The 288,358-nt window shown below is 40.4% G+C and overlaps 14 protein-coding genes and 1 non-coding gene across 37 annotated transcripts; 9 read left to right on the top strand and 6 right to left on the bottom strand.

Moving 5' to 3' along the window:
- Positions 1-853: 853 nt before the first annotated feature.
- Positions 854-1,964, top strand: LOC117489558 (guanylin-like). Its single transcript, XM_034138930.1, has 3 exons — positions 854-1,015; positions 1,211-1,400; positions 1,521-1,964. The coding sequence occupies exons 1-3, from the start codon at positions 941-943 to the stop codon at positions 1,577-1,579; spliced, it is 324 nt and encodes a 107-aa protein (XP_033994821.1). The 5' UTR covers positions 854-940; the 3' UTR covers positions 1,580-1,964.
- Positions 1,965-4,056: 2,092 nt separating this feature from the next.
- On the top strand, positions 4,057-6,063 carry LOC117489557 (guanylin-like). The gene is made up of 3 exons (XM_034138929.1): positions 4,057-4,252; positions 4,455-4,641; positions 5,641-6,063. The coding sequence occupies exons 1-3, from the start codon at positions 4,181-4,183 to the stop codon at positions 5,709-5,711; spliced, it is 330 nt and encodes a 109-aa protein (XP_033994820.1). The 5' UTR covers positions 4,057-4,180; the 3' UTR covers positions 5,712-6,063.
- Positions 6,064-7,800: 1,737 nt separating this feature from the next.
- Positions 7,801-7,872, top strand: trnap-agg. The gene has a single exon. It is a non-coding gene; the product is annotated as a tRNA-Pro (tRNA).
- A 62,761-nt stretch (positions 7,873-70,633) lies between these two features.
- On the bottom strand, positions 70,634-90,744 carry alpl (alkaline phosphatase, biomineralization associated). Its single transcript, XM_034138510.1, has 12 exons — positions 90,471-90,744; positions 86,953-87,110; positions 85,847-85,966; positions 84,139-84,254; positions 81,760-81,934; positions 80,126-80,301; positions 79,478-79,618; positions 79,257-79,326; positions 79,010-79,144; positions 73,164-73,355; positions 72,928-73,047; positions 70,634-71,523 (listed from the first exon to the last, which is right to left on the bottom strand). Exons 2-12 carry the CDS (start codon positions 87,023-87,025, stop codon positions 71,258-71,260), a joined length of 1,584 nt encoding a protein of 527 aa, XP_033994401.1. The 5' UTR covers positions 87,026-87,110; positions 90,471-90,744; the 3' UTR covers positions 70,634-71,257.
- Positions 90,745-103,596: 12,852 nt separating this feature from the next.
- Positions 103,597-129,719, top strand: ece1 (endothelin converting enzyme 1). Of its 2 annotated transcripts, XM_034139160.1 has the most exons (19): positions 103,597-103,711; positions 113,657-113,743; positions 115,851-115,989; positions 118,520-118,732; positions 118,875-118,999; positions 119,092-119,238; positions 120,137-120,202; positions 120,525-120,713; positions 121,313-121,455; positions 121,624-121,738; positions 124,823-124,933; positions 125,020-125,118; positions 125,294-125,371; positions 125,468-125,571; positions 125,899-126,009; positions 126,689-126,756; positions 126,888-127,078; positions 128,187-128,282; positions 128,770-129,719. In XM_034139160.1, exons 2-19 carry the CDS (start codon positions 113,657-113,659, stop codon positions 128,944-128,946), a joined length of 2,259 nt encoding a protein of 752 aa, XP_033995051.1. In that variant the 5' UTR covers positions 103,597-103,711; the 3' UTR covers positions 128,947-129,719. The 2 variants fall into 2 exon arrangements, with proteins under 2 accessions (XP_033995051.1, XP_033995050.1); XM_034139159.1 differs by lacking the exon at positions 103,597-103,711 and having other exon boundaries at positions 113,103-113,743.
- A 589-nt stretch (positions 129,720-130,308) lies between these two features.
- On the top strand, positions 130,309-192,867 carry eif4g3a (eukaryotic translation initiation factor 4 gamma, 3a). Of its 14 annotated transcripts, none has more exons than XM_034139151.1 (36): positions 130,309-130,900; positions 142,403-142,475; positions 142,952-143,056; positions 145,367-145,534; positions 148,858-148,950; positions 149,779-149,811; positions 154,294-154,314; positions 156,928-157,107; positions 158,098-158,209; positions 158,368-158,528; positions 159,366-159,500; positions 160,429-160,594; positions 161,140-161,904; positions 163,263-163,351; positions 165,283-165,571; positions 165,715-165,839; positions 166,963-167,082; positions 170,432-170,590; positions 176,656-176,853; positions 178,052-178,198; positions 178,332-178,568; positions 179,402-179,506; positions 180,545-180,683; positions 181,342-181,481; positions 182,349-182,439; positions 183,588-183,705; positions 183,815-184,038; positions 185,248-185,360; positions 186,373-186,545; positions 187,538-187,663; positions 188,706-188,787; positions 188,995-189,093; positions 189,665-189,811; positions 190,092-190,173; positions 190,292-190,438; positions 191,827-192,867. In XM_034139151.1, exons 1-36 carry the CDS (start codon positions 130,737-130,739, stop codon positions 192,006-192,008), a joined length of 5,508 nt encoding a protein of 1,835 aa, XP_033995042.1. In that variant the 5' UTR covers positions 130,309-130,736; the 3' UTR covers positions 192,009-192,867. The 14 variants fall into 14 exon arrangements, with proteins under 14 accessions (XP_033995042.1, XP_033995043.1, XP_033995049.1 ...); XM_034139152.1 differs by having other exon boundaries at positions 142,403-142,517; positions 145,367-145,474; XM_034139158.1 differs by having other exon boundaries at positions 142,403-142,517; positions 159,375-159,500; positions 183,818-184,038.
- A 1,220-nt stretch (positions 192,868-194,087) lies between these two features.
- On the top strand, positions 194,088-204,429 carry hp1bp3 (heterochromatin protein 1, binding protein 3). Of its 2 annotated transcripts, XM_034138955.1 has the most exons (13): positions 194,088-194,213; positions 194,685-194,765; positions 195,918-196,095; positions 196,788-196,850; positions 196,963-197,119; positions 197,214-197,357; positions 198,945-199,004; positions 199,350-199,489; positions 199,936-200,026; positions 200,216-200,369; positions 200,568-200,679; positions 202,158-202,316; positions 203,006-204,429. In XM_034138955.1, the coding sequence occupies exons 2-13, from the start codon at positions 194,699-194,701 to the stop codon at positions 203,517-203,519; spliced, it is 1,839 nt and encodes a 612-aa protein (XP_033994846.1). In that variant the 5' UTR covers positions 194,088-194,213; positions 194,685-194,698; the 3' UTR covers positions 203,520-204,429. The 2 variants fall into 2 exon arrangements, with proteins under 2 accessions (XP_033994846.1, XP_033994847.1); XM_034138956.1 differs by lacking the exon at positions 196,788-196,850.
- Positions 204,430-205,386: 957 nt separating this feature from the next.
- On the top strand, positions 205,387-211,374 carry sh2d5 (SH2 domain containing 5). 2 transcript variants are annotated; one of them, XM_034139306.1, is made up of 10 exons: positions 205,387-205,661; positions 206,151-206,215; positions 206,294-206,374; positions 206,464-206,538; positions 206,654-206,800; positions 207,947-208,141; positions 208,229-208,412; positions 209,354-209,459; positions 209,549-209,708; positions 210,161-211,374. In XM_034139306.1, the coding sequence occupies exons 2-10, from the start codon at positions 206,165-206,167 to the stop codon at positions 210,365-210,367; spliced, it is 1,206 nt and encodes a 401-aa protein (XP_033995197.1). In that variant the 5' UTR covers positions 205,387-205,661; positions 206,151-206,164; the 3' UTR covers positions 210,368-211,374. The 2 variants fall into 2 exon arrangements, with proteins under 2 accessions (XP_033995197.1, XP_033995196.1); XM_034139305.1 differs by having other exon boundaries at positions 205,399-205,661; positions 206,126-206,215.
- An 834-nt stretch (positions 211,375-212,208) lies between these two features.
- kif17 (kinesin family member 17) lies at positions 212,209-221,564 on the top strand. 2 transcript variants are annotated; one of them, XM_034138517.1, is made up of 15 exons: positions 212,209-212,395; positions 212,488-212,762; positions 213,027-213,173; positions 213,691-213,792; positions 214,037-214,226; positions 215,399-215,851; positions 216,022-216,116; positions 216,219-216,414; positions 216,581-216,684; positions 216,841-216,947; positions 217,890-218,118; positions 219,214-219,472; positions 219,975-220,036; positions 220,115-220,235; positions 220,974-221,564. In XM_034138517.1, the coding sequence occupies exons 2-15, from the start codon at positions 212,532-212,534 to the stop codon at positions 221,177-221,179; spliced, it is 2,502 nt and encodes an 833-aa protein (XP_033994408.1). In that variant the 5' UTR covers positions 212,209-212,395; positions 212,488-212,531; the 3' UTR covers positions 221,180-221,564. The 2 variants fall into 2 exon arrangements, with proteins under 2 accessions (XP_033994408.1, XP_033994407.1); XM_034138516.1 differs by having other exon boundaries at positions 220,112-220,235.
- A 1,133-nt stretch (positions 221,565-222,697) lies between these two features.
- Positions 222,698-228,674, bottom strand: zgc:158258 (uncharacterized protein LOC791186 homolog). The gene is made up of 4 exons (XM_034139309.1): positions 228,614-228,674; positions 225,269-225,420; positions 224,832-225,027; positions 222,698-224,742 (listed from the first exon to the last, which is right to left on the bottom strand). Exons 2-4 carry the CDS (start codon positions 225,365-225,367, stop codon positions 223,682-223,684), a joined length of 1,356 nt encoding a protein of 451 aa, XP_033995200.1. The 5' UTR covers positions 225,368-225,420; positions 228,614-228,674; the 3' UTR covers positions 222,698-223,681.
- Positions 228,675-229,950: 1,276 nt separating this feature from the next.
- On the bottom strand, positions 229,951-234,754 carry yod1 (YOD1 deubiquitinase). 2 transcript variants are annotated; one of them, XM_034139427.1, is made up of 3 exons: positions 234,679-234,754; positions 232,711-232,923; positions 229,951-232,438 (listed from the first exon to the last, which is right to left on the bottom strand). In XM_034139427.1, the coding sequence occupies exons 2-3, from the start codon at positions 232,916-232,918 to the stop codon at positions 231,738-231,740; spliced, it is 909 nt and encodes a 302-aa protein (XP_033995318.1). In that variant the 5' UTR covers positions 232,919-232,923; positions 234,679-234,754; the 3' UTR covers positions 229,951-231,737. The 2 variants fall into 2 exon arrangements, with proteins under 2 accessions (XP_033995318.1, XP_033995319.1); XM_034139428.1 differs by having other exon boundaries at positions 232,711-232,926; positions 234,679-234,724.
- An 805-nt stretch (positions 234,755-235,559) lies between these two features.
- pfkfb2b (6-phosphofructo-2-kinase/fructose-2,6-biphosphatase 2b) lies at positions 235,560-248,362 on the bottom strand. 5 transcript variants are annotated; one of them, XM_034139544.1, is made up of 16 exons: positions 248,179-248,362; positions 247,647-247,803; positions 245,257-245,382; positions 244,548-244,644; positions 243,067-243,133; positions 242,818-242,892; positions 242,530-242,586; positions 242,255-242,379; positions 241,354-241,561; positions 240,919-241,065; positions 240,085-240,189; positions 239,843-239,972; positions 238,849-238,911; positions 238,696-238,760; positions 237,821-237,988; positions 235,560-236,612 (listed from the first exon to the last, which is right to left on the bottom strand). In XM_034139544.1, exons 2-16 carry the CDS (start codon positions 247,729-247,731, stop codon positions 236,535-236,537), a joined length of 1,596 nt encoding a protein of 531 aa, XP_033995435.1. In that variant the 5' UTR covers positions 247,732-247,803; positions 248,179-248,362; the 3' UTR covers positions 235,560-236,534. The 5 variants fall into 5 exon arrangements, 4 of the variants coding, with proteins under 4 accessions (XP_033995435.1, XP_033995436.1, XP_033995432.1 ...); XM_034139545.1 differs by lacking the exon at positions 237,821-237,988 and adding an exon at positions 237,196-237,218; XR_004556638.1 differs by having other exon boundaries at positions 236,546-236,612; positions 237,196-237,988.
- Positions 248,363-248,510: 148 nt separating this feature from the next.
- phtf1 (putative homeodomain transcription factor 1) lies at positions 248,511-260,715 on the bottom strand. Its single transcript, XM_034139065.1, has 17 exons — positions 260,384-260,715; positions 259,345-259,470; positions 258,159-258,215; positions 257,994-258,063; positions 257,551-257,709; positions 256,514-256,694; positions 256,144-256,264; positions 255,404-255,601; positions 255,069-255,314; positions 254,719-254,847; positions 253,046-253,315; positions 252,026-252,157; positions 251,715-251,801; positions 251,076-251,231; positions 250,808-250,903; positions 250,287-250,412; positions 248,511-249,271 (listed from the first exon to the last, which is right to left on the bottom strand). The coding sequence occupies exons 2-17, from the start codon at positions 259,372-259,374 to the stop codon at positions 249,251-249,253; spliced, it is 2,079 nt and encodes a 692-aa protein (XP_033994956.1). The 5' UTR covers positions 259,375-259,470; positions 260,384-260,715; the 3' UTR covers positions 248,511-249,250.
- Positions 260,716-261,916: 1,201 nt separating this feature from the next.
- On the bottom strand, positions 261,917-262,858 carry LOC117489912 (olfactory receptor class A-like protein 1). The gene has a single exon (XM_034139493.1). The coding sequence runs from the start codon at positions 262,856-262,858 to the stop codon at positions 261,917-261,919; it is 942 nt and encodes a 313-aa protein (XP_033995384.1).
- A 5,740-nt stretch (positions 262,859-268,598) lies between these two features.
- LOC117489833 (olfactory receptor class A-like protein 1) lies at positions 268,599-269,558 on the top strand. The gene has a single exon (XM_034139371.1). It carries the CDS (start codon positions 268,599-268,601, stop codon positions 269,556-269,558), a length of 960 nt encoding a protein of 319 aa, XP_033995262.1.
- The last annotated feature ends 18,800 nt before the right edge of the window (positions 269,559-288,358 follow it).

Genomic DNA, 288,358 nt, shown 5'->3' with positions numbered 1-288,358 from the left:
GCATTGTGTTTGTGCTGAGGGTAAAAAGAAAATCTGCAGGTATCTTTAAAAAGAAAGGTTCTACGTTGTCCGGGCCAGCCGGTTTCTTAGGATCTAACTTGGTTAAGGCTTCATGAACAATGTCAATAGTAAAAGGAGAAAAACTGAAAGGGTTTTCCAAACCACGTTTTTCAGAGTCACAGACTGTGGTGTTCACAGAAGCAGAGTTAGTAACATAATCAAACAGAGAGCCACAGGACACAAAATACTCATTAAAACAATTTAACATAGTAGCCCTGTCCGATATAGAGCCAGATGCTGTGGTAATGAAAGCATTGAAGAAATTATATTTGTTCAAATATTAAACTAATTGTTTTAGTCTAATACTATGCAATTGCCTTTGTGTCCTTCAATCAGGCAAATACAGAACTTAAATATTTGACAAATATATATTTTTCTATAAGGTTTTTTTCTGTTTAAAAATAACACGTTTCCAAATAAATAAATAAAAACACTTTCTTTTAAACATGATAGGTTCCAGTTCTGTCAGACATGTCAGCTTGTAAAACAAAGTTCAACCATTTGCTCAGAGGTGAGTAACAGGGCTTTCTAGGGCAGGTGAGGCTCTCACCGTCATCAATGGAGCGAAAGGTAACTGTTTAACCGACCCGAGGTGTGATCAATCTACGAGACAGAGCTGCCAGCAGAGCCAGGGATCCATAAAATGATCAGACAGGTGATGAGGCAAAAGAAGGATTTATGAATTCCCCTTTACAACCCCTTCACTACTGATTAACCCGTGAGAAAAACTTTGCACCTGTGGTCACATGACTGCAGAGCTGCAGGGCAGAACTGTTTAAAGGAGGCTTGTGGATGGAAGGAAAGCACTCACTGAGCTAAGCACCTGCTGAGCACACCAACCACAAGAGACAAAGACTCTTCAAGACAAATCGCTGTCACCATGAAGGCCATACTCGCCACCATCGCTGTCCTCGTCCTGGCTTTCAGCTGGACCTCTGAGGCTGTGCGGGTTGAAGTAAGTGCATTATTCATCATTTTGTAGTACTCACTGATCCTGGACAATAGCTTTGTTCATGCAGCTTACCCAAAACCTGCACCCTGTACTCTTTTAGATTACAAACTTGTTTTGACACATTATTTGAACTAATCCTACATCAGTTAACTGGTAAGATGCAGTTCTTTAACACCAATGATGTGTCTTTCTTTTCAGGAGAATGGATTGTCTTTCTCTCTGGAAGCCGTCATGAGGCTCCAGGAGCTGACAGAGAGCAGCGGAGCAGGACAACAGAGCCCTCGACTCAGGGCGAGCACCGGGTCCCTGTGTGCCGACCCCATGCTCCCCCAGGAGTTCCTGCCCCTCTGTAGGCTGAGAGGAGCATCTGCATCCCTGTCCAGACTAGGTGAGACCACTATATTATAACAGCCAGCCTTTGAGTGGAATATTAAGTATGCCAAGTCATGAATATGGAGGTCCAGGTGATAAAAACAGTGTGTCTTACAATTTTTTGTCTTTATTTCAGCTATGGTTCCCAGGGACGTCTGTGAGATCTGCGCTTTTGCTGCCTGCACCGGCTGCTAAACAAGCAACAAACACTTTGCCCAGCTTAATACTTGTGATTTTTTTCCTCCCCCTCACAACTATAGTACTTCAGAGAATAAAAAAGATTTACCTGATGAGACAGTGACATTATGTTCCCTGACCGCAGAGGCTCTGTCTCCGGTCTTTTGGCACTTAATAGACAAACTAAGCCCCCAAAAAGAAAGAAATCAAACAAGGTATGTTGTTGTTGTGGACTGTTACTGTAGCTTATTTACATTATTTTTCATTTCCATCATGCCTTTTATTTTTGGAATTTGTTTGTTACATTTCTATCTTACCAAGCTTTGTACTGTACACATATTTAAAAGTTCCTATTTTTCTTGTTTCTTAACATTGTTTTAAATAAAAGGCTTGCATTCATAAATCATGTGTACGTTGTGCTCTTTTCTGTAAACTCAATTCAATATTCAAATTATTATTATTAATATGATATATTATATATATATATATCTTTTGTAATGCATTTTTCATATAAAATAGTGACATATTGGTGGTACATGGCATCAACAAACCCCTCTCCCACAGAGTCCATAGACATCACAAGACATTGCAAAAAATAAGAAACAGCTTCGTTGAACTAGGAGGAGATTTGTTTTTCTCTTAGCTATTATTAAGATGTCATCTTGTCAATTATGCTCCCCCAGATTCACTCCAACCTCATTATGTTTTTCGTGGTTCTATATCGAGTGATAATTACAACACTCAAAACCCATTTTTGTACGGTAATGTTCGTTGGCCTCCTCTGTCAGAGCGACAGTTTTGATGTTCAGGGCCCTTGTGGGCAAATTACAATATAATTCATCCCTATGCTTTGGCCCTTATTACCCATGAGTGACTGGTCCTCGAGCACTGAGCCTGTACCTGTACATTTTTGTGTTTTATTAACTGACCCGATGTTTTCCAGTTATATTTAACTATTAAAAGGGGGTTGCGGTAAAAGTGCATGCTTTGTCAACATTCCCTGTAAACATAAGGTTACATTGTTGTATAAAAATGAAATAAACCAAACCCATTGTGATCAAATATAACATCCTTTCCTGCTTTTAATGCTTATTTTTGAAAAGGAAACTTTGATGAATGTTTTCATATTTCTCAAATAACACTAATTTGCGTGCCTAGTTCCTATTCTCCGTTTTATTTCCCATGATAATATTTTCTCTCTGTTTTCCAATAAAGCTTAGTAATTTCAAGGCATACTCACTATATGTCTGGGGTAACCAATAACAGACTTTTCTTTTAAAATCCAATTTTAAACCCAAAGATCAACAACCATAAATCTCGAAAAACACCTGAGGTGTACAAACTTAATCCGAGTAAAAGATAAATGCATAAGAAGCAAGAGTTTGCAACACTTTTCTTTCCTACTTTCAAGTCTCACTACAACCCTTGGTGGGTTTTAAAACATATTTCATCACTGTAATGTCCAGTGGACCATCACAAAACGTAATAGTTGTATGATATGTGTACAATGAAAATCAAAATATTCGCTTTGTGGATTTTCCAAAAGTCAGTTCTGCAGTTATTTAATGTTTTCATTAATATATGTTGTATGTTTGTCTTTGTGTGTGTGAGGGACATTAAGTGAAAATTGTTATCATAATACTGTGATGCTCGACTCCCAGGCAACAACTGTCTTTTAAAGTTAAAGATATTGTGTACAGATCCAGCAAAGTCTGAGCTTTCAAAATATGAAATAATAAGAAAACCTTGATTTCATGAGTGATTTGAATAATAATAATAATAATAATAATACATTTGATTTCTAAGCGCTTTTTCAGGTGCTCAAAGACACTTTACAGTGGTGATAAAAAGGAAATACAATAAAATATAAAAAGTTGAATTAAAATATTAGAACAGCAACACAACATTATTCACACATAATATGTTCTGACCTTGATGTGACTCAACAATCAGTTCACACAGTCAGTTACAATTCATTGTTGATGGAGCAGCTCCAGACTTTGACTGACACTGACGTCACACATTTGACTCTTATCTGTTGTCAAACTTTGGGATAAAGCTTCCCATGACGTGAAACTACACATAAGTGATACTTGACAGTTTATGGTGCATTAAAATGCCTTTTTCTGACTGTGTAACCAAACAAAAAAGTTGCCATTTGCATCAGCAAAGAGTCATACTATCACAGCTTTGCAAACAAGTGACCTATTTGGTCAGCTCTGTTCGTGTGGCCTCTCTCTTATCAGACGGCTCTGTGGCGAACACCTGTGGGAGAGAGACATGGGGGAGATTTATGGGGTGGCACTGAGGCATCTGAGGCATAAGAATGAAACCCAAAGTAAATAATCAAGTATAGCACTGACGGAGGAAACAACAGAGATAGAGGTTATAAAATATCTAAAGGATTATGGTTATAAACTAACAAAAGAGGATCCAGAACGCTAACAGTGGGCAATACCTTTGGTTATCTTTTAGCCACGGAGTTTCCCCCCTACTTTCACTCTTAGCCAATAAATCCCTCACTGACCTGTCCAGACTCCCTATAAGAGGCCGAGCAGACATCCAGAGACACAGAAGAATCTCTCCTCTGAACTGAGAAGCATCTTGCATCATCTGAAAATGAGAGTGCTCAGTGTCGTCCTTGTTTTGGTGCTGTGTGGGTGCAGTGGAGCTCTGGGTGTGAAGGTTAAAGTGAGTATGACTTGTTCTTGGAAATACTTTGACCTTCGTCATCTTATCACTCATGCTGCTTCTATTTTTCAGTATTTTCTGAATGCATCTGAATGGTAGTTATTGACACCAATACATCTAAATGTCTCTTTCTCATCCCCTTTCTTTTGGAAGTTCTGCATGATTTATTTTGTGCCTCACAGTTTTTCTTGTCCTCCCCTAGGTTGGAGACAGGATCTTCCCCTTGGAGGCAGTGAAGCAGCTGAAGGAACTGATGGATTTAGATGACAACGTTAGCCCTCGCGTCTCTGAGACGAGCGTGGTAGCTGCTTGTGCTAATCCTGTCCTGCCTCAAGTCTTTCGGCCAGTTTGCCAAGGGAAGGGGACAGGCATAATTTTCTCCAAACTAGGTAAGACTTTGCAAAAAATAATATAATTGTTAAAAAAACTATTCTTAATTGAACTAGACAAAAAGGCATTTTTGGGGCCTCATTTCAGTCGTGAATTAATACACATTCGGTGCAAATATTAATATTGACGAAACCAGCACATCGAATTAGCCATGTCCATTATAGTGAAGCAACATATCGATTCACTCATAAATGTGTTTTGAATAGTTTTTTGCACGAAAATGGAGCTGTATGGCAGAGAGGAACAAGCTCTTTTGTGTTTTGTCTTTCAAAGAGATATGCTTAACACAACCAAACACTTCCCTGATGAAGGAGCTGTGTTAGCTGGTTAGCCTAGCGTAGCACTGAAAACTTAGCCTGGCTGCCCAGTTTGTAAATCAATGAGTTACATCTCATTTGTTTTTTTCTGTACAACAATTCATTCAGACATGAAAGTGAGACATACTTTCAGCAAGAAAACAACAATTTACACTATTCCTGATAAAAGGACCTGCTTTACCACCCACAGAATTGCTCAGTGAGAACAATTGTAACATTTGGATTTTGGTACATTCATACAGGAAACAATCTCACAGGCTCTTAGAGACGCTGTTTTATCACTCAGAAATGTCCTTGCTCCTGACTTGAATTAAACCACACTAACATCAGGCGCAGGCTTCAGTTTGCTCAAATGGATTCCTCGAGTTCCCTGTTTACACTTTGTATTGTGCACATCCTGCAATTGCTGCACCATAAAGAGGCTCTGGAATGATAATGCCAGACAAGAGGCCTATGAATGGCTGTTCAAATACTCTTTTGGGGCCATTAAAGCTCAATAGACAAAGCTAACAACCTTGTGGGTGTATTGAGACAGATACAGAAACGGATCTCATTTTCAAAATTACAGCATTACATGAAAGTGAAAACCTGGTACTTGGGTGGGGGGAAAAAAACGTTCACTTTTTCATTTCCAGTCAGACTAATATTTATGTTTTTCTTTCTGTTTCTTGCACTTTCCAGCCTCTATCATGGTGTCTTCAGATCCTTGTGAGATATGTGTCAACCCTTCCTGCTATGGGTGTCTGAACTGAGGCTGCCATCTGCTAGAAACATACACACGTCTGACTGAGAGCCTTTGGGGCCGTCATCCTACATCCTTCTTTAACATTCATATGGCAACCATTGACTTCGGCAATACACATCCTGTCACCTAACCAACCGCAATGGGTCTCATGGCTATGGTCGACATACACATTTTTAATTGATATATAGGCTTATCAAAAAATGTAAAACTGGGTTTTGACCATTTTTACAAGTTTTGGTAGATGCTAAAGTAAAATGGCAAAGCAGATGTTTTGCATTATTTTAATATTACTTTGTTGTCTTCTTATTGAACTTTTTATTTATTGAGTGTGTGCAGCTTCTTGATAATAAAAATATGTATTCTTTGCATCCTTAAAAGCAGTTTTTACTTGATGTTTCAAGAATAATGTAATGCTCACACACACACTTCTCACCTTTTTATACAAACGCAAAATCTCACACACACACACACACACACACACACACACACACACACACACACACACACACACAGCTAATGTATGAAACAGTATTTAGGAACGTTCATGACTGACATTAATAATAATAATAATACATTTTATTTTTAGGTGCCTTTCATGACACCCAAGGACACCGTACAATTTGTTAAAAAAAAGAAAACGCTAATAGGCAACAGAACATGATAAAAACACAAACAGGAAATCATGGAGGAGACAATCAAGTTGACACAAATGAAACATATAATGGGGAGCACTACAGGGCAGTTTTGAACAGGTGGGTTTTTAATTGGGATTTGAATATGGTGATTGTGTCTGACTGTCGGATGTGCGGGGGGAGGGAGTTCCAGAGTCTGGGAGCAGTGCAGGTAAAAGCCCGAGCACCCATGGTGACGAGGCGTGTGGTGGGGACGGTTAGCAGACCAGCAGAGGAGGAGCGGAGGGAGCGAGAGGGGGTGTACTCCTGAAGAAGGTCAGCCAGATAAGGGGGTGCCAGGTTATGTAGGGCTTTGTAAGTGAGCAGTAGGTTGATATGCATGATATCAGTGACCTGCTTTCCTATTCCCTGTGCTTCACATTTATCAGATGGCACACATTGTCAATGGATCAGTTAATGCACAGGCCAAAGTGATCAACTTCAACAATCAGTGTGCTTAATCCATGGTGGCTGATGTGTGTTCCCGTGGATTAAAATAATTAGATATGAAGCCAGGACAATGTTCTTACTTACTGAGACAACTACACTAATAATAACAAAAAGCAATCCCAATACAGAAAGTGTAAAGAACGTAAAGAACTTTTTTTTTTTTTAATGTAACCTTCATTTAGCTAAAATGTTTTACTTTGACAAGGCGGTATCAATTACAAATATCAAAAATAAAGAAATAAGAGGATTAGGAAATGAATAGCAAGTAGACAATAGTTACAGACCTTAAACAAAATACAATTAAATAACAATAGCAAAGAAATAAAATACATTAATCTAGTTCATTTTGTATAAAGCCCACGTTCACATTATTTGTATCGTTTCATCTTATGGATTTACTATTGAATATTGTTAATTAATTGTATTATCTATTCTTTACACTTGACATCTATGTTATGTGTGTCTGTCCACCCTTGGATATGGCTATTATAAATATATATAAAAAATGACTGAAACAGTGACAGACACATTTCTGGATGGAGTGAGACCTCTCGCCTCTTTGGATCTATGTTTCCTCTTTTCAACGTTTGTCGACCTCTGCCGGTTGGTAGGTGACGGTCCCATCGGTAACTAAAGATTTCCGACAATCACTGCTTGCGAGTCGACCTTAGCTTAGGTAGGGTAAGCTACACAGATAACAAACCTATTATTTCAATTGTTGCAACGATGTTTTTACGTTTAAGTGCCCATTTATTTCTGTTGCAGTTACTTTCGAATGTTGATTCGCTTATTCAAAGACATGGGTCGCCATGATACTGCAGTCACTTCAAATGGAAATAAAAGTATAAATGTTTGTGGGGCATACATAACATTTCTGTTCTGCCTACAATAAAAATATCTTACTTAATCAAACAGGAGAGAAGTTAGTGGTATTTTCATATATAGAACTTTCTATATGTTCGCCAAGGTTCACGCGGTTCGTTGGTCTAGGGGTATGATTCTCGCTTAGGGTGCGAGAGGTCCCGGGTTCAAATCCCGGACGAGCCCTCTCATTTTTATAAGTTTAATGATTATTAAAATAATCCACTTGTCTGTTCATGTTATAATGCCTCAACAACACGATGGAACTGTTCAACGTCAGTATGTTATGAGTTTAAAACAAATGTATTCATTCTTCTTTTCGTTGTTTACGAATGTTACTTGACTTCATTAAGTGACTTAGTTACACTAATTTAATGAATGTAGCAGGGTATTCTAATTTCTCACACAATTATGAGTTCACAACACATTGTGTAACTTGAGTCTAAACTCACCAGGTGGACTAACAAGTGTATGAAAAAAAGAAGTGTAAGGACACTGATATGATCAGCCACTTCCTCAATTCTGCTAGACTTTCACCAACCAATTGACACATCCGGGCACAATTTAAATACCGCGCGGGATGTTCATTCAGGTGTGAGACAAACCTATTTCACAAACTCTGCAACGCCTTTCAACCGCAGGATAAGGAGCCGACTTGTTGAGGTAAGTTTAGTGCGCTATCAAGCTGTGTTAAATACTGCCTGTCAAACGAAATGCCAGGTACCGATAACACTAGGATTGAACGCTTGGAGATGCACGAGAAAGGTAGAGGCAAGCTATCATTGCCAAGACTATTCGTGCATTAATCTTCAACAATAGTTGTAGCCCCTTTTTGTTTTTAAATGTAGGCTATGTGTAGTCATTTTGAGTGTCTCTGTTGTCATTGTTTTATTCTCGGTGTATTGTAGTACCTTAAAGTCTCTTTGTGATTGGTTTGTTCTTGTAGTTTTTCCCCCTGTGTTGTTTGTATTATTAGATGTATTAGCCACACAATTCCTGCATTAATCTTCAAATAATTGTTAAACCTATTTGTTCTCTTTATGCTCATTTTGAGTCTCTTTGTAGTCATTTACATCTCTTTTGTACTCGTGCTAAGTCTCCAGGTAATTGAGTTGGTATTGCAGGTTGTTTCTTATGTTCGACTCATTTTGTAGTGTCTCTTTGTTTTCTTTTTGTTTCATTTTGAGTCTCAATATTTTCTTTTATATTTAGGCGTTTTGTTTATCTTTTATGTATTTAGTGTGGTTGTTTTTCAAATTATGTGTGTGTATGTGTATAATGGTTTAAATCAGCACCTTTACCACATACAGCTATAAAATCTAATTTAAACCCCTAATCATAACAAAAACAATACAAATAATACTGTGATATGTAACATACATTAAGTGAAGGAATAATTATTTTAATCTAAATACTTTTTGGTGCCTTTGGTACGTTTTGCTGTTGTTGTACTTCTGCCCAGTGTGCACATTCCTCTCAATACCCACCAGAGGTCACAATTTACTAAACTATGTTTTCTATACTGGGAGAACTTCAATGCATGCTTGTAGCATATTGATATATCCTCTGCATTTGATTTCATGAAATTGTGTTTTTATTTAAAACAACAGCTTTGTTAAGGTTGGTTTATTTATATAGCACATTGTCAGACTCAAAGGCAATTCAAATTGCTTTAAATAGGCATTAACAATAATTAAAAACAAAAATACAATTCATAAAAGAGTGATCGCAGCAGAAAGTGCTGATGATAAGGCCCAATTGGAGCATCTGTGGATAGGCAGCATTACAAAGAAAGGTTTTTAACCTTGATTTATAAGAACTCATTTTCAAGCAGTTTGTTCCAGGTTTATGGTGCATAGAAGCTTAAAGCTGCCTCATCTTCTTCTTCTTCTTCTTCTTCTTCTTCGTCGTCGTCGTCGTCGTCTTCGTCTTCTTCTTCCTCATCAGGTAAAACATATATAAAGATATTTTGTTATATTATAAACCTAGAGAAGCGTACAGCTTGACACTACATACTTGCCTAGTTCCTGTTAACCCTGACAACCTTCCAAAGAAGCCCTTAGTGAGTATTTTAAGTTATTTAAGGTTATCTTCACCTAATGAGGAATGTTTTTATTTTCACAGCTTGTGTTTGATAAGAAATACCCTCCCTCCTTCAGCTTTTCTAGTTATCCTGCTGGAGATAATCCCAGTATGCGAGTGATTCTACAATTTAGGGTACATTCCATGTCCATTGATGTCCATTGATGATAATTATAATTATTCTAACTATTTTCTTCAAAAATATCATATTTTGCCTATTATTGGAAAGCATGTTATAATATCACACAAACATTATGTGCATCCTATGCTTTATTTAGCTTGAAATGTGTCATGATGTTCTTAAATTGTCAGTTTTTGCTATGTCCGTTTTTCAGTTGAGGGTGTCTTGGTTTCAAAATAATGAATAAAAACCATTAAAGTAAATAAAAAAAAGTATTCATTTATTTCAAAAGTCTAAATACTAAAGAATAATAACATATTTTTAATTGATTTTTAAATAATTTAAATATCTTAAAGGGCCCATGTCATGGCCATTTCCACTGATCATAATTACATTGTTGAGGTATACTAAAATAGATTTATACTGTGCAATTTTCCAAACTCACATTGGTTTCGCATACAGCATCTCTGTCAAGCATGTGTATTCAGCAGTATTCACTTTCTCCACTAAACGACTCGTTGGAGCTCTTGCCCCCCCCTCCCTGTGAGCCTAGTGTGCTCCGATTGGTCAGCTCGGCCACTCGTTCTGATTAGTCAACCACCAGAGAGGCTGCGCCCATGTCAGTGCTTTTCCCGGCTGCTCTCAGCGTAACATCAGTCTTATCATGGCGTCGGTACAGCGGTATATTTTATATACATATATATTTTTAACTGTTGTTATAGAGGAGTGTGACGGCCCCAGGGCCTTTGTCTTTGTCTCCTTGTCTTTCCGTTGTGGCCTACGAGCTACTCTCATAACAAAGAGTAAGTTATTTTTACCCGTTATAAACTACTACTGTTTGATGAGAAATCAAATCATGGTTTGCTATATATGAATTCAGGGAAGAAAGGATAGGCCTACTAAGTATTTCCATTAAACTTTATTTTTAGAAATGTACAAAATGAACATAAATATACATATATACACACGGTATATCATTCATTCCTCCTCCTCGCATCTTGCCCGCGCACAGTCGGCGCGGTGCCTTTTAGCACGAGCCCTCAGTAGTAGTCGAAGTCCCTTCCCCGTCATGGATTGTCCGCCAGGATCTGGCTGGACGAAATCAAATGCAAATCACAAAATATTAGAGAAACTTAGTTGTTTTAGATTCGTTAGTAGTAGTTGTGTAATGAACAGCTTGCCTGCTAATATGCTAACCTAGCTTTGTTTACCTTGGTAGCTAACACGATATGAACGTTAGCTTGGAGGAAAGGCAACTATAATGCAGTGTAATAAAACTACTATGAACAAAAGCTAGTGGTTCATATTAGGCTAGCAATAACGTGTTTATAATTGCAATCGTATACGGGTATTCTGCTACCATACAATGTAACTTGCATGAATACATTGTTTTGCGCTAGCATACAGCTAGCCTCGTTAGCTACATGCAGTATATGTACGGTCACAATGTACGGTAAATCACAGTACAGTATACTGTATGAGTATTCCGTGTGTGTGACTGCAGACATTCTCCTGCCATGACAAACATGTAAGGCCATCTGCTGACATTGTAGTTGATATATTTAAACGCTAGCAACGTAGCATCACAAAAATGTTTTTCCGACCAAAACTAGCTCTAGCTCCGTGTGTTAGATCGCTACGCCAGCTATAATGTAATTACGTTTCGCGACTGACCGGCAAATCACCCGGAGTATACTGTCAATAGGTATTTTGTGTGTGAATGCAGACATTCTCCTGCTATGAGACATGTATGCAAGGCCATCTGCTGATATTAGAGTTGATATATGGAAACTCTAGCAACTTAGTTAGCACAGTTAGCACTGTGTCAATGGCTTAGCAGTCCAACACAGTTTACACATTTAAACAGTCTTGTTTGATAAATACACAAATAACAATGCAAACTTACAGGTTGTATACCCAGATCTTCCCCTGCTCCAAACGGTCCAAACAAGCTGTGCATATCCGGCCTCAAACTGGGCAATGTTTTGGAAGCTTTCGTCTGTGAAATGCCGGTTCTTCGAACCTCTGGAGGAGGAACACGCCGCTGCTGGTGTGGCCATAGCTCTTCGGGATTGGTCCATTTCGTTCCGGGTACCGCATGACATCAGGCGGTACCCGGAAGAATCAAATGGGCAGTGACGTATCTCCAACGAGGCGTTTTGGGGAGGTATTTTCTGTGTTAGAGTTTTACTCGCTACAGGGTGTACTTTGAGGGTTTTGACTCTGCACACCGTTTACATGCATAAAAACCTTCATAACACACAAGGGGACGGGTAATAACCGGAAAAGCATGACATGGGAGCTTTAATATATGAATGTCCGCAAAAGTTCTGTCAACTATGTTACTAACAGAACTCCCCCCTTTAACTCAAAAATGGTTTGTCCCAATACCATGTCACCAGCATCACATGATGCCATGTTCCTCTTTGGCAGACATTTTGAACACACTGTGGTGATTGTCCTCTAACTTTTTACAATATGTTATGTATAATAGCACATTGTCAATGAGTATATTAATTGACCATCAACAATGTTACGTACATTGTTATGGTTTACAATTGTTTAATGATTTTAATTCAATTATATGTTCAAATGTGATGTTAACCTGTTCAAGAAAATGACATGTGGTCATCCAGGCAAGGCCTACCATTGAAATGATGGGTCAAAATAGGGAAATTGTCAACTAGGTTACCTGTCAACTAAGTTACCCAGTACTGTAATAACTGTAGTAACTTAGTTGACAGGTAACCTAGTTGACAATTTGTATGACATGTAGACGTCATTACACATCATTATCAATGGCATTTTGCACTTCTGCCTTGAAATGAACATAGTGCTGATGGTTAATAATGTGTCCAGTCAACTATATTATTTGCGTCAAATGTTTGACTTTCATTGTCAACTATGTTGCACCTCATATTTTCAAATTTAAAATAGTGCTACTGATATCCTTTATAGTATAATGTATATCGACACAGGTTGGAGTTTTACATGACATCTCTTAAAACTATCAAAATGGCCTGTATGGTAGTTTTATAATACAAAATATCCCTAAACTTAATGACAGTGCTGAACATATCACATGAAAAAACAAAACTTTAATACAATTATTTTTTAAACTTTAAAAGATCTTTGGATATATGGTAGAATAGACTCAAGAGCCTTTCAAATTTGATTTTACTTGAAGTGCAGGACTTAATCAAATGATTGTAATGACATCAAGTTTGTCCGTAACATAGTTGACAAACTGAGTAGTGAAAACATCCTTTCCCTTTAAAATAAAATAAAATAAAAAAATGTTTAAGCTTTGCAACTAGTGGATATGTTACACTGAGGAATATACTAACTTGAACCACTGATTGTTCTATTGAGAAAGAACACTTTCTTTGTACTGTTTTGTTGATGTGAAATGCACCCTAAATTATAGAATCAGTCATGCACTTAAAGGAGCATGTTGTCAGTCTGTATGGTAGGGCAAACAAACCAACAGACGATCACATAAACATCAAAGACTGAGAGTTTCAATGTCACTTAGTGGTGCACGTCTTTGGACTTTTGGAGGACATGCAAGGCCCACACAGGAAGGCCTGGCAGGTCAGGTCCATGGCCACAGCTTTTTTGTGGTAAAGCGATAAGTAAAACCAACTGAAAACATGTGTGTATTGATTTTGAAGTCTGTCGGGTTTACAAAGCCCTTAAACTCCACTTTCCTCACCCGCGCTTATTGACTTTGAAGGACCAGCATTGATTGAGTAATGTTGATTTGTGTGTGCCTGTCACAAGCTTTAAAGTGGACCTATCATGCTATATTTGAAACATATATTGTAGGGCCATACCTATACAAAACATGTCTGTGAATTTTTTTTTTTTCAAAATACCAAAAAGTTCACCCATTGTAGCCATCTACCGGAGATAAAGTTAAATTCTGCTGTGATAAAACGCTATCCTGTTTAAACCACGTCAAGGATTATTTCTGAAATAGTATGGAGCTCAAATGCTTTTTCTCTTGCAGGTTTATCACAAGGCGAGTTCCTTTTTTTATTTCCTGCTTTTTAAACACATGTGCTCTACAGTACAGGTTAGCTCTGAGTGTTAGCGAGGCTTGCTAATGTAAACAAAGACGAGATTACGTCCAAAACACGTCAGACATTGTTTCTGATAGCAACTTTCTGTGGGTCCGCCGGCGATTTGACGTCAGATCGGCGGCAAATCTGTATCTGCTCGTTAACTTGTACTCACGTTTTTAAAAGATTTGGGTACGGAGGAAAAGAGAGAGGGTTTTATTTTCTGACGCTGCGTGAGTTCCCCGACGCACGGGGACACATATGTATGTATAAAAGACACCACAAAGTGCATTTTGCATGATACTGTAGGTCCCCTTTAAGTAATAAACTGTCACTGATTTGTCTCAAATGCATCACTACAAATGTAAAAGTAAATCTTGATTTCAACATGTTGCTGTCAACTCAGCTGCAACAGGCTACTGGAAATACCAGTAGATGTGGATATTGACTTCTCAAAATGGTTGCCATCCTTAGTAACTGTTTGTTCCCGTATTTGCAGTTTAGTTGGAACATTGTAACCCTCAATATTCTTTGGTACTTTTGTAAAAATGGGTCCATGAATTCTGACCCAAGTAAATAAAGTACATTTCCAGCAACTTTTTATTATCCACTTATGGGATAATTCATTTTGTTTACTAATTGATTGGTTTATGAAATATCACTTAAAATTACTCATTAGGATTTCCTAAAGCCCAATGTGATGTATTACAATTAATTATATGCGCCGGTGAAGATGGCCGCATTGTCTTTTGGCTCCTCTCCAACTTTGCCCTTTTACGATTTTTTTTAGTGTTTATTTACTTTTTGCCGTTTGCTTTTAACATGGTTCGCAACATGCAAGCCGACCGCACCAACTCTGCTATACAATAAAGCAGAGAGGAACTTATTCACATCAGAAACTTTGTGGACAATAGCCCACCGACAGACAATGGAGATTCACCATGGCTACCTACTGACGCAGGAGGAAGACCAAGCGGGGGTCCCGCGCTGGGCTGCTGGTCAGACTGAGGAAACGAGAAAACTGACCCCCTCTTCCGAGTATTCTTCTGGCTAATGTACAATCGATTGAAAATAAGCTAGATGAACTCAGAAGTCAGATTGCTTTTCAACGGGACATTAAGAACTGTAACGTGTTCATTCTCACTGAGACTTGGCTCAACCCCACTATCCCGGACTCCGCCATTGTTCCTCACGGATTTACTGTTTTTCGCTAGGACCGGACAGTTAACTCGGGGAAAAGTAAGTAAGGGAGGTGGTGTGTGTGTGTCATGATAAACAATAACTGTTCCCCTCATTTAGAGCACCTCATGATCACATGCCGGGCTTTTCACCTGCCGAGAGAATTTACATCTGTTGTGATTACAGCAGTGTATATTCCGCCGCTCGCCGACACAGCACTCGATCAGCTGTTTGGGATTATCGACAAGACCGAGACTTCACGGCCAGGGGCCGTTCGCTGTGGCCGGGGATTTTAACACCGCTAACATGAAGAAGGTCCTGCCGAAGTACTACCAACACATCAGCTGCCCGACGCGAGGGGCAAACATACTGGACCATGTTTATTCCCCTTTTCGACATGGCAGGCAGAAACTTAAACGGGACAGACCGGTAACAAGGACAGTACAACGATGGAGTTAGGAGTCAGACTCAGCACTGCAGGATTGCTTTGCATCTACGGATTGGAGTGTGTTTGAGGACAATAACATCAACACAAACACGGACACGGTCATCTGCTACATTGGGAAATGCATCGATGACGTGGTTCCTAAGGTTTCTGTACATTCCGGAATCAAAAGCCCTGGATAAACGGTGAGGTGCGCGGCAAGCTGAAAGTGCGCACTATCGCGCATAGAGCTGGAGATTTGGAGGAGTACAGGAAATCTAGATATAAACTCCGGAGAGCTATCAGCAGTGCAAAGAGACAATACAAAGACAAGGTGGAGTCTGACTTCAAAGGCTGGAACATGTGGGCGGGACTAAGAAAAATGAAGGAGCAACGGGGGGTGCTGCGGGAGTGTCTGCGTGCGCATCTCTCCCAGATGAGCTGAACAGCTTTTTTGCTCGCTTCGAGAGCAGCCAGGCGGTGGTGCAGAGAAGGATCAGGAGCCCTGCCCTTTTGTTTTAAACAGGGCAGATGTGTGCAAATCCTTTAAAAGGGTTAACCCACACAAGGCTCCTGGACCTGATGGCATCCCTGGCCGTGTTCTCAGGGTGTGTGCAGTTCAGCTGGCAGAGGTGTTCACAGACATCTTCAACAGGTCCCTGCTGCAGTCTGTAGTCTCAACATGTTTTAAACACTCCACCATCGTTCCTGTCCCCAAAAAGACAAAAATCACCAGCCTCAACGACTACCGCCCAGTAGCACTCGCCTCCATCATAATGAAGTGCTTTGAGCGGTTAGTCAAATCATTCATCACCTCCTCCCTCCCTGACTCTCTGGACCCCCTGCAGTTTGCCCACAGAGCGAACAGGTCCACTGACGACGCCATAGCCCTCACCCTCCACACTGCCCTCTCACACCTGGACCAGAGGAACACATATGTGAGAATGCTGTTCATTGATTACAGTTCAGCCTTCAATACCATTGTGCCCTCCAAGCTGGTCATCAAGCTCAGAAACCTTGGGCTCAACAGCGCCCTCTGTGACTGGATCCTGAACTTCCTGACGGGCAGACCCCAGGCAGTGCGGGTGGGAAACATCACATCCTCCACCCTGATCTTCAACACCGGAGCCCCTCAAGGCTGCGTGCTCAGCCCTCTCCTCTACTCCCTGTTCACTCACGACTGCGTGGCCACACACAGCTCCAACACCATCGTGAAGTTTGCCGATGACACGACCGTCATCGGCCAGATCACAGACGGCAACGAGACGGCGTACAGAGAGGAGGTCGAAAACCTGACATCTTGGTGCCAGGATAACAACCTCCATCTCAACGTCAGCAAAACCAAGGAGCTAATTGTGGACTACAGGAAGCAGCAGAGAGAGGGTCACGCCCCCATCGCCATCAATGGGACTACGGTAGAGAGAGTCAGCAGCTTCAGGTTCCTCGGTGTCCACATCACTGAGGACCTGACATGGACTCTTCACACTACCACCATCACCAAAAAAGCTCGACAGCGGCTCTTCTTCCTCCGCAGGCTGAGGAGGTTCAACATGGACTCCAGGATACTCTGCAACTTCTACAGGTGCACCATAGAGAGTATCCTGACTGGCTGAATCACGGCCTGGTACGGCAGCTGCACCGACCTCAATCGTAAGGCTTTACAGAGGCTGAAACTGCACAGAACATCACCAAGGTGGAGGACCTTTACTCCCAGCGGCTCAGGAAGAAAGCCCTCCGGATTATAAAAGACCCCCATCACCCCAGCCACAAACTGTTCTGTCTGCTGCCGTCTGGCAGGCGGTACCGCAGCATCCGGACTAAAACCACCAGACTCAGGGACAGTTTCATCCCACAGGCAATAAGACTATTAAACACCTGAACTGTTGAAACAACATTTGTTAAACACCTGAACTGTTGAAACAACATCCATAATATTCATCTGGCTGCTACTTAGAAATTATTTATCTATTTATCTAATATTATATTCCAATAACTTGCATATAGACTCTTATTGCACTATTTCACTTTTTTAAACTATTTTTATTTTTGTGTTTACTATTTACTTGCACTATATTTTTCTGTTTATCTTTGTTTTGTGTTACACTGTTGGAGGAGCCTGTGACCTAAGATTGTCATCGTCATAACTACACTGTAGCTATGTTCGTATGACAAATAAAAACCTTGAACCTTGAACATTTTTTGTATCTATTTTTTTTTCATAAAGTACAAAACCAAAATAAATTATTCTTTGTTTGCCATATGAAATGAAAAATGTTGTATATAAATATTTGTGTTTTTGAAAGTGCAGCGTGTTTGTCCTAATGGAAGTCTTTTTTGCGGTTTTAAACCTGTCGGCCACCGTATAAGACTTAAGAAGACTAACCAATGTGATTTGTTGGGTTAAAAGCAGAGAACACATTTCACTATGTGTGCTGTGTGCTCTGCATGTGTGACCATTAAAGAGGGTTTCGTCCCTCCAATTCTATTCTATTCTATGTGTTGCAATGTTGGCAGGTTGTATGAACTTTCAAAGATTCAATTTTGTTGGGAAATATTAAATGTGAACAGTTGTTGTTTTACGTAGCCTGTAATAATTGGGTAGTGAAATGTACATTGCTCTTGGAAGTGGCATTGGCAGTAGCAGACATGGTTAATAATTGAGTGTCACTTTAGAGCCGATTTTAATCCATTCCTTATACTTTTGCTTCTGAGTTTTTGGTTTTGCAAGGCAAAACAGACACCACCCTCTACACGTATTAAATGCAGAGTAATGCTCGTAATAGAGCCCCATGCAACACTGCTCCAAGGTGAATCCAAAGTGACAGGCCTGGTCAGTGTTTTCCTTATCTTGACAAACCCATCCCCCCTGCACTCATTGGAGTCATGGATGAATTATCTTGACAGACTTCATTTCAAGTAGGTTGTTCACTGGATGATAGACGGTAATCTTTTTCGCTGGGATATCAAAATAAACCTGAACCTAAACGGATGAATGAACCGCTCACTCAGCTCTCATTGATTTCTGTTTGAAATTACAAACTGGAGAGAAAACATGATGGCTGTTCTGGAAATGTCAAATTCAATGTTTAGACGATGGGCCATGCAATCGCTTACTCATCTTCCACCTGAATGCTGCCTTAAAGGGCCCATGTCATGCTTTTACGGTTATTACCCGTCCCCTTGTGTGTTATGAAGGTTTTTATGCATGTAAACGGTGTGCAGAGTCAAAACCCTCAAAGTACACCCTGTAGCGAGTAAAACTCTAACACGCCAAAACGCCTCGTTGGAGATACGTCACTGCCCATTTGATTCTTCCGGGTACCGCATGATGGCACAAAATGGACCAATCCGGAAGAGCTATGGCCACACCCAGCGGCGCTGGCCGCACCCTCTGCCAGCCTAACATTTACTGTTGGAAGCTCTAGTTCAGTTCACAATCGATCCAGTCATGCCAATGCCAAGGACCTGTTTCCTGAAATGTGAGGAGAAATCTGAGCTGTTTGTCCTACCGACGGAAGAACCACGACGAAGTCAGTGGTTGAAATTTCTTTTTAACACTGTTCCTTCAGAGGTTCGAAGAACGTTACTGTGTGCGCGGCATTTCACAGACGAAAGCTTCGAAAACATTGCCCAGTTTGAGGCCGGATATGCACAGCATTTGAAACTGAAGGACGATGCTATTCCTAGTTTGTTTGGACCGTTTGGAGCAGGGGAAGATTCGGGTACACAACCTGTAAGTTTGCATTGTTATTTGTGTATTTATCAAACAAGAATGTTTAAATGTGTAAATGTGTGTCGGACTGCTAAGCCATTGACACAGTGCTAACTGTGCTAACTAAGTTGCTAGCGTTTCCATATAAACTCTAATATCAGCAGATGGCCTTACATACATGCATCTCATAGCAGGAGAATGTCTGCATTCACACACGAAATACTCATAGACAGTATACTCCGGGTGATTTACCGTACGGTCAGTCGCGAAACGTAATTAAATTATAGCTGGCGTAGCGTGTATGCTACCGAGCTATCCAACGGAGCTAGACATGGGTTTGCTCGGGAAAACATTTTTGTTATGCCAGCTACAATGAATGTAGCAGACTACCCGTATAAGATTGCAATTGTAAACACGTTCTTGCTAGCCTGATATGAATCACTAGCTTTTGTTCATAGTCGTTTTATTACACTAAACAAGCCATTGACACAGTGCTTACTGGGCTAACGACGTTGCTAGCGTTTAAATATATCAACTACAATGTCAGCAGATGGCCTTACATGTTTGTCATGGCAGGAGAATGTCTGCAGTCACACACGGAATACTCATACAGTATACTCCGGGTGATTTACCGTACGGTCAGTACATTACAGTTGGCTTTCCTCCGAGGTTTGATTGATTGATTGATTGAAAAGTTTATTAACAGCTTGTATATTGGGTACAGTACAGTACAGCTCAAAACATACAATTGTTAAGGGGATGCAGACCAGAGAAAGACTTTCGTCTTGTTTACATCAGGGTCCCCCATTTCCAATTCATCATATCATTTAAGACATATAAGACATATTTGACATACAGATGGCTTATTTACAATTTACATACAGGTGGTTTTTTACATACAGATGGCTTATTTACAATTTTCATTTTAGATTTCGTTCTAATACATCCTAACCGGACATTTAAGACATACCAAGTCTACAGATATACAGTTAGTAACAGAGTCTAAAATGCGAGTATATACATAGATGGGGGGGGGAAGCTGTCCATTGTACGACAGGTTGCGATTTGTACCATTACCGGGGCCAGTTTTGCAATGCTTTCCCCCGAAGGTGCTCTTTAAGAGAGGTTTTGAAGGTAAGTATAGTTTTACTTTCCTTTACAGTTGTGGGAAGAGCGTTCCACCTTGATGTGGCATAATTGCGAAACGTGTATTCCCCTTTTTTTGTGCCAAATCTGGGTTTTACATGATTTGTGGAGCTCCCTCTGGTGTTATGATCATGGTATTCCTTGACCTTTGGGAAGAATTTTGACATGTACATGGGTACCATAGAGGTGTAGTGGATCTTGTAGACCAGGCCCATTGCAAGTAGCTGTACTCTGTCGTCTACTCTAAGCCATCCTAGGTTGTCAAAGTGGGCAGAGGTGAGGTGGGTTCTAGATGAAAGGTCAAGCAGTAGTCTGACCAGTTTATTTTGCGATGTTTGAAGTTTTATTTTTAGCGCCTTGGAGGTGCTATGGTACCATGACGTGCAAGCATAGTCATAGTACCCTTGAATGAGTGCTCCTGCCAGAGTTTTCAGGGTGTTTTTGTTTACCAGAGAGGAGATCCGGTATAGGAATCTAGTTCTTTGATTGACTTTTTTTATTACATTGGATGCCATTTTGTCACAGGAGAGGTTTGCCTCAAGAATAGATCCTAGGTATGTAATTTCCTTCTTACTTGTGACAATAATGTCACCCACTGCAACTGAGAAGTCGTCGGATTTGCTGAGATTATGTTTCGAACCGAAGAGAATGGACTCTGTTTTACCCAGGTGTAATGATAATTTATTATCGGCGAGCCAGGTGCAGATTCTGCCGAGCTCGGAGCTGAGTGTTTTTTCAACCTGCAATCTGCTCCTGTCAGAGACCAGCAGGGCTGAGTCGTCCGCGAACAGGAACAAGTTGCAGTCACATGCTGATGACATGTCATTTGCATAAATTAGGAACAGTAACGGACCTAATATGCTTCCTTGTGGAACACCACAGCTCACTGGGAGGGGGGGGGACAGAGTACCGTTTACCTCCACCATCTGTTCTCTCCCCTCCAGGTAGGATTGCATCCAGCTCACCGATAGTTTATCAAAACCAATTGCTTTTAGCTTGTCAATCAGAATGGGGTGATTGACAGTGTCGAAAGCCTTTTGTAGGTCCAGCATCACCATGCCGCAGTATTTACCCTCGTCCACCTCTTGTTTGATGTGGTCGTTCAAATAAAGAAGGCATGTGTCAGTGGAGTGGGATGTTCTAAAGCCAGATTGAAATTCATAGATTAGTTTCTTTTCTGCGAGGTACTTTTCGACCTGTTCATATACTATTTTTTCCATGACTTTCGAGATGGAGGTAAGTATAGAAACAGGGCGGTAGTTGCCTGGGTCCAATTTGCTGCCCTTTTTGTGCAGGGGGGTTACTCTTGCAATTTTGAAGTCTTTGGGTACTTTTCCCTGTTTTATGGAGAGGTTAATTATGTGAGCTATGACTGGTGAGATGGCGGTTGCTGTGTCTCTGAGGAATTTGGAGGGGATATTGTCGTGGCCAGTGGCCTTGTTAGGTTTGAGGGCGCTCAGTTTAATGAGTACCTCTGCTGTTGTTACCCTTGCTAGACTGAAATCATCTTTGCATACCCCTAGGTTTTTGTAGTAGGTCATGATGTGATCTACTCCAAAAAGCCCTGAGTGGGAGGGTAATTTATTTACAAGAGTTGTGGCTATGTTTGTGAAAAAAATGTTCAAGTACTTGGCCACATCCAGTTTGTCTGTGATGAGCCTGTTATCTGTCTTTATGTTTAAGTTTGAAAATCTCGTTTTGAGTTTTTTACTGCAGCCAAGCTGGTTATTGAGTAATTTCCAAAGTTCACGGGGTTTATTTTTGTTTTCCTCAGTTTTGTCATTGATGAAATTCTTTTTGGCAGTTTTGATCATGGAGCTTACGTCATTTCTTAGTCTGTTTCTTTCAATTTTTAGTTCAGTCACGTGGGCCTGGAGTTCACTGCTCGTGCTTTTGGAAAGCATTGACTGACTTTTATGAAACTCAGAGCATTTTTTGTCTCTGGTTTTCATGGCGGTCAGTATGCCGGAGTGCATCCACGGCTCAGCGCGATTTTTTACCCTGGTTGTTCTTAGGGGGGCCAAATCATTGAGTATTGCAGAGAATTTGTTTTTGAAACCAAGCCATGTTTCTTCAACTTGTGTACCACTGAGCTCATCTGACCAGTCCAGGCTCTCCAGTTCTAGGTTAAAGGCCTCGCTAGAGTAGTTTTTGAGGTCTCTAGATATGACTGTTTTGTGACAGCCGGCCTTTTGTTTTAGCTTTTTGCGGGTACAGAATATCATATAATGATCACTTAAACCGCATGCTATAACCCCTTTACTGGAGATCCTGGACCTGTCAGAGGTCAGAATGAGATCAATGGTAGTTTGTGTTGTTTCACATACCCGGGTGGGTTGGGTGATTAGCTGGCTGAAGCCGTGCAGATCACAAATCCTACTGAAGGACTTGAAGACGGACGTGTCTTTACGTTGCATATCCGTTATCAGGTACGCTGATAGCATGTATAGCTAACGAGGCTAGCTGTATGCTAGCGCAAAACAATGTATTCATGCAAGTTACAATGTATGACCGAACGTAGCAGAATACCCGTATAATATTGCAATTATAAACACGTTATTGCTAGCCTAATATGAACCACTAGCTTTTGTTCATAGTAGTTTTATTACACTACATTATAGTTGCCGTTCCTCCGAGCTACCGTTCATATCGTGTTTGCTACCAAGGTAAACAAGAAAGCTAGGTTAGCATATTAGCTGGCAAGCTTACTGTGTTGATTAGATAGATGGATTAGATAGATCCACACTCCTACCACAACTACTACTAACGAATCTAAAACAACTAAGTTTCTCTAATATTTTGTGATTTGCATTTGATTTCGTCCAGCCAGATCAGGAAACTCCTGGCGTATCTGGCGGACAACACACACACGGGATGACCCACTCTGATGCCTCGTCCTAAAAAGCCCCGGCAGCCGCTTACAAAGCTGCGATAGGCAAGATGCCGAAAACGCCTATAAGGGGAGGAATGGATGATATACAGTGTATATATGTATATTTACTAGGGCTGTCAAGTTAACGCGTTAATAACGCGTTAACGCAAAAAAAAATTAACGCCACTAATTATTTTAACGCGATTAACGCATGTGTATTTTTTGTCCTCGGCCGCCGTAGTTTCAGAGCGCATCGAGTGTAAAATACCATCGACAAGCTGATGCTGACAGCCCCGCTCCTGCTGCCCGCTTGTGGCAGACCACACTTCCACGCTCACTGGCAGGCCCGGACTGGCCATCGGGAGGACCGGGAGGGAGTGTGTATGTGTGGCGCGACTCGCGCGAGCGAGGCACACCTTACGTGTTGTTGTTAGCATCTGGTGCTAGCTAGTTGCGCTAACGGATATAAGGAGCTGTTTCAATGACATTTCGCCGACAACTGCGCCGAGCACTTGACTTTATGCAGGTAGCCAGACAGTGGGACATTGTACGAAAAGTCAGCACACTCAGCACGGATAGTGCGCGCAACATGATTGCAGCGTCCAGGCAGCTCCCATTCGAGCATTTATGCCTTGAGCTGCACATAGCTCCAACGAACACACACACACACACACACACACACACACACACACACACACACACACACACACACACACACACACACACACACACACACACACAGTATTATTGTATGAGAGAGGTTCCAGGTTGAATTGAGGCGAATATTTGTAATGTTCAGGTTGTTGTGTTTAATATTCATGAGAATATTTGTCATTGTTCAAATGATAATAAACAAACATATAAAGCATATTTGTCCACTCGTATGTTGTTAAGAGTATTAAAAACTTGAAAGATATCCCTCTAAGGTACATTTAGAACAGATAAAAAATGTGCGATTAATTTGCGATTAATCGCGATTAACTATGGACAATCATGCGATTAAATATTTTAATCGACTGACAGCCCTAATATTTACGCATGTTCATTTTGTACATTTCTAAAAATAAAGTTTGATGGAAATACTTAGTAGGCCTATCCTTTCTTCCCTGAATTATTTGCTCCTATAACATATCATTCATATATAGCAAACCATGATTTGATTTCTCATCAAACAGTAGTAGTTTATTACAGGTAAAAATAACTTACTCTTCTATAACAACAGTTGTAGGTACAGTTCGGTTAGTTAGCGTATAAAATATACGGCTGTACCGACGCCATTATAAGACTGTTGTTCTGCTGAGAGCGAGCCGAAAAAAGCACTGTTAGACATGGGCGGAGCCTCTCTGGTGGTTGACTAATCAGAACAGAGTGGCCGAGCTGACCAATCGGAGCACACTAGGCTCACAGGGAGGGGGGCGCAAGAGCTCAAACGAGCCGTTTAGTGGAGAGAGTGAATACTGCTGAATACACATACTTTACAGAGATGCTGTATGCGAAACCAATGTGAGTTTGGAAAATTGCACAGTATAAATCTATTTTAGTATACCTCAACAATGGAATTATGATCAGTGGAAATGGCCATGACATGGGCCCTTTAACAAGGCTAAATACCTAAGTGTGACCTTAGTCTCCTCATGGCTGTTGACAAATCATTTCATGTTTACTCTGGTGGTTTTTGCCTAATGATAGGCCAGCGTCCACACTCTATAATTTTTGTTTGCCTAAATCAGAAACCAGAAGATTGTAGTTCTTTTTTTTGTGTTAAAATTCAGTTTATTCTGAACTGCCCTATGGTATAATCTTGCCATCAAACTTTCTAGGGAGTTTAAGGGTTTGGGTGGATCTCTGGCAAAGAATGAGATAAAGTCTCCTGCAGCGAGATTCGGGTTACAACCTTCAGTATTTCAAGGGAAAAGTCTAACGTAATCCTGGACCCACTTTCCAGAGACATTTTTATTGTATAAATGAGCAATGAGGTGTTTGGATTATTTCGTCAGTGTTAATGGCATCCACTCAACATGTCTAAACAGTAGAAACTGTAAATCAATTTGAAATGATTGTTATAAGCTGCAGTATTTAGCCTTCAGCCTCCAGCTCAATGTAAACGGGGCTGCAACTGATAAATACTTTCATTAAAGATCAATCAGATGATTGTTTTCTCCACAAATTGATTGAGCATTTGGTCTATAAAGCATGAATAAACTGTTAAAATCCATGTGAATGCTAATGAAAAACATTTTAAAACTCAGGGCAACATCATGTATTATTTATGGTTCCACAGATGTTAATTCACCACCAACAATCATTTTTTGCCTTACCAAAAAAAACAGCCTGTCCTCCTACAAAAAACGACCATATAGGCCGATTGTTCATGCCCTTATTACGACCCAGAGACACGTTTTAAAGTGTATGTTGTTTCTTACACGACCACTAGAGGTGCTCTAGTGGTCGTGTAAGAAACAACATGCTCCCGGCCCGTTCATTGCAAACGCTCCGTCGATGTGTAGGGTCTATAGTTTGATAGATATTACGAAGATGATTTGAGGTCTCGCCAGGATAACGTGTATGCAGCTTCCATGTAAAGTTAGCATGGGTGGAAACAGTTTTTCCGGTCTCGAAGTTTTCATAATAAAACCGGATATATTCCCCTCACTGTCAAATGATTACACAGTGATATCTGCATTACTCATCCACTAAAAAACATCAGTTTATCCTTGTTAATTACACAATATTGATTGGTTTAAATAGTGTACAATGCTTTTGTGTTTTTAATCTTCGATTCAGAGAAACAAATAGTTTTTTCGGAGTTTAGACACTACAGTTTCCGAAGACACTACACTACCCAGAATCCCCAGCTATCGTTTGGGACTACAACATCCGCCTTGCTTTACAAACCCCGTGATTAGTCATCAAGCCCTGTGATTGGATGTTGGAGTGGCAGTGCGACAAGGTTACGCTGAGCGTCAAACAGCTCTATGAAATGGAATGAAACCACGGCAGACTTTCCAGCCCCCCCCCCACGTCTCTTTATAAGCTGTTTATAAGACGTTTTCATATTTCCCACAATTAGAATTTGCCAGTATTAAACTGTGTACACCCTGGAGGTTTAGGGGATACGAAACACAGTGGTATCAAATTTAAAACATATAATTAATAAATGGGTGAAAATTGCTTGTGTCTGTGACCCCTCCTGTTGTTCATTGATAAGCCTGAAACATGCACTTGTCAAGGTTCAGAGGCAAATTTTGCAAATATGGCAGTAGCCATCGATCATCTTAAGATAAGATAAGATATACTTTATTGATCTCAAGTTGGGAAATGTTTTTGTTACAGCAGCATACTACTTTGTTCTACTCCACTACAATTCAGAGGTTAACCTGGTATTTTTACTCCACTACATTTATTTTAGTTACTTTGCAGATTCTGATCAATGATGTGAAATATAAACAACCCTTAAATCAGACTTTAGTTACACCTGAGTCAAATTCAGGGAAGGTGATTGTCAAGTGCCAAAATAAACTATGCAATATATTGGACGTTAAGTACTTTGTCAGGCTTAATATTTATCTGTGGATAACTCCAATTTTTTTTTCTTATTCAAAAGAAGACCTTAAAGGTGGGGTAGGTAAGTTTGAGAAACCGGCTCGAGATACACTTTTTGTTATATTCCATGGAATGCTCTTAACATCCCGATAGCAATGAATATCTTAAGTGCTTTGACAAAAAATCCATAAAAAAATGTCATCTGTGGAAGCCGTAGTACTGTAAAAAGCACGACCAATCATTTTAGCCGGCCCTGCATAACTGGATGGCCTACCTGCCTGTCAGCCTTCCATCTGTGCACAAACTTATCTCGTGCCCTCATTGGTCATGTGCGCGTTTGTGTGTGTTGGAGGAGGGGCTCTGTAAGGAAGTGGCAGATTTTTTCCGGTTGTGTATTTTCAAATTCTAGCGCACTCGAGCTGGTTTCTCCAAAATTACCTACCCCACCTTTAACTTAAAGTATTCTTTAATGTTTAAATAAAGCCTTATTAGTTTGTCTGTTTTGCACATCCTCCTATTAATATCTTTGGACGTCCTGCACTAAACTGTTTTATTGTAGAGATCACTACAGTATCTTCTTGATATTTTCTATTCTATATTTCTATCATGCCTTCTACTTTCCCCCAATTTTGTATGCAGGCTACTCTTAATATTTAAATGTTTTCATAAAATAAAACTTATTCAACAACAAAATTCAATAACGTGCTTTAACCACTAGGCGGTGAAAAAAACCAGTGGTGTAGTTAATAAAACATAATATCAAACATAATATGACTATTAACTTTATTGTGAAATTAAAACAGAACGGTAAAGGAAAATACAGTTTCAGTCTCTCAATTTGAAGCTTATGCATTGTACCATGAACCTGTATAGACCTGTAACAGTCAACTGCATGAGGAGTTGGAAAGGTAGTTCAGTAAATAATATCTTTAAAAACTACAAAAAAATCCCTTTCTATCAGATGTGCACCGTTATGGTGTAAATATAACCTACCAATTGGATCAAATATAAAAGTCAGCCGAATTAGTGTTGATACTGCAAGGAGACGTATTGTGTGAAAAGAAATGGAAGATGTTGTTTAATTGCTAATATATTTATGATCCACGTCACGTATTCAGTTTTGGCGGCATTTCTTACAGTTTGTCAAAAGGTCTTCTGATCAGGGCTCTATAAATAAATATCTACGGCAGATATGTAATATTTAATGCAGCCGAACCGTGTATTACAACGCCGTTATGTGATGACTTCCAAAGAGAAAAGCAAGAACACTCGGAATAAAGCATTATTATTTTTTTTTTTAAATGTTTTCGGATTTCACATTGCATAAACAGCATATCCAAACGTGCATTGCGGCTAAACAATCCAATCACCGAGCTGAGGATCTTTCCTACGTCTGTTTCCGGTATTGTTCCTGTAAAAACATTCCCAGTTAAACATAAACAAATTGCTAAATAAAAGATAAAACACTGGCATGTAATTTACGTTAGAATAAATAGAATGGTTTTGAATAATAGATGAGAGTAAAATCTACGTCACTTTACAGCCCCGCCCACTCTTGGGGAAACCAACGCTGTCATTTGAACGGCGAACAAGCCTGAAGCCACAGAGATCTTCTTTTACTGTCCTTTGTTCTTAGAGGAAGTACAGAAACACGTAACTCTGGATTTGTTTTAATGTTTGAGGTGCAATAAACGACACAGCAGCTTTTTGGCATGATACAACTATTATTTTCTGCCTCGCTCATGAGAGTAACAGCTGGCGAAATTACAGCCTTGCCTACTGATTTTAATTTAACCATATATCGAGCCCGATTGTCGATTTCAAATGTGTGCTCTAAAATGATATTTGTTAAATTACTATTATCATTATTATAAGCAAGACAATAAATGGCAAAGATATGTAGAAAATAACCGTATTTAAGATACGTTGATAACAAACGCAACGTGGGAGAAAATATGTTTCAAGAAGATATGTAGAAAATAAACGTATTTGAGATACGTTCATAACAAACGTAACGTAACGCTCCTGTGGGTCGTATTATGGGTCGGAACAATCGGCCTATTTGGTCGTATTCATGGGCGTCACAGCCATTATATGAGGGTGGGACAAGTCCCCCCCACTTTTTCAAATGATTAGTTTAGACCCCCCCACTTTTACTATGCGGAAAGTCCGTGAATCGGTCTATCCACTCGCCGCACTTTGTAGAGCGCTGTGTCAGTGCTTCACTATCAAATGAAATCCATTCCACTTGCTTATTGAGAGAATGCCCAAATCAATGAAACTCCGTACCATGTTTTCACTGCTACTTTGTACCAAGGCAGATTCTCACATAGCGCGCGCATGTTCAAGGAGTGTTGTCATAGTTGGACAGCTCAGATCTGTTGTATGAAGCGATGCCGGTAGCGGAGGTAAGGCACACACACCAAATGTTCAGGAAATGGTTAATACAGCGAAAATCAAATTTTTTTCAAAGAAGAGGAAAGTAAGTCATCAGCTGGTAGCAGTTAATCAGTTAACAGTGATGGCGGCGTCTCAATTCTGGAGAGGAGTTTCGTCTTTATGTCATGATAGAGAGATACAAATACTGAATAGTTTAGATGAGAAAAGGCATCGAAATGCCAGGTTACTAGTATTTATCATGTAAACAGGGAACATGAATAACCCGATCTCTCTGTGCTCATGTAAACACCATATCCCCAATATGATCATAACCGGGATAATACTCATAAACGGCTTACTCATGTCCATGTAGAGACGCAGTCAGTGTGTTTTACTGGAGCCTCAGTTCGATAAGAGATTATTTTCTGAGTTCTTTAACTTAGGTACTCTCTCTCAAAATGGTAATGTGCATTATGTTTTAATTATACTTCTTATCATTCAGAAGCTTTTTGTGTGTGTTTATTTTTACTGAGTGTGTTAGCAGAGTAAGCATAACTTCATTGCTGTTTAGCATCCAAATAAGCGGAGGAGTAACGAAACATCAGAGACAGTGGCATTTCATTCAACGGGGCCCTCCCATTGGAGGCGTGGCTTTATTTATACCCATCATTGACCTTTAACCTGTTACGCTATTGGCTTCCAGTCATGCACAACAAATAACACAAATTGGTAACATATTTACCTGAATGTTAACACCCCCACTTGATAACACATTTGTGGTCTTTTAACAAATAAAAACATTATAAGGTTCTCTACCTTACAGAAATTGTTACTCACCAAACATAAACTTTGCAAACTTAATCAACTTAAACTTTGGTGCAGGTTTTGTCATAACATCTGCCACCATCTGGTCTGTTGGACAATAAATCAGATTTGTTTTTCCCCCTTCCACAGTTGACCTCAGAAAATGATACTTAATGTCAATATGCTTGCATCTCTGTCTGTTAACAGGATTCTTTGCCAACGCTATTGTGCCCTGGTTGTCTTCGTAAATCGTAGGTAGTGTATATTCACATTTGTCAATGCCCTTTAGTAGTTGTATTAAGTACATACACTCCTGCATAGTAGCTGCTAAAGCCATATACTCGGCTTCACAAGTTGATAAAGCAACAGTTGGCTGCTTTTTGGTTTTCCAAGAAACCAGTGGCCCGCTCTCATTAAGGCTAACACAATAACCTGACATACTACGTCTGTCGGTTAGATCAGCAGCCCAATCTGCATCGCTGTATGCTTGTAAGCCCAGTTTTTCACTCTTACATTTCCGGTAACACAGCTCCCTGTCGATTGTACCTTTCAAATATCTCAGTACATGTTTTACAGTAGTCCATTGCTCTTCTGTCGGCTCAGAAAATACTGGGACAGTTTACTGACAACAAAACTCAAATCAGGCCTCGTGCACACAGCTAGGTAGATCAGGCTACCTACTGCCTCTCTGTACATTCTAACATCCTTCATCGGTACAGCATCATCCAAGTAGTTCAGTTTTTGCTCACAAGGTGTCGCTCTCGGTTTACAATCCTGCATGTTAAACCTTTCAAGTATTTTGTTCACATATTTCTTCTGTGACATCTTTACACATGAATCAGTTTGATCAAAATCAATGCCAAGGAAATGTTTTAGTTTCCCCAAGTCCTTCATCCTGAATTTAGCTGTGAGCATCTCTTTAACAACTTCCAATGCATTGTTATCACTAGCTGCAATGATTATATCATCAACCCATATTATCATTATCACTTTCCAGTTTTCAGTTTCTTTTGTGTAAACACAATGGTCAGCAGGGTTCTGTAGGAACTCATTTTCACTCAGATACTCATGTAGCATTTTGTTCCAATTTCTGCCTGACTGTTTAAGCCCATATAATGACTTTTCTAGCTTGTACACCAACTTTTCACCTTTACTAGATTTGACCTCAAAACCCTCTGGCTGGTCCATGTATATCTCACAGTCTATTGGTGCATGTAGGTAAGCAGTTTTAACATCCATTTGGTGTAAAATCAGATTTTCCTGTGCTGCTTTTTGCATTAACACTCTGATACTGGTGAGGTTAGCGGTAGGTGAAAATGTCTCATCATAGTTTTCACCCCTCTTCTGACTGTATCCCTTGGCTACATATCGTGCCTTGTATCTTTCGGATCCATCAACATTGGTTTTGATATCGTACACCCATTTACCCCCCACTGCTTTCTCATCTTGAGGTAAGTTGGTCAGGATAAATGTGTCATTCTCTTTTAGTGATTGCATTTCTTCATCCATTGCAATAACCCATTGTTTTGACTCAGATGAAGTTACAGCCTCCCTAAATGTTAAAGGGATATTGCACATTAATCTGTAACAATAGTCAATATTTGTCAGTAGCTGATCCTCACTCTCCTTACCACATACACTGTCACATAAGTAAGCTGGCTTCTTCCTCACTCTTGAAGGATAACGCCTAAGCTCACTCTTGTCTTCTGTCTCTGTTACAACAGGTATAGATACTGGACTTACGTTAGTATCACGTTTGTTTTTGCCAGATTTGTTCTGTACCTCAAAATCATCATCAGAGACGGTTTCTGTTTGTGTTTCTCTTTCTGAATTGGTCTTGGTCACAAACTTCACAAGTCTAGATTTTTGCACTTTTCCACTGTGAGGGAAATATACCATGTAGGCTGGACTATTTTTGTCATATCCAACAAAAATTCCCTCTTCACACCTTGAGTCCAGTTTCTTTTTGTCTTGCTTATAAGCATAGCACACTGACCCAAACTTGTGCATTCTGGAAAGGTTAGGCCGTCTACCTGTCAGCATAAAGTAAGGTGTCTGTTTTGTGCGGTTGTTAAAGCATCTATTCCTTACTACAGCTGCTGTCTGTACTGCATAGGTCCACATACTTTTTGGCATCTCATTTTCTATAAGCATGCACCTGGCCATGTCAAAAAGTGTGCGCCAATTCCTTTCAGCAGTGCCATTTTGATGTGGGGAATACGGTGCTGACTTTTCATGTCTAATCCTATTACTGCATAGTAATGCTTGGTAATGTTTCCCTGTGAACTCTGTGCCATTGTCTGACCTGATACATTTTACTTTCCCGTATGGGGCAGTATCGGCCAGAAATATCTCTGTTGCTTGCACTGTGTCACTTTTGTTTTTAAGGAAATACACAAACACTGCACTGGAGTAATCATCTGTGAATGATAAAGCATACTTAAAGCCTTCTCTGGATTGCGGATCTATTGGTCCTGCTATATCTGTGTGCACCAACTCTAGAGCTGCTTTGGCTCTTACATCAGGCTCCCTGTTCCTGGTTTGGGTAAACTTCCCTTTAGTGCATACATCACAATGTGGAGGTTTGTTTACCTTACCCTTAACTGACATGCCATTAACAACATTCTGTAACTTCGGAATATCATCATAATTACAGTGTCCCAGGATCTCATGCCATGTCTGTAAATCATAACACCTGTTGCATTGGTCATCACATTCATCATTTACTGTGTTCAAGAAATAAAGTCTGTTCAATTCATAAATGTGAAATGTTGTACCGTCTTTGTGTTGCAGGACGTCTTTGCCCTGCTTGAAGGTTACCGTTGCTCCTTTGGTTGTAGCTGCTTTCACAGAAAAAATGTCTTGGGGGTACGATGGGATGTACAACGCCTTCTTCAGAGTTGTTTTGTGTCTTTTCCCCATGCTGTCCACCATAATAATAACAGCGTCCCCTCTTCCTTCTGCTACACCATTGCACCTGGTACCATCAGCTAATTCCACACAGTGGGACTCAGCCTGGAAGTCGTCATCAAACCTCTTGAACTTTGTTACATCCGTGACGATATGTGAAGTCGCCCCTGTGTCCACCATCAGTCCTCTCTCGGTGATGCTGCGTCCTGGCTGGACCTTGTTGTCCACGTCGTTGACTCGGAAAGCATACTCCTCGCCAGTCGTTTCATCCGAAGCTTTCCGCGCGTCGTCCTCCCGTCGCTGCTTCCGCCTGCAGGCTGCATCCCGATGCGTGTTGCTCTTACAATGACTGCACCACAGCTTACGTTGGCACGTTCCGGCCTTGTGTCCACTCAGGCCGCATCTATAACAAACAATGTCTGCACACTTGGTTCCTTTATCCCATGCTCTTGGTACAGAGGGTCGTCTCGCTCTCAACTGTTCCCGCGCCCTCATGACGTTGTCCTCTGGTGGCGGTGTGCGCATTCGCTCAGTATCCTCATAGCTGCGGAGCTTAGTCTTAAATTCAGCAAAACTTATTATCCTGTCAATTTGCGTGATGTGTATGGCGAATGGTTTAAATGATTCTGGCAGTCCCTTCAAAACCATTGCTGCAAGAAGCCCATCACTTAATTTCTCCTCCGCGTTTCTCAAAGCGGTGATGGCGGTCTCTGCACGTATTATATACTCCGTCACACTTTCACTGCTTGACTTTAGGAGTGATGTCAGTTCAGTATATAGGCTGATAATACGTGGTTTACCTGTGCCTGCATAATAGTCTCTTAAAATCTTCAATGCCTGCCGACCATTATCCGCCGCCTCCCTCATTACAAGGGACAAACTTTTGTCATCAAGAAATTGGATAAGCTCTGCATAAGCCTCTTCATTTTTCCTTTCATCGTCCGCCTCTTCATCTTCCTCAATTATGTCCGTAGGACTCCTTAAAATAGTATTCTTCAGTCCCTGTAAGCGAAGATGGCCCAAGAATTTCGTCTCCCACAGTTCATAGTTCTTTTCATCCCCGTCAAACACTAACCGAGACCAGCGGGTACTGGAACCTGCGCCCAACCTGCTCATGGCGTTAGCTTAGCTTGCTAATCCACCACACGTGCTACGTTGCGACTTTCCATCGGTGGACAAACGCCGGAAATACTTATTTGGGTGTCTCTGGGCCCATAACCTGTTAGCAGAGTAAGCATAACTTCATTGCTGTTTAGCATCCAAATAAGCGGAGGAGTAACGAAACATCAGAGACAGTGGCATTTCATTCAACGGGGCCCTCCCATTGGAGGCGTGGCTTTATTTATACCCATCATTGACCTTTAACCTGTTACGCTATTGCTTCCAGTCATGCACAACAAATAACACAAATTGGTAACATATTTACCTGAATGTTAACAGAGTGCTTATAGGCTATTTCCATCCCAGTATTCAGTTAACTATTTATTTTCTGTGCACATTACATAGACTAGCTAATATTCTACCTACTGCTTGGGACTTTGAGTCTTCAAAATGTCCAATGTCACAGACTGGGACTTACTTTAGAGTCAGTTGTATTTACATTCAGTATGACTTGTTATGATTCAATGTGAAAGAGTATACTGCTCAATAAATAATTATCACTTCACCACCTCTCTTGACATCTAGGCACTTGAGAGTGAGTCAGAGGCAGAATACAGGGACAGTGGAGAGAGGTCCATTGCTGAGGTGAGTGATGAGAGGGAAATGACAGTTGAGAGTAAATTGTGATGTGGACTCTCATCCCAGGATTTTAAGGAAATCAGTGGGGATATTGAACAGGAAACATTTCAGTCAAGGGGCATCATATGACCAATATAGACAGAAGAGCAACATTTATTTGAACATTTAAGTCAATGATACCATTCCTAGGTGAACTTAACATCCGTATGGAGTCAGATCAGTCTCAATATTAATAAATGCTCACAGAAGGATTCACAAATGTATTTTCCGATTTATATATAAATGACTCTCCACAACAATATCTCTCAATGCACTCACAAATAATTATTGTTGTATATAAATGTACAAAAAATGGGCATTTAAATTGCTTTTTATTAATTCAAAGACGGCTCTGAATTAATAATCAAATATGTTTCCTTTCTTTACTACTGGATGAAATTACAAAATGTACCCATCATTTTCCTCATGCTAGTATAGCCACATAAAAGTATCAAACCACCTGTTAAAATGCACCAGAATACAGGAAATCTATATTTGTTCCCGCCCCCACACCCCCCCGTTAAAAATGTCCCCCCCACATTCAGGATGCTTCCTACGCCCATGGTCGTATTAGTTGGAGGACTTGTTGAAAAAAACGTGTCCAATCAGTCCAGCTTTCTTTAAAAGAAATTGTCATCAAGAAATTCCATGTTGCAAAATGCAGAACTTTTCTTAAACTGTGTAAACATTTGGGTTTCTTTGTGCCTTTTTTAATAGAAAATTCAGAGACATTTTGACTGTGTGACTGAAACTTGGGTGCGCGTCCCGATGCTAACATTACCCCCGCTGAGTAAGTATTAATAGCATTAGTTGTATTGTTAAGGTAGAAACAAAGAATATCCGTTAATTTTAGCTCACTTTTAGCTGACTATTTTAACTGTTTAGTGTTTATCTATTACATGTAACTGGATCAAAGCGTTTCCACGGCAACGCCCTGCCAGTTCATTTCATTTCAAACCTTTATTTAACCAGATTGGTCCCATTGAGATCATAGATCTCTTTTTCAAGGGAGACCTGCAGCATATAGGTTCCACATGAAACATAAAACAATAAAGGACATCATACATTATATTTACAGGATACATTTACATAGTTATAGACATTTACAAGTACCCATAGTATCAACGAGCATTTCATTTAGCCTAGCTTTAAAAACATGCAGAGGAATGAGATTGCTCAGTTTCAATTCTTGCTGAATATTGTTCCAAGCAAGTGGAGCTGCGCACATAAAAGCTGTCTTACCTAAGACAGTCCTTGCTCTTGGCACATCTAACAATACTACATCATGCGATCTCAGACAATAGCTGCTTGCAACTCTCTGTGTTATCAGAGAGCAGATATAATACGGGAGTTTACCCAACAAAGCTTTATAAATAAACGTGTACCAATGACTGAGCCTCCGTACAGTAAGTGATGGCAAACCTGCCTTGGCATACAGGGTACAGTGATGTGTAAGTGCTTTACAATTTGTGACTAATATCAGTGCGCTGTGATAGGCGGCATCTAACTTGTTCAGGCAATGGGCAGGTGCATTCATATACAACAAGTCACCATAGTCCACCACAGGTAAAAAGGTCACAGTGACTAGCCTTTTCCTGGCCTCAAGTGAGAAACAGGACTTGTTTCTGAAAAAGAAACCTAGCCTAACCCTCAGCTTTTTAAGCAGGTTATTGACATGAAGTTTAAAAGTAAGACAATCATCAAGCCAGATACCTAGGTATTTATAACAGGCAACCACTTCTAGTACTTGTCCTTGCATAGTAACAATATCTAAAACAGGCTCTGGTGTCTTTTTAGCTTTTAAAAAAAGCATTACCTTGGTTTTATCAACATTTAAAAGAAGCTTAAGTTCAGAGAGCTGAGTCTGAATAATGTTAAAAACAGCCTGTAATTTAACGCCAGCCTCCTTAATGGAGGGACCTGCACAATACATCACGGTATCATCCGCATAAAAATGTAAAGTAGCTTCATCCACATTTTCACCTAAACTGTTGATATATATGGAGAATAAAAGTGGACCTAAAACAGAACCTTGAGGAACACCATTAGCAATGTTTAACCACTCAAGACAGCCCATCAAACTGAACACATTGGGACCTTTCAGAGAGATAGTTCACAAACCACCCCACTGCATGGCTGGATATGCCAATACTGAGTAGCCTCTGCTTTAAGATGCGATGATCGAGGATATCAAACGCTTTGGAAAGGTCAATAAACAGAGCTGCACAACTCTGCTTATTATCTAAAATACTCGTAATATCATTCACCACTTTCATTGTGGCAGTGATGGTGCTATGTTGCTTTCTGAAGCCTGACTGATGTTTAGACAGGATGTCATTTTTACATAAAAACTCCTTTACCTGTTCACTCACTAGGCGTTCAAGAACCTTAGCCAGAACTGACAATTTAGAGATTGGCCTATAGTTATTTAAAATAGTTGCTTCCCCTCCTTTTAGCAAAGGCAAGACATAAGCTGACTTCCATACTTTTGGAATTGCATTTATGCTGAGGGAGAGGTTAAAAAGAGAAGTAAGAGGTGGAGCAATACAATCTGCAGCTATCTTTAAAAAGAAAGGTTCTACGTTGTCCGGGCCAGCCGGTTTCTTAGGATCTAACTTAGATAATGCTTCATGAACAACATTAACAGTAAAAGGAGTAAAACTGAAAGGGTTTTCCAAACCACATTGTTCAGAGTCACAGACTATGGTGTTCACAGAAGCAGAGTTAGTCACAGAATCAAACAGAGAGCCACAGGACACAAAATGCTTATTAAAGCAATTTAACATGGTGGCCCTGTCCGATATAGAGCCAGATGCTGTGGTAAGGCACGGAGGTAGCTCATTACGGATATCACCAGTGGATATCGATTTTATGGCTTTCCAAAATTTCCTAGGATTATTTAGGTTTTCTGTGGTAACTGACAAATAGTACTTCGACTCAGCACTTTTGACATGTGAAGTGAAGCTATTCCTTAGCTGCCTAAAACACAGCCATTCTACCTCTGAGCCTGATTTCCTAGCCTTTGCCCAGGCCTTGTTTCTCTCATGCAGGAGACTCGACAGTTCAGCAGAAAACCAAGGATTGTCTCGTCCCTTTACTCTAAATGTACGCAGGAGTGCATGTCTATTAATGATCTCCATAAAACCAAGATAAAAATAAGACCATGCAGTTTCTACATCAGCACACAGATCGATTTTTCCCCAATCAAACCCAAACAGATCATGAACAAAACCCTGCTCCACAAAATGTTTTATGTCTCTCTTAATAATAATACGAGGTTTAACCTTTTGGACCTTAGTGTCCCTAATTGTGGCTACAACACAGTGGTCACTCGCATCATTCGCAAATACTCCCACAGATGAGTATTTATAGTGAACATTAGTTAGAATGAGATCAATTAGGGAGGATTTATTAGGGGACTTAATGTTAGGGCGAGTAGGACTGTCAACAATCTGAGTAACATTTAAAGAGATACAAAGGTTTTTAAAATCCTCTGATACTGCAGTTAACCAGTCCCAGTTAAAATCTCCAAGTAGCACTATTTCCTTGTAGTCAAGTTGCAATAAAAGATTTGCTCACTTTGCCAGTGAACGAGAGACAGCCTGTCAGAGAATGTATTGACAATATTGTGCTGCATTATTGCTTCTAATTAACAAACTGTAACTCCAATCAGCTTAATATGCTACCCAGAGTATTTAGGATACCAGATGAACACCTGATGACTCTCGTGTTTGCTATATGTGTAAGTCCGTTTGATTAAATTAGCATATCGGTGCGGCCGTGACAAATTTCCCTACATTATGATCACCAAATGATGTATGAAGAGTGAGAGCTGGAGTTAAATGAAATCTCAGATTTGCATTCTTAATAGTTTGTTTGGGTCCCTCCAGGGGCGGATCTAGACAAATATTCATGGGGTGGCAAGAGGGTGGCAGGAGATGTTGAGGGGTGGCATCCCCTGGCAGAAGTATATGCTGATTTAATCGCAGTCATATCAATCAATGTTAACTTGGAAAGCCACAATATTAATATTTTAACTCAATAACATAGGTGACATTATTGTGGCACATCAGTAAAGCCTTACATATAAATATATAAGGTGGCAGACGTAATTTAATTAATTTTAACTGAACAATAACTGAATGAATTTGTTTCACTCTTAGACCAGGGGTACCAAATCTATGAAGACTGCTGCAATAAGTACATTAATTAACTGTCTCATCGATCTGAATTAATATGATAATATTAACAATCATATTATTCAGCTGTCAATCAGTGCTATGATTCACATATTCATTTATTATTGAATAAACTATATTTTTTGGAGGAGTTAATGATGAATGTTCCTCAAGATGCTTGCTCACCCTCCTTCAAATTTGAAAGACAAGTAATTACTATCATGTATCAAAATTCAAAAGATTCAAAGGAACAGTTCAGCGCCCCACAACTTTACTGCAAACAGTTACAACCTTGACTTTACATCAGAAAGAACAAACATTAAAGAAGTGACTAACTGCATCAGTTAGGGTTAAAAAAAACGTGTATTCAGCTCAAACTTATACATCGCTGCAGTAAGTTATTATCCAGTGGAAAGTCCTTACCTACTGGCCTAGTTAAATCAAAGTGGTTACTTTTTTTTGGCTGGGCAGTGTAGTTTTACACACAGTCTTATTTGACTTTCTCAGGACTTAAAACAGTTTTTTGGGGGCAGACCCCCACAAAGAACAAAAAATATATACACGCATACAAGGTCATCATCTTAAAAGTTTGTTATGCTCATCGAGTCATCCGTGAGCCGAGCATCAAGTTGGCATGCCTATAACAGCTGAATGCGGCGATTTCCATGTTGTTCAGCAAAACGCCTCACAAACTTATTAAGATCAACAGCTTTAGTGCGTTTTGATTCAATGCTGAGTACAGCCAAACTGAGTAGCATGAAGCTGCAGCGTCGGAGACTGCACTCTCAGGACCGCACTCTCAGGACCCTATTTTTTCGTGACACTGCCACCTAGCGAGCAGGAGACCTGAATATGAATGACAACGCAGAGAGTGTGAGTAATGTGAAGTGCTTTTAAAGTTTTATTTGTTTAACATTAATAACAATTCCGGTGTCTTGAAATGAATTGTGATTAGCTAACATTAACTATGATAGTCTTAAGGCAATATAAACAAACATCTGTTAGCTTATGATAGCTTCTAACAGTATTAAAGGCACTAAAAACAATTATTCGTTAGCTATAGCTTTCGGTAAAAGCATTATTAGCAAAAGCATTAGTTTCGTTAGCATATTTGATTATTTGTTTAATGAAACTGTAGCGTGATTTTGGCAAGCCCAACTAGGTGTCCTACATTAATTGTTGATTTAATCACTAATTACAGTACGAGTGTGAGTAATGTGAATCATGTTGTTTGTTTAAAGTTAACAACTATTCTGGTGTTTTCAATTGGACAGCAATACAAGCAACACGTGCTAAATGTCATCTGTTAGCCTATGATGACTCGCTGCAAAACCAACTGTTAGCCTTTTTGTTTATTTGTTTAATGAAACCGTATGTTATGGTTATGTTATTTAGCAGAGGCTTTATCCAAAGTGACTCACAAAAAACATAAAATAACCATAATTAACATTAGAATATCAATACAAATAGTTACATAGTCAGTTACATTACTTATTACATTTTTAACAGGGTAATTAGTCATCTGTAACCTACTACATTTAAAAAAAGTAAACTTCCCAACCCTGATCATTAATTATAGTCAGCTAATTAATTAAACTTCAAAGGATGACAAAAGCATGTCAATATGATCTGTCTGTCCGCTACATTAAATCAGCAGTAGCCTAAGTTCTGTCTTCAGTGTAAATGCGTCTTTAATAGTCATTGTATTACTATTTGAATTCATTGTAAATAATCTTAACTGTGCTGACTGCCTGTTTACTGTTTATCAGACAGTCTCATAATTCTGACATGTTTTGCAATATATTGCATGAGGTGTTTTAGTCAGTTATTATTATTCTCATGGAGCGTTTTGAAATACAAGGGTATGAAAGCCCTTAACAATATGTGTGTTTTAATTTCAGTAACACTTTATTTTGAGGGTCACTTGTAGATTATCTACAATCTGTCAACAAACTCAGTAGCATGTCAATAGAACATCTGTTAGTTATATTAGGTTAACCATCTACAGATCAGTAGACCATCAGTAACAAGAGCTGTAAGACTCTGGATGGCAATATCTGTTGAGATTATTAATGCATATCAATTGTGCACCAATGCCTTAGCCTTTCCCTATGCAATGCTTTAGATTACATCTTGTTCTTATTGTTTCAAAGGCATGGCCAAAGGTTTGCCTTCTGGACTCTGGAGGCCAGAAGCTTGCTCGAGGGAACCCTTCAGCCAGTGTTCAGAGTGCCACGACAGAGCGCCAGAATGGATATCTCCCAGGAGAAGGTGGTCAACAGCAGACCAACAGCAGATTGAAGAATCCACAGTGTGGAAATTGTGCCCAATAAATGTATTCTGCACTGAAATGCCTCTCGGTCAAATTGCATGTTTATCTTTTGCAGCCTGGTGCATAAACACACTAACAGTTGTTTTTCAGTAATCTAGCACCTCTTCAAAGACACATTTGATTTGATTTATTTAGAACGTGTAATACAATAAAAAAATATATATAATAAATGTATGTCTACATACAATATACATTTACAATTATAAATAGATGATATCATTATTACTACAATATATATATATTTACGTTGTATGTCAAATTTGATAAGACAAATATAAAAGACTATCTTTTTATATCTGACATACAAAATACATTCTATATTAACAACAAATTGTTGTTGTAAAAAATAAATAAAATAAACAATAATAAATATAATAATAATAAAAACATATTTTCATGCATGTAAATGTCTACTTTTGCGATTTTCATGCATTTTTAGATGGTTAATAACAAGCATTACAATGTCTACTTTTGCGGTCATCCAATCCGCTAGGTGGCGATGTTGCAAAACCACTAGGGTCCTGGGGGTGCGGTCCTGAGAGTGCGGTCCTGGGAGTGCAGCCTCCGACGCTGCAGCTTCATACTATTGGCCAAACTTGACAGTCTCTTCTCTGTCATTGTAGACCGCAAATATCTCATTCCTTCCGTCTGCTTGGGTCCGAAATGCTTCTCGTTTTGCGCCGTACCGTTCAAATGAAATCGGCCAATCATATTTCCAAGCTCGCGCCAGGGCCGGGGGAGGGGTTACAAGACTTGCGTCTTGTGCTGCATTCACTTGCACTCGGACATTAGAGATTTTCTCTCATAAATGTCCGATGAGCCACAACTTTTCTTTCAAAACAAAGATGCCAACTGGGGTGGCAGCTGGGGTGGCAAGGCTATTTTTTAGGGTGGCAGTTGCCACCCCATGCCATCCCGGTAGATTAGGGCGGGCCATACTATTTATTTTTTGTAAATTGATCGAGAGGGGTGTTCAAATAACGTATTTTGGCGTGTAGAATACAAATCTGAAGACATTTTTTAATTCTGATAAACCTAACCTACATCAATTTGCAGTTGAATATTATCTATTTTTTGATTATTTTGCTATTCTTCTGGAAAAAAGAAACTAAGTTGGGGGGCTTTTATTTTGAAGTCAGGGCTTTTATTTTGAAGTCGGGGATTTTATGTTCCTGTCTGAAGTGAAACTTACAGGAAATGAAACTTAATTGTGTATCAGTGTTTTCAGTGTGAACTAGTTGAAATGGCTCAAGTCAAAACAAGGGCAAAATCTAGCGAGAGCTGTTGGTGTCTGAACTGCCAACTGTGAGGGATATCCTGAGGTATGGCATCTACTTGAGGGATCAAAGTAAAGATGATAGGAGGAACTACCCAGTGGACCAGCTGGTGGGTGATATCTTCCCTGGTATGATTGGTCAGTGGAGCAAAGTGAATGCTCTTTTCAAGCCACCTGTTATAAATGAAAAGGTGACCATCATGTCCAAGCTCAAGGAGGTCTGGAATCAGGCATTGAAGTTTTCCCTTGGGAAGGGCAAACTTGATGCAAAAGAGAGGTTCAGTGTCAAGTTAGACCAATTATTTGATATTTTGACTTGCAAGTGTCAGATTACCAGTTGTGAGGGGGGAGGCTGTGATGGCTGTGTGATCCAAGCCCACATTAACTGTTCCTGCAGCAGAGAGAAAAGGATTCCTTTAAAAGATCTTGCATACATCAAGGGACAGAAAGAGAAGGTTGGAAGTAAAGTACCCCACCAAATGTGGGCCCCTGATCTGCAGGAGCACAAGAGACAGGTGAGGACATTGGAAAGGCAGGGGATGGAAAACATGGCTGAGGAAAGGAGAAGGAGCAAGGAGGGAAATGCTGCAGCAGCAGACAAGGCAGCCAGGAAGGATGTTAAGAGGTTTTTGGCAGATGGTGATGAGGATCTGGAATTGGAGAGTGGTGCTGAAGATGAGTTTGTCCCTGAAGTTGAGCTCTTCCCTGAAACTGAACCTGAGCCTGCAGCTTCAACAAAAGGACAGAAAAACTATGATGATATTCCAAATATTGCGCTTGCTAGTGTAAGGTATGGCATAGGGCTGAGACCAACTGCAGCGATAGCAACTGCAGCTCTGATTGATGCAGGAATCATCACAGAAGACAACACAAGTAAAGTGATTGATAAAAACAAGGTCAAGAGAGCACAGGAAAAGTTGATGAGAGAGCTGGGAGAAGAGTTTGAGGAGAAGTGCAGGGAGATGGGGGGGATCTCCTGCATCCTCTTTGATGGGCGGATTGACCTGACAAATGTGAAGATGGAAGCTGAGGGCAGTGACCAATCTTTTCCTGCAAAGATCAAAGAAGAACACTATAGTGTTGCTAGTGAGCCTGGCAGCAACTATCTGTTCCACTTTACCCCAGAGAAAGCAACTAAAGAGGACTCACATGCTGAGCAGATTGCTAAGTTCCTGTTTGCCTGGCTGGAAGAAAGGGGTTTTGATAAGACCTTATCGGCCATTGGAGGAGACTCAACTAATGTCAACACTGGTGTGAAAGCTGGGGTAATGCGAAAGCTGGACCTGCACACTGGTGAACTTCCCCTGCGCCATCTCATTGTTGGCCTTGATGGCCCTACTCTATCAGACAGCAAATTATCTGGGCCAATAGGAAAGCTCCTTGATTCCGCTACAGACTTGGATATCAATCCAAACTTCACCCGGATCTTTGTTGGCCCTCCACTGATCAAGCTGCCTGACAAGGTCATTCAAGATCTCTCAACTGATCAACACTATGGCTATAAAATTGTCTGTGCAGTCAGGGATGGAGTGCTTCCTGCAAGGCTGGCTCTGTTGGAGATTGGACCAGTAAACCACAGCCGCTGGCTCACCACAGCAAACAGACTTCTCAGGCTCTGGGTGTCAAAGCACGGACTGAAAGGAAAGAAACTGAAGAATCTACAATTGATTGTGGAATTCATCATTGGAGTGTATTATCCATGTTGGTTTAATGTGAAGGTCAAGCACTCCTGGATCGAAGGGCCCAGGCACATCCTGTTTCAGCTGGACTGCCTCAAGTCCCAGAGGAAGGAGGTGCTGGACCTTGTGATGCCAACTGTGAGAAGATCTGCTTGGTATGCCCACAGTGAAGCCATCCTCCAAACACTGCTGTGCTCTGAGGATCAGAAGGAGAGAATTGAGGGGGTGGAGAGAATCCTGGCCATTAGGGGAGAGGGGGACCCAGACACTCAGCTGGGGGACTCCTCTGTCAGGACCAGAAGGACTCCTGACATCAATTGTGATGCTTCCAGTATTAGGGACTTGATCAGCTGGTCAGAAGGTGTGTCAGAGCCACCTCTCACCTGCTTGATAAGCACCTCAGAGGTGAAAAACTTCATCAAAACCCCCATGGAGGTACTCAACTGGCCTTGCCATACTCAAAGCATTGAGAGGGTTGTTAAAATGGTGACCGAGGCTTCTGCTAAGTACTTCTCACAGGAAAAGAGGGATGGATCAGAGCTCAGGAGACCAGCAGGAGACTGATGTCCAAGAATGAGTCAAAGCAGGACTTGTGCCACCTGGCAAAGTTCAAGAAGTCAGAAGATGTATCTTTGTAGTCTTATCCAGTTTTATATATGCAGTTCACCTGTTAATAAATATGTAAAAATGATTTGGCTTTGTCAATATAAATGATTTCCCTTATATCTTTTACTATCTTATATTGAGGTTCGAAAGGGTAAAATTGCGAATTTAGAAATACAAAACGATGTAGGTTAGAGTTATCCTATCCAAAAAATAAGCTCATATTTGAATTCCCCATTGAAAAACACATAATTTAGACACCCCTCATGTTAGGATTTCCTTCAGATTCATTTTGGCACCTGAGTATGACCCGCCCTACCGGTAGATCCGCCCCTGGGTCCCTCACTTCCGTTTCGCTTCTCATGTACTGATTCGCTAAGCTGAACAGCCAATCAGTGATTTATTTGGCCGACGGCCTTTGACTTGTTGAATCGGCGGCGGAAGGTGTCGGCACGGCCAAAAAGACACGACGGTGCAGTACACACCAATCTGAGTAGGGCGACACAACGCTCATCGACGGCCCGACATCTATCAACATCTATCGACGCCGAAAATCGGCTCGGTGTGTAAGGACCTTTATGGCGCATTTCCACTGCAGCACGTAGCACGGTTTAAGCGTGCCGTGCCAAACCCGGCCCGTTTTTTGTTGCGTTTCCACTAGGAGTAGTTCCGGCTAACGGGTACTTTTTCACAGTTGTTCTGGCCCTCCAAAATCGTGGTTCTTTCCAGGTCAACAACCGGGCTGAATATGCTAAACTAGTGAGAGAATCGCTAATCTGAATATGAATAGAATATGCGGAATCTGTATGGGGTCAAAGTGGGGTGTTTTTGAGCTCTGTTCAAATGGATTTCTGATTAATTCCTATGGGGCAAATGATCGCAGTTTTCTTTTCCAGTGTGTTCCAGTTACACAGAATGAGAAGCTTTGAGGTAATTCAACTGAAAAGATAACATGTTAAAGTTACACAATCTTACCATATTCATATGTAATTTAATATAGTTGTTGCTCTACACTTACTATCCATATTCACCTCCAATTATAGTACAGTAGGTGATAAGTTAGACATTGATACAATTTAAACCTTTAATACATATTAAATCAACGCCACCTATGTTCCCTGAACCTCCACCCGTTTAAAATATGTTTCCATAGTAAGTTTGCAGCAGAGGATGTTTGCGTTCTGAATAATAATTAGATCTGTCTGAGAAATTCTGCTATCAGATCCATCCGTGTTCGAAATGCTAACTGACATAAAGGTTGTTTATTGCTAGATCTGCAGCAAATCCTAAAAAAGACATTTCTTCCACAACATCGAACAGAGATTTCTCCTTGATTTAATGGGACTCTATGGGAAGTTTACAAATTATTTACTTTTTATGTCTGATTAAATCAAAGGAAAGGTATCTTAGGTTGCAGCCACACCTTGTTTCTATGATTATATGTGAATTAATGGCCATAATAACCAACCTGTAATGAATTAAAAAAGATAAAAACAGCTTTTCGCACTTTGTAATGTTGTTCCCTGTTTGAATAAAATCTGTAGGCCCACACGTACTACCTCCTCCTTGCTTTGGATAATTATTGAATTCTTCTTGAAGTAAAACATTGGACCAAGTGCCTTGCATGACAGAAAAACAAACATCACCCTGTCAATGTTTGGCATGACCAAACTTTTGCTTCCTCTGGCTGGTTGAGACATCCTGCGTCTGATGTTTCACAGACATAACCAAAGAAAAGTAAACATAAGCATTGAACACTGCAAAACCTAGTCATCCTTTCCTGCAGAGTTCAATATAAGATTTTGTTCCCAGAACATTATGTGGCTAGGAAGACGATTTGAAGATGATTTGAAAGACAGAGTGAAACAAAGAGATATTTTATTGTGCTTGAACCCAGGGGAACCCTGTCAGACAAATATCAGTGTTGTGCCAGAAACTGAGGTAAGGGGTCTTATTTCACTGTATTCAGGAAGTTCCTGGGAATCGACCTCTATAAAAAAAAAACATAGCAACGATGTGATGAACTGTTCACACCAACACAGTCTCACTCCCTGATAGTCCAATAGCGACGCCTGGTCAGGGTCCTTTGGCGTGCAGTTCTGACGCACCGAGTCTCCTTCAGCTTCATAAACGGACGCAAAGAGCTTTCAACTGATTGCAATGTATTCCCATCTGCGGCGGTATTTGACGCTCAGGGAAGAACCGCATCGGTCCGGAAGTTAAAGGCAATGTGAGCGTCCATTCCCATTGGATAACGGAGAATTTTACACCCGGATATAAGCATTCTCCTTACTGTCGATTGATTTTACAGTGATATATGCACTACTCATCAACTCAAAAACACCAGATTATCCTTGTTAATTACACAACATTGATTGGTTTAAATTGTGTACAATGCTTTTGTGTTTTTCCCCTTCGACTCTGACAAACAAATAGTTGTATCGGAGTTTAGGATGGCCGAAGACACTACACTACCCATAATCCTCAGCTATCGTTTGAGACTACACCATGCGCTTTACTCGACAAACCCCGTGATTAGTCCTCAAGCTCTGTGATTGGATGTTGGAGTGACAGTGCACGAAGTTTACGCCGAGCGTCAAACAGCACTTTGAAATGGAATGAAACCCATCGACGGCACACTATCCAAAACTGGACTCGAACGTGTCCAGTCGTCCCCCCCCCCCCCCCAGAACTCCACATGCTGGCTCTATGTGTGTTTCGCAAAACATGTTCTGTGGCGCATCTCTACTGGGAATTGACGTTTTCGTATTTCCCATAATTAGAAGTTACCAGTATTAAACGGTATACATCCCTGGAGGTTTAGGGGATAGGAAACACATTGGTGTCTATATACGTGAGTGATTGGAATATGATATATTAGATAAATAATTTGTAAATTGCAGCCAGATTAATGTTGTGGATGTTGTTTCAAAAGTTCAGGTGTTTAGTCTTCTGGCCTGTGGGATGAAGCTGTCCCTGAGTCTGGTGGTTTTAGTCCTGATGCTGCGGTACCGCCTGCCAGACGGCAGCAGACAGAACAGTTTGTGGCTGGGGTGATGGGGGGTTTTTTGTAATCCTCAGGGCTTTCTTTAAGGTTAACCTGGTATTTTTACTCCACTACATTTATTTTAGTTACTTTACAGATTTGGTTAATGATGTGAAATATAAACAACCCTTAAATCAGACTTTAGTTACACCTGAGTAAAATTCAGTGAAGGTGATTGTCAAGTGCAAACAATCAGGCGAGATATTTGATAGTGGGTGCTTGAAAAGACAAAAAATGTATCTGCAGATCCCTATAAAGCATATTCATTACTCGTTATTCTATAATCGTTCATTAAAAACTGTATATAATGGCTATTTTGCACATCCCTTTCAAGATTTCAAGATTTTCAAAGGTTTATTGACATATCATATACACAACTACGGTGTAGTTATGCAATGATGACAAACTTGGGTCATAGGTTCCTCAACAAGACATCTATCAATATGTGTGTACCTCCACCATTAAACGGTCATATTCTTCACATTTCTTATTATATCTACATACATCTTATAAGAGTATAATAAATATGTATAATATCGGTTAAAATAAGTGCTCCAACATAGTTAACATTGCAGGAAAGTTGATTGTCAAGTCCCAAAACAAACCATGCAATATTTTAGACGTTAAGTACTTTGTCAGGCTTAATATTTATCTGCAAAGCTTTTTGCTTACATGTATTTAAAAGAAGACCTTAACCTAAAGTATTATTTAATGTTTTAATAAAGCCTAATTAGTTTGTCTGCTTTGCACATCCTCCTATTAATATCTTTGTACATCCGGCACTAAATTGTTTTATTGTAGTGATCATTTACAGTATCTTCTTGATATTTTCTATTCTATATTTCTATCATTGACCTTCTACTTTCCCCCTAATTTGTATGTACTCTAAATATTTAAATGTTTTCATCAAATATAACACATTCAACAAAACATGCAGTAGACCTTAGGCAAGGCAAGGCAAGTTTATTTATACAGCACCTTTCAACACAAGGCAATTCAAAGTGCTTTACAAAAATGAAAGACATTAACCTGTTAAGCCCTGAGCCTGTTTTTCAGGTCTCAGGCTCGAAAATGACATTCCCAGAACAAATGACCATATCTTCCCTTCTAAAAGGGTTAAATTAATAATCTTTTTTCTCAAAGTAATGATAAACCTGTGAGTTGGATGTAGAAAAGTCGGAATCAATATAGATGTTTTTTATTTTCAAGAAAATTCAGATTGAACATAATAAAAAACTGTAAATTATAGTGTCCGTCCAAAAAATCTTTTTTACTTATAGTGAAAACCACCCTTGGATGATGGGTTAGTAGACTAAAAGCTTTAGGAATCCAAAGTAAAACATATAAGTACCCTGTATCAAGATTGATGCAAAACAAGTGACATTTGACCTTTTTAGAGAGATTTAGCAAAAAGAAACCACTTCTGGAGTCATTTGGGTGGATTTTCCATATCTCTGGCCCCCCTTGCTCGATTTTGATGGTTGACACCTCTTTCTGACCGTTAGAGCCAATAGAATTGAAGGGGGAGTCCCCCACACACACACGTTGTGAAGAGAAAAGGTGGGGGCTTCGCGCATGTAATTTTCAATCAGAGTGAACCTATCTCTAGCTTTGACATCTGGAAACGGAAAAGCAGTTTTAATGCTTATGGATTATCAGAAATCATTTCAAAGGGACACAGACACATTAGATTAACCTATGGATTAACTTCAGCAGCGTTGTTATCGTTTTAATGCCATTGAAGACCACTTTGGAGAGAGTCCTGGACTCCTGGACCTGATGGCATCCCTGGCCGTGTTCTCAGGGTGTGTGCAGTTCAGCTGGCAGAGGTGTTCACAGACATCTTCAACAGGTCCCTGTTGCAGTCTGTAGTCCCCACATGCTTCAAACATTCCACTATCGTTCCTGTCCCGAAAAAGACAATCATCACCTGCCCCAACGACTACCGCCCAGTAGCACTCACCTCCACCATAATGAAGTGCTTTGAGCGGTTAGTCAAATCATTCATCACCTCCTCCCTCCCTTAATCTCTGGACCCCCTGCAGTTTGCCTACAGAGCAAACAGGTCCACAGACGACGCCATAGCCCTCACCCTCCACACTGCCCTCTCACACCTGGACCCGAAGAACAGGAACACATATGTGGGAATGCTGTTCATTGACTACAGTTCAGCTTTCAACACCATTGTGCCCTCCAAGCTGGCCATCAAGCTCAGAGACCTCGGGCTCAACAGCGCCCTCTGTGACTGGATCCTGAACTTCTTGATGGGCAGACCCCAAGCAGTGCGGGTGGGAAACATCACATCCTCCACCCTGATTCTAAACACCGGTGCCCCTCAAGCCACACACAGCTCCAACACCATCGTGAAGTTTGCTGATGACACGACCGTCATCGGCCAGATCACAGACGATGACGAGACGGCGTACAGAAAGGAGGTCGAAAACCTGACATCTTGGTGCCAGGATAACAACCTCCATCTCAACATCAGCTAAACAAAGGAGCTGATTGTGGATTACAGGAAGCAGCAGGGAGAGGGACACGCCCCCATCGCCATCAATGGGACTACGGTGGAGAGAGTCAAAAGCTTCAGGTTCCTTGGGGTCCACATCACTGAGGACCTGACATGGTCTCTTCACACCACCATCATCACCAAGAAAGCTCGACAGCGGCTCTTCTTCCTCCACAGGTTGAGGAGGTTCAAAATTGATTCCAGGATACTCTGCAACTTCTACAGGTGCACGATAGAGAGTATCCTGACTGGCAGCATGACGGCCTGGTACGGCAGCTGCACCGACCTCGATCGTAAGGCTTTACAGAGGGTGGTGAAAACTGCACAGCACATCACCAGGACGGAGCTGCCATCCATGGAGGACCTTTACTCCCAGCGGCTCAGGAAGAAATCACTACGGATTATCAAAGACCCCCATCACCCCAGCCACAAACTGTTCTTTCTGTTGCCGTCTGGCAGACGTTACCGCAGCATCCTGGCAAGGACAAGAAGATTCTGAGACAGTTTCTTCCTGCGGGCAGTGAGACTGTTAAAAAATTGAACTGTTGAAACAACTTCAAAACATTCATCTGCTACTCAGTAATATGTATCTAATACCTAATATATATATATATCATTCCAATAACTTGTATATAGACTCGTACTGCACTATTCCACATCATCACTTTATTTTATAACTATTTTTCTTTTTGTATTGCTCTTGCTCTTATTGTTATTATGTTATTATGTTGCATTGTTGGAGAAGCCTGTGACATAAGATTTTCAACTACATAATTACTCTGTAGCTATGTTAGTTTGACAATAAAGAACCTTGAACCTTGAAGGTAAAAATGTTAGCATTTTTAGCTACCTAGCGTCACCTGTTTTGATGTCCGTTTTTGCTTATAACGTCGCAAATACGTATAATTCAGTGGAAATGTCGGTGTCAATAGATTCTGTGTCACCTCACGATGTGTTGGATGTGGTGAAAAGATAAATAATAAGATTTTGTGAATGATTTTCGGTGCAGTAAGGCGTTAGCATTTTTCGCTCGTTGCTAATTCAGAGGCTCAGTGTTAGCATTGTGGGTTTTCTTTTGAAAAAAAAATTAAAATGATCAGTTAGATGAGTTTCTTCCCGTTACATGGATATAAAACATTCATAGTTTTATTAAATGAACATGCCCTCAGACACTGTTTCCTGCAAGATGTTGCGGCAGTGCCCCGGTACCGGGGTCTCTCGGGCTTAACAGGTTAAGAAAAAGGCATTTAAAAACAGTAATTAAAAAGCAACACAATCTACCTGCATTGCAATTACTCTAAACATGTAATAACGTGCTTTAACCAGTAGGTGGTTCGGGTTAAAAAGCTGTCAAGTTTATAGTGTTAACACAATAAAATATACTGCTGTTTCCGGTTTAGTTTACGACGGATATATTTTGTTATCCACAGACGACTACACATATATTGTTTTGATATTTGTAACACAAAAGCAATGGGAAAAACCCACAGCAACACAGAAAAGATGGTCTTAACATGACCCAGCTGTCTAGTTAAAGGTGGGGTAGGTAAGTTTGAGAAACCGGCTCGAGATACACTTTTTGTTATATTCCATGGAATGCTCTTAACATCCCGATAGCAATGAATATTTTAAGTGCTTTGACAAAAAATCCATACAAAAATGTCATCTGTGGAAGCTGTAATACTGTAAAAAGTACGACCAATCATTTTAGCCGGCCCGGCTAAAATAACTGGATGGCCTACCTGCCTGTCAGCCTTCCATCTGTGCACAAACTTATCTCGTGCCCTCATTGGTCATGTGCGCGTTCGTGTGTGTTGGAGGAGGGGCTCTGTAAGGAAGTGGCAGATTTTCTCCGGTTGTGTATTTTCAAATTCTAGCGATCTCGAGCCGGTTTCTCAAACTTACCTACCCCACCTTTAATAAAAAATAATAATATCAAACAAAATATTACTATTAACTTTATTGTGAAATTAAAACAGAACGCTAAAAGAATAGTTTCCGGTCTATTCTGAGGCCCAATCTCTGTAGATAAATAAAGAACTAAGCCAGATGTGTAATATTTAATGCAGCCGAACCATTTATTACAATGCATTTATGTGATGACTTTCAAAGAGTAAAGCTAGCACTAGCTGAATAAAGTATGATTTTATCTTTTACGAAACGTTTTTTTTCATATGGAATACAGTCGGAGGTCAACCAATCACAGAGCTTGAGGACTAATCACGGGGGTTTGTCGAGCAAAGCGCATGGTGTAGTCTCAAACGATAGCTGAGGATTATGGGTAGTGTAGTGTCTTCGGCCATCCTAAACTCCGATACAACCACTGTTCGAAATGGGGGGGAGACAGGGGGAGCTTGACTCCCCTAAAGAGGGGGGGAGCTCCCCTGAAGGCTGACTTTGAGATAAATAGGGGGAGCCCAAAGAAATCGTGCATATGTGTCACACAGATTAGAAATGTTGAGTTTCTGTAAATAAAAGTTCTTGAAATAATTAATAGTCATTGTTCATTACAGTTTCTGAATATTTGTTTCATATTTGTGAATATTTCTGGGTGTTGCCATCTGTACGTGGCGGCGCTGCATTCTTTACGCTACTTACGTTGCTATGGTTACGGTGGCGATGCCGGCACGGTATTTGAAATGTTCATATTGATATTTTTTTAACTCTGGCTTTGTAATAAAAAATATGGCATAACGAAAACAGCCAAGCCTCGCAGCTTTTGGATTCACAAGCAAAGAAGCGAAGGAGTCTAAAATTGACAACGTGAACGGAACAACTTTTAGTTGGCCGGCTGTAAGCAGCGTTAGGGTCGAGTTTGACAGCTCCACACCGAGGGAGAGGCCTTCCGATGCGGAGCCTGAAGAGGCTTCAACAACGGCCACAGCCGCCGGCGTAATGACACCGTCTGTAGCAGTAGCAGAGTGTTTTTATAGCAATTAAAACAGGACCCTGACCAAGCGTCGCTATTGGACTACCAGGGAGTGAGACTGTGTTGTTCACACATATCCAAGAGGAAGCTAGGAAAAAGGCGGACGCAATGCCAAGCAACTGTTGCCGAGAATTTCTAATGTTTTTGAGCCGGGGAGTGTAGGCCAACTTTGAATGTTGAGTTTACTAGGCCCCATCAAAGCTCATTGAATTAGGTCAAACTGAATGAATTGTATGTGTTTGTCATTTTGTATGCTGCACAAAGCCAAAATTACCAGTATCTGGAACCATAGGGTGAGCACTTGCTTTCTATTCATGCCCCGCCTCCAATCTGTGTCATTGCCGGTCTCGGCTCACTCATATACCATAAATGGAGAGGGTAAATAATTATAGACCCTGCTGTTAGCCCATTTTACAACTGTTAGAACCTAATGATTAAAAAAAAAAGTCTTCATGCTGGGTAGGATAAAAAAGGATCAGACTTACGGGTATCTGTTTACCAATATAAGTCATGGAAAAAAGTATTTTCGGGCCCTAATGATGCCAATTACCGACATGGAAGTTGTAGTACCACCGTACACACTAATGTTGTTTCAACGTCCGGCGCCCTTCTTGGGAGCTTGGATATGGCTGAGTGAGAATAAGCCTCACATCCCTCCATCCCAGGGATCCCTTGGTCTCAGATCTCTTTTGTCTTTGTCCTGTTTAGTTTCATGTCCATTACAGGACAATATCCTGTTGTTTTCCCCATGGATACAATTGCGTCCATAGCCAATGAGTTCAGTGTACATTTTATTCCCCGTCCTCTCCTGTAATGTCAATAGCCTCCTAATGGAGCAGAAACGTAGGCTAACATTTTAAAGGTCCCATGTCATGCTTTTCCGGTTATTACCCGTCCCCTTGTGTGTTATGTAGCTTTTTCTGCATGTAAACGGTCTGCAAAGTCACAAACCCTCAAAGTACACCGCGTAGCGAGTAAAACTCTAACACAGAAAAGACCTGTCTATGCTGCCCCAGAACGCCTCGTTAGAGATTTTTCTTCCTGAGTAAAGTGACGTAAACGGTCATAGTGACGTAACGGCTCCGCGAAATGGACCTATCCGTGGAGCTCCTCACACACACACTCACTTAGCCTTGTCTTTTCTCAGCTGCGGCTCCGTGGATTTCTCAGCCTGAACTCAGCCTGAGCACACACACACACTCACAGCCTGGCTGAGTTCAGGCTGAGTTTTGCGGTGTCTCGCTGTCTCAGGCTGAGTTCAGGCAGCAACCAGGAAACGACCCCAGTAATCCAGCTCACACTGTGCGCAGCGAGCCCTGCAACGTCCCCCCAACACGGCACCCAGACCCCACGCAGCATTCTCATCTGTTTGTCATTACTGGTGTCATTTTCTGGTTACTAACGCCATTGTAACACATAATCACTGAGGTTCCGCTGTAACGGTGGTGGACTCATCAGAACAGAGTGGGCGAGCTGACCAATCAGAGCACAGTGGGCTCATAGGGAGGGGGGGGCAGGAGCTCCAACAAGCCGTTTAGGACAGAGAGTGAATACACATACTATACAGAGATGCTGTATGAGAAACCAATGTGATTTTGGAACATTGACCAATGTAAATCTATTCTAGTAGACCTCAACAATGGAATTATGATCAGTAGAAATGGCCATGTCATGGGACCTTTAAAGTTTGAAATGTGCATATTTACTCTGTATTTTGTCTCACTGTATATCATTCTATCTCACCATTTCATTCTGTTTCCCTCCGCCCCTATATCACTGTAACCAAGGATTAATCTAATTGTATTGCCAGATGGGCAGATATGACGTCTTGGTTTCAGCAGCATGGGATTACTGCTGATTAGAATCATGTTTTGTAACTGACCCAATCTTATGACATGCTCTTGCTTTTTCTTGTTGGATGAGATACAGATGTGGAAACAATAGCTTTTTAGCATATAGAGTTGTTGAGAGAGAGTTGGTGAGGGCTGTAAAATCATAATCTTGCAGTTTCCACAAAAAAACACATCAAGGGCCAAGCGGTTAAATGTAACCAGATGTCTGTCTTGAGCTTTCGGAGTTTACTCATAAAACTACATGCTGTCATTTATGCATACAGTGAGTTCTAGGGAAGGATGTCTACATAATAATAAACTCTCAAAGGCTGTTCAGGAATAAGTGGATCACACTAGACCAGTCACTCATTACAATACATCAAAGAGTCCTTTTGTTTCAGCAGAATTTCAAGCGGCCATTCGTATGCCATTATCTTGAACAAGCATGACAACAAGCTATCTGTCCTGATGTAACCGGACCTTATGTTAATTGCTATGTAATGAAGCAAAGTTGTGTTATAATTGGGGGGAATTATCAACAGAAGCAGTCTTTGGGAGAAGGGATTTGCGTTGAGCAACCAGGTTAATTGGATATTAACTGTACTCGCCAAGTAATTATTTCAGATCATCAGATGAATGTGGCAGTTTAGAAAAATCAGCCAAAGGTTAACGCGCCGAAACAGAGGAGTTGAGGAGTGCTCTATGATTGGTTTTCCACCCCTCCTAGTCTCTTAGGAATTTCTGTGTTTTATCAGTGGATTGGATCAATGTTGAATCACAATGAACACTTAATTCAGGTGCACCTTGATACTCTGCCTCTATGATTAAAGCCCCGATCTCAGACCCATCTGACAAACGCACAGAAAACGTAATGCAAGATTAAATAAAGATGCTGTCCCATTTTAATTTATCCTCTCAGGAAACCCCCAAAGGATTGGTAAAGCCGATGAGACCAAAAGGTCACTTTATCTACACTGGATAAAACCACTAAGCCACAACCTAAAGTATGTTAAATCCATTGTTTTTCAGTCAAACAAGAGCTGAAGAAGAAATATGAGTTTTGTGTTGCCATTAGGCATTTACTTTACTACCACTCTCTGTCCTTTCATGTAGGATATGTAGTGGAAAAATGGCAGTCTACCTAATTAGTGGAGAAAATGATTTACACCTTTAGTTTAGTTTTCTAACAATTAGTATTGATTACCTGAAGCAATGCTGTTAAAATATATATATTTCTGAGTGTAAATAGACTACTTCATTACATTGTGCCTTTTGTTACAATGTGAAATTACACAGTAATTTATTGTACTGGTGTTCGCAATGGAAATTAAATAATCTTGAATTTAGGAGGCTCTCCAGTCTTGCCTGGGGATGTGAACTCCCAACCCAGTCTCACGGCATTTCGTGTTACAGTCACGATATTTAATCTATTGATTCGTGTTCACCAACACGATTTTCCCCTTTTTTTTTCGTGTCACAGCAAACGATAAAAGCAATGTATTTCTATTGGTAGTATGTTTCGTGCCTGCACCACGTCTTTTTGTCCAGTCGGGTCTTGGAAGACCGGAAGCTGTGTGGTTCATAAAAACATTTTCTTACTCAATATCAAGCCACGATTAATTGTTTTTATTTTAAATCGTATAATGTCAGACTTTTTTTGCCGTCAGTTAGGAAAATAAATGGGGCTCAGAGCCTCAGAATACTGACATTTTATTTTTGTAATCTTTTTCCTTCTAATTTGTTATTCTTTTCTAAATAACACGCTGTTATTTACTTAACAATAACACACAATTATCCTTGTTTTTATTTATTTGTTTAATTCTATAATCTCAGGCTTTTTTGGCGTCCGTCAGGAACTGAATTTCAAAATAAAATAACCGGAAACAGATACACACCCACTGAACTGATTACCCAAGATCCTCAGCTATGGTTTAAGCTCGGTGATTGGATTGTTTAGCCACAATGCACGTTGGGTTATGGTGTTAATGCGATATGAAATCCGAAAAACATTTTTTCTTTTAAGAAAATAATACTTTATTCCGAATGTGCTTGCTTTTCTCTTTGGAAGTCATCACATCACGGCATTGTAATACACGGTTCGGCTGCATTAAATATTACACATCTGCCGTAGTTATTTATTTATAGAGCCCTGATTAGAAGACTTCTAGACAAACTGGAAGAACTGCCACTGAAACTGAATACGTGACGTGGATCATAAATATATCAGCAATTAAACAACATCTTCAATTTCTCTTCACACAATATGTCTCCTTGCAGTATCAATAGTAATTCGGCTGACTTTTATATTTTATCCAATTGTTAGATACTAGGTTATATTTACACCATAACGGTGCACAGCTGATATAAAAGGATAGTTTTTAAAGATATTACTGATTTTCTTTGAATATAAGAATGTAAATACTGAGTTGAGAGAATAGTCAGGGGTTTTGGGTGATGGGAGACACATCTATGGATTCAGAATGTCAATAGCTTACCATTAAATGACGGATATACCTTTCTGTCTGTGATGTTTTACAAATCAGATATTAATGTGTAGAAGTAGAACATGAGAAATAATATAGCAATATCCTGTAAAATGATGTGAAAACATGAATAAAACTACACATCTTCAGATGTTATACATACATAAGTGTCCTACACTAATAATAAAGTTATTATGGTATGCTGTGTGTACCTTGTGTGCACTGCCTAGTGGTTAAAGCGCGTTATTTAATTCTTTTTTTAATGTTATATTTGATGAAAGATATATTAAGAGTACATTCAAAATAGGGGGAAAGTAGAAGGTCAATGATAGAAATATATAATATAAAAAATCAAAAAGATACTGTAAGTGATCTCTACAATAAAACAGTTTAGTGCCGGATGTACAAAGATATTAATATGAGGATGTGCAAAACAGAAAAACGAATTAACCTTTATTTAAACATTAAAGAATACTTTAGGTTAAGGTCTTCTTTTAAATAAGAAAAAAGCTTTGGGGGTATCTACAGATAAATATTAAGCCTGACAAAGTACTTAACGTCTAATATATTGCTTTCCTGCAATGTTATCTATGTTGAAGCACTTATTCGTCCCGTTCGAGTCCAGTTTTGGATAGTCTGCCGTGGTTTCGTTCGATTTCAAAGAGCTGTTTGACGCTCGGCGTAACCTTGGCGCACTGCCACTCCAACATCCAATCCCAGAGCTTGAAGATTAATCACGGGGTTTGTAGTCCCAAACGATAGCTGGGGATTATGGGTAGTGTAGTGTCTTCGGGCATCCTAAACTCCGAAATGTTTTTTGGATTTCATATCGCATTAACACCATATCCCAACGTGCATTGCGGCTAAACAATCCAATCACCGAGCTTAAACCATAGCTGAGGATCTTGGGTAATCAGTTCAGTGGCTGTGTATCGCAATGATGCTCGAAATGTCCCTTATAGGCCTACGTCTGTTTCCGGTTATTTTATTTTGAAATTCAGTTCCTGACGGACGCCAAAAAAGCCCGAGATTATAGAATTAAACAAATAAATAAAAACAAGGATAATTGTGTGTTATTGTTGAGTAAATAACAGTGTGTTATTTAGAAAAGAATAACAAATTAGAACGAAAAAAAGATTTAAAAAATACAGATGTCAGTATTCTGAGGCTCTGAGCCCTATTTATTTTCCTAACGGACGGCAAAAAAAGTCTGACATTATACGATTTAAAATAAAAACAATAATCGTGGCTTGATATTGAGTAAGAAAATGTTTTTATGAACCACACAGCTTCCGGTCTTCCAAGACCCGACCGGACAAAAAGACGTGGTGCAGGCACGAAACATACTACCAATAGAAATACATTGCTTTTAAAATCGTTCTGTGACACGAAAAAAAGGGGAAAATCGTGTCGGTGAACACGAATCAATAGATTAAATGTCGTGACCATAACGCGAAATGCCGTGAGGTTGGAACTCCTTTCTGCAGGAAATCCTGCAGAGACGGCAAATGTTCCTTGACCTCAGATACAGGACTTGACGTAAACCTGTCTCATAAGATTTCTCTATAGTTAATATATTGCAATGACTACGTTTTGGCTTTAAAAGCTCATTCAACGTTAGCTTGGCACCTTCTCTCTCCCCTGGGTTGTTTAAGTCACAGGAAGAGGAATTGCACTTGTGTTTTCTGTGTGAATCAACAGCATGCAGCTGTGGAGCTATGTAGGAGAGTTAAGGTGCTGGGTGGGGGAGGGGAGGGAGGTTTAAAAAGGAGCAGAGGGGATATGTGTGAGCCAGTAGACTACAAAAGAGTTCAGCTCTGTTTTGTTTCAAAGCTCTGCCTTCAGGAAACGTAAGGGGAAAGGAAGCTGGTGCAGAGATGAAAAATACAAAACAACCAGTTTGATAAAAATGCTAAACAACACTTGTTGGCTCTTTCAAGTCTTCTTTCACACATTTGATTTGAATTAGACATGGATAGTGTTGTTACAGCTTTTACTCCCATACAGTACACACATTTTCTATCGGTGGCGAGCCGTTAGGGCCCTCTAGGCCCTCTGTGAGGGCCTAAGATATTCCAAAAAATAATATTTAAAAACATTAAAAATATATATATTTTTTTTAAATATATATTTTTTTAATATTATTTTTGTTATATTTTTCATTAGTTTTACCGAAAAAAAACTTGATTTAATAAAATAACATTTCCAAATAAATAAATCCTTCGAATCTGCCTGTTCAGTCTGTTTGAATGTCAGTTACTATAGCGGGCCTCTCTGCGATTCACAGAGGGCCCGCTATAGTAACTGAACGAGAGAGTAATGTCAAATGACACAACAATTGACCAATCATATCTTCCCTCTAAATGGGTGGGTTTTATTATCGCGGACTTTATGACGAGTTCCGCCCGCTGTGAAACTTTTCTTGTTTCCATAGCAACAACAACTTCCTGTCAACAGCGTGAACTCGCCTTCAAAATAAAAGCATGCCAAATTACACTTAAGACATACAACTGCAACGAAAGTAACAAACACAATGCAATATCATTTTCAATGTCAAAGAACACAAATTGGGTTCACAGGTGTTGTTTTGTGTGGTAGAGGGTCGCTGTCATTGATGCGTTTTGCACCCTGGGCCGTTGTTTTGATATTCCGCTGAAGTATACGCTGTGACGTAATAACTATTTTTTTTTCTTTTTTTCGAGGGAAGGGGTGGGGGTCAGAGGGCCTAGGTATAAAGCTCACGGCTCGCCACTGTTCTATCCATTGTCTTTGTTTTTATTTGAATGTATATATTTCTTTGTATCTATCTTTGTTTACAGGAAATACAAAATACATTTTCTTGAAATGCTGCTCTCAACCGTTCAAATCAGCCTTACCAAATGTTGTCCGGGAAAGGGGCAGGAAGAAAACGTAGAGGAAACCAAACCTTGGTTATACATGGTGATGGCCCATTTGTCTTCTGTAAACCTTTTGCCTGTGGCCTATCTTTGTTTACAGGATATTAAAAAAAATAAAACGTTTCTGGAAATGTTGAACATTGAAACTCGTTATTAGATCTGAATGAGAGGTTCTACTTTCACAGCTGCACAGCAAATTGTTCATCAGGGATAGTGAATATTCACTGCACACACCCTAACCCCATAAAGTCACCATCACTTTGGCTCTATCTTTCTGTCACCCTCTTTCTTTTTTCTCTTCCAGCCTCACCCTCACTTTGCAGCCTAGTCTGATTGTTTCGGTCACAAGAGGTTGTGAATGTCCTAACAACAGGGCTGTCTGTACTGGCTGCCTTAGGGGTAAATCTGGAACACGTTATTGTTTAAACTGTACAATACATTAGTCCATATGCAATATTACACTTTTTTTAACAGTGAAATTATTATGGGGAAACCACTAACAAGAAAGGAACGCAAAGCCTATGCATTTGTGCAGCCCACACTTCTGCCAACAAAATGGCCAAAATGCTCCCAATCTTTCTAATCAGCCTTACCAAATGTTGTCCGGGAAAGGGACGGGAAGAAAGCGTAGAGGAAACCAAACCTTTAAAAAAAAGAAGAGTCGCATAGATGCCATTTTATTAATGAACTATTCTGGTTGAGCTTGGTGATGGCCATTTTCTCTTCTGTAAACCTTTCGCGTTCCCCAAGGCTCCTTCCTCGGTCCAGCACCCCAAATGTTAAATAAATACTTTTCTGAAGTGGTCCTTCTCCAATATGTTATATTTAAATGTAGATCACTAATTCGTGGTTGATAAGTAAGGTAGTGGGAAACAGGATTTAGGCCCCCATTTCCACAATCAAAGTCATGGATTTTGAACAGCCAACCATCCATCCAGTCCTCATGTGGCCATATAACAATATTGTTCCTCCCATCTTTACGACTTGGAGCCATTATTCCAACAACTCATGCATATCAGGAACACATAAAAAGTATAAGATTGTGAAGAAGCAACTATTTATTTCTCATGATGACCAAACCATGGGCTAGCCAAACCTTCAAACATCTGCTGTCCTTATTATACTTGGAAAAAGGAAAGGTTGTTATTAGCCAACACACATATTCCCCATAGAGAGGATTTAATTCCCCTGAAAAGATAAAGCCATATTTTAAAGCAGATGTTTTCTTTCGTTTGCTCATTTTTTATTTTAGTCATATCTGAAAGTTCCTTCAAAAAACTAATATGATAATATGACGTATGAGCAGTGTTGGGTGTAACGCGTTACAAAAGTAACTGAGTTACAGTAATGTATTACTTTTCGCTGTAACGAAGTAATGTAACGCATTACTAATGACATTTGGGTAATATACTACCCGTTACAATTCTCAGTAACGCAGTTACAACAAATTTTAACCCGAAATTAAATGGTGTTTTGTTTTTTAAGAATTTACCAACATCGCGAGACATTCCGACACAGAGATAAATTGTGCGGGTAGATTAGTAAACCTGGTGTTTACCCTTCAGGCTCATCAAGATCCCTCCGCTTCGTGTCGGGTTCCCTGATCAGCCTGTCGGGTGTTCTTTTCCCCATAATGACCGCCTCGCTGCACATTATCCCGCTTATTACACGGCCATACTAAACAAACTACAGAGCCCATTCCGTGTTCCTGTTATTGTTTACTTCCTCTCTGCCTTCTTCTGGTGATTTATCTGACGTCCAGCGCGCCGTCTTTTAACCTCTTTTCCTTTCTCTTTCTTGATCCTCCTTAGCAACCTTCATTATAGTCCTTGACAGTGGTCTGTACTACTGTATTAACAACGTGTCAGATGTTAAGAATTTACAATCAGAATCGAGTATTCAACTAAGCCGTGTAATAAAAGTTGTTAGTAGCCTTAATGGCCTACCTACACAGTTGTTATGCTATACCACATTGCCCTTCACTGGATGTATAATGAGCTGCACTAAACTACATTTTAGCATTTAAAATACCTAGCCATTCTTTTGCGGTTATTTTGGTAAAGTTAAAAGTAATATAAAAGTAGTGTAACTCATCACATTTCAGAGACAGTAATATTGTAATGTAACTTATTACTTAAAAAAGACAGTAATAAGTGATATGTACTGTATTACATTTTGGAAGTAACTTGCCCAACACTGCGTATGAGGCCTGTCTTTCTAAACACTGTGTTCTCTACTGTTTCAATGTTTTTTCTTCTCATGGTTATCAATAACACAAGAAAATATGCCTCAACAGGAGAGTAGAAAATAAAAGTGCTTCCTTATCATTATCCAGCACTTGGTATTGTTGAAGCAGCAATTGAAATGAGCTTGTTTGACATACAAACGACCGGAAAATAAGTCACTGCTGCATTGTGGAAATCTACCTCACAATCTCTGACTCAAATATTTATATCCTAGCATGATTTCACACCAAATAATTGTGGTTTTGTTTTACAAAAATGCTCCAAGAATGCAAGAACCTTTGTCTCTTTTTTATGGGTCATAGTGGTTTATGGTATTACTTTGTGGGAGAGAAAGCCCTTTTTGGAGGACACTTTTGGATTTTATCCTTTGCAGACCATTAACATGTACAACAAAACCTAAACAAACACACCACAGGAAAGAGAAACTCCCTCTGGAGGGAACTTTGGGATTTTAACCTTTGCAGACCATTTATGCACACCATCCTATATAACATAATTCAGGAAGGGCAAAACCTCAAAAGCATTTTAGGGCCCCTTTTAATTAGCATGCAGATGTGTGCTCCACATCCTTCCCTATCTTCGTTGCAAATGTTTCCTTCCATGAAATTGTCCACTACAGCTGGTCTCACTCTCAAGTTGACTCGTTTTCCATAATCTTTAGTCCTTTCTGGGGGCACTTTAGGCTCCCTTATTCATGTTTGCCAAGCTGTTAGCGAGGAGAATTGCTGACAACAAATGTAAATATGTGCAGAAGTCAGGATCCAGGACCTTATTCTTTCTGCCCTCATTAGTCGCACAGGGATTAGCCCTCGCTGGCTGCGCTCAGAGGGGTGATGGGAGTTTGTGGATCTATAGAGGAAAGCGATTAAGTCATGTTCAACTCTTCACTAGTAGAACATGATAAAAGACAAGGGCATTATGAACAGTTCCTAGAATTTTGTGGAGGGAATGACAAAATTATTCTGCATAGCATCCAGAGAGAAATATTACATGTATAGCTAGGTATAAGAATATCTATATTTAATTGATGCACAATAGTAGAGACTAAATGGTTACTAGTAACTTTGAACTGTGGTCTTTGTCAATGTACCAAATGTCTTTTATATGTGTCTTCAATAAAAATATATAAAAAAAATAAAAAAGAATATCTATATTTTGCATAGTGAATTAGGTCGTGGATCATTGTGAGTTTTACTAAATGCACTCGGCTGAACTAGATTACCCACAAAAAGAATATCATTGACTCCATTTTTGCCCAGAGAAGGATCTCTGCTTTTAAAAGGGGAGAATTTGCATCTTCTTGCAGCTTCACTGCTCCTTTTATACACCCGCCCCATAGCTGTGAGCCATGGCTTGCTTTCTGTGTTTGATCTCTCTGAGGCTCTAAATTCCAACACACTTTTTTCTTTTTTCCCCCCAGCTATTCAACCGTGCCCACAGCAAATCTAAGTGCTGGAGATAATGCATATTGAAGAGATGCTTCCTGTTATAGACATGGAGAGATTGATTGATATAAAACATCATCACTCAAAGTAAAAGTGGACAAATCAAAGCGAGGCTGAGAGATGGAGAACAAGAGGGGGTAAAATGGAAAGCATCGAGCTGTCGCACGTGGCTCTGCGAGGTTGAGATGATGTGTTTGATGAGCGACTTGATGTCAGGGCGAGCAGAGCTTTGATGGCACTTTTCAGGGTCGATCAAGATCTATATCTACAGCAGTTTTTTTCCATTACATCAGGCTGACAGTCAAAGCTATAAATGAGGCTCTGATGAACATCTGACAAGGAAGAGCATTACATATACTATGATTTATGCAAGAGCTTTCTAAATATGATTAAACAGAAAGTTAGCAACGAAAGAGATGGCACTAGTATCATAAAAGGCTAAGAATTGTTTCCTATACATAAAACATTTCTTGAATAAAATATGATTATTTTATGTATTTAAAGAAAAATTACATTTGCTTTCATAATTTTTCACATTGCAGCTTTGGTTGCAAAACTTCAACCATTCTCACATTTTGACGTATCAAACATATGTTTTATCAGTCTTTGCCAGCTCTTCATTAAAGCTATTTATCCCAACACATATGTTCTTCTATATCTATGCCATCTTTGGGAACTGCCCTACAATTAAAAGTAACGTTTGAGGGTTTGTCTGGCTGCACATGAGTTGCACTGATTGGTCCATGGGCCAATGTTTGCTACATTTAGCGCTTTAACTATAAATGATGTATACTGAACATAATTGTTCGCCATTCCAAAGGCATCCATACCCCTCAAAGAGTGTGGGTGTGCTTTTGACACAGAAAGCCTTTGGGTTTTATTCACATGTTTCTTACTACGTTATCAATGCATTTTCTTGGAAAAACGGTCTCCAACTCACAAATATAGCCTAAATTGTTATTTTCTTACTTTGATTATGCTGCTCTACATCTTTGATGTTAAAGGCAGAATGACAAAGATTTTTTTTGTTCCAATTAACCCCTGCTCCCCAGCTCTAAAACACTAGAAGTGTCGACTGCTTTCAGTGTTACAAAGGTTGAATGTTTGTGAAGATCCAAGATTCCCTCTTGCTTTGCCGCTTGGCATTTTGCCTTGCTATAATTTGTGTTTTTTCCGGCGTTGTGTCCGCCAATTTCCTAGCTTCCTCATGGATGTGTGCCTATCTTTTGGTTATAAACTCTGAGAAACATCCTAAAAAATATATACAAGCAGAGGAAAGGGAGTCTGCTTAGAGCAACACATCCTCACTCCCAGGTCGGCCTATGTTGACGTTATGTCAAGTCCCCTGTGTCGGCTTTTTCCAACGCAAGGGGGGCGGCCCTTAGCGTACATTTTCAACTTTCCGGGATGTCCATCGGCTGTCCGCCGCGGGCCATTCTCTGCTGAAGCGAGACTGCATTGCATTAAAAACATTATGCTCTCTATATATTGTCTTTATTATGCTTTAAACAGCGTCTCGGGCTTTGGCTATAGGGCGGCTCAAAGTATTTTGTCCGGCCGTTGTGAAGACTGCTTTGTTTATTGTCCTTGTTTTTGTTTTAAATAAAGCATATTCAATCGAGACATGCCAAACATGTGACGTCATATGACGCGTCGCACAGGGAGCAGGGAGACCCCGAGATCCGTATTCCCCGTATTTTTTAAATAAAGAGATGTTCAATCACGGGCGCGCATCAAACGTGTGACGTAATGTGGTATTAAAAGTATTAAAAGAGGTGAAAATCACTACAAGTCTGGGCATGTTGAGAGCTGTACATACACACACATTTCATAGTCTGATATTTCAACAGTTTTACGACAAACTGTGACTTTTTTGACATGGAAATTATTATTTAAGATTGACAAACATCATATGTATAATTCGTGGCACAATTCAAACGGGATCGAAAGATAATCTTTCTCTCTCCATTGACTTCAATGCATACTTTTTCCGAAATAAGATCCCATGGAGGAACCCGGAAGTTTGACGGACATTACCCACAATCCTCTGTAGCAACCATAGACTGTATAAAAAAATTAAATAATACATTATTCCGAGTGTGCTTGCTTTTCTCTTTGAAAGTCATCACATAACGGCATTGTAATACACGTTTCGGCTGCATTAAATATGACATATCTGCCGTAGTTAACTCTGCCCTGATGACAAGACTTCTAGACAAACAGGAACTGCCGCCAAAACTGAAAACTTGACGTGGATCTTAAATATATAAGCAATTAAACAACATCTTACATTTCTTTTCACACAATACGTCTCCTTGCAGTATCAACACTAATTCGGCTGACTTTTATATTTGATCCAATTGGTAGATAGGCTGTATTTACGCCATAACGGTGCACAGCTGATAGAAAGGGACACCTACTGGTTAAAGCACGTTAACTACGGCAGATATGTAATATTTAATGCCGCCGAAACGTGTATTACAATGCCGTTATGTGATGACTTTCAAAGAGAAAAGCAAGCACACTCGGAATAATGTATTTAATTTTTTTATACAGTCTATGGTTGCTACAGAGGATTGTGGGTAATGTCCGTCAAACTTCCGGGTTCCTCCATGGGATATTATTTCGGAAAAACTATGCATTGAAGTCAATGGAGAGAGAAAGATTATCTTTCGATCCCGTTTGAATTGTGCCACGAATTACACATATGATGTTTGTCAATCTTAAATAATAATTTCCATGTCAAAAAAGTCACAGTTTGTCGTAAAACTGTTGAAATATAAGACTATGAAATGTGTGTGTGTATGTACAGCTCTCAACATGCCCAGACTTGTAGTGATTTTCACCTCTTTTAATACTTTTAATACCACATTACGTCACACGTTTGATGCGCGCCCGTGATTGAACATCTCTTTATTTAAAAAATACGGGGAATACGGATCTCGGGGTCTCCCTGCTCCCTGTGCGACGCGTCATATGACGTCACATGTTTGGCATGTCTCGATTGAATATGCTTTATTTAAAACAAAAACAAGGACAATAATCAAAGCAGTCTTCACAACGGCCGGACAAAATACTTTGAGCCGCCCTATAGCCAAAGCCCGAGACGCTGTTTAAAGCATAATAAAGACAATATATAGAGAGCATAATGTTTTTAATGCAATGCAGTCTCGCAACCATAGACTGTGGGTGTTTCTCAATCGCGAGTAAAGCTGCTGCAGAGCCACTATTTCAAGCATACTACGTCATCGAGTGCCGCCGAAGTACTGTTCCAATCTCCAGCATACTTGGAAATCTACCGAGCCCGGCGTACTCCGTTTGGAGAAATATCGAGGCTGCACATGAGTAGACTCTGCGGTCTTAAAATCCCCACAATGCTTTGCGCATGAACCAATTTCCCCAAATCTGTGGCGGAAGATGTAAGGCGGGGCCTCTCATATAACGCACACCTGCACACTTGCTAGCCTGTTCCACTCTTTGTTTTCCGAATGCCAGGTAGTATTCTTGCCTCGCTTCTGAAGCAAGATGCTCGGCAGACATGTGCTACCAAGCAAGCGTACTCGCGATTGAGAAACACCCTGTGTATATATACTCGCAACCTGCCCTGGGGGGGCACATGTTTAGCGTGCCTGGATTGAAAATGCTTTATTTAAAACAAAACAAGGACAATAAACAAAGCAGTCTTCACAACAGCCGGACAAAATATTTTGAGCCGCCCTATAGCCAAAGCCCGAGACACTGTTTAAAGCATAATAAAGACAATATATAGAGAGCATAATGTTTTTAATGCAATGCAGTCTCGCTTCAGCAGAGAATGGCCCGCGGCGGACAGCCTATGGACCGCGGCGGACAGCCTATGGACATCCCGGAAAGTTGAAAATGTATGCTAAGGGCCGCCCCCCTTGCGTTGGAAAAAGCCGACACAGGGGACTTGACATAACGTCAACATAGGCCGACCTGGGAGTGAGGATGTGTTGCTTAGAGACACCGGTGCCACACCCTTCTGATGGGTCATAAGTGATGATTGAGAGGGATTATTATTTTTGTATGAGTATATGGATTTCTGGGGAAATCCTACTCACCCTGCCTTAAATGTTAATGCTATTTCTCCTTGGGCAGTATTAAATATATTTTTCGGTGGCCGGCGAAGCTGCTAGCAACACTACATGAATTGTACATGTAAATCAAATAAAATCCTCTTTTTAAAGGTGATTATTTTGGCTGATTAGACCTCTTATGACTGTGTTGCATGCACAGTCTGTGCTGTCATGACATTTTCTTCCCTTTGCTCTTCGTTTTCTTACAGGTTTGTCTGCATCTGTTAGGCGAGACAAATTACAGCTTTTATTGTCCTTATTACTACATGGAGTGGGATGACGTCCAAACTTCAACCTCAGCAGGTTTTCAGCAGGTATTCATTCAACTGAAAACACATATGTGGGTGTGCAACAGTGGTTATTTCTGTAGGTCATCCTGAACAGCTGCCTTGATCTCATCCACTTTTTTTCCTCGCTCCAGCTGAGCGATAAAACAGTTCTAAATTATGCAAACAGACATTATTTGGTACAGCACCATAATCCTGGATCTAATCAGACGCAATGGCGGTGATTAAGAAGTATGTTACCAGGCTAATGACTTCTTGCAATAGTAGAAAAAGTTTAGTCATATAGTAATTTAAAACACCACATCATGGTTTGGAAAATACTTAATCAGGATGTAAAGTAGAGATGGATAATAGTAAAGTCAGTGGCAAATACTGGTATGGTCCATTCAATTGGGTAAAATTGGGGCAAATGCTGAAACTACTTTACACTAATTGGGGAAATTGTATACATACTGGCTGGATTAAATCACATATGCTTAGACGCATGAGATTTAGAAAATAACAGTGTTTCCAGGATGAGCCGTACACATGTCTTTATTATATGAACTCATCAGATGGCTTGCTTGCGAAAATTGTACATCTGGTGAGGCCACCCTGAGACATGTGAGTGGAAAAAGGGAAATGTCACTGTTCAATTGACTTTTTCTTATTTTGACAAAATCCTATTTGAAACCCAGTATTTAAAATGTATTGTGTTGTGAGAGGAGTGTGTTGTTACATCCATACAGTAACATACAGACAAGGCCATGGTTTGGATTCATCATCCGTTTTTAAAAATAGAGAACCTTTCATTATTCAGGAAACATAAGAAGAAGCACTGGGTGTCATGTATCCTACAAATGCATCTGAAAGCCAGAGGAAACCGGGGGTTGAAAGCCCAATTGAATATTCATGCTACACAATCTGGTACCCAGTGTCACTTAACTATGGAATACAGAAGATAAAAACAGGATAACAGGACAACTGTTTTCAGCTGCCAAGTGGAATAGAAGGAAAATCCTAATCAGCAAAGCAGGGCTACATAAAAGCATGACGTGGCCCTCGAGCGCCTCAGTAGATCACAAGCAGCTGATATTGAAAATGAACAAAAGATAGCATGAAGACTTCATTTCATACCCGTTTTACGCTAAACCCCCCTTTTCATGCTTCAGCCAACATGAGTCCTCTGTTTTCGCAGTGACCACATGTGCCAAGGAATGAGTGGCTTCAGTCTGTTCACATTCCTCACAAGCCACAGTAGAGCAGATGGAAAAATACAACTTATACAACATATGTGACACACTAAACAAAAGATGTTTACTGAGGTATTTCTAACGCATGACAAATCGTGGATTATGCGTGACGTCTGACTTGACGAACAACCACAAATCTGTGTTTTTGACCTTGTGTTGAAGTATTGTCGGTACAAAATGGCCCTTCTTTGAGCTTTCAGTCTTTAGAACTCAATGCTCAAAGAGGTGGTTTTTCTTGCTACACACAATCTTCTCATAACATTTTACCCTGAAAAAGATCTCAATAAATGTGACCTTTTTAAAGGGGCCCTTTTATGCTTTGTTGGGTTTTCCCTTTCCTGTAGTGTGTTCTTTAGGTTTTTTGTGGTCTGCAAAAGCTAAAATCCCAAAGTTTCTCTCCAACACACTCACCCCCCCACCTGCTTGAAATGCCTCAATTGGAGTCCTTTGTTTACTAGTAAAGTGACATCACTATGTAACACTCATGCTTCTATTGGCTATTGCTGCAACACACTAAGCGTTTGACCAATCACAACAGAGCCGGCCAGCTAGCCAATCAGAGCCGACTGGGCTCTGGTTTCAGACAGAGGATGAAAAGAGGTGTTGAAGCACAGGCGGTATGAGAAAAATAAAGAGCTTTTTGAACATTAAAGCATATAGGCATGTCACAGTAGAGAAACACAATACTTTTTGAACCTGATAATGAGGGTAATAGGGCCCACTCTAATGTTCTTAGCAAAGTTAACACTCACTGCTTTATAAGAATGAGAAACTATTTTTGGGACTTTTAGATAAAATAGGATATCAAGAACATTAAGGAAAAGCTAGTCAATAATGTTGCAACAAAACTTACACAAGATGATCAGAACAATTGTCTTTTATTGATTAAGAGGTTTACAACTTCTGTCATTTGACATAACAATGGTAGGTGGGCTGTTTCAGTGCTTTTTACAAGTATGCACAAAGGTGTATGACAAGGAAATATATATAAATGTTTTACTCTTTTGTCAATTAGACATTTGCCTCTTGTTTGGGCATGCATTTTGCCTTTAAAAATGTGGCCTTCTCGACGCACCATCATTGCACGAGAGATCTTTTGCAAGCTTGTGAGGTAGATTCTAAACGGTTTACATTGAACAAACATGCTTAATGGGTCTTAAAACCCTCTTTATAAAAACGTCTCAACCGAGATCTCAGATTTTGTGGTAGTCCTTGCAACACCACTTTTCATTTCAGTGCATCATGGGTCATTGTTTTTTGTTAATTAACATATTTGCCTGAACAACCTTTAACAGATACCCTTTTGCTTTTGTCAAATATAATATATATTGTCAAACAGCCCTAACAGTGGTCCCATGATAACAACAAAATATTGAAGAGTAAAATCAGAACTTAAAAAAACAACATCAAATTGAAATAAAAAAAATTACGAGTGGTTATAACAGGGTTATTAACAGGATGAGGATGGGAGGGTATAGTTTGTGGTCAGCACAGGATTCGGGTGACTGTGAGAAGGGCTGCGATGCTAGAGAGGACAGGGCGTAGATCTGCAGCCCCGCTACGTGACACACAGTGTTCCCTGTTCTGGCCGATACAGGCTGCATACGCCATGACGTGGGGGATGTAGTTCTGCTCATGGACCCCGTGCAGCAGGTGGGCCAGGGGACCTTTAGCAAACACAGCTACATCCTCTCCTCCATGGGTCTCCATGCTCAGAGGTACAGCGGCCTGGGCCTGGTAGTTGTTATCCTCTGAAAGGCAGAGAAAATATGCAAAGATGTCATTGTTCTTAACTCCTGAAGCATAAAGGAAAGATGTTCACCCTTTTTCAAAGGTTTGTATTGAGGTTTGGCCCTCTAGTAGCTCTTCTCTATGAGAGTTTTTCTATGAGTGGTTCAGCGTTATTGTGTATCTCATGCACAAGAACGCTCATGCACGCGGGTGGTGGAATGCACAATCCAGTGAATGGTTTTAAATGAATCTACTCATCCACAGGTAGCGGCTGCAAGCCAAGATATTCAGCAATGTGCAAACCAAAGCAGGGGAGAAGATCAATTATATTTAATTAGGATGTAAACAATGCTCAATTTAAAACTGCACATACCTATTGGCTTAGCAAATGAGGAATGAAATGCATTCACTTTTTTGTCGCTGCATTTGAGTGAGCTGTTTATATCCACACTGCAGTATGGTTTTTATTCATGTATTCTATATCTGTTGTGTTTATTTTATTAACTTTGCTTTTTAATGCCTGTTTTTAAATGCCATTTTATAATATGTTTTTGCTGTATTTATTCTTAAATGTCTTTTATTTTAAATTGTAAAGCACTTTGAATTGCTGTGTAGGGATGGGTACCGAGCCCCGGTATTAAAGGGGCCCCGGGGGTGAATTATTAAAGACCGTGGTACAGTTAAGCTCCGACGTTCTAGGTCTTTTTAGCGGTACTGGAGACATTTAAAAAAGATATGTCATGTGTATTATTGCTACATATTGCAGTCTTAGTGTCGCCAACTCCGTTTCTAACATGCAAAAAGACAAAACAATGCGGAGGCGGAGATGGTAGAGAGAACTAAGCGCTCCAAGGTGTTGTTAAACTTTACCCGTCTCGATGTGGACAATGCTCGTTGCCAAAAGTGCAATAAGAGTTTAGCATTTAAGGGCGGTAACACGAGCATTTTGTCTAAACAATTAGCAAAAGTGCACCACATTCAGACGAAGAAATGCACCGTTTGAAACCTTAACGGTACCCATCCCTAAATGCTGTGTGCTGAAAGGTGCTGTATAAATAAACTTTCCTTGCCTTCAACACATTTGTTAAACAATCAGAATACACACAATGTGTTTTGTGAAAACTCAACTAAAGGATGCACCATTAATCTAGGATTAATTAAAAACTTCTGGAATAAGTTATTTTATGTCGAGACAAGAGCAATCCCCTTCAGTCATGCTCTTTACCAAAACTGTTTAATTGTCTATCGCCCGTACCTCAGGTTGAGAAATGTCTCTTTATTGCTTTATTGACAGAAAATAGCTTGTGCTTTCTTAATCGATCTACCTTTGTCAAGTTATTTTGGGGAATAATAAGTCAGATAGATGCACTTTTTTCTCAAAGAAAATGTATTTTCTATAATGTTTCCTTATTGGTTTTACTTACGGTAATCGACAGTGGAGACATTTTCCCTCGCTCCGTTGATAAGTTTGTAACCTGGTCCGTTCCCATATATGATGGAGGTGAAGGGCTTCTGGTCAATATCACTGAGCATCGGGGCCAGACCTGTAGATGCATTAAACCCCATTATCACGACAGAAAAATTAACTCACAGCACTAGTAAACATGTGGTACAACAAAGACATTTATACTACAGAATGTACATCACTATCATAACATACCAAATATGGTGTTTCCTCTCCCTGTGTAACCCCCGAAGTTGAACACATGAGAATGATCAGCGGTAACTAAAGTCATTGTATCATGGACGCTGGTCAGGAGGTCTGCCCTGCCGATGGCTCTGTCCATTTCCACAGTTTCATGCAGCGCCTGCTTGGCTTTGCCCTCGTGGTGTCCATGATCAATGCGTCCTCCTGACAGGGGGACAATTATGTGTTAAGATTCGTAAAGACAGTGACATTTCTAATCCTGTGTGTTTGGATTACAGCACCATATCTCTTCACAACACAATATATATTCAACAAAACTTCAAGGATGTGATTTGAGTCCCTTTTGTTACTATCCTCCTGGCCACATATTCTGTTTCACACCTTATTCACCTGTCTGTTAAAAGGGAAAAGCGGCATGGTGGGACTATGAGCACACACGCAATAGAGCAGTAGTTTATTATTTTTATTTAAAGATCTCCTATCATGCTATTTTGAGGCATATATTATGGGTCTCAGATATATAAAAATATATAAAAACATGTCTATGATGTGTTTTGCTCAAAATAGCAAACAGATCATGCATTTTAGACATCCCTCATATCCCTCTATTTCAGCCCTGTTAGAGAAGTTCTGATTCTGTGACTGTAGCTGCTGGCCCCGCCCCCTTTTGAGCAGCAGGCACACTGTGAGTTCTGTGACGAGCAGGCTGTCTGCTCTGATCAGATTCAGCTCAATGCTGCCTTGATTAAACGCCATCATGTTCCAAACCACTTCAAGGATTATTTCTGAAACAGTATGGAGCTCAAATGCTTTTTTTCTTGCGGGTTTACTACCTTTTTTTATTTCCTGCTTTTTTACACATACTCTCTCCAGTACAGGTTAGCTCTGAGTGTTAGCGATGCTTGCTAATGTAAACAAAGACCATATTACGTGCAAAACACGTTGCACATTGTTTCTGATAGCGACGTTTCTGACAGGGCCGTGGGTGTAAAGCCATTTATATTACGTCATATCGGACACAAATCTGGATCAGCTCCGTTGTACCCCCGTTTTTAGAGATGTGGAGAAAAATAGTTTTATTTTCTGACACTTTGTGAGTTCCCTGACACACCGGAAACACATATTTATGTATAAAAGACATCAAAAAGTGCATTTTGCATAATAGGGGACCTTTAACTCACTATAGAAGTCAGCCCAATATGAGTAAAAGTCACAAGAGGGAATATGCTGATTGTTGGGAAAATACTGAATGTACTCTTCCAATATCAGAGTAGCACATGATAATAAAGGCCCTACATGGCTGTGTACGTAACCGGATGTATGATTACCTAGAAGAGCGTCAGCACACACTGTTTTAGGCATATGATAGCTATGTGACAATGATTAACATAATGATTCAGCCTCTATTGAGATAGACATATGACAAGCATGATCATTTCTGACGTGGGTGTTACCTAATCAACTAAACATTGTATACTGCTTTGAACCGGTATTCCTGCATCTTGTGACTGTGTAACACCCTCTCTTGTATGTAAGCATGTGAAGGACACTGTTCTGGGAACTAGTTGTACCAAATGCTCTGTAAGTGATGACTACTTCCATTCTTTCAAGGATAATAAATACATGTATCCTGATATTGAAACACAAGCCGGTGACGAGTGATATTTTTCTAACACCGATCATAGGTTTCTCTTTACTCAAAATGTCTCAATTTCAGAGGGATGCCTCCACACAGCTCTCATCAGGATGTCAGCTGAGCCGGCGGCTCTCACGAATCACAGTTAAAATAAAGGCAACATTCTAGAGGAATGGAATTGCGTTTGAGCAGCGTTATTATCAGTAACGTTCATAAGCACAATGCAGGGCGATGGCCATTGGCTAGCCACACACAAGCACTATTAACACACAACCAAACTCAACAAACTCTCCACAAAACAGTAAAGACTGAGCACAACTTTCATTCTCTGCTCCGGTACTCATTACTCCACTTAAAGGAGCCAAAAAGCTTATTTAGCATTGTTTATTTTATTTTCATTTATTGTAAACACCGCACACATTTGTAATTGGTTATCACTTCAAGCAATTGTCACTAGGGTGACCAGGTCCCAACAAACCAAATGTGGGACAAGGAGTATGTTTGTGTGGGACAATGTGGGACACCCTCTCAACACCCCCCCCCAGTTGAAAATGTACTAGCGGTGATTATTTGCGGTACCGAGGTGGGCCGGTCGAGAGACCCGGGCTGATTTGTAGTCCCAGTCCGCCGCTGCCCACGGGTAAATGTCTTCCCAGTCTTTGTTGTATGTGCATCTTATTCTTTTCTTAGCTGTAGTTTCAGTTTCCTCCATTTTCCATAACCTGCTGCGTCGCCTGCGTTATTGACTTTCATTGTTGTTGTTTGGCAGGGCCGCGGCGGTGTGTGTGTGAGTGAGTTACTCTCATTGGTTAACACTTGACCAGCACCCGCCGTGTCTTACAGTTTGATTGACAGCAAACACAGCTCCGTGATGATAGCCTTCCCTGCTTTCTCAACAGCCATTGGATAAATCTGATTTTAGAAAAGCGTTTTAGCCAATCAAAATGAAATATGCGGGACATAGTCTCAATTTGCGGGACGCACCAAAAGTCGTGAAAATGCTGTGCAGTCCCGCGCAAAGCGGGACATCTGGTCACCCTAATTGTCACCTAAAGGTATTTAGTCCACTTGTTGTACGTGGGGTTTGGATCACAAAGAGGGTGAGCTGGCTCGGATATTTTCAGTTTATCATATAGTGCTGCTGTATTTATGGTTTGTTTTATTTCTTTATTAAACATCATAGAACAAGAACTTCAGCACAGACTTTTTCACAACATGTAAAAGTGATGAGCCTAGTTTAGCCTCTTAGCGACCTAAGAGTAACTACACCAATGTATCCAACATAGCAATTAGTTGTGACTATATTTATTCTCTGAATGTCAAAGCTAGATTGAGAAGTTAAAATCATAGCCTCAAGTCTCCCCTCCATACACTGACCGTTCATTCTGCAATCAGGGCATGGTTTCTCAAATTGTAAGTTCCGGAAGGCCCCTTTAGAAAACCGTGAAAAAGGTGTGGGCGCCCTCTTTTACCATCTGTTACCGCTGCTGTTTCTGTCTGCTCGTTAACCTGTTTGGGATTGTTTGCAGCTGTGTGCGTGTGTGTGTGATATGTAAATGAGCTGTGTGGTTGCCCCAACGTCATTGGCTGTCATCTCCTGGTCCACCTCCGAAGACACTGATTGGAGCACGCCGGGGGATTCTCTAATCCCCATGCAATCCCAGCGCACACCGGCCGGAGATGACTACAAAGCCTGGGGACAGCTATCACTCGGGAGGCTCTGCTGCGATCAGACGCCTCATACCTTTTGCTCTTGTGTCGTGGACACTACAGACTGTTTGGTGTGATAATATATCCTGTTTCAGAAACAAGTCCTGTTTCTCACTTGAAGCCAGGAAAAGGCTAGTCACTGTGACCTTTTTACCTGTGCTGGACTATGGTGACTTGTTGTATATGAATGCACCTGCCCATTGCCTGAACAAGTTAGATGCCGCCTATCACAGCGCACTGAGATTTGTCACAAATTGTAAAGCACTTACACATCACTGTACCCTGTATGCCAAGGCAGGTTTGCCATCACTTACTGTACGGAGGCTCAGTCATTGGTACACGTTTATTTATAAAGCTTTGTTGGGTAAACTCCCGTATTATATCTGCTCTCTGATAACACAGAGAGTTGCAAGCGGCTATTGTCTGAGATCACATGATGTAGTATTGTTAGATGTGCCAAGAGCAAGGACTGTCTTAGGTAAGACAGCTTTTATGTGCGCAGCTCCACTTGCTTGGAACAATATTCAGCAAGAATTGAAACTGAGCAATCTCATTCCTCTGCATGTTTTTAAAGCTAGGCTAAATGAAATGCTCGTTGATACTATGGGTACTTGTAAATGTCTATAACTATGTAAATGTATCCTGTAAATATAATGTATGATGTCCTTTATTGTTTTATGTTTCATGTGGAACCTATATGCTGCAGGTCTCCCTTGAAAAAGAGATCTATGATCTCAATGGGACCAATCTGGTTAAATAAAGGTTTGAAATGATATGAAAATATGTGCTTAGTGTCGTGTGTTGATATATGTGTTTAAAGTGGTGTGTTTAGTTTCTTTTGTTAGCTGTGTTTTCCTGCAGCTCCTTCCATTAGTGCTGATTGGAAGTGATCTCAGATGTGATAACTAGGCTCATGTTTTAGAGTCCTCTTTCTGTTATTAGCAGTAGACCTGCGCCCTTTTGGCTTCTTTGTTTAGCTTAGGTTACCTTTGCTCCCTTTTTGTTGTACACCTTTGTTGTTATTTCATTAAAATCCTATTATAATTACTTACCAAAACCATCTGGTGTGTGTTACCTTACTCATCCCTAGTGGGTTCGTAACAACATGATCAGATGATCCGACAATTACTCTGTCTGAAACATACATACATCTTTATCCTCTCTCAGTCTGCCAGAACAATCACTGTCATACTTGCAGGTGTTTAACTGTAACCAAGCTTCTTTCAACAGATTCAACCAAGGACAAATAGCGATCAACAACCATCCTGTGCCTTCTATATCTAATATTGTGCTAACATTAGCCATTCAGACATTTCTCAGCTTCAATGTCGATGATATAACCAGACTACCATGTTCTTTTGCTCCTGCATTCACTGCCAAGAATAAACAGCAACAGATGTTTTAAACCACAAACTACTATATTTCAATTTATTTTTTTATATAGTTCATCAGTGCTGTTTTACATCTCATTGTATTTCCTGCCTCTGAATCCTGGAACGCTTTGCCTTTCGACGTTTTATGGCTTTTATGTTTTTCATTTCTATTCCAAGTAGTTGTTACTGAATGTCATATTTTATTAACTGCTGCAAAATACTTTCCTTTGAAGGCACAAGTGAACATTGGCAGCAGGGTTAGACTTGGAACATAGCAACCACACCAACTTTAATCACTGATGTTTCATTGAAACTTGCTACATTGTAAATCATTTAATGATTTTTAATTTTCACATTTTTTCAATGTGAACACAACGTGGTCTGGTAGCCAATATAAAAGAAGTAAAAAATAATTTGATGTTGAATATTTTTGGGCAAAAAAATAAAAGACTCCCGTCTCTACAAGGCCTTTGAAATCCTTACCGATTATGAAATTGGAATGCATAATGCACCTCAGGAGAAACTTCACAGATATTTTTCAATTCTTATTCATTACTCCTAAACATGTTATACTTTTATTTGGTCGGCCTTAGTGAGTATGTGGACAATTCAGAGGGTTGATGACTTGGTCTCCATCCCCTAACTGCATCGTGTACATTTCTCAAAGATATTGAAGTGACTATTTTGTATATATTGTTTGTTGTGCTTTTATTTATGTTTTAATTTGTGCATATGTATAAATGTCTGTCGATTGTGTATATATAGGTATATACATATTTGTATACATATTTTTATATATATTTGTATTTTGTATTCGGGATTGTGGGAAACGGTATTTCGATCTCTCTGTCTGTACACACAAACTGAAAGATTGACAATAAAGTTGACTTTGACAGTGGCTCTGAGGTAGAGTGGTCGCCTACCAATCAGACGGTTGATGGTTTGGAAATGGTTTCTTTCATAATCCTAATAAAAAACATTGGGTACTAGCAACTGTATCAGAAGTCCTACTGGCCTTAAAATCTGTGTTGTTTCCAAAAGAAACTGGCCCGTAATAAAGACCCGAGACCAGTCTGATAGATCTTTTGGAAACTGGTCCCAAAATAAATGTAGACAGTCCAATTTCACCACAAACTCACCCTCGACAAGCAGGTAAAATCCCCTAGGGTTCTTCCTCAGGATCTTGATGGCCACCTCCACCATTTCTGTCAGCGAGGGATCAGTCTCAGTGTTCCTCTCCAAGTCGTACGGCAGATCCGCAGGTTCAAAAAGACCTTAAAAAACATCAAGCACAGTGCAGGAAATAAGCCTACAGAAAATGCAAACACTTTCTCTGTTTTGAACTTCAAGGAGAGTTTTATAATGAAGCTAGGACTAGAAACTCACCCAATAAGTAATTCACGTTGTTAGGGTTCAGTGATAAGAGCTGCTTCTTGTTCCACACATAATAGCCTTTCTGCACAAAGACACAAATGTACAGCACAACATTGTGTGTCTTAACACTGCAGTCACTTTGAACTCCTGAATATGTAAATGTGTTTGGGAAGATAAAAGAGAGAGCAGAGAAATGAAAGGAGCAAAGAGAGGAAAGAGGAGGAGACATTTACTTTATCCTTCATTCTGTCAGTCCACTCCTCCACCAGGTTTCTTCCGTCTTTTCGTGTGCCGCTGTGCTTCAAAACGTTGGGGTACTCTACATCCGACTTGTTTTTGGGGAACATGTACTTCCTCCCTCCACCCATGATCACCTAGAAAGTGGCAAGAAAAGAATAAGAGAATAAACATCTTTGTCATTACTGTTCTATAGTTGGCTCAAATGACAACCATGGTTGGCAGATTATGTTAGTTGTAGCTAGCTATTTAATTAAACTAGAGTTAATCCTTTCACTCAAGTATGATAAAGGAAAATGCTTACGTACTTGGAGATATTTGGTTACATTTATGCATTATTGAAGTTATGTATTTGATTTGGTTTGTCTATTTGAAATATTCGCTGGGTTGTTGGAGTGTAAACTTATCCAAATCCAGCACAATTGCTAAAGCTAAACCGCTATTGCTACACCGCTACTGCTAAACCGCTATTGCTAAAGCGCTTACACTCTGATATAGTAAGATACAGGGCCAGCTCTTCAATATTGGGGAGATAACTGTTACTACACAATGGAAAGTGCTATCTGAAACCCAGAAGGCTCTCTGACATACTAATAGGATAAGCTGATAAAAGTTGTGTATCAGGGTTTATACTCTTGACTTACATCAATGTTGGGAATGTTTTCAAAGAGTTGTCTGGCGATATCCTTGCAGCCGTCCCTCAGAGCTTCAGCTGGCATCTCATTGTCGGAGTACCAGTCTCTGTCCACGCTGTGGGCGTAAGAAGCGCTGGGAGTCGCATGGTTGACACGGGTCGTTGTCACTATTCCCACGGACTTGCCTGCAGTGAACACACACACACACACACATAGGCAGCTGTGAATTAAGGCTGAGAACGTTTTTGATTAAACAACATGTTCAGGCCTAGATGAATTCACTCTTTGTGTTTCCCTGAGCAGGGTTTCTTCGCTGCAGTGGAGGGATAGTAACACAAAGAGAGAGTTTCATACCTAAATAACTGTAACTTTGGATATAGCTCAGTTGATTTGCTAGTCCTGTAGCTTCATATTAGCTTTGGTTAAAACTGAAATGCACATTTGCATTGAACAAGGAGTGACAATTGTGTCTTCCATTCCTTACAGGAAGCAATCCCTTCACAGCCAGTAGAGGACAATAACAACCTACAACTATTTTTGTTCTGGTTATAAATCTTCTGGATGAAAAGAAGTCAAACTTTAAATGCAAAATCAGCAGAGGACAATCTAGCTAAATGACCTGATGGAAATCACTTTTCAAATTTCCTTTTCACTCTCTGCCAGAGGTCAGCTGCTGCCTGCTTTATTTCCAGAGCAATAATTGGATTTCTTATTATCTGTGACCTCCCCACCCACACACACCCTGACCCTCACCCAGTACCGCCCACACCCTCTGAAAAACCATCAGTCCTTTCCTTCTTTGTGGTGTGCTTTGACTTGTTGTTTTGTCTCATGGTTTTTGAAACAGACTGAATAACACCATGCTTGGAGGGGGAAATCAGAGGTCATTCATTTGGGACTCTTTGAGATGTGGCTCTTTATTGGGTTTTGGCTACAACCTTTGATTAATTATTGAGATTTATAAACACTTGTGCAAATGGTTTTGTAACAATTCTAAAAATAAAGTACTTTTTTTTTCAAGTTTAAAATATTTTGACTTCCTGATTAAGACTTAATGCTGGACTGCTTGTTTTATGTTTTATTTAACGGTAATATGCTATGAAAATAAAGGCATTTCAGTTATATTAAAAGAGATTGACTAGGGGATTTCTTGGTATGTTTTGCCTACATGTATCCTTATCTGAAAAAGCACATTAAACAACTCTATTTTAGTCTAGGAACGGCTCCTATCAAAACATTTCTAACTCTACACCAACTTGAAATCTAAATCAAGGATGCAGACACATCAAAACATAAAACTAAATCCTAATACAACTTTATTTCAAGGGGCAATCAGATGGACAGTGTCTCTTTAATACATGAGAAAAAGCTCTTTGGGTTAAGTTTTTTCCACAGCAGGATAACTCTGGTTCAAAGGATGAACAGCTGAAAGGGGAACGAGCATAGTTGAAAAACATGTTTTAGGGCAATCACTTTCAAGAGCACTTCAAAGACTTAGCTGTGAGCGATCAAGTAGCCTCAGTGAGTATTCCCATTTCCAACTTCCCATTAACACAGCATTCAACTACAACCAGATCCTCGGACATGAGACGCATAATTGGTTGAAAAAAAGTAAGTGTTATGTTTATTTGATGTCACTCTACCTGCTTCCTTCGCCCATCTGAGGATGGAGGTGACCTCGTTGCCCTGTGTGGTGTTGCACTGGGTTCGGACAGCAGCTGCACTCACGCCCACCGTGCCCTCGTTGGCCTTCACCCCGCAGAGGTACGCTGTGGCGGTGCCAGCGCTGTCCGGCACCTGGGCGTTAGTGTTGTATGTCTGCAGAGTACCAGGACATCACATGTGGTCAGAATTCATATAACAGGGGCGTTTATAGTCTTTCTAGGATCATTGTCTACACTTGTTAGTGTGTTTGTGTAATTTGTTAAGCCATGACACTAACTGGACAGGTGATTTTCCTATAATAGCAATATGTTAAAATACTTTACTAATAAGTAAAGCTTGGGATATTCTAATTGTAAGCAAATCCCATGAAAGAACCCAAAACCAACATCTTATTAATCCATCTCTTAAGGCCTAGGCTCCACGGGAACGAAAACGGGTTGTATCTGCATATTTCTCTTGCGTATAGCCCTTTAAGCTACACGACACCGTAACGGAACGGTAGAAACGGACCCTGCAAACGACAACGGGTCCAAAGGTGGATAGATCTGGGAACGGAGCGCTCTGGGGGGTCCAACGGGGCCGTGGGGTCGCCTATACGGTCATCCGTTTCATAGCCCCGCCTCTCCCCGCCTCTGCTGCTCACCCCCGCAAAAGTACACTGCACACTGAATTCAGATTATTTATCTTTATCTCGATATGGACATAAACGCGAGTGAAGTCTAATCTGACAGGACGGAGACACGCAGCTCCTGCCGCTGTGATGCAGCGGGAGCAAAACACACACTTCAAGTCAGATCATCACCCTTAGCTATTTTAATTACCTCTCAAACTACCTAAACTAGTTATAAATATGTTTATTTTTACTGTCGAGTCATCATTACTGGATCAGCTGCTGCATGAGACAGACACTGACGCTGTCAGAAGAGAGGAAAAAGAGACAGGCTCTGTGTATTTGATGATTATATATCATTATATCGTCGTTATTCATTTGTTTTAAAGCTCAATAAATAACAAAGAAGACCTTTGACCGGCACTTTTATAATTTTGTCCGGAAGATTTAAACTTTAACACACGTTGACCGGCGAAAAACTCTGCCCAGTTCCCTCGGCCCCCACCGCGGAGAATAAACAGAAGTGCAGCCATGACAACCATTCTTCTTCGCTGCTTTTGTGGAGGAAGTTGCTGCTTTTGTGGAGGAAGTTACATCGCCACGTACAGGCTCGGCATATGTACTGCAGCTTTTCCAGCGGTTGGATGTAAACGGAGCTGTCTCGTGTAGCAAGACACTATCCGGTGTATATTGCGTGTGGACGGAAGCTTTTTGGTGTTTGCGTTTGCGTTAATCCTATGCGTTTTGCCGTATGCGTTCCCGTGGAGCCTGGGTCTAAGTCTTTGTATAGGTTGCACACACACACACACACTATTTTTAGCCGCCTAGCAATACTCATCATAGCACTTTTTATAACAACAGGAAGGATGTGTTGTCTCTAGATAAAAAAATAACGTGCCTTTTTGCTGTTCTGACTATTTGCATGGCATATTGGCAAAGGCACAAAAGCAATTCCACCAAATGTTCTAAAGAAATGTGCGAGGTCCTATTTTTTTTCCATTTTCCATCAGCAGCAGAAAAATGTGCCTCACATGAAGTCTTTGATTCTAGATTCACCATGAATTACTTTTTACACAGCAGATACCATTATAAATCACACCAATTAAAATATTTGATTTGACTTGAGTCCAACTCTTTAATGTTTGGAAAAATCCCCAAACCCTGTTTTTCTCTGGATAAAACAAATGGGGTTAGTCAACTGTAATATTGCACAAATTCTCTGTGTATTTAAGTTGCCAGGTTGGTTTCCCGGTAGTATTCACATAGGAGGCATTATTTTGCATCTATGTTACCTGATGTTACTAATTGAAAGTAACTTTTTTATAATGATAAATCAGTAACAAGGAAAAACATGTTTAATTTCAGAACTTGCCTAAGTCGGCTATGTTTGGTATATCTATTTACATCAGTGTCTCATTAATGTTTTTTATAATATTTATTGGACAAGGGAGGTCTATAATCTAATACAGGCATGCACTTTCCAGACAGCACTCGTTAGTAGGATTGTTTTTTATCTTTTCATGTGATTTTTGACAGTAAAAAAAACATGTAATATTGCTAGACTGTGGTATATAATAATAAAAATACTTTATGATTTCTGGCTCTCCTCATAAAATCTGTAGCATTCGATGTGACACACTGTATGACCTTGTTTAAAGTCACAGGCCTTGACAGGAAACCATTAATGGCCACAAGATCAATACATTGCGTTATATTGAAACTATATAGTAATAAAACATGATCAGACCTTGGCCAAAGACACAAAAGGGAACTTGTCCATCTCCAGCTGCGTCTCCTCTCCGCTCTGTCCGTTCAGCTGACCCTTCAGGATTCGAGCAGCCGTCACCGTGGGAATGCCCATCCCTAAACACCAAAAGCAGGTCCAGTGTTAGATATCTCTCACGGCGGGAAGGAAAGCAATAGCACATGAGAAACTTCAACACTTTTCCTCCCCTGCTGTCCTCAGCTTGCAACACATGTGGGGCGGTTGTTTTCTTTGACATTTTAGAAAAAGCTGGCTGCTGTTAGGCAAAACATTTTCTTAGATACAAATTACTTTAAAAACAGATCCAAGAAAACAAAGCAGACACTGTTCAAAGAAATACACTAAATATTCAATGTATTATAACTTTGAATGACCCTTACTTTTGTTAAAAACTGAGGAACAGTTTAACATAATAACTGCCAAGTGTTGTTGTGGAAACAACACAAGTTTTGCTTTGTTCTCCATTCGTCTAGTTTGATCACTTCCAATCATTTTGAAGACTCTAATGCATTATCAAAGCCTACACGTCACATAACCCGAGGTTAAACAGTTTATTGTGCAATTTTGGATCCTGTTTCTTAAATTTTCGGAGGAAGATCATGTCTGGGAAACAGTTTATAGTTAGTCATAAATTGTATAGTTCATTCAGTCATACATTCCCTGTTATGTGTTTCCAACTTTAGTTTTTTTCCAAGACGCTGCCTGTTATTCTCTAACTACGCAAACATGACCTTGAATGCATCCATGCGCAAGAATGTGATGTTGTTTCTATAGTCCAAACATGGCAGATGAAGGATAAAAGTTGTTTTTCTCTGACCAATGAGCAACCCAGCTCAAACACAGGCCCACAGATCTGGTGGCGGCACCGTTGTTTTGTTTGATACTATGCATCACATCCCGTGTTGGCAAATATTTGAAAGATCTCATTCATTTTTATCTGGATCATTGGATCCTCTGTAACGTCATTTAGGCTTCGATATAACTGTTGGCTCGGCTGGATTGTCCATAATTAAAGGTACGGTTGGCAAATTTCAAAACACCTTTTTGTAATATTTATTTATTATTGTAAAATATAAGTTTCCTCTGTCTCCTCCCAAACCACTCAGAGCAGAGTGGTTTGGTTCACTGCTGGTGAACCCAATCTAACTGTCAAAATAGGCCGCGCTGATCAATATAATCAAGATTATGTTACTGTATTGCTTAATTCTTATCTTAAATGTTTTCAGAAACATGTACTGTAAAGCTGTAAAAGGAGAAATATTTTGAGCCGGCCACAATATAAAAAAACAGACATGGTTGCACTGACTGCAGCAAACTTCCTTATTTTTGCAGTAACTACTTCAAAAGCAGCGAATGACATTTCGATTGAGAACACCCGGCCATGATTGGTTTTATTTTGCACAATGAAATCTTGCAAATGCCAGATGGAGCACTAATAGATGCCTATAAATAGTCTTTTTTTCACCGATTACAGTTTGACAGTTTCAGCAATTATGACAAGTGGCTTTTTAATAAAGCTACCAACTGCAGTGTTATTATCACCCGATAAAAATGCCAAAAGGGAAAGTTTGTCTTTACTGATGAGTTTATCGCAATCTAAATTCTTCTGCAGTAAGGTTACCTTCTGCCTTTGGGAAGATAATTAGCATGCCATTAGTCAGGATGGAAACACATCGATAATGTGGCTTACCATCTCCGAGGAAGAGGATTAGATTCATCGCTTTGTTTGTATTGAGACTTTGCAGTGACAGAGCATTTTTCAGGGTCCGCTGGGCCCACATGTTCCAAAACTTGGGATCCTTCTCATGTTCTGTGTAAGGAAATAAGCAGTCTCATTAGCTTTACATTGAAAATCAGGAGAAAACAAATCCATGTTATGATATATGTATTGTAATTTCCCACAGCCCAAGTTAATGTCTTCATGTTTCTTGTTTGTAGATATTTTTGTTAAAATGTAAAATGCATGATGAAGAAAAGGCTCAGAACTTTACAATAGGCTTAAACCAGCAAATGTTTTGACGTCTTTTCTTAAATGGGACAAATTATATTTGACTATCAACTTATCAATTAAAGAGACCCTTTTGTGCTCATTTTCAGGTTAATATTAGTATTTTGTGCCTCTACTGCAGAGGTGTCAAACTCAAGGCCCGGGGGCCAAATCCGGCCCGTGACTTCATTTTCTGTGGCCCCACAAGAGCTTGCAAAGAATATAATATGTCTATTATATGGTTACATGATGAAGTCCAATGGAGTGTGTGTGGGACCATTTACATGCACATAAACCTATATAATACACTACAGGGAAGGGAAACCCTAAAAATCTTAAAGGGCCTCTTTAATCGACTAATCATCAGCAGCTCAAATTGTCACCAAATAAGTCAAATCTGGTGAAATCATCTTAAACCATTACATTTCGTAAGTTAGAATCCATATTCTCAACATTTAACTAGGTTCACCTCTTTTTACAAAAGGTGATGGCAGGAGTTGTTACAATAGAAATACACATCTCCAGCGCATCTCCTGCAGAGCAGCTGGATGATCATTTTTTTGATAGAATGTACCTAAACATTAAATTCCTGTTATTTTTCTTGGCTAATCCAAACAGCACTGAAACCAGTGTTTAAAACAAAACAGGACATCTATTTGAAGACATACAGTACACTTCCCTAAAAGGTTCAAAACATTCTCCAACAACCTTGAAAACCTTCCAGTGTGTGTTTTGACGCATTACAGGCGGCTGGACAGTTATTTTGTTGTTTTTTTCGCGGTCGACTGACTAACAACACAGCGACTTACCAGGGAATTGTGGCTTCCCCAAACTCCCAAACATCAGAGAGGAGCAAACGATGAGCAGGGCTGTCAGCTTCATTGTCGTGTCAGTGACGTGTTTCTTCAGAAAGCCTTAACATGCCACTTTGAGAAGCTGAGGAAGTCTGTCTGCAGTCACCTCACAGCTAGAGAAAAGGAGAACAAACACTAGTGATTAAGTCTGTGTCACTCTGTCACACACGGACTCTGACACACCGGTTTAATATGTATTTACCGATGATTTAAATAAGTATACATGCAGCACAATTCTACCTCGTGTTGTAACGCCTCAAGTATCAATTATTATTCTGAGTAACTGACCAATTTACATATTGAACTGGCAACTTCTTCTTTGCTTAGTGGAAGCTTCTGGAAGAAGAAATTCTGAAAATATGTGTTAATATTACTTGCTCCCTTATCTTAAATAGGCTTTCTATATAAAGAAACAGGCAAAACAAGGCTTCAAGAATTCAACCAATAGTATGTTTTCATGTCCTCAAAGCTTTGTTAATTAAATGTGTTTGTGTGTGTGTGTGTGTGTGTGTGTGTGTGTGTGTGTGTGTGTGTGTGTGTGTGTGTGTGTGTGTGTGTGTGCGTGCGTGCGTGCGTGTGTGTGTGTTGAACTTCATCTTTGTAAAATAGAAGTAGTCCTTCAGTCCTTGCAGAGCAGAGTGAAGGAGATCTTGGTGAAGTTAAGCTGGAGTCCTCACTGTGAATGTAAGTGGTCACAACAGGAGTCCTTATGGGTCCTGGCCAGTCAGGCTTTCATCTGAAATTATTCACACCCTCCTCCTTACTTCTCTGTGCTTATAATCAAGGTCATTTTAATGGGATTGAGCTCCATAGCACTGAGAGGTTTAAAGGCCTTAACAAAGCCGATTAACAGCGAATGATTGACTGGACACGTACACACATGAGAAGAAAAAAACATAACTTCGCAAAAATCTTTGACCTGTGCAACTCAGACAGAAAGCTTTTATTTTTTTTATTTTTGTTTAGACAAGGTTGATTGAATTTTTTTTCTTTCCAATTGCAAATATCTTTGGCATTACATTGTATCCCACCCAAGGGCGGCATGTAATGAAGGCTAGGGAAGGCTTTCCAAAATGATTGGTCTCTTTATTGTACACACCAATGTTCCCTAAAAGTCTCATACAGACTACTGCTACGATATAGTTTGTTCAGCAACTCCAAATATCAGGCTACAGTCAACACATACATTAAATTGTCAGACGACTAAGAACTCAGCACTATCAGAGCCCTAACTATGTTTTGTATGGGCAAAACATAGTTAGCTCATCAGAATGAGCAGAGGGAGGAGCGGAGAAATAGATGTAACAGCATGTTGGTGAAGAAAGCTGTGTGGATGAAATATGTGTTTGTGTGTATGTTGTTGAACCTGCTATTAAGGACAAAATAAATGTATTAGGTCCAACAGGTACTGCTGAGTACCACATGCTGTGTGCATCAGGGATGTGTCTAGCAGGATGTATGTATGCCATAGACTGTGTATATGTTTGTTTGCACAGTAGCGGTTGGTGTCTCTGCATTACCAATTTTCGTAGCTCAGAGACACAGTATTAAACAAATCCACAAATGTTTTTTGGACTGACTTTGATTTAGATTTTGGTTGTTTGTTCCTGCTTGTTGTTATAAACTTTTTGTAAGCATTCCATTTGTTAATTCTAAATTCACATGATTTGTTGCAGCTCTAAACAAGTAGTAACCTGCATTTCAACTATACAACAGTGGCATATTTGCCCAGCATTGTTGAATCTTGTTTATCTGTAGCCTAGTAAGCTAATATATTATTATTGTTGTTTGTTGCGTCAAAATTAATTGGCTCCTGCTATAAACCTTGCACCCTGGCCCCTGTAGCTCCTTAGCTGTGTGTTATTGTTGGTCAATAGCTGTATAATTGTTGTTATGTGCATAATAACATCTTCTGTTGTTTAAAACAAGTTTGTTAGATGGTCAAATATGAGCCTTCTTGAGCTTCACCCTCCGCCCACCAATATATGACCTGTTGTAATCCCTTAACACATGCTATACCTTTGAATTCCACCTTTTTGGACTGGCTATAATACAAAAATCACATTGTGAACACCTCCAAAAGTCTTGCTCAGACTGTGCCAGGCTCCATCTGGTTTTAATAGGAAACAGGCATATCTGAACCAAAGGAAAACTCCGGCACCAACCAAGCAGGAGTCTGTGTTGTAATAATCCAAGATGCCTGACGCCAGTTGCTTTTTCAGTTCCTCGGACGCATCAGCCTACAGGTAGTCCAGGGACCATTAACGAACTTCCAGAACCAGCCAGTCTGCAGCAAAAGAAGCAAAGCACCAGCACCACGGCCACCAGCAGGACTCCGGACAGGACGGTGGTCAATATCACATGAAATCCCACTTCATCCATCATGATGTCACCAAGCATTTGGCTGCTCCAACATACCCAGCTGGTGTCAAATGGGGTGAAATTCCTTTGCACCAAATAACCTAACAACCAGAGAGCCTTCCTGAGCTGCAATTGAAGCCTGGGGCAACTCTCAGTGTGACACTCCAGCAGGTAGCAGCTCTAAAGCAAGGATTAGGCTTCTTAATATGCTTAGGACTGGAGGGCTAATAGATGAATGGCAGGTCTCCGAAATATTCAATCAAATCTCTATATTTATCATGGTTTGCCATGTCCAAGAACAGACAAGATCCTCTCTTTTCACTCTGATTGGCGAGGACACTGCACTCAGTTGCCAGTTTTTAAAAAGGCAACTTGGTTTGCTCCTTGCACCAGGCTGCCTCATGCAACCTCTCCTATGCACACAGAATAAGTAACATTTAACCTTCGACAGGAGGTTTTTCTCTCTTTTAGTGTCTGATATTTCACCAGAAGTGTCTATTAAGCTCAATAAAAGATGAAGATTTTATAATAACTCTGTCAATAATGGGATGTATCTGTCAAAAGCAGATTCTCCCAAACTTGGAAAACAGACATGACCCTAAACTCTTTAATTGATCCAGGACACACTTACATTCTGTCATTTAAAAAAGATCCATGATAAATGGGGACAAAAGGGCATTTTACTGCAACATCCTATACGTTAAAGGGGTGTGGAAATGTGCACCCTGACTCCATTGCAAGCACTTCTATAATCTCAAAAGGACTTTCATGTTGCTATCAAAAGTACAACATAAATTCCCGTGTGACTATAAAGAATGAATTACAACTATAGTATTTAGCTCATCGAGTAACAGCTGAATCCTGGTTGAAAAACTTGATATCAGAGCAGGTCTCGAGGACACAGTTAATCAATCCCCAATGTTTAAAACCAAGAATGGATTATTTGACATTGCATCAGGACAAACTGGCAGCAATATTCAAAGAGGATGCTGGGAGGAAAGATGCACACAAAAAGAGTCTAACAACCTGTAGCCGAAACACAAATCCCCTTATCGTTTCTCCACAAAAAAAAACGCATAATAAAAGAAAAGTTGAATTGTTGTTTGACTTACTGCAAGTGTCGTGTTCCTGGACAGAAATCTATGGTTACATCCAAGTGTGTCTGCAGTTCATCAACCTTGAAATGAGTGTCCTCGTCGCTGCTTTCAGTCCGTTTTATAAGGCCACAGTTGTTCGGCTCTGGCTCTGGGGGTCTGAGAATAGCGGTCTGTATCCCACGAGGGAGAGGCGGAAAAAAAAAAAAACCTTTAGAAATAACGATGCATGCTGTGGGGGAAGATGGACCGAGAGCTCCGCCTGTCTGACGACCGACGCACTGCTGCAAGGACAGAGCACCTTCACTGTACTGTAACTAACAGTGGGAAAACACACTGGGTAAAATGTATCACACATTTTTCTTTTTTAATTTAAATGTTAATGCAAGAGATTGTGGACAATGATGTATGATGCAGAGACGTGATGTTTTAGTGGTGTTTGGGGAAGCAATTGTAGGATTATATATCTACTCAGAGGTGGAAAAAGTACTCAGATCTTGTACAAAAAATTCAAGTACCAGAGAAGAAGTACCAATTAACTCTATTACAAGTAAAAGTCCTGCAATCAAAAATGTTCCTCAAGTAAAAGTACAAAAGTATAAGCATCCAAATATACTTAAAGGTCCCATGACATGCTTGTCCAGTTAGTACCCGTCCCCTTGTGTGTTATGTTACATACCGTTTACATGCAGAAAAAGCTACATAACTTATGTAGCTTTTTATGCATGTAAACGGTCTGCAAAGTCACAAACCCTCAAAGTACACCCTGTAGCGCAGTGGTTCCCAACCTGGGGGAAGCGCCCCCCCCCCCTAAACTTGGGAAGAAGTTGTAAACAAACATTGTTTGGTCGTAAAATCAATAAAATTGACACATTTTTAACACAACCGGCAGTTAAAAGAAAAGTGGACAAGCCCGCTGAGATCTCTCTTTCTCTTTCTCTTTCTCTCTCTCTCTCTCTCTCTCTCTCTCTCTCTCTCTCTCTCTCTCTCTCTCTCTCTCTCTCTCTCTCTCTCTCTCTCTCTCTCTCTCTCTCTCTCTCTCTCTCTCGTCTGTGTGGGGGGCGGGGCAGCTCGCTCACAGGCCGTTTCTCAGGCGTAGGCTCCACGAGGACGAAAACGGGTTGAATCCGCATATTTCTCATGCGTATAGCCCTTTAAGCTCGACGACGCCGTAACAGAAACGTAGAAACAGACCCCGCAAACGACAACGGGTCCAAAGGTGGATAGATCTGGGAACGGAGCGCTCTGGGGGTCCAACGGGGCCGTGGGGTCGCCTATACGGTCATGCGTTTCATAGCCCCGCCTCTCCCCGCCTCTCCCCACCTCTGCTGCTCACCCCCGCAAAAGTACACTGCACACTGAATTCAGATTATTTATCTTTATCTCGATATGAACATAAACGCGAGTGAAGTCTAATCTGACAGGACGGAGACACGCAGCTCCTCCGGCTGTGAAGCAGCGGGAGCAAAACACACACTTCAAGTCAGATCACCACTCTTAGCTATTTTAATTACCTCTCAAACTACCTAAACTAGTTATAAATATGTTTATTTTTACTGTCGGGTTTACTTACTGGATCAGCTGCTGCATGAGGAAGCATGAAGATTTAAACTTTAACACACATTGACCGGCGAAAAACTCTGCGCGGTTCCCTCCGCCCCCACCGCGGAGAATAAACAGAAGTGCAGCCATGACAACCATTCTTCTTCGCTGCTTTTGTGGAGGAAGTTGCTGCTTTTGTGGAGGAAGTTACAGCGCCACGTACAGGTTCGGCATATGTACTGCAGCTTTTCCAGCGGTTGGATGTAAACGGAGCCGTCTCGTGGAGCTTGACACAATCCGGTGTATATTGCGTGTGGTCGGAAGGTTTTTTGCGGTTGCGTTTGCGTTACTCCGATGCGTTTTGCCGTATTTGTCCTCGTGGAGCCGGGGCCTCAATCTCGAGGATACTGGCTTCCAAGCCAATATTTCAAGGATGCTACGTCATCAAGTGGCGCAGCAGGACCGTTCCAATGTCCAGCATACTTGGAATTCCACCGAGGCTGCGTCCTTGGTTTGGGGGAAATTTCGAGGCTGCACATGGGTAGACTTCGCGTCCTTAAAATCCCCACAATGCTTTGCGCACGGACCAATTTCCCCAAATCTGTGGCGGAAAATGTAAGGCGGGGCCTCTCATATGACGCACACCTGCACACTTGCTAGCCTGTTCCACTCTTCGTTTTCCGAATGCCAGGAAGGATTCTTGCCTAGCAGGAAGTGACTCGGAAGACATGTGCTACCAAGCAAGCGTACTCGCGATTGAGAAACACCCACAGACTCGCTGCAGCGCCGTGCACGCAGAGATCCGCCGGTGGAAAACATAGCGTTCAAAAGTGACAATCTAATCTACAGAGCTCGATGTGGTCAATGCTCGTTTGCCATAAGTATTTTCGCGGAAACACGAGCAATGTGTCCATCAGCTGGCCAAAAGGCATCATATTCATACGGAGAAATGCACAGTTTTCAACTTCCTTAACTCGAGTTCTGTTGCTACAATTACGTGTAATTGGTGACGACGCTGAAGTTGGCTTCCGATTCAGAGCTTCCGATTCGGCAGTTAAGGGGAAAGTTAAGGGAAATTTAATTTACAGCGCTGAGCGAACAATCCTCCGTGTTTGTACCTCTTAAATCGCTGCATAGCCGATTTCTTTGGACTGGATTATCCCAGAGAGTCTAAACCAGGCATCCTCAAAGTCCGGACTCCGGTCCGGATCCGGACCGAACCACAACTGTCTCTGGACTCTGAGCAAATTATACTTTTGATATGTATTATCTGTATTATCTGTGTTATATGCGAGACATCGCCACAACGCAACGAGTCAAAATTCTCCGCTATGTCCGCTGCATACAGCGCTCTGCATGTCAGACTGTTCCGCTGTCTGTTTGTGTCTGTCAACGCTTTGGTCCAATCACATTCAGCATCCCGCCACCAACAGTCTGCAAATCAGAGGCACAGTAGGGCGGGTCTTCGCGGAATGCGGGTTGGAAAAATGCGTGTGTCGTGCATGGATGTATAATAAGAACTGGATACAGCGTGGGAGGCGGGGCCTCATTCATTCCTATGAGAGTTGCTCATTCGCGCATGATGATAAAATGGCCCAACTTTTGAGAGAGCGAAACATCACAAATTACCCGGCATGCCTGAGAAGTACCCGTATGTGCGCTCATAGCGCATGCGCAACTTTAACCATGCCCCCCAAAATGCTCGTTCACATCAAGCACGTCAATTTGCGTACACGTAACAGCACCGCACGTTCATGACAGCATGGTAATGGGTTGTTATTATGATAGATTTGATATTAACGAGGCGGCAGTTAGCAGCTAGCGGCTAGCTAGTAATTATGCTAATTTACACATCAATCGTTATGTACTTTTATATTACGCTGTAACAGGATCTAGTGATATCCAAGCAACAGAGCTTCATTTAGCATGAAATAATTATTGCACTGTATATATATATATATATATGTATATGCATGTATATATATATATACATATATATATATATATACATATATATATATATATATATATACATATATATACATATATATACATATACATATACATATATATATATATATATACATATATATACATATATATACATATACATATACACAGGGGTTAAATTGGGCCGGGGCTGTCCGGGGCTCAGCCCCGGCACATAGGACGATGCTCTGACGTCATCACCCTCGCTCATTTGTCATTTGTTTAAGCCATATATTAAACCATCTCTCGTTCTTAATATAGACTTTATTTAGGGTCGATATGTGTTGACTTTACTTTAAAATAGCAGATCTCTGTGACATGATATAGTTTTTCCGCTTAGTGAACGTGTGTCTCTGCTCCGATCAGGAGCTGCAGCACCGCGGCTCCTTCGTGCAGAGTCTGCAGCGGTGTGTGTGTGTGTGTGTGTGTGTGTGTGTGTGTGTGTGTGTGTGTGTGTGTGTGTGTGTGTGTGTGTGTGTGTGTGAAGAAATGTTTGAAAATGTAAAGTAAAATGCTTCAATCTGGTGCACTTTAAGCACACATTACTAGAGACTAGATCTAGGGGGTACAACTCTAAACAACCATATTAAAAAGATCGGTTTACATTTTAATAACCAAATATGTGAACATAACCAATAACCTACCATAGCCAATAACTATAAATAAATGTAACTTTTATTTTTGTTCATTCATATCTTATTTTACCTAGTTAAAATGTATTTATGCATATTTTTATATCGCTCAAGTTTTAAACGATGGTTTACTGTCCTATAGTATACATTGAAATGATTTCAAACCTGTTTATCCAAATAATTATAAAGGAGTGCCTTGGAAATATTTGTTCACATAAATTGCATTTATCTCTCTCGCTCGCTCCCACGCCCACTTTGGCTGTGAGCTGCGGGCGCCTGATAAGCCAACACCCCCCACTTTCATCACTTACAGCGCCCATCGTACAGGGCAAATGAAAAGTGTAATCGGGGTGAAAAGGGTGTTACCTTTACTTAATTATGAATGTTGTTACATCAAGGCTGAAAATTAGGATGAGCGCAAACAGTCAAAAAGGTTTTTTTTCCCTCCCGGAGCTATACCAGCGCAGCGCCCCCCAGAACTTGTTTAATTTGTTATCACAATTACTAATGTCATGTTTTTTTTTATTCTTGAAGAGAATGTCTTTTTTTCTGGCATTCTTCCAGCATTAACAAAAATAAGAATAACATTGAGAAAAACCTTTGAAGTAAATGGCTGTTGTTAAACGCTTCCCACATTTACTTCAATCGTTCAGTAGAAAAGATAAAAGTATCCCAGCAATACACAATAGAATATATAAAGAATAAATGAAAAATCTCTTCAAAAGACAAATACACTCCAAAAACTGAAACTTATTGACATAGGTAATATACATCAAAAAGGCTTCAAATGTATTCAGTATTGTATGAACATGTTTTAATTGGGGTGTGGACGTCACATCCTGTAGGGGGGTCCGGGGGTATGCCCCCCCGGGAAGAAATGTTTGAAAATGTAAAGTAAAATGCTTCAATCTGGTGCACTTTAAGCACACATTACTAGAGACTAGATCTAGGGGGTACAACTCTAAACAACCATATTAAAAAGATCGGTTTACATTTTAATAATCAAATATGTGAACATAACCAATAACCTACCATAGCCAATAACAAATAAATGTAACTTATTTTATTTTTGTTGTTCATTCATATCTTATTTTACCTAGTTAAAATGTATTTATGCATATTTTTATATCTCAAGTTTTAAACGATATTTTTGGTTTACTGTCCTATAGTATACATTGAAATGATTTCAAACCTGTTTATCCAAATAATTATAAAGGAGTGCCTTGGAAATATTTGTTTACATAAATTGCATTTATCTCTCTCGCTCGCTCCCACGCCCACTTTGGCTGTGAGCTGCGGGCGCCTGATAAGCCAACACCCCCCATTTCATCACTTACAGCGCCCATCGTACAGGGCAAATGAAAAGTGTAACCGGGGTGAAAAGGGTGTTACCTTTACTTAATTATGAATGTTGTTACATCAAGGCTGAAAATTAGGATGAGCGCAAACAGTCAAAAAGGTTTTTTTCCCCTCCAGATCTGGCGCCCTAGGCGACCGCCTATGTCGCCTATGCCAAAAACCGGCCCTGTACACCATGCTAAATGTATGTCTGCATAAATCTGAGTTATGATCGGTCATAATAACACAGAATTGGTGATGATTAAATAGTTTACAGTGAGATTTACTCCCATACTTTTGGCCATACTCACGCAGTCCTACAAATGAATTGAGATTTCCACACAAATGTTCTTTAGCAAGTGTGCAGAGTAGTGTTGATTTAAAAAAGCAATTTGAAGGTTGGATATTTGTGTTTTTTGTGTATATATATATTAATAATTTAAGATGTAAATGAATTCCAGTTTATTTGTAGTAGCCTACTTTATATTTTTATTGTGACATTTGGTGGCATCAATGTGTGCATTTGATACAGATAATGGAGCAGTTGCTTTAGGGCCACAGTGTATATCCCTTAAGGTCAAATAATGAGATCCTCGACCTCCGCCCCTCTCGCACCTCCATACAGAGCCCCCCCACATATCAAATCCCAACTTAACCCCTGCATATACATATATATATATATATGTATAGCGTCATAGCTCCGGAATGCGGTTCACTTCCAGCTCCAAAAAATTGTCGGTCCAGAGCATAGACTGTATATATAAAGGTCCAGAGGCAAGAGCTTCGGAGCTATGACGCGGCGTCTCTTACGTCGAGGCGTGCAGGAAACCTTACTTTGACCATCCGTTCGCTGTTATTGATCATTGTGGAGAGCAGGCAGACGTTTTGTTTGTTATTATAGCAGCTATCGGATGGAATTAATACATGGGCTGTACAGGTTGTCATGTCCGACTATCACAAGTAGAATCATAATGAAAAATACGCTGGTAAAATGTGCCTGTAGAAAACGGCTTAGCAAGTAGTCAGTTTAGCTTCGGTTGCTATGCTAACATCACCCATGTTATACCAGAGAAACTTTCATAACAGCGTTGTGATGCCAAACAGCGTCAATTCAGACTGACACACATTCACTTAAGGGGAACTGGGGATATGTATCAGCTGCTTGTGTGACAGTCAGACAGTGAATACTTTAGAGCCGTGTGAGCTAACCCGGAGCTAACGGGAGAATAAACTCCCGTGGAAGAGCAGTCAGCACTGCAGCGGTCGGTAAATGCCGCTGAAACACATTAATAAACAATGAACCACGGCACTCTGGAGAAATGTATAAGGTTGGAGAAGTCGTTATTTAATTTAATCTGGCTTCGTATGATTAAAAGCAACACGATCATCGACCCGACGCAGTCCCCGGCCCGTTGTTGTTGTGGGAGAAAATCAGCTACGTAAACTGTGACGTCATGACGCAGCAGCGGCAGCTCTGGGCGGTGTGAACAGAGCGGGAGCTGAAAAGGGAAACGGGAGCTGAACCAGAAAAGCTCTCGCTCGGAGCTAGAAAGGGAAAAGCGCTGGTGTGAAAGCCGCAAGATGTCAGATGTCAGAAGTCAGAGCGAGAGTTTAAAAAAAAAAAGTCAGAGCGAGAGTTAACAGCTCATCTAGTTGCATCTGCACTGTAGCTAGTAGCCTAGTTTCACCTACCGGGGTGGCAACTGCCACCCTAAAAATAGGCCTTGCCACCCCAGCTGCCACCCCAGTTGGCAGCTTTGTTTTGAAAGAAAAGTTGTGGCTCATCTGACATTTATGAGAGAAAGTCTCTAATGTCCGAGTGCAAGTGAATGCAGCACAAGATGCACGTCTTGTAACCCCTCCCCCGTCCCTGGCGCGAGCGTGGATATGATTGGCGGAGATTTCATTTGAACGGGACGGCGCAAAACGAGAAGCATTCGGACCCAAGTACTGAAGGAATGAGGTATTTGCGGTCTACAATGACAGAGAAGAGACTGTCAAGTTTGGCTGTACTCAGCATTGAATGAAAACGCACTAAAGCTGTTGATCTTAATAAGTTTGTGAGGCGTTTTGCTGAACAAAATGGTAATCGCCGCATTCAGCTGTAATAGGCATGTCAACTTGATGCTCTGCTCACGGATGAGCATACAAAACTGTTAAGATGATGACCTTACGTGTGTAAATATATTTTATTCTTTTTGGGGGTCTGCCCCCAAAAAACAGTTTTAAGTCCTGAGAAAGTCAAATAAGACGGTGTGTAAAACTACACTGCCCAGCCAAAAAAAAGTAACCACTTTGATTTAACTAGGCCAGTAGGTAAGGGCATTCCACTGGATAATAACTGAAGTATAAAATAATGCATGACTGAAGTGATGGAGACCATGTTTGAAGGCAAACAAAAAGAGGAAATAACAGGTCAAATCAAGCAAATCCCCCTCTCAGATTCCACAGCAACCAGAAGAACATAAATACTGGCTGGTGATTTGATTAATCAGCTTTGTGATGGAATAAAAAATGCACAGTGCATTTCCTTAGCTGTGGATGATTCCACTGACACCACTGACAATGCTCAGTTGCTGGTGTTTGTGAGTTTTTATGATGAGGCAAAGGGGGAGTTTGTTGAAGATGTGTAGGGCCTGACGAACCTCAGTGGACACACAAGGGGGAAAGACATTTATAAAGCAATAATGGGAATGCTGAATGAAAGAGGGTGCAGCTGCCTTTATTCATAACGTGCAGCTCACACTGCGACTCTGAGGGATCAAGCACAGACACAATAACAATGAAAACTGCTGCATACAGATTATTTTTGTTTTTGCAACCTCGTGTTAAGAATCTTGTTGCAATTGTTTAAAAGTTTGAATGACCTTAATAAACGGACCTTTGTCTCATTGAAAACATTTTTTTGGACCTTTAAGATTTGTATTTGAGTACTCCTGGTCTAAACATTCTTTATAACACCGTTTTAGATTTGTGAAACCATTATTCTATTTGTGAAAATACAAAAAAGGGAGATTTCAGTGCTTTTTTCGCATCTAGACCACATAAGACCTGGGGCCTCATTTATAACGCCTTGCGTAGGATTCACGTGGGAAGGTTGCTTACGTAGTACAAAGCAAAAAAATAGGTACAGAAATGTGCCGACATTTTCCGATTCACAAAACATTGCGTACCGGCGAGGGAAGTGTGTACGGCACTTCCTACGCCTGTTTCCCTTTATAAATCACAATCGACTCGAAATGCGGCGCAGCTTTTGCGGGCTTCACGTAACGCCCATATTTGCCTATAAATAGTCAAAGAAACGCCCATTCATTCATTTTGACTGACTGCATGAAGAAGATCGCAGGAAATGACGACAGAACAGCTAAAAAAGACATCTCACACCGTGTCAGATTTTGGTTATTTTGGGGAGGTCGAGATAAATCATATTGTTTGGTGGATGCAGTTTGAACCAGAGTAGCAGCATGGAGGTCGGATCGTCACCAAAATAAATAAATAAGTGGTCTGAAAAAGGTTAATGACAAAAAAAATACACATAACCTAACCTTCCTCAGGCAGTGTGTTTGTACCGGGGACAGGAGACACCTCCTTGATGAGAAACTCTAAGAAATGATCGGGGAATCCCTCCGGAGTGGAGTCATGACGACTGGATCTGAATTATTTTGTTGTATTTGGTGGTTTGTGTTCCAGCTTTCGATCAGCAACTATATATCCATAATCCACCAGTTAAAGGAAATACAACTTATGTGTTGTGTTATATTAGCTGTACAATTTACCACATATGGTATAGTTTCCATACCTCCTGTGTTTTACGAGCGACTTATCAAGTCTGGTTCAAACTGCATCCACCAAACAATATGATTTATCTCGACCTCCCCAAAATAACCAAAATCTGACACGGTGTGAGATGTCTTTTTTAGCTGTTCTGTCGTCATTTCCTGCGATCTTCTTCATGCAGTCAGTCAAAATGAATGAATGAATGGGCGTTTCTTTGACTATTTATAGGCAAATATGGGCGTTACGTGAAGCCCGCAAAAGCTGCGCCGCATTTCGAGTCGATTGTGATTTATAAAGGGAAACAGGCGTAGAAAGTGCCGTACGCACTTCCCTCGCCAGTACGAAATGTTTTGTCAATCGGAAAATGTCGGAACATTTCTGTACCTATTTTTTTGCTTTGTACTACGTAAGCAACCTTCCCACGTGAATCCTACGCAAGGCGTTATAAATGAGGCCCCTGGTCCTGATCTAAAACCACTATACCTAGACTCATCAAATCTGGACTGGATTATCCCAGAGAGTCTAAACATTCTTTATAGCACAGTTTTAGATTTGTGAAACCTTAATTCTATTTGTGAAAATACAAAAAAGTGAGATTTCAGTGCTTTTTTCGCATCTAGACCACATAGGAGGGCCTCATTTATAACGCCTTGCGTAGGATTGACGTGGGAAGGTTGCTTACGTAGTACAAAGCAAAAAAATAGGTACAGAAATGTTCCGACATGTTCCGATTCACAAAACATTGCGTACCGGCGAGGGAAGTGCGTACGGCACTTCCTACGCCTGTTTCCCTTTATAAATCACAATCGACTCGTAACGCCCATATTTGCCTATAAATAGTCAAAGAAACGCCCATTCATTCATTCATTTTGACTGACTGCATGAAGAAGATCGCAGGAAATTACGACAGAACAGCTAAAAAAGACATCTCACACCGTGTCAGATTTTGGTTATTTTGGGGAGGTCGAGATAAATCTTGTTTGGTGGATGCAGTTTGAACCAGAGTAGCAGCATGGAGGTTGGATCGTCACCAAAATAAATAAATAAGTGGTCCGAAAAAAGTTAATGACCAAAAAAATACACATAACCTTCCTCATGCAGTGTGTTTGTCCCGGGGACAGGAGACACCCCCTTGATGAGAAACTGTAAGAAATGATCGGGGAATCCCTCCGGAGTGGAGTCATGACGACTGGATCTGAATTATTTTGTTGTATTTGGTGGTTTGTGTTCCAGCTGTCGATCAGCAACTATATATCCATAATCCACCAGTTAAAGGAAATACAACTAATGTGTTGTGTTATATTAGCTGTACAATTGACCACATATGGTGTTCTTAGTTTCCATACCTCCTGTGTTTTACGAGCGACTTATCAAGTCTTGGCAAACGGCATAAAACACGATTAAACGTGATAGTATATAAAACCATGCTCGTATCTACAACCTATAGAAATGCAAAACGGCGTCAGTTTAGACGTAATTCTGTCCTCCTGCTTACCGCATCATTAATGAGAAAACATTTCATAACATGAACACAACATATTCGAGGTGGTTTTAAATAACATATCCGTATTTATTTATTTCTCCAAGTTATGTTTTTCTGTGCACTGAGGAGTCTCAAACAGGCGTTTGTTTAATCATTTTAAGATTGGCTTTAATCAATGTTTGAAAAGGAATTCTTCATATATGATAAATGAGAGGTAACATTTTATTTATGGTATTATTTCCACATATTTCTCTCCATTCTTCCTTCTGCCAACGGTGTCGCAGTTTCTCGTCTCTCCCGTGTGTGTGCTTAGTGCGTACACATGGGTTCGAGTTTGCGTGGAGGACCGCACATTTTCCCGTCAAGTTAGTATTTTATAAATCGCAAACATTGGGTAGAAACTGGCGTACGCCATTTTTTGAGCGTATATCCCTTTATAAATGAGGCCCCAGGGTCCTGATCTAAAACCACTATACCTAGACTCATCAAATCTGGACTGGATTATCCCAGAGAGGCTAAAGATTTCAGTGCTTTTTTCGCATCTAGTACCTCTTATTTCTCTTCATGTATAGTAGGCTACTTTCTTAAATGCATCCATTAAAAAAGTATCGAATACAAAACAGATATAGCCTCCAAATATAGGCTCAAATGTGTCTGCTAATGTATAATAGCCTATTGTCAATTTTGTTGTAATTAGTAGGCCGTATACAGTTGCTGGTAAAATAAATAATAAATAAATAATTTGAATGGCTATATTTTTGTTAGTTAAATCATATACATTTGTATAAGGTTTACGTTTTCAACTGTCCAATTTGTTATTCTAAAGTGTATGTGTGGGCTCCTTGTAGTTTCCAGTGGCCTCCTGTGGATGTCTCTGTGGAGCTTAACATGTTATTATGTAAAACCATTGAAACAATAATATAGGATACCATCTAAAGCCCTTCTTTATTTCATTATAATTTTTTTGTATCTCCTTACATTAGCCCAGAATTAGCTAATTAGCATCTGATTCCCCAACCAACCAATTAGACATACAGTAAAGGCCTCAGCATAGCATTTATGTTGGGTAGCTAACCTGGTTTGGAGTCTTTTTTGTATAGTTTACTCTCATTGTTTGAGATCCAACAGAATTGATTATTGTATGCGAAAATCCTGCTTTTAGACCAAACTCATCCTGTGTTATTTCAGAGTATTAAATGATGGTACTGCCTGGAAAATCAATATTTACACTAACAGAGAAGAAGCCGATCCAGTAGCCTAAAGGCCTAGAGAGAGCTTTCACTAAGCACACTGGCGCTTCTGCCCTTGCCTTTATAACCAGCTGTGAGGTTTATATTGCTGTAAATTGCTGAGAGCATTGTTAGGTGCTATAAAAGTACAGGCACATAAACTGCTCGAAGGATGAAGTTAGCTAGCTGCAGTGACAGAGGTTAACCGGTCATTGGTTATTTACAGTAGCCGTTAAGCTTTACAGACATTTATTATAAGGATGAACTCCTTGAGAGGAACACCCTCGTTCAAGGAGTCCTTTACACACATATACAAAGAACTACATGTAATGAAACAACACACACATTCACAGACAAGAGCTCCCAGGCCTAGCCACTTGCACACAGTGCCTGCATGCCGTTATAAATACTTACATTAAGTCCACAGATACCCTTACAAATCCAAAGGCTACAAACATTAACATGCAATTACACATTAGATATAGGCTTAGAATGTGTTAAAGGTCTGGAAACACTAATGCAGTATTTGTTTATTTGAATTCATACATTTGCATTGCTCAGCTTCCACCAGCCTACCCCAAAATAGTACTTAAGTACAACTTAAACATTAGCGTACTCTGATAAACACCTATTTTTGACACTTACACAGGCAGCAGTATTTTAAAGATTCATTCATGATATATCAGTGAGCAGTTACAGGGGTTGTGCTTCAAAGTAAGATATGGGTAAGTATATTCTTTATATATCAAGTAAGAAATCAAAATGCTCAAAAACAAGGTAAGTCTCAAGTTGGGTGATTGAAAGTTTATAGAAAGTGTGCTCTAAAACACCTTTTTTAAGTCAAGTTTTTTCTGTGTGTTGACCTTTATGTGTGTACATGCCCAAGGGCTGCAGATGGCAATTAGCTTTTAGCTATAATGTGGCATATAGCATGTGGCATCTTTGCATGGTCCAATACAGATGTATAATAATAATAATTGAAAAAACGTTTCCAAACGTAAACAATAGATAGACTGAAAAAAACACACAGCAGGGGGTAATGTTGTCAAACTAGCTTATTTACAATGTGTTATATTCCATTTCCCCCCCTTGATTTCCGGGGTCGCGGGAGAGCGGAGGAGGTTACAAAGCGAGGTGAACCATCTTGACAGAGAAGCGCAGTGTGTGTCTTTGGCCGTTGCAGCTGAGGCTCCCTCGCTGTCCCCACTCCCCTGGCAGCAGAAGCACACCGGAGTCACGGAGAGTGGCTGCGGAACATCTTACAGCACGGTAAGAACACGTCCTCCATTCACATACACCGTGAAGTCAATTACCAAAGCTTTAATTAGATTAAAACACCTCAGTGAGCCATGACACAAAATCACGTGTTGTATATCTCGCTGGAATTGATTTCTACCTGCTTGTTAGGAGTTGTTGACATGACAAATGTGTTTTCCTGACGATATTTCGCAGTAAACTGATGTTTTGTTGTGATCTTTGTACGTACTTACTCAGTTGGCTGTATACAGGACGTTTCATAAATTCAGTGACCTTACCTAAGCTGCATTAATTTTGTATCTTTTTATGAAATCAGTCTATTATGCAAATAGGGATTTAAAATGACATTACTTTTTCCCTTAAAAAAGCTCAGTTTGCTGTCTTTTTAAGGTTCCTCTTTTTTCTTACAATTGTGTCTTCCTCTTTCATTCTTACTCATTGGGATTTTTTTTACACCCACAATGTGGCCCATCTACACTTCCAAGTACTCGTGGTACTTTCTGTGAGTCATTTCGCCAACACCAATACACCCTATACCTCCTAACAGTCTTACACTTCAACATGTTTAAGGGGACTGTCCAACAGTTTAGCCTTTATGCTGAATAAATCCTCCAGCTACAACCAAAACCACATCTTATACACCTATGTGAGTGTGCCCCCACAATACAGTCTCATGTTTGTTTTGCTTGATTTAATGGTCGCCGTTGCATGCAAGTCATATTTACCTCCACTGTCTAAATGTTAGCTTGGACCTTTAAGAGCTCATTTATCATCTGGGGACTTGGAGAGGAGATTGTAAGCAACATGAAAAAGATCATCATTGGAAAATATCTCGAGGCAAACACTACCTTTTGAATGTCATCTTTAAAAAAAACAATGGCAGATGTATAATTTCAGTGTTTGGATAAAGTAAACAGTCATGTTTGGCAAGACAAGCCAATTCCAGACACTTATGGAGGATCATATTGAAAATCAGTTCACGTGTCATTTCTAAAAGGAGAAGTTACTTCACAGAAAGAGGAAATTATGCGATTAAACTAGTCAACAGCTTTTGGATACAGGCATATATGGATGTAACTGATTAAATATATTGCCAAAACAAATATTGCATTGCTTCTTTAATCAGCTGGCCAAGACATGAAGACTCTTGTTATCACAGTTAGACATTTTGTTACCTAATATGTATCACTCGAGGATTAGTTCCCTTGAAGCCGGAGCAGTAAAAAAGGCAAAATATGGTGCTACAAATTCAAACCCGTCGGCTTTTGATAGATGGCTTGCTTAAGGAAACTTTGTTTATTGCTCAGGCATGAACTATTAGCGCCTCAGATAGCTAATTGTAAGCTAATGCCTGAGTGATGGATGGCTTTAATAACCTCACACAGCCCTGGATGTGTTGCACTCAGCGAGCTCTGCTGTTATTCATTACCTAGGTGTGAGTGTGCTGCAGGGCGCCATGACAACACTAGGAACAGGTAATCTCCTGTTATCTATCCCTTGGCCACTCCCTTAATCCTGAATTTATGCAGAAAGAGTCAGGTCAGAGCTCTTACATTACATTTGGGTGATAATAAAATCACATAAAGTGCAGTTGTTTCAAAATACACTGTGCATCCATCTAGGGTTGATTTGAATTGGAAGTAGGGTGCTTGTGTGCTGCAGTGCATGACGGTGATAGTATAGGCCTAACCCCAGACTGGGTGATATTTGAGCAATGCACATACGTCAGAATACCTGAAACGTGCACAGAAGAGCAACTTAGGGTGCTCTGTCAAAGAGGAATCTGAAGAATTTCAGAGCTGCGGCCTGCATATAAATAACCACGTGTGAGAAAATGCAAGCTCCTTTTTATTGGCAACAATGTACAAGCTTGACTAAAAACAAACCAAAATAGTTGAACAATCCTCCTCCAGAGCAGGGAAAAGCTGAATGGCATTATTTTCTTTTGTTAACGGATTATTATCAGGGTGTTTTCTGCACAGGAAACGTCCCTCTGCTGAGAAAATAAAGACTTTTCCAGTGCTGTTTTGACGTCATAGGTCAGAAGCTGCAGCCTGAGACAACTCTGTCTTATCTGTGTCCTTCAGGCAGAAACACAAGGGACTGAAAACAACAGAGAAATTGTTAGAGCTGAGTGGCTGTATTCATGAATCTGTTTATGTGGAGTAATCATCACTGCTGGTGTGTTGGCTGCATTTGATATGTGAGCGTACAGTGGACGTATAAAGCACATACTGTACATTGCACAGGGTCAGGACCTTGCATGCACACAAGGACACATGGCTGCTTGTGTTACTACAGTACAGAATCAGATGCACGGTATAACACATATCCAAAATCATCTATCAGGATAAAGGCTAGATCATGTCATATCATCAAATAAATATTCATCACGAAAAAAGCATGTTCTTTGGTAAAAACAAATATCATTATATTAATAAAAATGATACATACTAATGAACAAATTCAAGATAAACTCCTGTTTAAGCCTTTTTCTGTGAATTAAATATTAGACGAACACAAATAATTAAAAACCTTACTGTTGAATTAACATTTTCAATTGAAATTATGAAGAAAAACACTGATACACACTATATTTATAATATTTTGTTAGCACATTAAATGGAATTACAGATCGTTGTAAAAACAAAACTGCCTACTTCAAAATAAAAATTCCATCAAAAATGTTTTAGATTTTGATGAAATGTTGAGTTAGCATTTGCTTGTTATTTTCGATTTACACAATGTAATTGTCAATAAAGATATATGAATTCAACACGATTTGACATTAAAATACAAATATGTGATTATTTTGAATGGTCGGGCGGGCCGTGTGCAACCAGTTGACCTTCAGTTGAGATAATGTTGGATCTGATGGAGCTGTTTCATGTTGTTGTAGTAAGTGTGGTCATGTTTAGCTTTGGGAGCGTGGTGTAATTTAAATGTTTTCCCAACCTCAGTGCTCTCCTTCGGGATTCACAAAGAGCGGGTCAACTGATGGCTTTAGGCCTGAAGAGGAAGTTTGTTTTGCTGTGGTTGCTTTCTGTGTCGTCTCTCTGTGACAGCAAGGTGACGACCCTGAAAAGCAGAAGTAGTATTTCAACGGAAACGAGGATCCAATCACAGAGGTCCTCTAACTTGTCACACAGAATATGACGCTCAGTTGTTTGGAGTGTAGCCTTTCATTTCCGTTCCTCTGTGGTCTGAAACCACATCTTGGCCCTGCATCTGTTTGGCTCAGCACGGTGGTTAACTGAGCCACCTCTCCTCTAACGCAAATGTGTTTACTGCCATCTTACGTCAAACGCGCCTATAAATCACCCTTAGTCTCCTTCCATCCACTAACTCCTGCCAGCTTCATGCATTTACACTATGCCTTTTTTTTTTCTTCGATACATTCTTGTCCTGCTCTCATTTTTCCCTTCAGAAACAAACTGTCAAACACTGAGCGCTGCAGTACGTGCAGCACCCAATCCCAAACACAAACACACTCCAGTTATTCTTGGAGGAATGCCCCTGCACTACAAATAATTGTCTGGTTTGTAGGATCAGTGACGAATTACTGACGCATGATTGTGGTTTACAGCCTCGCTCAAAGAGCCTTGCGTTGCTTCCAAGAATCGTGGGATTGTGACCCCTCATAGTATCAGCTTTGGGAAGACATCTTCACGCCCTGTGGGACACAATGGGATTTTCACAAACTAGCCTTGACCAAAGGCTATTGTTGTGATACTTCTATCGTTTTTCATTTCTAATGGCTCCCAGTTGCCACTTGGCGTGACTTCCAGAAACTTAGCACGTCAGCAGGGACTCCTCAGTCGTTTTTACAGATGTTACTCCTCACAGCGTTCACTGTTTTCTTAATGGCAGCAAGTCACGACATGATGATGACTAAAGATCTTTAAAAGTGTACATGCAATTCCTAGTTCCAGATCATGTGGATCAGGATATGGAAAGGGAAATAATAAATCAGGAACCAAACTCTATTGAAGAAATCACTAAATATCATTAACAGGAAAGGGAAGGCAGCCTTGTCACTTGATCAGGGATTCGGCTCAGGGGGGGTCAATCTGTGTGGCAACATGTGCAAGCACATCTGCACAGACCCCAAAGCCAGGAAACTGTGCAAAAACAGTGATTGTGTGCTGAGGAATGTGTGTGTGACAACATCACGTGTCTTTGCCAGTGAATACCGTCGTTTGTTCTTCATTGTGGGCCACGAAGCAGACCACATGATTAAATCGTAGCACTGTGTATTGTATACAAGTCATTAAATCAGCACGAACCGCTTCAACACGTGTATTTCGGTTTATTCACGGCATTCATTTAGTTATTCTACAGTATTGTTGTTTTATAGTATGTTGTTAGTGTATACAACCCAATTTGTGTTCTTTGAAATTGAAAAGGATATTGCATTGTGTTTGTTACTTTCGTTGCAGTTGTATATGTCTTAAGTGTAATTTGGCTTGGCTTCTTATTTTGTATGGACATGCTTTTATTTTGAAGGAGAGTTAACGCTGTTGACAGGAAGTTGTTGTTGCTATGGAAACAACGTGACGGAGATTAACGGAGAAAAAGTCATATCTACATACAAAGACGGAGAAAGTAAACGATAACGTTTATGGTTAAGTATTAGCACCCCCTGAAGAGGCACAAGCTCTTACGTTGATATTGGAGTTTTCAATAAATTCAATTTGGCAGCCGCAGTGCAAAGCGCTGAACAACAAAAACGAATAGTACTCCAACGAACGAATATTCGGATATTCGGGTACAGCCCTATCATTTACATGCACAAAAACTTATACAACACACTACAGGAAAGGGAGGAGGCCAAAAAGCACAGGGACCTTTTAACTGTTCAAGACATCTTTAAAAGATAACACAAACATACAGATACAAACTATAGAAATTTAAATATCCAAAAAGAAATCAGGGTAAGAAGCCCCAAACCACCTACCCCCCTTGCTATTCCACAAATAGTATAGATAATGTTGGTCTCCAGGATTCTTGGTCTTACTTACGTTATAATGGTTATGGGGACGTTATATGTCTCGAGCCCTGACCTGATACCTGCAGTAATAAAGATAGTTGTGACATCCCTACACACTGCTTTAAATCTTAGTTACAATTCGTTTTCTCTTCTAATGCAATCAGAACAGTGGGATCTGCATTTTGATCTAATAATGTCTCTGTAACATCCAACATCATAGCATTACGTTTTGTGAGATCTGAGCCAAGGATCACAACTGGCTGATATCCGGGATATCCAGGATCCTTCAGGTAAATATGAACAAAGTTAATTCAATTAAAGGCAAATGCAAACAGACAGATAGGCATCATCCCCTTGGTTTGTTACAGAACACTACCTACAACACCCTTTAATGGAGTGTGGGTTAAATACTGATGGAAAACAAGCGCAGTGTGTGTGTGTACGTGTTGAAATAAACGTCAATAACCCCATTAAGCTCTTTTTGCTCTCAGCTATAGGTCATTTGAAGCCATTTATATAATTGAAAGTGTCCTAAAAACAATTGGTTGGCCTCTTATTTCTCCCCTTCCTCCTTCCCCCTTCCCCTCTGCATCTCTCACCACTTTGGTCCTCCATCTTTTGTCCCAACAGTCTTTATAAGCCGATAATGTGACCTGACTGACCGGGGGCTAGGTTTAACACAGTTTAAATACACAGTAACATAAGAAGGGTCTGTGTTATTTGATGTGGTGTTAGGGTGTTACAATGAAGATAAGATCAGTTCCCTCCTCGTGGTGTTGCTGGGGCTGATTTATTGCCATATTGTGGGAAAGTTAACAAGAATCTGGTGTGCCTGGAATTCCCTGGAATGTGTAATGCTTGCAATGGGATGATTTTCCCCTCGGTTTCATATTTATGTGGGGCATCAAATAAAGTGTGAATCTGTCACTGGATTGTGTTTGCAAGGAATCTATCTTCATCAAGGAAACATTGATGTTCAGCCACTGGTGTGACCTTGTGAAGGTTAAAGGGGCCCTATTAGGCTTTTTTAGGATTTCCTGTAGTGTGTTATATAGGTTTGTGTGCATGTAAATGGTCTGCAAAGGCTTAAATCCAACAAGTTCCTTCAAGAGGGAGTTTCACCCCCCCCTGCCTGAAACGCCATGATGGTCTCCTTTGTTTACTTCCATAACATAATGACATCACTATTTAACACTATCACTATGCTAGCACATCTTTTGGTTTGCGCTCCAACACATACGTGATTTCCTCAGGGTTGGGACATCTCTAATAGTTGACCAATCAAAAAAGAGCATGCCAGCTAACCAATCAGACAGAGGGTGAAAAGAGGTGCTGCAACACAGGCAGAATGAGAAAAATAAAGAGCTTTTTGAACATTAAAGCATTGAAATATGTCACAGTAAAGGCACAAAATATGAATCAGAAAATGAGCATAATAGGGTCCTTTTACATGGGAAGTTGCAAGCCAAAGCATGAAGGTAAATGTCCAGAAGGAGAGAGTGAGATTGTACTGATAGTTATACTGTAGTATAGTCATGAGTAACCTCTACACTGTATTACACGGTGTTGAGCAATCAGTCTGCAGTGAGCTGTGTCCCCGTCAGGCTTCAGACAGCTGACGTTAATTATTACCTTCTCTACAGAGCTTTGCTGTGCGAGAATCAGATGTAAACATGTTTCTGTAGTGGCTCATATATCAGTTAAAGGACCTTTGTCTAATAAGATAAATATAAAATTGTATTTATTTTAACCAAGATCAATAATGTGTTTGATCATGTAAATGACAGGTATTTTAGTAGACATTTCAACAGTGGCCAGAATGATGTGTCTCACTGGGCCTGATAGTTCCATTGTGTTGTAGTGTAACCTTTTACCTGAAGAACAGATTGCACATTTGAATTGTCTATATGCTGGATGCATAACAGGCCCTTTTTTGTAATAATTGTTGTATTTTTAGTATTTATTTAAGATATGTTTAAATAAACTTGATAAACTACATTATAAATGTGCACATGCTCAGCCATTCATGTTATTTGTTGGATTTTTTCATCATCAAAATCAGAATACTTTATTTATCCTGAGGGATTGTTCTTTGTGACATTTGCTACCCTTTGAATAATATAAAATACAATAAAAATGAAAATATAAAATAGAATAATAACAAAATATTATATAAACATAAGAAGGTAAGGTTCAAATGTGCACCATTTACTCCAATATATAACAACAAACAACATATCATGTGCTGTACGACATAAATGAAAAACAGAATGAAAATATAATATGATAAAAACATTCATACCTAGGTCCATTTAGGAAGTTAAAATATAAGGGTTATATTAAAATATATAATATGTATATAGACATAAGAAGGTAAAGTAAAAATGTGCACATTTTGCTACTATATATAATGACAATAAATATGTAAATGTGCGTGTATTACAATATCTACAGTGGTGTATGACATGAATCAAAAATTGAAAGAAGTCAAAATGAAATAATATTGAATAAAAACATTCATATAAATAAAATAAGTTAATATATTTAGGTGCAATACAAAAATTGAATACAAATATTTCTAAACATATGAAGGTAGAGTAAACATGTGCCCATCTTACTACAATATATAACAATACAAAAAGTACTTTTTATACACATTTATAAGAGCCTGCTTACTGATTGTATGAAAAGTAGTTATGTTAGCATTTTAATTTGTTTGATTAGTTTAAACCTATAGTTTTTTTACTCAAACATGTATTACCATCCTCTAGATCAGGGGTTCCCAACCCCCGGTCCGCGGACCGGTACCGGGCCGCAGAGGTGTTACTGCCGGGCCGCGAAATAGCTGTGAGTTTATCGTAATATTTGCAGAATTATAAATATATAAAAATATTTTATCATAATATTTTTTCAAAAAGTGTTTAATTTTCGCACCTATGCCACCAGTCATATTATTTCATCCAGTAGCTCGTGCACACGAGCATGTTACCGGTGCGCCAAGTAGGAAGAGGAGCGCACAGGAGACAACCGTTTGATTGCAGACTGTTATGTTTATGTGGGGAAATGGTGGTGCATACATTATTTGAGATATATTTCAAACTCGGACTTCATTTTAAGGACATGTCGGCCAGGGGTGTAGAGCTATTTGTTTAAGCACCGGATTGGCAAAACAGAAGAGTAAACCAGTCTGCCTTGATCTATGAATTAATGTCCGGGACTCTCACGATCTGCTGCCCGCAGCTGCTTTATAGAAGGAAACCCTCCTTCACTTCTTAAAACGGCTGCAGCATCCGGAGGCAGCGGGACGTATACTCCGCTTCTGAGAAGTGCAGCACCAGTATGACTGTGTTTAACTTCATCAGAACAGTTTAAGAGTGACTGCAGGCTGCTACGTGTTAACCACACACACCTATACACACACATCTACACACATCGAACTGCCCGATTACTCCCCCTTTTATTAGTTTTATGAAGGAGATGTCCAGTCAGTCACCAAGGCGCATGATGTGTGTGTGTATGTGCTCTGCTCAGCTCAGCTCTGTGTGTTCGGTGTGTTTGTGTCTGTCCGACACCGGCATTTGTTTTCAAATGTTTATGAACAGTAATTTACACACATATGGCTAACTCCATATATGCGGCTGTTCCCAAAATAAATTAGTTTAATCTTAATCTCGATGTAGTGCTAATGCTGTCGGAGTGCACCGGAACGAACGACACTATCATAATATCTTCTGAAAACAAATGCCAGTGTTCATAATGCGGCTTCTCCTCGTTTTCCCAGCATTCACTGGATTATCCGTAAATCATACAAACAAAACCAAAACGTTAATTTATCTGTTTTCCCGTTTTGGTTTAAAAACTGAATAACGTCGGTTTTTTGGTTTTCCGAAAAACCAAAAAATGATACCGGTTCTTTTTTAAACTTTGTTAATATGTTTTGGATGCATATTGTTCTAGTATTTGTTCAGGCTGTTACATACAATTAGCCTCTGTTGCTACCTGCTGGTGGTGAGTAAATATTAAAATCAGTTAAAATTGACAACCGGTCCGCGATTTTTTTTTAATGTATCTGCCGGTCCTTGGCACAATAAAGGTTGGGAACCCCTGCTCTAGATACACTCACTCTTAATCTAGCTCTAACTGCTGGCCTTTATTGAGTAAACATACAAAATGCCTTGTTTGCAGCATGTGTCAGTGGCTGTGTGGGTGAAGGGTTAAACTGGAGAAGAGCTGCCTATCAGGTAACGGTTGCCAGGGGCAGTAGCTACAAGCATGTGGGAGGAGGATATTTTTCAAGGGCTCCTCCCCCGAGTGTATCATGTCCTATAGAAAGGACACTAGGAGTGAACTACAACTGTGAAGATCCCTCCCCAAATCTAAGTGAAACCACATTGGGGAATGCACTCTCACACACAATCAATCCCACACACTTTGCCCAAGTCATGTAAGTTGCTCAAGTCAGAGCTCCTTCCTGTTTTTCCACTAGTGCCGTCTTCTCTCGTGCCTGCTTTCGTAGACTGGGCTGAGCAGGAAGTCCAGAAAAAAGTTTGTCCAGGAAGAGTCGCAAATCTTTTAAAGAGGAAAAGCAGACCCACGAGGAAATCTCACAAGGACTTTCGTGAGGACGTTGTTTGTTTGTGTTGTGACATTTGAAACCGGGTGGTGTCTGCCCTACGCCATGGGGGCTGTGAGAGGTTTTGTTGGGGTTGAAAGGAGTGGAAAAGTGCTTCTGAAAGGAGAGGACTGACACACTATTTGCATATTAACTCAGTTGTTAGAGCGGAAGTGCAACAACCAGACAAACCAAATTCCTGCTGATGGATTTTAGAGGGAAACACTGCCCTGAAGCCTCAGACACTGCTGAGGAGTAGACACTCTCACACACACACCAGGAGAGGGAGAGGAGAGGGGCCAGAAGAAGAGACATGGAAGCACTGAGAGAGTCTTTTCTGAATTTGACTTTTCAGATGTCATCCTATAAGAGAGCCACGCTGGATGAGGAGGACCTGGTGGACTCCACCGCTGACGACATCTACCCATCATCACCCATGCAGGTAAACTCTCAAATACCCTTGTTTTAAAAATAGGTAACTCAGTTATTATAATACTTTACATAAGAAAAATGAATAGACCTTAAAAGGTATACAAAACAATCAAATACACATTCATCGTATCTCACGGTATTACACAAGAGGTACTCAAGGTGTTTCCTCGTCTATCGATCCATTTGTAAAATAAATCTGCTGTCAAGTAAAAGTTTCACCATTCTTGAGAAAAATGTAAACTTCTAAAACACAATTTATAGGTGCAGTTTAAAAGAAAAACAGACACTTCCTGGTTTAACGTGTGCCATCAACTTGTGTGATTTCATCCGTAGACTTCTGACATGATATAAAGCCTCTTCTTTTTTCTTGTTTGATGTAAATATCTTTTTTGGAGCTCTAATTATATGTTACACACACCAACCTGCTAGACAGAAGTGTCATGCTGCACTTAGGAAGCTTAATAACTGTAAAATAATAGCTTTACCCCTATTTCAGTTGAGTTATGAAATCCTGCTAACTGTCAAGCTTTTACATGGCATTACAACACTTTTTTGCACTAATGTTACTATCTAGATTTGTATTTTTATTTTGGCATCAGTAAGTCATTGTTTATGACAATTTACAGACCATTTTATGCAGGATCAGAGAAAAATATAAGACCAATATTTTATATCCGGCATCTCTGTGTGTAATTTTGTCAGCAGTTAACTGAATTCGGAAATTTAAAAACATTTGACATAAAGTTGTCTCACTGTAAGACCTAATAATCTTAGTTAATCTTTTTCTTTTACAAAATTCTCTTCAAGCAGACTTCCTTTTCACTATTAATATGTAACAACTAGTCACTTATCATATTGGCATAGCTTCTGAATAACATTTGTTTCTCCTCCTTTTTTATTTCCATGCCTGTTATTCCTGATTTTAAAGTAGAGTTGTGAAATGGTTTTCTCTGGGAACTTATAAGCGCTCTTTAATATACACTCTGTGCCCTTTCTTTAACTTCTTAACTTTAGAACAAGCACATCGTTCAGCACTACTTTATTTGACCAAAAGTATACAGAGCTCAAACAATGTGCTTGAGCATAAGCGTTCCTGCTATCATTATTATGCCGTGGTTTTCGGGATAATAAAATTGGGTTTTGAAATACTACATTTGGAAATGGCACGGGATAAGCAGGGGGATTTTCACAGTTGCACCCACAAAGCAGTTTAGGTCCAAACCAACCCAACTTTCTAAGCTCCAAGGATTAAGAAGCCACTGTGGCTTTTGGCATTTGATTTAGTCTCATTCAGTTTGACTTTTGAACTCTAATCTAAGCTAATAGCAGTCAATCGGATCCTTATTTATACACTTCAGGGGTAATTGACTTGCACAGGATGTAAGTGTGATCCAAGATCTGACATTTATTTACAGCGGGGATACTCTACGACCGGCCAAAGTGCTAAACGCGCCCTCTGAGAGATTTGTAAGTGGCCCTTGGAATCATTCCTGTAAGAAATAAACTCCCTTGGCAGCCTTAACTAAAGCAATATTCTCTAAGAAAGAAATGCAGGAGCAGGGAGTGCTTGTTTTAAAGCCACTGCACCAATCATTTATCAAAACAACTTCTGCATCTGATCAAAAAAAAATGCACTCTCCTCTTCTTCTTTCATGTTTTTCTGAGAAGCTTTGGAGCAGAACATCTTTAAACTGGCAACTGTTGTCTTGCAGTGTTTACATGTGAACAACAACAAAGCAGGCGTGGCTCAACAGGAATATTGTGTCATGTTATAATCCAGGGCAGAAGCAAAACATCTTTAACAAGTGCATGCTATACTAGAAGTCAGGAAACAATAGAAGAATGTGTAACCTTTTCTGTGTAGAAGGGTTGAAAGCGCCGCCAGGGTGAAGCCATTGTGCTTTAAAATAAAACCTGTCATCAAGTCCCTGAGAAGCCGTTTGACTATAGACTAATATTTTCCACACGGCATTAATTCAACAAAGGAACGCTGTTAAGAGTGTGTGCTAATGTGATTTAAAGCCATTTTATGTCCTTTAACCAAGCTTAAAATGATTATACTTGACTTAAAGGATTCGTTGAAGCACCTTAAATGTTTTTTGTGTTTGTATGTGCAGGTGACACTTCTACACGGCCGGAGTCCAACATGTTGGCCAGACAGGACACAGACGGAGCGGAGGCTGCTGTTTTTAGTGTGCGTCATGTCCGTAGGCCTGTTCGTATCTCTCATCACGACTGGGGTCTTCTACAAACAGAGTGAGTTCCAATTTCCATGTAAACTCAATGCTACGGTGACATATCTCCTGAAACCCAGCAGTGGTCTCTGTGAAGTAGCCTGAGAAGGGGAATGTTCTACAAGTATATTGTCAAATCAAAAGACAAAGCAACACACATTTCCGAAAGAAAGAATTACAAAAGAAAACACCCCAGTAAAAGGAGAGTAGTTCAAAAGAATATTTCAAAATGTCGGGAAATATGCCTATTTGCTTTTACCAAGATATGACAAGATTAATACCACTCTGATGTCTGTCCATTAAATATACATCTATCTACCAGTAGCTGGTTCACTAAGCTTGGAATGTAAGCTTGAAACAGTATAAAGAAAACAAAGAACACAATTCACCAACCCTTGTGTTGTGTTCGAAAGCTGTTACCGTTCATGGTGTTCGCGGGTCAAAGATGAATCTTGATTGGGCCAAATTTGACCTCGAGTCACCCACAAGAATGCTGCCGGGTCTTCCCAGACTCGAACACCAAATTATACACTTTTTTTTTTAAGAGACCTTCAGACTTGGCTAAAATGGTCAAAATCAGTTTTGTGGTGTTTATATAGCTGTTGTGGAGGATATCATGAAGCCTCGTTCCGATAAAAAAAACTAGAGCGTAGTTATTATATAATTTTAACTTGAAACGGGTCACGGGAGACCCGAATACAACATAAGGGTTCAAGCTTTAAAATCAATACATTATATTGCGTTTGATCGGTACAGAAACTTGATAAAAATATAAATGTATTGGAATATTTCTTAGCCAAGAAAGAAACATTTTTTGTATCAGATTGTGTTACCTGTGGACAGAGCTATGCTAACTGTTTCCCATGTTTACAGTCTTTACGCTAGGCTAAGCTAAGCTAACCCTACAGTCTTTACGCTAGGCTAGGCTAGGCTAACCCTACAGTCTTTAGGCTAGGCTAGGCTAGGCTAAGCTAGGCTAAGCTATCCCTCTGTCATCTGCAGCTACACCGTAGCTACACATTTACTGAAAAGGCTTAAGAGTGTCATCATTCTTGATATAACCTAACTGTCTTCAACAAAGGCACTTTTTCCAAATGCCAAACTATTCCTCAAATGGGCATAACCTTTTTTATAATAATACTAAGTACTGTCTGTAAAGCTTCAGCTAAGCTGCCTATAAAAAAAACCTCTCTAAATCTCTCTAGGCTAGGCTAGGCTAAGCTATCCCTCTGTCATCTGCAGCTACACCGTAGCTACACATTTACTGAAAAGGCTTAAGAGTGTCATCATTCTTGATATAACCTAACTGTCTTCAACAAAGGCACTTTTTCCAAATGCCAAACTATTCCTCAAATGGGCATAACCTTTTTTATAATAATACTAAGTACTGTCTGTAAAGCTTCAGCTAAGCTGCCTATAAAAAAAACCTCTCTAAATCTCTCCCTAGAGCTTGTTCATTACGGAAAAAGGACTTGTGGAATTACCATCACATCCAGGCGTGGTCTCATCTGTGCTTGTTTCCTCAAATGTACCATGGGAAACCTAATGTGACTTCCTCCCATTCAGAACTTCATGTCAGGTCACACTTTGAAATAATAAGAGGAACAAGGATGAATTCTCCTCGGGGTACTAAACTCATCCCTGCTCGTAACATTGTCTCCGGATCTGTTATTGACCTTATATGGACAGATGGGGAAAGTCTTTACTGTAAGTCCAGTATTAGAGTTGAGTGGTCCCTGGAGTTATTCAGTACTGGCACTTCTCTAAACACTCTTGATAGTTTTGTAAAGCTCTTCCTGTTAAACAGCTTTTGTGTTTAAACCTTATGAAGTAACACCGAGCTGACAAAAGCCTCTGTGCTGCCCTAATGGCGTTTGCTTAACAATATTGTACTCTACACACATAAAGAGCAATCACATTTATAACGAGCCAGTAAAATACCTTGTTCAAGCAAAGTGGCTGACTTAAACTTTGTTTTTAATTAATTAATTAATCCATCATCCCAAACATTCACTACATTTTAACTATTTAAAGGGGCCTTTTTTTTGTGTTTTCCCTTTTTTTTGTAGTCTGTTAGGTTTTAATGCATGTAAATGCTCTGCAAAGGTTTCCCTCCCACACACTCCCCCCAGATTGTGAAAAGAGGTGATGCAGCAGAGGCAGTATGAGAAAAATAAAGAGCTTTTTGAACATTAAAGCATGAAGACATGTCACTATAGAGGCACATCATACAAATATGAATCTGAACATTTGCATAATTGGGACAACATAATAAATTGTTAGTAGTTCACGACACGTGTGACATTTCCTTCTATAAAGAAAATATCTCACTTTTCGGCTTATTATTTCGAAAAGATCTCTACTAGAAGAGATATTCCCTCCAGGTTATTTATCTTCCCTGGTACTTCTCATAAAATAATTGTTTCCAGATGTTCCGAAAACTTAAATGACCTACCAGGAAATATTTACCCACTGTGGTCCTTAGAAACCAAAGAGTTTATAAGAACTATCTATAAAGTAAACATGTTTTATTTTTTTCTTTCCCCCTGCAGCTCACCCTGGCTTGTGTCTATCAGAGCCGTGCATTACTGTGGCCAGTGCAGTCATGGGGGCCCTGGATCGATCTGTGGACCCCTGCCATGACTTCTACAACTTTGCTTGCGGGGGCTGGGTGAAGAACAACCCCCTGCCTGAGGGCAAGTCCCGCTGGGGACCTTTCAGCAACCTCTGGGAGAACAACATGCTTGTGATGAAGCATTTATTAGGTAAGACTCTTTGAGTGGGCTCAGCTGCCTTCACCCCGGGCAGGGGTGTGATGAGTTTTTCTTCTCTGGCTCATTGGGCACAGCTGGGGAAACTGGCTTGTCTTTCATTCTTGTAATTGATTTCACTTCTTTTATTGGGCAGAAAACACAACAATAAAAGGTCTGAGTAAGTCTGAGGCGAAGGCCCAGAAATATTATCAGGCCTGCATGAATGAGAGCAAGATTGAAGAATTAGGAGCAAAGCCACTACAGGAGCTTATCAGCCAGGTATGTTTCTTTTTGACTAAAGCAATCAGACATCAAACACTTCATCATTTCAAGAGGTCTCTGAGCCTCTGCCTTTACATTTCCTGTTTCAGTTAGGAGGATGGTCCCTGACCGGAGACTGGGACAAGGACAACTTCCAGGAAGTTTTGCGTATGGTGTCAGCCAACTTTCGCACCTCACCGTTCTTCACAGTGTTTGTCAGCACCGACTCCAAAAACTCCAACAGCAACATCATCCAAGTGAGAGGACAGGGGCGAAAATGTTATGAATGAATGGAAATGTATTATTTACATCTCAGAAAGTGCTTTTTCACTAAAAACCTTTTACCACATTCTTTTAAACTTACATTAAAAATTACATTTAAAGCAGCACAGCTCTCCCACTTTCAAATTCTGATATACTACACACTTTTGTGTCATTTTTCATATTCTTGTGTTTTGTATATTTATAGTTCTTGAAAACACTTATTCTTTGAATTGTATAACAGTTTTTGTAATTATTCTATACTTCTACCAATTTCTACCAAGATATATTTCAATCAATCAATCAATCAAAGTTTATTTATATAGCCCAATATCACACATTTTACATATGTCTCAGTGGACTTCACAGTCGTACAGAAAATGAATACGATGCACTCTGTCCTTGGACCCTCACAGCCGGCAAGGGAAAAACGTCCAAAGAAACCCTCCAGTTAATTGGGTTGATTTTTAAATCCTCTTACTACTACTAGTATTACTACTACAACTATACATAATATAATAATAATTAGTTAACAAAAAAAAACATAAACAGTAAGTCTATAGATATTAACAATACAAATATATCTATCTATCTAGCGAGTACACAATATGAAAATATACAGGATAAACTAGAATATAATAGACTAATCTGATATTCTGGGGCCAATCCACTCATTATCACGGTGGTCCTGGTTTCACACAGACAGTTTGACACAAGAGTTCATTACTCTGCAGGGTGTCATGAGAACGTAACAAATAGCACAGATATGGTCTTTGGCAAGCTTCTTCTTTCAGGCTGCATGCTGGTAGCGCATGAATGAAAACAGAAGGTACATTGTGAGGGGTTGAGATGGAGGCTGAACTGTTTGTCATAAATGTTTTTTCTCAAATCTAGGTGGATCAGTCCAGCCTGGGGCTACCTTCACGGGATTACTACCTCAACAAAACAGCAAATGAAAAGGTACTTGTGGACAAATTGCTTGTTTTACAGTGGTAAAGCGGCTACAATGTTTTGACTTTAAAAGTAAAGGATATTAAAGCTCATAATTTCATCAAGATCTGGAATTTCTACAATGACAATAAAAAACAGGTTATCCATCCAAATATTTGAAAATAAGGAAATATTAAAAGAGAAATATTTCAGCCCCAGGGTGGAAATCAACTCTGCATAGTAGCTTATGTTGGCATAGTTTAGGATTACTTTCCTGATAGATTTTTCTCTCACACACACACCCCTTGTCTCCCCACATCCCCCCCCTCTGCACTGCCTAATGGACTTACAGTATCTGTCAGCATACCTCAACTTCCTGGTGGAATTGGGGGTTCTTCTTGGTGGCTCCGAAGAGACTTCTTCATCACTGATGCTTGAGATCGTGGACTTTGAAACCACCCTGGCCAACATCACAGTCCCTCAGGACGAGAGAAGAGACGAGGAGCTCATCTACCACAAGATGGAGGCCAAAGATCTGTCGGTGAGCAATCCCCCACATTAAACAAGAATATACAGATCTTAAAGGGGCCCTATTATGTGTTTGGGGGTTTTCCCTTTCCTGTAGTGTGTTATATAGGTTTTTGTGCATGTAAATGGTCTGCAAAGGCTAAATTGGATAATTAGACTCCTTTGTTTACTTCCGTAACACAGTGACATCACTATGTAACACTCGTGCTTCTTTTGGCTAGCACTCCAACACATAAAAAGTAATAGGCTAAGGGGCAGGACATCGCTAAGGGGCAGGACATCTCTAAGCGTTTGACCAATCAAGACAAAGTAGACCAGTTAAACAATCAGAGCAGACTGGGCCCTGGTTTCAGACAGAGGGTGAAAAGAGGTGCTGCAGAAATAACATTAAACATTAAAGCATGGAAACATGTCACAGAAGAGGAAAACATACAAATATGAACCTGAAAAGCAGCATAATAGGGCCCTTTTTAAGATAATAATATTCTATAAATCATGATAAAAAGTGTGAAGCTAAATTATGCAATAACATAAATATAAATGTAAATGTTCATATTCATTGTAAAAGCTAGACTTTGTCTCAATGTTTGTGTTTTATCTGTGTTTCTGCAGACTCTGGTTCCTGCAGTTGACTGGATGCCATACCTCACAGAAGTGTTTGCTCCTGTGCCACTCAACGAGTCAGAGCCGGTAGTTGTTTATGCCAAAGAATACCTCGAGCAAGTTTCGGAACTCATACTCAAAACAAATAAAAGGTCAGTTATTTTATGAGCATTTATACTTTTATGCATCAAATACATTTTGCATGTTACAATTTCTTTTTAAATAATCACTAGCATAAACCCTCCTACTGAAAGGCTCATTGGTAAGCAATCACGCTGACAGAAGGCAACTAAACAATGGATTTGATATTTCCTTTTTAGCCTACTCAACAACTACATGATAATGAAGGTGGTGAGGAAGATGGTGTCCATTTTGGACCAAAGGTTCCAGGATGCAGAGCAGCGCTTCCTTGAGGTCATGTACGGGACAAAGAAGGTGAGACATTAAATGAAGGTACTTTACAGTCACTGTAATCAAGTATGACACAGATAGATTTAACAGTGAGATGGGATAGAGTCCAAAAAACCTGTGCAAGATTCTAATCTAGATAAGGTATTTTTAGCATGTTTGTAGACTAGATACTATCTGTACGTGAATTGAGGTTTTGTCATTATCATTCTGCTTTTAGAAGCCCAGTTTATACTGGCAGGGGGAATGGCCCAGAGCCAAACCACTAACATGTTGGAAAGCTTCTCACTTGACCTCTTGTTCTTGTGTCTTTGACACTGCAGACACTTTTTTACTGAATGCAGGAAGAAATGTGCGCCAACTGAGAAGCAACAAGAACTGTAAAATATCAATCAGTGTTTTATGGCTAACCTTGTTAACCTGCGTTCTTAATCTATATGTAAACAGGAAACCTGGTTTCCTTATTTAGGTTAAGAGGTTTTAAATGAGAAAGCTACTTAACACGGCTACATTTTGCTGAACAAACCTGATTTTGTTGCATATATGAGTGTGTGTGCTTTGTCCAGAAACAATGTCTCAATCAGTTTTCATTGGAACTATCTGCTACCAAAGAAATAGTTCCAATAAAAACTATTCAAAGCAAGGTCCTTGTATTTTCCAGTTGTTGGAATATTGTTTCTGGACAGAAGTGTTGCTATTGAATTGAGCACCACAACTACAATTATTTTCAGCTTTATTGTGTTTGGGTGAAAGCAACACTCATAGAGACCTTTAACTTAATTCCACAGTTTATCATCTGAAATCATTGCAAGATGCAACTACACTTTTAATAACTTTATATAACACTTAAAATTAGTGAACTGAGATATTAAAGGGGCCCTAATTATGCTTTTTTTTTTTTTTCCTGTTCTGTAGTGTGTTATATAGGTTTTAGTGCATGTAAATGGACTGCAAAGGCAAAAATCCCAAAGTTCCCTCCAGGGAGAGTTTCTTTCCCACACGCCTCTATTGGCTAGCGCTCCAACACATTGTACGGTGGCAAATCTCTAAGCAGTTGACCAATCACAACAGAGCCGGCCAGCTAACCAATCAGAGCAGACTGGGCTCTGGTTTCAGACAGAGGGTGAAAAGAGGTGCTGCAGCACAGGCAGTATGAGAAAAATAAAGAGCTTTTTGCACATTTCATTAAAACACTTGAACATTTCACAGTAGAGGCACAAAATACAAATATGAACCTGAAAGTAAGCATAATAGGGCCTCTTTAATTAGACACGTAGTCAAAGATATTAATACTTAAATCCATATCCTGTCTTAGTGTACATTTAAATGACTATGCAATATCCTGTTCCCCTGACATTGTTTTAAAATAGGGATAAGCTGTTAAAACAAACCCAAGCTCTCTATGTATGTCTGTTTTATGTGAGAGTGCCGCTGAGTCTCTTTTTCCATCTGTGCCTATGTGAACACATTTACAACTTCTTGTTGCTTGCTCAGAATGCTCCTCATTTCCTCACTCTGATCCTGTTTCCTCTTTATCTATGTATACATACATCCCAATTTGTACTTGTCCTTCCTTTCACCTGATAATCACTTTGACACATAGGGATTTTTTTTACATGCAGTAAATTAATTAACTGGTTGCGTGTGAGACACTGTTTTTGAACATTTCAGAAAAAAATATATCAACATGCTTTTTTAGTAAATGACATGAAGAGCAATGTCAAGGTAAAGTTGAGCGTTAAGTTTCATTTCATTTCAAACCTTTATTTATACAGGTGAATCCCACTGATCTCTTTTTCAAGGGTGACCTGCTGCAAGTAGGTTCCACATGAATACATATAAAACAGAAAACAACAGAAAAACAAAAAAGGACATCATACAGCATATTTACAGCGACTACAGTTTACATAGCTAGTGACATTTACAGGTTCCAACAGTCTCCGACTGCATAGCATCTATCCGTGCTTTAAAAACATGTAGTGGAACCAAATTGCTCAGCTTCCATTCCTTTTGCAGACTGTTCCAAGTTAGTGGAGCTGCGCATCTAAAAGCTTTTTTCCCTAAGTCAGTCCTAGCACTTGGCACATTTAATAAAACCACATCATGAGATCTCAGGCAGTAGCTACTTTCAATTCGCCGAGAGATCAGAGAGCAGATGTAAGAAGGTAGTTTATCCAACATGGCTTTGTAGATGAACATGTACCAGTGACTGAGCCTCCGTACAGTTAGTGAAGGCAAACCAGCCCTTGCATACAGGGTACAGTGATGGGTTAATACTTTACAGTTTGACTTGAAGTGAAACTGCTGATTTAAAATTAGCCCTTGATCTTTTTCTGTGCTGAAATGACTCCTCGGTCTTTTTTCATTTAGTAGGTGTTTTGTTGGTTGGTTGCTTGCTTGCTTGCATTTCCTCAGCCATGAGTGTCAATGACCTTAAGGGTGTTGTTGCCATTTTTGACTCAACAAAAAACCCAGCACTCAGTCTTTTAGAGAGAACACTTTGTCTTTCAGCCCACAGAGAGATAACAACCTTTTTTTTAATTAATCTTCTAATCTACACAATGGCTCCTCAGTTTGTTACGTCATTGGATTTAAGTCTAAAAAAATAACAATTCTTATCTATTTCTGTTTTGATGTCTGAAAAACTACTTTATTACCAATACCCATAGATTATGGGTCCCCACTTTACCTATAGGGATAAAACTAATGTTAATACATGCTTATCCAGTTTAGAGTCTTGGGGGCCCCTATCCCAGCATGCACTGTGCTTGAAGCTGGAACAGATTGACCCGGTCACCAAACCTTCAGAGGGCTTTGCAGGAGAAATATCTATTATTAGACTGCGTTGTCTCAGTAGGAACATGTTTACTGTAATGCTTTCTTTTCACTTCTGTTTAACCATCACCACAGTTCTCTCCACCTACACATGAAGCCCCACGGCTACATGTTCAGTCTGGGAAATGTAGACAGTGACTAACAAATGGGGTCAAACTAAATGTGACACTACAATAAAATTCCAGACTAAAAGGAAATTCCAAAGTATTGTATCTTCACTACACTGATGAAGCAATTTTCCTTAACGTATCTCGACTTGTTGATCTCGTGTTGCAGAGCTGCTCTCCACGCTGGAAGCTGTGCGTCAGCGACACAGACAGCGCCCTGGGCTTTGCTCTAGGAGCCATGTTTGTCAAAGACACCTTTGCCGAAGACAGCAAGACCATTGTAAGCATTTCAAAGTCTTCCCCTCACAAAAGCTGCTCCTGCTGTGTGAGATGATTTGACTCTCTTTTGTCCCTTCTGTGCTCCAGGCTGAGGGTATGGTTGCAGAGATTAAATGGGCGTTTGAGGACAGCCTGAAAGATGTGAGCTGGATGGATTCGGAGACAAAAAAAGCAGCCAAAGAAAAGGTAGGATAAGAAAGATGATGTTTATTCCCTCTTCAAAACATTTTCCAACTCCTGCTTCAGGGAGACATTAACATCTGAATGAGTTCTGTTGTTGTGTGCTGAAGTGGGTGGGAATTACAGCACTGCCACCTGGTGTAAAGATGTGTCTTATGCAGTTTTTCTTTATATATCACAGGCGGATGCAATATACAACATGGTTGGATATCCAGAGTTCATCATAAACTCCACAAAGCTGGACAAAGTGTTCAATGATGTAGGTAAATGTGGAACTGTATCATCCTGTTACTTTTGTTCATCACATAATGTCTCACTAAAACACCAAATTACACTTCTAATTCCTCTCTTTTAGTTTGAGGTGGTGAATGAACTCTACTTCCAAAATGTCATGCAGTACTACAACTTCTCAGCCCGAGTGACTGCGGACCAGCTGAGGAAAACTCCCAACAGAAACCAGTGAGTTGCCCCTGGTTACCCTCATCCCCCCCCCTCCAGCCCCGCTCGGCCAGAGACGAGGCTGCACGCTCCGTTGGGGGCACATTCCCATTATACTGACTCGGCAGAATAATGCTGCCATCCACAAATGTTCCCAGGCAACCAACTTCCCTCCGCTGACCTGAGCCTTGTCTCTAATTAGGCTGACGAGGGTTTCCCATGCATTTCAAACTGATCTGCAGTCAGCCCGGCACAGTAGCGAGGGAAGAATCAATATTCTGAATTTGTTGTGACCTTGATGTCAGCCTCACATGTTGGTCCTGCGTGTTCCTTGTTTTTCTTTAACAGGTGGAGCATGACCCCTCCGACCGTGAATGCATATTACAACCCAACGAAGAATGAGATGGTTCTGCCTGCAGGAATCCTTCAGGCTCCGTTTTACAGTCGTTCCTGGCCTAAGTACGTCTTCTGCATCGCATTTCAGGCTCAAACAATCATGCTGGATGGATTTTTATTAGAATAGTATAGAAAAAAGGTGGAGCACTGTCTTTAATTCACAGAACCATAAAAGCAGTATACAAAAAACATGGTATTAAAACAACAGTGAAGTTTAAATCAATACTAGTAGTAAAAAGCATTCTCCAAAGGACATGGCCTTTAGCAGCTGTTTTTATAACTAAACATGAGTGTCCTGTGGTGTGCAGCAGATAAGAAATGGTAATCAGACTGATTTGCCATTCTGTTTTACTTCATTGATTTCTTTTTGAATATTTGTTGATTTGATTCCATTTGAATTGCTGATCTGAGATGAGGGCAACGGCAAAAAAGGGGATCGAAAGAACTCACTTTTTCTTTTACACAGATTAAACAAACAAGATATAATTATAAATTGGTCGTGCTGGTGTGTGGATTTTGTTTACAGTCTTTTTGCTAAGCCAGCTGTCCTCTGGCTGCAGCTTCATATTGATCAAACCGATATGAGAGTGGTATCAATCTACTTATCTAACTGGCAATAAATTGAACAATGTCAAAAATGTTTCCTCAGACACAGTTGCTTTAACCATCTTTGTGGGACATACAAACACATTGAAATGTAGTCATTGGGGGTCATAAAGGTATATTTTTTACGCTTTTTCAGAGCTCTTAACTTTGGGGGAATTGGCGTCGTCATGGGACATGAACTGACTCATGCTTTTGATGACCAAGGTTGGTGAAAGGCTTTCCATTTTGAACTCGTTACATTTAAATACATGTCAAATAAAACCTTCAATGTCTGTATGCTTGATTTGGCAGAGAATACAGTGATACCTTACACTTTTCTTCTTTTTTTTTTAAAGGGAGGGAATACGACAAAGATGGAAACCTGCGTCCCTGGTGGAAGAATTCCTCAGTAGAGGCCTTCAAGAAGCAGACTCATTGCATGGTGGAGCAATACGGAAATTACAGCATCAACAAAGAGCCTCTAAATGGAAGACACACCCTGGGAGAGAACATCGCTGACAACGGTGGACTCAAGGCCGCCTACAAGGTCTGATATCTAATAGGAAGCGTGATTAAAGGGGCCCAATTATGCTTATTTCCAGGTTTCATAATTCTATTTTGTGTTCATCTACTGTGACATGTTTACATGCTTTAATGTTAAAAAATATCTTTATTTGTCTCATACTGCCTGAGCTGCAGCAACTCTTTTCAACCTCTGTCTGAAACCAGAGCCCAGTCTGCTCTGATTGGTTAGCTGGCCGGCTATGTTGTGATTGGTAAACCGCGTAGCAATGTCCCGTACCCCTTAGCATATCATGTAAAATGATATGCTAAGGTAATTTTGGAGAAACCAGCTCGAGTGCTCTGGAATTTGAAAATACACGGCCGGAAGAAATCTGCCACTTCCTTACAGAGCCCCTCCTCCAACACACGCGAACGCGCACATGACCAATGAGGGCACGAGATAAGTTTGTGCACAGATGGAAGGCTGACAGGCAGGTAGGCCATCCAGTTATTTTAGCCGGGCCGGCTAAAATGATTGGTCGTGCTTTTTACAGTATTACGGCTTCCACAGATGACATTTTTTTATGGATTTTTTGTCAAAGCACTTAAGATATTCATTGCTATCGGGATGTTAAGAGCATTCCATGGAATATAACAAAAAGTGTATCTCGAGCCGGTTTCTCAAACTTACCTACCCCACCTTTAAGGTCAGACCGCTGCTGTTATGTTTACTACAGCAACATTGTCAGATTGCATGTTCAAAAGGTCAGAAATCTTACCAGACAGATCCGATATTTATCCCCTGCATTAATTTATTATTCAAGGCCGTTGTGGGTCACATCATTCATCTGTATTGGAAAAAGAAACTTGTCTGGTTTACAGCGAAGCCTGGAAATGCAACAGGTGGCTATGAGTGGCCTTGTCAGCCTCTGGTTACTTCTTCACATGCAGACATTCTTTCCATGTAATGAAAGGTCATAAGCTGTGAAGCAGAGGAGCAAATCATATGGAAGCAAAAGCAGCCTACATGTAAACCAGAGGGAGTTAACACTATGGATCTTCTTTTCCCCCTTGGTGTATCATTTTACACTTTTACACAAGCAAAACAGGGACCGCATGCTAGTAACAGAATCATCTCTTTTTATTCAAAGGCTTATGTGAACTGGGTCAAAAAGAACGGTGAGGAGGCCATGCTGCCTGCACTTGGGATGACGAACGATCAGCTATTCTTTGTAGGATTTGCACAGGTTTGTGTCCCTCAAATTATTTCCTTTAACTCAATAGTGCTAATATTACTGCTGGTTTTACAACATTTCTTAACGCTACTCTCCAGACACGTTTTAAGACATAACAACTCTTCTACAAATAACAATTTGTGGTTAATCTGATGGGGTTTTAGAGAAATCAACACCCTTTCCATCTCAGTGTTTGTCCTCTGTAGGTTTTAAGTTTCCTCCTCACACTTGTATACATTGCCTCCTGTACTGCTCCTATGTACAACTTGGATTCAAGATGAGCACAAACAAACTTTCTTCCTTTGCAAATAAATGTGAAAAAAGCCTACATAAATAATGTAGACAAGATATTTAAATTAATAACTTCAACCCAACCAGAATAAATTCAGTCCAAACTCTTTATAAATCTCCTTACAATTCTCCATGTTATTTTCTAAAGGGCTAGGCGGAAACATGAATCCCTAATTGTGTGTCTCTGTGTCCTTTATTTTTGCTGCAGGTATGGTGCTCTGTCAGGACACCCGAAAGCTCACATGAAGGCGTCATCACAGATCCTCACAGTCCATCAAGATTCAGAGTCATCGGCACCATCTCCAATTCACAAGAATTCTCAAAGCACTTTGGCTGCAAAGCAGACGCTCCTATGAACCCTAAACACAAGTGTGAGCTTTGGTGATGTTTATCAGCAAGGAGAAAATGGACGTTGGGGAGAAAGGAATGTCAAAGTCTCTACTGACAGGGAACGCAAGAACCACTGAAAGTCCTTCTGCCTTGCCACTTAATGCTTATCAGGATCCTTATCAGGACAGAATGTGCCTGCTTTGCATGCAGGATTGCAATCTTCAGTGCTTCTCCAAAAGACCTGTTGGTTTAAGCAAGCAGCTTTCCCTGAATTAAATGTAACTATGAATGCGCTTTTTGAACACTGGAAATCCAAAAAATGGTTACAGAAAATGGGGGAACCACTCTCAAATGTTGTCAGCTGCTTGTTTGTCACATGTGGTGATAAATAAGCAAAGGGACGTTTCTTTTTCCTGTAACTTTTCGCTGTGCTTAGATCTTCTGCAATTTGTTTTTATTGTGTTTTATTTATGTTCACAATTTTTTTTATATGAAAGTGAACCAGGGACCTGCAAGATTTTTAATCTAATGAAACGGACAGTTCTTAATGTTAATTAAGAATGTTATTATTTGTGTAAAACTACAGCAACTGTAACACCATTTTAAAGCTTAATTACAAATATTTTGTGTACAATCTGGTCAAACTGTTACATTTTATAGAGATGCTGACATGAAATTGTGTTCCGTTGCTGCTATTTGGAATTAAGACATTTCCTGCAAAACAGTTACTACTTTTCTTCCTGCAGAACTTATGGTCCTTAACAATTATTCAAGATTAAGTGTTTGTCACAAATTATTTTGTATAGTAAAACCAATCTTTAAAAAAACGTTTGTGTCACACATTTGTTTTTTTGCGTGAGCTTACATCCACATTTGTTGTTGTACAGAGATGTTATACTAGATTAATAAAGACTAGGACCCAATGCCCCAGATCACTTAAAATAACAAATTGCAGTACATTTCATGAGGAATTGTCTTGCTGACCTGCAGATGCGAAGCAGCGAGAAGAACGGTAGATGGCGCTAATAACACACCCATGTTATAGTCCTGCTGCTGGTGCAGATTACAGTTAAAAACTATACTGTGTAAATAGCTGAATAATGAAGGATTTTGTCCATGCAAACACGCACATTGCTAAAACAATAGTGCAAGTTGATTTGATTAAAATTACTTATTTATTATTTTGCTTCTTAATGAGCTATTTAGCAATGATCAATTATATATTGTTATAAATAGTTTTTACTATAATCGTATCATCTAAATTGAAGACACGCAAAACAACAAGATAAATCAAAAAAGAAAAAAATAGGTATTTCAAAAACGTTGTGGACACATGAGCCATGCCTGCTATCTGTATCTGATTGTAGGTCAGTTGATTAGCCGAGCGAATCCGTAGCTGGCCGAGAATTGCCGAATCATCTGTCCTGCCCGGACTGCTGGAAGCGGCCGCAACGCCATGTTGGCGAAGTCTCTCATCTCTGTGAGGAAAAAATGATAGAAAAAATACGCGCCGAGAAGAAAAGGTAGATCGCCAACAGAGGTAGAAGATTGTGGCGATTATTTATTTTTGAAAGAAAAGGAACCGAGCCGGATCCGCGGAGGTTCCGGACGGACGAGGGAGGCTAAACCTCCCACCGTCCCCATGAGTAGCACCGCTGATCCGAACAGCGACTTTCCATGAAAAAAATACGTTTGTGTTGCTATTCGTGCTTCGTTATCCCAGTTCGTTAAAGGGATTTGGGGCCTGCTTCAAGAATCTGCTACGCTTGCTCAATGTATGCAAGCTAGGCGTTGTTTGTATCAGTATTTATTGAGGTATTGTTTTTATTTGTTGATTTTTTTGCGATGAGTTTGCCACCGAAAGTGGTCCCCAAAACCGCCGCTGTCGCAGTTAGCGGACCTGGAAGTGGCCCCTCTCCGTCGAGCCAACTGCGGGCTACCCTGACCTCCGTGTCTCTGCCGCCGGGAGCCCCAACAGCTCCTCAGCCCGGTGCTGTACCACCACCTCAGTATCCTTTCACTTGGGTAACATGGATATTGTTTGTGATTTTGTGCATTTCACTCTTATTTTAAGACAGTAACACGCACACTCTGCTTATTTTATAAGCGGCAGATAACAGGTTTGATGCGGGGATGATGGTTTCGTTTGGAGGGAGCTGGGATGGGAGGGGACAATTAGCTAGCTAGGTATGCTAACGTTAGCTTATCAAGCCGGTTATTAATAAAGCTAACGGAAATGTCAGTTTGGATTTCGGGAGTTCACGCTATGCTATTGTTTCTTCTTACGTGTGTGATTTAATAAAGCTGTCACTCGAATATAGTGGGATACAATCAAATATAGATTAAGTGACATTAATGGGTATATAAAATAGCCATCACCGGCAAGCTATAAGGCTTTCCACACCGGTTACCGGCTTTGTTCAGTTACCGTTGCTGGCTAGCAAGGTGCGGTAGCCTAGTTACCGTGCCAGCCAGCTAAGTTAATGGTAGCCACCATGGCTAGCAATTGTACAACTCAGTGAATGTAAGCAGTACAGCTTCATTCTTTTCAGGGGGCTCACGTTAGCCTGTATAAGGCACGGTTTGTGGGAATTACACCCCCTTTACATTTAACATGAATTTAGCATTTAAAGAGGTGCTCCTATGCACCTAACCAGGCCTGTCTGTGTTTGGGCCGGTGAGCTCTAATGATGACAGCATGTATAAATTAGCAGTTAGAAAGTAGCTTGACAGTGACATAAAGTTTGATATTTACTGTTTGTTTACATTATCAGGTAATACAATTGGGTTATCCCAGAAACCTGTCTCCAAATATGAACTGTAATTCAGTAAATCAGACTTTCAGTGTCGTGGGTTTGCACTGTCATTACCCCAAAATACACCTTTACTTTTGAGTTTACATAGTGATACACTCACTGTGGTTCTCACCTCCTGTTTTATTTACAGTATGGTGGCACAAGTGAAAGAGGATTAGGTTGACGTCTCCTGCCTGTCAGAGGCAGAGAGATGTCTTTTGTGATCTGACAGCTTCTGTTGTGGTTTTGGCTTTGGGTTGTGATGTCTCAACCTGATTTCCTGCCACCCAGGATTACAGCCGCCCTGTGTTTCTGACACATGCAAGGGGCAGTAAGTAGCTGGTTATGGCAGGTGGCAGTATGGAACTGTCTTGCCTAAAGTGTGTTTTTGATTTGTTTGTGGGTTAGCTGAGCAACTCAAGAGCAACACAGAAGATAATAGTCTCTTTATTTGTTGTGCCGTGTCCTCTTTTGACTCTCCAGACTTCTGAAATTTGCTTAACCTACTTTTAGATGTATGATGTGAAGTGCCTACCAGTTGAGTACATAATTGAACCCTCTTCATTTTCTCAATGGATGCATTGTTAGGCTGGTATAGAAATACATAAACATTAGAAAAAATGAAATGCTCCTTTTTTAAAGAAGAGAAATCACAAACATTTTTAATATGGCTTTTTGGTTTGTTCACTCTTGCTAAGCTTTACTTTCACATTGACTAAAGTGATCAGCCTTATATTGGTTATCAACATTATGGAATAACTGACGTCTGGATGAAGTGCTGGCTATTGATCTACTAATGAAATAGTAACTGTTGCTGTTAAATGAACAGGGCAACCCTATGGTAGACGGCATTAGACAGCCATATAGTGGAATAAGATGGTTACATCAATTATTGCTATATTTCTTAAAATGTGATTAAGAGATTAATTAGTCCGTCCTCTTTACTAAATTTGACAGAATACATTGTTTGGGAGTTGTATCATAATTCATGACCACAATATAAATGAAATCTAAAATGTCCAATATTTGGTGAATATGACATTACATCCCCACATGTATGCATATGGGGGAATGAGGCAAATACACATGGCTACAACTAATAAGGTTCACCTAGCTAATGTACTTTTAATTTAACTCAATGCAACAGCCATGCATATACATACCTTTTCTACAAAGTGAATCAATATTAGTCTTGTTTTTGAATAGGTATTGTTTCTATGGTCAATAGCAGTGCTGCTTAGCAGAGCGAGACTTTGGGGCGCTGTTGAATTTTATTAAATGTTAAATTGTTAAATGCCATTAACTATATAAAAAAAGAGTATGATTGCATTTTTCATTATGTTACTATCTGTGCAGAGGTAGGAGTTACCAGAAAGATTTTATTTTTTTAGATAAAGTTGCAAGAATGTATGCCTTGTACTGGGGCTTCAATGTCATTTCCATGTCCCTATGATAGTCCCTGGATCCTGTTTTAGACAGCACTGCATTTGACTTTCTTGTCATACATGAAAACAGCCCCTCTGAGTGTTGCCACTTGTCTGACTCCTCACTCTCTCCAGACACCAGAGGTCAGGACTGTGGGAGCATGTTACGCTCTGTCTGGCCTGGGCTCCTAATGTATAGGAATTCCCACTTGGAGGATGGCGTGTGGTGTATGAGGAGTCCTGAGATGCACAGGGGTCCAGAGAAGCAGGGTGGAAAGGGCTTGTATGTGTGCAGTGCTGGGGGGGGGGGGGTTGTTTCTGTTCCTGGTTGCCAGAGAAACACCCAGCGCATGCGTCTGCTGCTGCACTTGTCAAACAATGGCAGTGCTGCTTAGCATTCAGAGCGAGAGGCCAAGGTGGCGCTTCCCACCATCTGCCAACAAAGGCCCAGGTCACCCAGCCTGCCTTAGCCCCCCCCCTTATTTCCTTCCATCCCCCCACAGCTCACCTCACCCCATTGCTGGCCCAGCTGAGAAAACTGAGGGATTCTCCCCATTTTCCCCCTCCTTGCCGCCTCCCTCCAACCCCTCAGCTTTCATGGTACAGCACTTTCATCTCTCTTTGAAGAGGCTAGCTCCTTTTTCTTTCTCACAACTTTGCAAGTTCTTTTTTTAATTCTCTGTCCTAATGATTTCTGTTTGGACAAAAGGAATTTGTCAATAAAAAAGAACTGAAGTTTAATTTTAACCTGCCAGCCAGGCATACAGTCAGAGCCAGTGTTCGTGTTGATATCCCACTACGTAATGTTGGTACCCAGCTGGCTGGTCACACAGCACTGTAGTCATGTATTTTAGGACAGGTGCGTGCAGCCGCGTGAGAAGATATTCTCATGAGCATACTCACTGTGGGATGTTATAAATAAACTGCTGAGTTGTTATGAGCCAGCATACAGGACTGTTCTCTACAGAGAGGGAGTGGCCTGTCGAGAAAAGACATTCTGCACCCTGTCAGAGCCATAAACACATCATTGCTGCTGTTTTATTCCTCTATCTTGGATCAACGCCTGTATTTTCTCTAGGAAAGGCTTTCTTAAATACAATTAGTTGCTTATCGTTGAAAAAAAACAATATGTTCCTATTTTACTGACATTGCTTTCAACTGTTCTTACAACCCTCAGTATTTGCAGTGAACTATTTGTTTGGCGATCCATCCCACCCACACCAAGATGCTGTGAGGTCCATGGTCAAGTTGAGAATGTTCACATCCACTTGTCAGCAAGTAGTGCTACAACATTTGCCAAATAGTGCAAATACTTGTTTTGTAGGAGAAAGAATTTATGCTTTGCTTCAAAATGTACAAATGCAATATTGCATCTACAGTACTGTTACGAAACACTGCAGCTTAACAATTGCTTGATGTGTGTGCATTTGCAGTTAAGTTCGCCAACCATTTCTGTCAGCTGTCCCTGTTTTGTTGTTCTTGTTGATATTCATTTCAGTCCTCGTGGTCTTTTAAAAAAATCATAGCGAAACTCTAATTTAACTTTGGAACTGTTAGTTAGATCTGATCTCTCTCTCCCAAATCAACCTGGCAAGTTTTTTTGTTGATGGCTCCGATTTTTAGCACTGACTAGTACGGCTGATGTTTCAAACATAAATCATTACCCAGGCGGTATATATCTGGCTGCTGTTTGCCGTCTACCGACCTGTGATTCCGCCTCCGCCGCGATGTCTTAAAGCAAATTCTTAATTTTATTGGCAGTGTGATTTGGATTCTGTAAACTATCACACAATGTCATCAACATTTTTTTTTTCATAATTTCGCAATTAGTTTCACAGAAAATGACTAATCCATGCAAAACAAAAGGGCACAGTGTCATTGGCTACGTTTGCTGTCTAAATACCAGGAAGTATTCTTCACTTTTTAACAAACCTTTACAGTGTTTCAGAGATGCAATAGGGGAATCCCTGCTATGGGTTACTGTCTTAAATGATTGGGTCTATAAAAGTGACCAAAAGTAGGGAAAAATGTCCATCTTATCTTTCCAAGTATAGCTAGGTATCATCACCTCTTGAAATGTCACATTTTCTCGTGTCTGAACCCAAAACTATTCAGTTTAAAATGACATACAACAGAAAAATATTTCATACATTTAAAAACTGTAATTTCTGCCATTTTTAACAATGAATTCCTTTTTTAAATAGTTTGGAATTACTTTATGTTGATTGGCTCGTCAAGGCAATCAACATAACATCAATCAAGGCAGCTCTACATTTTGGTCATTTTAACTAAAAGTGAGTTGCAACTTGAATTTACCCATTTAGCAGTGAAATAACATACAATACAACTTTATTTATCAATGTAAGGAAATGTGTTAATTATGGTGTATATCTTTCTGACTCTACCTCCTTTTTTAAAGTACAGACTGAATCCCTGTTTCCTTCATTCAAAAAACAAACATGGTCTTTGCTGCAGAAATCCAAAAGCATTGTATCATACTGTAGTGAAAAGAGCAGCCTCAGCTAGAACAGGCAGGCAGTAAGAGGTGTTTGTGTGCAGTGGCCAGTGGGCCATCAGGGAGCAGGAGGGTTTGTGTCTGCACCATCTGGGCCGTCTGCTTACTTCCTGTGAATCCACTCTGAACCCACTGCTCTCAGACTTCCAGGTAGCCTGTGTCATCTAAAGGAGGCATGGTACTTGTAAATGCATACTGCATTTAGAAAGTTAATATATAGTAACGCAAATATTACTGTTTGATTTAGTTGATATTTACCTACAGAGCCGCTAACTTTGCAAAAACAGAGCTCACCTCTCACTCTGACCCTCTCCTGCCTCTTTTTCCTGGATGTTCCATGTGATTCATTCAGGGAAGGGGTTGTAAAAATACACAGCTGTAATTCATTGATGGTAGGAGTAATAGCAGATTACAGTTTATTGAGCCGTATCATCCTCAGGATCACACCCCTGCTATTTGTAAGGCTGTATTTCCTCCTGTCTTCCCCCTTCTCTCCCCCTCACACACAATCAGCACATTAGTGGCTTTACAGTAAGCTAATGATGAAGCAGGAGCTAAAGCAGCCCCCCCCCCCCCTCCTTTCTTAAATGAGGCTGACAGGTCAATGTTGAATCAAGGGCCAAAGGTGAGTGGTTAAAGCTACTTTATGATCTCCTCAGAGAAGAAGCAGGATTGATTTGTATTCTGTTCTGGTGGGGGACTTGTTTTAGACCCAAATTGACCTTGTCAAGGTTAAACTACACAGAAGCCTATGCTTATTTAGGAGTTATGAATCCTATTTTAAATGTGATTTTTCCAAATGTATTTTAAAATGGAAAAAACCTGCTTACAGTGTCATAAGGAACCTGTGTTCCTTTGACTTTAAAGAGGCCCTATTTGGCTTTTTTGGGCGTTTTTTTCCTGTCATGTTGTGTGTTATATAGGTTTTTGTGCATGTAAATGGTCTGCAAGGGCTACAATCCCAAAGTTAACACCAGAGGGATTTCCTCTCACACACACTCTTCCCCCCCCTTCTTCACTCACTTCGGTGACATAGTTAAATCACTACGTAACACCTGGCGTAACACATTGTACGTGAAACGCTAAGGGACGGGACATAAGCTGTTGACCAATCACTACAGAGCCGGCCAGTTAAACAATCAGAGCAGACTGGGCTCTGGTTTGAGAAAGATAAATACCTTTTTGAGTCATGTAAGCATGTAAACAAGCACTTTGTATGTCAAAATAGACCAAATACAATTATGACACCTGAAAATTAGCATAATAGGCCTCCTTTAACTAGCTAGTATCCTTAAGGTGAGGCAATTTTAGGGTTATGCACCTTTTAACCCTCTCTTCTGTACACAGTGTTTCTTCTCAGTCTCAGCGAGGGGTCAAATGTGAATCTCGCCATTAATGTAGTTTTGTCCAATTTGATGTCGCAGGTCATTTTTCAGCCCCACTGACGCTCTTATTCCCTGAAGCGGTGTCCCTGTTGTAAGTCTTTAAGTTGACATTGTGCTCGCCTCCTCTCCTCAGGCAGAAAATTCATGGAGATCAAACTAATGACTAATATCTAATTAGTGCGGTCAGCCACTTTCATGGTTGTGCCCGTTACATGCAAAAGAGCCTGACTGAAAAGCTTCCATCTGGTTTACATGCCCACCCACGTGGACAGCTTGACACTGATGATCCTCAGGACATTTGGTTTTCACCGCGTGATCACCTACATATGAATAGGAAAACATTTTTTACAAGCAGTTAATCTTAAAACTGCAAAAATAAACGAAGAATTAAATGGTAATAGTGTGTCATAATGGCATAATTGGACATCCACTCATGCTAACTGTCAGCTATTGAACCTACACAGGGAGTAGTCGCCAACATTAAAAATGCTATTATATCGAAGTGAGAATTTGCTGCAGTTTGTGTGTAACACTTTTTCAGGCACAGAAACAGAACGATTAAGCTAAATTAAACGTTTTTTTTAAGTAAATACGTTTGTGGTGTTAACATATTAATTTGTAATTATTTACGTTTAGCATCTGCTTTTGAGTTCCCTCACAACATGATGAGTTTTCTAATAAAATCGATATATGTGTGTTATGTTCCTCCACATGTTTACATGCAGTAATGCTCAAAAGGTCTTTATTCTTCTCATACTGCCTGTGCTGCAGCACCTCTTTTCACCCTCTGTCAGAAACCAGAGCCCAGTCTGCTCTGATTGTATGCTGGTCAGCTCTGTTGTGATTGGTCAACCACTTAAAGAGCCTCTAATGGCGCGTTTCCACTACACGGCCTCGCTCGGCCCCGCTCGGTATGGCTAGGCCTCGTTAGGACTGGCTCACTTTATGGCGCATTTCCATTACAGTTTAGGAACTGGGGCAGTATCTATAGTAACGCAGTGTAGGCGGAGCCGTGACGTGATCTTCAGAGGACCCCAGAAAAACAACACAGCCGTTAGCTGTTAGCACTCAGAGCTCACAGCTCCTCATATATGTTCAGAAACTAGACAAAAGTTAAACAAGTACAAACCACAGACTGTCTGTGTCATGGTGAATACAGTCGCTGCTTTATTTATGTCTGTATAGGCCGTTGTTGTGAGTGTGGACGGTCGGAGCATATACTGCGTTAGCTTAGCCAATCTCCATTTAGAAAACAAGCATTTTAAAAGGTTTTTCCCCTGCCGTCTGTCTGCAGACTTGACAAAGCATTAATTCATGGTTTTTACTAACCGGTATCAGTATGTTGTTACTTCGGCATCATTTTGAAACGTGTATTACAATTAAATCACGGTCAAATATGTCCATCTTGTTGTAGTTGTAGCCCCCTTGCCAGCGACGCTCTCTCTAGTTTAGCATACTCAGCCCGACTCAGCCTCGTTGTCTCTGGCCCTGGACCCACGATTTTATGAGGCCAGAAAAACTGTGAATTAGGACCCGCCGGCCGGTACTAGGCCAAGTGGAAACGCAACCAAAGACGGGCCGCTGACGTCACAGCCCTCTTAAACCGGGCATGTAGTGGAAACGCGCCATTAGCCTATCACGTACACTGTATTGGAGCGCTAGCCAATAGAAGCTTGGGTGTTACATAGCGATGTCATTATGTTACAGAAGTTATCAAAAGAGTCCAATGGAGGCATTTTAGTCAGGGGGGGGGGGGGAAGAAACTCCCTCTGGGATTTTAGCCTTTGCAGATGATTTACATCAGGGCTATTCAATTAGTTTGGAATGGGGCCGGTTGATGAAAATTATCCAAAGCAAGGGGCCAGGAAAAAGATGGCTTGAAATATGAGCAATCATATTTAAGAGCTTCAGATACAGTTAATACTACAACAGCATAGTGGAGTGCATATATTGTGTTTAATTAAATCAAACAACATAGCCCCAAGGCCTTTATAGATCTAAATGGCAAGTTCAGAACTCAGTAGGCCTACATGTGAAGCTAATTTAACCATCAACATCATTTCATTTGATTTCATTTAGGTGAAATGATCTAATCATTCACGCAGAGATGCAATAAATGACAGTTTGTCACTACAGTAGCAAGGTGGGTTCGAAACCAGAGCCCGCCGAAGTTTTCAGGCATTGTCTTCCCCTCTATCTCTCAATTTAACACCCTCTCTGGAATAAAAGCACTCTGGCCCAAAAAAAAATCAAAAAAAGAAAAGTAGTTCTAACATTATTCTCAAAGGGCCAGTAAATATCACCCCGGGGCCGGATTTGGCCCGCGGGCCGCCAATTGAATAGCCCTGATTTACATGCACAAAGACCTAAAGAACAAACTACAGGAAAGGGGAAACCTTAATAAAAACGTTGAACCCTTTAAATTAATCTGATGATTTCAAATTCAACTGCATTTGCAACAATCAGGTCTGCCAAAATCCCTGGAAGATTTACTGATCTATTTTTGCGTTTGCTTTGCCACTGTTGACAAGAGCCCCCCTCCACTTTAATTCCAGGTGGATTTGTTACTGTTGCTCCTGCAAGTTAAGCCTGGGTGTTTATATTTCCCGACACAGTTTCCACACAGATCATGTACAGCCGACAGATCAGCTTGCCTCACTTGTTGATACCCCCTCTTAGTGTGACATTCTCTGTCTGTCACCCACCAGACCTAGGTCAAGAATCATTTGCAGTTGAATATTACATTCCCTCATCTGCTTTGTGGCATTGGATGTTCCACAGTAAGAATTTTCACATAAAAATATATAAGTAGAAGATTTATTTCAGTCTTTCTGGTGATATCACTTTTTGTCATGCACTTTTGGTAAAACAAAGCATCAAAATTGTATATACTGTGTCACCCATAAAACAGTATTATTGTGCTCCTCCTCACGTAGACCGTCAGTGTCAGGAGACAGATCCTCTAATTGCTCCTCATTCTGTGTATGTATACTGGGTGTGTGTGGGGGTGGGCGTGTTGTTATTCCCCGGCAATGAAACGGACAATACCTCCTGCTGCGCTTCTGCTTTTTTGGATAGCAGCCCTCTTTTAAAGGGATTTTTTTTTTTACATCCTTCTCTCCCTCTTGTGTTGTCGGTTAGGAGTAGTGATGGTGGCAGGGGGCCAAGACAGATGACGGCCCCTGCAGGCAAGAGCAGAGTAAACTTGCTTTAAGGGCCAGTTCACTCCGTCAGGACAGCTTGTCTAATGGTCTTCGGTTAGCTGAGGGGGCTGTGTCCGATCATTCCTGTAACCTACGATTTGACATTCACACCCACTTACCGGCCTGATTGGCCAGCTGCGCAGAGGTTAGAAAGAACGTTGGGTTTCTCTTCAGCCCTTTTTTTTTTTTTTTTTACAAAGAAGCTATTCCTGGCTCTTTTCATGTGAAGAGCTGAGAGCAGCACTGCATTTCTTCCTGGAGAAACTGTCTGAAAATGTGGAATGATATCCCAATTTGTAACCACATTGCATCTCCCCCTTATGACGGCTGGCTTTTCACTCTTGAGTTAGGTCATTCTCAACAACAACAAAAACGTTGGATAGTGTGCACGGACACATGTCGCACAACCAACTTTCTCTCGAGCAAAACCCTTCCCTCGGGGGGGGGGGGAAGAGGAGGCGTGAAAAGGAAGAAAGCCAGACGTTCGGTTTCCCTTAAACCATGTGACTGTGTGTGTGAGAGACTTTCTGTCACAGACAACTGCCTGAGCAGGTTACTAACCGCAGGGCTTCCCTCTTCTATCTGGCTATTAGACATTCCCTCTTTTGTCTCCCTTAACATGTGAGTGATGTCTCCCAAGTGAGTCTCATTATTGCATGTTTCAGAAGCCCTAAAGACAGTTGTCTTCTGTTCTGGTTTCTGTTCAGACAGAACCCATAGCAATTATAACACCCTGAGTACTATAGGTTTATACAACTGTTGTGGTATTTGTCTTTGACCCTACTATTCCACTTTCAGCATAAGAAAACTGATATTTGATGATGTTTGTACAATTTTTCTATGCATTTGCAGTTGGCTTATCTCCTGCCGTCCATTTGCCTGAAGTGGTCCAGAAATCCATTTCACATTTTCCCTTTCACACTTGCAAAATGGTGAAGGTACACAGTGTGCTCTTAGAGATGGGGCATTTTGGGCTAGGGTGGGGTCGGGCGGTGGAAGGATCCTTGAAATCAGAGCCATTGGGGCTTGAGGAAAGCCCTTTGGATCTGAATCAGCTATATATGTATTGCATGAAAACATAGAAATGTAGAACAAAGAAAGTGTTTGCCAAAAATACTTTCACACATACTAAATCATGTCCCTTAAAGGGGGGGGTAGGTAATTTTGGAGAAACCAGCTCGAGTGCGCTAGAATTTGAAAATACACAGCCGGAAAAAATCTGCCACTTCCTTACAGAGCCCCTCCTCCAACACACACGAACGCGCACATGACCAATGAGGGCACGAGATAAGTTTGTGCACAGATGGAAGGCTGACAGGCAGGTAGGCCATCCAGTTATTTTAGCCGGGCCGGCTAAAATGATTGATCGTGCTTTTTACAGTACTACGGCTTCCACAGATGACATTTTTTTAAGATATTCATTGCTATCGGGATGTTAAGAGCATTCCATGGAATATAACAAAAAGTGTATCTCGAGATGGTTTCTGAAACTTACCTACCCCACCTTTAATGTTGTCGAGTCAGCAATATTTAGATTTAACACGATACGATACACTTTGTTGTCCCGTCAGGTCATTTGTTTTGATCTCGTTACATTCAATTCAATTCAATTCAAGTTTATTTATATAGCCCAAAATCACAAATCCTATTTGTCTCAGAGGGCTTCACAAGTCAACAAACAAAATTGGCAATGTAAAACAATGTAAAAACAACAAACGTAATTTAAAAAGGAACATAACACAATGACACAAATACAGTTAGAGTACAATAAAATTCCATCAAACGAAGGGTCCATGAGGATGTATAAAAGGGGGTTTAAAACCAGTCTTAACTGTACGCTGTACTAAAGAGGAAAGTCTTTAACCTACTCTTAAATGTGTGGACACTATCTGCCTCCCTAATCGTCACTGGAAGTTGATTCCAGAGGAACGGGGCTTGGTAGCCGAAAGCTCTAGCACCTGATCTTATTTTGTGGACTCTGGGAACCACCAACAGACCTGCACTCTGGGATCTTAATGCCCTAGAGGGGCAATAGGAGATTAAAAGATCCTGTAGGTAGGATGGTCCCTGACCATTGAGCGTGACTACATAAAGTATGAAACAAATGATCTGAGCATCTCTTTTCCCTTACTAAGAGATCTTTTAATGTCCAGTTGTGTTTGAGTTTTCCTAAACGCACCTCTCTCCAGGATCCCTCGGGTTCAGCCATCTCTGGACGACCGGATCTTCCCCTCACAGCCCGGAGTCGCTGCAGTCTACAGTGTGAGTCCCTGCCCACAGACCCTCTCCCAAACATATCCACCGGTATGCTGCAGTGCATGCACATCAAAATACACACTCCAGATACAGAATACACACACGCAGAGACTTATATCTATTGTATGGACTGAATGTAGTTGCAAACATTTGACTGTAAAAACACACACACAGTTGCTAGATTATTAGGTACACCTGGATAAAACTGGCTTATGCAACACTCCCTTTTATAAAGGTTGCATTGTTTGTTTAAACTGTTTATTAGAGATGTTGATTTATGGTAATATTTGAAGCAGTTGCATCTTACCGAGAGGTGTTTCTAATATTTAGTCTACCCTCATTGATATGGGCGCACTAAATATTAGAAACTCCTCTCACAGAACAGTATAACCATGATAATTATGCCCTGATGTAGTTTTCATGCCACTCCCACAAACATCAACGTATGAGGTGATTCTTTGCTGTTTTTGACCTGACCACAGAGCGCCACAGACATTGCTGTTTTTTTGAGGCAGAGCGCCCAACTGAAGTTCAGTGCAGGAGAAACGCACCAGTTTCCTCCTAAGAACATTGTAACTTTTATGAAGGTAGGATTTATTGCATTTGTTTACAAAGTGTAATCGCCTTTAAGTGTACCTGATGAACTGGCAACTGAATGTGTGTTGACTTTAAATATGTGTTTGCGGTTTGGTACCATGCAAGATCACAGTGCCTGTAAAACTGCTCGCCACCTCTATATTTTTTATGTTTTTTTTAACTTTGTGTCACAGATTATTTTGAGAACAATATATTTTAACGCTATTCACTCTCTGCAGCGTTTACAGGCACTGTAAACATGCATCTTTGGGGGTTTTATTTATTGCGTAAAGAAGAAGGCATGCTTGTTAAGACATTATACTGTGACCTGACTGCTGGGGAAATGTGTTACCTTTGCCATTCACCGTCTCCCTCCAGGAGTTTATTAACATTTCCTGTATTATGGTCTTTGTCATCGTTTGTGTTGTATTTATATATTGTTGAAGGAGCACTATTATTTTTGGCCACAGAAAAAAACAAAACACATTTCCTCTGAAATGTTGTCCTTGGCTGAACCATGGACTTGCCATTCATGTGTGTCAGTGACCAGCCACACCTACTGTATCCCCTAAAGACCAAAAGAAACCTGAAATAGCCTCATCCCTTCCCTCTGAGGACACGACAGTCACCATCTGGTAGTGGGCATTATGCTGTGATAAGAGTCATGTGGAGCACTGCAGTTTGCAGACCCTGGGACTCTGATCAGCCACATGTGCATTTTTCTTTGTACCATACTTGGCTTTGTAAGATAATGATTAGTGGCAACCCATCATTAAATGTTTACTAGTGAAATTACAAGAAATAAATATTGATTTTCCTTTCACTACACATTTTATAGATTTTTTTTTTTCTCCACAAAATGAACTGAGCTGGCTCAATAAATATGGTGCTCACTGAGACTTCCTCCACATTTTCATACTGACATTGTAGTGGTCATTTGTGGGGAGAATATTGGCTAGTGTGTGTTTGATTGCCCTGTGCTGATGTTTGATCTTTTATGAGCTTTGTAGTATTCTATAGAATTGCCACTTTGGTTATTTGAAACCACAAAGAAGATGATTTCAGTTATGATTTCTGTTGCACAGCATGTATAGCTGCACAAGAAAAAAGCCGATGTATGCCTAAAGAGACAGAGATTATCTACTGTAACAACACCACTGGAAACACTGCAGGTTTTATGAGATGTTCTACCTCTGGAAGTTCATTTTAAATGCGATAGGCTGCAACAATGATGACACTGGTGGAAATAAATCCCATGGCATGAAACGGTTGTTCTCTGCAGTGGATGTAAAGCTTGTACACCCCCCCCCCCCTCCCCTCCCCCCTTCTCTTCATGTACAGCTCCTATACAGCCGCTTGCCTCCCTTCCCCCACCCCATCACTCTGTATGTCCTCAGAATCTCTCACTGGCCTGGAGCAGTGCAGGCTCCTCCCCTGGCAACAGCGGCTAGATTAGTTGCTACATCCCAGGTCATCTGAGGGAAGTAGGCCACACATAGTTTATGGAGAGAAGCAAAAGGAATTGATAGAATCTATGCAGAGTAGTGTCAGTAGATTTGAATATAATGCATTTTAAGGAGAAAGCCCTTAATGTTAGTTTTAGCGTTGGAGCTGTGAAAGCTTTAATAGCTGAGTGTGTAAAGAAAAAGGGAAAAAAAGCCTGGCTGGAGAGAACCGTGGGCTGCCCAGCTTTCATGGCCGTCTCAGTGCCTCCTGCTTTCTTCCTGCTGTATCCTGTCTCAGTCCCTGGTGTGTGTGCGTCTTGCTGCAGAAACAAGCAGCACCTGCAGTGTTGCCAGCCAGCAGCTCCAGCAGCCAGGGCCCATCCCGCCACGAGTCAAATCCCATCTCTTCCTCCTGATAGTGCCCCCCCAGGCTGGGGATGAACCCCTGAGCCCTTTTTTGGCCCATATTGATGAGACTTATTCGAATGACTCAGTTACTCTATTGTGTCCGAGGGCACTTAATTTGTCGCACATGAGTTGGATCGTGATGTGATTGCTTGACCCAGTTATGCCATATGAGGCCCAGGCATCCTTGCACAGCATAGTTGGGCACAGCATGCTGCAGGAGAGGCCAGAGAGTGTCAGCCAACCCCTGCAGACTCCCAAATCACTCTGCAGGTCCTCACCTCTGCACACATACAGGGGCTAATCCTGGAGCTTTAGCTTCATTTAAATTCCTCAACAGGGGAGAGGACTAATGACCTGTGGAATCCAGATTCTCTTTCTGTTCCTCTTCTGCATCAGTGCATGTGTGTGTGGCATAGTATCTTGTTTTGGGTGTCTGTATATCTAACCTGACTGTTTTATGTGATACAGGTACCCAGGCACGCTGGCCCTCCTTACACTGCTCATGACATCACAAAGGGACACCCTAACTTGGCGGGCACACCACCCGGCCATGCCCACTCCCCGGCGCTCACTCAGGTATCCCTTCCCACAGCTTCCCAATATCGCTATGCGAAGGGCTGGGAGGCAGGCGGAGGGGTGAGTTTATCAGTGTGTCTGCCTTTAACCTCAATGCATGCTCATGTTTGATCTGTCCATCTGTTTGCTTATTTTGTATGACTTGTGATAGGGCTTGGATACAATTCAACATTACAATTTAGTTTCCCCCAATATAACCCCATCATCACAAACATTAAAATAAAGATAGTGTGATTTACTTATCTTAACGTTTTTTTTTTTTTTTTTAATTAATGGGCAGGATTTCGAAATGATAGCATTCTTTTTTTCAACAAAAAAGAAAAATCCGACCTAGACAAACATGCATCTCCTGTATTCTTCATACAGTCCTAATTAGTTTAGAGTGCAAACCAAGCATGCATGTTGCTAAATAGAGATAAATACTGGTTGATACTGGGCTGATTCATATGGACAAACACGTTTAAATGTATGTGACCTGTTTAGATTAAAACTACGTTAGGAAAGCAGATCGCCTTGAGGATTAACACTGGTTTGAACCCAGTACCCTCTTGCTGTGTGGTCGTAGTGCTAACCTGCAGGGAGTAACCAAAATCTAAAATAGTTTTTAAATGTTGGAGCCAATTTTATGCCCCTGCAGCTGAAAAAAGTCCTCTGCTAAACTTCATTGCCATCAGTTTAACATAATTAAAGCATTTTTATGTTTAGACCTCGATTATTTGTGTAAAAAAGTTGAAAATAATGAATCAGGATAGGGAATACGTTAACAGGGGATGTGGGTGTAACCATCTGTACACTACCTGAGGTTAAGGGCAGAAGCATAGTGCTTAACCTGGATTTAAGTAAGATTATTGACTGGATGTTATGGATTTGAGGGATTACAACCATGATCCCAGGTTGACCTTCTCATCATAGAAATACAGGATACCAATTACAAGATTATTAAAGAATATAATAATTACAATTAGACATGGTCAGGTAAGGGTTAACAATATGGTAGACATCGAATTGGGATGTCTTTCTCCTGCCATAACTAGAGTGAGATCTATACACATGCAATGGAGATAGAATAAGGCAATGAAAAAACAAAAACTGAAATCAATCAAGGCTGAATATGATCACAAGAAAGATTAACTCAATCGTCACCTCTGTTTGGTTAAGGCAGCTTTACATACTCTGGGTAAGCTTACGCAAAAACGAAATGAATACAGTCAAACAGTTAAATCGAAACCCTAATTCCTTGTCAAACAGTGACACACAGCTGTGATGTTGTGTGAGTCACACATTGACTCCGCTTCCCTGGAAGTATGTGACTTGTGTTTGTTCCACTTTACTGCCTAATGACCTACTGCCTCACCTTAAAGCAGCTCTAGTCTCCCTCTCACCTTCTATCGATATTGTTGTCAGCCAGCGCAAACTTAAATGATCTCCGCCATACCAGCAGCCACCGCTTAGAGACGAGTAAGCAGATCTGCCTAAACCCACCTCTGCCTAGCCCCACTGCACACTAGATGAAGAATATAGCAACACAGGATTTACAGTCCTTTAGGGCAGGGGTTCCCAAACTTTTCAGCCTGCGACCCCCAAAATAACAGTGCCAGAGACTGGCGACCCCTGTCAACCGGGGGGCGGGGTTCTAGTAAATTAATTAATTAATTTAAAGGTCCCATGTCATGCTTTTCTGGTTATTACCCGTCCCCTTGTGTGTTATGTCTTCTTGGGTATAGTGACGTATTTCGGGTATAGTGACGTGGAGCCGTTACGTTTGGACCAATCCACGGACTTCCTCACACACACACACGGTGGGACGTTGCGAGGCTCGCGGCTGCGAGGACCGGGACACTGTGAGCTGGCTCACTGGTGTGGGGTCAGCGAGACACCGCGGAACTCAGCCTGGGCACACACACACAAACTCCCAAACAGGCTGCGGGTGTGTGTTTCGCGCTGGGTTTCGCTGTGTCTCGCTGTGTCTCGCTGTCTCGCAGGCGGCCACTGGGCTCACAGGGAGTGGGGGGGGGGCAGGAGCTCCAACAAGCCGTTTTTTTTTTAAATTGCACAATATAAATCTATTTTAGTATTCCTCAACAATGGAATTATGATCAGTAGAAATGGCCCATGACATGGGACTTTTAAGTTTTCCGCACTCTCGCGGGAATATCTCCGCAATGGAGAGAGTTTAGCCCAGCGCAACACCTTCATCACACATCACCACTTGTTTGTAATATTTTCTGGCGATTTGTAATCTGTTCTAGAAAAACGATGTGTTTTTTAGGATTTCAAGAAGCATATAGAACAAACAATGGATGTATTTTATGAACATTTATCCATGCTGAAAGTAGATTTAGATGTTTTAGGAGTTAGATAGAGATTATTATCTAATATATGCATCCGATGAAGCATTGCATGACGTCTGTTGATGATCAGAGGCTGTTGTTGGGGCTGCATAAACGTTTTTTAATTTTTGTTTTGTAGGCAGACCATGCAGGCCAGCCCGATGGTCACCAAGGTTCATGTTTTAATAGCATTTTTACCAAAAAAGCACAGGCGAGCCTAACATGTGAAAAAAATTGCTTAGACCTTAGAGAGTTAAACTTGGGCCTGCGACCATAGTTTTACTGTATTTTGTTTTGAAAATCCACAGCGGAGGTTTGTGTCGTAGCCTACTATGCAGTGTGTTTTGCATATCTCTCAGTAGCCAACGATCTGTGAGTCTGTTGGCTCGGACATAAACTCCGTAATAAATGTAGTCTACATTTCATAAGAGGTGTAAAACCTGAGAGCATTTTAAATCGCATTTGAACTAAAGGTTTATATAATCTGTAGTTGTATTTGTATTGTTGATTTATTGTGTGAACGAGGCGATGTAGGGAAGGTTAAGCTGTCATTATTAGGCTGTTATGTACTGTTGGAGTGGTAAGCAGGCCTATTGTTTTTGGATATTTGTGGAGTTAGGTGGTCCGTGAGTGTTTTTTTTATTGATTAAGTGTCCTTGGTATGAAAAGGTTTGAGAAACACTGCGCTAGTGGATTATCAACGGGGGGAGCCTCGCTGCTGGTAAATTATACAGATGGCCAGTATGCCCCTGAACATTTTTTATGCACACGTTATTATTAATAATAATAATAATAATAATAAAAATGTATTAAAAAGATTGATAATTTTGGAATCATCTCGCGACCCCCACTTTGGGAACCCCTGCTTTAGGGTACCAATTATCTTTGCGCAACACATTAACCCCAGCTGAAAACATACCAGAAACATCTAAGTGTTGCTTGTTAAATGTGAAATGTCTTAATGAAATTAGGATTTTTGCACAGTTCCTGTCTGTATCTTAACACACGGTCTCCTCCTCTGTCTTTCTTTCTCTCTTTTTCTTTTTCTCACAGTCTCCATACAACCCTGGACTAAATGCTGGTTCCGCCCCTTTAGTGTATTCTCCCCAGACGCAGCCAATGAATGCACAGCCACAAAGTCGCCCGGTGAGTGTCCCTCTGCTGTTGGATTTACAGCTCTGCTGCCTCCAAGTACAAGAGTTTGGTCTTTACTGTGGCTTTAATTGAGAGTTGGGAGATGTCATTGACTTACTGACCTGGTGTTTAGATGCCACAAAGAGCTTGATAAATGTTGAAAAATCTAAACCTGCTCATGTCAGTGAAGCACAAGCTGTACTTTTTTATTCAGATCTCCTTAACTTTACAGACTTGTGGTGTGTGGTTTGGGACATTAGTAAACACTGGTGTAATCATTTCCCCTTGTTACGCAATATTAAAGTTAAAAAGTCAGAGTCCCTGTCTTACATTTAAAACTATGAAAAGCCCACTAACAGCTTTTAGAAAACCTCACACCATGAGAAGACATTTTGAATATTATATATACTTTGCCAGCATTTTCTGTACTCGCACACCTATTATTTATGAATCTTGCCTGGCTCCTGCCCAGCCCCCATCAGCAGAGCAAGGCTAACCAGACCTCAGGAGTCTTGTTTTAAGCCGTGTGGTTACTATGGGAAGGATTCCTACATAGGAAACAGGATATTATTCTAATCCCACTACAGTATGCAACACGGCATACAGATTACTCTTTGCAAGTCACAATTGGGAATCATAATATTTAACCTTGCAAATACAGACCTTGACTTGGCTCTGAGAGCGGCATCACGTACCAGGTGAAGTCTTGTGTGGTTTTGTTCTGTATTTACCGGCCTCATCGCTCATCTTATCTGTGTCTCTCTTATGCTCTTTCTTTCTCCCTGCTTTGCCATCACTGCTTCAATCTCCTTGCTGGACCTGTCCTCCCTCCCCCACCAGTTTGCCACGGGCCCTCGACCAACCCACCATCAGGTAATTTACCCCCGCTGAACACCCCTCCTGCTCCCTCTCTTGCATCATCATCATCAAAGCAGTTTTTAGCTGGTACCTGCTGGCAAGAGGGCTGTTTACGGGACGTCTGCCATTCCTTAAATAAAAAAAGTAGTCTCCGATTTGCAAAAGCTTCAAATGTCTTGGATACAGTTGAAGAGGTTTTAATTATCATGGGCGGTTTTTCTGAGCGTGCTGCTATTTAATCCACATATCCAGCCAGGTGCACAGCGCAGTTTCCTGGCGGGTGGGTTTCTTGCACTATTCATGTTTATTTTTATGGTGAGATTGATCTGAGTTCATTTCCAAGAATTGAGTTGCAATTGAATATTCTTTAATCAGGTTCAGATGTAATGAAGCCTAAGCTTGTCTTTGGGCTCTCAGTTGAACAGGTTATCCTTTTATTCACAGGAGCTTATATCGTTTTCTTAAGGAATACAAGACCCTTTACATGATGACTTAAATATTGATCTAACATTTAAACGAACAGGAAATGACTAGTCTCTCTGTGATAATGGGTTTACCATTTGCACACGTGTTTAGAGCCTATGGTTGTTAGCTATTAAAAGAAGAAAAGGTGAAAAATAATAAGTAGAAGCTTAATTATTGGAAAAGATAATGTACTTGCCAGTCAGAGTGCTTTCAATTGCATGTGCCATGCACACACCTAACTACTACCTTGAGTTAATGGTGCTAGACCTCTGCAGGGCACTTCCATGCAGCATTATTACTGTATTTGTTAGTGTGTGCGTAAGTGTCTCGATAGTGTACTGCTAATCAGTTTTTTTTTTCTCTATTATTTTTAAGGCATAAGTATAGTTGATCCAAGCATAATAGAGCCATTATTTGCAATGATTCTATTTTTTAAGGATATTTGGCTGTGATATCGCCCTCATGAGTCTTATTTGTTACCAGTAATTACACCAAGGTAGTGTAATTTTAAATTGGCTGTTTTATTGATGTTTGGGCAAGAATTGTGATTTGTACACAACTACATCTGCAAGCCACATTCCAGATGAACCAGATGAAGTGGTCCTAATAGTTGTTCTTAAAATGCTGAATATTCATATAGTATAATCAAGTGGTGGTCTTAAAGTGGACCTATCATGCTATATTTAAATGATATATTGTAGGGCCATACCTATATAAGGTATATTTATACGTTTCTGTTTTCAAAATACCAAACAGATCATGCATTTTAGCCATGCCTCATTTCGCTCTATTTGCTGTTCTCCAGCCCTGTTTTTGCAGGGGGCTGATTCTGTGAGCTGCAGCTGACCACGCCCCCCTGCAGGAGAGGGGAGCTCTGATCAAGTCAGAAGAGGGGGAGAAAAATAGATCTCCGTCCTCCGTGTTTTATTATAGCCTATTATTATATAGAGTCGTTATTCATTTGTTTTAAAGCTCAATAAATAACAAAGAAGACCTTTGACCGGCACTTTTCTAATTTTGTCCGGAAGATTTCAACTTTAACGGACATCTTGACCGGCGAAACAAACTGAAACTGAAACTCTGCCGTACGGTCCCCTCGTTCCTTGGAAGAGGCAGAGAGGTGGGTGTTTGTCATCTGCTGGTGGACTAACCGGAGAGAATTACAGTGCTTGCCTCGACGGGGAGGGATTGCATTGAATTAAAGCAGCAGGAGGAGCAAACACTTGCCTCGGGGAGGGAGAAAAAAAGCCACAGCGGAGAATAAACAAAAGCGTAACCATGGTAACCATGCGCGGGAAGTCTTCTTCGCTGCTTTTGTGACAGACTACAGCGCCACTTACAGGCCTGGCATATGTACTACAGCGTCTCCAGCGCTTTCGAGCGGCAATGGCCGGCCGTGGCCCAACCCCACATTCCCCTGATAGGTGGAGAGTTGGCCCAATAGCCGTAGCGCCACCGTCCTGACGTCAGGACAGTGTTCAAATCTGGATCAGTTTTTATCAGATCCGTTGCAGCCCCTTTTTTAGAGATTTGGGTATGGAGGAAAATAGAGAGGGTTGTGTTTTCTGACACTTGGTGAGTTCCCTGGAACACCGGGGACACATATTCATGTATAAAAGACGTACAAAAGTGCATTTTGCATGATAGGTCCCCTTTAAGTTTTCAGAACAAAGAGAGCCAGTGTTAAAGGTAGAAGGCTCCGTCTGTGAGTTTCCTGTTAGGCATTTGACACATTGTGAACCAATGTCATTAGATTATGAAGGGCCTGTTGGTGTGTTCCTGTCTGGCAGTGGTTTATTTATGGTGCGGTTTGTGGTTCACCTTGTGGATGCTAAGAGTTGCTGACATTCAGTACATGTTACTTCCTGTTATCTTTTGTAGTTGTTTATTCATACCGTAATGTTTCATGCCGCTGCCAAGTCAAGATTGATGTGTTATTCCCACCCCAAGATGTTCCTTGTGTAACTTGTTGTCTAACATCCTCACCTTCTGGATGCTTCTGTGTGGACAGCCTTTTAACAGACTATTAATAGTGTCGTGTCAAAGTGTGTCGGGTGTGTTTGCCCGTGGGAGTTCGTACAAACACATTTACACACATACAAGTGCATGCTCTGGCTGTCACAAACTGGCGCTGGGATCACTTGTGCCACCACGGAAGTGGATTCGGAAAACAGATGAAGCCAAACAGTAGCCTTTTATACCGATGGTGAAAACAGCCATTGTCCCCCTGAAACACACTCAATGCACAGTAAAGGCTACATAGAGATCAGAAAATGCATTCATTTGGCTAAAGCATAAGTCGGTCTTCAAACAAGGGTCATCATTATTAAAAAAGATTCCCTCCACTTATGCATGAAACTGACGTTTATGGTCACAGCAAGTGGTTATTACACTAACACAAACAACTGTTGTTTAATCCAGAGAGCTATTCAGAGTGTAAATAACACTATTAAGTATTTTCTCTTGGTTGGCCCCAAGTAGCAGAAATGTCACATAATCATTGGACCTTAAAAAATGTATTCATTTGGCATTTCCATCTTTACAATCCCGCTTCAACCCTGTATGCTGGCAGTATTTGTGGTCAACATTTCATATTGTTTACCCTTTGCAAATCACGTACAGTGTGTTGGAACGCTAATTACATAGTGATGTCATAATGTTACTAAAGTAAACAAAGGTGTCCAATGGAGGCGTTTCAGGTGGGGGGAGTGTGTGGGAGAGAATCTCCCTCTGGAGGGAACTTTGGGATTTTAGCCTTAACAGACCATTTACATGCACAAAAACCTATTTAACACACAACAGGGAACGGGAAAAAAGCATTGATTTATATCATCCATTTGAGCTGCCAGGCTATCAGGGCGTTTCCACTACACGGCCTCGCTCGGCCCCGCTCGGTATGGCTGGGCCTCGTTAGGACTGGCTCACTTTATGGCGCATTCCCATTACAGTTTAGGAACTGGGGTAGTATCTATAGTAACGCAGTGTAGGCGGAGCCGTGACGTGATCTTCAGAGAACCCCAGAAAAACAACACAGCCGTTAGCTGTTAGCACTCAGAGCTCACAGCTCCTCATATATGTTCAGAAACTAGACAAAAGTTAAACAAGTATAAACCACAGACTGCCTGTGTCATGGTGAATACAGTCGCTGCTTTATTTATGTCTGTATAGGCCGTTGTGGACGGTCGGAGCATATACTGCGTTAGCTTAGCCAATCTCCATTTAGAAAACAAGCATTTTAAAAGGTTTTTCGCCTGCCGTCTGTCTGCAGACTTGACAAAGCATTAATTCATGGTTTTTACTAACCGGTATCAGTATGTTGTTACTTCGGCATCATTTTGAAACGTGTATTACAATTAAATCACGGTCAAATATGTCCATCTTGTTGTAGTTGTAGCCCCCTTGCCAGCGATTCTCTCTCTAGTTTAGCATACTCAGCCCGACTCAGCCTCGTTGTCTCTGGCCCTAGACCCGCGATTTTATGAGGCCAGAAAAACTGTGAATTAGGACCCGCCGGCCGGTACTAGGCCAAGTGGAAACGCAACCAAAGACGGGCCGCTGACGTCACAGCCCTCTTAAACCGTGCTCCGCGCTGTAGTGGAAACGCGCCATAATACCTATCAACCCCCCCTCACTGGCAGAGAACACTTTGTGGCGCAGGGACTGCACAATTTGAGAAAAGTAATACCAGTTGGAAGTAAAGTGTGTGTTTGGGTGAGACAGGATTTGGTGGACGGAGGATATAAGTGCAACCGTGCATGTTATGTCAGGGTGGCAAATGCTGATGTGACATTTTCACTGAAGCTTTTTTCCACTTTGCCACCCACCCCAAGGACACACTTTTCTATTGTTCGAGGTATTGTTGCCAATCAAAGTGGCTCAGGACCAGTTTCAGTGTCAGGTAGAGGGATATAATTGGGTAGTTTCCTGCCTTGATGTGTGTGGGTGACTGATTGCCTGCTTGTGTTTTGTATTGAGTCACCAGTACCAGTCTCCCATTGGCTTTTTCTCTCTTTCCTGCTTTCAAAACTCAAGGGAGGATTCAGGCCCATCCAGGTAACATTAACCTCTCTTTTTAAAAGTCTCCCTGCAGACCTGCATGGCATGATGAGGATCATCCTCAAATGATCCCGTTCCTCCTGACTTCTATCCCCATGCACCCCCTCATCTTCACCCCAGTGTATGCTCAGTAGACAGATCAATGTATCATCATTATTTCCTGTCTTTTATGTAGAGGATCATTACTGCACCTTCATCATTTTGTAGTTTTCCCTCCATTCATTACTCATCTTTAATTAGCCTGCACAATTGAATGAACAGCATGCGGAATGAAAGAGACAAGTGTATTTTCTGTATCACCCATGTAATAAGAATGTGTCTGTTAATGTCTTGTGCCAATTGGAGGTATGTATGGTTTCAGTGTTGCTGGAGAGCGCACTTATTGTTTCAGTGATTCCTTTCAGCCCAAGTTACAAAGCACTTCTTTTTGTTGACAGTGTTGAAAAGTTGTTTTGTCTGTTGACTCATATTTCTTGCTTTGACAGCGATTTTTACCGAGACTGTCTTGAGGGTAGCTTGTAATGAACAGCTTCCTGGTCCTTTCCCAAATATCCACAGGGCTATTTGCAATAAAGCCATTAAACCTGATTTATTATGTTAAAGGTGATTTCCCTCCTGGGTATTTTTAGAGATCTTTACAGCATTGTTTATTCTTTCTTTCACTGGAGCCCAGTGTGACTGCGCTTGGGATATTCCCAGCATGAGCCCTTAGTTGCTTGGAAGTCAGTCAGCTGTTGGTAGTAGTCAGGCGCGTCCAAACACAAAACCTGCCCATTAATAAACGTTTTAACTGGTTGTGACGTGCTGTATTGAAAAGTAGCTGCATTCACTAAGAGTGTGTTTTATGTGAGGCTTGAGAAAAGGCCATATTGCTGCCTGATGAAGAAAGCCATGCTGTCACACATTCAGCACAACTGCAAAGTTGGCCAAGCTGCTCACACACACATAAAAAGGTATTCAAAGCCATTCAGCTGGCCAAGAGTTTTTATTTTATTTTCTACAGCTGTGTGCAGCTTGTTTACAGTCGGCAGGCTGGCCACAATAATACAATTAAAAGAGGCAGCTGTGTGTAAATGAGCTTTTAGTTGTGCTCCTGATGAGTAGGACGGCACTTTCATCATTGTATGAATGTTGACTTGTAGTGTAAAGAGCTTTGAGTTGTTGGGAGACTGTTACACATGTAACATGTATAAATATGAGGAGGTTGAAATTATTCATTTTAAAAACAGATTTTACATCGTAGCGATAACAGGCATGGGATATCCAGCCTCGTTGTTAAGAAGGTATAACGGTGAAGAGATTTGGCAACAGACCAGTGAAATTAGAAGAGATCATAGCTAATAGAAAAAAGATGTGTTTCCAGCCTGATATTTAAAGTATCAACAGAGCTTGCCTCCCAAATGTGCAGCTGGAGGAGGGCAGCTGTGTGGGCAAAGGCTCGACCACCAAAAGAGTTCTTATTAAATCGAGGAATGGTAAAGTAACCAGCATCAAGGGGATGTAAAGGGGTGATTAAGTGTATGGGGAAATAAAGCTGGATATATTTGAGGCAGCCACTTCATTAAAAGCCTTAAAGGTAAGAAGGAGGCTTTTGAAATCAGCTCTTGCATGAAGTGGTTAGTTAAACCAGAGGAATCGTCACCGGTGTTATATGGTCCAACTTTTTAGATTGTGTCAGCTGCATTTGGGACCAGTTAGAAACCTGTTGTTCCTGACTAGGATCAGTAGCTTATATGTAGCCTGGCTTTTCAATCTGTTGTTGCTTAACTATTACGTTCTCAAGGTGTTTAAACAAATTCAGCTCACGATACCTGAAACGATACTGAAACATTACAACAACTCAATGTTTTGCAGCTAGCCTCCATTCAGTTAGTTAAACGTTAGTTAAACGTTAGTGAAATGATCAACCACTTCAACCATTTATATATGTCTGCCTCCCTCGCATCTTCATAATGATAATAACAAAAACATCAAAATAACCTTCATGAAGAATACATTGTGAAGGTCTAGAATAATTGTGACAGTTCATTCTGATTACTGTTTTTGTTTCACGGCTTATGTGCCGTGCTTTTTACTAAATTGTTCCTCAATATGATTTAATGATGCTTTTAAAGCTTCTATTTAGTCCATCCTAGGCTTGTAGGAGGAAGTATTTAGGTGTCTAAACAAAGAGCGGTGCTCCCTGCTTTGTCCATGTCATGTATCTGATTCATGATAGTGCTTGCCAGTTAAATACAGTTTTAGATGTTAAGTAAAGCAAATCATGGTGGAAATTACGGATTAAAAAGGCATTAAATAGTAGTATAAAAGTGTGCATGGCTGCCTAGAAATCATTTAGCCTTTCATCCCTCAGTCTGAATGAGAGTGTAGAGGAAGTAGCGGTGCTGGGCTTTTCTTTCCCCTCGTTTTGTTTTTCCACTGCTGATAGAAACCAGGACTGTCTCACTGTGAGAAATGTGTAGGCCAAATGGTGGAGACATCTAAGAAAAACAGTACCTGTTTGTGTTTTAGACAAAGCATGGCAGCATGTGGAAGTGAGACGGCCGCCTCCTGGATAGCACTAAATGTCTCTTGTTGTTCCTCTGGGTTTTCTTCACATGTTGCCTTCAGTTTTTCCAGAGGACTCAGATGCAGACTGCGAGGCCCACCATCCCTACTAACACCTCCTCCTTACGGCCCGGCTCCCAGACGCCTACAGCAGCTGTCTACCCCACCAACCAGCCCATCATGATGACCATGGCCCCCATGCCTTTCCCCTCCCCACAGGCTGCTCAGTACTACATCCCACAGGTGACACAGGCAGACTGAACTGGGTCTTACAATTACATTTGGTCCTATACCTCAGTTCGAGCTATAGTTATGCGTGCACATCACTTCTAAAAATATGATTTGATTTTGTATTTATTATGATGAACGCAGATTCTGAACATTTAGGATTAACAAAATGTTCAATTTCAAATATGATTTGTATTGTATTGAGTAACTAGTGAGAACATGTTCTTTGGCTGTAATCTGTTCAATCATCATGGATTGAACAGATTGAAGGACAATATTTGAAGTCATTTTTTATGTTTTATGTTTTGCATTAGATTTGAGTTAGATGAGAAGAATGAAGCCAACCGTTTGTTAAATGTCTGATGCTTCATATAAACAGTTAGCTTACCTTAGTACAAAGTCTGGAATCAAGGATAACCTCTCATTTCTATAATGTTACTGCACTTGGCCAAGAAATAGTCCAGAACACAATGCCCGTAAAACCACAATATTACGTTTTACACTTTCATTCGGAGACAATAATATGATAATTGAGCTTTACGAGTCCTGGCTGCCAGATTTTGTTATGTTTTAAAAAGGATAGCTGTTTCCCCAATCTCCTGTTTTGGTGCTACAGTAGGCATCACATTGAGCAGGTATGAGAGTGGTATCATCTAAATGTAACATAGGAAACACACCTATCCATACCTCAGTTCCTGCTATGTTTATGTCTGCTATTGAATGTATAAAAGATAATCTAATTTAACTTCTGTAAAGCACCTGCAATTATCTTTCTTTTGGTGCTGTTAAGATAGAGAAATCCTCTCTGGCTGCTGCTGGTATGGGTTAGATTTGACTGACTTCTAGGAACACCGTTCATATCATTTGTCTACAAAGGATTTAAAAGACAGCTTATCTAAAATCTCACAGAAGGATGATTATGCAAATGTACAAAATAGAAAAAGATTTCACAGATTGCAAAAGTGAGCATGTGTTAAGCTGTCTCTCTTTGTCCTCTCCTTGCAGTATCGCCACAGCACGCCCTACGTGGGACCCCCTCAGCAGTATTCTGTACAGCCTCCGGGTTCCGGCGCCTTCTATCCTGGGCCGGGGCCAGGGGACTACCCTTCCCCATATCGTGAGTCATTAATTGAACTCTGCAAACATCAATTATTATTCCTATGCCACATTCTAATCTGAATTTACCCCAAATACACACAGTCAGCCTTGTTTTCCTCCAAAGCAGGGGAATGTTGTGCTGATATCAGTTTTCTCCTCTTTCCTTTCTGCATTCAGACCCCCTCAGGTACCACCCGCCTGTCTCACCCACGGTTCCCGCTCCCGTCCCCACAGCTGGTCCCCAGTACTACCCCGGACAGTCTGTGTACCCCCCCTCACCCCCCATCATAGTGCCTACACCACAGCAACCTCCACCAACCAAGCGTGAGAAGAAAACAGTGAGTACCATAGGTCTTTTTTTCAAAACGATACATATTTGACCAAATCATTTCTTTTTGACACTCTGAACCTCCAGCAATTGTCAAATTTGTAATCTTTTCAAAACAAAGGAAGGTCCAAGCCACTCTTCTAAAAAGTAAAAAAAGCCTTTAATCAGATGGCTATATTTTCTGGTGAAATTCTAAAAAACAAGACAATGCTTGCACACGTTAACATGGATATGAACCAACTCTTATGTTTCCTACCAAAAAGCAAATATAGTAAAAATAAAAATTTGAATCTGTGTTCGTAAAATAATCTTCTGTAAAGGCAGATTAAGAAGCTGTTCTGTAGCCTTGACGATATCATGATTCCCATCACAAAATGTGGATTTTCAAACTTCTTAAGAGATGTATTGATTCTGAATCAAAATAGTTTTTATTCCTCATTTGCAGACTTTCTCACCTGCTCTTTGATTCGCTCTAGCTAAACAGCTGGATGCACACAATTCTCCGTGTTCTGTGCTGTCTTAAAAATACCAAAGCTTACTTGTGGCACCCATTTTAAATAACATATTGACCGTATCACCTTAAGACAGATTGATTAAAATGTACATCTGCAGGTTTTTAGTGGTTCAATTAAAACACAATGCAAAATTATAATTTCTCTTTCTATGGTGAAATACTTACGTTTTTTTTAATTTAAGTGTCAGTGACTAATTTCCTGTTCCTTAAATAGAATACCTCAAGCTCTGGTTAGTGTATAGCGCTACAGATGAGAAGCATGCATCCAACATATCTGACGCAGGGTTCCTCTCAAACTCGTATGCTTTAGTGTTTTCTTTTTTTGTGCCATTGTCCGCCCAGATCCGTATCCGTGACCCCAATCAGGGCGGCAGAGACATCACAGACGAGATCATGGCAGGGGGTTCAGGGAGCAGGAATTCAACGCCTCCTATTGGCCGCCCCTCCTCTACCCCGACACCCCCACAGGTATGGCTCTCTGACACGCTCATCTACTGTAGTTACAGTTGTGTTAGTGTAGCATTGAGAGCAGCTGAATAGACTGGAGCCGAGAAGAGAAGGTGTCTCATGTTGCAGTGTGAGCTCCAATCCTCTCCACCACGTGTGTGACATACAGGATACGGCCTGTGGGTCTTTCATTTATGCGGCCATCTTGCCTTCTCATAAGTCATTCATGATGGCTTTGAGTCCAGAACATGCCTCTGGACTTCACATCATCTTAAAGCACTTGTTTTAATGTGTTTATGTTCTGCAGCAGTCTTGGGTTTTCCCTGTCATATGTTCCTGGGACTTTTCAACTAAACTTGGCTCTTACTTGATTTTCTCCTAATGAATTCACTGTAATCTTGTTAGTAGCTGAAAAAGCCCTGCCGCCCCAATTAGATGTATAAAATGGAATCCAGCAGGGCTCTGGGTCACATGACAGAAGTTGGAAACCAATGCACTATTGCTATTGGCACTTTAAAAAAAAAAAGCCCAAATCAAACAGCTTCCCTGGATTCTGAAGAAGGACGTTGTGACTTCTTCCTCGCTGTGTCCTCCTGTGGATGTTAACAGTCTTTCCTCTCTTTCTCTGTCTTTTTGTGCCCCTCTTGATTTATTTCTCTCTCTATCTTCTCTCCGCTCCTCTTCCTCTGCATTGTTCTGAGCCGTTCCCCTCCTCCTGCTATTTCTCCCACATTGATCTTTATTTTTGTCCTCCATCGCTGTCCTCTGAATCCATCCCCACCCCATCGGGCTCCTTGTTTCTGCTTTAAATCTTGCGTTTGGGCTTGTTTGCTTATTTGTTTGTGTGTGTGTGCTTGCCTCCACATCTGGGCCTGTCTCTGGTTTTCTGTGTTGCTAGTTTTTATGGCCGCACCCTCATTATCCTCACATTTTCTACCTCAAATCGCAGCAGCAGCCGAGCAGCAGCCAGACTCCAGAGCAGCCGCAGCCGCAGCCTCCTCCGCCGCAGCAGGCCCATCCTGGGGGCTACGCACTGGAGCCCCCGCAGCCCCCGCAGCCACTACAGCCACAGCAGCCGTCCACCACTACGGCTGCAGACACCAAACCAGGGCCAGGTCTGCACCAACATCCCCCCCCCTCTGTCTTTAAAAACACATCAACAACTCCCAACAGTCTATACATCTTGTTATTTTGACTTGGTTTTTATGTTTAAATAGCACAAATATGACATCAGACCATCAGTAATATTGGTCTATTTTTGCTGTGTCATTCCCTTCCATTGCAAGGCTATGTCTGAGGTTTTATTTGAGTCCTCCAGCTACTTCAGTAACCTTCACTCTTTTGCATAAACAATGATTTCCAAACACAAGACTTGTATCAGTTTCCTTTCCCCCATAACACGCTGCACATGAAATGCTTTCACTTTCATTTCACTCTCAGAAATCAGACTCCCTGTTCTTCCAGTATTTAGCTGGAACATTCCACCAGCATTTTTTAAGCAAAGGTTTTGGAACCGGTTCTTTGTTTGTGGAGAATGTTGTTGTTGTTTAGATTGTTTGGTTTATGAACTTAATACCCATCCATGCACCTTTACCCAAGTAATCTACTTAAAGAGACTGTTAAGTAAAATATGTGTTTTACTGAACTTTTCTCCTTCCAGATGATACGCCAAAACTGGAGCCAGTTGTCCAGAAGTCTTCCTCGCCTGGGCTTGTGCAGCCTGAAGCCCCCGTAGAGAGACTCCAGGCCAAAGCTCCCGCAACTGAGCCCTCTTCTCCCGTCGAACCAGAGCTTCCCTCCCCTGCTTTGATGAGCGCCCCCGTCACTCTCCCTCTTTCAGTGGCCAACAACAGTGAGCGTGCCCCAGCCAAGGAATCCACTGCATCAGCCTCTCCTCCCTCCCCCTCGGTGGGGGAGCACAAGCCACCTCAGACTACCAACACAGACAAGCCTCTCTCCGACGCCCTGCGGACTCCGGCTGCCTCTCCAGCACCGGCTCCCAAGGCTCTGAACGGCCTTGCAGACCCCGGTGCTGAGCTGGACACGCCGGAGCCTTCTCTCCTGCCTTCAGCTGCCCCCCAGCCCCAGGCCTCGGCCCCCGCTCACAGAGAGGCCTCTTCCTCCGACGCTTTGCCCTCTGACGTGAGCCCAGAGGTGCCCGTTGCTGCTGCTGCGCTCGCCCCTTTGGCCCCTGTGGCTGTGGTGCCAGTCACCCTGACCTCAAGCCCCGCCCCCGCTTTGCCAGTTTCGCTGCCCCCCGGCCTTCCACCTCTAGTGCAGGCCACAACAGAGGCCGAGGAGCCGAGCAAGAGCTTAGACACTAAAGACCTCGTCCCCAGAGCAGGGACGGAGGCACACGGAGGCATTACGGACAGCACAACAGAGTCCCAGCAACAAGCACTCAGCAGCGAGAGTCCCACTACAGGTAGTGCAGGCTTTATTGTTCTCTAGATCATTTGTTTGTTGTGTTGTGTGTTTTAACTGCAACAAAGGAGCAACAACTCTTTGGAATGAGTGTTTTTCTGGCGGAAATCCAGCTTCAAAGGAGATGCTGTTTTATGAGAACTATACTTTTTATGGTATTATGCCAAACATCAAAATTACGTGGCCATATCATTTACGCAGTTTTTTTATGAATGGCCATTAAGCAAATATTGAAGGTTATCTCTCATCAAAACAGTGTTTCTAATGTATTTGTTACCCTTAGAGCTCAAACAATTACTCAAAATATCTGTCAGTATATCAATATCAGTATATCCATTTTTTTATAATCGACTATTAATTGAAACTGGAAAGACTTTCTCCTTTTTGTCAAAAAATATAATTTGGCTCTGCAAAATGTGATGGACGTTTTATTGACTTGAATCCATCCAAATAACCTGCAGATATCAATAATGAAAATAATCCTTAGTTGCAGCCCTAGCTCTATGATTATTTTCTCATCTTAATATTTGTATTTGCCAAGAAAATCACAACATTCGAAATCAAATAATAGTGAACAGGGAGGAATATTTTTGTGAACAACTATTTTGGTTTGTAAAATGCTCCACAAAGTGCACCCTTGTTCACATGCATGGAACAGGAAGTCGTTAAGTAGCTCAGAGTCAGTTGCAGAGCGACACCTGACAAACAGGTAGAACAGAAAGGCTCGGGGTCATCAGCGTTTGTTCAGGAGCGATATTGACTTGCTGACTGTAGAACTCAACACCTGTCATAACCTTCACCTGTGTGACACTTCAAAATCATGAGGAATCACTTCTTGCCCTTTAAAATCTTTACAAATGTATTTACTCTATCAATACATAACAAATCCTAAAGAGCCCACCAGGTTGAAACCTGACAAAACAGGAAAAGAAAATATAAAGTATAGCAATTCACTTTTAATTGAGTCTTTTTGTCTCCTAATCTCCCTAAAATACCTATTTTTATTAATCTCTCTTGTTCTGCTTTTGTAATGAAATATTTTTAAATAATGTTCAATATTTGTTTCAGTTTGGTGGGCGAGGTTTATCATATTAAAAAGATGTATTCATCATAGATTGACTTAAATGTGATTTTATACTATTTTCTGGCATTTCCTCCGTTGAAATATACTCATCTCCTATCCATTGTAGGGTTATAAAAGAAAACCCAGATTCTACCCAGACACAAAGGCATCCGAACATATTCCCTTATACTGACACAAATACATCTTGCAAATCATTGCCTTCTAAACACTTTTAAATCCATTGCTGTTGTGTTGTTTGGCTGATTGCATGCTCCCGCTTTTGTATTTCCCTGCAGTAAATCAGACTGCTTCTGCTATACCAAAGACCTGGAGGAAACCAAATGAAGGGATCTCTGCTGTAGACGCACCTCACAAGGAGGACCAGGTAAGAAAAGAGGCCGAAAGCTGCTCACCCTGCAAGATTAAAAGACTAGACCACCTTCAGCAAGAATTTCAATTCTATCCATTCACTGGTCTTAAATGAGATGAACATTTTGAAAATGTCACCTTCAAATACCCTTCCTACTTTATGATCATTTTGTGAGATTTTTTGTCAGTTGATATATCATTTTTGGAACAAAGCTTTTTAAAATTCCTGAAAAGTATCTCAGGACAGAGAGAGAGAAGAGGGAAGGCACAAAGTGGGCAATAGTTCAAGTGGAAAATGTTTCCACATGTGTGGGGGGGGAAGCAGACTTAAATGACTTTTGGGTGTCGTTATCGTTCGAGAGCGACAGCGAGGAGCTATCCATCATCTTCATTGCTCACCCAGCCCACTGAATGTAAAATGCAGCTCTTTCCCGCTCTCGTTTCCTCTGCTTTATTGTTTGGTCTCAGGCTTGTTGCCGTGGGAAGAACTTCACACCACCACAAAACCAATGTGCCAGACTTTCAAAGGACCTCTTTTAGGCCGTTTAAGAATAAGCACCACAAGTGAAGACAAATGTTATTTTATGTAGAAATACAGGGATTGCAAAAAATAAAAACATAACCACCTGCATTTAAATATCTTAGAGCAAAAAGAGTATATCCTGATTCCTGTGTCTATAAGACTAATAGCCTCACAATTTTAAATTCAACATGTTTTTACCAACGATGGATGAAAGTGAATATTCCTTTTTTTGATGCGTTAATGGTATTTATGTACAGATAATATTTCAGATAAGGAAAATGGAGTTGTGTAGAAAATCATACCAGCATAGAATGGTCCGTTCTGTGCGACTGCTTGTACTGCTTGCTGCAACCGGCCTCTTGTGTTCCTTTTTTCCCCGCCTTATCTGTCTTTTGTTTGTACCTGACCAATTCTGCCCTCTCTGCTTTTATTTATTTCTTTTCCACTCCTGTATTTGTACCCATTCTTTATGTGTCCACCTCTTCTGCAGCTCTAAACTGCTGATTGTTCAGTTCTATGTGGGGATATTATGCTGCAAATACATTACATTTGATATAACTGACGGTGTTATCCAAATACTCTTACAATATAGCGGTGCAGGAATGAGTCTTAAAACCCAGGAAAGAGATTTTCAGGTTTTGTATTACGAGTTCAAATACGTGTATATAAATATAATATAAATATAATTAATTTGTGAATATCCGAAGCTTCTTGGTGCATTTGCTAACAAGTGACTAAATAAGCTACTAAACAAAATCACGCCAATACAAGTCCGCCGTTAGCTTAGCGGTGGTGCTGCACAGCCCTGCGACATGGCGTAGTTCATTCACAGCCAAACGTTAGCTTTTTAATCCTGGCGATTGCCTTTTTAGGTTTTAAAAAAATTAATAGATGGAGATTATCCTTCTTGGAAAAATGTGTTAAGTTTCATAAATATGTGTGTACCACAGAGCTTTCTTTCTGCATTATACCCACAATTCAATGGAGAAACCCCATTGCTTTTTGACTCCTTGCAATGCTATTTCCCGGTTTGGCCTACAAAAATACATCATCACTGCACCACTCTATAATGGCAAGCAATTATGAGGATACACATTTGAGTATAACAAGAATCTGGCAAAGACATTAGCTTCAAACAAGCCAAACCATTGTTTAGTGCAACCACCTTTTCTCTTATAATTGTAATGGCAAATATGCAGTTGAAATTGTTTCAGTCATGTGACAGTTTCTGCTGTCCTGATATCAATAGGGAGCTCATTTCACCATTTAAGAGCCAGGCAAGCAGGCCAGTTTTGATCACAACGTGAACAGGCTGGGGTGAGAGCCAAGGGACAGCAACTGATTAGCTGTTAGGAGTTAATATCTTACTAAATAAAAATAATGCAGAACATTAAATCCAAAAACTGAATGTTGCCTCCACACAGGACGAGCCCCGGCCAGCGGAGCATCCTGCTGTGGAGCAGGTCCTGCCCTCGGCCCCTCTGAGCTGCAGCCCGGGGCCCCTGCCAGCAGCCCTCACCTCCAGCCCTGCTCCAGCTCCTGCCAGCAGCCCAGAGGCTGACGGGAAGCCCGCCGCCCCCGAGGAGAACGGTGAGGCCGAGACGGAGCCCATGAGGAACGGGGCAGGTCACACCTCAGAGACAGAGAGCAGCGACGGTGGAGCCACCCCCGCTGACAAGGAGAACTCCACAGGGGCCCCACAGGACATCGAAGGTTAGAGAGGCAACACCTTTATTAGCAAAACTCTCTTTGCCATTAAGAGCTTTTATATCCAGGATTGAATTATTCTCAGTTCAGTCTCATATGTATGCATTTGTTCTTTGTCTTTTTTTCTCATTCCCTGCTTGGTGGTCCAGACCTGGCTGAACCCGGTGGGAAGCGTCAGTATAACAGGGACTTCCTGTTGGGCTTCCAGTTCATGCCCGCCTGCATACAGAAGCCTGAGGGTCTCCCACCCATCAGCGACGTGGTGCTGGACAAGGTGAGAAAGCTGATCACTGCAGATATGCCCATTAAATAGTCAGACCCCTGTCCATAAACCTCCAAGCGCAACATTAATCTGCAAATGATATTTAAATAATCTTTTAAGTCCAATTATGTAGTTTCCGCTTCTGAGTTTTAAAGATTTGCTGCACTTTTTAATTGTTTCAAACATTATCATTTCAATGTAATTTAGTTTTAGACTTAGTTATTCGGACAACACTAGCAGTTTTAAAATCCACCTCGGGCTCTGGAAAAATGTGTCATCATTTTGTAAGGGTTTTAAAGACGAAGCGATTAAGCTACTCAATTATATATCTTATGAATTAATAATGAAACCAATCATAAGTTCAAGCCCTAGTTCTGAATAAACTCCATGAAACAGGGTTCTTTGTCTGTTGCTCATAGCAACAGGCAGTGTTTTACTCTGTTAGCTTGTGTGCACTGGATCAAAGATGCAGCACACAGTTGGGTTCATTCCTCCGATCCACACATACGTATGGGTGGAGCATATGGCTTGCAGAAATGCTGTTTTGATTAAAATCACATTGCGATTATGTCACTCTTGGCAGTGCTAAGAGTGCTTGCCCCTCCCCCGCCTCTCCGAAAAAGAACAACCACCAGACCGGCGATGTTCAATCCCAAAGTCTCGTTTTCTCTGAGGGTAGAAAGTGAAATCTCTCTGGGAAAAGAGCGCAGAGGAAGTCAAGGACAGCTGAAAGACAAAGAGCTGGATTTGTTCTTCTCTCCTCCCCCACAACTATCTGCCTCTCTCTCCCTCCTGCGTTCCTTTCTTCCTTCCTTCCCCTCCACATCTGGTTCTGACTTCTCTCTCTGAATGGCCAGCTGATCCCGCCAAGCATGATTTATCACCAGTACAGTGAAAATACATAAACCAAAAGCTGTTAATGTAGTACGACTGTCATTTGCTACGGGTCACCTTTAAGGGACCACTGAGTTAGAAATGCACACACACATTCACACACTCACACACTTCCCAGGCAGAATCCTTTCACCCTATTCCTACTCTTATTAGGATCACTGCTCCCCCTGCTGTTCAACTCATCATATGTGTGTGTAATAGTGTGTGTGACGATGGCTTGTGTATGTTTTGTGTCCTGCAGATTAACCAAAACAAGTTGCCATCCAGAGCGGTGGAGTCCAGGGTGATTTCCAGAGGACCCGATTTCACACCTGCCTTTGCAGATTTTGGCCGGCAGATCACCGGAGGACGAGGCGCTGCAGTGAGTCACACGTGCAGACACAAAAAAAACACTCACAGATTTTCAAGCAGCCACAGGCAATCTTAAATTCAAACACATTTGAATGTATTAACATATCCTCATATTTAATAGAGAACTAGTTGAATGAGTGGGGGGTTATTTAAATGATATCACAAGTCTTTCAGATGTTAAATTCCTTAAAAAATGTAAAAAGACAAAAAAGATCCTCAAAGTCAGAGAATAATGTGTTACAATTTGAAGTATTTGTTCCAGTTGGTAATTAAGCAAACATCCATAAATGTTCATTAGCTGATTCCAGTGAGAACACTTCCAATATACCACTCTTAACACTGTTTTGCTTTTGTCAGAACGATTTGTTTAAATGGAATAAGTCTAATCAGTTGCAGAAAAGCATTTTAGTTGTCTGTTCTTCTGGACAAAGCAGGGTCTATTTAATTAGAGCCGAGGTCATATTTCAAAAATGTCGGTAAAGAATTATTGGCAATTGTTGTTAAAATGACCAGAGGCCTGTACTACGAAGCAGGATTTTCGCTGAGCGGGCTAACTTCAGGGAAAACTCTGGGTTTCCGGTCCTACGGCGCTGGTTCTCTTTTTAGTGGGCTAGATCTCCATGATAACTTATGCTGAGCGGCTAACCTGCTCCGGAGCAGGTTAGGTTGCAGGCTAAGAGATCAACTCATGCGGCTTTCACACCAGCGCTTTTCCCTTTCTAGCTCCTAGCTAGAGCTTTTCTGGTTCAGCTCCGGTTTCCCTTTTCAGCTTCCGCTCTGTTCACACCGCCCAGCTGCCGCGGCTGCGTCATGTCGTCACCGTTTACATCGCTGATTTTCTCCCCAACGGAGCTCACAACAACAACAACGGGGGGGGACTGCGTCGGGTCGATGATCGTGTTGCTTTTAATCATACGAAGCCAGATTAAATTAAATAACGACTTCTCCAACCTTATACATTTCTCCAGAGTGCCGTGGTTCATTGTTTATTAATGTGTTTCAGCGGCATTTACCGACCGCTGCAGTGCTGGCTGCTCTTCAACGGGAGTTTATTCTCCCGTTAGCTCCGGGTTAGCTCACACGGCTCTAAAGTATTGTCACACAAGCAGCTGATACATATCCCCAGTTCCCCTTAAGTGAATGTGTGTCAGTCTGAATTGACGCTGTTTGGCATCACAACGCTGTTATGAAAGTTTCTCTGGTATAACATGGGTGATGTTAGCATAGCAACCGAAGCTAAACTGACTACTTGCTAAGCCGTTTTCTACAGGCACATTTTACCGGCGTATTTTTCATTATGATTCTACTTGTGATAGTCGGACATGACAACCTGTACAGCCCATGTATTGATTCCATCCGATAGCTGCTATAATAAAAAACAAAACGTCTGCCTGCTCTCCACAATGATCAATAACAGCGAACGGATGGTCAAAGTAAGGTACAAATAAACAGAATCACACGAAGCCTGGTTAGTGTTGCCTGACTTTATAAAGTGTGTTTTTTTTTTATAAGTGTGTGGTTGCCTTCTAGTCACTTTGCTCAGCGCTACTGCTTGTAGGCAGGCATGACGAGACTCTTCAGTCGACCCATGTTCAGGGGAGGTGGGTTTAGTTTCCTGCACGCCTCGACGTTAGAGAGACGTAAGCGACGCCGCGTCATAGCTCCGAAGCTCTTGCCTCTAGACCGACAATTTTTTGGAGCTGGAAGTGAACCGCATTCCGGAGCTATGACACGGCGCCGCTGCGGTGTGAACAGGAAAAACCGGCGCTTTTCCATCTCTAGCTCCAAGCCGGAGCTGGAAAAGCGCCGGTGTGAAAGGGGCATCAGTGAAAGCACCGCCTGCTGACCAATCAGAGCTCCGTGTGCGGAGTTTAAAGCTATCAAGTCATATTACAGGATAGAGGAAATACAGAAAAACTGCCGTTGCAGGAAAGACGGCCGGCAAAAATCAACTGACTGTGTGAACGTGAAAATTAATAGAATATCCCCTCCCATCTTCAGAGCAATCTGACTATTATAACATTAGCATTAAGAAAGCTTACTTAAATATCTGCCACAACGTAAGTAACCGGATCAGAGTAACATTAAGTACAGTCCGCGGCACTGTGAGTGCAGACGTCGATGTGTCCCATTATCATTCATATCATATCACATCATAATGTATCATATATTTCCTTATCTGAGTCAGCTTCTTGAGCCGTATCTGGCCGTGCAACACTCACAGTGTCACATACTGTATGCAGAAGTATTATTTAAGCAACACATTAAAGGGGACCTATCATGCAAAATGCACTTTTGTACGTCTTTTAAACATGAATATGTGTCCCCGGTGTTCCAGGGAACTCACCAAGTGTCAGAAAACACAACCCTCTCTATTTTCCTCCATACCCAAATCTCTAAAAAAGGGGCTGCAACGGATCTGATAAAAACTGATCCAGATTTGAACACTGTCTTGACGTCAGGACAGTGGCGCTACGGCTATTGGGCCAACTCCACCAATCAGGAGGAGACAGCCACAGCCATTGCCGTTCGAAAGCGCTGGAGACGCTGTAGTACATATGCCAGGCCTGTAGATGGTGCTGTTCTCACAGAATCAGCCCTTGCAAAAACAGAGCAAAAAAATGTCAAATTGAGCGAAATGAGGCATGGCTAAAATGCATGATCTGTTTGGTATTTTGAAAAAAAAAAAAGTATAAATATGCCTTATATAGGTATGGTCCTACACTATATTATTCAAATATAGCATGATAAGTCCACTTTAAGTTGACGAAACACTCGAGTCAAATGTAATTAAAGTCAGATCCACTCGTGTCTTGGACGGGGCAGTGATATTAATGTACGCATTCAAACACTTTTTCTTTTACCAGCTGTATTCACCTTGCAGGTGCAGCTATGTGGCTTTTATCCTGGATAAAGTGTTTAAGTCATGGATGTTTAAAGTTTAACTTCTTCATATTTGACTAATATTAAAGTTCACTTTTCATTCAGGAAGTATGACGCGCTGCGCTGTCAGTACGGTTGTCCATGTTTGTGATTGGTCGAATGCTCCAAATACCACCCCTTTCATGTGAACGCGCACCTAACTAGATAGGACACGGCTGGCTTGAGCGATCCACTTGATAACCAGCGTCGTAGGACCGCTTAGCGAGAGCGCGTTTGTTTTGGATTAGGCCAACCGGCTAACTCAAACATATCCAGGTTATGTTGAACCGGCTTCGTAGTACAGGCCTCAGGACGGTCAGCTACTGCGTTATATGTTGTTGTTTTTCATTACAGACGGGTAAAGGAATAAATTGTGTAGTTTGAAACTAGTATCGCAAATGACATTGACGTGCTGTATTCTTTCATTGCATCCACAGCCTATGAACATTGGGGCCCGGCGGCCTCCACCCAGGAAGATCATCATGCACGTTCCTGTTAATGATGAAATTCAGCTGAAGAAATCAGAGAATGCATGGAAACCCATCATGAAGAGGCCGGAAGTCGTTGTAGATGATCCTGCGGTGCAAGACACACAGGTACGGCCAAATATACACAAACACACAGAAAAGATACACAAAAGAGGAGCTTTTCAAACATCCGCACCAGACTTTGACAAAAAAATCATAGAAAGCAATATTCTGGACTTCCGGTGAGCAAGGCGAGTGAGATGGCTGCTTAATTTTTAGCTCTCGATAGCGATTGGAAATCAACCCCCTTAACTCGCCAAATAATATACAAATCGATGTAATTTTATTGGAATGAGAGGGGGAAAGAGAACTAGAAGTCAAAAGAAAGGTGACAAACTAGAAAGACAGAATTCACCGGAGATGGAAGATGCTCAAAGCTCCGTTAGCTCCGTTAGCTCACAACAGGACTCGGCAGACACCATGCGCTCAGTGCTCCAGGAAATACGCGATTTCAGGGCTGAGCATAAAGTGGACTTAAACAAACTTAAAGAAGAAATCAAGGGGGACATGAAATCTGAACTCGAAGATATGAAGCAGGAAATTTACCAAAAACTTTCTGCTAACTCCGCGCTAACCCAGGCCCACGAAACTAGGCTGAAAGAAGCGGAGGAACGAATCGATGAGGCGGAGACAGTAAACATGGCTCTGTCAGATGCGTTGATTAAATCAATGAAAGAACAGAGAGCCATGCAGGGGAAACTGGTGGATTTGGAAGGTCGATCCAGGAGAAATAATATGCGCATTTATGGAGTACCCGAAGAGAAGGAAGGTAACTCCATGTCTGACTTTGTGGATCAACTTTTGAAAACTGAACTCGCTTTACCGGACACCAACCTACAGATACAACGCGCCCATAGAGCTGTGGCTCGCAAACCGGAAAGGAATGCACCGCCAAGGTCCATAGTGGTGAACTTTCTGGAGTTTAACACCAAAGAAAGGGTACTGAAAAGGCCTGGGAAAAAAAGATACTGATGGAAGGGCGACGTCTATCGTTCGATCACGACTATGCAACGGAGGTCGTCCTGAAGCGCAAGGCGTACGTGGGAATAAAGAGGGTCCTTAAAGAGAAAAATATACGTTTTCAGACACCTATTGACAGGATGCGTATTCACTGGGACTCGGGAACACGCACATACGACAGTGCGCAAGATGCAGCGCAGGAGCTGAGGAGGAGAGGTTTCTCCGTGGAGATACCAGACCGCAACGCTTCGGAGCTGTACCCGGAGATGGAGCGTCTCCACCAGACCAAGACATGGCAGCGCGTCGGAGAGAGTAGTGCAGGTGGGGACGAGACCGCGAGCAGAGTAAGGAAGAGGCTACAAGAGTATGAGCGGATCCCTCCCGGGACTAACTGATTCATATTATATATTCACTGTATATATTTGTCACGACTTCATTTGGATTATATAAATGCTATCAGATGCTGTTGGACTACTAGGATGCGTGAGACTGCGTGTTTCACCTCTAGTGAGGGGCCCTTCAGGAGGAGGCTCTCCCCTCTACCTGCCAACGGGGACTTAGGGTGGCGAGGAATCACCCTACCTTGGAAGTCTACGTTTTTCTTTTTACGTTCTACGTTCACTACATGTGGGCCAGATGTTCAGGTCTGTGTAGTTTTCAGTTGTCTGGAGTTTTGTGAATGCAAAGGATTGGGTAATTTAAATGCCGTACAATAATATAAAAGTGGTGTCACTTAATGTAAATGGGATGAATAATCCAGTTAAAAGGAGCAAGGTCCTGGCTAAATTGAAAAAAGAAAAGGCCCAAGTACTATTTTTACAAGAAACTCATCTGCCTCAACAGGAGCATGAAAAATTAAAACGCTTTGGTTTTAAAAATACGTTCTATAGTTCTTACAAACCTAGCCAGAAGAGGGGAGTGGCTATCCTTATTTCAAATGCAGTTAAATTTGAACTCCATAAAGAAGTTAGGGACAAAGAGGGACGATATATATTAGTGAAAGGAAAGCTTGAAAATGCAGTGGTGACATTGGTCAATGTATATGCCCCCCCAGAGAGTAACAAATCTATTTTTAAAAATCTGTTTGACGTCATTGCATTAGAGACTGAGGGTATTTTGATATGTGGAGGGGATTTTAATGTGGTCCTGAATCATACCATAGACACTACAAGTCACAAAAATAGCAAGAAGCACCTGACCAAGTTTGTTAATGCGTCAGTGCAGGAAATGGGACTAATTGATATTTGGAGGGAACTTCATCCCCTAGAACGGGATTATACACACTATTCAGTGCCCCATTCTGTGTACTCCAGAATTGACTACTTTTTAATAAATACGGGTGAAAGTCACAGGATCACAGAGAGTAAAATCGGGGTGGCAGATGTTTCGGATCATAATATGATTAGCTTGTCAATAAATCTGAACAGTAGACAAAAGAATACAGTGTGGAGGCTCAATGTGGGTGTTTTGAATGATAAGGCGACCGTGGAACAGTTAAGGGAAGAGATACAAATATATATAGAGGAGAATGATAATGGGGATGTGGACCCTGGGATACTGTGGGATGCTTTGAAGGCTGTTCTCCGTGGAAAGCTGATCGCCCTAACAGCATCACAAAAAAAGGCCCGGCTAGCCACATACAAATACAAAATAGAAAAATTGAGAGAAATGGAGACAAAACATAAGAGTACAGGGGATCAATCGGCATTACAACAAATTAAGGAAACAAGGGGGGAGATAAATGAGATCCTTAGAGGAGAAATAGAAAAAAAGGCAAGGTTTTTAAAGCAGTCTTATTATGAATCAGGCTCAAAAGCAGCTAGACTCCTGGCTAGACGCCTGCGCAAACAGCAAGCCTCTAATACAATTCATAGAACAAGGGACCCCCCAAACTAACCAACTACTATATGAGCCAGATGAGATAGAAAGAATATTTGAAGAATACTATAAGACACTCTACTCTAATCCACCATTAGCTGATGAAAGCACAATAAGAAACTTTCTTAACTCTCTTGATCTGCCATCTATAGGTGAGATACAGAATGACACCATTACGTCGCAATTTACAGTTGAAGAGTTGGAAGCTGCAATCAGTAGGCTAAAGACCAGTAAATCACCGGGCAGCGATGGGTTCCCACCAGAGTTCTATAAAACTTTCACGAAGGAGCTAACACCTCTGCTTCTGTCTTGTTTTAATTGGACTCTTAAAGAAGGCAGGGCTCCCCCATCTTGGAGGGAAGCAATTATTTCCATTTTGCCTAAGGAAGGCAAAGACAAAGACCACTGTAAAAATTATAGGCCAATTTCTCTTTTAAATGTGGACTACAAGCTGTTTACCTCAATTATCTGTAAAAGATTTGAGACTTTTATGCAAGATCTTATTCATGAAGATCAAACTGGTTTCATTAGAGGACGCCAAACACAAGACAATATCAGAAGGACTCTCCATATCGTAGACAATGCGCATAAAAAGGGCACGAGTATGGTTCTGGTTAGTCTGGACGCAGAAAAAGCGTTTGACAGTGTCAGTTGGTCTTTTTTATATGAAGTACTAAGGAGGTTTGGTTTAAATGAAAATGCAATTCGGTGTATTAAGACTATTTATCACGAACCTACGGCTAGGATCAAAGTAAATGGGAGTTTGTCCAATAGGATTCAGCTGGAGAGAGGCTCTAGACAGGGTTGCTGTCTCTCTCCTACTCTCTTTGCTTTATTTGTTGAACCATTGGCGCAAGCAATAAGGCAGAGTGAAGACCTGCAGGGTGTCAATATAGGGGGGGAAGATCATATCATTGGGCTTTTTGCGGATGATGTTATAGTTTTCCTTGAGCAACCAGATGTATGTTTCCCAAACCTGATGAACCTACTCGACACATATGGTTACTATTCAGGGTATAAAGTGAACGTAACAAAAACTCAAATTCTCTCATTCAATTATTCCCCATCCCAACAAATTAGACATGCATATAACCTAAAATGGAATTCCAAAACAATGACTTATCTTGGTGTAACTATAACCAAAACATTTTCCAACCTGTTTGAAGCCAATTATAACAAAATTGATGACAATATCCGAAAGGATGTAGAAAGGTGGTCCACCCTCCCTTTAGACTTCAGTGCCAGAATACAAACGGTTAAAATGAATATCCTACCTAGGCTGCTGTATTTTTTTCAGTCTCTTCCAATTGATGTTCCCCAAAAAAAATTCATAACCTGGGACAGGATGATTTCTAGATTTGTTTGGAATAGTAAAAAACCAAGAATACGATTTACGACACTTCAGTTGCCTAAAAGTAAGGGGGGAATGGCTTTACCAAATCTTAGGGAATACTTCTATGCAGCCCAACTCAGACCTTTGGCCTACTGGTGTAGACCAGATTATGAGTCTGGATGGAAAGCCATGGAAAGGGAGGTACAGGGTCACCACATTCAGGCCTTGGTAGGAGATAGGAATTTGGTGAAGGCTCTGAGAGGTGAAATTAATACGATAGTTGCGTTTACACTAGAGGTCTGGAATGTTGTAGTAGCAAAATACAAATTAAAGAGAGGGATACGCACGCTGAGGTGGTTTGCATACGATTCCAATTTTAAACCAGGTGTGTACGATCCAGCATTCAAAGAATGGGTGCAAAAGGGCATAACAGCAATGTGTACGGTTTCAGAAAAGGGTGAATTGATGGGTTTTCAGGAATTACAGGCAAAATATGGTATTACAGACAGGGATTATTTTAGATACATGCAGCTAAGACACTATTTTGTAAAAGAGATAAAGCTGAATGCAGATGAATCTGTAGATACTGTAACTGGGGTGATTGTGGATGCGTATCAGCAGAAGGGGTCCCGGATAATTTCTGCTTTCTACCAGGCTTTGGGGGGAAACAGGGGGGAATCGACTATCTACATAAAAGCAAAATGGGAAGTAGAGTTACAAATTAAAATTTCAGAGGAAGAATGGTTTCAAATGTTCGAGACGCAATTTACATCCACAAACTCATTAGTATGGAGGGAATTCTGCTGGAAGAACCTGACTCGCTTTTTCATAACACCCAAAATAAAGAGCAGGCAACTTGGTGTACAGCAACAGTGTTGGAGGTTGTGTGGCAACATGGAGGCTAACCACTCACACATTTTCTGGAACTGTACAAAGATAAGGTCATATTGGGAGAAGGTTAATGCAGTTGTCAAAATTATTTTGGGTTATGGAATCCCAAATACCTGCCCGGTGATGTATCTTGGGAACATTAAGGATGTTGTGATGGGAGGCGATCTATATTTGATTAAGGTTTTACTTGCAGCGAGTAAGAAAGCTATAACTAGGAATTGGCTTAATGTGAACGCTCCGACTCAGGAGCAGTGGCTGGAAATTGTTCAAGATATTTTCGTCATGGAAAAGCTGACATATGTTTTGAGAATCCAAGAGAATGCATTCAATAGGAAATGGGAAAAGTGGAATATTTACATGGTTGACACCAATGAGTAAGTGAATGACTAATTCAATCCTGTACGGTATGTGTGAATATTGAAGGTCTTCAGACAACTAGTATTTATTGTGCTTTATTTTACAACTGATTTGTGTGTATTATGTTTTCTTGTTCTGTTATTATTGTTGTGAAAACTCAATAAAAGCATAAGTGTAAAAAAAAAAAAAGAAAGCAATATTCTATTGGTGAGGAAACTACTTCATGGGGCCTATTGTGCTTTTGGGGGTTTTCCATTTCCTGTAGTTATATCAGTTTTTTTGCATGTAACTGGTCTGCAAGGGCTAAAATCCCAAAGTTCTCTCCCACACACTCCCCCTCTGCCTGAAACGCACTGCTTTGTTTACTTTTGTAACACAGTGACATCATTATGTTACACTTGCGCTTCTATTGGCTAGTGCTCCAACACATTGTACGCTAGGACATCTCTAAGCGTTTGACCAATCTCAACAGAGCCAGCCAGCTATCCAACCAATCAGAGCAGACTGGGCTCTGGTTTTAGACGGAGGGTGAAAAGAGGTGCTGCAGCACAGGCAGTATGAGGAAAACAAAGAGCTTTTTGTGCATTAAAGCATGGAGACATGTCACAGGAGAGACACTACATACAAATATGAACCAGAAAACTAACATTATAGATGCCGAGGTGAATCGTAAAAAATAATGATTGATGTCGTTATTATGACGGATTCCCCTCAGGAGCTCTTCAAGAAGGTTCGCAGCATCCTGAACAAGCTGACGCCACAGAAGTTCAACCAGCTGATGCAGCAGGTGACGGACCTGACCATCGACACGGAGGAGAGGCTCAAAGGAGTCATCGACCTGGTGTTTGAGAAGGCCATCGACGAGCCCAGCTTCTCCGCGGCCTACGGAAACATGTGCCGCTGCCTCGCCACGGTAAGCAGCTCATTGTGTCAGTGTTAGGGTGGAGAAGCAGACAGGAAGTGAAACATTAAGCTTACCTCAACTAGGGTGCATTCACAGGGGCATTTAAGTACAACTATAAGCAAACTTTCTTAATCTTACAGACTGTGCAGTTTATTCTGTGTGTGCATCCCAAATGCAATCCAATTTGCATCTCAATGTTCAGTCAACAAGTCTCTAAATGTTTCGGCTGCAAACAGATCGATGGGTTTAGATTTATATCTGCCCCATGCAACATAATGCTGTGCAATACAACACAGTTCAATACAATGTGATGACATAGTGGGAACATTATCGTTTTTTGATGAGCTGCAAAATGAGAGTGTAAGATGTGTTACCCTCAACTATCTTGAGTAGAGGGAGTTGAAAGAAGGATTGTTTTGTTGTTAAATCTGTTTTGGTAGTCAAATATAAAGTCAAGGATTAATAACTCAAAGGTCCCCTGTTATACTCTTTTTCAAAAATATATTATAGGTCTCAGATATATACTAAACATGTCTCTGAAGTGTTTGGCTCCAAATACCAGCAACAGATCATGCATTGTAGCATCCCATAATCCCCTCTGTTTCAGCCCTGTTTCAAAAGTGCTGATTCTTTTACTTTAGATGAAAATAAGCAGCCACTCCTCACGACCCTCTATGGATGCATTTGTTTTGTTTTTTAAAAACACAATGGTGTTCTAGGAGGGGATTCAGGTGATAAGGTGGGCGGGTGTTACCATGGTTGGTTATTGGTTAATGGTTGCATAACCCAAAAAAAACATTGTGACATCACAAAGTGGCCCCAATTCTGATGAAGTCATTTTCAGGCAGGTTTTTATATCGGTGGATCAGGACAGAAGAGAGGGAATATGTTTTCCTGAAACTTTCAGAATCTCTTAAAACAGAGGGGACACATATTTATGTATAAAAGACATTAAAAGTGGATTTTGCACAATAGGTGACCTTAATAATAAGTATTTTAAATGCTATTCACCTAAAATGCATTTTTCTAATGAGGTAACTTAAATACAATAAAAAAAGAGCTACCCATGGTTACCCTAACTATACATTTAGCCTGCATTCATACACTATTTAGGGCTTTAAAGTATACATTAAAGTCACTTTTCAACGTAAAGTGACTAAACCTTTAACCATGTTTAACTTGTGTTTCTACTTGTGTTCCTGTGCAGCTCAAGGTGCCCATGACAGACAAACCTAACACCACAGTGAACTTTCGCAAGCTGCTGCTAAACCGCTGCCAGAAGGAGTTTGAGAAAGACAAGGTGGACGACGTGGTGTTCGAGAGGAAGCAGAAAGAGCTGGACTCTGCTGCATCGGTATGTACCCCATGAATAACTTGAGTGTGAAATCCGATTTCATGCACGGGGGAGGGAATGAAACTGTGGCAAAGACATTTAGTGAATAACCTGCAGGGTAAGCATTTGTTTAATGTTCCCCTGTTCCCCTCAGACGACAGAGCGCGAGCGGCTGCAGGTGGAGCTGAGGGAAGCCAAGGACAAGGCCCGGCGGCGCTCCATCGGCAACATCCGCTTCATCGGCGAGCTCTTTAAGCTCAAGATGTTGACGGAGGCCATCATGCACGACTGTGTTGTCAAGCTGCTGAAGAACCACGACGAGGAGTCTTTGGAGTGTCTCTGCAGGCTGCTCACCACCATCGGCAAGGACCTGGACTTTGAGAAGGCCAAGGTGAGGAGGAGAAGATAGTTGATTTATTGTATTAGCCAGAAATTATCAACAATTCAATTCAATGAGAACTTCATCACGTTAAAGGGAAAATGTGCCTTTTTTCTTTTTTGTTGAATCAGTTTTGATCAGTTCATAGCAATACATTCCTCAGTGCGTGCAATATTGACCATGAAAGCTGAATTTGCAGCTGCTAAATCTTTTTGTTTTGTTAAACACAATGCTAGTTTGCAATACAAGTAAGTTGTTGCCAAAAGCGAAAATGTTGTCCTAAAATATGACCTCAGAGGATGTGATGGATAAGGATAGATATTACAGTAGTTTGGCTGACTTGGACATTCAGCTGTGTTCATTCTAGCCAGAGGATCAGCTGAAGAGAGGCTGCATTAGCATTAGCTGTGCCTCTGTATACTGCTGGTGGGAACCGTCTTCGCAACAGAAGCTTGTGCCCAATGCATCATGGTACATATCGGCACTGCTTCACACGCAGGATAACTCAGCTTTCTTGGTCAATATCTCACAAACTAAGAAATCCATTGCTTCAATTTACTCCATTTACAGTCAACACTGAACGGACAACCTCATGAAAAGTGTGGACATTTCCTTTTTATCTGGTCATTTTCTAAACAATGACTGTTTTAATGTTAGGCCATCAAAGTGAATTGTGGGTGTACATTATGGCTGTGTCAGTTCTAGTTCCAGTGTAGCCTCTGCTCTGAGTTCAGGCTGACCAATCTGTCAGGTCAGTGAAATCATGTGGAAATCCCTGAAACAGCAAATGAAATAGAGAAAATAACTCCATGTCTCAAAGTAGCCTCTTATCTCTCTTTCTTCAGCCTCGCATGGATCAGTATTTTAACCAGATGGAAAAAATCGTCAAGGAGAGGAAGACGTCATCTCGGATACGGTTTATGTTACAGGACATTGTAGACCAGAGATTGGTGAGTGTGTGAGCTTTGTGATGTTTGTTTATGTTCAGGTCAGCTCTGGTTCACCATGAGGTTTGTTACATTGATCTCTCTGACCTCCTGAAACCTGATACGGAGTATTCTGCTCATATTCTGCTATAGTCTACTACTGCTCTTGTTATTGAATTTCAACACCTTTTCAGAAAGATTGATGGGGAAGAAGAACTGTTTAGTCAAATACACTGTAGAACCTCTTACAGACCTATTATGCTTTTTGGGTATTTCCCTTTCCTGTAGTGTGTTATATATAGATTTCAGTGCATGTTAATGGTTTGCAAACGCTACAATCCCAAAGTTCCCGCCAGAGGGAGTTTCTCTCCCACACAAATGTCTTCTGTGGACATTGTATTTAATATGTTCTTGTAAATGATCTTGGAAGCAGTCTGTTTAATGTATAATGTCAATTTAAAAATACAAAGCTACAAGAATGATAGCTACAGCTGGAGATGGTATGTGCCTTACATCTGATGCACTGTTCCTCCTTATGTAACAAAATGTACTTCATTTGTCCTGATCAGTTCAACTAAAAACATGGGTATTTCCTGGGCACCCAACATAAGACGAAATGAGAACGAAGAAAAACAGATCAAGAGGACCTGTTTAGTGTCGTGTGAACGCATTTACATTAGAGGAACACCTGCATTGTAATTCTCTGACATTAACTTAACAAACACAATCTGTTTGAATCAATGCCACTGTATCCTTCAAGCCCTGCTGTGCTGCAGTCTGAACATCCGCATTCTGCATTGAAACGCATATTAATAATAACCAATGAAGGCTTGACATCTTTCAGTCACTTCAGATCATTGGCTCATTCATCAGTCTTAGAATTCAGATTATTCCTCTGCACTTGACAACTTCATATTTCTGCGCTGATATATCTTCTATGATAATACCCTACATCCCCCGATGTTTAAGGAATGATCTGGACTCATTTGAAATGGTTCTGATCAGGAAAAGGACATGTTGGAAAATCTGACACTCCTGTTGATTATTGTTCTTATTCTTCAGCACAACTGGGTGTCCAGGAGAGCCGACCAGGGCCCCAAAACCATCGAGCAGATCCACAAAGAGGCAAAGATTGAAGAGCAGGAGGAGCAGAGGAGAGTGCAGCAGCAGCTTCTCTCCAAGGACAGCAAGAGACGGACAGGTCAGCCCGCCCTAAATCCTCTTTAAGGCTTACAGTGCTATCGGCACGGCTACAGCGAGTCAGGAAGCCTCCTTCCTGTCCATGCAGCCTGCAGAGATGCTATTGTGCCCAACAGCAGACAGGAAGCCCCCCCCCCCCCCCACTCCCTCCCATCTGTTAGCAGGCCTTTTAATATTTCATCATGTTTAGCACGAAGGGGTCAAAAACGTCTCACTGTCAGCTGTCACTGGACTTTCAATGAATTCAAACGCTATTAGATTATCACTGATTATTATTTAATAAAAAAATATATTATATATACTTCTGATATACTGAATTATCTTTAAATCTTAATACAATTTAATCATGGAACATAATATTAGAACATGGGATGTGCTTAATTTGTGATTGAAAATAAATAAAAGGACGTTTTCTCGTAAATATACATTTTCTTCCGCCAAATGTACCAAAATGAATTTGCAGAGGCACCATGAAGAAGGTTATCATGTCCATTACAACATCATACATAATATCATACCAGTCTTCTATAGGTGGGGAGACTGGCTTAAGCCATTTCTTGTAGTTGCTTTTCTAAACAGCTCATTCTTTTAAATAAAAAAGGAATCCAAATTCCTTTTAAGAGTGTTTTACATGTCCTTGTGTCTTTCTTTCCTCGTAGATCCAAGAGATCAGAGAGATCAGAGAGATCAGAGAGAGCAGCGGGATCCGCGCGTGCCGAGAGAAGAGACCTGGAACACTGTGCCCGTGACGAAGAACAGCAGGACCATCGACCCCACCAAGATCCCAAAGATCTCCAAGGTGAGACCAGCTGCTTCTTCTCACAAATGATTCAAAGAGTAGGACAAACACACCTCTCAGTTATATCAGAGGAAGCCCAATTATAAACTCATCAAATCCATCAACACTTGAACAAAAAAAGTCTTGATGTGCCATTTTTCATAACACTGAGTCTTGGTTGAATGCTGTCAGGTCTGCCTTGTAATTTAATTAAATCTGTGCGCTTCTTCTTCGTGTCGTGACAAGTTTGTCTCACATTCATCCAGTGTTTTTCCACTCCTGCACCAGTGGTGGTTGTTGTTCTTTCAGTAGAAAAGTGTCTGTACACAGCAGATAAGTGTTTATACAGCACCGAGAGGAATCCTGTGGCTCATCATGTGTACTCAAACACTGTCCCTCATCTGATCTACATCATTGTGGTGTATGTTCAGTTATGCACTCTCCCTCTGCTGGAATCATGATGAACTGCTTTGTAAACAAGACCTCCCCCTGCAGGAGGAATTTCACCATGCTGTCAGTGTTAGTCAGACTCAGGGAAACACTCATTTCTCTTTTATGACAAGTCATGTTATATGCTGCATACTACTGACTGTATTTTATGTGTTCTTGAGTAATATCTTCAATCAGAGTACAAAGTTTAGGAAGATTGTTAGGATAAGGTATCACATGCAATCATTATTTACACACATATGTGTATTATTTATGTCTATTCAGACATAATCATCTAGACAAATAAACATCTAGACAATCTTGTAGGTTTAAGTCGCATATCGTGTCTGAAATGATTTCCTCATTCGCTCATTCACTGAAATGATTTCCTCATTCGCCTTTGCTGTCAGTTTTCCACATTTGCTTGCAGCTCGTTCTTAAACTATTCTCTTCCTGCAGCCTCAAATGGATGAAAAGATCCAGCTCGGCCCCCGGGCTCAAGTCACGTGGGTAAAGGGCAGCAGTGGAGGAGCCAAGGCCAGTGACTCAGGTAAGATTATCTGAAGCAAGACCACAGTGGCTCCAAGCATTGCAGTAGCAGGAATTGGCAATCTTTACAGGCCAGAAAAGACAGTGAATATGACATTACATGACATTGCATTTAGCTGATGCTTTTATCCATAGCGACTTACAATAAGTGCATTCAACCAAGAAGATACAAACTAGAAGAAAACAGAATCATATAAGTACATCAGGTTTCATAGAGCCAAAACATTTCAAGTGCTACTCAACTGGCTTTAGATAAGCCAGTCCTTTGTTAGTATATAAGTGCTTTGTTAGCAATTCTATTGCTCGAAGTGGAGTCGAAAGAGATGAGTTTTCAGTCTTTGCCGGTGTGTAAGCTTTCTGCGGTCCTGATGTCAATGGGGAGCTGATTCCACCATTTAGGAGCCAGGATAGCAAACCGACGTGTTTTTGCTGATGGGAACTTGGGTCCCCCTCGCAGTGAGGGTGCAGCGAGCCATTTGGCTGATGCAGAGCGGAGTGCACGTGCTGAGGTGTATGGTTTAACCATGTCCTGGATGTAGGAAGGGCCAGATCCATTCACAGCATGATATATATATAAATAGTTTATAACAGAGTTATAATAAAATAAACATTTTGTATTGTGAGTCATCCAATCTAAATATTCTTCATCACTCGATGAGGTCGATTGTTGACTGGTTCAACAAGCATCCAAATTTGAGTTGAAATCATTGTAAACTTCTTTAAAATAATGCTAAATGGGTCATTAAACCTCTGTTTTTCCAACTTTAGATTAAAATGGAAAGAGGTTGCATGTTTGTGTTATTATAGATTATAGATGGCCTAAATGTGAGGTTAAGATGTCAGCATGTCCTAACAAAATGTGACGTGTTGTCCAATCATATCTGGAATGACATTTCATGGTTTTACATAAGTAAACAGAAAACAGAGAGGTTGATATTGTCAAGTATGATCATATTATAAATTGAAATGAAATGCATTGTACGAGGTTTGTATAGTATTACAAAATATCAAAAGTCGGGAGGGAGGGAGATTTTCTTCCTCTCTAGACATATTAATCGAGAATATTTATTGTATATAAAGTGTTTTAAGTGACACATTCTCTCTAATAATACCGGCTCATTTTGCTTTATTTTTTTACCTTTATAACAGAACTATCACGGACGGCCGGCCTCAACCGTTACTCTGCGCTGCAGTCTACTCCTTCCCCTCAACCCTCCACCACTCCTCCACAGAACACAGACGCTGACCCCAGGAGAACTCTGGGAAGGTAAAGATCAACATCAATCAATTGTCTCTGACCTCTTGAGATTGGCCTCTCAGTGTGTTTCTGATCGTTCCCCCGGATACAGAAAACTGTTTCCTTTATTCCCCTCCAGCAGTCGTAGCAGTGTGGGGAGAGACCGCGGTGAGAAGCCCCTGATCTCCACCCCTCCATCGTCACGGCCCGGACCCTTCACCAGGGGAGGCAGTTCCAAGGAGCTGCTGGAGAGTCCGACCCCCGAGGAGCCGCGCAGAGAGCCGGAGCGAGAGGGAGCCGAGCCCCGGAGACCGAGCGTCACCGAGGACAAGACGGAGCCGGAGCGCAGAGTCAGAGAGCCGGGTGAGGGGCAGAGCTGCAGCACACCGGACACGCATGGAAATCATATTTAAATATAAACTTCAGAGGCAACACACTGATGTTTGAGCTCTATGATTTTAAGCCATGAACAGGTTTTATTTTATATCCAAAAATCTTGGATGTAATGAATGTATTACCAACTGCAGGTTGAAAACAAAAGAAGTTTACAAAGATATCAATTAGTTTATATTTTCAACAGACTCTGCTAATAATCTGTGATGATTATACTTATACTAATCTAAATAGACGAATAAATGTGATTCATACAGAGAAGATCAGACCTGGATCTTCATGTTGCTCTCCCCTCTGATGCCCCTTTCACACCAACGCGGTTCCCGTTCTAGCTCCGTGCTAGCGCTCTTCTGGTTCGGAACCGGTTTTTCTTTTCAGCCCCCGTTTTGTTCACACTGCCCAGAGCCCGACTCGTGCTGCCGCGGCTGCGTCATGACGTCACCGTTTACGTCGGGTCGATGATCGTGTTGCTATTAATCATACGAAGCCAGATTCAATTCAATAACTACTTCTCAACCCTTATACTTTTCTCCAGAGAGCCGTGGTTCATTGTTTATTAATGTGTTTCAGCGGCATTTACCGACCGCTGCAGTGCTGCCCGCTGTTTGGCATCACAACGCTGTTATGAAAGTTTCTCTGGTATAAAATGGGTGATGTTAGCATAGCAACCGAAGCTAAACTGACTATCTTGACTACTTGTTGCTATCCTATTGTGGCCTAAGCCGTTTTCTACAGGCCCATTTTACCGGCGTATTTTTCATTATGATTCTACTTGTGATAGTCGGACATGACAACCTGTGCAGCCCATGTATTGATTCCATCCGATAGCTGCTATAATAACAAACAAAACGTCTGCCTGCTCTCCACAATGATCAATAACAGCGAACGGATGGTCAAAGTAAGGTACAAATAAACAGAATCACACGAAGCCTGGTTAGTGTTGCCTGACTTTATAAAGCGTGTTTTTTTTTTTACAAGTGTGTGGTTGCGTTCTAGTCACTTTGCTCAGCGCTACTGCTGGTTACAACTTGTATTTGCCGTACTCGCCATAAACTGTTAGCTCAGGTTAATCCCGCCCCTGTCCCTGCCCCCGCCTCCGACGTAAGCGCGACGTATGCGGTTCTTGTGAAAGGGGCAAGACAGACACTGTTTTTATTGTCGTTTTTTTTCGATCAACAGTGAAAGCTGAGCCAGTGGTCCCGACTTCAGACAGACCTGCTCTCTCTGAGGAGGAGATCGAGAGGAAGTCCAAGTCCATCATCGACGAGTTCCTGCACATAAATGACTACAAGGTACCGAGATTCACAAGAAGATAGATCCAACATTAGATCCCTGTTTAGTAGGTGCCATGTTTGAATGTAAGTTAACAAACTTGGTGCTTAGAAGGATGTTAATGAGAAATCAATGATTGTTTCTTCTTTATCACTGAGCCTGCAACAATAACCAACATAATTCAAAAGCATGTTGTGTTTCAGTCTCCCTTCTCTTACCAGTAACTAGGGATGCTCCGATCGCCAATTTTGGGGCCGATCGCCGGAATCAGTATCGGCCGATACCGATCGAGTGGGCGGGGCCTATGGGGATCTTCCATTTAAAGTCATGTTTAAAACTCAGTTAATGGGGCTCATTCACTGGAGCTTCCACAAACAACAACCAACATAATTATATCATTCAAATGAAATACATTATTCAAGTTTACATTCACTTTGGATAATAACACGGGAGAAATGAGCGGAAGCGCTCTCTTTTCCTCTCTCCCCCTCTCTCCCCCTCTCTCTCTCCCCCTCTCTCTTTTCCTCTCTCCCCCTCTCTCTCTCCTGACAGCCTGTCAGTATCTCCTGCAGCTCACTGATCCAGTAATGAGTGACCCGACAGTGAAGAATAAATATATTTATAACTAGTTTAGCTTGTTCCAGAGGTAGATCAAATAGCTAAGTGTGTTAGGTCTAACTCTTAGTGTGTGTTTCGCTCCGCTCACCGGTCCGTCACAACGGGTGGAGCTGCAGGATTTCTGCTTCACACACACGTTGCATACCGCTATTTTACTGTCTTTTTCGGACACCTTAAAATACTGCTAGACTGGTGAAGCCGTTTTGGCGAGCTTGTTTTGCCGCGCACAGAGAAAAGTGTCATGTATTTTACGTCATCATTTTACGTCATCATTTTACATCATGCGATCGGTTCTCGCGATCTGCATTTTTAGAGAGCACCGATCAATCGGCAGAGAGTGAGTATCGGCCGATATGGATCGGAGCATCCCTACCAGTAACACTCATTCTGAATCCCATTCCCTTGTGTCCCCAGGAGGCTGTGCAGTGTGTGGACGAGCTGGACCTGAGCTCTCAGCTGCACGTGTTTGTGCGCATCGGGGTGGAGTCCACGCTGGAGCGCAGTCAGATAACCCGGGACCACATGGGCCAGCTCCTCTTCCAGCTGCTGCAGCGCGGCATTCTGCCCAGAGCCCAGTTCCACAAAGGGTCAGTTCACCTGCTCTGAATGTACTCCACATCTCAATCAAGAACATAATGTGAACAAGGCTTGATCATTAACTCTCCAGAAAGCCTCTTTTGTTATGGTGTCTTTCTAAATGATCTTAATTTACTTTCAGTCTCACTTCCTGTCAGCTTCATCAGACTTCATTGACATCTCTTGCAGCCTTTCTGTTCTGTATCCTGCCAACAAGCACTTCTTGCTTGTTTTTGATTTTGTTCAAAGTATCCATTGTCACTAATTAAAACTCGAATTGTGTCTGTATTGTTGTTTGTCCGCAACTTTCTACCAGGAGATTGTCAGACCTGTTCAGTGTTTTGTTGAAAGTCTACCAGAAAAGAAAAGTAAAAACTTGCACTTAAATGTTTTCACTAAAGGTGTTCCCCTGGGATCTGTCACTGGCTGTGTTGCTTTCCCTCAGTAACTAAAGATCTATAGAAACTGAAAATAGGTCAGAGATGAATTTGGCCACGTTTCATTATTCTTTTAGAGAAATCTGTTTCAATGTGTTTCTAATGGAAAACCACCATCAAGTGGTTTCCCATTAGAAACACATTGAAAGGAAACGTCCGTATTGAAGGGTTAGGGTTATGTAGGTCATGTTGGACATGTAGGTCAAACATGTTGCTAATCTATATCAATGGGACACAAAATGGGAAAACCCTATTTTATTTCTTTAGTGTACTCTGTAAACTTAAAAGAAAACACCATTGAAGGTTAGCTGTTGGTTTGATACTGTAAATCAGTTTACAGCTCTGTAAAACTTAAAAGCGTGTATCTGACATGATTTTAAATGAATTTGAATATAAATCAACATATTATAGGTTCTCAAATATAATCAAATGTGTATTTTAGCAGCTTTGTGTTTAATTTGTGGTTATACTTACAATACATGTGCAATCCCAGTTGTCTATTTCCAGAGTACAGGAACAGTAATATAGTTCTTAATATAAAGATCCAGTGTGTCTTTTTGTTTTAGGTTTGCAGACATGCTGGAGCAGGCGGACGACATGGCCATCGACATTCCCCACATCTGGCTGTACCTGGCCGAGCTGCTCAGCCCCGTGCTGAAGGAGGGGGGCTTCTCTATGAGAGGGCTCTTTAGGTTAGTCATTTACTCCAAAACTAAATGAGAACATATAATACAAATGAACTTAACCCTCCTATTGTCTTCGTTTCCCCCCCCTTACTTTGGTGTTCGCGGTCAAATTTCACCGGTCCTGTTTTAACTGCTATTACATTAACACAAAAACAATGAACCATCACCAAATTTCATTTAACACCCTTTCAAACTGTAAATATTGTATCAGACTACTGGTATACATGAAAAACTGCAGTAAATATACAAAGAATAGACACTGAACATGTATTGCGTGTGCCAGGTGTGATCCATGTGGGGGGGATGGGCACATAAGAGCAGGAAATGGGTCAAATTGTTCTGTGTGTTTGTGTGTGCCAGGTGTGATTCACATGGGGGGGGATTGGGCACATAAGGGGGGGGGGGCACATCTAGAGTATGTGTGTATGTGTGTGTGTGTGTTTTATCTGATCCGGATGGTTACTAATTCCTTTTCTTTATGGCGGTCATTTTTGACCGGGAACACCATGGGTGTTACAAAGTTGACTAAATCATCCAAAATTCAATGAAAGTGGTGATCAGCAATTTTATATGTTCAAATGTCTAATGTGAAGGATATCATAAAGCCTTAATGTAATCGAATGTAAAACAAAAGAGTTATGATTGATGAAAGTAGTAAATCGGTCAGATTTGACCCGAAGACAACAGGAGGGTTAAATGTGGTGCATTTGCTCAGGATAAAATGTGACACAGGGTTGGTGGAGGAAGTAGCTAAGATTTTTTTACTTTGTTTATCGTCACAGGAAATCTGATCAATATTTTCATAATGAACAAAATTACTTAGTTGATACTTTACTTTTTTCTAGCTTATGTTATGGTTTCCTGTGCTCATTTCCAAGATACATTTTTAGTCCTGTTTTGGAGACATTTTAAATTTGAACAGGAACTTAGAGTTGCACAGTATAATGTATTAAGTGTGAGTGTCCTAATGTGTTATTTAACTTCGCCATTCTTCTGTATGAGTGAAAGGGAGGATTGCATTTAATCTGTGGTCTTGGTCTGTTCACAGTGAATTAAGCAAACCTTTGCTTCCTGTGGGAAGAGCTGGGATCTTAATTTCTGAAATACTGCACATACTATGCAAACAAATGGTAAGCAACACTTTATTTTCAATTTTGTAATTATGTTACCTGCTTTCATTATGGAATGGACTTCTGGGTATTATTCAACAGGTTATTTTGCCGTTTGGTTTTTTAGCCTGTTTTGGCACATTTGGCTTTCGGCCTGTCCTGGACACCAGACAGAAATGAGTTGTTTCAGAGAACAGATGTGCGATGTTGTCTCTTTGGTCTCTACAGAGCCATAGGACTGTGGGTTCTTTGTGGAGGGAATCTGGCCTCAACTGGACCGACTTCCTGCCAGAGGGGGAGGACGTCCAGGCTTTCATCTCACAACAGGTTGGTTTTTGTATAATTGTATTTTTACTGAGTAACTGGGAGTTACAAAGTTTCATATCTTTCAAAAAATAAATATATATTTATATTGTTTTTGAATACAATATTATAATGAACAAAATAATGAATACATACAAATATAATCAATAATAAATACATTTAATTAAGGAATCACAGGAAGACTTAAAACAACAAAAATGTGCTGCAAAACAGTTGTCATGACATAATATTGCTTAAGATGGTACTGAGTGTTTCCTCAGATGTTTGGATGCTGGGTGATTAGATGTTTGTGGCTCCACTCTATCTACAGAGCTTCATCAAATGTGCCTCATATATTTGAAATAGTTTCTCCTTATTCTTGTCTTATGATATTGTTTTTTCAATGTTTAAGTAACATTTCATTAACTTTTTCCACTTTACAGTTTTCTTAATCGTATTGAATCCCAATAAGTCACCTCATTATACTCCCGTCCCCTTCTCCATCGTTTCTCCTCCACCTTCTTCTTTTCATTTCCTGATCATGTTTTTTTTTGGCACTTTCCCATCATACTGATGTCCTCTCGTCTTAATACAGAAACTCCAGTTCGTTCTGTCGGACGGCTCCAGTCCGGAGACGGCTCTGTCCGGAAGGATCTACTCTCCTGAGGAGCTGAGTCAGCAGCTGGAGAGACTCCTCCTGGAGGACATGGCCAGCGACGAGCAGATCTTTGACTGGGTAGAGGTAAGAGAAGTGGCAAAGAAAAACATTAAACCTTGTAAGCTGTGTGCCTTAATTCAGAGGGGTGGTCCTTTTATCAGTGTCTGCTTTGTCTCTATATTTAACATGCTAGCTAGTTATTATCTGCCATGTCACTTTTGCTGTAATGTTGTACATTTCCCGGCTGCGTGACTAATAAAGGAATTCTGATAATCAATGACCCATAGAACTCTGGCACTGAACCTTTTCATAGGCCGTTTTCAAAGCCATGTGAAACTGTATGTGTTTTGTCTTTCTCCCCCAGGCAAACCTAGATGACTCTCAGATGAGCTCGTCCCCCTTCCTGAGGGCTCTGATGACAGCTGTGTGTAAGGCAGCAGTGAAAGGTAAGCACTCCACCACCTGGAGGAGAGACTCGTCTAATTTAAAAAAATGGTGCCGCTGATTGCAATATTTACTCTGTGCCAAGCATGTGCTCACTCTGCCTCTCGCTTCACCGAACAGATGATAACACCAACTGTCGAGTGGACACGGCCATCATCCAGAGGAGATTGCCTGTATTACTCAAGTACCTTAACTCAGACACTGAGCGACAGCTGCAAGCACTTTATGCACTTCAGATGCTGATCGTCGCACTCGATCAGCCTCCAAGTAAGTGCTGCGTCTCAGCTTCATCAGGAGGAGGTGGGAGGAGGAAACTAAGATTTATATTCCTTCAGCTTAGTTTTTTGAGTCGTTTTTCAAGTTATAACATTCAAATACAAATAATAGATCAAATGTATAGTCTTTACTTTTTAAGTTGCGTCAAACCATATCAAGTTTTTCCTGAGCTAAAATGTTATTACACCTTTTAAATGAAATTAAAAAAACTAAAACATATATATGCATAATAATCCCAAACCACATTAGTGTTCATACCTGGTTTTTATATTTGTTAAACCAATCATAGTACCGATCATGACCAGTAAATGGATGTCCGCATGTCATATCTACTGTATTTCCACTACAACAAACATTAGGAACTATCCTCAGAGAGCTTACAGCATTGGACAGACGGCACAGTATTCACTAAAGCCAGAATTTTAATAATGACATACTAATATACACAAAGTACCATAAATACTAAAGCTCAAAGCAGTAACAGAGTACAATAAACGTGCATTAATAATTATAGAGTAAATCACAATCCAAACAAAAACATTTACCTTGAAAGGGTTTACAAGTAAAAGACCTTCAGGAAATGTATTTATTTTAAAGCTCTGAGATGTGAAACAGTTGTCCACACCTCCCCCAGAGGGCATCTCCTCAGAGGGGAGCATCTGCACCAGCAGGATGCCTCCACTGGATCTTTTGAATGAATGTAATAATATAGATGTTCATGGGGGGTTACTGCAGCAGAATGGAAAGTCATGTTTAAGATAGCCTCATCTCAAATCAGGAATCATTTTCAGTGCAAAGAAAATGACTGGTGTTAATTTCCCTAAAGACAAACTATGACTAAATATGGTTGTCAACAAACTTTTTTACCTGACAAGACACCGCCAACATAATTTCACACTTGCTGTGACTATTTCAGTATGCATATTGTTTACTGAGCTTAAATATTGTTAATGAGGACAAACTAAAGAAATATTATAGAAGGTTTCTTATGAATGCAACAGTTCCGCTTTCTACGTAACACCGGCAAAGAGCACAGTCGGGAGTAATCCGATTACATTTTTTTAATTAAGTTAAAGGTAACAATGACAACAATGGGGATTTTTAGAAGACATGTTGATATTCTGGTTACACTAGATTGACTGAAATGGACTTTCAAATCTGATGGCTAAAAAGAACAAAAACTCAGTTGAATTCATTGACAAATATATATATATATTTTTTCAATCTTCTCAAAAATGGCCCGACTTTTAATAAAACTTCTTCAACTTAAAAAAAAACAATCAGGATGAGGTTTAATATTATGAACAAAAGATCACATTTGTACAAAACTAAGACAAGTAGCTGACAAAGTTAACACCGCTGGTCTCTTTGTGTTGCAGACCTCCTCCGGATGTTCTTTGACTGTCTGTATGACGAGGACGTGATCTCGGAGGATGCTTTCTACAAGTGGGAGACGAGCAAAGACCCTGCCGAGCAGGAGGGGAAGGGAGTGGCCCTCAAGTCTGTTACGGCCTTCTTCACCTGGCTGCGGGAAGCGGAGGAGGAGTCGGAAGATAATTGACGAGGAACACACCCAGGGGGAGGGTGGGGCAGGGCGTAGAAGAACTGCATACTTACAGCAGAACAAACAAACTTTCGAAATGGGTGTATGGGCAGGACGACATGTTTTACGGCTGGAATTTTTTTCTGCGGTACGGTTCTGAAACATGCCGCCATTTTGAGTTTGGATTCCAACAGCTGAAGCACTAAATACCTGTATTATACATAGAAAATATTTTTGTTTTAAATTTTAACTTACGTTTGTTTTGTTACTTTTTAAGAAGAGACTTAAAAGATACATAGGTTCCGGACTCTTTAATTTATTATTTTTTTAAGGACTGCAAATATGAAAGTTATTTAACATTTGCAGATGCTCACAAATGAGAACAACAACAGAAATAACAATATAATTAATTATAATAACAAAATAATAATTGTGAAATAAATAGCCTCCCTGGATTCCACACTGTTTGGTTTAAAACAGGGTAAACAAAGTTATTTTGGGATGAAGGGGAAGCAGAGTTAAAGAAGAGTGGATGCACAGAAACTATTAACGTTGTCCGTGTTTGACATTTCCAGGTCCAAGTCTTCTCCTAACAGGCAGAAAGTGTTTCCCTCAGCCTTGGCTTGCTCTACGTTGATATACATAAGCCTCATGAGAGGTTAGAGGTATGCATTCAAGAAGCAATGCAGGTCTGTCCACAGAACTTTCAAAACAAACGCAGACAAACAAACCGGATACATTCAAATGAAACGAGCAAAAAATGCAACATTAAAAAGCAAATGGCCAGGGTCACTCAACGTGAAATGCTTGTAATACTTCAAACTACAGAGCAGATAAAACTTGTAAATACATTAAAGACAAAAAAGGTATTTAAAAAGTGATTGTCATGATTTGTTCTTTTGATTGTTGGTGTCAAAATATATGTTGCTATATTTGTTTCTTTTAGTCTCTCTGATACAAATGAATCTGTGTGTTTTCAGTTTTTCCCTTTTTGGACAGCCGGTCCTCAGAAGAAGCTGAAGGATGTTTCAGAGTAGCTCCAGCCACTGATTTGTTCTGCTGAGCCTTTAAAGCATACATTGTTATACATGTTTTACTTTTCTATCATTGCCAGAGCTTTAAAATACTTGTGGCACTTAATTCTGGCTCACATTTGCTCACACTTCTGACTATATTTTGTGTAGACCCACTTGAGTAGCATGTATATTCATAATAAGCGAGTAGTTACATGGTTATCTGATCACCAAATTTGTCCTGACCGGTCTCTGGAGAAGTGTTTTTACAGTAGTTTACTTTTTTTGGGTCACACAAAAAGCATTTTAAGGTACCCACAGTGAACATGGTGACTGAAACTGACAAAGTGGCACAAAGTTCCAGCTTCACAATTGTAATTAATTGCTGCTACTCTGTTTTTGTACTATAAGGACAAAAACAGAAATATTATTAAGTCAATTTAGGACGATGTGACGGCCATCTTTCACAATTTTCAAAAAAGAACAATAATCCAGTAGTTGTGAAATAATTGGTTGATAAGTTAAACATGACATTACATAATAATTACATTATGGTCCAAATTTAAACCACAAATAATGATCAGGGTATTAAGAACATTGAAGTATTTGTTAAGCGATAATTTTCTTGTTTTTTTCTTTAAGGGCTTAATTTAAAACTTCCCACAAAGATGAAAGGATTTTTCTAATGTTTAAATGTCTGTTTTACGATTAATTTGTGACCAATACTGGTATTCATAAGAGCTGCGTTCCTAGTCGTTTTCGCTTTGTTTGTTTTTAGATGACTACATCTCCCATGAGTATTTGCCATGCACTACTATCCAAAACATTATGAGAGCTGTAGTCTTTAATACACTACGTTAATAATTGATTTATCTTGATTAAATTCAAAGTGTGCTCGAATTATATTGACCTGTACGGTAGAACATGTCGAATTGACTCAAAATATGGAAGTATTACTTCGATTTGAATGTTTATAGAAATACTTTAAAAGATAAAAACGTTGGTTTGCTAGCTAGCCTCGGTGAGAAAGTACAAGAAATGTAAACTGTTAATGACGGCGGCCATGACAGTTGGGATCCTTCGACGTGCAGCTGCGTGACGCTGCGTGACCAACGGTCTTTGGGGCGGGACTCGTCGTAAACGGAAATCTAAATAAAGGATCGTGCAGAATTTTCTTCAAAGTAACACACTTTTTCTCCACTAGTAAAAGGTAAGTTGTATTCGCGTTATGGTACGTTACTAGCTCAATGTGTGTTTGCACGGATGCGAAGCTGGAGAAAAGCGTAGGCCGGTGTTTTTTCCCCCCATGCAACTGAAATGAATTTTATCTGCCTTGTGCGACGCCATTACTCTGTGTATACCAAACGGACAAAATGGCGAAATTGCCCTAACATTTCTGGCAACTCATCTTCTGGCTCACGTGAAAAATGTTTGAAATGTATCGGCGTAGGCTCGAGTATAAGCCGGAAAGCAGTGCATGTCTTGAAGTGGTTGCATTTTGTGAAAACACACAGGCGCATTTTCTTCTGTTTTAATGATAATGGGCCTCAATGAATGAAGTGGGTTTGGCAGTGTCGCCATGTTTATACACGCACGTACACAGAATGAGTCTAAAAAAAACGGTGTGTGCTAATGAGCTTTCCTCCTGGTTTGTGGATACATTTTTATTTTCCTCACCCAGGCAAAGCTGGTGTGATGCCGATACGCCGAGCAGCAGCGTCTTCAACCCCGGAGAAGGCCCCCTCCGCTGCAGCAGAGGAAGGTGAGGCTGGGGTCGTCCATCACCTGAACTAAAGACCCGTGAATGCACCGTCATCACTGACACACAATTAACTGGCAGTCCAGTATTCAGCTCATGAGGGCATGCAAAGTTGGTTTATGCCAACGTTTCTGGACCTGAGAAGTGTCAGAATCAAACAATGCAATATGTTTGGTGCTTACATGCAGAGTTTAATTACAGCGGGGTAAAACAATATATTAGAGAAACATTTTTATGTTTGACAAGCAGCAGGAATCAAATAAGGGAGTTATAAACATGCAATAAGAAGACATATCAATTAATATTATATTTCAAATAAGCATTAGTTGTGTCTTTATGTGGGATATTGAATATTGCATTTTCGTAAAAGATATTGGGAATCACGGGAATAGTGATTTAATGTGACACACCTAATGACTTTATGAAACAGGTATTTGTTTAGCATTTATTAATAGTCTATCTGACATTAACACAAAGGTGATTAATCCATATTTATTGTTTCAAATACTATTATTTATGTTTTACACCACATTTTTACGTCATAAATAACAGCCATAATTATTTGAATATATGTAATCAAAAATAACATTAACTTTTTACTTTTACAATGAACTTTTACAAAAGACTGTGTGCCCCTTTAAATATCTGCTTACCACGTACAGCCAGCTGGCCCTTCGTGGCTTAACTACAACAGATAATGGTCTATCAGTAATAACAAGGCCAAGTAGTTCACCACAGTATCAAAACAAGGAAAATCACATCCCGAAAAAACGAACAATCCTGCATCAACCTGATCAGTGCCATAAGCCTTCAAGGCCCTTTAAGTGCATTTTTTATAACGAAATACATTTATGTGCACATAAAACAGTTTTGAACCAAAACAAGTTGCTAACATTTATTTCTGGATGTTAACAGGTATTTATTAAACCATTTACATATTACTTATACATATTTGACTGACTTTGCAATTCAAAAATGCTGCTGCAGTGGCTTTTCTTGATAGAGGTGAATGACATTTTTCATTATTAATTCCTGAAGGAGAACAAACGAAATGGGAGGATGTTTACGTAGTGGAATAATCAGTCAACTACATTAAAAAAATAGCATTTGTTGGGTTTTTCTTTCGCTAAATTTCAATGGTTTCCTCCTCCTCAGAGCCTGAAGCGTCCTCAGAGGAGTCTCCCTCCAATGAAGATGAGCAGGCTGCACCCTCAGCTACGCCCGACCAAGTGACTGATGGCGAGGCGGCGGGGGACAAGGAGCCCACAGAGAACGGAGAGGAGGCTGAAGGAGCCACGGCAGAGAAGGGAGGAGAAGAGACGGATAAGAAAGAGTGAGTTTCACCAGAGAGCTAGTGTAACTCTGAACGCTGCGATATTTCACTCTGATAGCACTTTTATCTGTTTACATGATCCTTACCTCTGCTGGATAACAGTAGTGTTGCATTCCCAAAGGATGTGACCTGTCACAGCCACATTCATGAGAAACATTCCAGACAGATGTAGCCGTCCCTTTGTCCGCAGTCTCGGAGGAGTTCAGGAGGAGAGGGCGCAAGGGTCATGAAAGTCTGGCGATTTGATTCCAGCTCAGTCCACATATGAAATCTAAAACAACAGCTACGTACTTAAAACATTTTTATTTGCCGTCTTATTCACAAAAAAAGTTCAGAATTTTCAGAAAAAGTTTTCAGTTTAATTTTAGATTATCAAATAGTTTTCTCGCTTCTAAACCATTATGGATAGATTTTCTTTTGACTATTTCTCATAAAGAAATACTTAGATATTTAAAGTCAACAATTGGCAGGGGGGTAAAACTCCAAATGTAGGTGATCAAGTATAAACAACATTTAATAACAATACCCCCCAACTTCTCCTCCCTTTCTTCTCCCAGACCTCGACAAAGCAAACATTTACTCTTCTGCACGTAGTACACTAGACTAGCGGTTCATGTAGGGTCAAATTACCATGGTGATCATTCAGACCGATGTTCTCAAACTTAATTTTGTCTTTTCCGTCGGTGACAAAGGGACAAATGCAAGGACTGCGCGGCTGGACAGTGTGCAACACACTGCTATGTTCTCCTACTAAGGTGAGGATGTGATAAAGATAAGGGTGGTAACGATCACAGTGAAATATCGCTTCTAAAAGAACAAACCTCTTCACTGACCTCGTGTCTTGCTCCTCATCTTTTTTGGTGGCAGGTTGAAGGATGGCTACAAGTACAAGAAAGGGAAAAGCAAGAAAGTGAAACGGACCATTCCTGCGTGGGCTAGCGTCGCTGCCAGCAAAAAGCTTCCTGTTACCAACTATGCAGGCACTCAGAACAAAGTGAATGATATCCTCGTTGAAGCGATCACGGTGTGTACGAACTCCTTAAATCACCTTTTTAGTTAGTTTTTTCTCTTTTTGTTTAACGACAACCTTTGTGATATCTTGTCCTCTTTCTTTACAGTCCTGTAATGACAAGTCCGGGGTTTCATACCAGTCCTTCATGAAATATATTTTGAAGAAATACCCCGAGATGGACATTCACAAGAAGAAGTTTCTCATCAAGAAAGCAATGAAGAAACATTTGGAGAAGGGCACCATCAAACAGGTAAAGAATGTTATCTGGGGGTTATTAGGTTTAATTAGTATTTTAATAATATAGATACATAGCTAAAGCATACAGTTTAAACATACACATTACCAAAATCATTGTTTTCCCTCCTGGAACATTAATTAGACACTTGAAATACAACTGAACAATAATCCTGTACACAGGTATTTCATTCTAAACTCGGTGGCTATCCAGGATATCGAGTTTGACTGGTTTTGTTGGATTGTAAACTATCTCAAATCCATTAAAGAGCAAGATAGCGCTGCTAATGTTAACCTATAGTCTGATGGCATCCAGGTTCAGCTCCCACACATACTATACATGGGATGTTGTAGATGTGAACAGACTTTATTTCAGTGTTACTAACCTACAAATAAGGCACTATGTAGCATTAGGCACGTTCACACCGGAGTACTTTTACCCGTACTTTTCCCATTTAGTTCCGATAGTGCCTGGAATTTTGCATTCACACCAAAAAGAGTACTTAGTTCCGAGAACTTTTACCCCCATTTTTAGTGCCTGCTAGAGAGGTGGTACTATCCTGAGGAGAAAAAATTACCAATTTCGATTGGCTTGGCGAATTGCAAACCACGCCCCGTAAAACTCTGAAAAGTTTTGTGAAGCTGGCATTAGCATTATTAGCATTAGCCCCGCGCACCAACGGAGAGAGACTAACTTATGGCAACACACAAAAAAACATGGGAGCGGTGGAGTGATGAGGTGTGTGCGTTCTGGCGATTTACTCGGAAGGCTTCAGTAGAAGCTGCTGGGAGTCCCAGCAGCTTCTACTGAAGCCAGTCACCAACTCCGGGGACTTCCGGCCGGGGACTTCGGGTGGCAGTATACGCCGTGAAGTGGTTTGCGGCCTGCCAGTAAACCCAAAGCAGAAGAAGAAGAAGTGACGTCAGCGGCTTCATTTGCGTAATCTCAAGCCGGTCTCTCAAACTTACCTGCCCCACCTTTAACCTAACATGTTGTAAAAGAAACACATATTTTTATGGGGGGAAGTTAAACTTTAATGGGATAATAGTAAATCTTAAGGCTGCAAAAATAAATGCAACATTGCATTGGCCTGTGCTGCCCAACATGATAATTCTGTCTTTTTAAATCCGGTTATTATTTTCAATTCACTACCATGATAAAAACAATTGACTGCTTTTTCAAAAACACTCACGAGGATATATTCACCATAATCCCCAAATTAAAACTTGACTACAGTCAACTTACTTGTTTTTAGCATGATCCATTATAAAATCCTATACTGTCCCATCCCTACCTGGATTTAATGCTGGGTTCAATTACTACAGTTGGTTGTAAGCTGGAACAAAAGAAAAGTATATTGAGTTATAGCAAACTATACACATATACACAATGTTTAACCATTTACCTGGACCTGTGTTGGCATATTTATGGTTTTAAAGGTAAGTCAATTCCACTCTCCTTTCAAAGTACTTTAATGGTGCGTATGGCTCTCTTACTTGAGCCCCATGTAAATCAATCAAACCTTTAGGAGAACACTTGTCCAAATGTGTTTTTTATTGTCATGTTTGCTAACATGTATTTTTCTATCTTTTTCATGCACAGCTCAAAGGTAAAGGCCTGTCAGGAACCTTCACCATTGGGAAGCAGACCGCCTCCTCTAAGGTATGTTTCAGCAGGGGTTAGAAATGACGATGATGTATAATAGTTATGTTTCCAAATAATTCTGCAGAGAGCATCCACATCCAGGTGGTTCCCTGGAAATAGTTAACTGTTGTATGTTCCTCCGTGATAAAACGTGATGTGATTAGGGAGCTTTTGAGGTGCTGGGAAGACTTCATTGATAACTAATTGGAGTCCAATTTGATATAGGTAGCAGATAACAGTAAAATATTTGATAGATCTAATCCTAATGATAATGGGGTAGTGAGGACAGTGTCCTCTCTGCATGTTTCCCTGTCAGACTGGGATGTGTTTGGTGGTAATGGTTGCCCCTGCATGGTGTTTCAGAAAGCTCCTCTGAAGACGGAGGCTCTGGGAGACGCTCTGCCTCTCATCATCACTCGGCTCTGTGAGCCCAAAGAGGCCTCCTACCTCCTGATCAAGAAATACCTGGAGCAGCACTTCCCCGACTTAAACGTCAAGAACAGGTACGGAGCATTTCCTCCTGTTGAATGTGTTCGTTTGTAACTCTGCAGACAATCAGGGCTGCATCGTGTCTACTGATGATTCGACTGTTATTTGATTTCTTTTAACTCAAACAAAGTTTTCAAATGTAATCCAATCCAAAACTATTGAACTGTATTATGTGAAATGGAGTAGATGCATTTGGAAAGCCTTAACCTGCAAATGTTGAATATTAACCTTGATAACAGTATATAAATCCATCCTTAATGGTATCGAGTAACAGTCTAAAAAGTGTTTGATCAATGTTTTTTAGCACTACAAACATAAAATCATTGATGCTCACTAAAAGTTCCAGACTTAAAGTTAAAACAGAACACAGCCACACACTTCATTGAGTGGCTGTGTTCTGTTTTAACTAAAAAGGGAGAGTGAATGAGTTAATTATTCACTGAGTGTTGTTTGTTTCCAGGCCGGACCTCCTGAAGACAGCGCTGGTGAAGGCGGTAGAGAAAGGGATACTGGAGCAGATCACTGGAAAAGGAGCCTCTGGGACCTTCCAGGTAAAACCCCACTTACCTTTTTTCACAGTTTTATTCATTTGTCATAAAAGAGCAGGTGACAACATGAATGCCTCCCTTTGCTGTTAAGATTAAAGTTGGCCGATAACTTGTAGCAGATCACACGGAAGCTAGAATTTTGGTGAAGACAAAGTTATGTCATCTAAAAAGTTTTTTTTTCTGACCATCCAGCTAAAGCGTAACCAGGTCCTGCCAAAGGGCAACAACTTTGAGGATGCCATCACAGCCGCTGTCACAGCCATGAACGAGCCTAAAACCTGCAGCACCACCACTCTACGCAAATACCTGGTGGACGCTAACAAGGACAGAAAGGAGTACCAGTTAGGTGAGACTGCCTAACACTAAACAGGATTGTACATTTGAAATAATATACTGAGATAAAACAAACTGTTAGACCCACACTGTCAATTTAAATTCTTGTTTTATATGTCACATGAAATCTACACATTTGGCACGATTAGTGTTTGGTCACAAGGTTTCCGCATCCAAAATGGTTTCACTAAAAGGAAACTCTTTTCTTTAGTGGCCAGTCTGAGGAGGACCCTGACGAAGTGTAAAGTCCTCGGCTGGATGGAGCAGATCACCGGTCACGGCTTCACGGGGACTTACCGGCTCTCGTTCCCTTTCTACCCCAGGTATGTCAATGACTCCCGAAAAAAAGGGGGGGTTCGTTTCTGCAATCGTTTTGTCTCATAGTTTAAACTCTCAACAATTGCGGTTTTGGTGTCCCTCAGTCTCATTGTTGAGTGTTTCAGAATCCTTCCTTGACTTAACAACTTTGGCTGTTCTTATTTGTACTTTTGGAATTATGGGGACCGGGAGAAGGCGCGTTAGCATCGTTGTTTTTAAATCTGACAGACAAAATCTGAAGTCCGGGCAACATTTTGAAGGATAAGAACTGTGACTGTGGCTCTGCCATAACTTTAAAGTAATTAGGAGGGGGGGGGGGGACTTCCGCCCCGTTTAGTGGGTGTCTGCCAGATCGGTAAATGAAATCCAACATTCAATGTTCTTGTGAGGCCGTTGTTTATATTTGCGATTTTGTTATACTGCTGCTACTCCCATTATCTTCCAGAAACTACACTCACTCAACTTCTGTCTTGCTCGCTCTACGCATGCATGCGCCACACGCGTATCCCCCCTCTCTCTTTTAAAGGGATAGGCTGCCCTAGTCTGCATTATGCTACTATTATGGCGCTTTTCCACTGCAGGGCCTCGCTCGGCTTAGTACGGTATGGCTAGGCCTCGTTAGGCCTTGTTAGGTCAGGCTCACTTTATGCTGCGTTTCCATTACAGTTTAGGAACTGGGGTAGTATCTATAGTAACGCAGTGTAGGCGGAGCCGTGACGTCATCTTCAATGAGAACCCCAGAAAACCAACATCAGCCGTTAGCTGTTAGCACACAGAGCTCACAGCTCCTCATATCTGTTCAGACACTAGACAAAAGTTAAACAAGTACAAACCACAGACTGTCTGTGTCATGGTGAATACAGTCGCTGCTTTATTTATGTCTGTATAGGCCGTTGTGGACGGTCGGAGCATATACTGCGTTAGCTTAGCCAATCTCCATTCAGAAAACACGCATTTTAAATTTTTTCATCTGCAGACTTGTCAAAGCATTAATTCATGGTTTTTACTTCGGCATCATTTTGAAACGTGTATTACAATTAAATCACGGTAAAATATGTTCATTTTGTTGTAGTTGCCAGCGATTCTCTCACTAGTTTAGCATACTCAGCCTGGCTGTTGGCCCGGAAAGAACCTCGATTTTGGAGAGCCACAAAACTGTGAAAAAGTACCTGCTAGCCGGAACTACGCCAAGTGGAAACGCAACCAAAAACGGGCCGAGCACGGCACGCTTAAACCGCGCTCCGCGCTGTAGTGGAAATGCGCCATTACAGTACAGTAAAACATCGGCATCAGCAAAATTGTTACTCTAAACATCGGCATCAGCTGACATTTTTTAATCGGTGCATCCCTAATATGCATACTAATTTAAAGAATAGGTCTTCATTTTTTACAAAGTATAAAATATATTTTCAATTTTACAACAGGCTGATCAGGTTAGCACCGAGATGATATTATTATCCATATATGCTGTCTTCCTCTTCAGCCCTACCATCCTGTACCCAGACAAGTTCAACAAGCCTACGGAAAAAAGCCCCGCACCCAAACGGAGGCGGGCTGCCGATTCTTCGGACGAGGAAGAGTCAGAAGAGGAGGAAGAGAAGGAGGAGGAGGAGTCTGAGGATGAAGCTCCCGTACGCAAGAGGTGGGTGTACAAATCTCTACACTTTGTATCCTTTACACAGGATTGTAGTCTGCAGGCAGTTTCCCAACATTTAAAATGACCACCAAATGAGTGTCATCTGCACACTGACTCCAAATCACAAATCGATTTAAAAGGAAAACTCTTCAATTCCAGCCACGTTTTCAAGTTGTACACGAAGACCACAGTACGCTAAAAAGTTGAATTACAGAGACAAGACTATCACAAAAATGTATTTTAAATGATGTAAGTAATATTAAACACAACTATATTACATTTAAGCATGAAAGAAAACAGAAGTTCTATTAAACCTAAATATTTGTACACATATGCTAATGAATTGTATGGTTAGATTGACAGTTGCCAAGCTATACCATAACAATTATAATACATATAATAATTTTCAATAAATATTTTCCTATTTAACCATATATTCTTGTTTCAGATCTTCAGTAGTGCGTAAATACATGATATTGACCTTTTTTAGGGACGATTATTATTTAGTAAAGTCTGTCAATGACCTAACTGACATTGAAATGCTGTTCATCTTGATACATTGGTGGATTTTGGGTCAGTGTGCGAGCGCTACGTCTTTAATTGAGGCTGTTTTCCAATAACCTTTCATCTACAAGTGATGTGTTGATAATTATGCTCCTACTGATCTAACATCTCCCTGTTCAAATTACTTGTAGAAAAACTCCGAAGAGGCCTCCACCCAAGGCTCGCCGCCCCCCACCGGCCAAGAAATCTCGGAGCCCCAGCCTGTCAAAAGCTAAGGGCAGGGGACGGACCCTCGCCAAGAAGTCTCCGGCCAAGAAAGCGGTGTCTTCAGCCAAGAGACGAGGGAAGAAACCAGCACCCCCTAAGAAGGAAACCCCGACGCCAGTTAAAGCCACGCCCGTTAAGAGAGGAGCTCCTGCAACAAAGCCCAAAACACCAGCGGTTAAAAAGCTGCCCAAACGGGGGGCCAAACGTGTCCCCGCGTCCAGAGATTCGTCCCCTGAGGAGGCGGTAGTCACGAAGGAGACAACGAGGTCCAGACGATCTAAGCCTGAAGAGTCTTCTCCTAAGGAGCCGGTGGTTAAAAAGCCGGCAAACAAAAGGCAGCCTGAGCCTGAGCCTGAACCTACAAAAGGGCCCGCAGCGAAAAAGGGGGCGAAGGGCGGCAAGCCGACCACTCGTAAGTCCAAGAGAGGGAAAAACTAAGCCGGCGCCGCCTTCCACGACCTGAGCTGCTCTGAATATGCAGCCGCTTCGTTTCAGTGCTCTCTCTTTTTTCCATGTTCTCCCCTTTTTAACAGGGCAGTAGTTTTTTTTTATTTCTATTGTAGAATAAGAACGTTATCCTACCAAGTTTACTGTACGTTGAGAGTTTCCTGAATTTCATTTTTTAATCACCATGTGTAGGGAAAGCTCAGTAAGTATTGCTGTTAAAACAGATCAGCTGCCAGATCCGGGAAACATAGCGAGGTCCAATAGACTGTAACTAGAGCCATTTAGTAACTATCGTTTTTATATCTGTTCCTCGTATTCATTAGCCGTTGGCAGTACGAGTTCCTATCAAATGAAGTGAGATATCAGTGTTTTGGATGGTTGAAAAAATTACATTTGAAGTTAAAATGTTGGTTACCGTTCCTAAAGACATTCATATTTTATAAAACACAGATTCTATGGTTGTTTTCCTGTGTACTGGGAGTAAATGACAATATTTTTTGTCCGTGCAGTACTACATCAGATTTAAAATTGTATCGACATTTTTCCTTCAAATAACTTTATTATTATGAACAATGATTTGATGTGTTATTTAACAAAAAATTGCCCCAACAAAAGATTAGGCTTGCAGGTGACATGTTAAGGAAATACAGATGATACAACACTAAGTTAGTTTTCATTTCATACACATAGGAGAAAATGTCTTTTTTGATGTGTGTGTAAACAAACATATACATGAATTGATTTAATTGCTTCACAGCTGTAATTCAGTATCCAACTGTAAGAAATGTGTCTTGTGAGTACGAAAAAGGTAGCTCATACATACCCTGCATGCATGTATTCCTTGTGTTGTTAAGCTTTTTTTCCAAGTCATTAATAAAATGGCTATATTTGTAAAATCTTGCTGTTAAGCTTTGTTCCTTTATTTAGTTTTAGAGTGATTTATTTTAAATACAATGCATAATTTTCCTTAAAAACATTAAGTAGTATTAGGTATGAACGTATGCGTTTTATAATTTCTTCTGGACAAGATAACACAATATTTTATAGTGATGTGTAGGTCAGGTTCGCTATTTTTTTTCAAATGCATATCTAAAGATGTTCTTTCCCCAAACAAATCAAAAGGGAAGGGTAAAGCATGTATGCTGTCAGAGAAATTCTTCTAAAATATAAAGAGCTGTTAGATCTCTCGTGAATTTTAGACTTGGTGGGATGAATCAAATCTGTTCATAAAGAGAGAAGAAGCGAACGGTTGTTAAATGCTGGGCTCTCAAATGTATTTTGCCTAATCAGTTAAACAATACTGGGTTCATAACCAGCAGAGTTCAATAAATCATTTACTTGGGCCATCCTGATTTCCGTACAATTTAATACAGGGAATCACAACCTCAACGCATTGATTATCACATACAATCACATTGATATCTAAAATGTCTATTTCTGTTCAGTTACATATTTGAAAGCAGTACAGAAAGTCTGGCAGCCTTATTGCATTATAATCCATTATATTGTACTATTATATATATTATATTTGTTACCTGCTGCCTGATTCTTTTCACATAGACATTTTCACCATAAATTGAAAATTAATCAAAATGCAGGAAATGATGTGTCAAATGTCAAGTGCTTGTTTTGGGCCCAGGGCTATGTCTCAGGTGTCCAAACAAACAATCTTTCTCTCTAAACTTCTAAGAGAGTTTAATTTAAGCATTGAATATTTTACCAACAAAGCAAGTTTATAGAAAATGATACTTGAACCATCATAGCGAAATGTGCTTGTCCCAGAGGAACCTGACTTTCCCACCACAGGGCGCGTGACGTCACCGCGGTACATTTCGCAATATGTAGGAATGTGAGGAGCTGAGGGGAAAAAAGTGGATTTATAGAAAAGAGCAGCAGGGAGAGGGAGGGGTGATAAACGAGTTATCTTCCGCTGAATATCATATCTCAGGGGCCGACGTGTTCACGTACCCCCTCTCCTGACTCCCCGGTTCCCTCCCCTCGAGCCCCGCCTCGGGCAGCAGCTCAGCAGGTAAAGGTGCAGGACGTCGGTGTCACGCGCCGTGTGAAGAGTCAGACCCACTGAAGGAGAGGCAGGCTTCGCGAGGAACTGGCTGAGGTCTAACATCTCCGAAAGTAAGTTTATGTGATTTCAAAGCTTTTGTTTCAACAGGTCGAGGCGCTCCGGTGCACTGTCCGCTGACACTGGGCTGAAACGCAGAACAAATTGACGCCGAATGACACCTCCGTTTGTCCTTTTGGATTTATTGTACTGTTCGGGATGAATACAAGTGAAACAGTAAAACAACGTTCCCACTTGTTAGCAGCGACTTTGACTCGGTTAAGTTGCTCGGACATTGGATAAAAGCCCGTTTTTAAAACCACAGGTACCAATCCTAAATCACGACCTGTCTTCAAGTATTCTGATATTTCAAGATGGTCTTGTATTTGACAATACTCTGCCAAACGTTCACTTCATTACACCCTGTTTAAACCTCATGCAGCTGTACTATTGTAAATGTCTGACACAAGTGATCTGCTTGTTTGTTTGTTTGATAGCTTTTCAAATTAGCTTTATTCTAACTGGGCTTTGCTTTTAGGTCTAAAATATGTCTGCTTTTGCAGAGATAAACAGAAGCATGGGTGAGGCACCGGTGGGAGAAGATGGTACAGTCACTCGATCAGCAGAGGTAACTAGAACAAGTATTTCATGTTTGTGTCTTTTTGTGTGTTCGTGTTTCGCTTTAATGTTTGTCTTTGCTGTGAAGTATGTGGGTTCATTTCCTGTGGATGACTGCTGCTTGGATGACCAGATAGAGCAGCTGCACACTCAGCTGAAGTCCCTCAAAGTAAGCCCTGAGCCTTAGATTATCCCCAAAAGTAGCAATTTGTGCCTGTTTTTGGAAAATACAATATTGAATATGTTTGTTTTCTTCAGACATGCAAAAAAAGGAGGTCTGTATCCCTAAAATTCTCCATCAAAGGTGTGAAAATGTACAATGAGGATGAAACGGCAAGTATTGAAATGTTAGGCATGCTACATTCATGCACATCTTGATCTAATGAGTTTGTTTTAACTCTGGAACATTAAAGATGAAGTCGTTTTTCTCGTGTGTCACTGTATGCAGAAACTCCTGATGGCTCACGCTCTGCGGCGAGTCTCTCTGTCCACCGCCTGGCCCTCCGAGGCCCAGTTTTCCTTCGTCTCCCACAACCCAGGCAGCACTGATGCCCAGCTCTACTGCCATGTCTTTCAAGCAAGGCATTCAAGAGCGGTGAGAAACTTTGGGTATAATATTGATAGGAGAAATAGTTAAGTTATGTGTCTTACACAAGAACGATTTAGGGCAGATGTGGAACTATGAATATCTAGGATTTTGACATAATGGCCCTATAAAAAAAGTATATATGGGAAGCATCAAAGGAAGAATATGTGCTGTATTTTAAAGAAACCTGTTTATTTGACAAATATATTTTAATGGAATTGTTTTTCCAGGAAAAGATATATAGAAATGTACGCCACCTTCAAAAAATAAATAATAATAATTGTGCAGTAACAGTAAACACATTTAAAAGATATCCTACACAAAAGAATATAAATAGTGGTAGTAAATAATTTTCTTACACGGGAACTGTTTGTTGGTATATATGGTGGAGCTTAATTTTTTTAAATACTTCTAAATATCTGTCCCTAATTTAACCCTTCGGTGTAGGAAGTTGTCACAGCCCCTGACATTTTAACAATATGCTTAGGAAGATGGTGATTCAATTACACAACAACACACCTGAAATTGTGCTGCCAATAATATTAAAGTAAAACCAGGTTTTACTTTGACCTAAATTCCCCAGCACACCCACACAGACTTATGTAGCAATATGAATGATAACAGGGTAAGTTGTCCCATTGACTGAGCACAACAAAGACACACCCACGCAGTATTTATTTTTGCTTCTGTGGGTCTGTAGAGACTATAATTCTGCTATCAAAATATCTTATAATTAACACAAAAGAAACTCTCACAAGATCAAACACCTTTGGTCTACCAAAGTTTTATCAAAACATTTCTGACCTTAAATAAACTGTGTAAAAAATGTGAACTTAATAAACCTTTGCTTAAAACCAACCTTGTTGTTTGGCCACATTGATCGTCAGTCAGGCGTTTTGTAGTTTGTGGTGATATTTCTTCCAAAGAGAGAAAACGTTTTTTGTTAGTGTTGCTCTTAACTGAGAAATGTTTACCTTAGTATACATTTCTGTTAGACTTCTGCTGCTTTACAATTCTATGTACACAGTGTAGTTTAAAATAAAGAACCAAAAAGGCAGCTATGTCTAGGAATTTGGTTGATCAAAAAACACAAAAATGGATGATACAATTTAAGTAGAACTGTCGTGTTTTCTGTGTCCATGTTCTCCTCTCTAGGCACAGTTCCTGAACCTGCTGCTTTGCCGCTGTTTCCAGCTGTCTTACTTAGAAAAGCACCCCGAGGAGGCTCAGGGAGACTCTGTGGGCTCGGCGCCGCGTCGCAATCCCTCCCTGCTCAACCACGGCTTCCCTCTCAGCGTCAGCGCCCTGGTGTCCTTCAGAAGAGCTCCTTTTCAGGGCTTGCTTTTCAAGGTTTGGACTTGAACGTCTTCTTATTTTCACCTATACAAGATAATATTATTCCTTTTACCCCATTATTTCCTTTCATTGCATCTATAGAACAATCAAAAGTCTTCCGATGACCTGAACAGCAGCCAAGATGAAGTCTTCCCCACTTCCTCCCCCTCCCTGGTGCGCAAGAAGGCCATCCGCAACAAGGTGCTGAAATCTGGGGCCTACCGCTCTTTCACTTTCACACCGCTCAAACAGCGCAACGTTCAGGAGCGACTGAGTGCCTCACAAGGTGGGCTAAGTGTTCACAAAGCACTTTCAAGAGTCAAAGAGTTGTGGAGGTAAAGGAAACCCCTCAATGTTTAGGTGAAGGGCAGCCACTCACTGTCTGTCGTGGTGTCAGCAGGTAGACATTTAGACACGTGATAAGTTGGTGGTTCTGGTCTCACGTGAGTCACAACGGATGTACATTTTCTTAAAACTTCTCAGTTAGATTTAACTAGTAGCTTTAATGTGTTAAAACACTCTTTTTAATGTTTTCTTTCATCACCAACTGATTTGTTTATCTAAATCTTGTTTTAGGGTCCTGACACACAAAGCCGATTATTGATCGACGGTCATTGCCGTTGGTTAGCATCTTTTGGTGTACTATTTGCGGTGTGTCCTGCACTGTTGGCACTATTTTTGGCCACTTCCTTTTTAAAATGTTAAATCAGTTGACTGGCTATTGAGCTTAAGCAAATCTGTACAATAAGAGAAACTGACGTAAGGAAAACAAACAATTGAAGTCAAAAGTGTACACACGGTATCTTTTTGAAATTGTTCAAATTTGTTCAATATTGCAACCTGGAATGAAGCTAGGTAGGGAGTGAGAGTGGTGCAAAAATGTTTGGCAAACGCTGGTGGTTTTAATGTGTGTATGCTAAGCCTTTACAGCCCTACGTTTTACGGTTCTCTTTTTATAATAACCGTTGCATGCTGCTTATGGAGAGTCATGTCCTGGCTCACTTGTACTCTCTGCAGTGTATTAAAGGGTGACTTTTTGGCCGAGTCGAACAGTCTTCTGGTTTCCTTTGGTGTGTCGGGGCCTTCTAAACCAAACATTCACTGAGGTTGGGATTTATTGAATGGTTCCACACGCAAACACGGCTGGTGAAATATTTCTACTTTTGACCTCTTAGCTTTTAATCATCTCCAAATTCGCACTGATTTTTCTTTTTAAATGTGAATCAGGAAAGGAGCAAGACAAAGTACCGGTGAGGAGATCACGGGCTCCGAGCTTGGCCGAAACAGAAGAAGCACTGGCTCAAGAGGTGTGGTGTTGGGCTGGTATCGCAACGTAAGAGTCCTTCATGCATTTGAAATAGATGCGTCTTCTTACCCGTGATATATCTGTGTTTTTCTAAATGTGTATTTTTTTTTTTTCAGTGACAGCAGCTTTTCCCTGCTTGCAGACGACGTTCTCGGGTCATACCTCCTGTGCCCACATCCTAAAAACCCCAAATGTGGCTCTCTCATCATCCGCTTTCCCTCTGGCCTGATCACCCACCTTATCGGAAACACTCACAAAGGGAAATTCCTGCTCGAGGTAAATGTTTTGCTAAGGTTAATTATTACACAGAATTATTAGCAAACGGTGAGTCTGCCAGGTACATTTTTACTTAGTTTGTACTGTAAACAAATGTATCGGATTCATTTGAGCTACCAAGGATATATTCACACACCAAACATGTCTTTTTTTGACTAGTTTTTAGATAATCATAAAGAAGCTGAATTTTCATGATTGCATTGATTTATTAATCTAGATTCCTTATAGGAACATATTCCTTTGCAATTGAGGGTTTTACTAATAAACCAAGGGATATTTATTGGGTGTAAACAGAGTGTTAAAGAGGCAAACACTGAGGCAGACATATTATCTGTGAAAACTGAAACCAAGAATTGAGCCATGTTGGCATTTGATTATAAATGTCAAACTGATACTGTGTAACCCTAGCTGTTACTTCTGCTTTTACAGTAATCTTTTTGTTTATCTCTCAGCAATGCAAGACTGAATTCAGTTCCATAGCAGAGCTGATCGAACACTACACAGAGTCTCGGGAAGAGCTGCCGTGTCTGCTGAGCTGTGCCCGGGTAAACCACTGTTACGAGTGGGAGGAGAGTTCCAGCTCTCAGCAGCCTCTAAACCCACGCAAGAGCCTAAACAAAGCCAGAATTAAAAGTACCAACAGAAAGGACTTGGTTTAATCACTGGACACTGGAAAATGTGGAATGCCAACCTCAGAATGAGTGACAACTTTTTTGATTTATGCACATGTATCATCTTTTATCTTTAAATCATATTTAGTGTTTTTGGGAGGCTTCACAAAAGTGTTGGCACTTAATGTATATAGTATACTAGTCTTTTTCTAACGGGGTACTTATTTGTAAAGCTGCTTTTTTATGTCTTTCGATACAGTCTTTTTAATAGCCCTGAAAGGCTAGAAGAGTTTATTTGTGTTTTTAAGACGTGAAACCTAACTAATTTATTGGGTCATACAGAATACTTTTATTTCTTGCAAGTTGCACAAATATATTTGATCAAATGTTATTATTCCTCCAATTTTAATCTTGCTTTCATGTTTCTCTTAATGTGTTTAGACGTTAGACCTGGGGAATATAAGCAGTAACACCACAATGTGTTATGGTGTAAAAAAATAGGACCATGATGATATTAAATATTTTCTATATCTCGACACCTTAGTGTATAGCTTTTTCCTGTATGATGGCCCCTAAGAAGGGTCATGCTTCTGTGTTTTAAAGTTTGTTACTTCTAATTTAAACTGGTACTTTTTGCATGCAGTTTACCTAAATTAAGTCTTTATCATAAGATTGTCTGATATTCCTAAATGTTCCATTTCAATTTAGGTAATAAATGTGATTATTCTGTACTATCTTTTACACATAGGGTAATTTTCATATTGTTCACCCCTGTTTGAGATTAAACAACTGGGGTTCTCTGTTTTCAACCAATTTCCTGCAAAAGTGTTGATTTTTAATATTTATGACTCTGCATACCACAACATCACCTGTGGCTTTGGTATTGAGGAGGATAATACTTGCTGCTTAGTATTATGAGACAATGTATACTGTACAAAGTTTCTAAATCTTAGAGCAGAACTCTAAATTACATTGTTCAATTATCATGATACACATTCAGTTTCTAAGGTTTACTTGTTTTATAATCATCGATAAATAAATAAATCCTACATTTATTTAGGTTATGATCCGTTTTTGTTATCTGTTTTATAGAAGTTAATTGACCTTAATGATTGCTCTGGCGCTTGCAGTTTGTGGTGATGATGTATTTGTATTGCATTTACACAAGACCGATCTTGCTCTTAAATCGTCCACCCAATAAATACCAATGAGAGTGGCTTAAAAACAGAAACACCTTTCTGTATTATGTTATCATCTGAAAATGTAAAAAATATTCAACATCTCTCAACAAAGACTGCATCTTTTAACCTTTATGAATGCATGAGTTATTAACTTATTGTACCACATAGGTTTTTGGAAGGTGAAACGAAACCTACATAATACAGGCATCTGTGGGTAGCCTATTTGTTGAACCCATTTTCTCCTATACTAAAAACATTTATTTGTAACTCCCTAAAATAAAACTTATGTATCCAAGCAATATTACTACAAAACAGGCAATGGCAAGGACACAGTGTGCAAACTCTGCAATGTGGAAACAATAAGTAAGTGTAATTTCAGTGTAAGGGATTAAAAAATGCTGACTCAAATTTAGTTGGCTAACTTTAGCTAGTAGGCTGGCAGTAGGATGTAAGGTTAAATGCCAACACCACATATCTGTCAAGGGTCTGTAGTGGTCTTTCTTGTCCAAAAAATTACTTATTATACCATAATTGCGTAGTGATATAAAAATATATAAAATGCATGTATTCTTGCACTTACCATTAGCCGATAAATGGACTGCCCTCACCAAAATGGCCGCCGGTCGAGGTAGGTTCGATTCCATTGGTCAACGGTTGTTTATGGTTGCTAAGCAATGTCAACGCTGTGGGAGGAACCACGAACCAGTGCAGAATGGAATGGAACCTGTAACGACACCTGAACAGGAAATTAAAAGTCTCACTTACAGTTTACTTTTTAAGTCCATCATTCTTTTGTTGGTGGTGTTTGATATCCTCTGGTTGTCAGCTTTTCTAAACCGACTTTAACCGGGATGGGAACTGTTTTTAGCCATTTGTCCGCGTGCTTTTAAACTAGGTAAGCTAATGAGGCTCAACTCAGCTGTGTTACGTTAAATATGTATATGAAATGATAATTGAACAGCGTTCTTTGTTTTTTTGTATCTTTAGCTAGCTACTGTATAAGTCCACTGCTGTGTTGTGGATGTTGAGCCATGGGATCAGAGTCAGTGAAGGTGGTTGTGAGGTGCAGGCCCCTGAATGACCGGGAGAAGGCTCTCGGCTCTAACACGGTTCTCTCCATCGACCCGCACCGCTGCCAGTGCTTCATAGAAAAGCCCGGGGCAGTGGATGAGCCGCCCAAACAGTTCACCTTTGATGGGACCTACTTCATTGATCAAACCACTGAGCAGATGTACAACGAGATTGCCTATCCTTTGGTTGAGGTAAGCTCTGGCACCCACTTTTGATTCTGTTTTATTTTATTTGTTAAGTGCCAACACAGAAGCATTACAAAAGTAGTCACTGGTGGTCACTGGACACCCTGAGTCCAACAACAGCCTATATCTTATTGCTCATGACTGCAGACCTCATTATTTACTTAACAGGTCGCTGTCAGTCACTTTCAGAGGTCAAAAGGGTGCTTTTTAAAGAATTCTCTTGCATAAGGTCATTCATGCCAGACTTTATTCCTATAATTTTCTTTACAGGGTGTCACTGAGGGATACAATGGCACAATCTTCGCCTATGGACAGACTGGAAGTGGGAAGTCTTTCACCATGCAGGGGGTGTCCGACCCTACAGCCCAGAGGGGGGTCATCCCACGAGCCTTTGAGCACATCTTTGAGAGTATACAGGTAGATGAAAAAATATATTTAGCAACACAAAAATAAACAACACAGTAAAGGAAATGAATGTACAAAATAATATAATTTAATCAAAAAGTATGGAAGTTATGCTACACCACAATTTACAAGAAAGGTACCATTATACTTAAAATGAAAAGAACGTTTTGAATATTTATTTAATGCACAGATAGATGAAAATGCACAAAAGTGACAATTAATTCTCAGGTTAATAAAAAAATAATTGGTCAATGGTTTCAGCTTCTGGAAAAAAAAGTAAGGATCCACTTCAATTTAAATATTTTTGTAGAAAATAACAAGGTAAACTGATAATGCTAGTGTAATAATAATGCTTAAAATTGATTTCTTTGTCTTTTAAAAGTATTTAGGTAGGTTGGGATCCGACTAAGCACTTTTTGTACGCCATTCCAGTGGCTACGACTTTTCTTACATATAGTCTTTGTCCAGGCTTGTCTGAGCTTTATGTGCTCCGAGAGACTCATTTGATGTGTTTATGTGTGCAAGCTAGTGTGCAGAAAATACAAAATTCCTGGTGAGGGCCTCCTACTTGGAGATTTACAATGAAGAAATCAGAGACCTATTGGGAAATGACACCAAACACAGATTGGAGGTAAGTCTTTTGTTGTTTCAATAAACAAATCAGAAGCCCAAAGGATTATTGCTCTTTAGTAAGTAAAGTGATTATAGCTTCTCAGGCTATTCTCTGTCGTGAGCTTTTTGTGGACTGTGCATGTACTGTGTAAGTTGCCATGGTGACTTACAAGCACAGTAGTTGCTTGAAGGTCAAGGTGTTTGAACAAGGTGACAGATTTGGATTGTGTGTATGTGTTTTTATGTGGATGATGAATACTTAGCTGAAAGAGCATCCAGAGCGGGGGGTGTATGTGCGGGACCTCTCCATGCACACGGTGCACAGTGTGGGTGAGTGTGAGAGAATCATAGTGCAAGGCTGGGGGAACAGGGCAGTGGGCTTCACGCTGATGAACAAGGACTCCTCTCGCTCACACTCCATTTTCACCATCCACCTGGAGATCTGCAACACAGGTGAACACACACACACACACACACACACACACACACACACACACACACACACACAGACACTGATGCAATACGTTTAACATGTTGAAACATATTGACATTCCGTTTAATATGTGATAAAGGCATTTCTGTCTGCATGAAGGAACATGTGCTTGATCTTCCTTTCTTTCAAGAGGCCCTATTATGCTTTTAGGGGTTTTCCTCCTGTAGTGTGTTATAGAGGTTTTGGTGCATGAAAATGCTCTGCAAAGGCTAAAATCCCAAAGTTCCCTCCAGAGAGATGTTCTCTCCCACGCACTCCCCCCCTGTCTGAAATGCCTGCATTAGTGCTCCAACCCATTCTATATGATAGGTGAAGGGGCGGGACATCTCTAAGCGGTTGACTAATCACATTACATTACATTACATTTAGCTGACGCTTTTATCCAAAGCGACTTACAATAAGTGCATTCGACCAAGAAGATACTTATTGTCACAACAGAGCCGTCTAGCTAACCAATCAAAGCAGACTGGGCTCTAGTTTCAGACAGAGGTTGAGAAGAGATGCTGCAGCAAAGGCAGTATGAGAAAAATAAAGACCTTTTTGATCATTAAAGTATGTAAATATGTCACAGTAGAAGCACAAAATACAAATATGAACCTGAAACCTGAAAATGAGCATTATAGGGCCCCTTTAAATTCCACTTTCTGAAATCTTTGTGATAGTGTGTCGTTTTTATTTTGTATGCATCCACTCTCCACTGAACTTAGATTTTCCTGAATGCCTTTTCAATAAGATCATAAAAACTTTGATTTAAAAAAACTTGTGGATGATGAAAGACAAATAAATGTTAAATGCTTCATTGCAGCCTGCTTTATTTGCAATGGACTATAGAGAATATGGATAAGATCAATTACGATCTTGGTCATTACTGGGTGGATTTTTCCTTGCATGAAAACCAACAAACAATAATACAAGTAAAATTTAAATCACCCAACTGCACAAAAGCCCATGAATATTTTAAAATAAAGTGTGACCAGCTTTGATACATTTAAATGCTGAATAGGAGAGATGATCATAGACCCAGACCCAGCAGGTTTTAAAAAGAATAATCATTTCAGGCTGTCTTTTTTACAAATTGTAACAGGAACAAGTCACATTTTTCACAATATTCTTTGTCATCCCATATTCTCAGATGCAGAAGGCCAGGATCATCTACGAGCAGGTAAACTTAACCTGGTTGACCTGGCGGGAAGTGAGCGTCAGTCTAAAACCGGTGCTACAGGTGAGCGGCTCCGCGAGGCCACCAAGATCAACCTGTCCCTCTCGGCGCTGGGTAACGTCATCTCTGCGCTGGTGGACGGACGCTCCAAACACGTCCCCTACCGAGACTCCAAGCTGACCAGGCTGCTGCAGGACTCTCTGGGAGGAAACACGCGCACATTAATGATCGCCTGTCTGTCCCCCTCGGATAACAACTACGAGGAAACCCTGAGCACACTGCGCTATGCCAACCGGGCCAAGAGCATCCAGAACAGGCCTTGTATCAATGAGGACCCCAAAGATGCTCTGCTGCGGGAGTATCAGGAGGAGATCAAGAAGTTGCGGGCCCTTATCTCAGGTCAGATGGGCACCACTAACCTATCATGTAAGTATTTTTTTGACCAAAATTCAAGCCAAAATGACATTTTTATTTGAATATTGCTAAATGATTTTAATGCTACCAAGAGATATCAAGAGACACCTGGATACGCTTACTTGTCGTGTGATTTTTAACGCCTGCTTTTTATCCTACTTTTTCTTCTATTTTGCATGCAGCTCTGCTCTCTGGTCACTTTTCTGAGGAACCCCCTGCTGTTCTTTCAAGGCCACAGTCCAGCACCACAGAAGTAGAGAAGGAGAAGATTAAAGAGGCAACTACAGGCCGTTCCCACACCCATATATCACTTCACATCTCTACATGCTTTGTATAAAGAGCAGGTGATTTATCGGGCTGTATTCTGCTCTCGCCACAGGAGTACGAAGAGAGGCTGGCCAAGTTGCAGGCTGAGTACAATGCAGAGCAGGAATCCAAAGCAAAGCTGCAGGAGGACATCGCTGCCTTGCGTTCCTCCTATGATTCCAAACTGTCCAATCTGGAGAAGGCTCGAGCCAGCAGGGGGAGCTCTGGCCCCAAGAATGAAAACAGAAAATCATCTTCCCAAGAACCAGGTAACTAGTTTTGAAATGTGGTCCAGTGCATATTAGCATGTCAACAAAAAGCTTAAGTAAACACTCCTGCTGAACACAATGTTGTTGTATGAGATTGCATTTTGTTATCAAGAGTCCTTGTTTTTGTGTATGTACTATCACTGCTATGGATTGTCTTGCTTCTAAGCATCAGTAAGTGCTAGCTGTATGACAGAGGTCTCAAAAGAAGAGGGCTCCTGCCACACTGATCCCGTTTGCCACAAAACAACTGGAGAAACTTCCCAGACCAAGGTACTGTTCATTAGCACCTCCCAACACTACCAGTAAACATTCAAGATATGTTATAGTTTCTATATTAGGTATCTACCATTTAAAAAATAACTGCTTGACATGAATGCTGACATTCAAATACTTATTGGATATTATTTCCTCATGTTGACGAGCCAGCCTGCTGTACCGGCAGTCGGTGTCCCAGAAGGTCCAGACAGAGACGGGCTCAAAGACTCTCCTGATGTCACTGCAGGGCCTCTGGACCAGCACCATGTCCTGGAGAGGTTTGTAGAGACACATTGTACACACAGAACCAGCCATTACAACTGCTGGCACTTTATGTCTTTTTACATGATGTCTTTCCAACGTTGTGCAAAGGATGTGGAGCGTGACGCCATAACACCATAACGTTTTTGTGTACCAGGGTTCCCACGCATCCTAAAAAAGCCTTAAGAGGCATTCAATTGATATTGAATATATAAATGTATAAAAATAAGGACTTAATTGGTATTTAATTTCTACGTACATATTTCAAAAGTATTGAACATGCTAGCACATAGGAAATAGGATTGTATGCATACTTTTCTGAAGTTGCAATGTAAATAATTGTTTGAATAATTGGTGACATATATTTTTGGGAAAATAATTGTAATATTAACATCAGTTAGATCTTGAAATTGCACCTTAAATGGTCTTGAACTCTAATTCCAAGTGGCATTAAAAAGGTCTTAATTTGAACTTGCCTATGTTGTAGTAACCCCATGTAGACAATTGTTCCAATAATTAAAAAAGGTCTGAGGTTGTAAGAAACTGTGTCAATATTTAATTGATTGCACCCTAAAAAGAAAGTAATACAATAATAAAGACAAGATAAGATATAGTTTTATTAATCACAAATTGGGACATGTGGGACGTTGCAGCAGCATGTAAAACAAAGTATTGCACAACATAAGAAATAAAAAATCAAATATAATCATGTAGAAATAGAAAATAAAACGGAACAAAAATGGTTGACCGTGAAGATAAGAATCTGTAACTATATAAAACACTATTGAAGTGCCAATTTACAGCTAAAAACATCTTACTCAGTATGTGTCCACTACAATTGAACTATAACATGGATCTGTACCAAGATTAATAGTGCATTTAAGTGTTATTTATTCAATTTAAGTTTCAGACATGACAGTCCAGTATGATCAGTTCCCTGTTGATCCACCTGTCCCCAGACTGCAGCAGCTGGAACAGGAGGTGGTGGGAGGAGAGCAGGCCAGGAACAAAGACTTGCAGCAGAGACACAGGCAGAGGAAGAACCTGGCTGACCAGAGAAAAGTCCATCTTATCAGCGCTTTGTCACAGAACATTGAGGACAGTGAACATGTGCTGTTAAATGTCTACAACTCCATCCAGGAGGAAGTCCACGCCAAAAGCCAAATGCTGGTCAAGGTCCAGGGAAAGGTGGGTCACAGATACAGTACAGTAGGACAAATATTAAAGTTTTTATGGGAACTGCAATGGGTTTGGAGCAAAGTTCAACAACTGGGTTCAGGACGTGCAGTACGAAATACCACAGATTTAACTTAAAGGTCCCATGACATGCTTTTCCGGTTATTACCCGTCCCCTTGTGTGTTATGTAGCTTTTTCTGCATGTAAACGGTCTGCAAAGTCACAAACCCTCAAAGTACACCCTGTAGCGAGTAAAACTCAACACAGAAAATACCTGTCTATGCTGCCCCAGAACGCCTCGTTGGAGATTTCTATTTTTCCATTGTTTTCTTCCTGGTCCTGGTGACGTAACGGTCATAGTGACTTAACGGCTTGGACCAATCCGCGGAGCTCCTCTCTCACACACACACACACACACACACACACACACACACACACACACACACACACACACACACACACACACACACACACACACACACACACACCACACACACCACACACACACACACACACACACACACACACACTCAGCCTTATCTTTTCTCAGCCCGGGCTCCGCACACACACATGTGTGTGTGCTCAGGCTGAGTTCCGTGGTGTCTCGCAGACCCCACGCAGCAACCAGGAAACAACACCAGCAACCCAGCTCTCACTGTCCGCTCCTCGAGCCTCAAAGGGCAAAGCAGCGAGCCCCGCAACGCCCCGCCAACACGGCACCCAGACCCCACGCAGCATTCTCATCTGTTTGTCATTACTGGTGTCATTTTCTGGTTGCTAACAAACGCCATTGTAACACATAATCACTGATGTTCAGCTGTAACGGTGGTGGACTCATCAGAACAGAGTGGGCGAGCTGACCAATCAGAGCACAGTGGGCTCACAGGGAGGGGGGGGTCAGGAGCTCCAACAAGCCGTTTAGGACAGAGAGTGAATACACATACTATACAGAGATGCTGTACGAGAAACCAATGTGATTTTGGAACATTGAACAATGTAAATCTATTCTAGTAGACCTCAACAATGGAATTATGAGCAGTAGAAATGGCCATGACATGGGACCTTTAAGTAAAGCATCTGAGTGTTTTTCCCCCCACTGGTGACAGCTGAAAGGAGCCAGACTGGAGATCCGGGACCTGCAGGCGGAGTTCGAGGTGGAGCGGGATGACTATCTGGCAACCATCAGGCGGGTGGAGAGGGAAGGCCAGCTACTGCACAGCCTGCTGGAGCGCATGGTGCCGCTGGTGCGCCGCGACTGCAACTACAGCAACCTGGACCGCCTGAAGAAGGAAGCTGTGTGGGAGGAGGACAGCGCCACCTGGAGGCTGCCGGAGGTGACGGTGCAGAAAACAACACTGCCTGCAGGTGCACAATGGCATATTGGAGTGAAATGTGTGTCAGTTTTAGTAATGATGTAGGAATATAATCCTATGTGTTCTGCAGATTACTATGCTTATACTGGAAAACATTCCTGCCTACTGCAATAACTCTATATCACAAATCACCACTCACTTCTCCATAGCTTCTCTTAGATAACTCGACTTAAACTTACACTGTACATTTTACATTTATGTTCAATTTAATATTCCATTCCTTACACACTTAATGTATATATAATATCCTGCTTTATATTTTGTTTACTGTAAATGTGTATTTCAACATGTAAGTTTTCTACTTTTTTAATGCTATTTTATTTCTATTTGAGATGTTTATATTTTGAATTGTTTATTTCTAGTCTTTTAATTTCTCTAATGTACAATGCCTTGTCTTTTTACATAAACATTTCCCAAATTGGGATCAATAAAGTACTTCTTATCTTATATTTATCTTATCTTAAATATTATCTTTCTTTCTTTCGCCCTCACAGCAGGGGCTCCGAAGGTTTCAGCTGGCAGAGGTCCAGCTGCTGATACTGGAGAGCCCTTCATGGTGCGTTCATGTTCCACGCATCATCCAACACACACGTAACACTGTCACAGAGCCTTAACCCTGTTGTGTTTTTAGCAGATGGAGGAGGACAGGTACAAGGAGATGCTGGCCCGCAGTGACAGTGAGAACATCGCCAGCAGCTACTTCAAATCAAAGAGAGCGAGCCAACTGCTGGGACGTGAAGCTACCAAGGGACACGGTAGGGACAGGACAAGCACACACAGACATTTACTAATGAGATGCTACAGTTTAGTTGGCTAGTTAGCTTAGTTTGACATGGTGCTCTCACTGTGGTATATCTTTTTGGGGGGGATTCTGAACTGTATGCAGACCTATATCATAAAAACAATGGTACAAAATGAATGATGATTAAATTGTAGAAGGTCAAAAATACTTAAATGTTACTTTTTAATTTGAAAAAGAAGACACACTTGGGACACCAATATCTTACCTGGTAGAACTGGCGTCTACCCTATCTACAATAAAATGGCCACACAAATAATATAGAAAAATAAATAAACGACACATTTAACGAATAATTTGCTAAATATTAATCTCAAGTGATTCAAGATTCAAGGGTTTTATTATCATATGCACAGTAGCTACAGTGTAGTTATGGCGATGGAAATCTTAGGTACCGAGCTCCGCCAACTATGCAACATATTATATAAAGGACATCAGACAACAAAATAACAATAATAATAATACAAAAATAAGTACGATACATTTGAATAAAATAGTGCAGTTCAAAGAAACAGAATGTAAGGTTAAATATTGTGCAGTGAAATACAATTAACTGTTAAGATAATAAATGAAATACATTTGGATTCAGTGGTACGAATGTATGCAGGATTCAAGTAACGCTAAAGCTATTTCATATTTAGGTGTTTATGCTCATGTTGGTTTTACCCATCTGATGGAGCTCTCTCTCCTACAGCGGTCCACTCTCCCCCTCCGGCTAACGGGTCGGCCCACCTCACAGTGAGCGGCTCCACCATGAGCTCCCCTGTGGGCTCAGACTCTGTGTTCCCGCGCCCCTTCCGCCTGGAGTCTCTGGGAGTCCCTGTGCCCAATGGTAGAGTGAAACGCAAGAAAAGTAAATCCCACATCCATAACGAGGGGATTTCAAATAACATCCCTTAGGTACTTAAATACTTAAACACATCTCACTGTCATCTGTTTTTTTGAATATATACCCTGTTATTGGTCACATACATTATACATTTTATTATTTGAAGTCTAATGCCCACCAGAATGCACACAGCCAACACTTTTTCTGGACACTTTAAATTTAAATGTGTTTCGATACTATTTTCAATTGTTATTTTGAGAAAAAAATACTACCTACATTCTGAAACTACCGTTACATTTTTTGCACTGTACCTAAACTGTGAAACTCTAGCTACCATAATATTTCATGTCTATTGTATTTTGCTATTGCTGATTGTAAACCACAATTAAACCTGTTCTTTATCTAACTTCCAACATCTTGCTGCTAAATATACAAATAAAACAAATGATTCCACCACTTTATGGCACGTTTCTTTTTCCTTTTTTAGACATGGGTTGTTGAGTGCGTTACAAACATTAATGAGAAATTAGATCCGAGTCTGAGTTTGTGTTGTTGCAGCTACAGATGACTCCACTGTCACAATTAGGTCAGGGCGGGCTGTTGTCATGGCAGCAGCGTGTACAGGTAGTCCAAGCTTAACTCATGTTACTTATGACCTCTGGGGTCAGCGTAGTGGATTATTATTAGTGGATTACTTAAGGATAATAGAGACAAGAGAGCTCTTTTTATTCTGTAGGCAATGTCAAAAGGTTGCATGGATTTAGTTTTAATACTGGATTATGATTTTAGAATATCCTATGATCAAGTATCCTGTTGTTTTAGTTTTTTGTTTGTTTTGCTAACACAGCAACAGCTCAACGCCGTAGTAACATACTGATGAATCAATCATTTCCGCAGCTCACTTTTCTATCCCGGTATCCTATTTCCGAATGTGGCCATGGCCTGATTTCTTCACCCATTGTCTAATATTAGTTGACCGGCAGAGAGCCGTGTCAGTTTCAACATTTGACACCCTTTGTTTGCCTGTGCGCAGACATACTATACACACATTCTGAGCTATTAGGCCAGCTCCTGTCCTGACCGAGATAACACTTCAGAAGCCAACTGTAATCGTCTCTCACAATAATCAACCACACACTAATTTAAGACTGTTGCGTAACCAATGCCTGGCCATTTAGATAAGTCAGTGGTGGGAATTAGAAGTCTTACATGGAAGGGATAGTGAGAAAACAGAAAGGAAGACACCAGTGTGCTAAGAGGTGGGGCTCAGGATAATCGGATAATGGAAGATCAGCTGAGCAGGCTTTCTCGTTGCTCGAGTGGCGTGTAAGATGAGTAGTGTGACTGTAAGTGGAGCGCTGGATGAGGCAGGCACGTAAAGCCCTGTGCAGGTTTACAGGGATGATAGTTGGAGTGAATCAAAGACCTTTTGTCTCTCTGTGCAGCTGTACCTGCAGGATGTTATTCAGCAGCTCAGTCTGAAAAGCAAACTAAGTTAATCACATTTAAATCACAACATGTATAAAAGATGTGAGGTTAAAGATAACAATACACGGTGTTTCACATGCAGATGTCTTTATTTTCACAGGTATTCATGAAAATGGTAAAAATCACATTATCACTCTTTTTTATTCTGGTTGAACTCATCCAGTATTTAGACAATAAAGGCAGAGGCTTGGACACAGTCTGTCACATCAAAAACCATCACCATACATCCTGTAAAAATAGTAGCAAAAACAAATCCGGAGCTTGATACATAGGATGTACTGCTGATACGTTTTGAAGATTAGAGAATACAGAAAAATCTACCCAAAACATTTTCCAATTTTTATAATAAAGATCTTTAAGATTTTGCTCCAATGAATGTTCTCAACAATCTACTTATAGGCACAACTGGGATTTGTAAAACAATCAGAAATGTAAAAAATCTGTTGATTTGGGTCGATGTTTACTTTTAAGTGCAGTGGAGCAGCATATTATGTGCAATATAATGGAAAGCCATAATATGGCTCTAAAATGTTTTTATGTGCAAAATAGGTTACCTGCAATATTTATATTTGTATTCTCTTGGTAAATCAGGATAAATACTTGTTTACAGCCATACATTTGTGTGTGCATACTGTATGGAAATGAGTATTTAACCAACCATTCATGTGTAATAGGCTGATTAGGTGTGGGTCTTGAAAAATCATATTTAACTGTAATTTGTTTAAAAAAACACAATAAGATATCCTGATTAGATGGCGTTACATCAACATACCATTTCATCAACACGTAGAACCTTAAGGATTTGAAGAGTGTAAACTGCTTTTTATAGATGAAATCTACAAAAGATCCATAATCGAGAAAGAACGACCCTCATGTACCTCAATCCAGTCCCCTGTATTACAAACTATATTCAAAGGTGTGATCTTGCCCTTTAAACTCTCACTCTTCTTCATCCTCTCCTGCTTGACTCTGCCAAAGCACCAAGTGCCAAGTTTCCACTCAATGCTCTAATCTCTTAAAGCTGGTGGTACTCTTGAACTCTGCACACTGCTTTTACTCAGGCACTCTTCTGCTGTTTACCTGATTCAGTCTTTGAGCAGTCCAAGCTTTCTGAGTGCTTCCTTTCGATCAGCTCCCATCCCAGGCACCACCATCACCGTATATCCCACTGAGTTTGGGGGTTTGTGGGGTACAGGCTGTGCGTTCTCTGCATTTCTGTGTTGGTCCCGTGTAGCAGCGCGCTCTAGGCTAGCTGCCTTCACTCCGTTGGATGGAGCGGAATGTGACGTGGACGCAGGCAGCTGGTCCCGTCTGGAGCAGAGATGGAAGCTGGCACTGCTCTGCAGAGCCTTGTTCTTGGGCTCTGTAGGCACATGAGAGGAGGACAACGATGGGCTTCTTGATGGGTTAGCATTAGATGGACCTCTTGAGAATCTGTTGGTCGTCGGGTCCAGAGAGGAGTGAGATTCAGTGGGAGGCCGTGGAGCTACTGTCTCATTTTTGGGCTGTTCGTCTTTCAGGAGACCGAGCTTCTCCAAAGCCTCCAGCCTTACAACCTTGGGGTCTTTTGCATTCTTTATATTGTACAAAACATCTTCTGCATTTGGGGTTTTTACAGATGTTTTGGCTGTTATCTGTTTGGGTTTCGGGGCCACAACTGGAGGGTCTGTCTTGGACTTAAAAGCCTCCGAGTTAAATCTGTCAGACCTTGGTAGATTTCCAAAGTGTGGGCCTTCCTCTGTGACAGGAAGGTGCTTGTTCAAGTCTATTGTATGATCAATCGTGGGACATAGAGGCGTCTTCTTTGTTGAGGCACTCCTCCGCAGATAAACCAGTGCGTCGTAGGACAGGGGGCCTCTGGGTAAACCTTCAGTCAAATCCCTGGGTTTGGTGGCAGGAGGTATCACAACATTAGCATCGAAAGATACATGGTGGTTAACAGGTTTCGGCTTGTGTTTGTGATCAGGTTTGTAGCTTGGAGGAGGGAACTGAGACTTAGAGCTCAGGTGTTTGTCAGGAGAGAAACCTGCCTTTGCATTTGGTATGGAACACGGAGAGCTGCTAGCTATAACAAACGGTGTAGGAACCAGGTAGCTGTGCATGGGTTTGGTGTCAGCATTTTCCGAAAAGTCTTGTTTCTGCAAACCTAAAAGACAAACACTTGTTGGTCAATAGAAAGTATTTCATTGAGAACATTTAAGGTAATTCTGCATTTGGGCCTTGAGATGAACTCACTGTTGAGCTTGGTTTTGCTCATGGAAGCCGACAGGTCAGCCAGTTTGGAGACCAGGTTGCCGGCGCTGGGCAGTTGGTCAGGCTCATCATTAGACAGCCCACTATCCTCCTCAGTATCCAGAGAATCAATAGTCTCCTCCAGAAACATGAGGCAGGCCTTCTCCTCAGCAGAGAGGTGCTCCAGACTATCATCACTCTGCAATGCATCAAAAGAGGACTGACTTTCCTTTTGACAACATAATGAGATATCACACTAAATCTGAGAAATTGTCAAACTGAAGAATTGAGATTTGACACCCTTTTTTATTGGAACAATCCTTGACTTTTAAATACACACATCTATGAAGACACCTAAACATACCCATGTTGCTTTGCATAAGGAGTTGTAGTAGAGCTAATATTTTCTTAGATGCAAGAGATGAAGTTTAGAAACTTACAAAGATAGAGTTGGCGCTGACAACGCTGTCGCAGCTGCCGGCGCTGTCCATGCTGGTCTCCAGTCCAATGCCACCTGGCCAGGTATCGCTTTTAGGCATCTTTAGTGCCCCAATGTATCCTAGGTCAGTGGCAAAGGTTGTTGCGTTTCACTCTGTTAAAAAAGAAAATACATTGTGAGTTCAATTAAAAATAGTTTCTCAAAAACCTTGGCATGGTAAAATGGATGAATATGTTATTTGATAAGTAACTTCTATTTAATAGATCATTCTAGTTGTGCCTATTTCAGTCACATTCTTTCTTTTTGTGTCTGTGTACACATTAGGAATTCTCTTTCAAATACTTTCCTATTGCATTCGCTTGCAGTACCTTTGCATTCAATCTCTCACAATATTATTGGTCTATCCACATGTTCTGTAACCTAGTGCTAACCTTGTGCAGCAATTTCTAATCAGTATTACAGAATACCCAGTTTACAAATAACCAATGTGTGTGCAACCTCCAGGTAGAAAACACACTGGTGTGATGTAATGAAGGGTTGTCTATAAACATTTATGTAATTACACGCTTACATGGTCTAATTTAATTCTTTAGACACATTTACTTTGACTTTTAAATGGAACCTATTAGCAGTAAGTACCTATATGTTGGTTCTTGCCTTGGATAAATTACAAGAGTCCTACAATGTGCAGACCTCTAAAGAACAGTAACGATCAAAAGAACAGACGTTTACCCTCAATACTGGTTCAAAACGTCATGATGCCAGATGTGTAGTGTAAAGACTCTAAGGGGCTCAGGATACAAGTATTGATCACATCGTCTGACATATTGTCAAAGCACCATTTAGTAACATTCAGTATTTTTGCACATGACTATTTTTTATACTCCAGACCTTTGACCACATCTGATCTGATGTAACTGCCATATGACATTTGATTTTTAAGTGTAAAGGAATTTAGACTTTGGCTTCCTCTGTTATGATTAAATAATGGACAGTACAATGTGCACAAGCTTTGGTTAACAATATTCGGCTTGGAGCCAGGTCAGCTGTACATTTTGATCCCACAGACGCTTTAGACTTGGCTGATGTTTAATACTTGAGAATTCCATGTAAACAGTGTCAAACCCTAACCTGAAGTTATGTCAAACACGATTACAATTATTCCTTGGTAACTTTAATATTATTAACATAAACTGTAAAGGTGGGGTGCATTGTGGTTGCACAAGAATCTGATATAATAATCCAGACCTCGTTCGTTTGCCGGATGGCTTGTGTGAGTAACGGCTGTACATCAAATCGCTATTATGTACTGGTTTTTTGGTGTGTTTTCTTTTATGTTGCGGGTCTCCCCACGAGCCACTACCACGGAGTAGGGGGCGGGTCGTACCAATAGCGCACATTCTATGATATCCATGTTTTCTTAATGCTAAATTATTCATTTGTGATAATATCTATATACGTGATAATATCTACCTTGCAGGCTCCCTAGGGGAAGATAAAACAAGATTATGTAAAAACTGTTAAGTACAGTAACTGTTGAAAACAAGTCAAAACTATTATAAATCTATCAAAAGTGTTTTTAAATGTCCTAAATGCTTACTAAATGATCATAAAGTTCATTTCCATACTAAATTGGCATTACATTATTACCATTTGCTGCCTGGAAGTTCATCAAGTTAGAATGTCTTACAAATGGTTCTAATGTTAAGGAAACTAGTTTGTAGTTAATGGCTAAAACCTCTGCATATGTTCAAATGGAGTAATGTTTAAGCAATTTATAAAATAGTTTCTATCTCAATCATATGTAACCTTGTTGGGCTGTACATGCACATGAGCTTTGCAGAACGACAGGGTATCTTAGCTCAGAGTGTTTTTGACAGATATCTAGCTAGTCCTCTAGCTGCATGTGACTCAGATTACGGGACGCATGCCACTCCTAATCTTCCTCGACCGGATCAGTTTCAGAGAGTGTGGAGGGCAGCAGAAACGATCCCATGAAAGCCATATGATATCCATCTTGTCTTACTGCAACACAATTCATTTGGGTGTATGTTTATCTATAGAAATGATCATTGTTTTCAGATAATGTAAATATGAATACCAGGTTAAGGGATAGGTTTACTCCTGGGGATGGAAACATTTACCCTAAAAAAATTGAAACAGTTTCCTTCTACCAGAAAACACACTTTATAGACGAAAAATACATTTGACTTTTCTTCTGAAAGTTTAGTATAAAGGACCGTCTGTATGTAGTGTAGAGAAATGTACTTTTGGATAAGTTTCAACACCTGAGAGGGAAGGCTTTCTAGATAAACCAAGAGAGGCACAAAGGCACTCCTGTTCACCTGGGTTGCTTTGTCATGCCATCCCATCACTATCAGCTGGCAAATATGTAAATGTTCCCATATGTGCTGATGTATTTTGGTCAGGATGTGAAACTGAGATAACATGAATTGTTTTAAACTGATCTGGCCAATCTGGGTTGATTTGTATGCAAATAACAACACTGGGTGTTAGAAGCTTCTGATTTGTGGTTATCTGTTTAAGTAATGAAGTATTATAGTGTTGCGTGCTGTGTGTTGCGTCAATGTGTTTTTCCCTTGTCATAACAAACCTTCAGACTACTAAGAATGTAGTTAGTCATTGACCCCTGTTGACCATTTCCAGTGGAGGGACATGGATGAATATACAGTGCATCATAATGTTATCTCTATACTGTAGACACACCTATCAACAAAGTAGCTACCGCCAAAGAAAGACATGGACAAGCAGAGATTAAAGCAATAAACCTAAGTGCTTTATCCAACTCCATGGAACATTATCTCTGCTATTAACACAGTGGCAGTTTAGTTTTTTTATTGTATCTATTAAAGAGCAACTTTCCAAGCTTGTATTAATGTATTGTTTGAAAGGGATTGTGCAACTGGGTTGAATCATCACTGTTTTTATTGTAAAGTTATTTTAATCCTCTGCCTCAAACCCAATGCCTTCAAACTAAAAGTAAATTAGAATTGTCATAAACAAAATACATTTACCAAAATATGTTAGTTAAATGTAAGACTTCTAATTCAGCCCCAAAAGAACTAAACATTGTAAAGAAGTTATTTAATTACAACAGTAGCCTATGGCATTGTATACACGTATGAAGTGTGGCAACAGAAGCTATTTAAGGAAATATAAATGGTTAAAGCCAACATTTAGAACTTATCTTAAGCTCAGGTTGATCTAATGTACATCAACCTGATGTGGATCAGCTCTCCACAAGAAAAACAGGATTTTAACTCATTTAAATAAAGAGGTATTTAAACTGACCACGGACTGGAAATTGCACTAATTTAACACATACCTTGAATCTTCGAGCATTCGTCAGTTATCCATCTTCTGCTTCTTGTGCAAGTGAAGACGCGGGTAAATGAGAGAGTGGCTCTGTGTTACCTGCACGAGGGACTTTGTGCTCTAAGCTTTTAGCCAATCAGAGAGCAGGATTCTCCTTAAGACCCACGAGCTCTCGTTGTCATATTACCTACAACTGCATTAAGCTGCTGATCAGTATCTGTTTCAGACTCTCTGCTGACTGTGGTTTGAAGTCGGGCTCCTTACTCAAAAAGTAACTTGTTACTTACTGCTGTAAAGGAAATATAAGTGGATTACTCTTGCGATAATTACTCCCAGATTTGGGTATAATAAGTTACCATACTATATATCATACGAAAGATAAATACTTGTAAAATAACAATCCAATACGAGTAACCCGTATTGGATTGTTAAAGTGAGCCAAAACAGAGTGAAGTTAGGTTTAGGTTGGATATTCGATACACTTTCACTCCAGTCCTCTTATCCACTTCTTATCGGACCATCAATACATTGGCTGCTGGTATCAATAACTTTTTCCATCACGCCAAGACTTTGTTCATGATATTATTGAAATGCTAAACTGTGACATTTTTCACATTTTTGGACATCCTACACTGACTTTTTCATTGTTTTTCTGAAAGGCTATACTATGAATTTTTTCAGAAGGAATACTTATTTGTATTTGATTTTAGGGCTTCTTCCATTTTATACATATATTGTAAAAAAAATGCAGCAGTTTTTTATATTGAAAAGTCATAATTTCCCCCCAAATGTTTGTCATGTGACCCAGTGACTTCAAATCAGCTAAATGAACTGTTCTCCATCAGTGTTTTGAACTAAATGATGTTAACTATATGTTAAATAATAATACTGGTGCATTAATGGGTTTGTTGCATGATACTGCTGTAGAGGTTCACGGTTATGTTTTGTGGGATGAGAAAAACAGCCCTGTTTTCAGTTTAGTGTAAATGCAAACGTGAAGTCTACTTATCTTTTATCTTGCTTTTTTGTAGTAGCAGTACTGATGATGTAATGTAAATGGTGGTAAAACACTTTGTAAAACAATTTTACATCCAACTAAGAAGGGCTAGATGTTTCTTAACATGGCCCAGGATCAGGGTTGTTTTGCAAACAAGGGTTTGATTCCAGTGGCCACTGACTGTCAACAGGAGCTATAAATAGATTGGTAATGTGAGGAAAATTATATAAATTATTAGAAAATATGGACAGAACTGTAACAATCTCTACAGAGATAAAACATCAATTATTGGCTATAAGTGTTGGTGAAAAATAAGGAAAGAATTTATACAAAATGACTCATACTCAACACCGTTGGCTATAACTTTTAATTGTGACACAACACTGAAAAAAATCAAGTAAGTCCAGTTATTCCGTAGTGCTTAGTGTGCAACATTCATTGTTTTTGTCCTTGAAGAGTCATGAGATCTTGGTAAACACAATAAAGCCAGTTCCTACTTTCACTTTTCCCTGTTAAAACTACCTTAAGGTAACAGATGATGGGGAAATCATATCTCAAATAATTAAGATAAATCTACAAGAACATTTCAATCAAATCCTCCACTGTCAAATCGATTATTTGGCAACAACTCTGTACCAATATTGTCATCACAGAAAGTGAATTACAAATACTGGTTCTCAAGAGAAAAAGCAATCCCACAATTACATATTTTGGCCTCCTCTAAATTTATAATTTTTGAGCTATGGTTTTAAAGAAACAAGTGCATGCTTCATCCTTCTAGGCAGTGCAGAAGAGCAAAGAGATCATGTCTGACTATAGCTGAAAATGTGAGAACATGCTCCATTTGTGCAACACATACAGTGTAACATCTTTTATGACAAAATGCACTACATAGTAAACCAAACAAAAAATACTTTTTTTCAAACACCCTGGCAAAAGATACTTTAGGCAAATGTTAGCTGAAAAGTTCTAATTTCAAAGATAAATGGTTATTGTTGATTAGCTGAATCCTAAATGCATTCAGTCAGCAAGATTTCTCGTACATCAATTCACAGTCTCACACTTTAGATTTCGAGTCCCTCTCACCATCTTTTGGAATATTAAATAAACGCTCAAACAAATGAACATGCTTAGTGTTTTTTCAAAATATGCAGCAATGTAAATCTAAAACTGGATTTAAAAAAAAAAGATTTCAGCATGACATTTGAATATAACACACTATAATAAAAAAAACACTCCTGAAATACTGTTGTACCCATGAAGAAAAACAGAGCTACAGATTTTATGTTTTCAGCACCATTTCTTTTGACTAATCTAAAATAAGAAAACTGATAAGCCATATTGTGACATAAAAAAAGGAAAGAAAAATAAAGATGAAATAGTCTCACATAAGTAGTTAGGCTAACTTTGGATCACAATTGGCAACGTGATATTGTATTTCAAAATGCATAACCTCAATCTCAATGACCACTGCTCACTATATTCAAACCTAACTGTGCTGCACAGAACAGATTTCTACATTTGACCAAATTATACGTTTTAAGTATTCAACTAGTTTATGACACAAAAAACATGCTACATAACCAACATGATGAATAACAGTCATACTTGTTGTGCTGCACTTAAGACAACGGTGAGTTGGATCACATCATAGTGCAAATCATTCCTAGTCGTTTTAAACTCTTTCAAGAGCCAGATAGCCGGGTTTTAATCAAACAGAAGTTTAGCCCATCCAAGCAATTATTTGCAAATTGGAAGATTTTTTCATTTAAAACAGATTCATTTTTTTCTACCCAACCAGCTATCAAGTCATCGAAAGGGTTAAAAAAAAATAATCCTAAGAATGGTTTGCTTTTTGTTGTTGACCCAGATTAAAAAACCTACGTAACAGACGAAAAAAGATGGTTTAGAGACATCGTAGCATGGCAGTAGCGTTCCTGACTTTGAGAACTTACAGCAGTTAAACAGTAATACTTAACAGGTTAGAGGCTGGACAGTGTCTGCAGATTCTCCATTGATGTCGTGAGGTAGAGGATCACACAAGCAGAGTGACAAAAAGACCAACAAAGTTGCGAGACGTGGGGCAAGGGGTTGGTAGATGTTGTATTTGTGAGAGGGAGAAAAGACAAAACAGTGTTCACACTTCGCCAAAATTGGTGTGGCCTGTGTCCTTGGCATGTTCACGCGCCTCCTTTTGTCCCACAAGGCCTTGCTGGCAAACCATGCAGCGCAAAGCGAAGCGGTTAACGTCCGTGAACTGCCGCTTGCGGCGGGCTTCGTCCGCCAGCTCAAGTGCCAGAGCCAGGATGACGTCGTCCGTGGTGGAGAAGATAGTCAGGGGCGGAGCGTCGGAGCCGGGCGTCTCTTTCTGCAGGGGGTCGTAGTGAATGCCGTCGTAGATGAGCAGCACACGTTTGTGGTATCCAGCATCCTCCCCAAATCGATCCACTCGCACCGTCTGAGTGTCCACCACACAGATCTCGCACTGGTAAAACTTGGACAGGATGGAGACCTCGATGGCCCCCCCCCAGGTGTCGTCACGTCTGATCCACGTGCAGTAGTCCTCGTTGGTCTTCCCCAGCACCGCTTCAGAGTAAGCTGTGGTGTCACTTGACACGATCTGGGCTATGAGGCCGCGCATCTCTGGGGCGCATGCAGGGTCATACACCCCCCCCTCCACCACATAATACACACTGGTGAAGAGGCATGAGTTGTCTGCTGGGACCACTCTACGTGCCAGCATGGGCGAGGCTTCCAGTCGTGGTACTTTAGTCACAGCGGGTTGTTCCTGAGGCGGCTTTGGCTTGTTTTTGTCTTCCTCAACAATGAGTGTGTCTCCTGTAGAGGATGACCAAACAGTTTAGCCTAGTCTGACTTTTGTAAGAACAAATTGAGAGGAAACATCTATTTTGTTTACAGCTTTGCAGTTGTTAACAACATGTTGAGTTATAGTCAGAACACCTTAACTGCAAATAGGTTTGCCACTTCTTGGGATATATGCCGCCAACTTTCCAGATTTGTTATAATAATAATTTATTCAAAAATGTACTTAAATGTTAACCCAGTCAATACATGATGTGAATGTATCTGAATGTTTGACATCAACATACCTGATTTGATAGGGTAGTCTTTGAGGTGAGCGTCTCCATTTTGAAGATCCAGGCTGCTGGGTGGATAACCAACCATGATTTTCTGCACATCACATGGGATACCAGTCAGCTCCTCCACCTTTTTCTTCAGCTCTTGGACACAGGACTGGTGAGTCAAGCCCTGCATTATGTGGCTGCCATTTTTGGTTTTACAGCGAAGCCGCAACATTCTACCTGCAAAAACATTAGACATTGTATCAGTAACAAAACTATACTCATCCACTAAGGCCACTTATCAAGTGATTTAAATAGCCAACAAGGACACTTTAATGGACATCCAGCTTAATAAAAAACATCACATCAACTTATTAAGTCAACAGGCATAATCTTGTTTCTGCTGCTGTCATTCGTATGCCTAATAAGCACTTTGAATTGCCTTGTGTTGAAAGGTGCTATATAAATAAACTTGCCTTCCCTTGCCTAATAGTAGTTAAGTAACAGTACTAGTTCCTCATCAATTCAAGCATCATTTACTGTCTTTCTGCCACATATGGTTGCACAACAAAGGGACTGAACAGCTGACCGCAGGACTCCGATGGGAGGAAAAGACAACAAAGTTGATGTGCAATGTTTCCCTGAGGTTATATTTTTGACTGTTAAAATGCAGAGGATCTGCTGAAATTGGTGGTAACTTATTCACTTTTCATTTTGAAAATGACACGTATCAAGTTGTTCTGATATTGTCTGACTGACATTCTGAGGTTTACTAAAGTCAGATGAATGTATTATATATCAGGTTGATATATTTGCCACTCCTTATGAGTGAGAGACTTCTTGAGTAGAAATATGGTGTTGCTTTATGACTTTTGGCACCTTACTTATACACTCTATGCACCCCTGCAACTTTTGCATTGATAATTATTGAATCAAACTTTGAATTATTATTCTTTGGTTGTGAATTATACGTGGCAACAGCTATTTATAACATTTCCATTTATTCTGCCAAGGCCTGTTTCAATTCCATAAACAAATAAAGCCATGGGTGGAGACACATGTACAGGCGGGGTAAATATGTAAGAGTCTACAGTCATTTCAAATGATGCTGATAGTTTGCCTCCTATTTACTTGATGGAATCACAGTTGATTGTGTTCTATTTACTCTATTTAACTATTTTTGAAGTAATACACTCAAGAGGAATTTTTCAAACCTTAATCGTTTTCTGTTGTGCCACAGAATAGGAACTTCATTTACACAGACTATATTCACTTTGTGCCGATTTTAAATCAGCCATCATGATCATTTAGCTGCACATAATATGCACCAAAACGTTAGCTAAGTTAGCTCGGGAATCAGCTGCTTCATAGTGTAGCGTTAAGCTGGTTGTTTTAGCTCACTGTATTTGTTAGCCAAACGTTAACTTTTGCCTCACAACAGGAACCAGGGTGTCGGTTAGCCGTTGTTATTGCTGTCCGTTGTGTGATAGTACTGCTTTCTAAATGGACCCAGCATAACAACTGCAATGCTGATGATCAGCATTAAAGGGCATCAAGTGACAGCGACATGCTTTGTTTTGTTTTGTTTGTTCTGTCAGTTAACGTCAGTTAACTCATCAGCAAGACCAACAGATAGCGGGCTAAGCTAGGAGCTACCTGCCAAGCGAGAAAATATAGCATGATTATGTAGAGCCAGTTACTTCATAAACATTGGACAAGAAGGGCGTTAGTGACATGTATTATGAACATGTTTGAAAGAAACACACTTGAGCCCAGACTCAGACCAACGTTAACGGTAGCTATAACATGTATCATCTGCTAACGTTAGCATGCTAACCTACACATTAACTTGGCGTTAAGTGGACCATTTTTTCAAGCATTTCGAATCTATGTAGACTAATGTACATCATGTTACCTGTCAATTGAAATATATTAACACGACAGGGTATTTCATAAGATAAATGACAACGAGCTAAGTTCATTTGTTTGTCTTACCTGCTGTTGACTGCAATCCTGCCTCAAACAATAAACATCTAGTGAGAAAAACTGGTGTGTGTAGAACGTCACTCTGCGTCTGTTCTACGTCATGACGCTCAACACGGCGTGTACCGTACATTTTCTCTATACATCCATTCCCTTTTAAATGTATATTAAAATGACGTTAACCTTAAATTACTGTACTTACACAAGACTCATGGGCCACATAAGAAAATACCCTGCTAATTTTCTTATCGCTAATTTTACAAACAATTATAGCATATTTATTTTTTAAGATAACATATTAGCATCTCTTTGATCATGTTTGGACATAGACTGTATATCTAAAGGTTTGGACCATAGACTGTAGGTTTGGACAAATCTGGAGTCTCACATTTTTTTTTTTAAAGCTAATGTTTATGTCAGCTCTTTTAACTTTAAACTATTATTTGCTACCTTGATACTCCAGATGATGGCGCTCTTGAATATCTAATCAATTGTATTATTCTATTTAGATTTTTTCTTTCTTCAGACATGTTCTAAAGTATTACGTTTTCATCTTATTGTAGAACTGAATTCTTTACACTTCAGTTTATAATAACAAAAAAAGAATGGAACCCTTTTCCCTGAAACCTATGACTAAATGTTTATAATTTAGGTACTATCATTTTTTGCTCCTATATCACATAGGCCTATATACACACCCTGCATTTTTAAAGGACACTGGGGTCTACTTAGTTTTTAATAATTGTGAGACCTTTTTGCATCAACCAAAGAACAATTAACTAAACCCCACAAATATGATATAGATTTTTGTAATAGATTTGTATGACTCCATTTTGAAGATTACACAAAGGTCTTCTACGTTTACTACACACACTGGGTAAAAAAAAATCATATGAGAATTCACTTTTATTTTCTGCGTGAAAGGCACAGTAGGCTGCTATGAGCGAATACATATCAACATTCAAACATTACAAAGTCGTAGAATATAACTTGTGCTACTGTCTAGGATTAAGTATGATGAGAGGATTTTGTGTTTTGAATATGCCAAGAGAATTAAGTAAAGAGTCAAATTACATTACACAAGCAATTAAAAGAAATGTATGGCAAGTATGATAAAATGATGTAAAGATATAGCCAATAAGCCATCAACATGCTTGGATATAAAGTCAAGAAAAACCATAAACAGATGAACATTTAGGGTTTCAATTGTGATAGAGCAAACCATCTCATTACAAGTAGCCTATGACAGAAAACTAAGCTTCTTTAACTGCTGCTAGAACACAGTTTTCCCAATGGGGTATTTCTAACAAGACCAAAAAGATATACAAGGCTTCCAAAACAGAAGAAACCAACTCAATACAGTATTTTAATTTCCTTCAAAACGACAAAAGCACAAATAAAAACCAAATAACAATAACATCACATAACATGTGATGTTAGAAACATGAATATAAGACTTACAATTACAGTATGTTTGCTAAATGAGAATATTTGTATCTTATAAAATAATTCCTACAACATCTTCTGTATAACAAGTTCTATTTGAAATGACCTAAAAATGGTTTTCAACGCACAAGTTAAAGTTGAGGGAGGTATTATAATATTTACATAGAGGATAAGTTAACCTGTTTATTCTTGGTTGCTTGATTGTTGTGCGCATGCAGTAGTGTTTGATACCCATGAAAAGTCTTCCAGTTTGAAGCCTCAGCATGCAGAGTGAAGTTAAACAGAGAGATTTAGGACCAACAAATTACCTCATAATCAGACCAACATTTCAAAGAATATGGTTTAAAAAAAATAATATCATCTTTCTAACATGATTGAACCCAGAACTTTGACACATTGAAGGAAGAGACCTTCATCTTAACTCAGAAGCGGACACAGCCACTCGTTTCTTCGGGGCTGTCAGCGTCGCTGTCAGCGTCACTTCCTTCGCACAGGGACTCCTTCGAGAGAAAGGAAATGTCACGGACATTTACAAATTAATGACTTACAGCAGCAAATGCTATTTTAGAGGAAAACATTTTCCCAGGGGCCCCAGGAGTCTTAAGTTCTTATATGAGAAATTAGGTCATTAAGTGAAGTGTGGTAAAACAATCACATTAGAGGAGGCTCTTTCAGGCAAATTATCAAAAAGAGATTAATAACTAATCACAATCTCGCTCTATGAATCTAGTACACTTAATTAAATACAATACGAAGGAAATAAATAACTAAATATGTTAAGATGTTCTCAATTTTGTTTCATTTTGAACTATATCTAGGTGGCTAATAATTACTATTATCAAAGAGTTTTACTGAAGTTGAAGAGCAAGTCAGTGACTGATAATGCCACTGAGATGAAACAAATGGGACAGCAGCTTTCGTCTTATTAAAGGTGATGGAAGGTTAGAGAAGCCCAAAGATTGAAAACTATTTAAATACACCACTGTGACAACGTATGACATGGGTTACAAATGACATGAGCTGAATTGTGGGAAAGAAAAGGGCTAAATAAAGGGCTGGCTAGATAAACTACGAAATACTCACAGACAACCGCATCCTATTCGAGGCTGTAAGACAGGTTTAGAGGAAGTGGAGATAGAAACAGATAGATGTAGAGATGGACTGAACACACAAGGCAAGGCCAACAAATACACAACACGTACAAATATAATTCTATGCTTTTTCAAATTTGAATGATTAAAATCTTTCATTTGTGTATTTTTTTTTGCCTAATTGCACTCAAATTGGATACATTTCGTAATGCATTTAAGGGAATGTATGCATAACCAAAGCTGTGTAAAAAAATACAGTATAAGATGTCTTTGATGTTTGTGTGTCTTTTGAATCCCATATTGGCTAGCTCAAAACAAATTGGCATGCTGTTCTGCATATTCAAGCAGCCCAGTAGTGAAGCATAGGTCATGCATTTTGGTAAACAGACAACATAAAAAGAAGGCAGCAACCCATTCAAGATCCAAAACATGCCCTGAGAGAGAAACATAGAAAGAGAGATGGATTCCAAGGATGTATGTATTTTCAACACAGACACTAACTCATCGAGAGGATCCAACACTGAGGCGAGGGGATGGCAAACTGTGAAGGGAGGTGACCGAATACAGTTGACTGGTTTAGAAGGGGGCTGGGGGGGGGCTGTAACTCTGGCACTAACTTGGCTTTGCCGTCCCTCTGGCATCAGTGCTGCGGGGGTGGGGGCGAGCGGGAGCCAGGGCTGGTTGCCCGCGCTGTAGAGCCTAGGACGCTTGAACTGGTCGTGACTGGACAAGGGAGTGTAACTATTCCGCCGGAGTGTGAGAGCAGAGTCCATCGCAGATTTATCCTGGTAGGGGAGGAAATATGGCAGGGAAAAAAGATTAAGGAACATGTGAACTCCTGGCAGGAGGGGGGGGGCTTAACCGGACAAAGCCAAGCAAGCTAGCCGTCTTCTCCACATGGATCCACACCAACAGGTTAGACAACTGTAAGTGTTTTAGGTGACAGACGCTGTTAAGCAAAGGTATTCCATCACACAACAAAACATATCAAAGAAATCAGCCCTGATTTCACAGGACCAACAGAGAGTATACTAAAAGGTGAACAATAGATGAATAGCTCAAATACAGATGTCTTTCATTAAGAACATTCTTAATATCAAAATGCAAGCAGAGCAGAGCCAAGCAAGTTAGCACAAGCCATTGCCTCCATCAAGGTCAAACAAAAGCAAAATAAACAACTTATTCAACATTCATCATATTGCTTAAGCCAGACTTATTAATAAGGTTCAAAGATAAAGGAACATAAGGAATATATAAAAGGGAGTCAAAGCAGCAAAGCCTCACACAGGGTAAGAAGTGCAGCAAACTAGCAGACACAACAAACACAGGGCCTTTTAAACTTTGTTTCAGATGTTGAAATATGCTGATAACTTTTGAATTAATACTGGGTAAGTTAACAATAAATATTATTTGAATGGATTATTATATTTTGAAGCTTTAATTAAAAAAATAATAATAATGTGATTTGCCAGCTCAATCCAGAGGGACTTACAAGAGACCGGTCTCGATGCGTGTTCACTGCCTCCACATTGAGATAAAACATTTCCACCTTGCAACCTATTGGAACAAAAGACAGAATACATTTAAATAAATAAAAAACATTTAAAAAAAGAAAATTGAGTTATATTTAGAGGTAAAGACGTACCGTATGCAACAGGGGTTAGCTTGAGTATCGTGTGGAGTGGACATTTCATATATGGTAGATCTTCTGCGGAAAGCGAATGCATAAAATGTTATCATCTTTTTTGTAATGTAATTATTGATATCTTTACGTTTAACCGATTAAACATACATACAGTAGTTTAACCTTCTAGGTAATTATAGTAAGTAATAATACTTAATAATTAAAATGGACAGATGTTTTATTTTTTTAAATAAGTACAATTATAAAAAGTCAAACATTTTTAACAAATGCCATCAACATCGATCCTATGGGGGTTTCTCAAGAGCTTAAACATACAGAAGGGGCCAATTGAGGAGCCGCCAACATTTTTCCAACACAGAGCAATCTTGCACTTGGCTTGTAGTAAACATAGGTCAACCATTGTTATGTCTCTATCAGATAGAGAACACTGGTGTGGATAAATGCTTAAAGGTAGGGTAGGTAAGTTTGAGAAACCGGCTCGAGATCGCTAGAATTTGAAAATACACAACCGGAGAAAGTCTGCCACTTCCTTACAGAGCCCCTCCTCCAACACACACGAACGCGCACATGACCAATGAGGGCACGAGATAAGTTTGTGCACAGATGGAAGGCTGACAGGCAGGTAGGCCATCCAGTTATTTTAGCCGGGCCGGCTAAAATGATTGGTCGTGCTTTTTACAGTATTACGGCTTCCACAGATGACATTTTTTTATGGATTTTTTGTCAAAGCACTTAAGATATTCATTGCTATCGGGATGTTAAGAGCATTCCATGGAATATAACAAAAAGTGTATCTCGAGCCGGTTTCTCAAACTTACCTACCCCACCTTTAATATAGGTAATTGAATACAGGTCATGTGATAGAAATATAATATAACCAAAACTGTTCAAATCTATATCACTTCCCCCAACTGATATTTGCCCAAAAAATACACTTAGATTTGTCAGGAATATTAGGATCACATTTGTTTAACATTACAGGGGTGATTCTGACCTGCACTCTTGTCCAGGAAGTAAGCCAGCAGGCAGCGCATCACAGCCTGATGGCAGATGACCAACACGTTGCCCTGCCTCTCCAGCTCCATGATGACCGGCTCCAAGCGCTGAACCAGGTCTTGGTAGGACTGAAAAAGAGAGAGAGAAGACTATTTTAACCGCACTCCAAATGTCATGTTCAAACAACAAGATGAATTCAGTGTATTGAAAGTAAAGCATAGAGGGATTATTTCAGGTCACCTCTCCTCCTGGGTAGCGATAGTGGTACTTGTCCTGGTCCCTCAGTGCAAACTCCTCTGGGAATGTGTTCTCGATCATCTCATAGGTCATCTCCTCACACACACCCTGGATATGGAAAACAGAGCATTTGTCTAAATGTCAAAAGCACAAGTAAAAAGCTGAATGGATGCTTTCACAGCAATATGACTGCAGGATTTAAATACAGTCCACAAAAAAAACACAGCAGTCGTTCCTTTTTAAAAGAAGAATATTAGTCTCACCTGTAAGCACAGATATTTACATTATGTTTTAGACTAATGTCTATCAACAGTACCAGGTGGTTTTTATTTGTTTTTAATATCTTGCCCTGAAAAAGGTCTTGCAAGGTTGAAACTGGTTGCATTTAAAATGAACAAAAAAAAGGTAATCTCCTTAGATTGCCTGAACTATTCTCTCTTTACTGTGACCAATATCTTTTGAAACTGGCCTTTTGATTTTGGTGGAATGTTTTTGTGTACATTTACTTGAGTACTTTACTAAAGGAACCCATTTTAGGCACTTATTTTCATGCCACTTTCTACTATGTTTTAAAGAGAAATATTGTTTTACACCACTGCAATTATCTGACAGCAGTAGTTATCGGTTACTTTACATTAAGACATAAAAACAAAATATTATGTTTTGTCATAAATCAAACTACACAACGGTACTTTACTGAATACCTCCTCTACCACTGGTATTGAGTGATGTACATTAGGATGCCCCTTTCCCCCGTGCCAATGTCTCCCCATCCAAACCAAAAGGTACATGAATCTGTAATGAATCTGCTGAAGGTTAGAGGATGAGGGTACTGACAGCATCGATCTCATTGAGTATCTTCCACTGTTCGTAAGGGACACACAGCTCCTCGGCTGTCTGGATGGTTCTTCTCAGCTGACTCGTCCACACCTTCAAATCTGACAGCTCATGCTCTTCAATGAAATCTCGTAGGGCATGGGAAAACTGCAATGTTGGAGACACAGACAGAGGTTTCAAATCATCTACCCATTAATCATTTATATCCTTAATAATTGATTAAAGGTATTTCTGCTTTATAAGATCCATGTTCAGTTGATAGCGACAGGAAAACAGGAAGTAGAGAAGGTTAACTGTGGTTATGACTAAGGTGTTCATAATACTGCAGTAAGGAACACCTTATCTCACTGATATACCTCCTTAAGAAATGCTTGTAACTGGGTTTCAGGACACAGCGGTGTTTCAGTTCATTAAATTAGGATTATAAAAGAGAACCTGTTTCCCTCGAGGAGAAAGCTCCGAGTCTCCTCCGATTCGGCCTTCGACGTTGTGGTCGCTCTCTCCGTGCCGACACAGGTAGATGGAGTGAGAGTGCACTTGGATGTTCATGAGGTAGTACACTATCTTACTCTGGATGTAGTCCTGCACTCGGTTCACCAGGAAACGCCGGCCCACGTTTATCACCTTGATGAAAGATAGGTCCCTGTAGATCAATTAATCAAACTTTATTTTTAAGCACTTTTCATACACAAATGTGTTTCACAAGTAGAAATATAAAACAATACCAACCATTCCTGACACTATTTAATGATATTCAATTTAGTGATTAAAGAGGATCTAGTATGCTCATTTTCAGGTTCATATTTGTATTGTGTGCCTCTACTGTGACATGTTTACATGCTTTAATGTTCAAAAAGGTCTTTCATTTTCTCACACTGCCTGTGCTGCAGCACCTCTTACCCCCTCTGTCTGAAACCAGAGCCCAGTGTGCTCTGATTGGTTAGCTGGCTCGGTTGTTATTAGTCAACCAATGAGACATGACCCGCCCCTTAGCCTATCACATACAATGTGTTGGAGCGCTAGGCAATAAAAGTGTGAATGTTGTGTTGTGATGTCCTTATGTTATGGAAGTAAACAAAGGAACACAATGGAGGCGTTTCAGGCAGTTGAGGGGGAGTATACGGGAGAGAAACTCCCTCTGGAGGGAACTTTGGGATTTTATACTTTGCAGACAATTTACATACACACAATTACACTTAATAAAAACACAACTCAATAGACACAGTACTGACTAAACAAAAAACATTAATTTATTTCTAATTTCAACAGTAATTATTGAAATGTTATAATTCATGTTTGAAAAACATAAAAAGAGGCAGAAGAAATGAGTCCTTACTTGTCATAATCGTCAGGATCTATTGGTTGGTAAGTAACCTTGTAGCATTCGATTCTTTTGAGGAAATCATCCATCACCCTCTCTCTGTGTCTCTCTGGGTAGTCTGGACTGGACACTTTCACTTCCTGTTACAGGTATTCAGCACATTCAAACAATGTAAGAGAGCATGGTGGTTTTCACATAGCACTGTAGATGGTATGAATATTAATAGATTATGGGTTTGACCCAGGCAACGAGTCCAATCGTAATGTCTGGTTGGTGACATGAGATCATACCAGAATATTAGCAGCAATGACCTCTGGGTCGTCACACACCGACTCCACAAAGAACACCTGTTGGAAAAGGGCATCTCACAGGGTCAGCACGTGCTAAACGTCCTGTAATGGTGCATTGAAACAACGCCATCTCACATATTCACCTGCTTTTTATCAGATAGTAAAGACACCCTGTGAAGTTGTCTTTACATGTACTGTCTATACCAAAATGAAGTGTGAATTCTTGATGAAAGTAAAAATATTTTCCTCACGAAACATTTGCAAACATATACTATTTGCTAATCTTACCTTATAAGCATTCTCTTTCACAAAAGATAGAATGAGGTCTCGTCTTTCTCTTGTTGTGTTTGTTGCATCGAACACCTAATAAAGGAATCACAAAGGAGATGTTTAATGTGGGGTTTCTCTAGTAAATTGTCAGTAAGATTAAGGTTGCCTTAATGCCAGATGTGTTTCTGTTCTGGATGTTTTTCAGCTAGTATGTATTGAAACGCAGACAGGGACACAGATCAACATATCAGCAAAAAGAGGACTCACTGCGATCTGCCCTCCCTCCACCGACAGGTACTTCTTCACATCCTTCAGAGCTACCAGAGCACACTGCCTTTGAAAGGGAGGAGAAACATGAGAACAGTGCTGATAAAAAGCCTCAGTATGATCTCATTCACCAAATCTAATACTTACTTTGCTCATCAAGTAAACTGGTGACCAGAAAGAAAATTGGATGTCTTATTTGGAGAATCTTTGAATTTAGGATATCCGTTGTTTCCCGGTTAAAATCGTTTTACCTCAAAAAAAGTGTATTCTTTTATTTGCACTGCTTTTAAAACAGTGATAAAAATACTTTTCAAAAACTCAGCAGCAATATATTTTTCCAATTACATGTACTGGTTACATGATTGATAACCCATAGACCTTAATTTGCACTTCTTTCATTGCGACTATTATTTTGTAAGAAAAGTTATTTTCGGGTTAAATTAGTTTACCTGTGCACGGATGTGTTTTTTGTTGGTGTTTTTAACAAAACAAAACAGAACTGTCCCATTAATTTAAAGAGACAGTTTGATATTTCAAACATTTGCTTAGTCTACTTCCTTCCTTGATACCACTTTCATATCTGTAAGATCAATATAAAGCAGTTCCCAATGTATCCAGTCTTAACGATAAGCTAAGCTAAGGTAAGCTAAGGTAAGCTAAGGTAAGCTAAGGTAAGCTAAGGTAAGCTAAGCCTAGCTAAGCCAACAGGTTGTTGGTGGTAGCCTTTTGATTAAATAAAACTTGATACAATATGAATAGTAAAAAACTTTATATTAAAACAGACATGAGAATGGTATCAATATTCTCATCTTTCTCTTGAAATCAAAAGTGATAAAGTATATTTCCCAAACAGTTGGACAATTACTTTAACTCAATGGGATCTGTTTGGAACCAAAGCAAAATGGTGAACTTCATAAAATAAATTATTCCTTTAAACCAACATATCTGGTATTTCCAATAGCATAAGGACTGCAGCTACTATTTGATTCAGGTTTGAAACCCATGCAGCTGTCTGGCGGACTTGTGTCAGCTTCAGAGTGACAGCGGCAGCTTGTTTAATATCTAGGTCACGATTCAGCTCTGGAAGGCTGTCAGGAGCCTGTCACAAATCTCCTGATAGCCCTGAAGGACAAACCCCATTCCAAAAACCATTACTGGATAAGACCATGAAGGAAAGAGACATTTATTCTGTATACTTTTGGAGAAATCTGCAGTGGTTTACAGCTGTCACATTAATTTTAGATAAGTGCCAGTTTAATGTCATAAGAACACCGTGGAGACCCTGGTTTATTATAGAATGTTAGCTCAAAAACTGCTTAGTCACTGATGCAGCAGTAGAGGCAGCAGAATATCAAACAGAGCCATGTTGACTGGGAGGAAATGTTTGGTCAGACAGTAGAGCTGCTACAGCTTCCCTTAATAGATATATAATGTGCAATCTAATGACTGGACAAGAGCACATTAGTTAGAGTGGAACTTACTTCCTTATTCTCATGGCATCCTCATTGTCATGGCGGAAGAAATCATAGGACTTATAGGCTCTGACAGCCTCTCTGCGGTACACGCCCAAGTTAAACACTGCAAAATGAAAAAAATATATTAAAAGGCTTAATCTGTACACGTGTGCATCTTTAAAGTCACCCACAAGTTGCTTTTTAATAAGCAAGTGCACCTATTACAACTCAACTGCTGCTAAATTGAGTTTCCTATTCTAAAAATACTCTGACCATCATTGCAAAAATATCTGTAGATTTCCATTCCTTTGGCGGTTCAATACCAATTACAGTATAAAATATGTAGTGAGCTTTTTTGATTGTTATATTAGGTCTGCACTTTATATTATTTTTTAATCATCACAGCGATTCTTCAAAGGATTTTTCGGTTAGTTCAAAGAGAGTATCAGTAGAAAATAGCACTTAATACAGTGTAACTATTCTTTTTGACATTGCTTCCTTTTGTGTTCTTTTTTTATTCAACAAGCAAACATGTTGTACTTTAGCAGTATACCAAAAGAAGCAGAAAGGCAGAACTGAAAATACTTTCATATGATATCCCAAGTAATATCATTTTTGCGAAATTGAACAACATTATCGCATTTTGCACCTTTTCCTAATAACATGCAGCTCTAATATATAGTCAGAATAAATTAAAAGACAATTAAACAGGTTTCCATAACATGTCTTATACTACCTTTGGTTGGGACCCCGATCCAGTTGAGGTAACGTGTGAGTTTCTTTGACATGTAGGTCTTCCCTCTTGCAGGCAGGCCGATCATTACGATCACCGTTGGAGAATTTGTCATATAGGAGGCCCATGCTAAAAGGACGTAGATCATAGGTCAATTCAATGGTAATCCCATGCATAAGAAAAATAAGCAAATAAATGACGTCATAATGTAAATGTACCCAATGTTAGTCAACCAACTGATTAGTCAATGAATTGATTAGTTGGTCAACAACAAAATTATCTATTTTGATAATCGATTCATAATTAAAGTCATTTCTCATGCAAAAATGGCAGCTGTTTTCAGCCTTCCAAATATGGAGATTTTCTTCTTTTCCGTGTTTAACATCATTTTTAACTGAATATCTTTGGGTTTGTACTGACCACACAACCCATTATTAAACATTATCTTGGACATTGTGAAACTGGGATGGACAAATCACTATTTGCTGACATTTTATTGACAAGATGATTAATAGATTCATTTAGAAAAATAATTATGAGATAAATCCATAATTAAATAGTTGTAATAATTGTGTCTATTCTTGCAGGATTAGGACACTTACATAACTAAGCCATGTTTCTACTGGACAAAAATAATTGTCTCAGACAGGATCCGAAGAAATTAAAATAAATCATCCCTAGAGAAAAAAGCAATTTCCTGAAGAACAGTGGAAACCACAGAAGGTGCCACACTTTTTTTACATCTTCTTCTTCACACTTTAGTTTTTTCGCCCAGATGTTCACCTTTTCATTTCATTATCTTTCACAGGTTGGAGTCTTAAAGGAGACATTGGTTCATACTTATATTTGGGTTTCTACTAGAACTTGTTAAATGCTTCAATGTTTAAAAAAACAACACTCTTTTTCTCCATGAGAATGGACTATACCTGTATTCTCACCTCTGTATGAAAGAAATTGCGTTGCTAGGAAACAACTTGGGTTCATGATAACTTCCTGTAAACTGGTTTCATGTAACTGGGACACATTTAGAGTATTTACATATGGTATTTACATGTAAAACGGTGGGATGGTCTTCATGTTGTATTATCACAACCATCAGAAGTCCTGAAAGCTCATTTAAAGGGGACCTATCATGCAAAATGCACTTTTGTACGTCTTTTATACATGAATATGTATCCCCGGTGTTCCAGGGAACTCACCAAGTGTCAGAAAACACAACCCTCTCTATTTTCCTCCATACCCAAATCTCTAAAAACGGGGCTGCAACGGATCTGATAAAAACTGATCCAGATTTGAACACTGTCCTGACGTCAGTAAAGTGGCGCTACGGCTATTGGGCCAACTCTCCACCTATCAGGGGAATGTGGGGTTGGGCCACGGCCGGCCATTGCCGCTCGAAAGCGCTGGAGACGCTGTAGTACATATACCAGGCCTGTAAGTGGCGCTGTAGTCTGCCACAAAAGCAGCTAAGAAGACTTCACGCGCATGGTTGCCATGGTTTCCCTTCTGTTTATTCTCCGCTGTGGCTTTTTTTCTCCCTCCCCGAGGCAAGCGTTTGCTCCTGCTGCTGTAATTCAATGCAATCCCTCCCCGTCGAGGCAAGCACTGTAATTCTCTCCGGTTAGTCCACCAGCAGATGACAAACACCCACCTCGCCGCCTCTTCCAAGGAACGAGGGGACCGTGCAGCAGAGTTTCAGTTAGGTTTTCTTTCGCCGGTCAAGATGTCCGTTAAAGTTTAAATCTTCCGGACAAAATTAGAAAAGTGCCGGTCAAAGGTCTTCTTTGTTATTTATTGAGCTTTAAAACAAATGAATAACGACTCTATATAATAATATAATAAAACACGGAGGACGGAGATCTATTTTTCTCCCTCTCTTCTGACTTGATCAGAGCTCCCCTCTCCTGCAGGGGGGCGTGGTCAGCTGCAGCTCACAGAATCAGCCCCCTGCAAAAACAGGGCTGGAGAACAGCAAATAGAGCGAAATAAGGCATGGCTAAAATGCATGATCTGTTTGGTATTTTGAAAACAGAAACGTATAAATATACCTTATATAGGTATGGCCCTACAATATATCATTTAAATATAGCATGATAGGTGTCCTTTAAATGAAGTTTACGAGTTCAGGATTGAGCGTTTAGATATTTTTACAACATTTAATAATAAAAACTGCTTTAGAAATCAAAATGTAGATTAAAAAGTCAATTTTTACAATATAGGAGGCTTTAGTGAAGAAGTGGCAGTGTCCCAGGGAGGTGATTTAGAAAATGTGTTATAGATCCAATACAGGGTTTTATATTACAATGGCACCTGTAGACTGACTGCAGTCATGCAAAATAACGTGTTTAAATCAAATTATTGTGGTAAAACGGTAAAACCTTGACTTTACTTACAGCATTTCTTCTCCTTGGTTCTCAGGTCTGTTTTCGTAGCTTCTGCCAAGTTTGAACAGCCATTGTCTATCTGAGTGCACGACATGTTTAAAGTATTTTTGAGTCAAAATCAGCTGTCCCTCGATGTATTTCTCAGAGGGGCATCATCCAAGCTGATCTGAAACAGATGAGTCACAATAAATGTCATCCATTACTTCCATGCATCTCTGGTAGAACAGAATCTTGCACAAATAGCAATAGGCTACATTCTCCAAATAGTATAGGCTATGTGTTTTTGGCTTTATGTATCCGTGGTAACATGAGCCAGAGGAGTTAAGGATGAAATGTTGCCACATCATCCGTTTACAAAAACCCCACTTTGGCTGAACACACTGTAGCCGCATAAGAGCACGCGGTGATATCCTCTCTGACGGGGGTGACTTGAGTTCATGCGACACTTAATCTGAAGTGAAATATACAATATAATCAAACATAATCCTTGCAGGACGCGTTTCTAACAGCATCTCATTCAAATGGATATTGCTTTTTTTACCTGCTCGATAGGCGGTAAACAAGTATTTCCGGTCAGTAAGCCTCTGCGGACACGGTCGGCACGCGGATCTCTCGAGCTGCCGGGCCGAGAGTTTGATCCTGCCGCTGCGGCCGGAGGAGGCGGTCTGCTCGGCCTGCCCTTGGCGCTGGGGTGCCTCCTTGGCCGGCTGGTGTCCTTCCAAACTGGAGGTGTGCCACTACGTCATATTTTTTTGCCTACCGTAACGTTGATAATAGATCATACGTAAACGCGTAAAGCTCTAATATGTTAAAAAGACAACATAATAAGATTTTTTTTAGAAGGCAAAATGTTAAAAGAGAAACATTACACGATTGATAGGTAGATAAAAACATTTATTCACCTCTAACAAGTATTTTCTTTAAGCAAAACTTGGCATAGTTATTTCCTTTGACAATTGTCTTCGACACAAAACACAGATAGTGGTCATTATTTACAGGTACCATTACAAGTTTAAGCGCTAAAATAGACCCCAAATAAATAAAGCCCTCACAAAGTTTCCTCTTTAAACAGTACAAAAATCAAAAGTCCTATGAAAATTCATTTAATTAAGCTGGCAGCCCCTTTTGATTTAGCGGCTTCAGATAGCACATTGCTTGATTTACAGTTAGTTTAACTAATATACTGATGGGAAAACATCAGTGAATAAGATCATATTATGATGAGCTATAAACTATCCACTCCAGGTCTGTATTTACATTTCGTTGTGCGTATAGTATACACCTCTGGATGCCACGGATGCCTGAAATGATCTCAGACCTCAAAATCACCCCTATATTTAACAACACACTGAAAAGGGGTAAAAAATTAGGCACTGGTTTAGTGGCGTGGTAGATGGACACCAACTGAGCCGCCAGCAATTGTGTGTGAGCAATAGTCAGAGCATCTCAGGCTTGGGAATGACTGATGAAACTCAAGACACAGACGTTTCTGCTGGAAGGCACAGACAATGAATAACAGTCAGTAGATTTGCACTTTTTTGATGAGACGCTGTAGCTGCGGACAGAGCTTCTGGTATCCAGTGTCCGACTGTTAGTTGGTTGCTCTTTTCACATTAATGCTTGATTTTCCACAGCTGGAAATGAAGCAGAGGAGATACAATTTTTGTTAGAGAAATCCATCCACACCCACCCACCCCCCACCCCCCACCCCACACACACACACACACACACACACACACACACACACACACACACACACACACACACACACACACACACACACACACACACACACACACACACACACACACACACACACACACACACACACACACACACACACACACACACACACACACACACACACACACACACACACACACACACACACACACACACACACACACACACACACACACACACACACACACACACACACACACACACACACACACACACACACACACACACACACACACACACACACACACACACACACACACACACACACACACACACACACACACACACACACACACACACTTAGAGGAACAAAATGCTATAAATGTGGAACTACAACCAGGAGCCGATTAGCTCAGGTTGTTTCAGCATAGCTCAACATTTACCGCGGATTAACAAGATGTATCTTTTGTTTTAACCATAAAAAACTACTAGTAATAGTTAATAAGTGAGCATTAGAGAAGTTAATTTATGTATTTTTGAACTTTGAATGCAGCTAGACAAGCTATTTTCCGATGCTCCCAGTCTTTATGCTAAGCTAGGCTAACAGCCTCTGGGCTCCAGCTACATACTGTTCACACACAAACATGAGAGTTGTACACATAACTTAATACTAAAGAAAAATGTGCCTATTAAATTAAGTATATTCACAATAGAGGGATTGCTGAACGATGACTAACTGGTAAATAGCTTTCCAGTCTTCAAACACAAGACCGATATTAACGTTAAAACACTCTCCAATGCCACAGAAATGATAATTCAACTGGTCTTAAAGACTCAAAAGAGCTTTTTGTGTGAGTTAATTTTAACTATGCATGTAAAATTGAGTTGAGTGCCCCGTTAATCTATTTGCATCTTCATCAAAGAAACACATGAGATGTAATTTAACTTTAGCAGAAAGACCCTCACTCTGATGTTGAAGCCGAGCAGGTCGCTGACCACAGCAGACACAGCGGACAGGATGACCACTCTGGTGATATTGTAGATCAGAGGGTTCACAGTCAGACCCAGCAGTCTGAAAGGTATATCCAGCTCCTTAGGAGGAGAGAGGGAATACAATGTTATATAACTTTACAAAATGAGTCAAAGCTAGAATGAATTATGGAGGTTATTAGAGTGTAATTCTAAGGGACAGTTAAAGTGAGATGACTGAACACCAATTATTGAACAATTTTAACTAACAAACATCAACTCATTTTGGTTAACGTCAGCCATTGTTTATTTTCTAAAAAACACATTTTAAACCAACTCTGACTGTTTCATTATTTAAATGGTAAAAATAATCTAACCTAAAAGTGCTGCCTTAATCTTATTTTGAAAGGATTGCTAATATATGCAGTATTTTACACTTAAAAATCAAACAAAGCCCCTCTGATGGTAAATTAAAATTAGATTATTTCTTATTCAGAAAACAAGCTAAAATTGCTTACCTTCATCAGTTTTGTAGCTAGTTTCAAAACGTTGTTCACAATGTTGAGTTCTTCTTTCTTATTGGGTTTTTTCTCCATCTTGAGATACAAATTGATCTGCAACCAAGAACAGTTTCACATAATATAAATAATACAATAAAGTCATGGTCATTAACTGAATTATATACTGACTGTAAATCATCTGATAGTATTGCTGTACAGGGCTGAACCCACAGAGAAATAACCTGCAACTGCATGTGTTTCCCTCTTTGCAGACACAGATTCTTACCTGCTCGGTGAGCAGCACTGAGGAGTTGCTGTATTTGCAGTTTGTCTCTGAGCCGAGCGTTGCCAGCCGTAACAGAAAGAGGATGAGGGAGGAGGCCCACACCATCAGCTCCCAGTTAGTCAGGGTCTCTAGGAATGTCTGGTGGTTGCGCAGAAGCTAAAGAAGGGCAACAAAACAACAACAGTTATGCTTGTAGCCCTCAGCAATTAGTTGTTGTAAGAATTGGGATTCAACTGTATCATGACATTACATTGTTTTTAGCTGACACTTTTATCTTTATACAATAAGTGCAATATACCAAAAAGATACAAACTCAGAACAAGAAGAAACATGCAGGTTCATTTGTTTCAATAAGCCAAACCATTGTAGGTGCTGGTGCATTAGCTTCAAATGAGCTAAAACCATTTAAGTACAACATTTAGCTTTCCTGATATCAATGGAGAGCTTGTTTCCACCATTTATGAGCCAGGATAACTAACAGGAGTACTTTTGACAAGCCGAGTGATAAATATGTCTCATCTTCTTGTCTGGTAATATGATTAGATGGTTGCATCTTTTGTGGCTGTCTGGTAACATTATTACATTTGGGATCGCTTCACAGATCAGATCTGTTCCAGCTGATAAATAAGATGACCTGACCTGGGCACAAATGATGAAGGAAATGGAAAGTGCCAAAAGGAAGATAGTGGAGACGATGACGTCAACGGAGCGCTGCGGCCCTCGTCTCTGCAATAAAATCAGAAATATTTGATTAATATCACAGTGGGGAACAGTGCAGATAAAAAGGCAAATGCAATATGTATTCAATAAGTAGCAGCAAAATGACGTACGGGTAGCATCCAGTAAGAATAAGCAAGTCAGTGAACACACCACTACAAACAAAGACTAGTCCATTGAAACACTCTTGAGGTGAAACAATATACACAGATATAAAGCAGGAGAATACACACCCTGAGAAAAGAGCGTAGTGACAACCACATCTTAATGTTCTGGACTTTCTTCAGCCTGAAGTGAGGGATCTCGGATTTCTTGGCCTTGCGAGCTGAAGTCAGGTGGCTGAAGTACTTGGCAAACAAGAGTCTCTGCAACGGGAAAAAGGGAAATACAGTGTCAGAGATGCAAAGCACAGATAGAGTCAAGAGAGGTGATTCTGTTTAAATGATTCTTAACACCACTAGAGGGAGACATTTGTTAAATAAATGAACTGAATGAATTGATAAGTGTGGATGAGTTGTTTACCATGTGGATTAATGTAAGTACATAGATTTTCACTTCATGTTTATTACGAAAGGGCAATATTTGTACATGTAGGGCTTGAATAAAATGTCAGGGGATAAGAGCCAAGTTTATTGGATATTCTGAGAATTACAAATCTGAAAAAAAGCTAATTTATAGTTCAAAAATATGGATTTTGTCACTATATTCAACTCTTCTATTTTGATTAATAATGTAAAGGTTTGGAACAGTTCCTCTCATGCTTTGGATGATGCCAATAGGAAGTATAATATTTTTAGTTAGTGCATGCTTCCCCTTGAGCTCTGTTATCTTTAGTCAACATCTTTTGGCATTTGCTAATTTGGACCATTGAAAAACATGCCGATTTAGCCGTTAGCAGTTCCTGTTTGTATTGTTACCATGGATGTCAGGACGACCAATTAAATAATTAATTCTCATATTGAAGAACCTTATAAATGTGGTAATTATGAAAAAAAGAACTGAGATTATAGGAGATTTTTTTCTAGGAGTTATAAAAAGGCACACAGACGTTTATATGACCAATTGATAACGTCAGGAGTTACATTTAGTTATGAAAAGCCATTTCGTTTTGACTTTGGGATGGAGGAATGCCACTTTTGGGTTAAAATTGATTCTATAAGCAATCATATTTAACTACACACACATTACCTTGTGGCAAGATATAGCTGAGAAAGAAGTGTGAGCAAATATATAAAAAATACTTCAGCGCTCACCTGTTTGTACGTTCTCTCAGCCACACACATCATGAAGAAGAACAGTCCTATGAGGCAGACTCTTTGCAACGTTGTGATGAGGAAAAAGACATAGGCATGGAGACCATGCTGCCCCAGAGCCATGTCTACCAGCTCCTTCTGTGAAAGGGAGCTGAGTTTGGACACGTCCAGACGCTGAGCCAGGTGGAAGGCAAAGGGAAGCAGAGCCAGGGTGGTGGTCATCAGCCCACCAAGCATGAGGTAGCCCACACCCTGCTCCACCAACTTCACCTGGGAAGAAACAGGAGGGAGACACAGGAGACATCTTGTTATGCTGCAACATTTTTCTGCTAATAAAATCAGTGCATCTTGACAGGTACTCAGTCAGAAAATATTGATTTAAATTAACACAGCCTGCATGTTTAATGCCTAAAAGTGATTTAACAGTACATGTCTGACAGTTAAACGTTGAGATTTTCAATTTTTTTTCATATCGGTAATCATGTAAAATGTACATTGTAATTGTAAGAGCCATTTTGATGGAGTGTCATGTTTGGGTTCAAGTTGTCACAATCAGGTGTTATTCACTGTGTGCCATAGGGTGTCGCTGTCCGATTCCCTATGGCGAATGGTATTTACGTTGTTTTTTTGTCACCTGATCGGGTGTGTCTGACCCCGGAAGGGCAAATGGTTAAGGGCAGTCGGAATACCACAAAGCATGTTTGTTAACAAGGATAATTGTATGGACTTCACTTTTACGATGCACAAACCCTGGACAATAAATGGAATGTACTATTCCGCATCTGATAACAAGCCTACCGATTCATCATTGAAAACAACAACACAAACGGTATCTATAAACACAGTAAGCGCGTCAGCCAATTCATCCCGGGAGTTAACACATCAAATGGAAACTTTAGTATTGGGATAAAGCTCCTTTGGTAATCCTATCTGCACCTTTATTGCATAACTCAAGATGACTACACTTTGAATTGCAATATTTCTTGTCACAGATATGACTGTGTGGTAGACAAACTAGAAGACCTAGAATATGTTATTGTGTAAATGTTGTGTTTTAAAGGGTTAGGAATCACCTAACTCACACAATAACCAAAGCAACATAAGCAATCTAAGCAGTGGTTGACCAAAACCATCCTCGGTCTGTAAGTTCAAATGATTGATTTTGTCAGAGGAGTCTGGTGGTTTGCAAAAAGGGCATCGATAACAGCTTCAGTTCCCCTGTGAAAATGGCTGTCTGACACAGCAAGGTAAAGAACAGTGAACTCTCCCTTTAAAAAGGCACAGTCCTGGTTCTTGGCTTCAAACACTTGTATTATGCAGCACTAGGGCTATCGATAATATATTGGTTTTGTGATATGAGACTAAATATCGAAATATTGCACTAAGTGACTTTCTACTGGTTTTAAAGGATGCGTTACGTAAGTGACAGATTGTTCTAGCTGTCTGTTATATTATTTGCCTTTACCCACATAGCCATTATATCCACATACCTAATAATCATATTTAAAAAAATGTTTTGGGTGAAAGCAATAGTCAACCCTATGATATTGTCGCAATCTTGAAGTCCAGGTATTTAACCTCAAATATTGTGATATCGGATGTCTTCATATCACACGGTCCAAAACTGCAAATGCTGTATCATTATTACAAACATAAAGAGGATAATTGTGTACCCGTGTGAGGATGATCCCACTGATCTCCAATACTGACATGTCTGCTTTCTTACACTCGCCCTGCTCCCATATTATGGCACTGACACGGTCTTTGGATGGGTGACACGCCTGCAGCCAGGACAGATGGTTCTGAAATCACATGCAAAGTATACAACATTAAGTTTACTGCTGCTTTTAAATGTGTAAATAATGCTGCAGTGTCATATTCTGCAATGGTTCTACTGCAGGGCTAAATAGGATTCTCATTTACTGGGATTAGTCATAAAATGTGGAGATATCTGAAAATAAACCATAACTTTTCAAACACAACAGTTAAGTCCACATAACACAAGGTTTATTGTCGATCTTACTCCGGCGATCCCCTGCTGCAGGCTCTCATCGTCACTGCTCAGAGTGGTGGTTGGTGGGAGCGTCAGGCCGGCGTTGTACCTCCCGTTCGCTTCACTGTCGCTGCTCCCCGTGGAGACGGAGTCAGGCCCCTGGAGAAGCTCCTCCCACAACGTGTCATCGGTGTCGGAGGCAGGACGAGAGCCCAACCTTGGCCTGAGGCGATCCACCTCTCGAGACTTGACTTTGATGGAAGCCCCACTCACTTCCTGTTTCAGTGTTTGAAATAATTATTTAAATCCTGCATACTGTGATCAATCTTAAATACCTGTTCTATAAACAAAACACCAAACTTCACCTGAGGTCTTAATGTGGGTGTGGCCATAGAGTTTAGACTCCTCCTTCTAACAGAGGCCCCTGTTGCAGATGGCGGCCATGTTGACGCATGTTGTCTCTCTTGATCAGGTGCTGGAAGAATTAATTCCACCGGTTGAACCCCCTCCTCTTCCTCACTGGAGAGCTCGTCGGATGCCCCAAAACCTGACTTTCTTGTGATCTGTGAAAGAATATCAAGTCACACAAACAAAAGGAATGACAACACATGCATGAATTTGAAATATGCCATAAGACTAAAATGCTATGGTGTACAAAACATGTTATTAAAGAATCTAGAGCAGCTTTGAAACACAATTCTTAACCAACGGAAATTCATAAAATAACAAAACCATCTGACAGTGGGATGAACTCCAATATAATAGCGAGAGTTGATAAAACGACTGCACGTTTTAATATTTATTAAAATATCTATTCAGATATAGGTCATCGACTTCATTAAAGATAGTTTTCATCTTTATTACTACTTATCGAGGTTTAACTCAATCTGCCTCTCTTTTTGAGACAGCAAACAAAACAAAAATACCTTATTTTGATGCTGATATTAGCCATGAGGTAACAAAATTCAAAATGTTATTAAACCTACATTTCAATACAGCCCACCTGCATTTATTTGGTGTTATTTTGATCTTTTATTCATAAGTTATTTTCTTCTTTACTTTATATCACAGTCCTGAGATTGAGTAGTTCGATGAGTGACTGTACCCTCCTCTCTTCGTTCCTGTATAACAGCTGGCTTTCTTCAAACGGCCAGGGCCCCTGCTGCTCTCTGTCCTCGCTGTCATTCTTCTCCTCAGATTTTTTCAGCCCTCTGCTCTTCCTTGGCCTTGCAGGAGACGGAATAAAAATGTCAGTTGAAGACAAGAAATTGTAAATACAGCAGCCATTACAAAATGAGCTAAACCCACAGGAGTGAAAGGAGTTCAAGAGAGGCCTTACTGAACAGAATAACTCTAGGTTTAAGGTCTCTGGGTCTATTTGTGTGAATAATGTGGCAGTTTATGCACCTGCCAAGAGGTGAGAGTGTGTTTGTAAAGGCAAATGAGTGTGCAGTGCCTAACAATGAGTACAGCACCTCCGTCTGCGAGCGGGGCTGGTGGTGCAGCTGGCAGCTGGACTGCCCGAGGGCCACCGGCTGGACTCAGTGGACACAATCTGGCAGTGCACCGTGCCCAGCAGCAGCATCAGAAACATGGGGCCAAACACCTCGCTGGCACTCGCCCCAGGGACATCCACGTACAGCAGCAGCGCGGCCACTGAGGGGAGCAAAACATTTGGCATCAGCAAACAAAACGGTCCCTTCGGGGGGCCATTATAACAGAATTCCTGCTTACTAATGAGGTCTTTATGTGTTGCTCAGGTGTGATGGTTAATATGGTTAGTGTTGCACATAACTGTGTAAACTGTGACAAATGGAGATCCTGATTTAAGTACATATCAAAAACAGGGTACTGTTTTTTTCCTTTAATGACCGTGTTTGTGTTTTAATGGTTTAACAAAGTCAATAGAAAAAGTTCTAAAAGATTATTGCAGCTGCAGAGATGTTGTAATTTAGGAACAACACACACTCAAGAGTAACTGTTGTAATATACATGAGCTTTGTCAGTTAATATTACCCAATGCATGTCAAGTTGGTTAACTCATTTGAGCTTGGCTCCATTTGTTCAAGAAAAGCATGTTAAAAATGAGTATTATAAAAGAGGTGAACGAAGGGATTCTGTCTTTTTTGAACAGTTGTAAAGGTACAAACATAATAAACTATCTGAAAGTCTAGAATAGGGGCCCAGACAGAAAGTATTTACAAAATATATTACTAAGACATCTGAAATTGGACAGAGTTAATGTATTATGACAAAGATGTTAAGGATTAGTATTCTGTCAAACCTGTTCTCCAACATCAAGTGACATTTCAGTTATAACTCAACATCTTTCATGAGTAGCATAAGTGTCAAGACAACCCACTTTGAGTCAGTTTCAAATGTGTAGTCATGTAATTTGTACACTGGTTCTTGTAATTATGTTAATGTTTGAATTCATAACCAAATGCAGTCCAGTTCTCTGAGAAACCACAGCCCCATTATGAATACAATTAGATTGAGCCGGTGAGCAAACCTTGCATGAAGTAGAGCACGAGGATGCAGGAGGAGATGGACTTGGAGGTGACCTGGATCCACCACTGGAAGAAGAACGGGAACAGCAGCACTCGGACCAGACCCTTCCGAGTCAGAGCTGTCCAGGGCCGGTCTGGTTTAGCTTTGCTGAAAGTTGATCCTAAAGGGAGGAATAAGAAAGTCTCTTACAAAGCTTCATTGAAACCATTATAGATTTGACAATATCTCACAGCTTTACAACATAATTGTTGCTCTGTTGCTGTTAGGGTTAAGCAAGACACAACTACATTTAACAAAAGTTACAGAAACAGAACGTACAAAACGATAAAAATCAGAACATAGGCAGAAATGACTTAGGTTAGTGTGGATATGGGTGGACAGGGTAAGGAGCAAATGTATTTACTACTAACAATAGATGGAGAACTACTCTTCATCGATCCTCACCTCTTACTAAGTCGACATCGATGAGGTCTGGTTTGATGTGGCCCGTCTTTCTTGGTTTGCTGTTCAAACCCTTGATACATGGAAAGTGGTATTTTCGATTTAGTGGGAATGCGGGAGATAGATAAACAAAGTATTTATTTATCAAGATTTTTTTTGTCGTCTTACATTTAGATCGGTGTGCTTCAGAGATTTCTCCCAGACTTGTTGATCATAGGCTCCGATCTGTAGCAACAACACAACTTTTATCAATACTTTCCTTCAGAACAAGCACTGCAGGACGTTAAATAAACTGGTTATTAAAATAAATGCATTTTAAATACAAATGATTAAACCAATGTACTTTTATCTGGCATTTAAATAAAACATTGAAGTCTCATACACATCACAAGTATGACTATAGAACAGCAGGCAGTAGCTCAGTCTGTACGGACTTAGCCTAGGAACTGAAGGGTCGCCAGTTGAACTCCTGATCTGTCCAAAAATGATATATAATTAGTGTGGACTGGAAGCTGGAGAGGTGCCAGTTCACCTCCTGGTCACTGGCGAGCTATCCTTGAGCAAGACAACTTAACTGCTCGCTGGCGCCGGACAACCTGGCAGCCTCTTCGCTCTAGCAGCTCTCCATAAAATGCATGTGTGTATTTGTACTGTGCATTACTATGCATGTGTTTGTTTTTACTGTGTGTGTTCAACCAACAGAGTAAAAAACTGAATCTCTACTTGGGGATAAATAAAGCGTCATCTTCTTCTTAAAAAAAACTACATGAACTACTAACATAAACAACGTAAGAGATGATGGAATTTGTTATACTATATGATTACAAGTTCAGCAGCAAGAAACACTTTCAATTGCTCCACTGCTGTTGAAGACATGTAAACACATGTCTTAAACGGCGTCAGATGTTGCTCACATTTGATCCAAATCAGGTTATATGAAAGTGAGCTCTTAAAATGAGTATTGCATAATTGTGTGCTTCTGGCAGCCTTAGTAAATATCCTCCTACATGTTTCAACATATGGTAACCTGTAACAGGTCCCACCTTTTTTTCCAACTTCATTTGCTTTGTACACAGTCAAACAAAACAGGAAAGGTATGCAGGTGTTTTTGTAGAATCAGCAGTGTCTCTGTCAATTAAACACACAATACATCAAAAAGTCTTAATCTTAGACTTGTGTCTGGTGGGTTTTTCTGGGACCATTTGCATTTATTGATATAAATATTGCCTTTTAAAATAAATACATGGCCTTTGTCAGTATATTTTTACAACACAACCCCTCATTTATTTATCTTTGAAACCTGTTTGCTGGATATATTAATGATACGCCTTTCACAACAACATATGTTGTTTACCTTCTCTTGATACCAGGCTATTCTGGCCATTGTGATCGGATTCTGGAACCAGTGAAGTCACAGTCAGGTCATTTCACAAAGAGTGCAGGAAAGAGAGACGACTGGGCAGAAATCCAGATTTGTTCACTAGACAAAAAAAGAGGTACAGACACATTGAACCAGACAAAAAGTGATGGAATGAAGCTAAGTAGATGTATTAATATTATTAAGTGCTGTCCTTAATTGTATGTATACATTAATGTAAGAAGGGACAATTCCCATTAATTAACATAACTCTCATCCATCATGTAATTTGTCGGATTTAGTTGCTAATGTTCCTATGCAGTCCCTAAGGTTCGAGTGCTTTCTTTGATTCTTTTTATTTTATGCTTCTTTATAACTCTACTCTTCTACATTTAATAGGAACATATTGTACTTTTAACTTCATAATATTTGTTTAACAAACATAAGTTACTAACTATTCTACAGATTCAAGTATATTCAACAACAAAATGATACAAGTCTGATGCAGTTGACCCGTAATAATAACCCAAAAAAGAAAAATACATCGAATAAACAACATGTTTTAAGCAACATTGGATCTGTTAATATGTACCTCACATTTACCAATTACAACAATAGTAATGCTTACACATGACTGCATCGCCAATTATAATACATTCATATAATACATATTATTATGCAATTGGCCATTCTGCATTATTGATTATTTTACTATTGCTACTTTAAATATATTAAATGCTAATACTCATGAAGGCTACTTTTAGATTGTGAATGCTTTACTTTTGCAGTAGTTTTACACTTGACATTTCTACCTTAACTTCAGTTAATAATCGGAGTAATTCTTCCAGCAATGCATAACAGCAACACAATGAAGACAATAGTTAGCAAGCGTTAGCTGTAGATGTGGAGCGGTTCGTTAGCTACAGTAAGTTTCGTGATGCAGCACACATCTGCTGACGTTCAACCAAATTCTTTGTAAACAAGTTAATGTAAGCTAACAAAAGCTAACCGTTAGCAAGAGGCTTACATAACTCACCTAAAATGAAACAGAGCGGGTTGGTCTGCCACAAACTGGAAGACAGCTTTAATAATCATCACAAACTGGTCGCTAAATACTTCACTGTCAGGAGCAAAGCAGCGTCTTGTTGTCAAACTGAGCTAACTCCTAGCTACGCGTTTATCCCAACTGACACTCTTCGACGCATGACTTCAGAATGTTTCATTTCTAAACTGCTTCCTTCATACGCATGAACGTATGTCGATACGTTTATTCCAGGAACTGTGTACTTCACTAACTACACTTTTATTTACTTTTTAGTTTAGCATTAGGGGCCGTGTTCCGCTTCCCTTTTCCGGGGTTTGTTGTGCTTGTGTGGGATCTTCCCTCCCTCAGTGTTGTCTCTCAGGCTGAGAGTGCGCTCTGTTATGCTGCAATCTGAATCATTTTCCGTGGGTAAGATTGAGACAATAAACCGCTACTATTGCATTGAACGTTCAATCAACAAGGTCTGATCTACATTTTTAAATACAAGTTTGACTGATGGGGATGGTCGCAGCAAGTTGAGGAATGGGCTGCCTTAAATGTCACTATATGGTCAAAATGTACCCATAACCTGAAGCTGTTCCTAACATTTCAACCAATCAGTGCGCACCAACAGTGAACCAATATGTTAAGAATATACTAATAATTTACTTATATATTATTAGTTTATACAAACGATTGATTTCTCAATTGACTGTTTGGTGAACATAATTTCCTAAAGACAAAAGTGACATCTTCAGGACCATTACTTTTTTAAATACTGCACTTAGAAATGTTTTAATAGCCACAAGAAAAAGGTATTTTCCCATCTTTTTCATTTCAATACCTTCCAATTCCTATGCCATGAATAAAGTCATGTTATATAAATTGGAAATCTTATTCCTTTAAATTAACGATGCTGGCCCTACATAGGGACTCTTAACATATCTGAACTTGGTATTAAAAGTAAGCATTTAAAATCTAAGTGAAACTGTACATTCCAGGGACAATAAAACCTCAACATTTAACAAAACGTTTAGAGGACATACCTGTCTTTAATGTTGGCTAATGCCCTGTTTAAATTGCTTTTGAATGTCAAACGATCCCAAATATAATCAGTGTAAGACCACAAAAGACAAAGAAAAGCATATCATTTTCACATGTAAAAGCAAAGGGGTGTTTTGCATATTCGCTTCAAAAATGTATAAACAACAAAACAAAACAGTTAATAAACTAAATGGATGCTCTAATTAAAATACCGATTGACTAATGGCTTCAGCTCTAATGACAATGACCTTTTCAGTCATAAAATGACCACAAACCACATAGCCGGTTCAGACACCTGTATAATTATGATTTTATTCAAAATATACTCAAGAGACATAAGACACTGTATCACCATTACAAGGCACTATTTGTACTACTTCTAAAAAGTCCATTGTTCAGCTAAATGACTGTCATCTGTGCAGCAGGGTTGAAAATGATAAGGTCCGAGAAAACAACCTTGTCTTGTTTGTCAACACAGTCTGTCAAGACAGCAAAAGAGTGTCATTTTTCACTCGATTCCTGATTGTCTGCTGACGGCTGATCTTGCTCTGCTGCACACACGATCTTTGCCTTGACCTTCTTGTTGGAGGAAATGATGAAGTAGGGGCTGAAAGAGGCGTAGCAAGAGGAGAAGAACACCCTCATATCAGCCACCACTGGTGACACCTTCGGCACCGTCAGCATGTAGATCCAGATCACGTTATCAATGCCGAAAAAGAACACATACAGAACCACCAGGGTGACCACCGTTTTAGCCGCCCTGGTCTCTGCCCCTCCACCATGAGAGCGACGCATCCCTCTCACCTTGTGGCTGTGGCGGTGGAGGAGCAGCAGGATGTAACCACTTGAGCCCAACATCAGGGCAACAAAGGCAAAATCCCTCACAGACACAGCCACGCCATTTATCACATAGGACAGGTAGTCTCTGAAGTCCACATGACAGAAGCCCAGGTTAAGAGTAAAGGCAGGGACCGTGCCATTACGTGGGGCCATAGAGAAGAAAGGGGCTGCAATGCATATGGCCATGTTGAGTAACCACAGTCCTGCAAATGTAGGGAGGACCAGGGAAGGAAGTGCAGGTTTCAATCTGGATAAACGGGGTCCAGCGGGGGCGATGGTGACTGCCTGAAACACACTGAGCATGCAGGTGATGCAGACTGACAAAGCCCGGCCGATACGGTAGGCGTAGATCACCACCTTACAGCCGGGGTCATTCAGCAGGTCCTTCAGCCCAAACACAGTCATAGTCTGGGGGACGCAGCGGGTCAGCAGCAGCATCAGGTTGGCGAAGGCCAGGTGGCACAGGATCAGGTCCACAGGAAGGATCTTGGGCTCGGTGCAAATGATGTTGGCGTAAGCCAGCAGAACCACAGAGTTCCCAAAGATGCCCATTCCTGTTTGCAAGAGGAAGGAGACCCCTTTGATGGTCACACAAAGATCCATAACAGCAGCGCCTAAAGTGGTCCTGATTTGAAAAGCAGACACAGAAACTGTTATAAATACACTGAAAACATCCTCCATGCTACAAGTTTGATTGAAAACTATAATCACATAAATAATACAACCAAACTGGATACAATCATGTTATTTCTCAAATGTTTTTAGTCAAAATTAAGCTTACCTCAATTTGCAGATGAATCGAAAAGCCTGTTGTGCATTACATGTTTAATTGCCTGTGAAATTGCAATTTATAGTATCCGATGCCCCTTGAGATTATTGGCCACCGTTGCAGTTTTCAGCCCACAGTTTGGAAAATTAAAGCAACAAAATAAATCTGACTCAAGGGATCTCAGAGGACAAAGCACTAAAGAGGGAATTTGTACAGCTGAAGGGCACACACAGTTTTAAGTCTGGAACAGTAGTCCCATATGAACATTGAACCCGTTTTTGTTTTCTGTAATTATTCCTTCTGTTCATATCTTACTTGATGGACAAAAAAAAACATCCTTTGAAGAGCATATCTTTTGAGCATTGGATGTCCTTGGTGGCCAATTCTTTGGGCTTTGTGTATCTCCTTTACACCTGCGAGACTACAGCAGCCATTCTTCTTCTAGTGACAACAACTATTACTCCACAAATGTCCCCAAAACCGTCCATAGGATACTAGAAAGGAGTATTTTAGTTTACAGTAAGCACATTAGTAATAATTACAACAAAATGTGTTTAATGTACTTATGGTAATATTTTGTATGTTTCAAAACATACTTCAAAAATATTTGAATCTATCATTTAAGTTTTAATGTGACATTCTCATCCAAATGGGAGAACAAAACCCTGCTAAAATGTGATTACTTTTCTGGTTTGGAATAAGATATCAAACCCCTGCAGGCTGCATATCAACAAAGCATTTCAGACAGTGGTGTAAAGTAACTAAGTACATTTACTCAAGTACTTTACTTAAGAACAACTTTGAGGTACTTGTACTTTACTTGAGTATTTAAATGTTTGGGATATTGTACTTCTCCCTCATTTCAATTCAGAGGTAAATCGTGTACTTTTACTCCACTACATTTATTTAATACCTTTAGTTACTTAACAGATGTGGATTAACGATGTGAAATACAAACAACAGTTAAATCAGACTGTAGTTCCACCTGGAGTAAATTCACAAGCTACCCTGCAGTATACAGAGTCATTAAAACTAGCTGCACCTTTACCAACTTTAATAACACTTTAATGATCAATAATTATAATCAAAACATATAATATATATTATTCTGAAATGGACCAATCTGCATACTGAGTACTTTTACTTTTGGTACTTTAAGTATATTTTGATGCTAATACTTTTGTACTTTTACTTGAGTAACATTTTGAATGCAGGACTTTTACTTGTAACAGCGTATTCCTACACTCTGGTACTTCTACTTTTACAAGATCTGAGTACTTCTTCCAACCCTGTTTTCAGATTAGTTTAGGTTTTAGTGTTGGACATTTTTCCATCATCAAATTATTTAATTTAGCTGCCTTGTATTTATAACATACCGTATGTTACTTCTAAACTTCAGTGGTCTTTTCCTGTACTTAACTTCATCACTTCAGTGTCCATAGACTGTCAGTTAATCATTGTAATGCTATTTCCCAGCTGACTGAAAACAAAGTTAAACTCTCCCTGCAGAGACAACTATATGTGGTTATTGTTGATGCAAAGGCGGCCTGATGATGCTTTGAATGAGCTATCAAGAGGCTTTTACAAGCACAGCTGGTGCTTCAGTTGCGCTCCTCTCCTCCTGCATGTCCTGGGAGCGTGTTAAAAGACACAGAGGAACAAGACAATTAGCCATATAACAATGCATGTCTGTACTAATTGGGGGCACAGGGACGAGCCGCCATTATTCATTTATGTTCCTCACTGACATATACTACAACAGAAGTTTGCTATTCGTGTCACGCTTTTTCAGCACCATGAACCAAATGTGTCTTCATTAAAAGCGCTGTGACCGACTGGTTTATTTTATATTTCAGTTTTTTCTCTTGCAAAGCTGGGACTGGGTCTGTGAGCTGAAACATTGTTGTTTGAGGAGCCTCTCTTCTCTCGGGAGTGGGCTGTGGAATAACCCATCATAGGATGTGTTATTTCCCTGTGTGTGTTTTTTCATTACATGTTTACATGTTCAAAGAGCTAATTAAAATGGCAAGTTCAAGCATGTCCTTCTCAGGGGATTGCATCATGTAAAGTACGCTGCAAAATCTGGGCTTTTTCCCCCTTGACATGAAATTAGATTTCCTTTTTTATGGATGATGTAAATTGTTTTCTCCCATTGCAGTAATTCAATTTAAATTAGTATGAAGTAATTCAGTTACAATATCATCCTTAGAGGTGAAGCACACACATTTGAATACAGTTCCTGTCAACAAATATGTCTTTTTTTGTGCGCTGCATGTATTCCTAAATAAGACATGCATTTATTGAGGGTAATAATAATAATAATAATAATACATGGTATTTTTATATCACTGGTGCTCAAAGACGCTTTACAAACACTCAATTTTGTGGACAATACCCACAGGAGACATTTGGGATGAAGTGTCTTGCCCAAGGAGTAAATTGTTGTATGCATAATAAGATTCTTCGCACAATGGCTGTACTCAAATGGCATTTTCATAGCTTTGATAACAGTTTTAGATCATTTACTGGCATTCTCTTGCATCATTATGTGCTGATGTTAAATCAGTGTTAAAGTTAGTTGTTTTAATACAATTGAAGATAGATTAGTACTTTTTCAACTTTTGCACCTTTAAGTATGCTGGTGAGGGCAACAGCTTTGGTTGGGGAATATTGAGTGCACCCCTTACTGTGCAGTTAATCTGTCCCACAGCAAACATTTGGTTTAAGAGGCTTTTGTTTTGACTTAGCAGTCCTCAAGCTGTCACAACCTTTGATATATTTCTCGATATGTTCTGTATCTTTTTCAATCGAGCATAATGAAAAACACAAACTAATCCTTAAAATGTATTTTCATTCCACTGAGTGCTTTTACCTGTCACATCTCATCTGCAGTGATCATTCATCAGTTTAGGTACCTGTCTGCTGTTTTCTCTCTGTTCTCTCTATCCACAACATGCTTTTTTTTGTTTTTTATTATGTTTTATGCACCTTAAAGTTTGTGTGCAAATTGTGTTTCAACATGTATTTGCAGGGACAATACAGTGGAAGAGAAAGGAGTTGGATCCTCTACTTAAAGGGGACCTATCATGCAAAATGCACTTTTGTACGTCTTTTATACATGAATATGTGTCCCCGGTGTTCCAGGGAACTCACCAAGTGTCAGAAAACACAACACTCTCTATTTTCCTCCATACCCAAATCTCTAAAAAAGGGGCTGCAACCGTTCTGATAAAAACTGATCCAGATTTGAACACGTTACTGACGTCAGGACGGTGGCGCTACGGCTATTGGGCCAACTCTCCACCTATCAGGGGAATGTGGGGTTGGGCGCTGGAGACGCTGTAGTACATATGCCAGGCCTGTAAGTGGCGCTGTAGTCTGCCACAAAAGCAGCGAAGAAGACTTCCCGCGCATGGTTACCATGGTTACCCTTCTGTTTATTCTTCGCTGTGGCTTTTTTTCTCCCTCCCCGAGGCAAGCGTTTGCTCCTGCTGCTTTAATTCAATGCAATCCCTCCCCGTCGAGGCAAGCACTGTAATTCTCTCCGGTTAGTCCACCAGCAGATGACAAACACCCACCTCTCCGCCTCTTCCAAGGAACGAGGGGACCGTGCGGCAGAGTTTCAGTTTCAGTTTGTTTCGCCGGTCAAGATGTCCGTTAAAGTTTAAATCTTCCGGACAAAATTAGAAAAGTGCCGGTCAAAGGTCTTCTTTGTTATTTATTGAGCTTTAAAACAAATGAATAACGACTCTATATAATAATAGGCTATAATAAAACACGGAGGACGGAGATCTCTTTTTCTCCCCCTCTTCTGACTTGATCAGAGCACGCTATCCTCTCCTGCAGGGGGGCGTGGTCAGCTGCAGCTCACAGAATCAGCCCCCTGCAAAAACAGGGCTGGAGAACAGCAAATAGAGCGAAATGAGGCATGGCTAAAATGCATGATCTGTTTGGTATTTTGAAAACAGAAACGTATAAATATACCTTATATAGGTATGGCCCTACAATATATCATTTAAATATAGCATGATAGGTCCACTTTAAGTACAAACGTGAAAGATGACTTTTCAAGTTTGTTAAGGGCAGTGTGTTCTCTCTTTCCTGTAGTGTGTTATATAGCTTTTTGTTCATGTTAATGGTCTGCAAAGGCTAAAATCCCAAGTTCCCAGAGTTTCTCTCCCTTCTCTTGCCTGAAACGCCTCCATTGGACTCCTTTGTTTACTGTCGTAACATAATGACATCACCATGTAACACTTGCGCTTCCATTGGCTATTGCTCCAACACATTGTACGTGATAGGCTAAGGGGCCACACATCTCTAAGCGGTTGACCAATCACAACAGAGCCGGCCAGCGAACCAATGAGAGCAGACTGGGCTCTGGTTTCAGACAGAGGGTGAAAAGAGGTGCTGCAGCACAGGCATGAGCAAAATAAAGACCTTTTTTAACATTAAAGAATGAAAACATGTCACAGAAGAGGCACTAAATACAAACATGAACCTGAAAATGAGCATAATATATCATCTTTATAAAAAAATACTCAATTATAGGGAAATTAAAACGATTATAGTAAGTTAGTATTAAGTAGAAGTCATGTCACATTAGCAAAAATAAACTTCAAGTTATGAGCACTTAATGCTATAAGGCTTTTGTGAATGTAAGTTATCTAATTAATTATTATATTAATATTTATTATTTTCATTTTAGTGGAGGTCATGTCTCATAATACACTTGTGATAAATGTCTTAATATTCACTATCAATTACTTGCTGTGGGACATGTTGAAGTTAAATCATACAGCCCATCCACACTTATTTGCCCTATAATTTCCCTTTTTTTTTAATTACTTGAATTGCTTTGGATGAATTAAACATCGATGCCATGGATGCTTTTTAAATGACATTGTGGGTGATCTAATGCAGACTGACGGTGGAATGTCCTCTGGCTTTAACTTTGTTTCAACTCTCTCCACTGGAGGACACTGTGGTGTTGGTGTTTGACTAAGCAACACAAGGACTTTCTACCTTTCTGAATAGGTAGTGGCTTAATTAATTGTAGGAATTAAAAATACAAAAGCAATATGAAGGGTCTTAAAAGGGAAACTAAATATAGCATCAGTGATTAAAAAAAGTATTCAATAGTCTCCACTAGGTGAAACAGTGACATGGAGAAATTGTTTTAATCTAAACATGTGGCTAATGGATATTATCCGCTCATTAACACCAGTTTCTCTGTCCACTGGTTGGCTTTCTGTTAATGAATCCAAACACAGCTTCCTCTGTTATCCTGTCTGTCTGAAATCCATCGAGGGGACAGAAGCAGTCATCTGAATTGATCTCAAGTAATTGGAGGCTGAGGGAAGAGGAGTCAATGGAGCATGAAAAACAGATCCAACAACTGTTAGCTGTTTGCAAGTATAAGAGCACAAACACCCCAACTACTTCAGGAGAGAGGGATCAGGGACAAGGTCCACTTCAGATGTTCCTAGCTTTGACTGTTCTCAGGTACATTTCTGCAATGAGTTTGTTCTGATATCATTTTAAATACACTTGGTTTATTGTACTATTCCTGCAGGAATGCCATCGGAGGAGTTGGTCCGAGGGGTGCTCTACTTGTCCCTCACCGTTGTGGGAGTCCCAGGTAATGCTAGTGTCATCCTGGCATTCCTCCTCTTGCTCTACCAGGAGAACCGCCTCCTCCCAGCTGATGCCATCGTCCTGCACCTGGCCTGCGTCAACCTGCTGGTGGTGGTGGTCCGCTGTCTGCTGGAGACCCTGGCCTCCTTCAGCCTGGCCAACATTTTTGGAGACCTAGGCTGCAAATCTGTCATCTTCGTGTACAGAACATCCCGCTCCCTCTCAATCTGGATCACCTTCCTCCTGAGTGCCTACCAGTGCCTGAGCATCACCCCCCCCGGCTCACGCTGGGCCTCCGTCCGCACCTTGTTGGCCCGCTATCTGGGCTTTGTGTTCCTCTTCCTCTGGGTGCTCAACACCTGCATGAGCTCGGCAGCCATTCTCTTCTCATTTGGCACCAAAAATGAGTCCAGCCCAATAACCCATGGCATCAATGTACAATTCTGCTATGTAAACTTTCCTTCAAAGTTGTCCAAAGAGGCGAACGGGATAGCTCAGGTGGTCCGGGATGTGGTGCCCATGGCCCTCATGACTCTAGCCAGTCTGATCCTCCTGGTGTTCCTTTACAAGCACAGCCACCAGGTGAAGGGGCTCCGCAGCAGCAGCAGCGGTGGGGGGGGAGGTGCCGAGCAAAGAGCTGCCAAAGTTGTGGTAGCACTTGTGAGCTTGTATGTGGTTCTTTATGGGGTGGATAATGGACTTTGGGTGTATACTCTCACTGTGAGCGAGACCATGCCTTCCTCGCTGATCTCTGACCTGCGCATATTCTTCTCCTCGCTCTATGCAGCGCTGAGCCCCGTGGTCATTATTGCCTCCAACAGGAAGGTGAATGGCAGGCTGAAGTGTATAGTGCAGGAGAAGCCTGCTCATGAGAAAGACACGAGTCTTACCAATATGTGATGCATGCTGGGATTACTGACAGGTCAGCAGAGGAGGCCAACATGATGAGGATCAGTCTTTAAGTGTGTCATTCTCTCTTTGTATATATATTGTGTAATGTGTTTGTGATAGAGAGATCTATCTTTCCTGTGGGGTTGTGATTTCATAGCTGAGAAGTTTTTATAAAAATATATGTATTTCTTGTTTGTGAGACTTTCCAGATATGTGTTTAATAACTGATGAGGGTTTAGCACATGTAGCTGTGAATGAGAAAGTGTACCTGTGGGTTTATTGTCTCACTGTCTATAATTAAGGAAAAAACTGTCATAACAACACTGTTGCTCAATACAGGTCTGTATGAATTCTGGCACTGTGTGTCTTTGTTTGTTTATTCATTATGTTCTCTCTATCTTAATTTGCTGGAAGAATTATAGCTGGGTGACGCAGAGCTCAATGTAGCTGTCAAATGACTTCCAGCTGCCCATTTAGCTGCAATTAAGACTTTGAATGGAATCTGCTAATACTAATGAGGCAGGTTAATTGTCCAACAGAGAATTGGTTAAGAACCTGATGGGAAAACTATATTCCTTATAGCAAAAAATAGATGTTCATTACCTAAGATGAATCACTCAATACAATTCTGAGATGTATGTCTGAGCTATTTGGGTGTAGTTATAGGAAGAAAACACTTAAGGGTCACATAACGATGTCTTGGCACACACCCTGAAGAAGTTTGCAGTGTGGGAATTTAGGAGTGATTATGTAATTGCTATGTCTTGGAGAAAGCAAGGGCAGGGAGACAGGGTGAGGACATAACAACCGCAGTGACTGACATTCCAACAGACATAAAGTGGGGCTGCCAGCACTCTGTGATCCTGCAATAACTCCAAAGTGCAATCAGTGCAGCGCTTTTCAACTGCTGTCGCAATGCAGGTGAGGAGGAGGAGAAGTCCTCTTTTCTGTGCTTGTGCAGAACTGTGGCATTTAACACCAGGTTGACACAAAAAGATATCAAAGGACATACAATGAAGTTGATCTTCTGTCATATACACCTTTATTTGAAAAGTTTCAACCAATAAAACCTTCTTTAATGTGACGTTGTTCTTAGGAAAACTCTCTCCAGGTGATAAATTCCATGTGTTTTACTCTTCAAACCACAGAAATCTGATTGGCACTTTACACAGACTCCGGTGGAATGAAGGATAGAATACATGGATGGTTTCATTAGAGCAGCGAGCGTGCTGGAGCCTCCGGAGCGAAGTCTCTGATACGGCTGATCCTATCCAGGCTTTCAACGATGTCATTTTTTGTCCTGTTGGGAAATAATTTTGAGATGAGTTAAAAGGATCAAATACATGAAAAACAGGTTATGTGTATGTTTGCGTCTCTTTCTAAGTGTGCGTGAGTGGAGGGTGTGCCAGGCCGGCCTCTCCCTGCACAAGACAGGACCTGTTTCCCATCATTCTGGAGCCTTGTGAGCCTCGATGAATGCAGGGTTGCTGTAAAACATGTAGAGACCAAACCCACTCAAATGTAACCCTCTATTACTGCCTTACTCTCAAATCACCAACAACCTTAGGATCAGCTCTCCCTACAAGACTTAAATCTGCAGCTAAGACATCACTTGCAACAGTTGATAAATGCACACACGTGCTCTCTGACTGCAAACTCAACTGCTTTACGAGGCAAAATGCAAAAGCCGTCAGGAAAAACAAGACAATAAAGCACCGATGCTTGACATTTAACAAAGATTTTAACCTACAAATGTTAACTTTTCTTTATTTGTTCTGTATTTAGTAGAGTATACAACACAAACCTGTACAAAAGCCACGCAAAAAAGCTGTCAAGTTGTCCAGGATTGTTAGTTAAATGAAGTCGAAGGGGTTCAGTAATTCCCGCCAGCCGATCCATCCCTGCTGTGTCTGATGTCAGTCTGTTTACCTGCACCAGGTACACGCATTTTTGTCCCCCGCGTCAACCAATCGCGATGCAGCAGTAGAGTTAAACCCCACCCCTTTTCTGCCTTGAATCCAGTCCACACCCTAATATAGCCCTCTTTAGGAACTGAATGGTAAAAACCCTCTCCTCCCCCAAATAAAAAAACGTTTACGAAACATCATGATGTGAATCACCACATCCCCGTGTGCAACATGCACACATGTGTACTAATGCAGGAGAAAAATGACAACTGATATAGTAATACATGCAAACAGTGTCAACAAGCACAATTTAAGAAAACATCAACCTCCCAAATCAATAGTAAATCCTTTTATCATGATACATAAAAGCATTTTGAAAGCAGAGTGAACCTGTTTACGTCTGAGTTATCAATTTAATCCATTCACCTTGAAAGTTATTCTAGTTATTAATCCCATACAATCTCTCTGATGTTGCTTCTTCTTCCAGTTAAGATAAGTTCAGGCTGACTGTGGAGACTGGAAACTTTGGGGCTTATTACTGTGGTGAAAATGTATCAGTAATAAACACATCCGGGGGTACTTTCAAAACCCACATTTTATGGAAATGACAGAAGTAATAAGCCCTTTTTAGGTTTGCTGATACCGTCTTTGCCTTTCCATCAAAGGGATGTTTCTTCAGGCTTGTTGTTTAAAGGATTTATTCCCTGTTTGAGTGAAGCTACTGATGGAGAATGGCTAGAAAAACTATGCTTTTAAGTAAATTGGCTCTTTTTTTCTGAAGTGCAGGACTGAGTGTTCAAATAATGCAAATGGTAGAAGTGGTTTTATTTCAGTGCAGTCCATTTGGCGACTATATTTTGAATTATGTAAAGGCACTTGCTCTAAACTTTACCTCAGAATGCCTGCCATGAGGTGACATGAGTTTAACTATATTTATTTGTTTGCACTCCTAGTTACAGACTTGTATGTGTGTGACCCCATTTCTTGCATCCGCCCAGTTTAACTGATTCCCTCAGACAGGGAACACGCACGGTCGTGTTTCAGCCTGCCTGGAATGCTGCGCTGCACGTAAGCAAGGAGCTCTGTATTCAAGTTGGTGAGAATACGTCTTACAGAGTTAAGGTGCAACTTTGGCCTTATTGCCAGGACGAACACTTTACTTCTTGATTTATCCTGATTAATTCCCATTTTGTAGGAACGGCTGTGAAATGCCGGTTTAATATCCACATAAATCGGCAGGCTCCGTGGTTTAATGCTTGGCTTTATAGCTCTGACAGCCTGATTTCACTAGACAATCTAGTGGCAACATATTAAAGGGATAGCTTGACATATTGGGAAATGCTTCTTATTTGTTTCTGAGGGATGAGAAGATCGATATTACTCTCTTTGTAGCTACAGCTAGACTGAGGCGTCCAAAGGTAGCAAAGCTCTGAAGCTCACTAATTAAAATGTCATATCTTTTATCTGAAAAAAAGTAAAGTGTACAAATATAATGAGCCAGGCTAACTGTTTCCCCCTCTTTCCAATTTTTGAGCTAAATCGCTGCTGGCTGTAGTTTGATATTTACTGAGAAGACATGCAGCATTGATCTTCCCATCTAACTCTCAGCAAGAGAGCAAACAAAATCATTTTCTCCAAATCGTCAAACTATTAATTTAAATGTTATCCACTATTTGTATATTATAGAAACATCACAAGAAACAGCCTCTTTTAATTCAGTTAGTCGACTCATAGGAGAGCAAATGTCAAATTGAGGCGTAGAGAAAAGCTGCATTTTTCATAAAAGCTTTCCAAATAAACATGAGCAGTGAAACTACCTTTACAATGTCTGCATAATCCCTGACAGGCTGTATGGCAGATTACGCCCATTCCCAGCGTACCAGCGAGGACATGGACCACACTGAAGGAGGGTGGGGTGTGGGGGGGGAGTCTCTGAGGCCCCAGGGCAAAAGCTTGCTGCAACTCCACCGCTCTCAGGTAAGATATGCACCGCTGTGCCAAGACTTGAAAGACATTCAAGATGCACTGCACCCTATCCAGCAATGTATCGCAATATAAGGAAAAGGAAAAGAGAGGAAGGACTGGGTAAGAAAAGGTTGGGATGCTGAGTTGGAGGAAAAAAAACTCTTAAATCAGGCATGAAAATGTTATATGAACTTCTAAGAAAGAAACTGAAAATTAACAATCTTTCACCCTGAAAATGGGAGTGACAGTTTAAACTGTGTGAACTGAAAGCTGAGACCTGCCCCGACGTGAACCAAGGATCAGTATGTGCTACGTCAGTATGTGGATTATCATTTATCACTCGGGGTGATTTCGCTTTTGTTTTATCTTTATTCAGGTAGTCTCCCTGAGATCAAGATCCCTGTTTAAAGCAGAATATACATTTCAAGAGAGAAATATGTCACAGACATGTCCTCACCAACATGATCAGAGATGTATTCTTTGATGAGCCAATCCCGTGTCGCTCAGGGATGCTGATTCATGCAGAATGATGTATGAATGCATAAACCCAGCGCCCAGATTTTAATCTCTTTAAATGATTGCGGTTAAAAGGCAGGGCTTTTCGAACTGTGGTTTTAAAAGTTGAATTAAACTCCAGGAATACTAGTGAAGCCATCTGCAGCTGACTGCACAGCTCAGTCTTTCTTTCTTTTGAATAAAATGTCTGAAAAATAAACCAAATGTAAAATTAAGCAATCCTTCTTCACTTCAGTGACTTTTCTGAAGATCATGCAACACTGACATCACGTCTCTTCATACGGTAATCACTCACAAACCTGCTCAGATATGGAGTATTTACCTATTCTACATCAGCACCTCCAAAGCTCACTTACTTACACATTATATTTGAATGTTTTATATGTGTTAAACCGACAATTTTCAGATTCAAGTGGGGTTATGTGCCAATCACTTTCTCAGCTGGTGCAAGTAACTTCCTGGAGTCTTGTCTAAAATACTCCCTTTATAAATCTACTCGTCACTTTTACATCCATAACTGGGTTTTCAAAGTTTAATTAAACTCCAGGAATTCTAGTGAAGCCATCTGCAACTGTCTGCTCAGTTCAATATTTCCTTATTTTTGAATGTAAAAAGCCTAAAAAGAACTAAAACAGATGCTAAATTCAGCACTCCTTCTTCACTGAAAACCTCAGTGAGATTCTCTAAAATCATGTAACACAGACATCAGGTCTGTTCATACAGTAATTACCCACACACCTGCTCAGATTTGGAATATTTACATATTTTCTTCTAGTGAACATCTCCAAAAGTCACTAATCAACACATTATACTGTATGTTGATTGAATTATATAGAAACGCTGTAGAAACAACACTTTGCGGTTTTAAGGGGGGTTTGGTGCCAGATTCGTTCTGCTGTGTGCAGTTTCTCCCTGGAGTCTTGTAGTCTCCTCATCAAACCACACCTTGTCCTTTTTTTACACCATGTTTTTAGTCTTTATGCTCAGCTAAGCTATGCTAATTAGCGGCTGGCTTTTTGACATGAGAGTGTTATCAATCCTCTTATCTTACTTTGGCGAAAAAGCCAAAAAGTGTATTTCTGTAAAATGTTGAATGGTAAATATCTGCAGTATAATTTCCCCAAATGCTGCATTTTCACAATGTTTAATTGGCTGTGAAATCAGCCAGTTGATCCAACAGAGTCCCACAAAGAAACATAAACGTCTCGGTGTCAAACTCACACCGTAGCAGTAACAAGGATCCTGCCCTTTATCTTTCTCATCTTCCCCCCTAAATGCCACAAAGGTGGAATTTTCCACCAGCCACTTCCCTGAGTTGGCTGAGGAATGCAGACAAGATGGAGCAAGCCTGCAGAGAGCGGCATCTCTGCAGTAACAGCGTGTTGAGGTGCTTAGCTTGTGCACATCATGTCCACCTCTTTAATTCTCCCTTCAGGGGGGTTTGTTAAGCTATAACTCAAATATAGCTCTGCCCTGCAGCGCTGATAGATGCTACTGTTGCTGGTCATTGTCACAAGGATCCTGCAAGAAGAACATTTAGGAACACAGCCTCTTATCTTTTTCATTTAATGAAGTCAGAATGTGGTTAGCATCTATTTTGCTTTAGCAGATTAACACATACTTAATTTAAATGCATTGCTCCATTTGTTTATCCACCTGAGGAAGTCTCACAAAGAGCCCTAAACGCAGCAAGATGTTTTTTAATACGACTCTAACTCCAAAGCTGCTGGAGACATTTACGAGTGCTCTATTAAACAGGCTTAGATTGCTATCTGTGCCTCAGAGCAACAGACCTTGTAAAATGATACAACGTGGGCATGTGCCGACACAACAGCCACACATATCTCATCCTGCTAGCACGACCCTTACACAGGTGAAGGGAATGCAGAATCAAGTGAGGAGAACACGACAAGCACATTGTGCCCCTTGTGTTAGAGGGTGAGAACATCCCGTTTTCACATATTGTATATCCATATACAGAGCACATCAATGAATCACAGTCTTACACTGTTAATGGGATTCATACAAGATGACAAATTGCCCGGGGTGGGGATTTGCTAGCATGAAATGATAAGCAGCGTAACTTTACCATACTTAAAAAAATGGAGTCTCCTTGTGCTTAAGTGGTGTCACTCTACCCACTTAAAGCTGAATAATAGATCTGATGGATCCTCTGTGCATCGTACAGCTGCCGCCAGAGTGATTACAAAAGACACAAGTGGAGAACTCACATACCACATCACAGTTTGTAGCAGGCGATGAGTCACAGTATCACACTACACTTCAACTTTACTTTCCAGGGTCTGCGGATGTGGACCCCCTTCCTCTGACAGGTGTTGTTGCAGCAGTATCATTGTGCTGCTAAAGGCCATCATGTCCAAACCAAAATGTCGATTTGGGAGCTGGGAGGACATTTTGGGAGAATTTGTTGTTGTAAAACAAACTCAGGTTGTGTACCTTCAAGTGTTGGGAAATGGGGCAGGAAAGGGTGCCACCTGTTGATTCTTCATGGTACTGCAACAAAGGGGCAAATTGAATAAAGCCACTGCAGCGCTGATATAGATTAGGAAACAAGTCTGAAATCAATTATTCAAAAACTATTCTGAAATGAAAAAAAAATCTACAATATGATAAGTATACGCAGTTAAACTGATTGTTAATATTTTGAACTGTGTTCCACTTTTATGCCTCACAAAATTATTCACACATCTAAAACAGAAACGTCAATAAAACGTGATTTTTTTAAGAAAAGAGATTTTAGTGACTTTGAAGTTTAAACTTGATAGAGTCGGATACAGTTATATTAAAGGTCCCATGTCATGCTTTTCTGGTTATTACCCGTCCCCTTGTGTGTTATGTAGCTTTTTATGCATGTAAACGGTCTGCAGAGTCACAAACCCTCAAAGTACACCCTGTAGCGAGTAAAACTCTAACACAGAAAAGACCTGTCTATGCTGCCCCAGAACGCCTCGTTGGAGATTTCTCTTTTTCCATTGTTTTCTTCTTGAGTATGATGACGTAACCATGCCCAGATCCAAATGGACCAATCCGTGGAGCTCCTCACACACACACACTCACGCCTTATCTTTTATCAGCCGTGCTACTCCGCGGAATTTTGCCGGCACACACACTCACTCAGCCTTATCTTTTCTCAGGCTGTGTGTGTGTGGCGAACTGTGTGGCGAACAGCCTGGCTGTGAGTGTGTGTGTGTGCTCAGGCTGAGTTCCGCTGTGTCTCGCAGACCCCGCGCAGCAACCAGGAAACAACACCAGCAATCCACCTCACACTGTCCGCTCCTCGAGCCTCAAAGGGCGAAGCAGCGAGCCCCGCAACGCCCCGCCAACACGGCACCCAGACCCCACGCAGCATTCTCATCTGTTTGTCATTACTGGTGTCATTTTCTGGTTGCCAACAAACGCCATTGTAACACATAATCACTGATGTTCAGCTGTAACGGTGGTTGACTCATCAGAACAGAGTGGGCGAGCTGACCAATCAGAGCACAGTGTGGAGAGGGGGGGGAGCAGGAGCTCCAACAAGCCGTGTAGGACAGAGAGTGAATACACATACTATACAGAGATGCTGTATGAGAAACCAATGTGATTTTGGAACATTGAACAATGTAAATCTATTCTAGTATACCTCAACAATGGAATTGTGATCAGTAGAAATGGCCATGACATGGGACCTTTAAATGATTACCTTTTACCCCTGATCCTAAATAAGTGAAACCTTTAGTGCATGGCTGGACACATTGCTGTTGTTACCTCTAACTTCCCATCAATACTGCATGGTGCACACAACACACTGAAATATGGCATCTTCATTTTTCATATTTTGCTCTCAGGGACACAGAAACCAACCTCTCACCAGAGTACGACCTGGCCCGTGGTGTTCTGTATGTTAAAAAACTGTTGGGTATTTCATGAAACAATACATTTATATAGGAATCTTCACTGACTCGGGAGTAAAGGTAAATGTATCTCTTTCAGTTACATTAGGAAAAGACGTTATCAGATTACTGTTACATTTAAAAAAATGTGGGGATTACTAGCAGGATTACAATTCTTACAATATATTAGAAAGCATATGCTGTGGAGGCTCTTAATACATATATATATATATACAGTAGTTAACTGAAAAGAGTGTATTGTGATTCTTGTAAAAGGAACATATTATTTCTGTGTAAGCTGAGTACACTTAAGATAACAAAGAATCATCTTATAGACATTTTTTCTCTTTTATTTATGTGCATTGCATTTGATATTGAGGTAATCCAAAAGTAACGGAAAGTAATAAGGTTACACAACCTCTATATTGTGATATAATAAGGTGACTGATTACTTTCTTTTAACACGTAACTAGTAATTGTAACTGAATATAACTTTTTAAGTAAACCTCCCAACCCTGTTCATTCACCATGCAAGCCAAACATTAACAAAACAAAAGGAGTAATGTATTGCAGTGGAACAAATTCCGTAACAAATTGAAGAATAAATATATTTTTGTATGCACGTACATAAAACATACGCAATACATATATGTCTTACATTATATCATTTTTAAGAGCCTCAAACCTTTTTTCAAAAGTTTGACAGGTGGGTTTTAAAGTGGTCCTACTTTTAGATGTATTTTTCCGTCTAATATAATATATGTTTAAAGCTGTTTACACACCAAACAAATGCCTAAATTCTTCCATTATATGTATATTTTTTCAGCCTTGTCACAAAATGTTTTGGTAATGTCAAAGTAAATAACATGTTTTGAGTGACCACATGAGAAGCTTATATAAGACTGGCAAAAACACAAGAGCAGTGGGATCACTTTCACTGCAATTGATAAAACGTGTCAACAAATGATTTTCACATTTCACTATGTGTCCAGATATCCGACATATAAAGAGCCAAACACATTCCTGCAGCATGCAACAAATCAATGAAGCCAAAGCCTCAGTGAATCCACACAAGTGAGAGGACAGGCTAAGTGCAAATGTATGGCTCTATTCATGATAACAAAGATATTTTTAGGTAAGTAGGCAGGCCAATAGTCCTCTGCAGTGTCACAGTTTCTCTGCACTGAATAATGTATTGACTCATTTGTGTGGAGGAGCGCCACAGTAAGCCAGACGATCAATGGCACAGCAGCAGAGCCAGATAAGCTTTTATAGGAGAGACAGTTTTTTTTTTTAGCGCCACAGTATTGTCTGTCGTGGCCATATACAGTCTGAGGTCGCAGAATTAGAAAAATACTGATGATTATTTCAGAATTCATGTCCTGGTAGAAGGTTGATGGACAGACAGGTGTCTTATGTCTAACAAAATGAGAGCAACATGTTTGTGATTCGACCACTAACTGCTTAAAATCAAATCTGCTTTTACCACAATAGCATTAATGAAAAAGGCCTGTTCTTGAAGAAAAAAAACAACCTTTTCATCTAATTTCATTTAAATCAATAAACCTGGCAGTCAGATAATTACACAGCAGTGATCATTGTTCCCAATTTTCATTCAAACCGACATGTTTCCAGCAACAGCACCAACATCAAAACACGACCTCTTCACTCCTCAGCCTTCAACACAAACATCTGGCCCATTTAGGTGGATTTAGTGAGACCACTTCACCTCCAGCCTCACCCTCTACCCCCCTATGGTCCTCCCTAATACACTCATTAACAGTAGAGGGCATTGGACCCAGCACCTCCTCGCCTCCTCACAGGACCCCGGCCCTCCACCTGACCTTGGCAGTGGTCCAGAGCAGCATCACATGAGGCCCCAGGAGGGGGGCAAGGAGGTCGGGGTACGTGATGAAGGTCAGGGACGTACTGCAGAGGCTTCACTGCATGCTGAAGAGAGGTTTATTTTCTCTCTTTCTATCTGTGACCTCTAGGGAAGCATCCCTCTGACAAATCAAACATTTTGTATTCAAATCTCCATCCTGAACAGAGAGTAGGAATTGTTGCCATGGAATTTGAGCTACAGGGTCCAACGATTTAAAAAGTTTTGATTAAAGCACTTTTTTGTGCACCAGTTAATCCTTACACAAAATAAAGAGTTTAATAACTGATACAATGTAGGTGAAAGGGTCTTTAAATATTGTCCTCAGTGAATAAAGTTTTATGTTCTTGTTTCTTGTCTTAAAGGAGCCCTATTATGCTCATTTCCAGGTTCGTATTTGTATGTTGTGCCTCTCCTGTGACATGTCTCCATGCTTTAATGTTCAAAAAGCTCTTTATTTCTCACATACTTCCTGTGCTGCAGCACCTCTTTTCACCCTCTGTCTGAAACCAGAGCCCAGTCTGCTCTGATTGGTTAGCTGGCCGCCTCAGTCTTGATTTGTCAACTGCTTAGAGATGCCCCACCCCTTAGCCAATCACATGCAATGTGTTGGAGCGCTAGCCAATAGAAGCGTGATTGTAACGTGATGTCACGATGTTAGGGAAGTAAACAAAGGAGTCCAATCTAGGCGTTTAAGGCAGGGGTGTGTGTGTGTGGGAGAGAAACTCCCTCTGGAGGGGACTTTGGGATTTTAACCTTTGCGGACCATATATATATATATATATATACACAAAAACCTGTATAACAGACTCCAGGAAAGGGAAAACCCCAAAGAGCATAAAGGGCCCCTTTAAATATTTGTCCTTGCTGATACTGAAAATGGAGCTGCTTGATCCGTCAATACAGTTTTATTTTACCGTTTCTTCAACCCTTGTTTATGATTTATGGACCTTAAATGAGATATCATCCCAAAATGTTATGTGACATTGAGTGCTGTTGATTCCCTGTAAATGCTTGTAGCTGGCTGCAATAACAGTGTGACACTTTGTTTTGGAGGCTGAATACATTTAGATCTTAAAGCAAGACCACCAGCACTTTCATCTGGCAATAGAATCCTGTTGTCTTGAAACACTGTAGGCGGAGACAGAAAAAGAAAAGTCAATTTATAAGGAAGATGGAGTCTAATGTGGAATCGACCAGAGGCTCTTTTAAATGATTACTGGCCGCTCATTGATCAAGCTCTCCAAGAGGGAACAAAGAACGCTTTGAGGGGACGAACCCTGGGCCCCCGCTTCTACTTCAGAAAACAGTAATCAAGCGTCTGACTCATGTCTGCTCTTGGTTTAAAAGACAAAAAAATAAATAAGATTCAAGGTCATCAATCGTGTTATAAATATTAATCTTTGTATGATATCATTTACGTTGATGATAAATAGGATAATCTACAAGCAAATATTCAATACATAAAAAAACCTATGCTTTTTATTGTTTTTATATATTGTACTTCCAGTTCTATGTTTTTTGAATGTTTGTAGGGATGCTAGCAGCGTAGCTCCAGAGATGGACATATTTATCAGGCTAAAATGTCTCTGCAACTATTGGATAGATCTTCATGAAACGTGCACACAAAGTTACAGAGGATGAATCCTACTGACTTTTACTCTAAGAAAAGCGTGTTTAAAGATTATTAGCAAATTTTAGCACGCTAATCTAAGATGTTAAACGTCAGAGGTGGACAAAGAACTCAGATTTTTTACGTGAGTAAAAGTAGTAATACTGCATATTAAGAATCCTATGTTACAAGTTAAGTTCCTGCATTCAACATTTAAAGGTTTAGTGTTATCATTAGCATATTAGCAATATTACAGTCACAATGTATGTACCAAAGGTTACGCTGACCATAACCGGCTTATTTCAGAACATTATATGTTGTATAATTGGATTATAATCAATGATGCAATAAGGAAGAGCTTATTTATTTATATATCATTATGATCAGAAACACATATACAGACAATGGTGAATTTTTACTGGTATTTCGCACCTGTTTGAGTTGATTTCAGATTAGTCATTCAATTCACATCACGTGTCATACTATAAAGGAATTTGAAGATGTGTGCTCTTTCACAAACATCAAATCTAGCCCTGACTTCATACATCTCCTGTTACTGTATCAACATCTCGTACTAAAACACAAAAAGGTCAAATCTGCTAAGGAAGCATAATGGATTGCCGAACGGCACAAAAGTGACAGCTGCCACATTTGAATGTATATTCTCTGGTTTGTCGGCAGTGTGTCTCGTTTGCAATACATTACAGAGTTCAGCGTCAGCCCTCCCTGAGAAAAACACGCTGCTTGCTACAGTACATTATGAAAGGTTGCAAATAGGCTCATTTGCAGCTTTGACAGCACCAGCCTCAGCAAAGGCGGGCAGTAATAGGTTCTGAGGTGCCGCTTCAGCGACTGCTGTGATGGGAATGCTGTGGCTGAAAGTAGGCATAGGTCAGGCTTCCCTGGAAACTCTGACAAATTAAAAACAGAAAACCTTTGACATTTATCATGCTTGGAGTCTGCAAAGGTCATTGCCTGTACTCGCTGCTTTCGTTTTCCTTCCCCGTCCCCTCTGGACATGTTTTCTGTGATTGCAGGAGCAGCAGCAGGGGGAATCAGGAGCTGTGATTTCACCATTTCTCATTCTAGAAGCAGATATATGGATACACCGGAAATGTGAACTTATGCAGTCTATCTGCTGCTCCGCTCCTTTTTCCTCTTATTTATTCTCCACATCAGTGATAGGCTGGTTGTTAATGAGCCTATCATGATGATTAGTTATCACATCAGTTTCATCAGGATGCTATTTCGAAGTAAACTGCTGTTGTGTAAAAAACAACCATGTGTATGTAATAACCTCTCAATACATCATTCCCCCCCATAAACACTGGAAACTTGTAATCCCGCTGGACCATGACTGTCTCATTTAAATGTTAATATAATTCCCATCTCTCATAATTTAATGTGCTCCCTGACATTTCCCCGTTCATCTCCGTAATGCTATCTTATGTGACAAGCCAATTTACTGCCAGAGTTGACCAAATTGCTTCAGCATTGTAATGCTAACACCATAATAAATCCTTGACATACTGTTCCTTCTCAGGTAATAAAAGAAGAATAATAGAAATGTATACACGTCCATTGTGGGATCTATTTTCATTGATTTTCTCTGGCGTTACACACAGAGAGATTGTGCTTTTAAGTCAGATACGATACAGCAGGAGAAACATTACATCTGAGGAATGTGACAGAGATTGGCCTTTCTGCCCTCTCGTTCTCCGAGGTGGCATTAGCGGGGCTGAAAGCAGTGTGAGAGATGACACAGGCGGCGGTGGGAAGACGAATCAGACAGATTATAGCTCTGAAGAGAGGGAAGAAAGACAGCGGGGCCGAGCTTAATGCTGCTAGGTGTCATTTTGTGTGACCTTTCTGGGAATTACGAGTGTGCATGACCCAGAGCATGTCTGCCTGTCACTGAGACAGTCTGGGGCTTCTGCTCTGTCCCCCCCTTCTCATCCTGGCCGAACTCAGCCTCCCGATGCCCGGCACCTTCCATTTGACCTGATCACGGCCAATAACTCTGATAATCCCTCAGTTCTCATTAGCTGCTTCGCACAACTTGAACTGAAATTTGAATTCTACGGGCTCCCTCCGTGTCTGCGAGGTAGCTTAACCTTTGATAATATGTCCGCACGTCAGAGCAGAGAAAACCTGGGATTAGTCGACTCTTGGAAGCTATTGTGGGAGAAAAGCAGCATCAGAAGTTGATCACCATTTAGGTGGGGGAACATGAATGTGGATTCACTCAAGATACTGGCAGTCGAAGCTTGAAATCCCGTGATTAGGACGTGTAATCCTATGTTAATTGTAGGATTGCTGCATATATTTTTAAATGGAGATCACTCACTGGAAGACAAATGCTATTTCAAAGCAGGTATATTCAATTCAAGGAGAATAAGCCTGATGATCTTCTACATTTTTCATTTTAACAATAAATCAGGTGAAAAGAACGTAACTAACAATTTATCCATCTTATTATTTCTTTTCCATAATATTTTCAACATCCCATTCCTGTTAAAGGTAGGGTAGGTAAGAATGGAGAAACCAGCTCGAGTGCGCTAGAATTTGAAAGTACACAACCGGAAAAAATCTGCTCTCGGGATGTTAAGAGCATGCCATGGAATATAACAAAAAGTGTTTCTGAAGTGAATTACCTACCCTACCTTTAATTAAGGCACTCAGCCTCAAGGCTAATGGTTCTCTTCATAGACTTTATAAAATATAAATGTATTCTCTGTGTCAGCAACAAGGTTTCAGAAGGGCAGTTGTAAAGCATAACATATTTCTACAAATTCACCTTAACAACAATATAACTAAAAACATCCACATACATAAAAGACTAGCACAGTGCATTTAGAAAGTGCATGTTTCAACGTTACTCATACTGGAGTAAATGGTGGGGACAATTTTCTGCTGCAGACTGCTTATTTAATGCTATAGCACAGCATGTATTTACCGCAGCATGACATTATGTATCTCATCGACTTGAAACTGAAATTCAGCCAAATGCCAGACAGTGCAACAGTGTGTCTCAATAATATTCTTATCTTTTTAAACATTGTTGTGGGCCAACTCTAACCACTGAGCTATGCAGCGGCTCAATGATATGCTATTAATAGTATTTTAAAACAATGGCGGTCAATGACACAAAGGAACATCTATATTTGGCTACCAAGACAGCACTTCAATGTACGATTAATTAACTGTTGGTTTCGGTATTTTATTTGGAATTTGTTGACAATAAGACAAATACATTCATTGCTTTAATTCTACTTAATATTTAACTCTTTAGAAATTGAGTTACAAGATATTAAACTTCACTTACAGAAAAGTGTATTCAGTGCTTCTACTGTGTTATGTTTTCATGCTTTCATGTTCAAAAAGCTCTTTATTTTGCTCATACTGCCTGAGCTGCAGCACCTCTTTTCACCCTCTGTCTCAAACCAGAGCCCAGTCTGCTCTGATTGGTTAGCTGGCCGGCTCTGTTGTGATTTGTCAACCGTATAATAGACACATTATTATAATAAATATATGTCTCACTGAGCAGGGCTACAACAAAACCGGCTTGGACTGCAGCCGACATGTCCGCAGGAAGCCACCGTCACTTGCAAAAATAAAATCACTCAGCTTGCAAGGAACGAGGTGCAATTACTTCAAGGTCCTAATTAAAATAAATTAAGCGAAAAGCGAGAGTGGGAAAAAGACAGAGGGAGAGACAAAGGGAAGCGGTTTAATAAAGTTCAATTCAAATTCTTCTTGAAATTATGTCTGAATACGTGCTTCAATCCCAAAGGAAAGAAAATCTTTGAAGACAACCAACATAAATCACTTTTTCTTCCCCTCAACATGTTTCTCCCTGAAGAGGGGTTTCATATATTCATGACAGCCGCACTGTGTTTATGTTTTCTCCTCTCTTCACATCCCGGTCTGTATTTGATGTCCTGCACAATCCAGCCTTTGGACAGAGAGTGTTTTGAGAGACAGATGAGAGGAAATGATTCATTCATCAGACGAGGCCCCGGCTACAAATCCCCGCTGACCTGCTGATCAGATGCGTGATATTGCAGAATTTCCTCTGGGCGGGTGTCGGGCGGTGCTTGTTAGAGCTTTCAGCGAGGCATGGTGCAGGGTGTGCAGGTCATCATCTCTCTCCGGTGACTCTTTGTGACAGCAAACACAAGCTAGCCTCACCTCAGAGTATATGTGCACATCGCACCACCTAATTCAAACGTCAAAGCAGATAAAGAAGTGCGGGGATGATTTTGTGATATGAGCGCTGGACAGGTCTGTCAGAGCAGTAATTATTTTACACCAAGAGAAGATATGGATTTGGCCTCAGGTGTGTGTTTTCTTGTTTCTGAGGACATTCTGCGGGTAAATGTGTCACAGCAGAACTTTGCCGAGGCAGATATATACTCATCAAAACTTTTGTGATTGCTTTGGGCCGGCAATTTCAAGACGAAGCGCGGAGGAAGATGACTGAGTGCAGCTGACGTGGTGCTGAAATTGACATACAAAGACGTGTGTGTGTGTTTGCTTTCTCTATCTGTAGGTTTGACAGAAATGACAATATATTAGAAGGAAAATAATTATTCTGAGGAGCTTTTATCAACACAGTGTCGATCAGAGGGATTTTATCTTGAAGTGTATTCATGGCAAAGTGCCCACAAACACAGTAGTAAGCCGCATTTTTAAACAAAAGGTAAAAGGTAGATGATTATGATGAAATTGTTTCTCATTATTCTCTCTACTTCCTGCCACCTGCAGAATAAGATTCATGATGTGTATAAAAAAGCCTTTTTTTGCTTTTTACTTTCCATAATATGTGATGCATTTTCTGTGGTAATTAAAATACCATTTGTCTAACTTGATGGCTTCCTCACATCGTTGCTTTTCATTGTTATTATGATTAAGCGAGTCATATTCATTAGACCACATTTCATCTCTGTTTCCATTCAGGACTGAATATGTGTTTATAGTAACTGTCAGTGATGTATTTAGATTACTTGTTGAGAGAAAATACAAATATACAGTAGTCCTTCTTTTAAATAATTTGTAGTATTTATTTGCGAAATGCACTCAAAGTATCTATCAAAGGTACTCATTACGCAGACAGGATGGCCCCTTTTCATAGTGACATATTATCCTATATTATAGTGTTTGATTATTATCACTTATGCACTAAGATGTGGGCAGTTTGTTTACCTTCTACTCTGTTAACATACTGCTGGGTAGTTTAACATTTTTTAAATCTTCATTGGCAAAGTTTCTAGCAACTATAGACAAATATATGATTTGAGCTAAATACTAATGCTACGGCAACATGTTCATATGTTTATCAGTTATAATATTTATTTGAAATGTAATGTGGAAACATTGGCTCCTTATCACCAAACACATAGTACAGCAGAGTCTAATGGGAACATCATTTTTCAGGTATACAGTGAAAAACTTCTGGGCAACTTGGAATGTTGAAAATATAAAATCACGAGATAAAAGCATGTGGATCACCGGAGTCAACACCTTTCATTCCTAAGGGAACATGAATGTTTGCACCGGATTAAATGGCGATGTATCTGATAGTTGTAAAAACGTTTAACTAAAAACCATATATGTCAACCTCCTGATGATACTAGAATAAAAGTCAGATCAATCATCTGGAGACCATGACTGTCTGTACAGAATTTCACAGCAATCGATCTTATGGCTAAAATGCTGTCTGTGTAGACATGTAGACAATGTTCCCATACATGTGCGAGTTCCTGTATACATATCAGTAGTGATGATTTACCATTGTAAGAACAGATTTCTGGAAAAAGAAGGTTATGTACTGATACATATGCCGATTTCAAAACAGCTTTACCTTGAAAAACTATATAAACACCTGCAGTGGATGAAATCATAATAATTTGAAGTGTATACCTGAAACCTATTTCTCTGCTTTATTTCAGATAATACTTCCAACGATGAAAGCAACATGGTTCCGCGACTGCTTTCCAAAAACCGGGGATGGATGCTGAAGCACACTCTCTTCCTCTGCCTCGCTTTTCTTTATTTGCTCAACCACTGTGCAATGATTTCCTGTGCCGAGGCAGAGGCACCACACATTAAACTCTATTCTGAGCACAGGCTTCATCCGCCCTGTGTATTGTGAAAGAATCCAATAATAAAGGCTGAAAGTGAGAGAAACCCTGCAGAGATTTAATCAGAGCCACACATTGTACTGAGCCAATGTCCATGGTACGCCATCAGCAGCCATTTTCAGAAGCCAATCTAAGAATCATCGCGTCTGGTTAGGTCTGAGGAACATTTCTTATAGCGCTAATTTAACGAAAAATCTACTCTGACATTTGTGCTGAGATTTCAATAGGCGACCCCCGGCACATCTGCAAAGAGGCAATTCTGAAATCCCGCTGAGCAGGTCGTTAAATGGCAGTGATAGACATTTTCTACACTTTTTCATTTCGCAAAAGTGAAGTCCTCTTTTGACCACACCGGCTGACTCCCAACCCGATTTCCTATTTCACCACATTAATTTGCAGCCCCAGGGAAAGGCTTCAGTCTATTCCTGCTGAATATTTACACATGCAGTATCTTCCTCTGACAAGAAAATGCCAATTTACGTGGCACACAAAATTGCTTTCATCCATTAAGCCAGATGCAAATTAATTCCAGTAAAGAAGGTCAAACATATTCAAGATTTACCAAGCCCCCTTTAATAAAAAGGGCCATCCAAATATGGAAGTTTTTTTTTTTTAAATATCATCCAAACTGCCTTGAAACACATTTCAATAGCCTTTGATTTGCCTGATAAGAAAATATGGGATCTATTACATTCACTTTCAATTGATAACAATTTAATTTGTCTGCTTCACAACCCCTCGGCTTTACATTTCTCTGTAGATTTCATGCATACACAGGGCTCAAATGTGTGCAGTGGGAAGGTTACCAGAGCGATTTGGCTTAAAGAGCGCATCCTGCTCCACAGGAAGTGGGGAAATGCTGAGTGGGCTGATCAAGTTCCTCCCACCTGT

The sequence above is a fragment of the Trematomus bernacchii genome, unplaced genomic scaffold, assembly GCF_902827165.1.
Source record: "Trematomus bernacchii unplaced genomic scaffold, fTreBer1.1, whole genome shotgun sequence".
NCBI lineage: Eukaryota > Metazoa > Chordata > Actinopteri > Perciformes > Nototheniidae > Trematomus > Trematomus bernacchii.
Note: the sequence above shows the minus strand (reverse complement) of the source record. Positions and strands in the feature narration are given on the sequence as shown.

Excerpts from the sequence above, each read along its gene's own strand:
- LOC117489558 (XM_034138930.1), top strand. The coding sequence starts at position 941 with ATGAAGGCCATACTCGCCACCATCGCTGTCCTCGTCCTGGCTTTCAGC. Across the intron at positions 1,016-1,210 it reads CTGAGGCTGTGCGGGTTGAA|GAGAATGGATTGTCTTTCTC; the intron begins GTAAGTGCATTA and ends CTTTCTTTTCAG. Across the intron at positions 1,401-1,520 it reads TGCATCCCTGTCCAGACTAG|CTATGGTTCCCAGGGACGTC; the intron begins GTGAGACCACTA and ends TCTTTATTTCAG.
- LOC117489557 (XM_034138929.1), top strand. The coding sequence starts at position 4,181 with ATGAGAGTGCTCAGTGTCGTCCTTGTTTTGGTGCTGTGTGGGTGCAGT. Across the intron at positions 4,253-4,454 it reads CTCTGGGTGTGAAGGTTAAA|GTTGGAGACAGGATCTTCCC; the intron begins GTGAGTATGACT and ends GTCCTCCCCTAG. Across the intron at positions 4,642-5,640 it reads CATAATTTTCTCCAAACTAG|CCTCTATCATGGTGTCTTCA; the intron begins GTAAGACTTTGC and ends TGCACTTTCCAG.
- alpl (XM_034138510.1), bottom strand. The coding sequence starts at position 87,025 with ATGAAGCTGACAGCCCTGCTCATCGTTTGCTCCTCTCTGATGTTTGGG. Across the intron at positions 85,967-86,952 it reads GGGGAAGCCACAATTCCCTG|AACATGAGAAGGATCCCAAG; the intron begins GTAAGTCGCTGT and ends TTCCTTACACAG. Across the intron at positions 79,145-79,256 it reads CAACGTGAATTACTTATTGG|GTCTTTTTGAACCTGCGGAT; the intron begins GTGAGTTTCTAG and ends ATGTTTTTTAAG.
- ece1 (XM_034139159.1), top strand. The coding sequence starts at position 113,615 with ATGGAAGCACTGAGAGAGTCTTTTCTGAATTTGACTTTTCAGATGTCA. Across the intron at positions 121,456-121,623 it reads ATACTCAAAACAAATAAAAG|CCTACTCAACAACTACATGA; the intron begins GTCAGTTATTTT and ends TTTCCTTTTTAG. Across the intron at positions 125,119-125,293 it reads AAAAAGCAGCCAAAGAAAAG|GCGGATGCAATATACAACAT; the intron begins GTAGGATAAGAA and ends TATATATCACAG.
- eif4g3a (XM_034139145.1), top strand. The coding sequence starts at position 130,737 with ATGAGTTTGCCACCGAAAGTGGTCCCCAAAACCGCCGCTGTCGCAGTT. Across the intron at positions 149,812-154,293 it reads CTCGACCAACCCACCATCAG|GGAGGATTCAGGCCCATCCA; the intron begins GTAATTTACCCC and ends TCAAAACTCAAG. Across the intron at positions 165,840-166,962 it reads GCGACGTGGTGCTGGACAAG|ATTAACCAAAACAAGTTGCC; the intron begins GTGAGAAAGCTG and ends TGTGTCCTGCAG.
- hp1bp3 (XM_034138955.1), top strand. The coding sequence starts at position 194,699 with ATGCCGATACGCCGAGCAGCAGCGTCTTCAACCCCGGAGAAGGCCCCC. Across the intron at positions 196,851-196,962 it reads TGCTATGTTCTCCTACTAAG|GTTGAAGGATGGCTACAAGT; the intron begins GTGAGGATGTGA and ends TTTTGGTGGCAG. Across the intron at positions 200,027-200,215 it reads GAGCCTCTGGGACCTTCCAG|CTAAAGCGTAACCAGGTCCT; the intron begins GTAAAACCCCAC and ends CTGACCATCCAG.
- sh2d5 (XM_034139305.1), top strand. The coding sequence starts at position 206,135 with ATGTCTGCTTTTGCAGAGATAAACAGAAGCATGGGTGAGGCACCGGTG. Across the intron at positions 206,216-206,293 it reads CAGTCACTCGATCAGCAGAG|TATGTGGGTTCATTTCCTGT; the intron begins GTAACTAGAACA and ends TTTGCTGTGAAG. Across the intron at positions 208,413-209,353 it reads GCGACTGAGTGCCTCACAAG|GAAAGGAGCAAGACAAAGTA; the intron begins GTGGGCTAAGTG and ends AATGTGAATCAG.
- kif17 (XM_034138516.1), top strand. The coding sequence starts at position 212,532 with ATGGGATCAGAGTCAGTGAAGGTGGTTGTGAGGTGCAGGCCCCTGAAT. Across the intron at positions 212,763-213,026 it reads TTGCCTATCCTTTGGTTGAG|GGTGTCACTGAGGGATACAA; the intron begins GTAAGCTCTGGC and ends TTTTCTTTACAG. Across the intron at positions 216,948-217,889 it reads CAGCACCATGTCCTGGAGAG|ACTGCAGCAGCTGGAACAGG; the intron begins GTTTGTAGAGAC and ends ACCTGTCCCCAG.
- zgc:158258 (XM_034139309.1), bottom strand. The coding sequence starts at position 225,367 with ATGCCTAAAAGCGATACCTGGCCAGGTGGCATTGGACTGGAGACCAGC. Across the intron at positions 225,028-225,268 it reads TCAGCGCCAACTCTATCTTT|AGTGATGATAGTCTGGAGCA; the intron begins GTAAGTTTCTAA and ends GATGCATTGCAG. Across the intron at positions 224,743-224,831 it reads GAGCAAAACCAAGCTCAACA|GTTTGCAGAAACAAGACTTT; the intron begins GTGAGTTCATCT and ends TTTGTCTTTTAG.
- yod1 (XM_034139427.1), bottom strand. The coding sequence starts at position 232,918 with ATGTTGCGGCTTCGCTGTAAAACCAAAAATGGCAGCCACATAATGCAG. Across the intron at positions 232,439-232,710 it reads AGACTACCCTATCAAATCAG|GAGACACACTCATTGTTGAG; the intron begins GTATGTTGATGT and ends CATCCTCTACAG.
- pfkfb2b (XM_034139541.1), bottom strand. The coding sequence starts at position 247,731 with ATGTCGTGCACTCAGATAGACAATGGCTGTTCAAACTTGGCAGAAGCT. Across the intron at positions 240,190-240,918 it reads TACTCAATGAGATCGATGCT|GGTGTGTGTGAGGAGATGAC; the intron begins GTCAGTACCCTC and ends TTCCATATCCAG. Across the intron at positions 239,973-240,084 it reads ATCGCTACCCAGGAGGAGAG|TCCTACCAAGACCTGGTTCA; the intron begins GTGACCTGAAAT and ends TCTCTTTTTCAG.
- phtf1 (XM_034139065.1), bottom strand. The coding sequence starts at position 259,374 with ATGGCCAGAATAGCCTGGTATCAAGAGAAG. Across the intron at positions 255,315-255,403 it reads CACCCACATTAAGACCTCAG|GAAGTGAGTGGGGCTTCCAT; the intron begins GTGAAGTTTGGT and ends ACACTGAAACAG. Across the intron at positions 249,272-250,286 it reads TGCTCGGCTTCAACATCAGA|CTGTGGAAAATCAAGCATTA; the intron begins GTGAGGGTCTTT and ends CTTCATTTCCAG.
- LOC117489912 (XM_034139493.1), bottom strand. The coding sequence starts at position 262,858 with ATGGATCTTTGTGTGACCATCAAAGGGGTCTCCTTCCTCTTGCAAACA.
- LOC117489833 (XM_034139371.1), top strand. The coding sequence starts at position 268,599 with ATGCCATCGGAGGAGTTGGTCCGAGGGGTGCTCTACTTGTCCCTCACC.